Here is a 288,358-nt window from a genome sequence, read left to right on the forward strand (position 1 = left end):
CCAAGACAGAAAGCACAACCAGCAAGACAGGGTAAAAACCAGGAGAGCATGGCATCATAGAAGCCAGAAAGGAGTTCCAGCAAGGAGGAAATGGTGGACGTGCCCAATGTTACCGACTGGAGGAGTAAGATGAGGGGAAATGCTGCTGGCACAAAGTCCCTGGACCTTCAGCAAGAACAGTTTCAGCACAACGGCAAGACATAACGCCAGATCGGAGAAGGTTGACGAGTAGAAGGAACATGAGGAAGTGGACACCGAGGGTATAGGTAGTTCTTGTAAAAAGTTTGTTTATGCAATGGAGCTGAGAGGAAAAATGCGGAGTCAAGAGATGTTTTTGTTTCTGTTTTAGGATGAATTGGTTAAATGGATTGGGGGTGTCGGTGCTGCCCAGTCTTCCCTATAGATTCATTTCTGCTTTCTGGATCTGGTCCATACACACAGCATCTGGTTCATCCACAAGCAGACAGTCCTTCCAAGAAACACGTGGCCCATTAATAAACATCTACTTAATCTCCCCACTTAGAAGGATCATTTCAACATAGCTTATTTGGTTAATTGAAAGGAATTTCAACTCATTTTTTTTGACAAAATATGTTAATTCATATTGAAAAACAGTTTACCTATAGTAAGAAACTTTTCTTACCAAAATAAAGTATCTTTCCACCATATTTTAGGTTAGAAATAGACCAAGGAATTAAGAAATGATTAATAAAATCTTTGTTTTAGTCAAAGGCACCGTATTAGTTTGCTAGAGCTGCTAACAAAGTACTACAGACTGGGCAGCTCTAGAAACCTATTTTCTCCCAGTTCTGGAGGCTAGAAGTTCAAGACTAAGGGGTCAGCAGAGTTGATTTGTTCTGAGGGCTGTGAGGGCGAATCTGCTCCATGCCCCTCTCCTAGCTTATGGTTGTTTGCTGGCACTCTTTGGTGTTCTCTGGCTTGTAGACACATCACCAGATCTCTGCCTTCATGGTCACATGGCGTTCTCCCTGTGTGTGTATCTGGGTCCAAATTTCCCTCGTTTACAAGGACGTCAGTCATATTAAATTAGGGCCCACTATAATGACCTCATTTTAACTTGATTACCTTTAAAAAGACCCTATTTCCAAATAAGGTCACATTCTGGGGCACTAGGGGTTAGGATTTCAACGTATCTTTTTAGAACACAATTCAACACAAAAAATGCAGTAAATCAAAAAAGTCTTTCCTTTTCCCAGTAAAGGGGGAAAAATCACTTTTTGTGAGACATTTCTTTAGATTCATGGCATTGTTGAGATTTCGATCCCGCAGTTCTTATGCAGGCAGACTCGTGTATGTTCAAGAAGTGCAGGATGTGCAACATGGGGAGCAAAACTCACAGGTATCTCAGATTACTCGTGTGGCTTGAAATTCAGAATAAATAACCATAATCTTCATTTTGCAAATGATAAATTATAATAATGGCTTTCTTAAAATATAGCTTTTTTTAATATACAGGTATTTTATTTTCATAATATAAATAGTTCTAAGGAACTTGGGTTTGGGTTTTTCAGAGATAGATGTAACAAGGATGATATAACATTTCTGTTATGCTAAAATCCAGGTAAGGAATTCTTTATTAGGTAGAGAAGGTATTTTTTTGTTCAATCAAACGCCTTGAAGTTTCTTTGTTCAAAAAGAAAGGCGAAGTCCCAAATGAGGGCCACATCGCTGTGAAGCAAGAACTACAGGAATAAGGAGATCAGGCCTGGAGAGAGGAAAAAAGGTGAAGCCAAGCAGCGTGATGGAAACCTGGGCTCTGTGCCAAGCACTGGTCCTGTGAGGAACTCCCAGAGGCAAGAATTACACAGGGACTTTTGCGGTCAAATATTTATCGTTGATTATTTTCCAGGTGGCATGTTACCTTCCTACATAACCTGAGGCCTTCAGTAAAAGTCTATGTATGCAAACTTGGGTGAGTAGAAATTTAGGGGAGTACAGGAATCGAGGTGTCCAGCATGAGACAACAGAGTGCAGAAAAGCACAGCAACGTGGAAAACAGCACGCAGACTGGGAGTTGAGAATTCCATAGAAATAGATGATTAGCCAGAGGTGACCGATCACAGCATGAACTTCCCCAAAAAGCCTTGAACATATTAGGATGTGATTCCCTCCATTCTTGAAATAAGGTTCGTGCCAATTTTATTTAAATCTGAACGCAAGCTGGAGGACTCTGGGGACATCTGGGCGGCTGACACTTGATGTACCTAATTGTCACAGTGTCCAGTTTCTCACACCTAATAAGACCTGGATTCGTCTTTTTTGGGTTGTTTTTGTTTTTGTTTTAATTTAACAATCCTGCAGAAATACAGAATGGGAAAAACCTCACTTGCAAGTAGTTTACATGAAAAAGATTAAGGGATTTTAGTTGGTGAAAAGATCAATATTAGTCAACAATGTTCCCCAAGAAACTAATGAAACCTTGAGCTGCATTAATAGAAAGAAAGTACCCAGAAACAGGAAAATGTTATCTCCACTGAATCTTCCTGAGTCTGATCATATTTACGTTCAGTTCTGGACACTTTAAAAAGACATTGGCAACAGGGAATAAATACAGATGGTGGCAATGAGGATGGTGATGAATCTGGCAGCCATGTCAAATACGAAACAAGTGAAGAAATTTCTTAAGTTAATCTAAAAAAAAAAGAAGTCTTAGAGGAGACGTAACATTTGTTCAAATATTTGTAGAGTTATCATATAGAAGTCTGGTAGGCAGAATAACAGCCCTCAAAGAAGTCCACATCCTAATCCCTGAAACCTGTAAATATGTTACATTACATAGCCAAAGGGACTTTGCAGATGTGATTAAGAAACTTGAGATGGGAACTTATCCTGGATTATCCAGGTGGGTCCAGTGCAATCGCAAGAGTTCTTAAAAGATGGAAGAGGGAGACAGAAGATCAGGGTCAGAGAAGGAGACGTCATGATAAAAGCAGAGGTCAGAGTGATGTGGGCCCATGAGCCAAGGAATGTGGGGGGCCTCTAGAAGCTAGAAAAGGCAAAGAAAGGAATTCTATCCTAGAGCCTCCAGAAGGAACACAGCTCTAACAACTCATTTTAGACTTCTGACCTCCAGAAGTATAAAATAATAAATTTGTGTTTTAAATCACTAAATTTGTGGCAAAAATTTTTTTAAAGCAACAATAGGAAACTAGTACAAAGAATAAATAGTCTAAATAGGGCTAAATAACAGAAAAAAGAGCAGGTAGATGGGAGTTATTGGGATAAAATTTCAGTTCAATGCAAAATCTCAGTCCAACAGCACCAGAGGGGGGACAGCTTGCTCTGTGCAGGCCTCATACGTGGGGCCCAGCAACCAACACTGGGGCCAGAAGGACATGCCCACTCCAGCTGGTCTGCCCCCACAGTCCTACCCAAAGACATGCAATGTCAAAGACTAAAGGGATTTTTTTAAAGCTATAGGAATGAGAGAGTAAGAGACAAAAAAAACTGTGGATGAGAGATAGTAACACATTTTTGGAAAATTGAAAACAAATGAAGGAGAGCCCATTGGTATATCAGCTGGTTTATGCGACTGTGGGGTATTGGGAGGCTTTTTACAGATCTAATGAACAAATCTCTGTATTTGGGAAAAACTCAGTAGGTACATAGAAAAGTAAACAGAAGGTATTTTTCACTCCAGGAAATATTAATTCCAAGGGAATAAATATTGATCATGAAAGCACACATAATCATAGTACACAAATAGTTCACTTCAGGGAACAATATCTATAAAGTCATAATAATGGCTACATTGAATAGTGATTTAACCAAAACTGTGATCAATATTGGGAAGGGAAGTATTGGGGTAGTTGAAAAAAATTAAGTCCTCACCTACCATAAGTGTAAGTCAATAAATGATGTCTAAGGAGACATACCAAGAAATACTTACCATTTAGAAATTTTAAGAGAAGACCAGGCGAAAGTACTAAAAGAGTTGAAAATGGTTGCCTCCAGGGAGGAAAACTGGGGTTCTTTTTCATGTGTTTCCTTCTCTGCAGAGTTGCAAAGTAGAAAAAGAAGACACGTTTCCATTCTGGAAGAATTCGTAGGACCAAAATATTGATATGAATCAACCTATTCCTTCCTGGAGTTTACTAAGCAATGGGTTGTTTTTAAATTTCAGAAACAGCCAACCAGAATATACAGAAAACTGGCAGCTAAAGCATGCATCTTTCAGGAGAGAAAAACAGAAAAAGAACAGAAGAGCTGCATCAGGACAACACACACACATACACAGGAGAGAAAGGGAACTGACTCCGTTGCACTCACTGTCCTCAGACAAAGGGGCATGTGACTTACATGAGCGTTCCATGTAATTATCAAACAGCTCCCATGCGGGTGGAATTATTATGCCCATTTTACGGCTAAGGAAGCTAAGGTTAAAGAAAGCTTTGCCCAGGGTCACACGGTGAGGAAGGTGCGGAGCTAGGACACAAGTGCTTGTCTGTCTGATTGCCTGGACTGTGTCCTTCCCACTGCACTGTGCACCTCACTTACTGACCGGCCATAGAACATGCCCAGTGCCCCATCGGGAGACCTGAAGGGCCAAGGCCCAAGGAAAGATGGAGACAACATTAGCAAGTAATGCAAGTATGACCAAGATCAGGGGCGTCAGAGCTGGAGTGTGGTCATAAGGAAACAGACCAAGGTCCTCAGGGCAAAACTGGCAGAGACCTGGACAGTCAGGGGCTTCAGAGCCTACAAGGATGGTACAGGACATGGCTAGACTGCCTGAGAAATCGGGGCAAGAAATGAACTGGAGTAAGGATTCAAGTCCCAGCAGGACCCACATATGTCAGAGAACAATAAATCAGAACTCAAAGCCAGAATCGGAGCCTCCAGTCCTAGGACCACTGACAGTCCATCGGGGAGAGAAACATGACTTTCCCAAGAGTTACCTAACCACAAAAGACCGGAAATTGGTTTTCTGGAAGCCTCTCTTAAACAAGAGGCATGAGAAATTTAGGGAGGCCAAGGACCTCGCGGCCCACACGCAGCCAACGGTAGCTCTCCATCCAGAGAAGCCCTCGCATTTCACGGCTGCAAGATTCCCTCCCAGAAGGAAGGCACCCACTTGCCTTTCTCCAGGCCACTAAGAAAGCAGCCCATCTATGTACTCTTCACTGTGGAGTCCATGGGCAACTGCTGGTCTGTTTCCTACCAGAACTGTCAGAGGCCAGGGGAGCCCAACCAGAAGTTGGAGTACAATAGGACGTTTCAAAAAGATGAGGAAAAGGAAGCAACAACGAGAAGGAAGCATAGGAGAAGAAAGGGGAAGGGGGTAAAGAAAGAAAAGGCGGCCCTGCTGACGCAGAGGAGGAGAAACATGAGAGAGAATCCACCAACAGGCTGGCAGAGAGAGAGATTCACATTCATGTGCCTTTTGACTCATGTTCTTTATTTTTTATATAAAATTTCCTTTGTTTCCTTTTTATTTTGCATTGAAGTAACATAAGAATTCCCTACTTGCATAATAAGTCTACTAAAGATTTATACCAACAGGACTCTATTACTTTTATTTTCATTTATAATGTAATATGATGAAGATGGGGTGTTTCCTTTTCCCAGATGTTCTGATTTTATATGCTGTTGAGTCCTAAGGAAATACTGCTTTGGGGTTAGATGCTAAACTGATGGTTGAAAGATAATAGATTCATAGAGGTTGAGGTATACGGGATCAATAGCTATCCTTAACCATTGACCACTTTCTTTGTAACTCAGCTTCGGAAGAAAATGCACCACTGCCCAAATCAAGAGATACGAATATCACTTCTAATTTTAACACTATTCTTACAGGCAAAATGCTGTAAAATAGAAAGAAACTTTGGGTAAAGGGAAGAAAACTAGTTTTTCACAGGTTCCAAGTTATATCCAAATCGGTCTTTGTAATACGTTTGGGATAAAGACATCTTTTTGTTATCAAACCACGTCTCTTCTGGAACACTGGTATTATAGAGAGAAGGAAAACTCACATGTAAGTTCAGTACAAGGATCGATATTTAAAACAAAAGCACATCTCTATATTGCTTTCCATCATGGTTAAATCATCCATTTCTTATCTTAAATCTCTTATTTAGATCTCTCCAAATGGTTGATATTCTGTTTCAGTTTTCTAAAAGCAGTTGAAATTAGGAGGTTCAAATTCTAATCTAGACTCTGAACTTCTCAAGGTCAGGAACCATCTTCATTCCTTCTGATGTTTCTTAGTCTTGACAAAACACCTGGAACCAAGCAGCCTTTCGATACGTGATTGTTGAAATGAATGGAACTAACAGATACCCAAAAAACAGAAGTAAAATATCAAAAACAGAAAGGTAATCATTTTGCTGATGTGGCTACTTTTTTTAAAAAACAATGGAGAAAATTTTCAGCACTGACAAGCACACCCTTCAAGTGAACTCACTGCAGATAAAGAAGAGAAGCAAATTTAACCTCCGCAGCCTTTCATGCCTGTTCCTGTAAGGTCATTTCTTAATTAAAGAAAATGGTGAAAATAAATTTGATTTAAAAAGCCAAAATTACAAACACATTTTATCCCACAAATAGTAAATTTAATATTAATGATATTCTGAACTAAAATTTAAGACGAAATTTAAAATAAAAAGCAAGAAAGGATTAAATATTCGAACTAGTCTCTAAAATAAGTTATCCCAAGGAATAAATAACTGAATGGAAATAGCAAAAAGGCAGCAAAAGGAAGCACACTGTAACTGGAATTGCTTAATGAACTGTACTTCATTGCCTCCTTCCTATCACTCCAGGCCACACTTACCTGAAAGACAATCGTGTCGGATATTAGATATTTTACTCCTGACCCATAAAAACTATCAGCCAGAATATGTATCACTAGTTAATAAAAGAGAAAAACTCTGCAAATGTAATTAAAATGACTTTACTATTTTAAGTGAATATTCATTATAAATTTTTAAACTGCCACCTAGTTTATACACATAGGATTTACTCTTTTGACATTTCAAATTACAAAAGTGTATTAACCTTCGTTAAATTGGAAATTACACAGGCAGCAGAAAGACCCCCCCATGCCAGCACTGGGAATTGACGTCTTTCTGGTCTGTTTTACATGCGTTTGATGAAGGATGCAATTCAGCTGTTGTTGTACTGATTTCATTCTTGGATGACTTCCCCTTGGGCAGAGTAGTGACCACTTTCCACTGGTTATTCATGTGCTTTATTGATTGACACCCTGAGCCAAGTTATTAGATCCTTTTTAAATACATGACTTTCCAGTGGAAAAAAATAACTTTCACAGAATACGCGTAATGTGATTTTTTAAAGATAATATATATGTTTCACAGAAAACAAAATAAGCTTCCTACTGAAAACATCCATACAAAAACTCAGGAATGCAAGTTAGGCTTCAGTCTCAGGTGTAATTTTTCTTTGATAATTACATGTAATAGTAACAACAACAAATCCTCATCATATTCACCAAACTCAACCTAACTTAACTACGTGTTCCCTTTCTTTTTTGTTATTTGTGTCTATATTCTGAGACATGTTTTAAAATGCCTCTGTAATTGTTTTTGTGCCAAAGGAGCTAGGTTTTCCCCAATGTCTGTTCTCGTCTTTATGGACATGGAAAGACTATATTTCACAGCCTCCTTTGTTTCTAGATGTATCTAGGCCAATGGACAAGTGTCATACTACATTTGGGAGACCTTGCTTAAATGTTATATAATGAACATTCTTTAACTTTTTTGTTGTCCCTTACTTCTTCCAGCTAGCTAGAATGTGGACATGATGACTGGAGCTGGAGCAGCTATCTTGAGCCACGAGGTGACCTTGGTAATGGAGCTACAGACGAGAGAGCAACCATATAGAAGAAGCTGAATCCCTGAGGACTTTGTGGAACAGACTTACCACATCAGCATTTAAACTACTTATTTACAAATCTTTCCCTGTCTGAGAAATAAATTTCAACTTTATTTAAGACACTATATTTTGAGTCTCTATTACTCATAGTAAAATCTTATCCTAAACAGTAATGTCCAATGGCAATAGAGAATTGGGCAAAGAAATTACTTTTCCACCATGGACCTTTTAATATCCCTCTTTGAAAAGATGTATAAACCTGAAAATCTCTGAATTTAGAGAATAATAATGTAAGAGTAGCAAATATAATAGCTACCATTTTAAAGGGAGAGGAAAGCTGAAGCTCAGAAAGGTTAGGTAAGGTGCACAAGGTCACACAGCCAGTAAGTGGTAAAGCCAGGAAAAAGAAGACCAGACCCGGAGAGACGAAAGCACCAGGTCAGATGGTCCACGGTACTACATCCGCCAATCCTCGTATCTGCAACTAGGTCACTTCTGTGAAGAGAGCAGAGTGCCCCACGGTATTGTTCAGACGTACCTCTACTCTGCTGATGGATACTGCAGGAAGCAGGGTGGCCTCGCTCTTTCCTCTGAGATCAAAATGATGCTGCCTGTGCATGAGTTCCTACTAGTGCAGCATGGTCTCCGTCCCAGAGACACGTTCATAAAATACTATTGCTCTCTTCCCAAAACTAGCAGTTAGAAATAATTTCTCTCTGCCACAGAAAAAAAATTAAACTCAAATCTTTAAAGCGTTTTTCATTTTGTAATTTGCAAAGAGAATTCTTATATAAATAACTATTTTAACCCACAGTCACCTTGTAATGCATGCAAAATAGGTATCATCCCCATCTTAAAGATGCAAAAAATTAAGCATCAGAGAAATTAAATGACTTGGCAATGTTATACAGCTATTAAAAGATAGGACCAAAATTTAAAATACATCTTTACACATTTAGTATTCCTTCAATTATATCAGAGGAGTTCCCTGACTTTTGAAGCCATTCTTTAATGGCTTCAATAAATCTAAAGCTATGTTCATGTACATCGATACCATACTTAGGACCAGATTCTCCAAAAACAAAAACTAATCTCTATGGTTAACCAAGAGATTCTGGAAGTTTCATTACCTTTTTCAGGTTAATAAGGTGGTAATCAATGCACTGCAATTTTCAAATAGCTTTAAACTAGTCCTGGAGATTAGCATTAACTTTGCACTCAGTTGCCTTGGTTACATGTTATAGGTATGCAATCATGAGAACACCATGCAAATCAATGAATATCCAGATTTGGAAAAGAAAACATAAAATTCTAGAGCTGGAGAAATTCTTGACGGTCACCTAGTTCAACTCCCTCAGTGACGGGAAAAGTTACCCTGCAATGTTCAAACGTTGCTTGATGTTGTACAACTAGTGACAATCAGGACAAGAATTGGAACCCAGATCCCTTGGGGCTAAGCTTTGTGTTCTTTGTACCACACTTGCTACTTCCTAACACAAATTTGGAGAGTAAGTTGATGGAGCAGATACTAGTCTTATATCAAGAGGATTCTTCACATGTTTTCTTTCTTTTTTTTTGATATGTTTTCTTTCAGTACTCTATTATTACACTTAGGATGTGATTCAATTTATAAAAATTAATATTATATACAACTTTTCCTTTTATAAGCTGGTAAGGTTCATTTTATATAGGATTGCATCTGGAAAACAGGATCTCTTTCTAGCCAACCAGGAGTTAACTACACAATTAACCACCAAATTCATGACACAAAGATAATGAAAAAGAAAACGACATGCTTAGATTTGCTAAGTCAGTATCGAGTTCACTTCAGCTGTCCACACCAAATGTAGACTTCTAAGGTTGACTGACACTGTGCTACCTAGTGTTTGTAATTGCCTGTATGCAAATAATTCACGCATTTTACCAGTTAAGTGTTCTCTCCACTAACTCTGAGTACGTGAATCCTTGCCATGTTGCCATGGGATCCCCAAGAAAGCACTCAGTGGTTACAGGAGATATTTGAATGAAGACAGGGCTTAGCCCCATGCCCTGAAACTTCTCAGCCCCACTCCCCATCCTGCTCCCACCCCTGCCACTTGTAAAATATATTTTTTAAAATTGATTTGTATATTTATTTCAAATCTCTTTTTACACTACCATCATCTTATTCTTAAACCCCCCATCTCAATCCTTCACACTGGCAATTAATTTGAAACATATTCAAATTGACGATGTGTAAAAAAACAAGACACAGGCTGTTCTTCCTCCAGAGAAGATAAGACTGAGAGTCAGTTGACAAATGAGAGAAATCAAGCAATATTAATCCAAAAACATTAAGTCACTTTTCCTACCAACCTTTAAAAAATACTGCAATATACAGGTTTGTTGGTCTTGAGGGGTTTTTTGAGGGGGGTGTGAGGGGGTTGGCTTATTTTACTAGTAACTGGTATTCTAAAAATAAATTAATACATGACTAAGTAAATAAATACAATCATTTTCTTACCAAGTGACTTGGCCATATCCCATTGTGTGAAATAGACGCCTCCTCCTCTGTTTTATAGAAACCGTAGTATCACGTCAAAGACTCATATGTCAGAAAGACAAAGGTCACTTCGTGAATATCTACAACTTATGTCTGACCTGGTTAGAATTCATTTTTCCAAATGACCTGGCTGAGGTCCTCAACTTACTTGAGCAAAGCAGAGGCTACACAGAGAACAATAGAGAATAGCCCCTCAGTCATGTGCCTCAATTTGCAACCCCTTGAAAATAGAGCTGAAAAGTAGACTTCCATAGATAGGCTTATTTACTGAAACTTCTCAGCCTAAATTCTCTAAAACACTATTTCAGTTAAAAACTTGAACCACATTGTTTTGGAATTCACAGTGACTAGACGTTTATGTTGATAATTGTTCCTTTTGTTGTTTTTCATCATGTGTCTACTATTATCAATCACTATGCAAGGTGCTTGAGAAACAACAATAAGTAGATATGGCCTTGCTTACATAGAGCATAAATTCCAGCGGGGGATTATAATCAGAGGCAGACAAACAAATGCGTAAACAAAATGATTGCAGATTTATGAGTGTAACATAAAAATAAATGGCTTTAAATGGGAGAATGACATGATACGATTTGCTTTCCTAGAAATCACTCTGACTTCTTGAAGAATGGAATGGAAGTGAGCAAAAGTGAAAATAAGGAGATTGGTTCAATAGCCCAGGCAAGAAATTAGAAAGGCCTGTTCCAAGGTGGTCTCATGAGAGGAAGACAAGTTGACGAATTTGTGATATATTTTAGAAGTTGAGACAGAACCTTCTGATGGATTGAACATGAATGATAAAGGGACAACTGATCAAGAATGGTATCTCAGATCCTAGCTTGTGACTCTATTAGGTGCTAGTATCACTCACTGAGACTGGGACCAAAAAGGAAGCACAGATTACTGGGGAAGTACAGCAAATTCCATTCTGTAGAGATCAATTTGAAATTTCCTGTGAAACATCATAATGAAGATAGTGACTAAGTATTTAAATATAAGGGTCTTGATTTCAGAAGCAAAGCCCGGGTTAGAGAGGCGATACAGAAATTGTTCAGCATATAATGACAATGAAGCCATAGGAGCAGATCCAATTGATTAGGGAGAAACGTGCAAATGAAGAGAGAGTTGATGCTAAGACAAAATACCACTGTTTCCAGAATGGACCAAGAAAAGGAAATCTGCAAGAGACTGAGAAGCTGTAGCTGGAGGAGGTAGGAAGACGACCAGATTTCTAGATGAAGGATCTAGAGGATGATGGCACTATTACTGAGATGTGGAAGACTGAAGAGGATTATTGAAGAGTGGGGGATTGAAATCCATGACTGTGTAAGCTGATCTCACTTGTATGTGGAATCTAAAAAAACAAAACAAAACACCAAACTCAAAGAAAAGAGGTCAGATTTGTGATTATCAGAGGTGGGAGGTGGGGGGAGGGGGAAATGGAGAAAGGCAGCCAAAAGGTACAAACTTCCAGTCATAAGATGCGTAAGTCCTAGGGACATAATGTACACCATGGTGACTACAGCTAACACTGCCATATGATACACAGGAAAGTTGTTAAGAGAGTAGATCCTGAGTTCTCATCTCAAGGAGAAAATTTTTTTCTTTTCTTTTTATTGTATCTATATGAGAAGATGGATGTTAACTAAATCTATTGTGGTAATCATTTCACAATACACGTAAATCAAATCATACACCTTAAACTTATACAGTAATGTATGTCAATTATTTTTAGATAAACCTGGAAGGAAAAAAAACTAATGAAAAATAAATCAATAATTGTGTTAGCCATGTTAAGTTTAAGATGCCTATGATTGCTCCAAACAGAGATATCAAGAAGGTAACGTAAGTGTTTGAGTCGGTACCTCAGAGGGGAGTCTGGGGAGAAGAAAACAAATGTGAAAAATCCTAGCATATATGGCTTTCGAAGTCATGAAGTTGGGGGAGATCACCCTGGGGAAAAATATAAAAGGGAATGAAGGCTGGATCCAGCCCTGTGGATTCCCAACATTTACAGTTTGAGTCAGAGGAAGAGCAAGTAAAGGAGACTGAAACCAAACTGCTAATGAGACAAGAAGAAAGCCAGAAGAGTGTGATACCATGGAAACTAAGACAGAAAAATGTCTCCAAAAGAAGGAAATCATCAACTGTGCTGAATGCTGCTGGAAAGCTGAGTAAGATGAGAATAGAAATACATATACTGAATTCGGCATGAGCAATTTCAACGAAGGGATAGAGATGCAAGCCAGATTTGAGCGGTTTTAAAACTAAATAGAGGGCCAGCCCCCGTGGCTTAGCGGTTGAGTGCGCACGCTCCGCTGCTGGTGGCCTGGGTTCGGATCCCGGGCGCGCACGGACGCACTGCTTCTTCGGCCATGCTGAGGCCACGTCCCACATACAGCAACTAGAAGGATGTGCAGCTATGACATACAACTATCTACTGGGGCTGTGGGGGGAAAAATAAATAAATTGAAAAAAAAATTATTAAAACTGAATAGAAGGTGAAAAAAGGTGATGCATATATAGACTACTTCTTTATGTAATGTCTCCAGTAAGGGTAGCAGAGAAAGGAAGCAGGAGATTGGGGGTTGGGGAGATATGGGGTTAGGAGAGTTTTTTCTTTAAGAAGAGGGATATTATAGCATATTTTTATACCGATGAGAATAATCCAATAGAAAGAGAGATATTCACAATGTAAAAGATAAAGAAAGGACTGAAGTGTTTAAAAAGTTATGAGGGAATGGGATCCCAAGCAAAGCTGGAGGGATTGGCCATTGGTGGAAGAATTGACTCTCTTTCCATCTTTTCTCTAAGGAAGAAAAAGATGCAGGTTATTTATAGATTTTGCAGTGAGAGTTCTCTGATGACTATAATTTTTTTCAATGATAGATGAGATGGGATCTTCTGCTGAGAAGTGGGTAGGGAAGAGGGGGAAGGGTAATGAGAGCTCTGAGGACCAATTAGACAGATAAAATAGTCATCTTCCAGAGCAGAAAAGTAAACTTACTAGTGTAACTAGGATAACAATCTTTGATGTATATTAATGTGCTTTTCTCTTTTGCATTTCCATGAACGTGACCGTCTCTTTACTCAGAGGCATCCATCTACAGGAGAGTTAGAGAGTAGGTGTCAGGGGGCATAGGAGGGTGGAGATGAAGACAATTATTACAGGACTAGAAAGAAAGAAACCAATGTTTAGTAGAATTCCTAGCAAGACCATACATTTGAAAAACAGGCTTTGTCAAGAGAAAAAGGATTTTCTCACTTCCTTAAACTCCAAATAATGTATCAAAAGCCAGTCTGGCTGACCTGAACATTAAGTTTACTATCAGCGGAGAAAACTCAAGACACAGCACAGGAAAAGTCCCTGCCACGTGGGAAGAGAAGCCCACTCAATCCAGCCCTGAAAGAATGTGGAAAGCAGAGGAAAAGGCAAGGTCTCTGTCTTTGCTCCCTCTCAGCATTGACTCTCAATAGTGGGGGTGTAGGAACATTCTGAGAGGTAGGGAGGCACTCAGGAACGTTAGAGCTAGCAGCCCACTTCTCCAGGCAGAGCCCAGGAGAGACACAGACCACCAGCAGAAGTCCCTCATTTGTCTCAACACCACGTCCACTGTGCCTGGAACCAATAGCACACCTATTGCTACTGGTTTCTTAAAGCTTCTGTGAGATACGTGTAGATATAAAGCTGCTGAGAGGACTGGCACCAGAAAAAAGAGACCACAAAGCATGAGATCTGTACAAACAGATGATTCACTAAGATTACAGATTTCAGAAACCCATGCACACGCAAGACCTCCAAAACGCCACAGGGGACCAGACGGACCTCAGCAGGTACCAGTGCAAAAGGCCAAAGGTCAATCAGGTAAGACACCCCTCCTCCCCAGCAAAGGCAGCAGAGCTCTAGAGTTTATTAAATAGTCTGAAGTCTCTTTGCCCTCTATCCTAAAATCAAGTAAGCTGTGCCAAATATCCAGAAATCATCATGAAGAGGGGCTAAAGAGGGTGAAGAGATTTGGAAGACAAAGCATCCAAATGTTACCCAAGGCCATGGGACTGGAAACTGAGATTCTAGTAATTAAATTTTATATCTAAGGCTCCCCTACCCCACTGCCTCATCTCCCCAACTTTTCCCTCTGCTACTAGGTAGGTGAGACCTGGGAGGGGGAGATCGCATCAGTTATGGAAAATAAATTAGCCACATTTTTTTTTCAAATCAGAGCTACCGTGTGTAAAATTTTGACCCAACAACAGGAAGGAGAAATCAAAGAATTTCTAGGTTGTGTTTGAGCCCATTTGAAGTTTGAGATCAAGAATTTAAAATCGCATTAGTCAGTTGCACTGTGTGAATGGTTTTCCCCAAACAGTGTTCAAGGAAAGGGGATGGGTGGGTTCAATCAGGGTTGAGATTTGCCAGTCAAATGGAAAGGAAAAAAAGAGGGGCGAGGGAGTTTAGGGCATTAGCAAGGGAGTGATGATAATGATGGACCATGACATTAGGCTGGACAAGAAAGGAAATGAGGATGGGGGAACTGATGGATAGGGCACGTGGGGCCGATGGACTGGAGGTCTCCACGACATTGAGGAATTGCTGCAGTGGGTGTACTAGAGCAACAGAGCTGGAAAAATAAGAGAGGAGAGTCAGAGAATGGGATACTATCTCAAGATTTCAAAGGTGGCAATGGTATCGTTCACAATATTTTAAATGTGTAAACTTACCACGTACATTCACACACACGATTGTATTTATTTAACTATCTTTGCCTACAGAGAAAGGGAAATTTAATAAAGTTATTCAGGAAATTATTTAAAACATTTAAGAGGGAAATCTACATTCAAGTACACTAGAGAAATTTAGAAACAACCATTGTAATACAAACACTTAAATACTAATGACAAATCCATCATTTCTTTTCACTGATACAAGTCTCCTAAGAAACTAAACCATAATTTTATCAAATTACTTAGTTGGATAATTAGCTGGTTAATTAGGGGAAGTTATTCTACTAGTTTGTTTACATTTTTAAGAAAATAAAACTGCTTTTGTTTCTCTATATTTTTGATTTAGATATCTTTCTTACAACTAAACCAAATTTTAAAATTTTAATGCAAATATCTAGATTTAAGGATAATCATCACTACAAATCCCTTCCACTTAAGCACAAGGATCAAACATTCTAATTTTCCGGTCTTACCAAGTGACCAGCAAAAGTCAGTTCATCACAGAAACAGAGAATTAGCCGCCCCTGCAGTTCGACTTTCTGCCCTTCAGTATCCAGTTCAGTTTGCAAAAGTTTTTTCTGTATCTCCACAGAACGCAAACATTTCATATTCTTAAAAAGGAAGTATTCTTATGATCTTCCTACATGTGGAATTCAGACATTCAGAAGCTGATCAAGGGAATAATTCTATATATCCACCGTTAAAAGAAAAAATACCATTTGAGAGATAATTAAAACAATCAACCCCTGAGATGAGCAAAATTAACGTGAGAAATGTATTCAAACAATCCCAGTTAAAAAATAATGTTTTAGTTTTAAATATGTAGTAAAATGATGAAACCACCATCTTTTTAACTAACAGTATAGAAATCAAGGGTCACCATATTGAAGACAAAGGCCTGATCTGGCCTCAATTCTGCTAAGCCAGCAGAGGACTCAGAAATGATTTGAATTTGAATACATTTAGACAAGGCAGGCCACTCTGAAGTTCCCACAGGATTCTCTACTCTTTTTCAACCCATAACTTTGCTCCCTGCCCATAAATGATTTTTTAATCGGTGACCTCTGGTCTATATCACTCTCTATTTTTTGTATAGAGTAGTATTAAATTGTATTGCTCTTACTTTCATTTTCAAAATATTAAGTAATCTTAGGTTTTTAAATTTAAGCTGCTTTTTTTCATATTAAAAGTATCCAAAATGCTTCAATCTCTGCTAGCAACTGTTTGACCTGAATTCCTTAAGTAAATACATTATTGCCAAAGATTTGAGAAGACAAGATAATTCTTAAGTGTCTTCCAGTGTCACCCACAAAGAAGTTAACCCATTTTTGCAAACATTTGAAAAAATATATATATAAATATTATTTTCTTAGATTCACATTCCTTGAGGCATCATTCAAACTTCACATGCGGTTCAGGGTGTAGTAATTAGCAGTAGGCTGCTTACATTCGCTAGAGTATTTGTACAAACATATGTTGGCACTCAGTTCCATATCAGCTACACATCAAAGAAGGGCGCTGAGAAGGAATTATTCCACCTCGGGGCTGGATTAGTGTCTCTGCCTGAAATTGCCCTGATTTAAGGGTAGGGTTTGGGGGACATTAAAGAACCTGCACGGCCTGGGTATTGGAGTGAATCCATTAATAAAAAGCAGTGCTGAATATTTCTGCCATTCTTTTTCCGGGCCTGCTACTAGGATCCTGGGGCAAGTTGTAACCTCTTTCCTCTTCAGTTTGCCAGTCTGCACAAGGCAGGCCAGATAATTCTGTCCCAGGCACTTCAGAGGAGGATGGGCATGTCAAGAATCTTCATGTTAGGAAGGTTGGTGCTTCTTTCTGCTAGCGTCCTTTCTCAGGGATGCACAAGTCTTCCCGTTGCCTCGCTCCACAGCCACCACACCTCTCTGTAGACATTAAAGCCCTGACCCTCCAATACGGCCGAACCAAGGACCAAGGAAAGAAAAATCTCCCTAATCTCATTTCCCAAGAAAGTCTGGCTTTCTTTTTATCACTGTGAATTTTAATAGCACTACTGCCAAAATAAGCTCATGTATTTTTCAAGAAAACCAAATAATTTTAATAATATTTAATAATAATAAGCTGACAATGTACCAAGTTCTGTTCATGTTTCCCCACATTCAGTCCTCCACAACAACCTTTTAGGGTAAGTACGATTATCCGCATTTTGCATATAAGGCCACAGGATTAGACATTAAGTAACTTACCCAAGGTCACACCACTAAGGCACAAAGCCAAAATTTTAACTCAACTCTGACTCCAAAGCCAGGTAACGTAACTGTTTTACCAGAGCTGAGTACTGAGGTAAAATCAGCACCAACTGATCAAGAAGAGACTGTCAATCAGTAATGTGCTGTAGCCAGCTCATACCAGTTTGGGAGAGCCAACTGTTAAATCTTCAGAAATTTTGTGACAGTCATTATTAAAGTTTAAATTATATAAATGTATAACTAAATAAATCATATTAAGAACAAACAACATATAAATTATATTAAGAACAAAAAAATTTACATGGCAAATGGATCAACACAATTTCAAAAAAACCTTCTAAGGGAAGGGTAAGTCACACTCCCGAGAGACATGATACTCATAAAGAAACACTGGGAATGCAAGTTTTAAAAGCCCACTGTTTTCAGTTATCTATTGCTGCCCAACAAACTACCTCAAAACTTAGTGGATTAAACAATAACCGTTTTATTGTCTCTCATCACTTTTTGAGTCAGAAGATCCGGCAGGGCTAGGCTGTTCCACATGTTGTCCTGTGAGGTAGCAGACGGGCTGTTCTGAATGGTCCCAGATGGCGTCACTCCAATGTCTGGTGCCTTGGCGGAGACGGCTGGAAAACTGAGCTCAGCTGGGGCTCTTGACCGGAGAACTTACACATGCCTCTCCAGCACAGCTGTCTCAAGGTAGCTGAAGTTCTTATATGAAATGGAAGGCTCCCAGAAAAGGTGTTCCAAAAGATAGGAGGTGAAAGATCCTAAGGTCTAAGACCTCAAATGAGCACAGCTTCACTTCTGCCATATTGTGGCCACAGAGACTGCAGGAACTCAGGGGGAGGGGACTCAGCTGAAGCTGGATGATGGCTCAATGGGTGTTCATTACCCTATATATATGTTTGAACTTCTCTCTATTTAAAAACAAAAAACTGTTTCAATGCCAACCAAGCAAAAAGCATTAACTGGTTGCATACACCAAACACAGGGGAAGATTTAGAGAGAGTGCAAAAAAGCGCTTCCTTACAAACTGGCCTGGCCAGGGCTCCTTAGAGAAATGGCTGATTCAAGGACTGAGCAGGAAATATACAGAATGAGCCCGGGGTATCTTATAGTGCTAGAAAGTAAGGAAGTGCTCAAAAAAAGAACAACACAGACATAGCGGCATGTCAAAGGGACCCAGGAGCCAAGTGAAAAAGCTCCCAACAGCCAAAGCTGGAACAAGTTAGGAAACAAAATAAAGTGGTATTGAATTATAACCCAAAGTTGAAAATAAATACCCATGAGTCTATTTTGACATAAATAAATGAGTAAATAAGCAAATAAATGGGGAGAATGAACAAATGTCCTAGCAAAAGAATTCTAAATAATTTATGCAGACACTCCACCCACAAGGAGGTGGAGCATAACTCCCCATTTCTGCATCACACCGTCACATAGATTAAGCTATATAATTCACCCTAAACCCTCGTAATTTCTCCTATTTGGTGGTGATAAATTCCTCTAGATGGGCTGTGTATAGTGACTTCCTCCCAAAGAGTATAGTATAAAAAAGAGAAAAAATGAGTAACGTTACAGTGGAGAAACCTGACAGACTCTACCTCAAGCAGGTGACCAAGGCTAACACCAACAGTGGGAAGTCATGTTGATAGCATGCATCCTTGATATGATGTAACGAAAATGGCACTTTTCCTCTGTAGTCATTATCCCAAAAACCCTTGGTCCCAGTCTAATCATAAAAAGAACATCAGACAAATCCCATTTGAGGAACATTCTATAAAATATCTGACCAGGATTCCAGTATTTCTCAAAATTGCCAAGGTCATCACAAACAAGGAACGTCTGAAAAACTGTCACAGCCAAGAGGAGTCTAAGGAGACATGATAACTAAGTGTCATGTGGTATCCTGTATGGGATTCCAGAAAGAGGATAATCACATAAAAAACTAAGAAAATCTAAAAAAAGTACTATATGGAGATTAGTTAATGCTCATGTTTTAATACCAGTTCATTAATTAAAACAAATATACCATACTACTGTAAGATGTTAATAATAGGTAAAAGAGGGTGTGAGCTATACGGGAACTTTCTGTACTATTTTAGCAATTTTTCTATAAAGCTAAAACTGTCTTAAAATAAAGTTTATTAAAAAACATTATAAACTGGTTCTGCAGCCTTGATGAAAATCTGACAAGATCTAGAGCTTTGAAGTACTTTCTAGTCCATATGGAAGAGACTTAGAGGCAGCAACAGAAACTTCAACCCACCCTAGCCTGCTGCCAAATCTGGTTATTAGATGAAGGAAGATAACATCAAGAGAGAGACATCGCTTACCGAGAGCCAGCTTCTTTCCCTACCAAATACACTCCCTCACATGAATGCATTTCTGCCCTACAGCATAAAAAAATAAAGAACCAAGATCTAACGCTGTCTGAAAGACAGCAGAAGTGCTGGCGATAGTGCCACTCACAAACCAAAGAACATTCTGGAGGCATAAAGAAATTCATCCATTTTCCAAAAATGTCACAAGGACAGGAGTTTCACAGACTCCAAGAAAATCTGAATGGACACCTTCTTGGCATCCTGGAAAGAAATAATTCCTTTGGGAATATAAAGATCTATTTTAAAGGGGGCTTAACAACACCACATATCCTCTTAAATAGATCCACACTGGCGTTTGCTCAGATCCAGGGGAGAAGGTCAGGTAGTACACCCTTTTGACCCTACAGCAGTCCTCACACTCTGAACATGTAAGCGTGCCATCGCTACAAGGCCAATCCTTCTTCCCATTCTTGCAGTTAGGAAAAGGGAGGGCACTGGAAATCAGAGCATTCTCCTCCTCCGGGTACCTGTGATGAGCAGCTGTAGGCATCACCATTCAGTTGAGGCATCTGGTCAAAATAGCCCCGCCCCTGGTGCTGAAGTTATTTTTGGCTACCATTGGGAGGAGTTCCAACTGCTACTGGAGTCACTCCTTCAGTGGTACAGAGCCATCAACACCAAGTCTAGTCCCAGGCTCACATCTTGAGAATCACACCTCTCGAGGGTGCCATAACCACTTGCATGTCCTACTTGTGTGTGACAGTTATGGTGTCCCCTTGAGAGCACTGCTCCTAATAACATGGATCTGCAGCAAAAGGAGGCTGAAGCTGGCTTACTGGTCCGCCCAGACTAGGCTTACACACCCACCAGATTTGGAGCATACAGTTTTCAGACCCTATCTGCATCATACCATGACATAGATTAAGCTATATAACTCACCCACAAACTCTTGTAATTTCTCTTAGTCTGTGGTGATAAATTTCCCCTAGATAGAATGAAAAGAAAGCCCTCTTTACACCAAAGAAGTGAAAATTTAAGTTAATTTAAACTCCTTACAGAATCAACCATTCATTATTAGTATCAATGGAGGAATGTGGTGACAGATATTTCAAATATCTTTCTACACAAGATTATATAAATTTTGTGAAATAAGCATAACTGTCTTTTACTTACATAATGTTAAAATAAGCTTTTATTGTCTAAGTGCACACCCAATGAATTGTGCAGAAACAGACCAGATGCATCTCGTGTTGACTGAAAGATGATATCTCAAATTAAGTGCATATTCACTTTTCACTGTGTGCGGAGAAGCCAGACTCTCCTTTTGGGGGAACAAGTCCAGAGTAATTCTGACTCATCAAAAATGGCCAGGCAGTCACGGAAGGGATAACCCACCAACCTTGAAAAATAAATAACTCAAAGACAAGCACACACGTAAATTTCAAACGTAGCTTTAGCACCTAAATTCAATTTGCTATAGTTTAATCAAGTTGCAGCAGCCAGTCATCTGTAGGCTTTACCAACTTTGGAGAATAGTCCAGTGACCAAAGAAAGTCTCATTACAAAGTAGCATTTAACTGGGGAGCCCCCAGGCAACTCAAGAATATATTGTCCCAGAAAATACTCACCAAGGCAGCCATGAAATGAAATCAAAAGAAATGGTCTCTCAAAGGCAAGATGCAACAGGAACCAGGAACAAAACTGGCAGACATAGGGACATGAGATTGACCATAGATAATCTCCATTTACCACTTCGATGGAACCTTAATTATGCTTTATTTCCTGAAGAGGGCACAGATTGAGAATGAAGTAACAGAGATGTATCTAATTGACATTGTAAAATTATTTGTTTTAGAACAACACAGTAAGTGGGCAACTAGTTATCAATTAATTGAATCAGTAAGAGAAATTTTACTAATCCAAATGAAAGACTTTTCTTAAATGTGAACTTTTACATGAGTGATAATTAACTTTTAACTGATCTTTCAGAAATATCTGTAGTATTTAAGAAAAAAGTCCCTTTAGAAAGCTTTCAGCCTCACGAAGAAGGTTGTCGCTGGCACATTTCTAGTTCCCATCTATAGCACCGACTTCACTTATTGGGGCAGATGGTTTTGTGGGTGGAGAATCACAAAAATTATCTTACTTTTCCTCTGCTTTTGAACATTTCATTTAGACAGTTCACATTCCAAAGGCAGGCAAGAAAAGATAGAGACGACAGAATTCATATTAATACTTTTTTGACTCAAAATATTCATGCCATTATCCCAAACTCTGTACAAAATGTTCCAGGTAATTTAAAAAGTAAGGAAAAAAACTTTTTAGTCTGTCTTTGTGATATTTCCATTGTAAGGTACCTAATGTTTACAACTATGCTTAAAATATTTTAAATTATTTATTTAATTGCTGGTTTCTATCCTTTTAAATGCTATGCACAATTGCATTTTAAATATATCTAATGATACTACGTTTCAGTGCAAAATTCAGCTACTCTGTTAATTTCACAGACTTTTATATGTTGCATGGCTATCTTTTTCTCTTGTTATTGGAGTTGGAAGTGAGACAAAATGAAATGATAGTTTCGTTTTCAAGAAGTGGTAACCTTAATCAGGGTTTGTCTTATCCTTAGGTACTAAGACTGTTGAATATGTGCTGGGACATACCAAAAATATTCTTGAAATCCTTCACTCCACACAAAGTTAAAATAAGAAACTCCTTAATGCCAGTGACTTGGACATGACATCACTGGGGATGTAGAAAACAAGGGAGGATGGGAAAGAGTAGAAAGGGCCATAGAAAAGGTTGGAATGGGGAAGCAGAAGGGAGCTGAGAACAAACCTTTCCTGTGTCCTATTTCTGTAGAGATCCAGGCCTGTCCTTACACCAATTTTCAGCCTACAATGCCACGAAATGTGAGTTCTTATTTTGCCAACTCCACTTCACATTCTTAAATCATTTTATTCTTCCCTATTTTCACAAGAAACTGGTCCTCATTTTCACATCACAAAACCCTATACCACTTGAGTCTCAGATCTGCCTGTGAAATGCTGAGCAGAAATATAAACCAAACCACATTTGGAAGATTTCTCCCAGACTCTCACCCGCCTTCAACCCATGACATTTACTGGCTTTGTAGAAAGCAGTGGTATCATGTGGTCCTAACTGACAGTAAATTATCGGAGAATCATGTTGAAGATCTGAATCATGGGAATTGTGTGTTGCTGTTGTTACATGTAAATCAAAAATCGCCAACTATGTTCAATTAAAAAATTGCGTCTGGGGTTGCAACACATGTGCCAAGTTTCAGTTGAGGGCAATTTGGAATGGTTAGATTATAAAACGATCAAATAGCAACTTGGTAAATGGAAACACTGACAGATTTTTCAGCTCATGAAATTCTCCCACAGATGAAGGCAGCTGAACTGAAGCAATGCTCACAGGAAGGTTCAAGACGTAGACTAGGGGACCTTCTTCTCCCGCGTGTGCTCCATCACCCAAGCACCCTGCACGAGGAAGATGGTTTTCAGGCCAAGAGTTGCCCTGAAGCCCCTGCAGGCTGGAAGGAAAGAACAGACAGTGTCTTCAACAAGAAGCCTGATAAGTGGTGACAAGGGACAGGGGGAGAGAATGCCACTGGCCTGGGCTCAGAGGACCTCGGTTCTAGGCATGATTGGCCACTAGTGTCCCATGGATCCCCGGGCAAAGTGTCAGTTGGGTTTCCCTACTGTCTCACCCAACTATCCATTCCCCTGTAGGAAGCTACATTTCCCAAGCTAATGGGGCTTTTTTTTTAATGTTCCACACCCATGTTCTGAAGTTGCAATGAACCCGGGCGTGTAAAAACGTCTTGCCAGCCTGCACACACTCATTTTTAAAATTCCAGTTTAGGTAACGGCATGTCTAACCTTTCAATTACTTCAGGAGAAGTTTCCGTGAACAAAGGCTGTAAGATTTACATGGCAAAATTTCACCTAATAAATGTTTCCCAACAAATCTAACCTCTTGAAAAGCTTTCACGAAAGGTCACTAATCGACCATCAACCTTTTTAAAACAGCGGAGTGATTAGAATTGCATTTTGAGTATAATCCAAACATAATTGTTGAGAAACACCTTCGTTTCTTCTTAGCCCTCAGCACTAATTTTCTCATGTAATTTGCTATTTTAGAACACTGAGAGACTATATGTAAACAGTTGTACTGACAATTTTAAAAAGTTTCTTAATTAAGTGCATAGAATTTTTTTTCCTTAGGAAAAATCATCTGCCCGTATCTAGATCTTGTTTTAAATCTTGGTATTTTAAGGATTCTTTCAAGGTGTTTGAAGTATTCCTAATAGTTTCTCAATTGCTATAAAACCTAATTTCTGTTCTTCTAATCTCTATAATAAAATCTTTACTTTCATGACTTGCTATTAAGCCTCTAGTTTAGGATGACAAAACCAGATATTCATCTTCTGTGACTTGTTACCATCAAGGTGAAGGTGGCAAGAATTTCGCACATACTTATAGTGGATATGCTTCTTCAGAATAAAATGTCAGGAATAAAATGTGTGCTAAGGCTCTTGTAATGTTATTGAGAAAGCGCTTATGGAGAGCTTTTATGTGGCAGATAACTCAATGAAGACAATGGACAGATGTGCATCATTAAGCTTGCAGAGGCACTAAGCAATGAAGTCTATGACACAAACCATCTAGGAATCAGGGGCGATCTAATTACACCCAACGCCAGTAGGAAGAGTTGAATACTGCAACTAGAGTAGGAGCCACACACAAAGAGAAGCCTGAAGAAATAAAACACAGATTCAGTGGATAAAAATAATAACAGTTGCACAAAATGTGATTGTACTTTTACACTTAAAAATGGTTGGAATGTTATGTTGTATGTGTTTGACCACAATAAGATAATAACAATAAAATAACAATAATAGTAATAAATACATGTGTGCTTCCTATGCATTATCCATTTAGTTTTCAGAGCAACTTTTTGAGGAGGCACAAGTATTACACTTCCTTGAAGGATCTGGAAACCCAAGGACCATGAATATAAAGTAACTTCTCCAAATAGCTTCTCACAGAACTGATAAGTGATAAGGGCCTGCTGAACCAAGTCTTCTGATTTTAGATTCTCGTGATTTTTAATTAGCTGCAATATGACTTCCACAGATGATAATGAAAATAGTTATAGGGAAAAGGGGCCCGTGCTGGAAAGTAAAACCATCTCAAAATTTTAGTCAAAACAAAAAGGCAGCTAGTTAAGCAACACCAGTAATGTGGAGGGGGCAGGGAGCAGAATGGTCAATTTACGCTTATTTATTCATTCATCTAGGCAGTAAATAATTGGATGTCTACTAGGTGCCAGTTCCAGGCACTGGGAATATTGTGTGAATAAAATAGACAAGGACCTTGCTTTCCTGGAACTTACATTCTAGTAGGGCAGAGAGACGGTAAAAAAAAAAGTAAACAAAGTAATTGTGACTCTCAGCAAGTGCTATGAGGAAGCAAGACACTGAGGTCAAGAAAGTGACCAGTGTTAGGAGGGACCTGCTTTAGCCTAGGGTGAGGTTTCCCAATCTCAGACCAGATAATTCTCTGTGGGGGGCTGTCATGTGCAGTGTAGGATATTTGGTAGCATCCCTAGCCTCTACCCATTAAATGCCAGTAGCACAACACCTCCTCCCAAGTTGTGACAAACAAAACTGTCTCCAGACATGGCCCAATGCCCCTTGGGGGACAAATCACCCCCAGTTGAGAACCCCAGGCTTAAAGGATCATAGAAGTCTTCTCTGAAGAGGTGATATCTGACCTGAGGCCAAATGACAGGATAGGGCCAGCCAGGAGAAATCTGGAGACAGAGCAGCTGAGATCAAGGCCAAGGGACAGATAAGGGCAAACACCTAAGGTGGGAAAAGAGATTGGAAAGAAGGCTGGGGTGGCTGAAGCCTAGCGAGGTATGGCAAGAGTTGCGAGGAGCGTCATACACGTAGGCAAAGGTCCGATCATAGGGTCCCGTAGGCAACTGAGTCCTTTTAAGTGTTTTAGTTTGTCAGGAGAAATTAGGGGCAAGAAGAATTTTTTTAACTCTAAAGTAGATGATTAAAGAAAGTACTTGCCTATTCCCTTTAAAATTCTTAAAAGGGTTTAGTATTTATCACAACTAACACCTGTCTGGGATGAAACTACCCACCCCTTTAGATTCTGTGTAGTCAGTCATTTCTTCATTCCCTGTGCACGTATTTACTGAGTGCCTCGTATGTCCAGACGCTGTTTTAGGCACTTGGAATACATCACTGAACAAAAGAAAGATCCTGCCATCTTGGATCTTATGTTCTAATCGGAGAAGACAGATCAACAATGGATACAACGTAAATTAGTTATATAGTGTGGTAGAAGACAAGTACTATGCACCAAAAAAATAAAGCAGGATAACAGGGATAGAAATTATGGTGCAGACATAAATAAGTCTGGAAGAATAAAAACATAATAAAGCCATCATGTTCTTAGGCAAACAGTACATTTCCAGAGATTTCCATTTATTCTTTTATTCTCACTGGATTTTCCGCAAAATCAAACACTTCTCTCTTCCACTTTCATCCCCATGAATGGATCTTATGAACTGACTGGAAGGCCTCTGAAAATGTGAACAGGCCCAGCCTCGCACCTGTGGTGAAGCTCAGGGCGCCCCAGAAAGGGCACCAAATGGTTCGACAGTCGATAATGGATAGTTGAAGCCCTTTGAGGCATTTTTGCTTGGGGATCAAGTATATGAATATGTCACCACTAATATGAATTCAAATCAGGTTTAATGAGAAGCATCCGAAAATCTGGCAACCCATCATTCATACAAGTAATCCGTAATGTGTGTAATGCCATTCCAGGCAAAGCATAATTTTCCTTTCTGCTTTATTACTAAAAAATTAAACTAAGTTAAAGCTAAAAAGACTGTGGCAATTTTGAGTGTAGATTATAGTAAATACATACTCCCTACAACCAACTTTTATTAAACAATATCTCAAATAGTAAGATGGGAACAAGTTAAAATTCCCTCTGTTGAGACAAAACTGAGATAAATGTATTAGTTTCCTATGGCTGCTGTAAGAAATAACCACAAATTTTGTGGCTTACAGCAACAGACATCTATTCTCTTCCAGGTCTGGAAGCCAGAAGTCTGAAATCAGTTTCACTGGGGCCGAAAACAAGCTGTCAGCAGGGCCACACTCCCTCTGGAGGCTCTACGGAGGCTGTTCCTCGCCTCTTCCGGCTTCTGCAGGCTGCCAGCATCCCTGCGGAGTGCTGCTTCACTCCCATCTCCCCCTCAGTCTCCTAGCGCCTTCTCTTCTGCATGTCTAATCTCCCTCTGCCTCTCTCATATGGACATTTGTAATGGCATTTAGGGCCCACTCGGATAACCCAGGATAATCTCCTCACCTCAAGATCTTTAACTAGTCACATCTGCAAAGACTCTTTTTCCAAAAAGGTAACATTTACAAGTTCTAGGGATTAAGACATGAATATCCTTTAGGGGGCCATTTCTCAGTGTACCACAATGAACAATGTTCTTTTCCATAGAGGGAAGTGGGAAACCAAATTCCAGCATTTGGGAGAAATCCCTGTTCTCATATAAGCATTACAGTTCATCACCAAATATCACTTAAGCAGCAAGGTGCTGCTCTGAATTTCAAGTATTTCCTATACCATTAAAATGAATTGGGGGCCGGCCCCGTGGCTTAGCAGTTAAGTGCGCGCACTCCGTTACTGGCGGCCTGGGTTCCGATCCCAGGTGCGCACCGACGCACCGCTTGTCTGGCCATGCTGAGGCCGCCTCCCACATACGGCAACTGGAAGGATGTGCAGCTATGACATACAACTATCTACTGGGGCTTTGGGGGGAAAAAAAAAAGGAGGAGGATTGGCAATAGATGTTAGCTCAGAGCCGGTCCTCCTCAACAAAAAGAGGAGGATTAGCATGGATGTTAGCTCAGGGCTGATCTTCCTCACACACACAAAAAAAATAAATAAATAAAATGAATTGGAAGTGTTAAATAAATGTAAACAACAACATATCAAACCCCCCCTGACATTAATAGGTTTAATTCTCATTGACTTGAAAAATAGTTACTATAGGTTCCAGATACAGTCTTTTAACTTAAAGGAAAACATTATTACAACAAAGTTAATTGTTTTGCCACTATAAGGCTATGCTTCACATTCCAGTGCTCGTAGAATAGGGCTCAATTCCAATCTTTCAATATGAACCAATATTAAAGACCAGTCTTACGAATCTTTATTTTTTATATTAGCACTTCATTTCGCTAAGAAAGCTTACTCCTAGTTCACACTCAAATACTAAAAATCATGTGACATGGAATTCTGCTCCTCTTAGGACTGAAAAAGCCATGAAAGAACATCACTCCTACTCAAACAACAAGAAAAAAAACATAACCTGAAAAACCATAACTCTTCTTGAAGCCAGCAGAGAGCTGAAATCACAAAGTCACAGGACAATCAGGTGAACTAAATTTAAAAGAGTGACAAGCCTTCTGAAGAGAAATCAGACGTATGAACTGTTTCACCTTTGGCAGAGTATATAGGAGGAAGACAGTATCTGCCATTGTAAAAGCAGATAAGAAGAATACTGAAATTTTTACAAACTCTTAAAAGCTGAGAGTGTGCTAAAGGGACAATTTAGACTCCAGGAGATCCAGACCCAGGGGGAGAACACACTCATTCTCCAGCTCCTTTCCATGAGCCTCAATTGATTGCTCACGTGACAGATTGGGGCAGGACAGGAGATCTGAGAGAGCCCTCCTTGGTGGAGCATAGGGTGAAACCCTGCCTGCCTCTCAGATCCTTCTCTCATATGCAGCAAAAGCCTATGGCTCTGGGAGAGGAGCAAGCAAGGCTTCCTCTCAGGCAAAGATCCACTGCTTCTAGGGGAGAACAGAAGCAAAAGCCATCTATGGTCAGGGAGGACAGAAACTACACACCTCCATTCCCAGGCAAAGACACATGCTACTGATCACAGCAGATGGAAATTTGTATCTACTCAAAGAAAGAAGAGAGCCAAAACAGGAAGAACTAGGGTAAATATGAAAAATATCTTTTCTTATTTTTATTTATTTATTTAATTTTTTGAGGAAGATTAGCCCTGAGCTAACATCTGTTGCCATTCCTCCTCTCTTTGCTGAGGAAGATTGGCCCTGGGCTAACATACGTGCCCATCTTCCTCTACCTTATATGTAGGACGCCTGCCACAGCATGGCCTGATAAGCAGTGTGTAGGTCCATGCCCGGGATCCCAGCCTGTGAACCTCGGGCCACCAAAGTGGAGTGCACGAACTTCACCACTACGCCACTGGGTTGGCCCCCTCTCTTCCTATTTTAAATTGTTTTAAAAGATAATTGACTAATGCAAAAACAGTAGCAATGCATTCTAGGATTTACAACATGAGCAGAAATAAAAATCTGTAATAATAGCACAAAGTATAGGAGGGAGAAAATAAAAGTATACTATTATAAGGTTCTTACACTACATGTGAAGTAGCATAATATTATTTAAAGGTACACTCTGATTAGTAAGAGATATATATAGCAAACCTTAGAGCAACCTCTAAAACAAAAAAGAACTATAAGTAATAAGCTACTAATTGTGTTAAAATGGAATTATAAAAATACTCAATACAAAATAAAAGAGAAAAAGAACAGATAGGAACAATAAAACACAAACGGCACGATGGTAGATTTAAGTCCAATCATATCGACAATTGCACTAAATGTAAATAGTCTACACATTACAAATAAAAGGCAGAGATTGCCATATTGGATTTGGATTTTAAAAATCAAGACCCAATGGGGGCTGGCCTGGTGGTGTAGTGGTTAAGTTTGCACACTCTGCTTTGTCAGCCCAGTGTTCACAGGTTCAGATCCCAGGCTTGGACCAATGCACTGCTTGTCAAGCCATGCTGTGGCAGCGTCCCATACAAGTAGAGGAAGATGGGCACGGATGTTAGCCCAGGGCCAATCTTCCTCAGCAAAAAAATGGAGGATTGGCAACGGATGTTAGCTCAGGGCTAATCTTCCTCCCAAAGGACAAAAAAAAAAATCAAGACCCAACAATATGCAATCTAAAAGAACCACACTTATTAAAAGTAAAAGGATGAGAAGAGCTACACAAACACTAATCAAAAGAATGCTGGAGCAGTTACACAAATAAAGACAGAGTAGATTTTAGTACAAGGAATGTTATTAGGATAAAGAGGAGCATTCAATAACGATAAAAGATTGAAATTTATCAAGAAGACACAACAACACTAAATGTGTAGGTACTTAATTACAGAGCCCTAAATACACAGGTAAAAACTGATAAGATTGAAAGAAGAAATAGAAAAATCCACAAGTATGGTTAGAGATTTCAAAGATCCTCTCTCAGTAAGTTATAGAATTAGTAAATAAAAAAATATCAGTAAGGATATAAAAGATTTGAACAACACTGTCAACTAACTCCACCCAACAACAGCAGAATACACATTTTTTAAGTCACAATAGATTAAATTCTGGGTCATAAAACAAATCTCAACAAATTTAAGAGAATTGAAATCTTACAAAGTATGGCCTCTGATCAGATGAAATATTCAGATTCCAAGGCCAATAGGGAGTTCTAAGAAAGGCTAATTTTCATGCATTCTGTTGGAAGATGTTGAAAAATGTTCCATGAAGGAAGTAGCATCTGGTGTGGAATTTTGATAAGTTGGAGAGAAGTTGCTTCACACTGAGGAAAGAATGTGAACTAAAGCATGAGAGCAGGAAAGCACAGACATGAGAAGCATTCCTCTGTAGCTGGGAAATGTAAGGGTAAAACCAGAATGTAGGTTAGGGCAAATTTTATGGCCTGGCCAGTGATAGGCTGAGTGGTTGGCACCTAATCAACAAGAAACTGGCAATTCTTAAGATGATATGTGCATGAAACTCACCTGCCAGCAAAGTCAGAGGGAAGACTGGAGATGAAGAGGCTATTATAATAGTCTAGGCAAGAAGCGGTAAATTTCTCAACCAGGATACTGCCAGTAGAAGAAAAAAACAGTGAAGTCTTGGGGCCGGCCTGGTAGCATAGAGGTTAAGTTCATGCATTTGCTTCAGCAGCCCAGGGTTCCTGGGTTCGGATCCTGGGCGTGGCCCTACTCACCACTCATCAAGCCACGCTGAGGTGGTGTCCCACATAGAAGAGCTACAACTGTGATACACAACTATGTACTGGGGCTTTGGGGAGGGAAAAAGAAAGAAAAAGAGGAAGATTGGCAACAGATGTTAGCGCAGGGCCAATCTTCCTCAAAAAAATAAAAGAAAACGTGAGATCTTTGTGTGGCTATATAGATGTTAGAACTGATTTAATTGGCAGAAGTGGGGTGGTTGTAGGACAGGAAAGAATAAAAGGAGGATCTCGAGGAAGATGGTGTGGTTTTGATTTGGGGTGACTAGGAAGGTGGCGGTGCCACTAAAAAAAAACAACTTGATGGAGAAGTTGGTGGAAAGGGATAAAGAGAGATGATGAGTTAGGTTTTAGACAAGATGGATTTTAAAGTGCAATGAATTTCAAATGCAGTCCATCCACATAAAGACTGGAGAAAGAAGAAAAAGCTCTGTAATTGGAGAGGAAGCTGGCACTAGAAATATAAATGTAGTATTCGTCTGCAGGGAGGTGGGAGGAGAAGGTGTAGAGAAAGCAGAGAAGAACATCAGGAATAGGACTTGGGTTTATCTACATTTAAGGAAAAAGAAAATGAATTACCAAAGAAGGCGGGCAAGGATCGTCCAGGACTAGGGATTTTTCATTAGACAAAAAATGTTTTATTATTACACAGTACACTCAAATATAAGCACTTCGACTATTGCTCTCCACAAACAAAAATAAAAACTCATTTCCTTTGCTGCTATAGAACTGAATATTAAGACATTATTATGATCCATCAATTCAGTATCATGACATACCAAATACATGGCTGGAATACATTCCACTTGAAAATTTTAAATTGCTCTGCTGCATATCATCTTTACATATAAGTTTAGCAGAAGGATATTTTCTTTTAAATATCACTTAAGACCACTCAATTATGAGAGTAGAAGGAGAGGGCCCTTTAGTAACAGTGTTGTTGAATATTGGAATGAAAATCCTTGAGCTCCTTGTCTTGTGAAATAAGTCTTTTTGTGTGCAGAAAATATAGTTCAACATTAAGCATTTTCTACAAAATGGGTGACAAATCCCAGAGTAATCTTCATACAAAGTTATTTTAGGTGCCTAATGCCTGTAAAATTATAGTTGTGCCTTGTCCTAAAGCTGAGAGTCTTTCAACACTTGCATCACAAACCCCGTTTTTCAGGGGCTTATAACTCGACTATAGAAATTTGCTTTGGGATGAAACTTTGAATACCCAATTTCAATCTGATCTAGTTACAGCCAGTTGAAATAAAGACAAAGAAGTTTGCATTATATCTTTCTCATTTGGCTAGCTGTAGTTTTAAGTTTAAAGGAACACTTTCAGGCATTTCTAATTTCTCACTTTTCAAAAATCTTTATCTTTGGAATCTTTGAAATAGAGCAAAAAGGATAAAATGAAAATTTAATGACTAATTAGTGTCTCAGGAGAAGGATAAAGAGGTCCTGGATCTTTCACAGACAACTCACCCTCCAAAATCCCAGTAAGGTCTGTAGATATTGAAACTCATTACAGCATAACGACATTTATTTTCAGGGAAGAGCTTTTATTGAATGAGAATAGAATACCTAATTGAGGCCTGTAGCATAGAAAGACATGGGAAAATTTAACCATAAACAGTTTTACTATACAATGAGGTAATAGTCTAGATTTTTTAAAATGTAAAAAAAAAATCTGCTCCGAAACCATGGAAGTAGCTTATATCTCAAATATTTGTTTGTTTCCTTACATATATAAGAAACTACCTTTCCCTAATAAGAAGATTATCAGGTTAGTGGATATAGGACGTTTAAATATAAATAATTCTAAACTATTATTATAATATTAAGTGCTGGAGAAGGTGTGCAGAAGAGAGTGTTTTAACAACCTAAGAGTTAATCTTCTTCCCCAGCACCTCAATTGCTATTTGACAAGATGAGGGACAATGAACGTGGTCATTGCTTGCTTTGGTTATTCCTAGTCAATGCTGCCACTTATCTTCAGAGCAATCCTTCTTCATTGACGCATTGCCCAGTGTCTCCCATCTTTTGCACACCCCACCTTCCTTGATCATACATACCATCTCAGCTCCACCTAAAGTGTACATCAAGTGGTCTTCTCATGTCTGGCAAAGAGCACAGACACAAAACTGCTCCCTGTGGCCTTTGCTCTTCTTCACTCCTTCCTGGTGTCAAGTACTTCCATGCCCTTTCACAGGTCTTCAAACTCTGTGTGCACTGTGTACTTTTGACTGTCTTCCAAACTGTATCTGGGCCAGATCTAATAGGTTTAAGGTCAAGATACAAGAAAGAAAATCAGGCTTGAGAGCTAAGGTGTGTAAACTAACAGGTAATAAGTTTTGTTGAAAGGTAACAAGATGAAAACCATTCCAGATTTTAATCTCTATTCTGCTTCTAACCAGCTATTCATAACCTGTCTGAGCCTGAGTTTTCTTATGTGCAAAATAAAAACAATGGATCAGATTATTTTTAAGATCCCTTCTAGCTCTGAAGTTCTGGAATTCTTGTGGAAATAGGTACTTTGTCCAGTTAGGCAAATTTTTCTATTATTTAGCCTAATTAAACTCACACAGATAACTGTTTTCTCCCCCAAAAGCATTATACTATGCTAACTAAACAGGAAACTGTATGGTAAAAATCAGACTTGCTACTGAAATTTCATGTTTTACTAATTCTTGCATGCCAAGATATTAGAGGACTCCCTTCCCAACAATAGGCAGCTGACCATTTGACCATTGCCTGGCTGAGTGGCCAAACCCACAGGAGAAAATAGGGACAGAGATCCTTGCTGAAATCCCTCATTCCTGTAGATTTGAAACTAACTCATTGGAAAATCCAGTGGCTTTTGCAGGTTAGCTGTGCGTGTGAAATGCAAGCTTGTTAAGAACTTAAACCGATATTCGTAATTTGATGTCAGCCAGATTCCTTTTCCTTCCCACCCCCAGTGAAGTACTATCAAAGAAAGGTTATGAAGATGAGAGAAGAGAGAAAAAGAATCTATGTAAGTTTGAATTAATTTTCAGCTCATTGTGAAAATGTACGAGGAATTTTAAAGTGCCAAAACTTGACAATGCTGTTTAAGAGAATATGGCCACTCAATTTGCTTATCTCAGTAGCTATCCAACTAGAGGATGGTAAAAATTAAAAGACACGCGATTAAAACAGATCCAGACCTTTCCCACCTTCAGAAACCGGTCAGATGACATTACCACTGTCAGAATCCCTGTCTTTTCTCCATAAATCAGAGCCGCTCTCAGTCGCTCTGGGTACCTTGGCCCTGCTCCTACTCTGCCAGATTACTGAGGTCGACTAGAGGTGCCCCTACACACCAAGGAGGAAGGATATGCCCTAAAGGGCTGCAGTAATTCCATGGCGGAGGTCAAAAGCAAAGATACCACAGCAACATGTAAGCATTGGGCATTTTCAGAAAATGGAGGCATCAGATCCCCAAAAGTACCTCTGGCTCTCCCCTCAGTGGAGGCCCATTTTGTAGACTTTGCAATGCAAATAAAGATCCCAGGCAACCCTGGGCCTCTAGAGTACATGGCAATTCGTTCTTTATTAAGCAATTTTGAGGTTAGGAAGGTTATAATTACAACTTTGCATCACAGTACAGTACGGAACACATTGTAAGTATTGAAAACAGAGGGAATTTAATGCAAGAAATTCATTACACAGGTGATGGAATTAGTGAGAAACCAAACTGCAGAAAGTGAAGTGACCCAAAAATCAGCAAAAGCAGGAAGCCACTCACTACGCTAGAAGAACAAAAGAAGGAGACAGCATTATCGGAGCCCAGAGAATGGTGTCACTCAAAAGAAGCTGGAATCCCTGCAGCCTGTCCAGGCGGGGTTGGAGTCGCAAAGGTGGTGCAGCCACTCCATGCAGAGAGAGCAGAGAAATACCCTGGGGGCTCCCTTCCTCCTGCCCTCAGTCTCCGGCCATTGCCTCCTATCACCCAAACCCAGAAGGAAGACAGTTGTGTGGGAGCCTGAGACATGCAGCCTGCTGGGATCAGCTTCCCTGAGGCACCGAGCTGAGCTGAGGAAGTTCAGGAAATGGATCTTCACGCACAGTAGTCAAGGACCAGAAGGAGTATTTTCATCCACTCTTTTAACACGCATACAGCATGAGCACCCGCTATGGGCCAGGCCGTCCTCACGGAGGCGGGCATCACTAACTCTACAGGCCCCATGAAGGGAAGCCGTCGGGGAAGGGACAGGTACGTAAGCACATCTTTACCACCCTGCTGCGAGAAGTGAAGAGACACACAGGAACTCAGAGAAGGGAGTGGCCGTCTGGGAAAGCGTGCTTTTCATACAGTGAGGATGCTCCCTGAATTCCCCCAGGAAAAATGTTAAAATCGTGTATCTCAGTCGGAAATACAGACTGTTCTTATTCTTATCGCAGAATCTCTTCCCTTAAAAACCCATAAAAAGGTCCTAAAGAAATTACTGTTGCTCTTTTTATTTCTTGTTCCCCATGATCAAATGACTTCTGTCATCATTGAGGGATTTTGACTGTCTCTGGAAAATGATGGCTAGAGTAACTCAACCAAAATGAATATTGTGGTAAGGAGGCCATTAGGCTGGAAAGACACATAGCCAAACATGCCTCCGTAGAGTACAAGTCAAACGCGGGGGAAGGGATGGAGAACAAATTCAGCCTTTGCGAATGTAAGGAGATTTTCCAGTAAAGCAACAATAATTTAATTACAAAAATGCTTCTGATACTGCTACCCATGAAATCTTTTTTGGCAAAAAGACTGACAGAATAAGTACAGCAGGCTAAGTGACTACTGATAGGTTTGAATTAGAGCCAGATTCAAGCTACTCTGCGGGCTCCCCGCGTAGGGACCGTGAAGGAGCAGCCGATGCTCGAGCCTGAACCCTTCTGCCAGCCATCAGCCAAGGCCCCAGGTTCTGTCGGAGCAGAGTAACAAGTTTTAAGTCAGTGGGCTAAACATCAACATTTTTCTCTCCTGGGTTATTTATCATTAGTACAAAATATTAACATGAGTCTGACTGATTTCTATGACAAAATTCAAATGCTACCGCAAACACTTGAGATGACCTAACTACAGAACGATCATCTTCAAAGAGCAGATCATACTCACCATGAAGAGGCACGGTAGTATTTCAGTTCTTCATTGCCCCCAGTGCTTTGAGTTTTGTGGCCGAAGTCTTAACAGCTCGTGAAGGCTGATAAACACCTTGTGTTTAATAGCCGACTAAGGATACTATCATCATTAAGGGATTTTTAAGACTGGGTGTGGCTCCATTTGTATTCAATTGGTTTAAAAAAATGACACTTTGTATTTTACTGGGAACCATCCAGATTTTTATTTAAAACAGAAATGCTGGGGAAAAAAAAAAAAAAATGCTACACAGTTTCTGTTCTGGACCATTAATTTTTCAGTCAGATCTAACTATCATTTAATTGGTTCCTGATGCTAAAACTTGGATTCCACTTTAAATGCTTGAAACTAGAGCATATAGAATAATTTGTTATGCTGAACTATTCATCCCAAATGTCCAGGGAAAATAAACCAATCTCAAAATAAAACTGGGCTACCTTCTGTGATGACACAAAATTAATAACATAGTCTAAGAAACAAATCTTGCATCTCTGTTCGCCAAAAAAAAAAAAAAAAAAATCATTAGGGTTTCCTTGATAAAGTAATATTTAATTCATATTAATGTTTAATGTAAAAGGAGGTCTGTTAACTAAAAAAACAAAAATTCTGTGATCATAAACTTGAGAAATCCTACCTAATTTAACAAGACTCAATTGTAATTCAGACAAACCTGTTTTTCTTGGGTATGTAAATGAATTTTTCGTACTTCTTATTTCTTCTATTTATAGGTCAATTAAAATTCATTCTGGTAGTGTTAAATCCTATGATTAATTTCTAGAAGGAAATTTAAACTCTCCAAATATTTCAAGGCAGTCCAAATTTTTACTTCACAACTTGAAATCTAAAAAGGAAAATACTTTATAGACAGAACCTGTTGTTTATAAGAACAGGAAAAAAAATATTGGATAACTTGGGAATTTAACCAGAAAAGTGGCTAGGGATGTCTGCATTGTAAATAGGTTTCTGTTCACACCAGAGTCAATTTGTAATCTTGCTCAACTAACCAGCTCAGAAAAACAACCTCTGACCAGGAATTCCACACATGCAGATAAGCACTAGTGAAAATCCTTGTGAAATAACTGCTAGTTCAGCATGAACCAGGTACAATTTGGTAACCAGTCCTCCGGAGAGATGCCAAATTCGTTAGATGATTGCTCCAGCTTGAATGAAGCCCCAGAGGTGCTAAAATCCAAAATTCTTTGGAGCTTTTTGAGAATCGTTTGTAGGTCCTCAGCTATTGATCATGTAACAATGCTAGCTGTGTTTCTGTAGCTTCAATAATCACAAGGTATTTTGTAAATGAAGAGAGCTCTTTACCACTGAAATGAAGTTTAAAGACGATATAGCCAAGCTGTCTTCCAACTACTGAAATTGCAAAAGAAAAAGGAGGCATATAATGTGCAATTTATTTAATTTAGAGGAGGTAGGACATAAAGCTTCCTAGGCTTCCAAAAATATTTTAGAAACATATTAATAAAATTCAACTTTATCATTATTTTAACTCTAACCCTCAATCAATAATTTCATCCGGATGCAATCTACTAGCTATATACGTATTTTTTACAATTTTTTCTACTAATCAACTCCTGATTAGTTCAGTTGTTTATTATCAGAGTTTTGAGGTTCCTCCCCACCAGCATATCAGAATATTTGTATTGATTTAACTAGCTTCCTGGTTCTTCTTTCTAGCAACAGCTTACCTTGCCAAGATGGTTCGTGACCTTCATAACATAGTCTGACTTAGCGCCAAGAATTCGTCATCTTTCCTACCCCAAAACCTCTTCCACCTCCGGTGTTACCTAGCTCAAAGTACAGCGCCAGGAAAACAAGACGGAAATCTGGCTAGACTTGGAGACTCACGTTGCTCCCTCATCCCCCACATCCAATCATCCATCTGTCCAGTGAACCCCAACTGTGCCTCAGGTTCACTTCGTCCTTTTCATCCTTTTCCCATTGCCTTTGTTGAGGCCTTGATAATCTTTTTGCCTAGATTATAGCAATACTCCTTTATTCTGCCTTCCTCTATTCCCTCTCTTCCCTTTCCTCTTCTGTTTTAACACTCCAGGCAACCCTCCCTCCACTGTGCAAAATCATCAATGGCACCAATGTCTACGCTCTAAAGTCTAAACTCCTCAGCAGGACTTACAAGATCTTCTGAGCCCCATCTCTGGCCAATCTCCATATTTATTCCAGTTTGCATTTCCCCAAACTTCTCATTTTCTTTTTATCTTTGAGTCTGCTGCTTCCTCTACATGGAGTTTCTTTCCCATCCCACCCCTTCTAGATCTGTGTAGAGAATTCATTATAGACTCAGGTTCCCCTACATCCTAGAGGGAACCTCCCACCTCCACCTCTGGCAATAGGGCTTTCCCTGGTCTTCCTTCCTGGGTCCTATTTCACCCTATGAGGACACTCACCCCACTGCCAGTGAACTAGCAGTTTAGGACAGCTGTGGGTTCCCTGAGGCCTGGGATGTCTCCTGATCAGGTTTTGTATTCCTAGCATCTGATCCAAGCCCTGAGAATCTGAAGGGAGAAGGGCAGTTGAGGAAGGAAAGGAGGAAGAGAGAAAGCGAAGGAAGAAGGAAGAAAAGTCAGGAACAAAGGAAAGGAAGGAATCAGGGAGGGAGCTAAAACCTCTCAGATGCCCTTGTGTAGCCACCTGAGATCACCAACTACTGAAAAATTGGCGCAGTAAAACCTACAGAGAAAGGACCACCGCCTCAGCCTCCACTTGGAAGCTTGTGTCTGAGGCCGGAAAAAGATCTGAAAAGTCTCAACACAGCCCTTTCTAACGTGACTGAGTCATACACCGAGATCGGTTTCTGAAACCAATCGTATCTAAAAGTAAAGAAAATAATGAATACCAGAACAGTGCATGGGGGTGGATTTTTCTCCAAAATACACCCTAGAGATTGAAAAGGGAGAGGGAGAGGATAAGGGTTGACTAGACGTTGAGTGGAGCCAAAAAATCACCTTTTCCCCCTTCAAAAGGCATCAGAGAAAGGAAACGGGGATTGTACGCTAATGGAAAAAAATCAACCACTCTGATTAAATGCTACGTATGTTTTACTCACTCAAATTTCAGAAGGCAGGGGGAGGGCCCAAAGAGTGTGTTTTTACTAATGATTAATCTCTCTCTCCCGGTGTTTTTCAACCTGGTGACATTGTTGAACTTGGGGGAGGGGAGAGTAGAATTAGAGTAGCAAAAAGTAAGTTTTCTCTGATTCTACTAGAACGTCATCCTTAACGGATGCTTCCCTTGCTAGTTCGCTTTTATGTACCCACCGAGTGTCTGCTTGAGAGGGTTTTCTTTTACAACTTGGCACCTCAACATTCTTTGTCTACTTACTGTGAAGAGTCGTCAAATAAAGGAAGTTACAGAACAACATTATTATCCCAAAAGCAATTTATAATAGATAAGACATCCTCAGTTTTGTCTGGTTAAAAAAAGTAATGCTTCTGAGATGATCACTTGTTAAAACACTGGAGAAAGAGACGAATGTCTTACTCTAAAGGAGTCTGCTCGTCTTATATGGTGGTTAAAAAAAAAAAGCCTAAAGACACAGCAGGAATAAATAATTCTCCGTGATTTATTTACAGAGCCTGGAGTGCATGGTTCTGAATAAGAGATTTCCCAGAGCCGCAGCGGCAAACCTGACCCAGCACCAGACCTGCTGCAAGTTCCCAAACTACTTTTCCACAGACGTTTACCTCTGTTTTCCATGCCGTATTTCCTGCTCCAAGGTCAGTAACTTATTTCAGTTACGTTTTTCTCTAGCCCATATGTCTGTCCTATGCAGCTAAACCCCCGAGGTCTCAGCTTCAGTGATACAGGTGAGCCTGATTCAGGGCCATTTAATCACCAGGCAGTCCAGACACTAATTTGTATCTTATCACTGACGTACTGCTTGTCTCTTCAATGAAGCAATTTACCTTCATTCATTTGTTCATTCATTCATTCAACATACATGTCATGAGAAACAACTGTGTACTGGCATGGTACTGGGTGCTGGGTGCAGAGGTTAACAAGACTGGGCCCCTGCTGCTCCTCAGGGTGAACCCGTAATGACAAGACGGGTAGCAAGTGCTTTCAAAGAGGAAGACAGAAAGGAAGGATGCAGAAAGGAAGCAACCAACACCAACTCCTTTCTCCAATGGGAATAGAAGTTCATCTTCAAAGGGAAGTCCCTGTACTTACTCCAGAAATGACTAGAATATTCTCATGTGCCATTAGATGAATGTTTATACTTCTTAAGACCTGGACCTGTGAGGTCGTCTTCTAAGGACAAAACTAAGAAGTATCTTGAAGAAATTATCTACATACCTGTTTGGGGGACAGGAGGGAGGGGATTACCTAGGGAAGAGTGTGAACATGTACAAATTATTGAGAGATTTGCTGAGATCATCTGCGGAAATGAGATCCAGGTTCACAGACGTGGTTGAGAATTAACGAAATGCCTTCACTAGAGGCCCACCAGAGCAGTCATGGAGACTTGGCCTAGCTCACAGTGATACAGGGCTTAATGGACTGCAAGGTACTTCCATCCTCATTGTCTCCCGCACCCAAGGGTTCATCACAGAGAAAGTATATTGAGGCACTCAGGGAAAATATTAAAATCTCAATCTGATCGGGAAAATTAAGGATCAGAGAGCCATGCATCACAGAGATGTGATGCAAATAAGTTTGATTTCTCACACCCCAAACACCCCACTAAATAGCTAGAGTAGCTTCCTTGCCATGCTAGATCTCGTGCTGAGAAAGAATAAACTTTGAAAAATGAGAGTGTGAGCAGAGCATCTTCTTTAAAGACATTAGAGATTTTGGAGGTCAGTACTTTCTGCTGTAGACTAAAAGAGGCTCCAGGGAGCATGGGGAGGGAAAAGTCAGTCTTGAAAGTGATTGTAAAATCCACTCAATACCAAAGGTTTTTTTTGTTTTTTTTTGAGGAAGATCAGCCCTAAGCTAACATCTATTGCCAATCCTCCTCCTTTTTTTTTTTTTTCCCCTTTTGCTCCCCAAAGCCCCAGTAGGTAGTTGTATGTCATAGTTGCACATCCTTCTAGTTGCTGTATGTGGGACGCTGCCTCAGCATGGCCAGACAAGCGGTGCATCAGTTCACGCCCGGGATCCAAACCCGGGCCGCCAGTAGTGGAACGCGTGCACTTAACTGCTAAGCCACAGGGCCTGCCCCCCAATGATTTTTACCTTGTAAATAGACTCATTCCCTTCCAAAAACCTAGGAGGGTTTTCCCCCTGCTAGCAGGAGAAAAATATGGGTGTAGACTAGGATTCAGCTTGACTACAACTGAACAGGAAAAGAGCCTCCCCAGTGGAAGTCTCTGGAGGTGATGAGGAGGAGGTGAGTAAGCTCAGCTGTACTGAAAGTGGTACTGGCCCTCAAGGCTTGGGGGTTGTACCAATGGAAGGACTATGCCCCTGTATTCATGATACACTGGTTTGACTTTTGTAATAGACCTAAAATAACAGTCTCTTAAACAAGAGGGAAGTTTATTTCTCTCTCAAGTGTTAGTCCAAGTAGTCCAGGGGGTATGGCAGTTCCCTGGTGCCAGGAGCCCAGGCTCCTGCCAGCTTGTTGCTCAATCACGGCCACTCCAGCTCCAGTCCTCCCTCCACACTGCAGCCAGCGGAGAGAGGAAGAAGAGAGGGAAAACACACAGCCTCTCCCTTTAAGGACACTATCTAGAAGTTGCGCACAGCACTCTTGTTAATATCTTATTGGCTAGAACTCCGTCACGCGTGCACACCTAGTTGCACAGGAGGCCCAGTGTTTACATATTCTGCTACTATAGAATGGAGGGAGAGCAGATATCATGGGGCAACCAGCTGTTTCTGCCACAGGCCCAACCCGGAAGAGTCATTTCTGACAAGGCTTCCTCTTCCTCCCTCAACTAAATCGCGACTAATTTCCTAGTACTTTGCTGTAATTATGCGATGCCTGTTCCACTTGAACTGCAACCGCATTTCTGAGGCACTAAGTCACTGGCCACTCCTCTGAGTGGGAGCCAAAAGCTCAACAATTGCTTACGAAGGCTCTGCTCCAAAGTGATTGGCCTCAGGAGTATATTACTGATATTTTTTAGCACTTGCTCTTAAGACAAGTATAAGAATTTGTAACTGAGGGAAACGTTACCTATTTAATAGGGACATATCAACGCATGAGAAATAAGTGGTCTCTGCCCCCTTTTTGAGAAATCATGTACTTCTTGGCACATTAAGAATATTGTATCACTTTAATACTCGAGATATGAAAAAACGATGGTGGCGTTACTGTCTACTGTATCTTTAACTTGACTGTCTACTAGTTTGAAAGTGATGGTTAAGAAGATATTTCTCAATTCTCTCTCCCTTTACCTATCTTAAGCAGTCACTACATTAATCAAGGCAGGGGGCACTAAATTTGAGGTTAAAATGAATCATGCCCTGTTCTAATCAAAATGGTCTTGAATGTATGCTTGGAATTTATTTGGATTAATATTACTCACAGCAAAGATACCAAAAAAAAACATTCCATGTGACAAGAAATTTGAGATTCTCACCACTGTCCAGAGCACATATACATACCATCCAGTAGTTATGTTACATTGTAAGGGTGCTGTCAAACATCTTGTATATGGCAACATTAAATATGGGTCTGGAAGCCGGTTAGAAAATCCCTAAACTGAGTTTATTTGAGGGATTAACAATATAAATTGCAGAAGAAGAGAGAATCTCCTAGAGAAACTCCTCTACAACGTAACACTACAAACAGCTATCCAGAAACATATTTCATTAACTGAGTAAGATCCCCTTGGCAGGACATCTCCCAAGGGTAAGCTGCAACATCTGTAACATCTCCAACTCTGGGAGAAAGATGACATTCTCCGAATCTTGGAAGAACTGTATTTTCCCCTTAGAACAAAAGCATCATTCTAGAGCACGGGTCTTGTCAGCTTTATTACCACTGCCAAACCCCACCATCTCCCTTCCCCCAAATACATGTGCTGTCACACACACACACACACACACACGCACACGCACACGGCAATCACCACGAAGAGCATAATTTCTAAGAAGAAGAAGAATTATATCGCCCAGTGATCCTTTTCAGAGTCGAATAAGACTATTTGATCACTGGGGTGGTTAGAATGTTTACCTTTCGCCTTTTCACTGGAAAATGAAAAAGACATCTGTGGCAGAGCCTGGAAGCTGCCTATCCTTGATATCCTTCCTGGGAACAGACCTCTGATTTTTACCTGGGCTTGTTGTTCCCCCAGCATTAGAGATTATGTTTCCCTGCTGCCTTGGAGCTAGATGTGACCATGTGACAAAGTTCTGCCTGATGAGAGGTTAGATGGTTGATCTCCAGAAAGCCTGGCTAAAGGATCTGACCCGGATGGGAGCACTCTGTGTACTTATGCCTTCTCTCTCCCTGATGTGCAACATGGAAATGACAGCTAGAGCTGTCACACACAGATGGCTCAAGCCATGAGGAGGCCCATGAGGTGACTCTGAGAATGTAAATCACACCTAGGATGAGAACTTAGGTAAGCTGCTGTAACAAAGAAAATCCAACCTTGTGACTTGGAAAACAGATTACTTCTCTCTTGTGTAATGGGTCAAAGTGAGGGCTCCAGGCAATGGGCAGTTTAGCTCCATCATTCTCTGCCTCAGGCTCGTGGTGACTCTGTCACCTTTGTTGTGTGGCTTCCACTGCCACTCTGGCTATCACCATCCAGCCAAAGCCAAAATGGGGAAAGCATGGGAGGCCAGGATCCGAGATCTCCTCTTGGGTGAGTAAGGAGGAAGCTGCCCATCTCATTTCTCCTCGCATTCCACTGGCAAGAGCTTCACCACATGGCCACATCCAGCTACGAGGGAGACTGGGAAATTCAGTACCTGTAGGACAGACGCAGGTCAGCTACAACCCTATGACTATGGGAGAGGAGGAGGAACTGATTTGGGTCAACAGATACCAATCTCTGACAGAAAGTAAGGCAGGATGATAGGAGTCTGGGTCCTGGTGACATCTCAGGGCTGCACTCTACACTGACTACGTCTACATCTCTCATCCGAGGGAAAAATCCATCTTTATGTCATTGAGTCACTTTTATTGTGAAGTGTTTTTTTCTTCTTTGCAGTCACACATAATCCTAAATGGTACAAATTATCAGCTTTTACCTTTAAACATAGGAACATTTTGTTTATGAGTACAAAATATGTGTTAGTCAATTTCACAATGATGGTATTTAAACTATAAAGGATTACTCTAACAAAACATTGGAGATTATGGCTGCAATTTTTGGTTAGCTTTTAAAATGGAAATTTTTCTTGTCTGCCCCCATATTACTTGCCCTTTTCACTGGGCAATACACCATGGGATTTCTCTGTGACCTAAATATTAATAATTTGGGTGTAAAAACTGAGATTTATTTCAAACAGTGAAACAAATTCTAGACTTAGCAATTATCTGGTAGATGACACTTCTTTAATCCGGATAATTTATCATCTACTCAAGCCTCCATTTTTGAATTATGATCTTAAAAATAGGAAGAATCAACTTACCTAATTGATAAAATCTTCTATGACTTAAAAAAAACACCCAAGTAAGATACAGATTTCCCGTGTAGAAACATTTATTAAGTAATTTCGAGGGATATATTTCATTTGACAATGTATAACTTTTTTCTTGAGATTGGAAAAATAGCATTCGTATCTAAGGGAATCTCATGCTTCTTTGAAATAGTTTTCTTTTGAGTTTTGTTTTTTTGTTTATTTTTGTATTTTTGCAATTTTATCATCTCTCACTGTCTGGAGTGAGGTATCTACATTTGTTCTAATCCTGTTTTGTAAAGGACCACGTGTACACATAAGATTTTCATTTGGAGGATCATGAGTCCTTCATAAATAAAAATTCATTACATTACCTTCTACTTAATTCTTCAATCAGCATATTAACCCTTTTCAGTGATTAGGGCTGCATTTAGCACCCACTCCTGATCAGAGCAATATAAAATTGAAGTTACTTAGAAATCTGCTTAACTTCAATGGAAATTTTTAAGTATAGGAACCAGAAGACGTGGGTTCTGGTCTTACTGACCAGAACTCAGCTCTCTGATCTTGAGCAAGTCCCTTAAATGCTTTTGATCTCATATTTCTGATTATTAAAGCTAACGTTCAATTAAACAGTCTCTATGCTCTTGTTCTACTTTACCAATTATTTTCCCAGTTCCAAAGTTCCCCTGACCTTGTAACCACCAGGCCAAGCTTCCAGCAAGGACGGTGAAAGGCACAACCTCATAATAAAAATCCTTAGGAACTGGGAGTAGTCCATGTGTTAGTCAGAAATGGTTACCCTATTGTGTAAGCCATGAGGCTGTGTTTTCTGCCCTCCATGACAACTTCTAGTAACACTGATAGTTACCTACTACTGGAGTTTCTTATTCGCCAGGCACTGTGCCAAGTGAATTACGTCCAATATCTCAGTTAATCCTCCTGACAACCCCACGAGGGCAGTGGTATTATCCCATTGCACAGATGAAGACTCAGAGGCGTAGAGTGATTAAAGAATTTGCTTGAGCCACACAGAGTGTAGACTAGAACCCAGGGCTGCCTGGCTCCTGAGCACGTGGGGAGATGCCTGCTGGAGCTCAGGTCGTCCAGGCAAGCTGCTCTCGCCCCCACTCTCGGGCACGCCATTTGGGGCAGCCATATTTAATTACGCCATGAAGTCTCCATAGTGAACATTCTTTGTGTCCCTCCCGACTCCATTCCTTTACTTCTCCTAATAATAGACGCAGACACGCATTGAGCACTGGCCACAGAGCTCTGCTCTTTAAATAGATTGTCTCACTGCACCTTCACAACGATTCTCTGAGTGGGATACTATCCTTTCCTCCATTTCACAGGGGAGGATCCTGAGGCACAGAAAAGTTAAATGTATTACTCAGCTAATAAGTGAAAAAATAAATGTTTGAACCTAGTTCTAATTCCAAAGTCAATGAAAATTTATAAATTCTGGTAACATTCTAAATTAACACGTGTTGAACCTTTACAATGCGCTGGGCCCTGTGCTAATGTTTCCTGTAAACCGTCACGTTTAATCCTGTACCGTAGGTATTATTGCTATTGATGTGGTTTTTCACATAACAGAACCCAGTAGTCTTGAGTAAGTCATGAGGGAAAGTCAAGCAGAGGCTATAGGGCAGAATGGTTACAAGATCAGCCTTCAAATCAAACAGACTGCCAGTTAGAACCACTAGTTGTGTGCTCTCAACAAATGACTCATGCTGCCTCAGTTTCCCCATGTGTGAAACAGGTGTGTTATGAGAATTAAATGTGTTAATATATGTAAAGCATTTGAAGCAATCTCTGGCACAGAGCAAGAACCCTATGACTGTTAAGGCAAAATAAATAAAAGCCCAGACTGTGCCTTTTATTCCCAAAGTTGCTTTATCTCTCTGTGTCAGTTTTGTCATTTGCAAAATATAAATAATAACAGTACCTATCTTGTAGTGTTATTGTCAGGAGGAAATGAGTAAATATGTATAGAGAATAAGTGAGTAGATAAGAATTAGAACAGTGCCTGTCACATAAGTGTCAATAAATGTTAGCTTTCATGGTTGCTGTTATTAGGATTTATAGTACCATTATCATTTGGATCCTTTTCTCGGTCACACAAAAAATCCTCTTCTGCCTCAGAACTGATCAAGCCAGCCCTGCCCGAACCCTTTTTCCTCAAAAGAGCAGAATTGATGCCTAAGGTGGTCAGAAATTCGAACCATTTCACATGAGAAATACATGCAGGTCACGGAGTGCCTTTTTCCTCAGGACTCACCTCCAGGAGGGCAGGAACGATTCTCAGTATCTGGGCATGAATAGTACTTACTGTGCCATGCAAATAAGCACATAATTGTGCCAGCCTCGGTGGCCTGTTAGTTAAGTTCGGCACAATCCACTTCAGCGGTCCAGGTTGGGTTCCAGGCACAGACCTACACCACTAGTCTATCAGTGGCCATGCTGTGGCAGTGGCTCATGTACAAAAAGAGGAAGATCAGCAACAGATGTTAGCTCAGGGTGAATCTTCCTCAGCAAAAAAAAAAAAAAAAAAAGCACATAATTATACCCTGTCTTGAAATCTTATTTAGGAATGCACCGGACTTGCATGACTGCAAGGTTCTCAGGGCAGGGCCCTGACATCCATGTTTCGATGACTCCACAGCACCAGGCTGTAGTCTGAAGTATTGAATGACTGCCTGGTTTACTGATTGACATAATGATGGGTGCTCCTAGCTGCACGGCTGAGAGCACAGGCAGGCCTGCTCCTGAGAGGCGGGACTGCAGGAGGGTTACCCACCGCCAGATCCTGACGGCCGCCTCCGTTTTCTGATTAGGTGAACTTAGGCAATTTACCTTACTTGTTTGTGCCCTAAAAGTCTCTAGAATGGGATCCATAATAATCCCTGTTCTGAGGATTAATTGAATTCATCATGTAAGTACTTGGAAAAGTGTCAGGATACCATAAGTGCTCAATAAATGTTAGCATTATTGGCTGGCTGGCACAACTAACTTAAAGTAGTCTGGGTTGTCCGGCCACATCACAGTCGTATGGCATGTCGCTGTCTGAATGTGGAGCAGAAGGTGGCATCCTCCTTTGTGGGTGTGAGCTGTCAGTCCAGCAGGGAGAAAGCCTCCCACAGCAGCTGTGCCCTGCCCATCACTCCAGCCGCGAATGTGTGCCAAGTGTACATGCCTCCACGAATCATTTTGGCTGTTAAGAATCATTCACCAACATGACCTTCTCTTTTCTTCTTGAGCCATGCTAATAAGGCTATATCACTTGCCACCCACACATACATACACACGCAAAAAACACATTTAATCTTGCCACAATTACATCATATGGACTTGTCCTTGAGCACAAAGAAGAATGTCTGTTCTTTCTTTCCCCTATTCGGTGAATAAACATTTACTGAGCGCCCCACTGCCAAGACACAGGCTGGGCGCTGAAATGATCACAGCGAAAAGCCAGCTTTAGACCCGAGTTTATGATGGGGGGTGGAGGCGGGGCAGAGGAGTGGAATAGGAGGAGAAGGGAACAGACAAACGTCAGCAGAGAGTTTCAGGCCAGGCGTGGGAGTGGGTTTCCAAAAATGAGGCATCAAACCAAAAATCAGGTTCAAAGAAGTCTTCCCAAGAGAAAGTGGCATCTAAGCAGAGACCTTAAGCTAAAGTATGTTAATTCTCACGATTATTCATTATGTGGGTGGAGAAGCTGGGGCAGGAAGACCCTGATCTGAAGTTGTGAAAATGGGTGAGAGTCTTAGTAAAACAAGGTTGTCCTGAAGACTTGGAGTTCTTTACTTCCACCGTCCACCATGCTCCCTGCCTCCAAAAGATCTAAACATTTTAAGTTTATGAGTCTGACAACTTCAATGGCATTCCTTACCAAGGCTATAAAATTCTAGCCCTGCCACTACAGAGCTGTTTTTCTGAATTTCACAAACTTAGAGATAACACTGACTCTAGTTTTCTGGCCAGCACCAGTAATGGAGCCCAGGACCGCAGTTTATATTTGAAGACTAACTTTACAACTGCAAGAAAGCTGTTGCCTGTGAAATCCAGGCCAGGGGGTGAGGGTAGAGGAAAGGAACTTTCTCTGAGATTTCCTGCTTTGGGAAAACTAGAACTTTCTAATCATTTTGTACATCTTGAATTTCCCTTCAAAGCTAATCTTTTGGAGGGTTTGTTTGTATCAACACAGGAAAATATCTTGTCATAGGAATATCTATATAATAATAGAAATACTCTAACTTTTCAAAAACAAATACTCTGTGTGAAAAAGTTAAGTATTTATGATATAATCATTTCTTATTTGATATTGACTATTCAGCAAAAATAAAGAGGTTGGATCCACATGTCAGCTTTGCACAAAGACATCAGCACATAACCTACCTCATAAAATCGAGTTTATAAATAAGATTATAAGGAAGATTTTCTCTATATTTCTCAAATATGCATATGTCCATCCTCTTGGCTCTGATAACATTGTACAAGCATTATTAACCAGGGAACTTTATATGGCATCAGGGGAATGCAAATCAAAACCACAATGAGATATCACCTCATACCTGTCAGAACGGCTATTGTCAAAAAGATAAGAAATAAAAAGTGTTGGTGAGGATGTGCAGAAAAGGCAACCCTTGTGCACTGTTGGTGGGAATGTAAATTGGTACAGCCACTATGGAAAACAGTACGGAGCTTCCTCAAAAAATTAAAAATAGAACTGCCATATGATCTAGCAATTCCATTTCTGGGAATATATGCAAAGGAAACAAAAGCGCTAACTCAAAAAGATATCTGCACCCCCATGTTCACTGCAGCAATATTTACAATAGCCAAGACATGGAAGCAACATAAGTGTCCATCAATGGATGAATGGATAAAGAAATTGTGGTATATATATACACAATGGAATATTATTCAGTCATAAAAAAATGAGGAAATCCTACCATTTGCAACAACATGGATGGACCTTGAAGGCATTATGCTGAGTGAAAAAAGTCAGACAGAACAAGACAAATGCTATATAATCTCACTTATATGTGGAGTCTTAAAAAAAAACCCATAGAAGGAGAGATCAGACTCTTGTGATTACCAGAGGTGGGGACGGGGAGGAGGTATTGGAGGAAAGTGGTCAAAAGGTACAAACTTCCAGTTATAGGATAAATAATTACTAGGGATGTAATGTACAACTTGGTGACTATAGCTAACACTGCTGTATGATACATAGGAAAGTTGTTAAGAGAATAGATCCTAGGAGTTCACATTCCAAGGAGAAAATTTTTTTCCTTTTTTATTTTTCCTTTCTTTTCTTTTTATTGTATCTACACGAGAAGATGAATGTTAGCTGAACCTATTTTGGTAAACATTTCACAATATATGTAAATCAAACCATCATGCTGTATACATTAAATTTATACAGTGAGGTATGTCAATTATTTCTTAATAAAACTGGAAAAAAAAACTGGTTCAGCTGAAATTGTCAATGAAGATTCTTTGCCAAGCATATGAAGGCTATTGCTCTTAGGGCCAAATCTGGTTTATTTCCAGTCTGACCATCATGTAATTTGACAAATGAGACATCCCCACTCCCAATTCTATTGTATCAGTTCAAGTTTATAACAAAACAGAGAAAATATTATTAGAAGAATGAAAGGTGTTATTGTGGCATAATTATAATCAGTAACCTGAGGCGCGCCAATGTTAAGTCAATAAAGGTTATTTATAAAGCATGAGGTACCACAGTACTGTTAGGAATAAATAGAACCCAAGACTTCAGTTCCTAACTTCAGGGAACCACTCTTTCTCATCTGAAAGTATTACCTCTATAGTTCTGGAAAAGGAAGAGTGAGAAGAATATCAGCAAGGCTATATTTTGCATTCTTTCTTGAAAGAGTATTTTAGAAACGAAATGGGATAATAATCAGATGTTCACTCCTCCAGGGAGGAATGGATCCACACCGGCTTCTGCTTTCCTCATCTGTTGTAGATACACTGTGCCTGAGCTGAAAACAGTCCACGCACGGAAGCAGGCCAAAGTCTGTGAGACACGCAGAGAGAGCTTGAGGCTAGAAAGCATGTTCACGCAGGGTAATTCTTCTCTTTATTTAGTACTCTACAGTTTACGGAGTTTCTTTTAATTTGACCAAAACTCATCGAGTGCCTTCTGGGCTGGCATTGTCCTAGGCGTTCTGGTGTCAGTGGCCAAGGAAATCGAAGTCCTACCACTGCCGTTTTGTTTAATCCCTGAAACAAACTCACAAGAGGTAGATGTTATCCCTATTTTGTGGTTAAGAAAAGTGAAGTTTAACAGGATTAAGTGATTTTCCTAAGATCACGGTGCCATCAGACTGAGAAAGTAGTAAGAATCTAAACTCGGGACATCTGATGCCCAGACCAGCGCCCTGTACAATAAATCACTCCACCTCCAGGGGGCGCCCTGGAGCCCTCTTGTGGCCCCACTCAGAGCTGTCTCTGTTTAAACCACCTATTATCTGGAGGGCAGCTCCAGCTGTCAGCCAACTGAGCTTGGAACAGAAGGTTACACAAAAGGAAGAAGGCTCAGAGGCTGGAGATAAGGGTGGGGTGGAGGGTGTGATGTAAAGAAAGGTGGTAAGACTCCAGGCTCAACCCTTCTCTCCTCCCTACTCCTGGGTAAGGGGAAAACGTCATTATTTTAAAGGAGCTGCTAATTGTAATAGTAATGTGTTAACACTTATATTTTAAATAAGTTTGGCTTCCACCAAATTTTATAATTGCTCAAAAAAAGTTTAGCTGGTTATGTGCAGAATAAGTTACTCCTAGATTCAAAATCATTTAATATTCAGCCAAAAATCATCCCATAACAAATCCCATACTAGTGATTAATCTTTAGCCTGTGGTTCTCAACACCAGCTGGACAATAGAATCACATGGAACGTTTGTAAACATGACCGAGCCCCTAGGAGCCTCCACAGTCTAATTACATCAGAAACTCTGGGGATGGAGCCCGGGTGGAGTTTTCCTTCACAGCTCTCCAGGCGATGCTGCTGTGCGTCCGAGGCTGAGAACCTCTGCCCTGAGGTGGTTCTCAAAGCCTGGTCCTGGAGCCCAGCAGCCGCAGCATTATCTGGGAACTTGCTAATGATGCAAATTCTCAGGCCCCACCCTACAGCTACTAAAGCAAAACCTCTGTGGGTGAGGCCCAGCAAGCCGGGTTTTCAAAAGCACCCAGGTGATTCTGGCACGTGCTCAAGTTTGAGAACCATGCCTTAGAATATTTTGTTAGTCAAAGAGCTATGCTCTACCTAGTAAACCTCCAAAACAGCTCCTAGGCCGTTCGTTTCATTTCCTAACATTAGGGAAGATGAGCTACTTGAAAAACATACTTTGCATTTGAAAACATAAGGACCACAGTAAATAAATTCAACCTAAAAGATTTAGAAGAAAAAAAACTATCATTGAATTCATTTTTTCTGAGTTTTCCCCCTATTTTTCATTGATTTCTTGCCTTCTGTTTCTCGTGATCAAGTGCTGAAGTTTTCAGAGTGCTGGCTCATGGAAATGAGTCCACTTTCTCTTTAATTGCATGAGACACATGCGAGCGCAGAAACGCGAGTTGCAGATTGACATGCAGGCATCTTGGTGAGAACAGCATTCTCCGAGTAGCGTGCGAGCCTCACGTGACAGTCTCGGGTGCCACAGGCAGGCAGGAGTTGTTTACATTAGCAAATACATTTCAACAAAAACACATGTTGGCAGTTAGTGCTCCCTCGGCTCCTCACACAGCCGTTCTGTGGGGAGCTAGATGCTGCTAGAAGAATTTGAGTTTGAAAAGGAGTCCCTTTTTTATATTTGGTCTATATATCTTCAGATCCTAACAACGATCTGAAGATCTCAAAACATTTTGGATCTGTTAGATTTTCAATTCTTTGTAAGTACAAGGAGTCAATGTGACTGATCGAAAACCATAGAGTTAAGGAAGAAATTTAGAGCCACGCTTTGAGTGAACTTCTTAATGCGAATGCTTTTTGGGGAAAGGCATGGGAGGAACTTAACATTCGGAAGTCAACAAAAACAGCCCCTGTTGTGGAAATGGGGACATAAACAGTCCAGCTAAGTGCAGTTCTGAAGAGCTGAGGGACGTCAGTAAAGTGACGGAGGCTGAGGGCAAGCTGTTTCCAGGGGCAGGACTAATACTCAGCGTGGGGGCTAACCTGCTGGAGCAAAATGCAAATACTTCTCCACTGAGTGGTAGAGTTGGTGCTCTGAGCCCCACGTCCTCTCCCGCCCCTGCCACCCCTCATGCTCCCCGGCTCTCCCAGCCCCCCACCCTCTTCCATCGGCTGCGGAGACAACACCAGGCAGAGCAGGGAGCCCTGCTGGGCTCTCCCGCTGGCCAGTGCCCACTCCAGTTGAGTGCCTTGAATATCACCCCTGTATCCATCTTGGCCTTAAAATGACTCAAAGAGGAAGGAAATAAACTTCAGATGATGTAACAAATTACCAAAGTACTTAACATCTTAGCTTCACACCATATATTTTTGTTCTGAAATGAAATGCCCTTAATCGTATATACATTTTTTAAAGCGGGGGTAGATTCTGGCACATGCAGCCCTGTCCCCTACAGTGGCATTGGCAGTGTCCACAGCGGTCACCGTGGTGGCAGTCATGGGCACAGCTCTATTGACCTTCTGCCCCCTTGCACACCTCTCCTAACCGGAGAGCACCATGGGCCACTGGAGCAAGCATTTACAGGGGCACACAGTGGCTTGGGAAAAAAGTACATAAAAAGCACAAACTTTAGACTTGGAATCTGAAAACTTGCACAATCTCTTTTTGCACCTTTATTTCAAAGCATTTGTTTTTGCTGCATTGAAAGGAAGGTTCTCCCAGTGCAAGTGGCCGATGGGCTGTCGAGGAGCCATGCTGCAGATCCATAAGTCAGGAGTGTCCTCCTGAGTGACCATCCTCATCCTTCTCTTTCCAGCCTCTAAACTCTTTCCAGTGGATAAACTCCTGTTGGACGGGACCTGACTGTGTGAAGCAGGCTCAGCCACAGTCATACAGCTTCTAAAATATTGTTCAAGCTCCCACTTCCCCAACCTGCTCATTCCGTTTTGCCTGGCGTCCGACCCAGACCCATCAGTTCCCTGCAGCTCTCCCTTTCTGTTCCCTGCCTGCTCCCTAGCTGGAGGCTTTCCCAGTTCCTTCACTTCCTGCTCCACCTTTGACCCCAGTGGCCCATGGCTTCATGCCCTGCAACCTCCTCAGGACGGTGGCTCCCACACCCACACCCAGCCGCAGCTCCTAGAAGCCCAGCCTGAGCAGCCCACCCAGACCACTGCTCGCTTGGCAGGGGAGAGCAGGGGCCCGTTCTGCCCGCATCACTGTGACACTTTCACAAGGGGAGCTGCTGACCTCAGGATGGTTCACTCCCCTCCTTGTACTGCCATTCAGTCGGCTAACCACCTCTGAGCACCAGCTCTTTCCCGGTTACCTTCTCAGAGCTCTGGAATCCAGGCCTTACCAGGGCTTAAATTATTAATGGCATTAGTGGTGAGTCAGAATAAACATAAAAGAGAAAGACATTTTAAGATCTGTTCAGATAGAAAAAAACAGGATTCAAATAAACGTAAATATCTACAGTTTTCAGCATGGAAAAAGTCCACCTTATCTAACTCTTTCTTACATAGCTGCTAGTAAAGGATTTCTATTCAAAAGAAGCCCAAAAGGCATGTGTCCTATGGAAAGTTCCATTTTCCTTTTTTAGCTTATTCATTTTTAAGAAATTTTAGAAAATGATAATTTAGTGCCCCAGACTTTGCTTTAGCTCTGAGTCCTCTCATCCAAAATTCTGATGAGGTTTACTATGTAAAGAGGATTAACTTTAACATTTAGTTCAAGAACTCCAAGGATGATATTATCTGTAAATGTCAGTAAATAAGTATTACCTTTATCCTCTGGTATACAAGATCCAACACTCTCGTGCCCCACTTGTTTTTCAATGACGGTTGGCAAGTTTGATGTGTGGGGCTTCTTAAGAAACTGGTGTGTGGCCAGCAAGATAGGTCAAAGATCCATCAGGCACTTACATTCCTTTATTTTCTCCCATTTACTCTAGGCTTATGTAAGTTCTGGTCTTTAGTTAATCAGCCCCATAGCACTACTATTTGCTTAATTTTTCCCAGAAGTAGACATCTTTGTCTTCAATCATATGTATTCAGATTTTAGTATTTCAGTACCTTCTCTATACACACCCCCACTGGTGAGAAAGAAACACTAAATTACGTCTACCTTAGTGGCAGGACCGTTCAGTCTAAAAAGCTTTGCTTATCAATTTGTTCCTTACCACGAATATTTTCTTTTTGCATTTTTCTAGTTTTATTATCACATTTCCCATCATTATGACTCCACTAACAATCTGGTTATAAATTCTAGTGTTCTTCAGAAGTTGTCTGTAAAATTCGTCATCTCAGACCACTATCCTAAATTTCACCTCCACTAAAATTACACAGATAAAAAAGAAAGTGTTAGATTTCAAAGATCACCCAAAAGTGTTCTTTTCTTTATTTGTCAATTATTTCATTTTGCAGTTATAGTACAACATAAACATCAGGATTTCACTTTACTTATGAAATGCTTTGAGAACCTCCAGTGACCTTATGTAGAAACATATTTACAAAATAAGATAACATGTTAAAGATGTTGCAAGGCAAAGAACTGGAATACCTAAAAGCAAAAGAAGAGATGGATAGAAAAAATAACCCATGCTCACTTGGTTCCTAATGTTGCAAATCGAAGATTTCACTTTGGAAAATAGCAGAACATAAAGACTGCTTCTTCATGAATTGTCTTTAAAATTGAAATACATTTCAATCAGTTCCCCCAAAGGATATCAATAATAATAGCTACCATTAATTAAAGCACGGCATCAGCCACCTCTTCTATGTCACCTCTGAGCATCAACTGCCCCTGGGACACTTGGCAGCTTATTCTGCTCCAGGTGCCACCTTGGCGACCATCTCTGCAGAGGCTCCTCCCAGCCACCTGGGCTCACGGTACTTCAGCACCACCCACAGCTCCTCACCTCAAATGCTTTGCTCACCTCTCATCTCTCACCCAGGAGCAGCCCTGCTGCCCTGGAGGACGAGGTGCCCAAGACTTGCTCATCACCCACACAGGAGCAACCGGAAGTGAAAGGGGGTTGATACCCGTGGAGTAAACCTTTGACCAGTGGAGACTAGGAAACAGTGGATAAATTGTTTTCTCTTTGTCATCTCCACAAAGACAGTGCCACGAAAGAGTCTGAATGCCAAGTGGACGCAGGCTGGGTGACACCCCCTCGTGTTGTTCTTCCTCCTCCATCACTGCTCTTAATCCTCACTCCTGTTTCCCCAGGATGCACTCCTGTGTTACGTCTCTTTATTTCAAAGTGGCGGCACATAAGCTGTTGCCTCGGTCTGCCTACTTTCTGGGAAACCTTGGTCCATTAGTTAACTATTTCCGCAGAACACAGCTACAGAATCTCAGTGGCATATGACAAGCAGAGTTTAATGCTCACTCACATATCTGCCAGTCGCCTGGGGCAGCTTTGCATCAGGCTGCAGCTGCTGAGGGGGCTCTGCTCCCTGCTGTGGGTCCGAGGGGGCTTAGCTCCTTGCTGCAGGCTGGGCTCTAGTCAGCTCCATGTGTATTAATCATGGAGCTGAGACTGAAAGAGCAGCAGCTACCCAAGGGCGGCTCCGCTCATCTCAGTGGCGTAGGTGCGAGATGGCAGCCCAGCAGCACAAGCACCTTTCCAGCCCCTGCCTGTGTCCCATCAGCTAACATCTCATAGACCAAGCAAGCCATGTGACTGAGTCCCAGTAGAGAGGGAGGGGGGTGCACCCAGTGAGAAGCTGCAGTCACACGGCAAAGGGCGTGGGGAGAGGGAGAGATGAAGAAATTAGGCCAATGACTCGCTCTACTATCCCTGGCTGAGGTAAGCATTCTTGTAACTAATTTAAAAGGTTATCTCTAGTTTACAGATGAAGAAATAACCATCCTGAGAGAAAAAGGGACTTTCTCAAAGTCACAGTTATGACCGAGCCAGGATACTATCACAAGTCAAGTCTATCAGACTCCAAAGTCCATTTATTCAGAAATTGCAATTGGGTGCCCACCATGTGCCAGGAAGTATGTAAAGTATTGGGGATACCAAAGCACATTAGAAGTATCGTTCTGACCCCAAAGAGCTTACAGGCTAGTGGCAAGACATACAGACACAAGTACAATACGATTAGATAATGGCTGTAATGGAAGAGAGGGCAAGCTTCAGCAGGAGCATGGGAGACGAGGGCACCTACACAGAGCTCTCGGGTCAGAGCAACCCTCATTCACATTTCTCCACCGCAGCAAGCTGCTGCCTTCTCCCACAGCATATTTCCTACCTACCCACGGTGTTTGTTCCTCAAGAAGATTTGTACAGATTGAGCTCAGAAATTCCTGCACAGTACATCCTACTGTGTAGAAATGCCTTAGGCTTTATTTACGGGAAGATGGAAATGTGGGCATTCCTCCTCCAACTGAGATCAGTTCTTGTATAACTAACGACAGATAAGGTAAAGCTTTCTGACACACTTTCTTGTTTTCCCAGAAGCTTGGCTTACGTCACCGCTTGTCAGAACAGTCACAAAAGTTACTCTTTTTTAATCCAAAAGTAAAATGTTGTTTACTCAATATAATTTCAATTTGCCACAAGGCATTTCATGTTTTACTACACAAAACATGCTGCAGATGCTTATGTCAAGACAACTTGCAAAATATTATCATTTGTATTTTTATCTTCCTTCCTATCATTGCTGTCTTTGTTCATAATACTTAGAATGAAATTATTAACAACAATAAAATTAAAGAAGATATCAGAAGAAAAGATTATGTCCTGTTATTAGTTACCACCCAGAATCTGCATCAGTGGTTTTCTATCCTGGCTGCATATCAGAATCAGAATTTGTAAAAATACTGATGTTCGGGCCGCATTTTTGACCAAATAAATCAGAACTCGTGTAGTGGGGTCTGGACATCATCATCTTATAACAGCTTCTTAGGTGATTTTAACGACCCGCCAGGATGGAGAAACCCTCTTCTTACACCATCTACCTAGATTGTCCTTATTATAACTTCGTGTCTTTCCTTAGTTAGCCTAAATTTGCTTTTTGAGCTATTAAGGTATATCCAGTATCCTCATTAAAAAATGTTATTTTAATTCCTTCATTCAAGGTATATTTGCTGAGTGCCTGCTCCGTCCCAGGTACCTGCTACAGATGGAGGGCAAGTAAAGAGCACCGAGCCACAGGCCTTTCTTTTAGGGAGATTGTGGAACAAAAAGTAAGCCTGAAACAAGTGAACAAAGACTATTTAAAAAGTAAAGTGAAATATTATAAATTACGATGAGCACCGTGAAGGAAAAGCCTGTCGGAGGACACTACAGGCAAGCTGAGACCTGAAGGATGACAAAGAGCCGGGGACAGAGCGATACAGGCAGAGGGGGCAGCGTGCAAGGGCGCCCGAGGAGAGTGGGGCTGTTCAGGGACCTGCGGACAGGGCCTGCGGCTGGGGCAGCAGCCAGGCTGGGGCCAGCGGCATCATCAGGGCCTTCAGGCTGGGTTAGGAAATACTATTATGTTCTGAGTGCAATGGGAAGCCATTCAGGTATTTAGAAGTGGGAGAGGAGGCAAGGAAGAGTGCCCATCTGATTCATCCCAGTTAACAGGGGAACGAGAGCTCCCCCTTAACTCTCCAGGGGACAATTTGAGAGTAGAATGCTCACGACTTCTGAGTCTCTAATTGGTGGAATCATTTAATAATGTTTATGAAAATAAAGCGCGTATTTGTAAATCTCACACACACACACAAACCACTGTCGCCTAACTAAGGTTCATCCATACTAGTGGTACATCACCGCAATACTCAGCTGTATTGTTTCTTTTAATAACTGATTTTTAATACAGTGTTTGCTGTTCTGCAAAACTGATAAATGGTGTTTGTAATCATTCCCTTTTATTGCCAAACCTAATTGCTGTTTTTTGTTACTATATAACCTGAGTTCCTTCTGAAAAAAATGAAACACTTCATCCACTTGCCCAGGAAAGGCGGTATCATTTTAAGCAAAAGCTGTTAATTTGATTTTCATTGATGAACATTAGCTGGTTGATAAAGCTTCAAAGAGAAACTTATACCTACATATGGGTACAATGGATTTCTAATATGCTAATGGGATTCTTTCTATGAAGAATCTCAGCAAGATAAATATACTCCGGGAGAAAATGACTTTTTTCTAAATGACAGACTAATGGTTGTAATGATTTCTTCCAAGCCTCGCATAAATATAGTGCCCAAGAAGAAGTCATCAAGTGTGTGTTTAAATTATCATTTTATGACTTTGATGAATCTCCTGTTTGTTCCTTTAAAAAAAAATAAGTGCTATCCTTTTTATTAATTTCCCAAGGCTGTCATAACAAATACTGCAAACTTGGTTTAAAACAACAGGAACGTATTCTGTCACAGTTCTGGAGATCAGAAGTCTGAAATCGGCATGTCAGCGGACTTTAGGGGAGAGTCCTTCCCGGCCTCTTCCAGCTTCTGGTGGCTCCTGGTGCTCCTTGGCTTGTGGCAGCATCACTCAGTCTCTGCCTCTGTCTTCACATGGCCTCTCCCCTGTGTTTCTCTGTGTCTCAAGTCTCCCTCTCCCTTCTCTTACCAGGACACATCATTGGATTTAGGGCCCATCCGAAATCCAAAATGATCTCCTCTCAAGATGCTTAACTTAATTATATTTTCAAAGACCCTACTTTAAAATAAGGACACATTCACAGGTACTGGGGGTAGGACTTGGATATATCTTTCTGGGGGACACAATTCAACCCACTATGCCCTTGTAAGCTCATTAGCTAATATTATGATTGGCTGCAAAAGAGAGAAGTTTCAAAATAATAGTGGCTTAAACAAAAAAAGTTTATTTTTCTCTTAAGGTAAAGCTCAAGCAGAGAGGACAAAGTTGATATAGCTCCCCTTGTTGTGGGGTCCTCAAGGACACAAACTGCTTGTATCTTGTTTATAAGATGATGGCCTCTATTCTTAAGTTTACCTCGTGGATCAAAATAACTGCTCTATCTCCAACCATCTCTTCTGCATCCCAGCCACCTTATCTTAAAAAGATAAGGAGAAGAATATACCTTCCTCCTTTAACAAAACTTCCTGAAAATTTTTCACATACTACCATTTACTTACCACTGGCTGGAATTCAGTCATATGGAAAACCTAGCTGCAAGGGAAGCTGGGAGTTAGAGTTTTTATTCTGGGCAGCCATTTGCCTGGCTAAACTTCAAGAATTCTATTACTGAAGAAGAAATGGAAAATGATATTAAAGGACACCTAAACATCTCAGCCCCAATAGCAAAATAATCTCCCAGGATTAATTTGAAGAACTGAACATCCTGAATTGGTATGTTCTACAAAGAACCCATGCCGGCATAGAAGCTAATTTACTCTAATCTCTGAAATAACCACCGTTTTACAATAGTTGCCCTTTACTTTTTATTCTTTTCTTAGTCCTATTTGCTTATTTGATCTCCACAGACTACTAGGATGTCTCCACCAAGTGCACCAGTTAAAAAGTTATTACATTTATTGACTATTACAACAGTCTTGTCAATTTCCTTGATTGCTAATCTGTTATTGTGGTAATAACCCACTATGTCTTATTGGGCTTCCTATCAAAGATGACGTGAATGAGAGATACCACACAAGTGAAGGAGCACGAGTCAAGAAATAGGGGATTGCATGGGAAGAAGGAAACAAGTAGACCTGGAAAAAAACAGAGAAGCGGCAGCAGCTTCCGTTTCAGCAAGAGATGAGCTGTCCACTTCGCCTCTGACGGTGGGAAAAGAACAACTATTCAACTACAACGAAAACGTAAGGCCAGTATAGGTAGTGATCAAGGGCCATCTCCTCTGAGCTGATGGAAGAGAGAAATGCTTCAGGTTTCCTGTAATGGTAATATTCAGAATCAATGACATTGACTGGGGGCATTAGCATAAGGTAATATAAAGGAGGTAGAGGAGGAAACTCAGCTCTAGGAAATAGAGCTTATAGGAATGAGACCAGAAAACCAGCCCCAATAAGCCAGCCAGAGTAGTGGGCTGCTCCTAACTCCCTACTAGAGACCACAAAGCTGAGACAAAGAAATCCGGAAATGAAAAATACCTGCGAAGGAGGGAGATAGATTGTCAAATGGCTTTACCAAGTATAGATTCAGAAAACTCTTGTCAGATATTGCCAACCACAACAACAGAATACAGTATCTTCTGGAACTTTGCCCTAAGGAGCAAGCAAGCAGAAGATATTTGCCAAATAGTAAGTGGGCAAAGCATAACTTGATAGGTGAGGTTCCAGCACAACCTACCGGTGACATCCATTTACCAACAGCGAGGACTAGTACCAGCGAGGTAAGACTTGATCACTGAATCAATAATAATAAATAATAAATTACTAATTTCCTTATCAACCCACATCTGAGCGCTCCAGTGTAAATCCTAAAAATAAGATTGGTTTTGTGATAACTCATTTTAGGCCTTCAATTTTTCTGTCCCTAGTCATACAACATCTCCCCTTGTCAATGAAACCCTCTTTTATTACACTCTTGAGTCTATCCAGGGAGATAGTCCTCTTACTCTGAATCACTATTAATGAGCAAATCCAAATCTCCCATTAATAAACCTATGTAAGGAAGTCCTCTGAATTCAGGCACTGGTGGAAGAATCCATGTGTTTCCAAAATGGTAGACAATGAAAGATTTTTTTCAATGTCATAATTTGAAAGGCAGGTTCATAGTCCTTAATACACTAAAAAAGAGCAAGTAGCTTAAGTATCATTCCAACCATGCCAAAAGTGGGGGAAATGGTTGTGTGATAAAAGATAGAGCACTTTCATATATTATTGGATCAGACACCCATCATCTGACCAGCGATTGGTCAGATGATTATTTTAGTTTCCAGAGTGTCCTTTTTTTCCATATCTATAATAAGGCGAGTGAAATCCTCTACAAACACCATAGGGTTCGAATAAAAATCTTATAAAGAAACAGATGTGAGGGCACTTTGTGCAGTACAAAGTAATAGAAGGAGTTCCTATTTTTCCGGCACGAACACTTTCCTCTAGGAGTATTTTGTTCTCTCTGTCTCACCACAAGACCAGCTCAATTGCCAGAGCATTGAGAGAACTTTGTTTTATGTTCATGGTTATATAGTTCACATTCTTATTTCATCTTTTAGGTCTTTACCTTGATTCTTCAATTTGTTTGCTGAATTTTCATTTTTCTTGCTCAGGAATAAAAATCTTCTGTTTATTATCCCTCCATTGTATAATTTTTCTCATTCCTCAGCCTAGAATTGTTGGTGTATCCTTAAAGACTTCTTTCAGGAGAGCACCTGGGTTTGAAGAAGGAGTGTTGTTTCATTACTGATTGACTTAGAAAGTTCTAGAAAGGCAAGAGAACAAGTTCGTTCAACAGATGAATTGGAGGTGGAGAGGAGCGTGGGTCCTCAGCCTCACACTCTGCCTTCAAACACTGGGAAGCATTTGAAGCACTTACTTAGACACAGGTTTTTCTCCTCAAACAAGACTCCATCCACTCTGGCTTAAGTTTTCCCTGATAATAATAATCGTGTTGGTGTTTTCGAGGGACCTCAATGTGAGCACTGAACCAATAAGAAGCAAGACCACAGAGTCAGCCAATGAACAAAAATATCAACTTTATTACTGATACAGACTAGGTTAGAGGACTCAGCTTACTGTGAGAACCAAAATGGGCTCATTCACTCCCAACCCTCAGCCTAGTCTTCGGAGCAGTTCACCTGAGGGAAAGCTTGAGACCACGAGGCAGACACACTTCCCCAGCTCACTGTCTCCACTTCTCTGAGTGGAGGCTGAAGGAAAGACACCAAGTCCCCTCATGCTCAGGACTTTTAACAGAAGAGCTTCCCACAATCAAGGGAAGTGGAATCATGGCTGTCACTAGGCAAACACATCACAAGGGGGAGTAAAGAATTGGTCAAAAGGTTGGGTGTACATAGGGATGAGAAACCAGGAATCAGAGGAGGTGTTTCCCTCTGATAAATAATAATAGCTAACATTTGTTAAGTTCTCACCACATGTCAGGCACTGCTCTAAAAGCTTTACCCGGATAAACTTGTTGAATCCTCACAACAAGCCTATGAGGAAAGTACCATTATTATCTCCATTTTACGGATGAGGAAACCGAGGCACAGAAAGGTTAAGTAACTGAATGAGAGAACAGAAAGTCATGTCCAAGCAGAAGGCTCAGCAGGAGGCCAAGCAGTAGTATATTATTCATAGAAATTCACGAGCAAGTCCAGCCTAGATGGAAGAGTTTCTTCTCTTCTATATTTAGGGTTTTTACTCCCAATACATCTGGGGCTCTAAGAAAATACCTATACACAGTGCTGCTTGTGAACTGGGCTGGCCTTGATGGGGTGTGACAGGGAGGACAGAAGGAATGTTCCCCTCTCTCCAAGATGTCTCCCCATTAGGTTGGTGTGGAACCTGCATGAAATCCCCCTGACTTCTGTCCTCAGGTTAATGCATCCAAGATCAGTTGTAAAAGATAAGTGTTATTAAAACAGGGCAACAATGAGTTATAATCAGCCTTTACCTCCTTGCAACATATTAATTGGGAGGTAGGGGTTGGCCCTAGGAAGAGAGTCCTGAGGAAATGAGACAGAGGTTGGAGAAGGGCTAGAAGGAGGGGCAGAGAGTGCTTAGGGTAAGGGGCATGGTGAGGGGCGTGGAAACCTCAGGGTATCCAGGAAGCAGTGGGAGGGCACCAAGGACTGAAAGAGTTGGTGTACAAGACAAGGAATGGTCTGTCCCTCTCTCACTCCTTCACCTTATTTGACCTGATGTTCCCAAGTCTTTCTTTGGGGGATTTTCTTATAAAATCCCTGTCATTTGCCAAAAGGTCATTATTGCCTGTGTACACTGCAACAAAAACCCTCATCTGTCCCTGAAGCTCTTCAACTGTCCACTCCCACCAACAGCACCCCCACTCCCTTAGAGTCTGTGAAGTCAGGAACGGCAGAAAGGACATCACTTCTATGATGTTATATACATAACCTCAGCTCCTCCCCCATGTAGTTTCCTGTGGCTGCCATAACAAATTATCACAGAGTGGGTGGCTTCAAACAACAGAAATGTATTCTCTCATAGTTTTGGAAACCAGAAGTAGAAATCAAGCTGTTGGCAGGGCCACAGTCCCTGCAGAGGCTCTAGGGGAGAATCCTTCCATGCCTCTTCCAGCTTCTGGTGGTTGTCTACGTTCTCTGGCTTCCTTGGCTTGCGGCCACACCACTCCAATCTCTGCCTCCATCTTCACATGGTCTTCACATCATCTTCCCTTCTATGTCTTCTCCTCTTCAGTGGGTCTCAAGTCTCCTTCTGCTTTTCTGTTACAAAGGCACTTGTCATTGGATTCAGGGTCCACCCAGATAATCCAGGATGAGCTCATCATCTCAAGATCTTTAACTTAATTATATCTGCGAAGACTCTTTTCCCAAATAAATTAACATTCACAGGTTCCAGCTATTAGGATGTGGACATATATTTGGGGGAACTACCATCCAATCTACTATACTCCATCAGAAGAGCAAGTGAGAAAAATGGGAAAATATAATGAAGTAGTACACTGTTTTAGAACCCAACCCCTCTCCCCTCATCATGAAAAATACTAAAATGAGAGGTTGTATAGTGATGCCTTGAAGAACATGCCAGAAAAGAGCACAAGGTACCCGTGCCGGCAATGCTGACAATCAGACATGTGATCTTGGATGATTCATTTATCCTCACAGGGCCTCGGTTTTCTTATCTATAAATGAGGGGTTGCTTGGATGTTCTTTGAAGACTCTTCCAGCTCAATGTCTTATGATTCTACGGAAAATTCCATGCATATTTTAAAGCCCAGCGTGCACACAGTTAGAAAACAGACAAACGTAATGTTATCACAGCTAGTCTTTCACTCAGCCAAGACTGCTGAATGCCTTCTTTTTGCCAAGAAAAGGAAGAGGCCTCAGTACATCAATAAATAAGCCATTGCATTGACTAAAACAATCCTCAGGATCTCTCAGTGATGCTTAAATCAACAAGCACCCACAAAATTAAACTGTTTTATACAAAGTCTATCCCACCGAAAAGAAGGAGGAGGAGAGGAAAAAAGAAACCCAGCGCAGCTAATCTGAAGCAGAGCTGTCCGTTGCCGCCAGGCGCATCTGACTTTGTAGTGTGTTGGGAGACATCATGCTGGAAGAGAAAGATTGATCTCAACTCGATGAGATCTTGAACAAGTCACTTAACCTTCCAGAATCTGTTTGCTCATGTGGAAGATGGGAAAACCATAAGAATGAGTATTCTGCGGGAAAATGGGAGGACCCAACTCAAGAAGGTATGGAAGGCATTTAGCAGAAGCTGGCTGGCAGATGTTTCCTTCTGTTTCCCCCGCCCAGGTAAAAGTAAACAGATCTGACTTTAAACAAAGTTGTAAAGTGTTTGAAGTTCGCTTTCCACTTTTCTTTTCCCTCTTGATGATAACCCTTCCAGGCAAGGAACTTGTTGTTTACAGTTGTTCGTTGATTAAACTGAAATTCATACCAAAATGTTACCTGAAGCAGCCTTTCAATTATTTTGTCTCTAACTGTAGGATATATTTCAAAGAATATTTGGATATGAGCAAAAAGATGACAGGAGATCAGGGGGTGGGAGTGGAGAAGCTGATTGTGAAGTCCCTTGAAATGAACGAGCCCCCCTCAGCTGACTCACAAGAGGAATCTCACTGTACACTTTCTAAATGCACGAAAGGACAGAATGTACCAGTACATACATTCCCGTTTCTCACCAAAGCCAGACTGAAAGCTAGAATCTCACTCTAATCTGCTGCTAGGAGTGGCTTAAATAAAATGATGACAGAAGGAGTGCATATTCCTAAGAACGACAAGCCTATTCCATTGTCATGTTCACCTTCCCCACATTTACTCATTGCGACCACTTCCCCTGCTCCAAGCTATCAAGATGTATAATCAATGTTTTCTGAAATAAATCTGTTTTGTTAATATTTGATGATTTTTCACGCCCAAGCCTTTTCCACAGCTGTTATCCAAGAAAATATCCCTATGGCTCCTCGCTATAATTATGAAGTTCCCCCAAAGTGCATGTGCTGGAATGACACTCTTCACTAACAGAGGCAGAGTGAAGTGAGTGTGAACATCTGGACTCTGGAGTCAGGCAGGCCTGGGTTTGCATCCCAGTTTATGACTCTTTGCTCACTCTCTGTTTTTGTGATAACATGGGAAAGTTGCTGCCCCTCTTTAAGTCTTAGTTTTCTCATCTGCAAAATGGGGACAATAATAGTACCAATGTAATAAATTACTTAGTATGGCATAGTCATTACATATGAGCTAAGATCATCATCCAAAACATATGCATATGAAAATAGAACCTAATCATTTCAGTCTTGAGAATGGAAGAAACATTAGTCTGAATTAATGAAATATTTAAATGCGAAATAATTTTAAAGAAAAGAACATAAAAGAGTCCCATACTAATGCCTGGTAAAGAGCCATTAACCTATGGATAAGACGTATCTGTGGCCCTATAGAATAGACCCATGAAGGACAATCTGACTTGAGCGAAGCACTAAAAAAAAAAAAAGTGAACCAGGCTGGCCACAGATCAGTCCAACACAGTTATTATTAACAAATTTGCCAGATAGGCCATTTTTAGTTCTGATTATTTTTGTCACAAGGACAGTTTGTCAATTTGACCCACTTATTCTTCCATTCAACAAATAGCAATTATTGATATCAAGGAATTGTGCTAGGGACACAAAGATGGATAATATTTAGGCCATGGCCTCCAAAAGCTTACATATGTGTACTGTGCAGCAATAATCATGCAAGCAGTCTATGTAATCATTTAGAAATTTAGCAATTTCAATGCTTTTCATCTTTATAATGGAAGTAATTACACTCGTTCCTTATTGCTCAAGATTATTGGTGAAATTACAGAACTTGTTGAATAAGATCTTTAAATCTTTGACTAAATGGCATACGGAAGCATATGGTTTATTTTGATGATTTTTATTTTGACACCACATTCATATTAAAACTATTTTGAAAACAATAAAAATATAGACAATTGATTAGAAGTTTTGACTAGTTCAAATGAGTTCTCAGAGCTGTCAATTGGGTTCATTTATTTGTCTCTATCTGCTTATTTACATATTTATTTCTTCTCTACTGCAAAAGCGAGCAGGAACAGCACAACTAGCTCAGGAACCTGACCCAGGTTACCATAGGTATACTTGAATGAAATAAAACTGCCTTTCTTTTAAAATACTCTTTAATTTAGACTTTCATCAGTGTGCCTTGTCATTCTTCTAACTGGTGTGTTTTGGTTTCTCTTGTTGTTTTCTATAGGATCACCTGCTTAACAAGCTGTAGCCAAAATCACGAGTTTTCTCTTCGTTATGACAGAAACAAACCAGATTCCTAGTTTCTTTTCATATAAATAAAATATAAAAGCAAGTAGCAACAGATGCTGAATATAATCCAGAACAGTTCATATTCATATGGAATATTATATTTATAGGGAAAAATAAAATTTTTCGTAAGTCCTAAATTTGTTATATTTTCAATACAGTTTCAATACAGTAGAATAATTAGCCAGCCCTTTTGACATAGAGTATTAGGATGAATGAAAAGGGATTCTTTTTACCTTCCCAGGGTCAAAACAATCTAGTGGTTGGAACTGGCAAATGATACATATCTAAAAATACTTCAACATATCATTTTATACTTCTACCAAGACAATGTCACTTATTTTTTTAAATTGGCCTCAGACAAGGAGGTTTTCATTAACTCTCACCAACATTGTTCCAAAGAATAGTCAGCTTCAGATAAAGTCATATACTTTTTTAATTACGTGTAACTGTGCCAAGGTGTTCTTGGGGAGGAAAAGTAAAAAGCTCCCTCATAACCCTTACTAAGAATCTTACCGTGGGGACTTCACTCTTATTTAAATTAAGAGTCAATCCTTTATTAAATATATTCTAACTAGCTATTACTATTACAGGAAAATCACCTCTGTGAATGAGGAGATTAGGGGTAGGAGAGGTAGGTAGCATCTAAACTGGATTGCTTGTTCTTTTATAATTCACAACACTTCAGAGAACACTTTGTGAAAATATCAAGCATTATTTTTACATTTTAAGCATTGTCCTATACTGAATGAAGTGTGCAGTTAAATTTTGAGCTAGATCTTAAACAAGAACTGTGTGAGCTCACTAGGAAAAATAAAATATCTTTGATAAATAAATTGGAATTGTTTAAAGAATTTATATTTGAGTTCTCTAAATGAGTCAGAGAGTTTTCCCATTTTCATTATTATTTATCCCATTCTTTGTTTTTGTTGTCGAAATTATAAGCAGATAGAATTTACAGGAAATGTTGATATATAATGTATGTATATATGTGCATAAATATTTATACACACATTTATACAGGGTGGCCTATTTAAAATCATAATGCTTTACATGGACCTCCTATTGGGAATATTTAAACATATATTCATTTCTCTATATATAGAATACAGAGTATAGACAGAAAGAACATATTCATAATTATGGGACTATTTTAAACTATCTTTTTTAATTAAAAAGGGCTAAAAATTAAATGAAACAAAGCACCATCACAAAGTTTAATCATTCTACTTCGAAGTAGGGTAGAGAGATCTGATTTAGCTTTCTTAAATGTTTTATGACACTTTATTTGTCATAAACTTTTTTTTTTTTTAATGAGGAAGATCAGCCCTGAGCTAACATCTATTGCCAATCCCCCTCCTTTTTTTCCCCCCTTTTTCTCCCCAAAGCCCCAGTAGACAGCTGTATGTTACAGTTGCACACCCTGCTAGTTGCTGTATGTGGGACGCAGCCTCAGCATGGCCCGACAAGCTGTGGGTTGGTGCGCGCCCAGGATCCGAACCTGTCATAAACTTTTTTTTATACGTATGAACTCAAATATAAAGAAAAAAATTCTGACAAGAATAAAAACCTCAAAAAAAAAATCCATTGTTAAAATAACAATGAAAACTGCAGTCAGTGGTTTCCAAAACAGTGAGATGCTTTTCAACCCAACAGTAACGTTTCTCAGCTAAAACCCAATAGTGGTAAAGACTGTGGCTACTGTATCACAGTCCCCTTGGCTGTCAGTTAGTTGAAGGTCTAGATCTACATCAATTTCACCATTTTCAGACATCTGTTTATAACCTGAGGTAGGAAATCAGACATAATGAATCAATCAAAATCAATGATTTTTATCCAGATCAGTAATTCATCCAATTGTAGAGATAATTAATTTTTTTTTAGTTTCACAAAGAAATGTTGATTTTTGTTCTTCTCTTCCTACTCTTCAACTCCACATATGTCTTTCTCTTTCACTACCTATAGGCCACAGCCAGGCCAGCACAGGCCAGTGACCCAGTAATCAACAGAACACAGAAGGAGATTCCCAAGGGCAGCAAGGACTTCTGTACCTGGTAAGAGAGGGGACCTTGAGGGTCCACCGTTTCTCCCCAAGCACCTCGGCTCAAGCTCCTCTGACCTGGCTGACTCCTCATTCCACACAGGCTGTGTGACCATCAAACTTGGAACTTCTGGGATAGCTGTATCCTCTTTGAGGAACTCTCATAAATTTCCCTGCCTGTGGGAGATTCAGGTTTGCTGGTTTGCTAGTAAAACAAGTGAGGGCAGCCTTGAACCTGGTCTAAATCCTCATTCTTGCCTTCCTTCAAATCCTGGGCGCCCTCTGAGGTCAGGACTAGCTAACTGGTTGAGTTACAGCTCTTCAGTGAAACAATCCTTGGAAGGGCCTGGAAATAATATACTTTCTCAGTGTTTTCAAACCTCCAAAATATATGTTTAAGGGAAAAAACTAAGATAGCAATGTTTAAACTATATCACTGCGTTCCTTACAATGCAGAAGATTGTAATAAAATGGCTGGGGAGGTGAGAAGTTAATTTCACCTGTGATTAGAAGTAAATTTTCAATTTTAAAATGTAATACTATTTAAATTCAATCTGGGAAAATTAAGACAAAAAAACAGGCTCCTGAAGTCAATCTGCAAACCGTTCTACTATTATTCTCTCCTCTTCCCCCAACTCTGCACCCTATCACATCAGTTTAACCATCTGTCTTTTCTTTCCTTTTGCTGTGATCATTTGCATATAATTAAAAGATTCACTTAGTCTTTCTTTTTTAACTCAGGTTATGCCCATTAAAGATCTAGATATATTATTTCCATCATCCAGAACTCAGCTTAACAAATCACCACAAAATGAATCTACCAAATTAACTGAATCATCTTGTTGAACCACAATCCTAGACCCTGCCTCTGCTTTTTTCTCACTTCGGCTCAATCATTCCTTTTCCTTTCTTGATTTTCTTTTCTCTCTTCAACACATTCTTGTGGATTTGGAGAGGGTGGAGGATGAGGAAAGGGTATGATTTGTGTATGCCTTCTAAAAATATAAGAAGACAATAAGTAAATATTTTAAGATGAAAAGCATTATTTTTATTGACTTTTGTAGATCCTACTTGATTTCTGTAAATCAGAAACCAGTCAAATGACTTTAAGGCTTGATGTAAAGAGGGATGAATTTTCAACTGTGGCAAAAAGCGTCAAGATCTTCGAGGAGGCAGCGTTCCCCATAGAATTCGCAGCTGCTCTCCAGTGGGAGAGGAAGACAATGCAAAATGCCCAATGAATGCATCTCTGAGAGAAAAGAAGAGATAACTCAGAGGAGAATAAAGGGCAAATATTAAAAAAGAAAATGAGTTAGAATCCTATTGCTTTTTTTTTTTTTGGTGAGGAAGATCGGCCCTGAGCTAACATCTGCCAATCCTCTCTTTTTGCTGAGGAAGACTGGCCCTGGGCTAACATCCGTGCTCATCTGCCTCCACTTTATATGGGACGTCGCCACAGCATGGCTTGACAAGCCGTGGGTCAGTGAATGGCCGGGATCCCAACCGGCGAACCCCGGGCCGCAGCAGCAGAGTGCGCGCCCTTAACCGCTTGTGCCACCGGGCCGGCCCCAGAATCCTATTGCTTTGCTTACATTCAGGAAAAAGAACTTCTCAAGAAATTTTGGAATATGTGAATTTGAAAAGAAGAAAGAACATTTGTACTCAGATAAGGACAATGCATGGAACATCATGCTTGTTCCAGGATTACTGCAACATTTTCTTTCAGGAAATTTAAACATTTTTCAGTGAATCAATGACCTCAGTTTCTTGAAGTCAGACTTGAGAAACAAACTGAATAGACCTGTGAGAAAACGCACATCTAAACTAAAAGGCAGCTGTTACCACCTCAAGAGTGATGTGAACAAAATGATCAACATCCTCCCAAGAGACAGCGTAATATCAAAAGTGCTAAGTGGAAGTGGTCCCCTTGTGACTGAAGGTGTGGTCTGCGCACAATTTCCAGATAAGAACAAGGTCATGGCACTTCAACAGTAGCAGCACTGTTAGTTACATGTGACATTTGAAAGATGTGACAACCATCTCAATCTACTCAACGACACACGGTAAGGGTGAAATTTTATGAACATTGGTTACCCTATGTTGTATTAGAAAATGAGCAAGGAGACAAATTGATGGATTAAAAGATAAACTACTCACAGGCAGACAAACGAAGGACAGATAGAGTTACAATCAAATGTGTAGCGCCAACTGATGTGTCTACTAGGAAAGCCTTGAACATAGAATTTTCAGGCTTTGTTTTTAATTTAGTTCCTCCAGTGTCATGTTGCATAACCTGGGATAACACTCTAAAAGTCTCTATGACACAGTTTTCCATCTGTTAAATGAGGCTAACAATATTTTCATATGGCTTTTTCAAGGTGAAAGACGTGAAATATTTGGAGAACTCTGGAAGAAATACCTCCTATTAATTGGAGCTCTTTGACATGCCATCATTCTCTTCAGTAGTTGGAGTTCAGTCAATAGACAGATATACAGTGTACACGTGAAACTATGAAGCATCAGAAAGCAGTACCTTGGGACCTTGGGGGGCTCTTTGCTGAAAAGGGTAGTTGGCTATCTTTGTGGAAGTAATTTAGACATAGGGTGAGGAAGGGGGCATTTTCTAGATCCTTTCCAGTCCTTACTTTCTATGGCTCCTAATTTCTCTTTCCCATTTAGAAAAATACTAACTATGAGACCCAAAGGATAGAGATGGAAAATAACACTCTGTGCCCTGAAACTTTACTTTCAAAAATACCATAGCATGCCGGAGGAGACAGTCTTGATTCCTGTAACTACACAAGCTGAGCTCCCCCTTGAAATGATCTCACCTGCCATTTTTCTTTATATGAACTCACTCCTTATGTTACTTTTTCCACACATAGCACAAAGAAATAACAGAATTTCTGTCAGGAAACTGGATTCATTCTTCCACTGCTGCTGCTTCTGTGCTTCATAAAACTGGGAAGCCATACACACTCATATTTATCTCTCTTTTCTGGAAAAGGCCCAAATGAGGCCAATGTTGGATCATTTTCGACAATGGGACAAACTTGAATTGGGAATGAGCTTTGGGATCAGTAATTGGCCTGTTGTGATGAAATGGACCTTATAGAAGGCTCCCTGGCATTCTCTCCTGGCTAACATTCTACTACCACCAACTAGGATATGGTCCAGCGTTGCTCCACACAGACTGTGTCCTTGGGATCATCATCTCTCCCTTTCATTTGTCTCCTGACATCCCTCCACCCAAGATTTCTTCTTCAACACAGGAAGTCATCTCACTTAAAATTTCAAATGACGTTACTACATTAATAGAGATATTAGGGTGCAAACTAGACAGAGGTAGGTAATGATAGGTAAAATCTCATTTCTCCTTTGAGCTTGGCATGGGACAGCCCAATAACCAGATTTCTAATAGGTTTTTCTAGATTTCACTGCCCACTCAACTTGCATGTTTCTGCAATATGGATGTTCTTATTATTCAGTCCTTACTTGCATCTGTCTTTGGTTCTAGGATAAAACTACTCAAACCTTAATTTAGACATTTGATTCTCCCTTGAACTCTTTGGGGAAGGAGTTCTTATAAAATGGATTCCTGAGACCTTATACTAGACTCAGGCCAACCCGACAATCTGAGAATTAATTTTCCTACTGCTCAGAAATATCTCTGAAATTATCTTTCTCCTCCTGGAGTGCCCTGCCAGGACAAATACTGGAGACTGGGTTTTCTGCTCTCTTTAATTCAATCATTTCTCCTTTCCTCCTTTCTAGCACCTAAAACATTTCTGACTTTCTCCATCCCCCAGGTAATATATTTTCTTGTCTTGTCTCTGCATTTCCCTTCTGTGTTTTTGAAATGCTCCCCACAGGAGTTCTATATTTCTGGGCCGGCCCATGGCTTAGCGGTTAAGTGCGTGCGCTCCGCTGCTGGCGACCCGGGGTTCGGATCCCAGGTGCGCACCGACGCACCGCTTGTCGGGCCATGCTGAGGCCGCGTCCCACATACAGCAACTAGAAGGATGTGCAGCTATGACATACAACTATCTACTGGGGCTTTGGGGGAAAGATAAATAAATAAAATTAAAAAAAAAAGAAGTTCTATATTTCTTTCCCCCAGAGGATGCTGACCCTCTAGTTATGTTCACCACCAGTTCAGTGTACTAGTTAACGTTTGAGGCTTTGGAGTCAAACAAACCTAGATTCAAATTCCCACTGTGCCACTTATGGCCTGTGTGACCTGAAGGAGCTTCCTACTCACTCTGTTCTCCAGTGATTAGAAGCTTGGGCTCTTACTAGCTGGGTGACCTTGGGCCAATGACATGATCACTCTCAACTTCACTGTCCTCATTTGTAAGATGACAGTACCTACTTTACAATATTGGTATAAGGAATAAATGTGATGATCAATACAGAAGTGTTTAGCACAATGGCTAAACAAACTAAGCATTCTATAAATATTAGTTATTACCACTATTAGTAATTCAAATTACCAGACTCATTGTGTATATACCAAGTTTCCTGACTTCACTTTGTTCTCAGCACAAATGGTATTATATCTTAAACCCAGACTTCATCATCAGTAGCCAGAGGCTTTCTCTCATGGTCCACATGAAGTTTAGAGTAGAAAGCTGGGGGAGTGAGAAGCATTGCCAGACTTTCACACAGTCAAAGCCATTTATACATGTCTGAATTTGAGTTCTGGTAAGTCCTCACTTGTCCCATCTGTTCTGTACTCTACAGCTTACTAACACGGCAGCTCTCTCCTTAATGCACCAAAACCTAAACGTTGAGATTACGATCCTAAGTAGGAGAGCTACAACTACAAAACATCATGGAACCAGATATCTTCTGTGAAACCACGTGGTGAAGACCACGACGGGAAATTGACATACACACCAAGTACCTCAGGATCCCACAGTGAGGAAATCAGTGCTCCACTTAAAGAGATCCTCAGAGCGGGAGGTCTGACCGCTGCTTCGGTTTCTCCACTGGACTCCAGCTTGTCTCAGTGGAAGTGGCTGATGACCTCCAATGTCTCCTTCCTCCTTTATTGCTTTCAGGTCCATTCCTCCAGAAGCTGAGAGCCCTTCAAAGAGAATATCATCCCAGAGAGAAGTTGTTCCAGATGCTGCAAACTCTTGCTAGAAATTCCAAGAAAGTTTGCAAGCTACGTTTGTAGGCTGATGTTGAGTAAGTCAGAAGCATTCCAAGTACCAGTTATTATACAAGAGAAAGAGTTTAGATTTTAGATTTTGTCTTTTGTGGCGATGGTGATGGTGGAACCCCACCCACTCCCCCAAAAAGGAACAGGAATGCATAGAGGAATACAAATTATTATGACTTGCAAAAATTAAAATGGAAGTTCTAAAGGAAGTGAAAATTGGGAGCTTCATATATTAAAGATTTTTGTTGTTTGAAAACCAAGAGGATGCTGGCAGAAAAGGCTATTTTAAAATCAGCATAGTAATCGAATTTGCCTACAATGAATGTAGACCCAAACAATGATGTTGGTCTGGTAAGGACTTGCAAACCCTAGCAGATCCCCCAAAAAGACCGTACAAAAACGATATTATACTCCTGAGCTTGCGGAAATGGTCAGCTCAAGGGGTTTATCCAGGTCAGTGTGTCTCTATGGCCTTACTTCCAAAGTTGCTATCAGAAGTTAAAAGAAATTCCGTATAGCTACTTTTAATGGAAACTCAGATCGGTCGACGTACACAAAATATGTAAAGCAGTTGTGTCTTATTCTTTCTCACTGTTATAAATGAAGTTAAACCCTTGAAAGTTGTAGACCTTGTGGGGCGGGGGGGGGGGGTCTTCTTTTCACTGATGAGCCCAAGGTATTTCTCCTCTCTAATACCAATAGCCATGGTGACATTTTTCCCTGTCTATACTAAAACTAGGCGTTTACAAACAAAACCCAGAAACATAATTTGCATTCTAATAAAATGATGCTAAAATTATTGTTTTTTACTGTGGCTTTACCTGTTGTCCTGCAGTGCAAGTTCCTATGGGCCTCCTGCTTGGAATGAGTCATTGTAGATGACAGCCAGAGTTGACTGAGGAATCCTGAAACTAGGGACCTGATTCCTGATCCAATCTATGTACCAATGTACTGCATTACTTCCTCTGTATTTACAGTTTGGAAAAGAACGTAGGTGGAGATGTGGGCACATTTGCACAAATGTTCAAACTGCTTTGAAAAAGGAATGGGCAAGAGAGAGTGGTATCTGAGCTAAAATCAGGCAGGCATTTCAGATTTCAAGAGATGAACTGAAAAGGGAACATCTGTTGGATCCCCTGGGTTTGGGGGCAGTCTGTGTGAGTCTTCATATCTCTGAGTGTGTACACATAGTGGAGAGGGTGGAGCCTGCCATCCTCAAATCTGAAAAGATTGAGAGATTTCGGAAGGCCCAGATGTGCCAAAGGTCAGAGGGATCAATATACAGACCCTACCACGGGAAGGGGGGGGGGAGATTCCAATAGAAGACCGCTGCAAAGGGGAAGCCAGTGAGAGGTAAGGAAGTTTCTGAAGAATTAAAAGTTAAGAATAAGCAACCTTAGTTGCCATAGGGGAAGGAGGTGGCGTGGGGGATAAAAAAAAAGCAGTTGATGTGGTAATTAAAAATTTGGTGAGTCTGGACAGGTCACCTCCTTTCTCAAGTCAGAGCCCCATTAGAAATTCTTTCAAGTGTCCTTCCGCGTCGCCAAAGATGACAACAGCAGATCAATAAGTGCTTGAAATGAAAGGGGATGTTGGCGAGCCCCTAGGCTGCAGATTTCCCGCCGCCAGTCTTTTCTGAACTCCTAGCGTGCCTTTGCACCGCCTCTTAAGAAGAGCTACATTCTATTCCTATTCTCAGGACGAAGGTAGGTGCTCAGTTAGCATATCTATTAAATGTCGGCTCCAGTTCCAGCTCGCAGATCGCGCGGAGAGAGCGCTGCCGCCGCTCGCGCAGGTCGCGCGCGGGGCAGGAGCAGAGGAGGAGGTTGGCCAGGCCGCCGGCGCGGACACACACCTCTGGGGCTGGCCCAGCTGCTCCCAAGATTTAGAGCTTCTGGGTTAGAGCTGGAAGGTCTCTGCCAGAGCAAAGGACCTGAGCGACAGCAGCCACCGGAGCGCCCCTTCCACTCCTCTTATTTACAAACGAGCACAAAATCACTAAAAACAGAGAAGAACCAGCGCTCCAAAATTAAAGCTCAGAATCCCCGGAAACTCCGTTCTGAGTTCCAGGCCTTGGTCTGTTACCCTCCCCTAATATGTCTGGATTTAAGAATCTTTCCAGAGCCCAACATCCCCGGACGTTTTAATTAGGTAATTCATTAGTGAGTCAATACAGACGTTTATATATTCTTGTAGCTCAAGTGGTTAAGTACTAATTTCGAAATGATTATAAAATACCCGAATAGGCAACGCATAGTAATTTTAATTTATATGCAAATCAATTGGTTCATCTTTAATGTCTTTAAAAAGAAAAAAAAAAAAACATTTATTGTGTTGTAGCGTCGGAGGTACGGATCGAACTGCCTGAATAGACAATTCGGAAACAAGACCCGGACTGAGAGGAAAATGTACAACAGCCAACAAATCAATGATGTTTGAGGCAGTTAAACATCTCTAGCCATTGGTATTTACATACTCGCTTGTTGTCAGATAAGGAGCTGGGGAAATTGCCTGCCAGGGCTGAGATCATAATCCAGAGTGAAGAAAGTAAATGGTAGCACGCAGCCCACGTCACGGCGCCGCTAAAATAAGACTGTACCTTTCCCAAATCCTGACTCTCAGGTGAGAGTGAGTTGGAGGTCACCCCACATTTGTCCTCGGTTTTGCCCCGCTTTGATCACAGAATTTTAATTCTCCCTGAGTTTCACAATTTGATGCTTGTTCTAACAGTTCTGTCACTTGCTTCAAAATATTCAAGGAAGGGGTGTAATTCAGAATCTCACTAAAAATTCTGTGACCCCATTTAGCCAGCACCGCTCTTCCTATGCTAATTTTTTTGGGGGGTGGGCTATGTTTAATTCCCTGTGTCCCCCACACATTAAATAGATAACCGAAAAGACAGAAGGAACGGCTGGGGGAAATGGTCCAGTGCACTGGTTTACTGGAAGGTTATTATCTTTAGACATAGTTCAAAATTTTGGAAAAGTAGAAAGGATGTATACTTCCGGTAAATTTTTTTAAAGATGTTCTAGAACAGTGAGTCTCACCAGGAATCAGCGGAGATCCGCACCGGAGTTGTTTACGTAAAAGTGTAACGTCCTTGAAATGCACAGATGCAGAAGGTCACTGTCTCCCCCCCCCCCCCCCCCCCGAGCGCCCAGTCCAGGCGCTCTGGCCCTTCAGGAGCTGGTACCTTTGATGCTACAATCTTGTTTACATCTGCAGGGCAGGGAATTGCTTGCTTTGCTTGGACGCTCCCTCTACCCCCTTCTAATTTGAAGTAGTCGGAATCTAAATACAATCGCCACGGCCCACTTTTCCATTTCTGCTCTGACGAGGGAAAAACCTGAAATCCACGGCTTAAATCAGCTCGGTGGTTTGTAGCCCCCCAGCACCCTGTCTCTCTGCTGCATGCCTAATGTATTCCCTGGTGGTTCTGGGCATTAATTAGTTGTTTAATAGGAGTATGACTAAAAATGTAAAAGAAGGATTAGGAGTGTGAAACGTATGTCCAGCTCCTTCCACACACTCGAGGAGGGAATGAGAATCATTCTGTATCTTCTATTTCTCCAGAAGCCATTTGCATTTCCCACCAGCTGCTCACTTCAGCTGCACTGGCGCTGGGCTAGGGGAGGACCCGAAGGCTCAGCGCGGTGTCTGCGGCGGCCGGGACTGGGGTTAACCAGCCCCTGGCGAGCGAGACTCCAGACAGAAGGGGGGCGAGGGGAGCGAGAGCTTCCCGGAGCTCCTGCATCCCAGCCCTGGTTTGCAAACCTCTGAGTCTTGACAGGGGGAGGGGATGCACGCGCAGATCCGCGCGTCTCTGCAGCGCTGCCCCCCTTCTCTTCTCTCGTCTCTCTCGCGTCTCTGCGTCTTCCTGTCTCTGATTTTCTCACTCTTTTCCCACTTTTCCGTGCGATTCCCCATCCTCGCCACCAGATGAAGGCGAGGCCGTTCTGCTATGAGCGTTTCTTAATCTCTATAAAATGAAAAGAAACAAAGGGAGGGAGGATATTTACCCGTTAGTCGGGGAGGGGGGCAGCAAAAATCGTTGACAGGCAGAGATGAAAACATCTTTCTCGGACCACATTCTCTGGTTTGCTATAACTTTGGATTTCAATGGTGGGACTGGAAGAAGTTTGATTTTTTTTGCCTCAGCTAGATTTCAGAAACCAGAAATAAAAATTCTCAGAGACAGAGGGGAAATAATAAAAACAGCACGTGGGCATTTTCTCCTCATTTCTCTCCCCTTAAATAAAACCGTCTTGAATTTCCACTGGGGGAAGAGAGAAAGTTGGAGTTTTCACGGATGTTATGTGGAGGTTAGAAATGGCTTAAAAACATAGATCTCTCGTCAGTTTTCTCCCTGGCTGAAGAGGCTAACTCTTTCCATAAAATGAGTCCATCTGTCGACTGTTAGCTATTTCAAAGTAAAGGGATTTAACACTCAAAACAAATTGAGCAAGTTTGTTTGCCTGTTTTTACTGCTAACTCAGATGAATTCAAAACACGAAGTAATTCAAGAAAACACATAACATGTTCCAGACAGCCCCCTATGTAAGGAACGCCCAGCACCTATGTGATGACCTGGGTTATTTTAAACAGCAGGCTTTTTAAATGTATATATTTCACACACGTTCTCCCAACAAGTCACTATATTTTCCTAAAATTGAGAGAGTTGGTATATTGATTTAGGAAGAGCAACACTACTTTTAGAGAAAACTTAATTCCCTATTGAGGAAAGAAGGGGAGGGCACTTAATGGCGGGCCTGGCTGAGTCTTGCTCTATGCGGGAATGAATATTGGTGGGAAAACCGAACCGAGAGCTACAGCTGTTTTCCGACGCTTCCCCAAAACCTACATTAACAGGACGCCCTTGAGACTGAAAGAACTTTGTCCAGTATGGCTGGCAGAAGCCTTTTCACCTGGTCTTCCAGGAGAATCATATTTATAGTCCTTCCACCCAAAGGCAGGACAGAGCAAAAATATCCTGCTCGCTACCAAAATACACGCCCTTGCTGGAGTCAAGAAATCGGAAAAACAGGGTTTAGAAGCAGGGCACACTTTTCGGGTGAAAATGACGCCTCTAACTTCACATGTTCTTCGATTTTTAGGTGCAAATGTGGATTTGAGGGTAGCTTCCCTTCCACCCTCCACCCCTAGCCCCATCCCTTGCAATTTAATCCCATGTTCACCAGGAACCTTAACCTCGTCATTTTAAAAAATGAGATATCCGTGACCCGGGGTGAACTTGTTGAGTGTAGGTACAGCGGAGGAAATTCTAGCCTCTGAGCGCCGGAGCCTTGTCCAGCGCAATCCCTCGGTGTACGGCGGTCAGGGCCCCGCCGGGCCCACCTGCGAGCGGCCCCCGGGTGCAGCGCGCCTGGTCCGCCCGCCTTGACCTCGGGCGCAGCATCCGGGCCGGCGGTGCTGGGCCAAGCGGCCCGGCCTTGCCCGCTAACTAGTCTCGCTCGCTCGCTCCCGGCTGTCGCCCTCCCACCCTCTGCCCCCTCCCCTCACCTCACTTTTCCAGATTTCTCCTCAGTCATGCCCCCTCACCCCCCGCCCACCTCCACTCCAGCCTTCTGTGGGTCCCTCACCGCCCCCACCCCCCGGTCTCGCAACCCCTCGTTTCTGTGACCTCTTCCTTCAACCCTGCAGGTCTGGAAGAAGGTCACACGCAGGCACACTCACACACCCCACACGCATCGTCCCAAACAAACCCACGCATCCTGTCCTTTGTTCCATTTCTTGGGCCACTTTCCCTGTCCCTTCCTCTCTGGCCGTCCTGGTTTGCTCCCCGGGAGTACGGTTCGGTCTCCCGGCGCCCGGGCCCGCCCCCTCTGATTTATTAGCGCTCCCGGTCTGGCGCAGATTCCTCTTTCCTCGCCTGCACCCATCCTCCCTTCTCGTCCTCCTCTCCACAGTGGGAGTGCGTGCGCCTGCCGCTCGGCGGCTCCTGTCTGAGCGCCCTGCCGGCTCCCTCGCCCGCTTTCGCTCTCCCGGGCTCTTTCCCCGGTTCCCGACTCCTCGGCCCGCCGCATCCACCTCCCTCTCCTGCCTGGCTTCCCGTGGCCCCTGCCGCTCCCCCCGCGCCCGCCCGAGAGCCCTGCTGTCCCTTGATCGCCCGCCGCGAAGCCGGGCTCGGCCGCCCGCCCGCACGCCGGCCACTGTGCAGTGGAGTTTGGTGGAATCTCTGCTGACGTCACGTCACTCCCCTCACGGAGTCGGAGCCGAGGGAAGAGAGAGGGATGAGAGCGAGGGAGGGGAGAGAGAGTGCGAAACCGAGCGAGAAAGCTGGAGAGGAGCAGAAAGAAACTGCCAGTGACGGCTAGATTCCGGAGGCCACCGCGCACCCGTGGACGCCCTGGGAACTTGGCACCCCGGGAGCCCCGCAGCCCCCTCGGCCCGGCTTTCGGGCGCCTGCGGTGCAGCCAGCGCCTCGGCTCGCTGGAAATCTCCCCGGGAAGCGGCGGGACGCGGAGACAGCAGCTCTCTCCTGTAGCCGGTAAGTGGAGGCCGTGTCTCCCGCAGGGATGTGAGATAATGCGAGTTTGGAAATTTGTTCCACTTTGGAGATTCTTCACCGTAGGTGATTTGTGGCTCTTGGGGCTGCCTTCCCCCGAGGTAACGCAGTTGGCAAACAGATCTTGCAAAGCTCTGTCCCTTTCGTCCCCAGTCACAGACACTAACAATCTACAGGGTGCTGAAGTCGAGTGGGAAGCGACACCACGGCTGGCATTTAAAATGAGGCATCTTCCCTTAAATCTCGGTGCCAGCACTGCAGGGACAAATCCTCAGGCCGAGGATTAGCATTCTCAAGATGAAGGGCCGGGTACAAAGTTTCAGCTACTGGAAGATTAGCCCCCTTCCCATTGTTACCAACTGGAAAAAAGATTCCATCTTAACTGGCAGTCAGTGACCTCTCCGGCCCAGGCGAATTACCTGGAAGCCAGGCCTGGATGCCAGGCTCACACAATTACTCCGGATTATAAATCCTTTAAATTGATCACCATCAACTCCAATCTTGCACTTCAGGAGATACATGTTAAATGGGTGCAGGGGAGAAGACTGTTTTCCAACTGTCCAGCAAGAAAAATATTAGGATTCTAAATCTGAGAAATACCTGTTTCTTTTTATTTCAAGTTAATGACTTTACTTTCCTAAGCAATTTAGAAATCAAATCATCATAGGCTAGTGTGATTTTTACTCTTTTTTGTGTGAATATCATGTCTTACTAAAGTAAACTAAATGGGAAAAAACTTTTACTATTATAAATTAAAATAACATAGGAATTCATACATTCTAAAATATTTTTATGAAAAATTCATCTGATTTAGGGGGATTTCCTTTGTATTCTTTTTAGGCCATTAATAAGAATTAAAGATGGTTTTAATACCATTTTGGAGGAAATTCATCTAAAATTCAAATACCAATTATGTCAAGGAAACAAAGCACTTAAGCAAAATAGATTGAGGATTTTTGTTGATGGAACATAAAATAAGCCAGCAAGGTTTCAGTAATCAAACTTTCCCTAAACATTAAATAGCTAGTTCATTTATGGAATGTTTTACTTCACCTCAGCAAAACTACACTTAAATTATTCAGGTGCTTTGTTCCTCAAGTTGAGCACGTTTGTCTTCAAGTGTTCTGAAAGCATCAATATTAATTGGTTTAAAAGAAGGCTTAAACTGGTAAAATACAGAACTGTGTTAAGCAGTATTTTAATTTCCTTAAATGAACACCCACTGCAGATTAATTTACTGGCTAATCTCACCGATTTAGTTCATTTAAAACATATGTTCTTGTGCTGTTTATTTTTAAACTTTCCATTAAAGATTTTGTTAGGGAGTAACAAAGTAAATGGAAAGGGGGGAGATGTGAAAGGATTTGGAATTATTAGAATTATATTTTTTCCTGCAATTTCATCCTAGAGCAATCATCAGAAATTATTTTTAAGCAAATTGTTTTGTTTCTTAGGGCTGGCCTCCCTGCCTTGGCCAGGGCTGTTCAGAATGCTCCATTAGATGTTCGGTGCTTTTTATCATGCTCACAATAGAAAACTCAAGTTGGCCAAAACAAGAGTGCCTGGCATATACATTCCAACCAGCATGTGAACTTTGGGTGTGAGAACCACTTCCCATCAGGAAAAGTTGCGCATCTTAATTTGTGAGATTAGCCATGGAAGCCAGTCCCGAAGTCCAGCAGCCAAATTTGTCTTTTCAGACTTGTCTTGACAGGGCAAGTTTAAGGATCAGCAGGCAGGAATTGGAGGTCTCTTTTAAAAAATTATCTGCCCCAGTTATTTAGACTCAATTCATCTCGTAGGCCTGGTCATTATATGGAGCAAAAAAAAAAAAAAAAAAAAGCAGGTCTCAGGGCTCATTTTGACTGCAAAATAAATCCCTAGTCACAAGGACACGTAAGAGTGAGCTAAGGAACACGCCTTGACCTTCTTTTCAGTCCTTAGAGTGGAGTTCTTGAAGATTTGTTTTGTGTTGCTTTGTTTGGTCTTCAGCACTGAAGCTTGGGAGTGGGGGGAGAATGTGTAATAATTGACTGACTTTACCCTGCGCGACCCAATCTTTTTCTTTTGTATATTTCATTCTTTTAAAAAATAAAAATATTTGCAGTTACCATCTGCAGTGCTCAGGCTACCGGCTAATAATGCAGCCAGTTCAGACGTTAAAAAAAAAAAAAAGAAAAAGATTATCGAAATGATGATGACATGCAAATTTCCCCTGAAATTATCATAAGTAAACATTTGAAGTCTGGACTAATAAAATCCCATCTGTGTTACTTCATATCGAGTTAGTAGAAAGCTGTGATAATGAATTTTGTAATATCTCACGAACAGACATCTCAATCAGGGACTAATCCTGTGATTTTACTGCAGAATCACTAAATCTGGAGCCGCCAAACTGCTACTTCTGGGCCCCCGGGCCCGCAAGGATCGGCAGAGCCCCCGCCCGCGTCCCCGCTACCGGGTGGGGGAACCGCCTGGCCGTCCTCACCCTTGGATCCCCACGCCGCTGTGCGGGGCAGCCCCTCCTCTAGGCAGCGACCTTGGCCAGAGGCCCCCGGAGCCCGGCTCCTTCCAGGACAGGCCGAGGAGCGGGGAAACGCGACTCAGGCCAGAGCCAGACCCGCAGCTCGCTGCCCCGCCTCTGCCCCTAGGCCGACGGGCCACCACCCGCCCCCACCCCAGCCCCGGTCCGGAGCCCAAGGGGCCCTCCCGCCGCCGGCATACCCTGGTCAGCGTGGAGCGAGGCCGGCGCCGAGATCGAAGGGCCCTCCTTTCTTTTCTTCTGTCTTTAAAGCAGCCGCGGCTCTTCTACCCACCCCGGCAGAGCCCCTCACCACCCACCTCTCCCGGGTTGCCTGTAGCGGAGAAGAGGGCGCGCGTTAAACGCTTGGCTCGCTGCGTTGTGGTTGGAAATTTGAAAAAGCTTTGGTTTGCCGGGGAGGAGAAGGGGGAGAACTGGGGGCGCCATTCCCTCAGAGCCCTTTCCCCGTCCTCGGCGGGCAGGAAGCCCTCAGGGCACGTTTGCCCTGCTCTCCCCAGCCTCACTCAGTCCACCTCGTTTCCCTCCTCTGCAATCTTAAATCACACTTTAGGGTAAATAAATGGCCGGCTGAGTATCTCCAGGGAAAAGTGTGGCTAAATATGGAAAAGTGGCTCCTGATGGATGAGAGGCCCGAAGCCAGCGCGCTCCTGGAGCACCCTAGGCCGAGAGCCTTGGCGTCCTGTTCGTTCAGGATGACAGAAAGTGGAGGGAAACTGCAGTCTAGGCCAGGAACAAGTTAACTCTGACATTCTACAAACGTTTACTGAGCTCCAACTAACGAACAAGCACTATGCTGAATGGTGGCCTTGGAATACAACCGCCCAAAGAGAAAGGTCCTCTCCACCACCCCCAAATTTTGTCTGCAAAAGTTGCCTTCGTGTTCAGATGGGCTTTTAACCCCTGACACAGACACCCTGTGAGTAGTTCCACAGCCCGGGTCCCCAGAACACGGTGGCTTCCACGGCCGAGAGCCCCTGGGCCCATTCGCTGCAGCTCTGGAGGGAGATCCCCCTCTCGGTAAACATTCGGAGGTTCTGGGCCGGGGACGAGGGTGGGGAGGAGGCTGGGCGGCCAGAGGCTGTTAGGTCCGAGAAACCCGCCTGAAACCGCGCACAGAGTAGGCGCCCAGTGGCTCGTGTTGAGGTCGTCCGCCCCGCGGGTAGCCTCCTCTGACCCTGCGCGCTCGCCCATCGCCGCTCCTCACAGCCCTCCTTCTCTTCTGTTTTGCAGATAACGGGGCATGGAGACCAACTGCCGCAAACTAGTGTCAGCGTGTGTGCAATTAGGTAAGACTCGCTTCTCCTGCCCGGGTCCCCCGACGGGAAACCGCGCCACGCGAAGGCGGCGAGAGGGCACCGGCCCCGCGGCGAGAGGCGCTTCCCGGAGGGGCTGGCCGGGGCAGGAAGGAAACCAGAACCAGGATGCCGCGGCCTCGCCCTGCGGGAGGGTGTGGGTGGGGAGGGAGCCGCTCCCCGCGTCCCAGAGTCCCGGGCCCACTCCTCCCGGCGGGAGCCGCTGGCAGGCAGGAAGGCAGGCGTGGAGAGAGTACGCTGCCCTGCGCCGGGTGGCCAGACGATCCGGGAGACGGGAGTGCCCTCCGCTCTTTCCTCTAACTGGGTCTTTGCTCTCTGTCCCTCTTTCTCCTCGGTCCTGCCTCCCCCCCACCCCTACCCCCGCTCCTTTCCGCCGTCGTCCGGGGTGGCTCTCTCCCCGCACGTGCGGCGGGCTCGCGCACCCCAGGCGTGCAGCCGGCGGCCGTTGAATGCCTCTTCTCCAAAGACTCCGAAATCAAAAAGGTTGAGTTCACCGACTCTCCCGAGAGCCGGAAAGAGGCGGCCAGCGGCAAGCTCTTCCCGCGGCAGCATCCCGGCGCCAATGGTAAGGCCGGGAGCGAAGCGCAGGCCGCGCGCTGGGCACCCGCCTCCGGGCCTCTGGGCCTCCGGGCCTCAGGTCAGGAGCACGCCGGCGAGGCCCCCAGACGGGGCGGGCCTGCTCCTTGAACTTAGACACTTGGCCTCTGGGTGGGACGGGAAGCAGCCGTCCCAGCGACGTTCATTCCTTTCCCCAAATTATACTGCACTCCTGAGATCCAACACCTCTCCCTCTCCCTCTCGTTCTTTCTCGCTCTCCCCGTGTGGCCTGATCTCCTATGCACATCGCAACCTACCTCCGTGCCTCTAGCTGGCGTGGAAAAGTGGTCCAACAGCGACCTCTGTCGCTCGCCACGTCCCTCTGCGCGCAGCACCACCGACGGCCCGCCCGGTGCCGGCGGCTCCCAGCCGAGCCCCGCCCGGGCTTGTGGGTGCGGGGTGAACAGCGGAAGGCGCGCACGGCGGGCTTGTGTTGGCGAAGATTCGCCTGGCAGGGGAGGTGGAGGAGCTGACTACAGCCTGCGGAGTCTGAGGGCAGCGACTGTGCGCAGCAGCCGAGGGTGGAATGGAGTGTGCGCCCCTGTCGACGCGAACCTACCTGTTGTGCTGGTTGCAGGGTCGTGGGTTTTGGCGGTGTCGTTGCTTGATTGGCTGATTTCAATCTGGACGAGTCAAGGGACATTGCTGCTCAAAGTCTGCAGGCTTGTGTAAAAGTTACAACGTCTCCAACCCACTGCACAGTCCTTTGCTGAACTGAAACCTGTCCTTGAGTTGTGTGTGTGTGTGTGTGTGTGTGTGTGTGTGTAGGGATGAGGGGACAAGCTTTCCCTTGGAATATATGAAAAACTCACATTTACTGTTCCTCTGTTCTCCGGGTTTTCCAGGCTCCTTAATAAATAAGTGCCTAGACTTAGGAGGTTGTTGACCTTTGATAGCGTGAGGAGATAAAGCCCCCCACAGCCCTCGGCCCCTTACCCCCTCTTTCCGGATTAAAGTGTAAGGACACAAATCTACTGTGTGCTGGAGGGGGGCGAATTGGGGACCCCGCCAAGCAGACAAACCGTATGCTGAGAAGAAAACAAAGGCCTCGCTTTCGGGCTTCCCAGTGAATCCGAGAGAAAAGCATCATTTATTGAAATGAAATGTCTAAAGTGGTCTGGGGCAGAGCGCTTCGACCCTGCACAGTATCGTGAGTCCTCCTGCTGGGCCAGTTAAACGCTCACTTGTCCCGGATTAACCCCAGGGGGTTAAATGGGGCCGTGCAGAGATAACGTCGGGTGATTTCTGTCATTAAGATTGTGTTAAATTCTTCTTCTGTTTGATAATCGGTCGTAAAAATAAATTATTAGACCAGAGTATGTTTGGGATATGGTTAAAAATCAAGAGCAGCCATGACTCTCGGGGAAAATGCCTTGTGCGGGTTCAGCTCCGGCTCCGGCTCGACTAGGGGAGCTCCCCAGTCTCTCTTCGCACGGGGCGGGCTGGCCGCCGCCGGCCGAGGTGACATTTCTCGCTGGGAGGTGGAGAGACGCAAAATGTCTCCTCCTCCCCCACCCCCGCCCGGGGTTCCTTGACCCCGGGGATGGTTTCTTAGCACAGGTGTCCTCCAGCGAGCTACCGAGGTAGGGTCCTTCGAGGAGAAGCCTGAGTGGGATGGGGGCCTCCTAGGTGGGCAAGAAGCGGTGGAGAGCCGGGGAGTCCTGTCTGCTCCTGTCACAGTCCGGACAGTCGCCCCTAGGCGTTCGCTTTGATAATTAGCAAATAAAGAACTAGAGATAATGAACGATTGTTTTCTTAACCATTACTTTCAGGCCCGGATTATTTTAGTGCCCTTGAAAGTCTCTTCCCCTCCGCTGCCGATAGACTGTTTTCTACCTTTCCGACCGAAGAAGAAAATTGCTGCCCAAACATGTTTAATGCCATCAAATTAAGAAGAGGCATGTGATAGGAAGAAATCCTGAAAATCTAGATTGTATTGGCTTTTAGGGATCTGGTAGACCAAAATTGTCAAACATGAATGGGCAAAGCCATAGTACCACTGAAGGAAGGTTGCCGGAGTCCCCTTTACTGAATATAAGTAAATTTAACATATGGAATATGCAAATTCCTGGCCGCAGCCTACTTTTAAAATAAAGAGATTTTTCTCCCTTATATTTTTTTTGGTTATTTGCTTTTAAAAAGAAAGCATGTTTACAGTGACATGCGATTTTCAAAAAAGGCCATGATATTCAATTATTGGCACTACCCTCTCTTCACCCCCCCAAAACACCGTGCGTCCCTTCCCAGATACCCGCTGGCCTGACCCAGCCTGGCTCAACCCTAACGGGAGGAGGCCTGCGGTAGGCTGGAGACCCCGAAGGCCAGGGTTTGAGAAAGGATGGAGAAAGGAATGGCTAGCCATGGCAAGTGGAGGGAGGGAAAGCTGGCAAATTAAGAAAGAAAGGGCAGAGGACCGCTGAGAACATCCCCCTGGAACAGAGCCCCTGGCTTTTCCTTACTTTGGGTGTCCCCAAAGGAGCATCCGTTTTGCAGAATTCAAAAAATGGTCTTGACCTTCAGGAAGGGAATGGACTGATCCTCCCCCGTCAGTAACCCTTAAAGTTTCGGGGCGTTGGCTCTGAATTCCGGTTTGAAATCGGACCGAGCTGCCGCCCCTCGGTCCCGGCGCCGCGCCGGGCTTAGCGGCCAGCACCGAGACCTCCTCCCGGCCTCCCCCAGCGACGCCATTCATTTGTAAATAGCTTTAGCAACGTGAATGGCTGAAAGTGTTAGGACCAGGTCTCTGGTGCGCACAGATTTCCTTCCCTTGGGAGGGGGATACCAAGGCCCCTTGCGACGCCTCCAGCGCGACACACAGCCTCTCCCGAGGTGGCAACTCGGTCCCAGTCTTCTTCCGAGGACCCGGGTAACCCCCGCTGCCTTGGCGGCCTCAGACCCTCATTCATTCAATCAGCAAATGTTTGCCGAGCACTGTGTGGATTCCTAATGTACCCCCGAAAGCAAATAATCCGGTTTCCCTTCGCCGTTAAGAAGAGACTTTCCTGCCGACGAGGGTATCGGGGAGAACGGCCAAGGCCGTCTCCAGCAAACCTCCGCATGCGGTGCGGGGGGGTTGGGGCGGGGCGCGCGGGCCTGCGAGCGGCCAGAGAGAGGGGATGTCCCGAAGGGTAGAGGGCTCCCAGTGCGGCGCGTGGGCAGGGGACAGGGGCGTGCAGAAGGGGCACGAGGTCTGAGGACCAAACAAGAGAGAGGGGAGCTGCGTAAAGATGAGTTTCCTTTTTCTTTCCTACCGCATCTACCGCCAGATCTTCAGCTTATTGGCAGAAGCTGCCTCTCTGTTTTGTGGGGGCTGTTCCCTATCAGGGAAAATCGCACCAGTGGTCCCAGCAGGCGCTCCCTGCGGATCGCGGCCCGCAGAGGCAGGCCTGCAGGTCGCGCTCCTCGTGCTGACGGCGCGCACTCGAAGTTTCCAAGGCTGGTTGGGCTGTGAGGCGGCACCGCCCGCTGTTAATATATGCAGCAGTTGTTAGAGCGGCTCGGGGGAAAAGGGAATGTATAACGAAAGCTTATTCGTGAGCAGGAATATACTAATGGAACAATCTGATGTCTTCTTAATCCTATGTAAAAAGCTTTGTCGTCCCCCTAATATTGACTGAATGGGTAATTAATGGCTCTTCATCTAGGCGAATACCCTGTAATCCAAAGATAGGCAAAAGACAACAAGCCCAAGGTAGAAGACAAAAGGCCCAACTGCGCCCCCCGCACCCCCCGCCCCACTACCAGGGTCTCCCAGTAGGAAAGTTTCCTCTCCGGGGAACTAGGCAGGAGCGGGAGCAAGGCCGTACCTTTCCTGGGCTAGGCTTAACCCCGGAACCCGGCGCCCAGCTCACGTCTCCTCCACCCCGTCTTTCCCGCCCCGGTCCTTCTCTTTGCGTGTCTTTCTTCTCAACTTCTCTAGCAAGTGCCCCCCACTGTGGCCCTGACCAACACCTTTTCCCCCAAAGCCCCGTCTTTCATTTGGGGAAGTGGTTGGTAACAGAGGACCAACACACAAGGTGCTCAAAAGGCCCAGGCACAGGCTCAGCCGCTTTCTGATCCAGGCGGAGACACCTTTCTCTCACAACCCAAGACAGCGAGTCTGGGGGGACCAAGGTAGCTGCGAGGGGAGGGAAGAAATTATAGAAGGAGAGAGCACATAGAATTGTGTATATGTGTTCAAGAGTGATCAGGAGTGATGGAGTCAACTTCGTTGGGCGGACCTGACACGAAGAGGGCCCAAGATTCTCCCAGCCTGTTTTTAACAGGCTGATATTTTAATTCAAACCTTTATAAGTAATATATTACTTGGGTTACTACAATGAGGTGAGTTTCTTTCTTTCCTTTTTTTTTTTTTTTTTTGTCAGCTGACAGCTTTTAAAATATTATTTCGCTAGGGAAATAAAAGCTTCATCTCAGATTATAGGTGGGTATTTTTGGATTTATGTGATTTATGGTCACCATGACAACTAATACTGAACGTTAGCTACCAGCATGTCTGGGAGAGGGAAGACAGAAAGAAGGGAGAGCAAGAGAAATAGAAAAGGGAGAGGGACATGGGCTGGAGAGGGAGAAATAGAGAAAAGAGAAAGAGAGAAGGGCGTTTTAATCCAATTGTTGGGGTTTTTTCTTTTAAGTGACTTTAGTTAGTCCCTTGCCACTTTTCTCTCTCAGAACCTGGATACTGATGTTTATCTCATTCTCATTTCTCTCTCTCTCATCTCTAGCTCTAGCTCTAGCTCTACTCTTTCCTCTACCCCCAACACACATTTATACCATTCTCTGTATTTTACTTTCCACGATTGGTTGTGTTCTGAGATTAAGTGAACGCCTAATAAACCTATAGCATTAACATTCTAATGAAGAGAGGTAACACAGCACATGGGTCTAGTGATTTCAGCAGCCCGCCTCGCCCCTGCGCCTCCTCTAATCCCTCGCTCTTCGTTTCACCCGCCAGTGTGGGGTATCTGCCTCCGCCGCCCGATCCTCCTCCTCCAGCCAGTTACCCCAAAACTCAAGTGGTTGAGTGTGTGCAACAGAAATATGGGTACCATTTGCAGGGATCCAGAGAGGGTGAGTGTTGCTCAGTACATCTATAGACGTCTGATTCAGAAAAGAATCCGCCCCTTTTTACAAACTAGCACTTTTTTATTCCACTTAGAGAATGGGAGGAAAAATCAGCCACAGTAAAGCCTTTAATTTCTAGGTGCTTCGGCTTCATGGCTAGGGTAGGGGAAGCGGCGAGGGAGCCTTTTCCAGCGATATTTGTGTGAGAAAAAAGCCGGGCAGAGGAAGGAGGGGAGGAAGGGCCACTTCTTGGGCATGGTGCAAGGTCTCCATCTGACGTCTGGGCTTTACACTACGCGCGCGCACACGCACTCACGCCTGTCACGTGGCTCCGAGCTGAATCTGGCGGGCCTTGAGCTGGCCTGGACAGGAGCAAGACTCCCACCCCTCTACGGCCTGACAGCGCAGGGAGATATCTAATTGAGCCGTCTTCCAGGTGAGCTTTGAGGACCGATTTTTTTCCGAAAGTCATAGATCGCTTGGTTGGGTCCCAGTCCACATCTGGCCCGCTGCAACCGCTAGTTTGGCGCGCAGTCCAACTAATCTCGCCGAGATGGCCAGAGGGGCTTCGCGCAGCTAACACTAACGAGTGTGAAATTGAATAAGACCTTAAGACTGGTAATCGGTGGAAATACCGGCTCAAAACACGCCTGACCCCGTGTCCCACATTTCCCTCCTCAAGGGACTTTCTTTGAAAGAAGAAGCAAGAAAACCCAATTGAGACGATCTCTGATGTCTTCGGAAAACCCAAACCGGCACTGGGCTTTCTTTCCTTGCCCCACAAGGCCTTGCACCTCCAGCTTCCCTGAACAGACCACGCTAAATTTTTCTGGAATGAAAATTTCTGTGGTGGAGGCTGAAGTCACAGTAATTTCTAGAACCAGTCAAAGAAGAGTATGTGTGTGGGTTAACAGTAGTGCTGACCCCATAAAATACATAAGATTGCTTTACTTCCAGCTCCTTCCTTATCTGTACCGCCTATACCTATGCACCCACAAGTTTTTTGTAGATTAAATCTCCAAAATTGCCCACCACTACCACCACAATTTCATTGAAAGGTGTTTCTTGGTTCCCCACTACACACTTGCTTTTCCCCATCTAGACTTTTCATGTTAGTGTCCTCCTACTGCCCGTGGAGTGAACCCTGTTGGGCCTGGGAAGGGTGTCACTCAGTCTTGCAGTGTGTGAAGTGATCAGTTGATTAGAAAAGAGTGAAACTCTGGCTGGAAAAATGTAAAGAAACACCCTACTGGCTCAGTTGTTTAGAGAGCTGGGGTAGGGGTAGTATATTCTGTATGTGGATATCTATAGATAGATGAGATGATAGATAGATAGACAGGTAGATAGATAGATACGGTTTTGTTTTTACTTTAACCAGAGTTCTCCGTATAGTTGTCTTCATTCTCCACTTGACTTTGCAATGGATCGGCTCAATTTAAGATACCTTATCTTTTTACGCTTTTGGGCTGCCTGAAGATCACAAGCACCTCCAACATCTCCCACGTTAGCACTATGGGAAGCTGTCACTTGCCCTCGGGTTTTTCTCCCACTTTGGAGGCTAGTTTAGGTCTTTCAATGTGTATTTGCCACAATGAAAGTGCTGTTAGTCAAGCAAAGCCACCCGAGCTTAAATCAAAATTCTGTGGGTTTAATGAGAGATGGGCTTAGAAATCTATAGGGCTCTGTGGAGCTTCTCAGATCTCCCAAGGAAGGAATTTTGAAAAACATCCTGAGCCTCCACCAAAAATTGCAGCTCTGGAGTTTGAATCTTGAAGAAGAAAGGAGGAAGCTATGCTCACTATGGTGGAGAAGCCTTCATTCTTTGATGTGACGGAGTTTCTTCCTGAGATGAGGCTTTAGGAGTGTGGTATTGTGGGGATCGAAGTTATGCTGAGGTTTAAAAGAAGAAACTGGAATATGATTAGTAAACACGTTGGGCAGAAAAGAGCTGGATTCATATTGACTTAGTTATAGGGCCTCGGCTGACAGTGCAATGGGAGGAAATATTTACTTTACACATATACTTTATGATCTTGGGGGAATTAGAGGAAATTCAATAAGAAAACAGCTAGAAACATTTAAAACCCTTATTTGAAAGACTTAAGCAAATTAGAGTCTTATCAGATTAAAAACCACTACAAATGTAAGAGCATTGTCTTCGGTGAAATGCTGTGGGGTCTGAGAAGGAGATTCTCCGCCAAATCTCAGGGATAAAATGCGTCACTTAAGCACCAGATAATGAGCAGAATGTAAATTAATTTAACCTTCTTTACCAACAGGCTGCTGGTGTAATATGTATAATTTAGTGACAAGATCGCAGGACCTAATATAGCTGGATGTAGGAGCCTCAGCTAATGCAGACTTGCCACATGGGGATGTGTTCTGCTCTGAGCAGGTGTGTGTATGCGTGGAATGGAGTGAAGTGGAATAAAAGGGTAAAACCAGTAATACTGACTTAAAGCTTACTATAAAGAAAGTTTCCCCTTGTAGCTAAATTCTTCTTAAAGTGAGATGATACTTGTGGGGAAAGACTGAAGAACAATTCTCATTTGGTTCCTTAGTCTGCTCTCAAGAGTGTTTAAAATGGGGGAGGAGTTGTAGATAGGGTTTGCGGGGGAGAGCAGGGCAAAGGAGAGACACATAGGTTACAAACATATCTGTTGTTGGCTTCATCCACCCTGCCCCAGACTGAATGTTTCCCAATCTTGTGAAGGACAAGGAGGGAGTTTTCTGAAGATACCTCATACTGGTGTTGCAAATCATTGACTGTAATGTCAAACAAATACACACTCGGGGATGATAACACTAACTCCACAATAAAGCAATCGCCAACGCAGAAACCCAGGGGAGATTAGTTTGTGCTCTCCAGCTGACCTAAGCCGAAGGACAAAAGGCCTTTCAAAAATTATTTTGGATATGTTTGGATTTCTTTCTTTAATTTCTTTGGAAACTAAATTTCTTTGGAAATACTGCTGTAAAGAGTTGGATGTCCCCAAAGGTGGCTTTTTCCTTTGTTTTCCATAATGCATGAGGCTTTGCCTTTCCTAGCTGACTGTTCTAGGCTTTGCCCTTCCCGCACACCCTGCCGCCTCTGCCTTCTTGGACTTTAATGATTCGAGACAGCCTTGAGCTCCCTAGGACAAGAAAATGACTTAAAAATTATCCTTGAAATTGGTTATTTGGCAACATTCTTAATTGTATGGAAATTCATTAAAGCATATTTTATATATAATTAGCTCAAGGCTGTTGATTCTACAGGCTTTATGGATTTGAATCTGATTGATAATAAAGTAAACAAGAGAGTCGAATTTAAAGCTTAGCTCTCCCTCGGGTTAGGACGAGCTTAATACAGTGTACAAGGAATTTGAAAGATCTAGGATATGTGTCTTAATCAACGTTAAGTAGAATGGATAAGCTTTCAGCATTTTGAAAATGCCGGGTTAGGATTTCTATTCTATTGTGTATTTTCTGTCTGGGGACTAATAAGCATTACAGAGAACGTGATCTGAGGCGACTTTTTATTCTTGTATAAATCCAGAGTGAACCACCAGACAGTTGTTCGTTTAAAGTCAAGGTAATTTTCTTTTGACGGGCCCATTTGCTTCTCGATTTCTAATTTATTAGCCTGCCTTCTCGGGGCTCTGTCGTCTTTGCAATTAAAGTAAAGCTTCTTCAGATTAGCGCAGCATTCACTTGACAAGTTGTTTGGAAAATTTAAGATCGGAGAGGTGATTTGTTGGTGTTTTTTAGACGTTCTGGTTTTAAGCAGCGCGTCTCCTTTCCGTACGGGGGGAGAAAAACACCTCTGGATTGGAAATGGATGTAGTGGAGACACAAGGGGGGAGGGGGCGGGGGCTTGTCGATTCCTGTACCTTTTAGCCCTCGACCTTTCCTCTCCTTACTCCCAGCCTCGTCTTTCCACCTCCCAGCCCGAACTGAAAGCCGGATCGTCTTTGGCCCGGCTGGAGCAGAATTCCCGGGAGCCGGCCCGTGTAGACTCGGTGGGCGCAGGGAGGTATAGCCCGGCCCCGCACCGCTGATAGGTGCAGACGGGACTGGCCCCCGCCGCGGCTCGGGGCCTCCTGATTGGTGCGGAGCCACGCCACTCCCGCCGGGCGGAGGGTGAGGGCGGAGGCGGAGGCGGGGAGGGCCGGGGCCGCGTGACGTCTCGGCACCAGGAAGCCCGCCTCTGGTTTTAAGATGTTAGGCCGACAGGGAAGCGCGGAGCCGCAGAGCTGGTCGGTGGCTCGCCCGGGTGCCGGGAGCTGAGCTGCGGCGAGGCCGGGCTGGAGCTCGACGGCCCGAGGGCTGCGCGTGTGCGCGCCGCGGAGGGTGCGCAGGAGGCCCGCGCCGCCGCCGCCGCCGCCGCGGGGATCTAATATCAGCTACCTGTCCCTGTCACTCTTGACACTTCGCTGTCAGGGCTGCGGCGCCGGGGGCGGGCAGAGCGCGGCCGGCGTTAGCCTCCCTCATTGGAGGGGTACTTGGGGGAGGGAGGGAGGGGAGAAAGGGGTCTTTGCCCACTCTTGTTTCGCTTTGGAGCTCGGAGACCTGCTCCCCAACGACGCTCGGCGCTGTGCCCTCCCGCCCACACCCCCATGTCTCCGTGTGCCCGCTGACTTTCGGCCGCCGGACCCTTCCGCTAGAGCCTTCCGAAGGAGACGCGGGCCGCTCGGCTGCAGGACTGGGCGGGGGTTGTGCCCCTGGCTCTGCCCGCGGCGCGGCAACTCCGCGCCTAGAGCGCGACGCGGGCAGGCGGCGGCCGCCGCGGGACTCGCAGGGCGGCGCGCTCCTTCGCCCATGAACTGCATGAAAGGCCCGCTGCACTTGGACCACCGAGCCGCAGGGACCAAGCTGTCGGCCGCCTCCTCGTCCTCCTCCTGTCACCATCCCCAGCCGCTGGCTATGGCATCGGTGCTGGCTCCCGGTCAGACCCGCTCCCTGGACTCTTCCAAGCACAGGCTGGAGGTGCACACCATCTCAGACACCTCCAGCCCCGAGGCCGCAGGTAAGGCGCTGCCGGCCCCGCGGACGCCCCCGCGCAGCCGCCCCGCGCCGCTCGACCCTTCTCGCCCCCAAGGAAGTCGGCCCCTCCTCGGGGAGGCGTGGTGGGAGTGGTCGTCCTGCCTGCTCCCCGGAGAACTTCCGGAGCCAGGGACCCGCGTCCCTTTCGCTCGACCTCGACCGCCGGCTGGTTTGGCGCGGCCGGCGTGGGCCATTTTTCCGCCCTCCTTATTCCTACCCTGGCCTCCCTCCTGTTTCCTGGGTCACAAAATCCCAGCATCTCTATTCCAGGACGTTCAGAGGCCACCCCGCCAGCCCCCACCCGGTCCCTATTCTCCTCTCGGCTTTCAGCTCCCGAGAAGCTCCGCTTGTTGGAGAAGTGTTTCTAAAACTACTCCTCAGGAGAAGAGGCGCTTTTGCTAAATGGCGGAGGAACAAGGGTGCCTAACCGAATCCCTAAGTCCAACTTTGCTGTCCCGGCGATACCGCATCGAAATCTGAGCTTTCTTCCCCGGGGGGCTCTGTAAAATGCGCGCGCGCGTGTGTCCCCGGAAATTTGGTGTGTCTGCGCAGAGGCGTGTAAATATACTTGAAAGCACAGGCTATAAAAGTGAACGTGCCGCCGCAGAGAGATAAACATGTAAATAAAACGTGCGGCGCTGGGGGAGGGGAGGATGGGGCGCGCACACGCACACTCCCGCCCGCGGCTCCGCGCCCCCCGCGCCGCGAGCGCCGCGCACGCCCTCCGCCCCCGCAGGCGCCCAGCTCGCCCAGTCCTGCGCCGCCGGGTCCGGCTGGAGTTCCGGGTTGCAGGTGGGCACGCTGACAGGAACCTTGGTGTGTTTCGTTTTCAGAGAAAGAGAAGAGCCAGCAGGGAAAGAATGAGGACGTGGGCGCCGAAGACCCGTCCAAGAAGAAGCGACAAAGGCGGCAGCGAACTCACTTCACCAGCCAGCAGCTGCAGGAACTGGAGGCCACTTTCCAGAGGAACCGCTACCCGGACATGTCCACGCGCGAAGAAATCGCCGTGTGGACCAACCTTACGGAAGCCCGAGTCCGGGTAGGAGCCGGCACGGAGTCTGCGAGGGCGCGCGGGGGCAGGGGTTGTGGAGATGCACGCTTGCAGACCGGGAGGGGTGTGGAAGGCAGCGCCGGCCGGAGGGCGCGGGCCGGTGCCTTTGCACAGGCAGGAGGCCTCCCGGCGGCCTGGGTTGCGAGCTCACAGCTCCCCCCTCCGAGGCCGGCCGCGGGCCTGGCGCACCGCTCCCTGCCCCGCCGCCCAGCGCCCTCCCCAACTTGGCCGCGTGGCATTCCCCAGCACGGGGCATTGTGTTCCCGGCTTGCAGTCGCCAGACGAGCGCTAATAAAATCCCTCCCAGGCCAGGAGCCCAGAACAGGCTCCAACCTGTGCGCCTTAACAAGGAAAACCCGCCAGAGACACGCAAGTGTTGGCCCTCCCTGGGAAACTTTCGCGCCCGGCCTGGCCCAGCCTTTTCTCTACTCCGGCTCGCCCTCCTTACACGGGCTTTGTGGTTTGTCGGCCATTCAGGTCTCTCCCACCCCCTATCCCCCAATTTTGTGATCTCCAGAAGCAATTTTAATACAGGCTACTATCCTGCTAGTCCTCTTAGAAAGAAAAAGAAAAAAGACTGTTCGGTTTGGTTTATTTATCTTTTCTCAGGAGATAGTTACACCCTTCCTCCCAATTGTAAGTTTTATCAAAGAAAGGGCTTACCTTTGTAGCAAATCTGTGCTCTATGGATTATCAAAAATGAACTTAAATCAGTTACCTAGTAGCAACATCCTGGTTTATGCTGGTCGGTGGAAACTCCAAATCTGTTAGGATTCTGGAAGCAGAAAACACACATAGCAGGATCCACAGTCTTTGCTGTGGGGAAAAAAATGCTCTGGATAGAAAAATAGAGCTCCTAGTTAGAGCAGAGAAAGCAGAAAGAAGAAAACCGTATAACAATAATGATGAAAAGAATGAAGACCCAAATGCGCTCCCAAAGCAGAGGGAAGGAGGGCACTCTCTGAGTGGCGTGTGTGTAGAGTCTGAGGCTGTGCTGGTGGATAAAAGAGCCGGGATGAAGTTGGAGATGGTTTTAGTTTAATCGCCCAGAGCTAACGCTCGGCTGGGGCCGCGTGGTTTTGCGCAAGGTCAGTCTTTCATTAGCTCTCCCTCTCGTCAGGGGAGCGGGCCTCGCACGTACTCTTTTCGCCCGGGCAAAGTTTAGACGGCCTAGGGTAGAAACGGCAAGTAATTAAAATAACGCAATCTGTGGGTTCTCTGGAATCCTTCGGAAAAGCCCTCCCCCACCCTCCGGCTTTTCTGCAGTCCCTCCCCAGTCCCCTGCCGCTGCCGCCGCTCCGGGCTCTCGCTCCCTCCAGCTGCCTCCTTCCAGGCCCGCCGCTTGTCCAGCCAAGTGGGAGTGAAGCGTGCTTTTTAGAGTAGTCGGGTGCCAAGAGGAAGGGGGATAAAAAGGAAATCAAGAATGAAAGGGAAAAGGAAAAAAAGCGGATTAGGCGGCTGGGTCCGGCTGAGATGTGTAATGTGAAACATCACCCGAGTCAGTTTGGAAATCTCGGGCCAGGCCTCGCTCCAATACACAAAAGCCGCCGTCTGGGGCGACCGGCGGCCCAATGTGGATTGAGAGCGGGGTTGCGGCGGGGCCACCGGCCGCGGGTGGGGGCTGACTGGGCTCGGGGGCCGCCTACAAAGCTTAGCAACCGGACTGGGCCCAGCCGGAGCAGCGCCGGCGCACCGGCCTGGCCTGGGGTGGCTGGAGGGTGGGAAGGAGAGGAGTGAAGGGAGGAGGAGGCCGCAAAGCGACCGGTTCTGGGTTCCCGGAGACTTACGCGCCAAACTGGTGGATTTCCTGAGCTGTTGGGGAGGTGGTCTCTTGTTTTTTATTTGGTTATTTCACTGGGCGAGGAAGAGGGTCGTGGCCCGGCGCCTGTTGAGGGCGCACGTTTCATGGGGTGGGGGGCGGCAGTGGAGGTCTGAGAGGGGAGGGAGGAGCTCTGTGGGGGAGAGAGCGGGCCTCTGATGCCCTCTCAGCCCCTTGTCCTCATCACTGAGTCTGTGGCTTTGGAATGGAAGCATATTTGCAAGGCGGCGGAGGAAGGGTTGGGCGTAAAACCCGCTGCCCCGCGTTTATTTTGCAGTAAGTGTTTTTGGACCCCAAGGAGGGCCTGGGTTAGTGAACAAGCCGCCCGCAAGCCGCCAGGCGTTGAGCTGGGGTTTGTGGAGCAGCTCAGAGCCTGGGCTCAGACCCGGCGGGCCTCCCGCGCCTGTTGGGGACTCCGGGCTGGGGACTGCGTGCGGGCTCTGGCAGCTGGGGGCTCGGGGCGGTGGGAGGTGAGGGAAGCTTGCGGCGAGGGAGGGTGTGTGTGTGTGTGTGTGTATGTGTGTCGGAGGGGGGTGGCCTCCGGTGCTTTCCAGGATCGAGGTTTTACTGATCCGATCTGTGGCGTCTGTTTGCTCCCTTGCTTTCCACTCCCAGGTTTGGTTCAAGAATCGCCGGGCCAAATGGAGAAAGCGGGAGCGAAACCAGCAGGCCGAGCTGTGCAAGAATGGCTTTGGGCCGCAGTTCAACGGGCTCATGCAGCCCTACGACGACATGTACCCGGGCTATTCGTACAACAACTGGGCCGCCAAGGGCCTCACGTCGGCCTCCCTGTCCACCAAGAGCTTCCCCTTCTTCAACTCCATGAACGTCAACCCCCTGTCGTCGCAGAGCATGTTCTCCCCGCCCAACTCCATCTCGTCCATGAGCATGTCGTCCAGCATGGTGCCCTCAGCGGTGACCGGCGTCCCGGGCTCCAGCCTCAACAGCCTGAATAACTTGAACAACCTGAGCAGCCCGTCGCTGAATTCCGCGGTGCCGACGCCCGCATGTCCTTATGCGCCGCCAACTCCTCCGTACGTTTATAGGGACACGTGTAACTCGAGCCTGGCCAGCCTGAGACTGAAAGCGAAGCAGCACTCCAGCTTCGGCTACGCCAGCGTTCAGAACCCGGCGTCCAACCTGAGCGCTTGCCAGTACGCGGTGGACCGGCCCGTGTGAGCCGCGCCCACGGCACCGGGATCCTAGGACCGTGCGGGATGGGGCTGCTGCCCTTGAAAGGCTGGGAATTACCTAGAAGGTCGTGGGCACTAAAGAAAGGGAGAGAAAGAAAAGCTATAGAAAGGAAAGGAAACCACTGAATTAAAGAGAGCGCTCCTTTGATTTCAAAGGAATTTCCTCAATGTCTGACATCTTTCACTAAAAGTATTTCCAACAGTTGCAAGGACACACACAAATGTTTGACTGGATATGACATTTTAACATTACTATAAGCTTGTTATTTTTTAAGTTTAGCATTGTTAACATTAAAATGACTGAAAGGATGTATATATATCGAAATGTCAAATTAATTTTATAAAAAGCAGTTGTTAGTAATATCACAACAGTGTTTTTAAAGGTTAGGCTTTAAAATAAAGCATGTTATACAGAAGGGATTAGGATTTTTCGCTTGCGAGCAAAGGAATGTATATACTAAATGCCACACTGTATGTTTCTAACATATTATTATTATAAAAAATGTGTGAATATCAGTTTTAGAATAGTTTCTCTGGTGGATGCAATGATGTTTCTGAAACCGCTATGTACAACCTACCCTGTGTATAACATTTCGTACAATATTATTGTTTTACTTTTCAGCAAATATGAAAAAATGTGTTTTATTTCATGGGAGTAAAATATACTGCATACAAATTGGTCTGGATTCTTTCTGCCCTCCTCTGTCGCCTGGCCAGGGTTTCTCAGTCACTGCCTCCTAAACAAACCAGTTCCCTCTGCCTGCCTAGTTAAACACACAAGGCAGCAGTACTTATTTAAATTTGGGAGAAATAAATTATAGTCATTCATCAGAAACTAAAAAGAAAAAAAAAAGTCCCCAAAAGAAAACCTGCAAAGTCTGGTCTTGTCTCCCAGATTTTTCTTTGGCTTAAACCCAGAGGATTCCATTATTACTAGCAAATAATATAAAAGACAGAGAAGAAGGGAGAAAGAAATTTAGAAAGTAGGCCAGCTTGGAATGACTCTCAAGTTTATTTGGGGTGGGGGGCTGCACCTCCAGTAAATTGCTCTGAGGGGTATGTGTATGTATACATGTACAGTTTATATACATTCCTCTCAAGAGGAATACGTCTATAATAAGTTTACAAGGAAACACCTCCGGTTCAAAATATTTAGGCCTCCACGTTTAACTTTCAGGCTTAAGTAGAGAGATTCTTCATGTTATATTGCATTACTATTTCCAAATCCTTTCTAGACATTAAAAGAAACAAAGACCATTTCCAATAACTACAGCCCTTTGGTTTCTCAAAGAGCCCAGGGGTTCAGAGGTTAGAGTGGCGTTTCCTGAGTCTTGTCGAGCAATATGTAGTTGAGGCAAAGGTCACGATCCCCGTGTTTTGTTTTAAATAATATTGACCCATTAATTCTAAACCTGCTTGTTCCTGAAATTATACAGGATTATAGTTTGCAAACTGCTGGACAATGAAGCAAATCAAGATGAATTACAGCCCTGGCCCTCCCTCCCATCCTCTGACATCTAAACGGGGAATGAGGTCGGTGTGAGTGTTTAAAAGAACTTTAAGCACCCGCTGTTCCTTTGTTGGTGGTTTCAGCCTTGTTTTTTTTAAATGTGAAATTTGATTTCCTAACAAATAGTAGCAAATACGACTTAGTCCCAAAGAATTCATCACCGTGGCGCTAGGCGGGTCGCTGTGTGTGGGGTTAGTTTTGAGGTCTTTTGCTGTCCTGGTCACACCCTCCCCCCTCCGCAGTGGGCGAGGACAAACACCACCCTGGGGAATCGGGAGCGAAAAGGAGCCGCCGGTTTTCTGGAGCCGAGAAAACCTGTGTTTTTGCGCTTCGGTTGGTTTTATCTGACAGCAACTTTACCTATAAGCTTTTGGAGCTCAGACACTGAGCCTTTGTTCTAAATGCAATTGCTGCTGCCACTTAAAGAGATGGCGGATAATGTCGCCAATTTAAGATCAATGCTCAACGCACACTAACTTTCTTTCCTTCTTTTTTACGCTCTGCCTCCGACCTGCAGAGGGATCACGCGGCGGTGGGGGGCAGATAAAAGGCCTTTGGACGAGGGTCACCTCCGTCCTTGTTGTTCACTTGAGAGCAGTGGAGAGGAAACCGGTCCCCAAGGGCGGACTTTGGCTTCTGGAGCCGCGGGGCCCGACCGTCCGGGCCTCCCCGAGTCTCCGCCTCGTGGCGGGGGAGGGGCGGCGGGGGAGGGGGAGGGGACGCGGAGAGGGGATTTGGGGATGGGGTGCTGGCAGCGCTAATGAGACCTGCTGGGAGGATCTGCGTCTCCCGCGGGTCCTAGAGTGACTTGGGAGTGCTGGTCCAGGAGGCGGGTCTCGGCATAGTTCGCTTGCTGAAATAGAACCATCTCGAGGAGATCAATCAATCTGCGGGAACAAAATGGAAGTCGAGGTCTGAGCAGAGTTGTCACTTCCCCGACTTGAGTGGAGCGGGCTGGGGGCGGAGACTCCGGACGGAGGAGAGGCCCTTTCTCCCACCTCAGCTCCTTTCCCTGGGTTTCCAGAAGGAAGGATTACCCTCCTCACCCCCCTACTTCCCCACACCCATCCCCGCTCGCCCGCCGGCCCTTTTCCGCACCTCCTTTTCCCTTCAAGTGAGAAAAACTTAGTTCCCGAGCCAGTGGAGTGGGTCCCCTCGCCCCTCCCGCGCCCACGCCGGTCCCCCTCCGGCCATCGCTACTGCCACCACCTCGGTTCCACTCAATCGATTTTTGCTGCATGTCAACACTTATTACCGGTGAGTATGAGGGTATTTTTCCTCCTTCTCTAGGTCTCTTAATGATTTCTGAGCTAGTTGTGTATTAAAGTGCTTAAAGGAACCTTTAAGGTAATCTATAGCATGAACACCAACCCCCTCGGCGTGGGATCAAAGATGGCGAGCGGGAGGTCGGGCCCCTGGAGCCGGGCCCGCAGGCCTCGCCCCCACCGCCCACCTCCGCGCGCCCGGGGGCCGGCCCGGAGCAGGCGCCCCGCGCCGGCGGCGGGCGGTCGAGGGGCTTCCTCCTCCCCCGACCCAGCCTCACCTGCTCCTCTAACCCGGCCTCCCTCCTGGAAGACCCCAAACCCTTCATTCCATTCAAACGGGTGGAGCCCTGGGGAAAGGTGTAGATAGCCCAGGTTGTCTCACTTTCCTCCCAGTTCCTAGATCTTAGTTTTACTCTCCACGACTTGGTTAGAAATTTAATTTTAAAAAATGTGTTGGGCCCGTGTAGGCGGTTTGATTAGTAGGCAGATCCTCCCCTTCGCCTCCCGGCCCTGCTTTTTCCCCACCCCCACCCTCCTCCTGCGAGGTGCTGAAACCCAGCAGTCCCTTTACGAGTGTAACAAAAAAAAAATTAATGGGAAAAAAATAAAGAGAGCCTTAAAACTTCCAATATTCCTCGAAAGCCCCATAAATTAACCCTGTAAAGAGCGGCGAGCTCTTTTAAGGCGAGTCTATAAAAACCTGGCGCGATCTCGACCCTTCCCCCCCAACCCCCGTCGCGAATGTGACCAAAGAAAGGTCTATCCTGCAATCCACATCCTAATCCGCGGGCGCCCTCGCCGCCGCCGCCGCCCGGCTCCCCAGCCTCCGGCCGCCCACCGGCAACGCGGGCCAAGCTGGGAGTCCCCGGCTGACCGATTTACATCGAGAGAGAGAGAGAGAGGGAGAGAGAGAGAGGGAGAGAGAAGGAGAGAGAGGGAGAGAGAAGGAGAGGGTGTAATTAGATCAGAGGCCTTTATGAATATAGGGTCCCTATTGATTGACTTATAAACCCCCCGGCAAGCTGCAGTTAATCTGAGCACACCGCAAAGCAAGAAGCCTGGCTGACCGAGGGAAGAGAGGTCTCCAACTAAAGGGGAAAAATTTCTTGTAGTATATTTTGAGAAAGAATTTTTTAAAAACTATCCTTCTTCCCCCACCCTCCCTAATCTGACAATTTCATTTTTACTGAACTTGAGAAAATAGTAATTAAGGATGAGATTTTTAAAGTAACCATGGGTTAAGTAGAAACCCGATTGTAAACACATAACTAATTTATTTACCTTTTCAGATTTTAGCAGAGGAAACCAGGGAAATTTTACTCTAATCTTAAAAGTTTATTTATCACCCTTACCCCCTCCCTCCCAAAGGGAGGCCTTCTCATTGTTGACTTCCTATCTGGAAAGATAGAAACCAGAATTTATTGTTTGGGATGCTTAACTTCATTCACTTCTGTGCTGAGTATTTTATGCATTTTATGTAAATGTTGATTTTTAGATTTTGTTTGCCGATTAGAGAAGGCCTGCAAGAAATAAAATATCCCATTGAAGACATATTTAATTCTACTTAATTACCTTTAAAAATCATTGCTACTCCTGTTGTAACAACGCGTTGTTAACAGCTCAGTGGCAGTTGTGGAAAACAGGAGATAATTTGAAGCTTAAGTTACTCAGCCAAAGAATGGCTAAAAGAACCATCTAAATCCCTTTTTTTTCTTTTAACATTTTAAAAAACATTTAATGAATATATATGGTAAAGGTGTTTACTTTGGGGGGTTGTGTGTGGGATTGCATTTTTTCCTTCTCTGAAGGGTCATGTTCCTACGGCCCTCCCTGCGCAGGGCGTGTGTCTGCACCCCCTGACTTTGATGGATCTTTCCAGACCTAGTTGTCCTATTCTTCCTGCAAAAATGTTGGTGTCCTCCCCCTCTACCCCCCCACCCCCGTCTGTCTCCTCCTATCTTCTCCCTCTCCTGTTTTCCTTATCCACACCAAAGTTTTTATTTGTTTGTTTCCCCCTATTCTATTGACTTAGAAAATGGCCCGCGGATGCTGGGACCTGAGGTACCAGGACTAAGGCTTGGGGTGGCTCCCTTAGAGCCCCGAGCCTCCCTCTACCAATGCTTCCTCCGTCCCGAAGTAGCAAAGCCTTTCTGCCTCCGCCGACACTTTGCAGCAGCGAGGGACCCCCTCGCACGCAATCCTGGGCAGGAACCTTTATCCTCGTGGCTCTGGGGAGATGAGACCTAGAACCGTCTCTGCTGTCCCTGAGACGGCGGTGGGGCAGCATATCGAATGTGACTTGGAACCCAGACTGGTGGCAATCCAGTTCTTGGGCGCTTTCCCGCATTCTGCTTGTGTCAACAGCCGCCTCAACTCTGCTGCTCCTGGCCGGTATCTGGGTGGGGTCGCTGCACCCAGTTGAAGCTCGATGGCATCTTTCTCGGTCCTCCCGGGTGGACCGGCCGGGCCTTCCCTGGTGTCACTTCACGCGGCCGCCTGCGTCTGGTGGACGGCGAGTCTCTGACCGATTCACCGCGCTCTGTGCGCGCACGGGGGCGGGGGTGCGGATGCGCACAGAGGTGGGGACACTGCGGCCCATCCCTAGTGCCATGGAAGGGCCTTTACCTGCCGAAGGAAGCCCAAGGCTACAGACGACAGGTCACTTGTTAGAAAATAATATAATATCAAACAAAAGAAAGTAAAGTAAAACCCTTCTGCAGGCGCTGGGCCTCGGACGGTGTTTCTTCCCAGGGCTCTGCTGACCTCAGCGCCTCCGGCCCCTGCTTAAAATCCGTGAAATCGGAGGAGCCGCTCTTATCTGATGAGGCAGGGCCTTGTTGTCTGCTTCTCTGACAGAGGGGGAAAAAAAAAGTCCCTCCTGCGAAGGCCGGGCTGCAGCTCCGGGCGCGAAGCTCCCCGCCCAGCCCGAGCCTCCTCTCCCGGCGCAGCGCCGCCGGCCTGTCACCACCCAGCGCCAGGGACGGCAGTCTGGACGGCTGACCAGGACCTTCTGGACTCCTGGATTCCGCGGAAGGACCCGAGGAGCCGCCGCGCAACCTGAACGTGCCAGCAAGGGCGCCTTCGCCTTAGGCCTCCCTGGCCGCTCGAACTGTGGCTCCGGCACAGCTGGGTGCTGCCGCTGTCACTGACCAGAACAGCTGCTCTGTCTTCATGCTCAGTTTTTGGCCGGCGACATGGGAGAAGGGCGGTGACAAGACGTGCCGCCTCCCATTATCCTGACGGTATTTTCAGAGGCCCCCGGAGAAGCCGCGGCCCAGAGGGCAACCCACGCACCTCCGGGGACCCTCTCGGGTCCCTGCCCTGGTGCTGGCACGCCACTCCGGACAAGGAAACCGGAATCTAAACCGCAGCTGCCGCCGCGCGCCCACCTCCCGCCGCAGCCCCAGGCGAGCATCGAAGCGGGCGGCTGGGGCCGCGCGAGAGGCCCTCGGGTCCCGCCGGGCGCCGCGCGCGCCCTCGCCCCGCGCCCCCGCCATCCCCGCACGCGCCGCTCGGGGTCGGGGCGGCGGCGTCGTGGGCGGTCGGGCCCCGCCGGGCGCTGCCTCCCCGCGGTGCCTCCCGGCCGCGTGCTGGGCCCGGGCGCGGCCGCTGCTCTGCCCTCCAGCGCCGGCCTCGGGAGGCCCGGGCCCTCGGAGCCCCGCACGTCCCTCTCACCCTCTGTCGGGCTCCGCGTCACTCCCGGGCCGCCATATACCTTGAATGGGTCAGCCCTGTCTGCTTCCCTCGAGCGGCCTCTCCAAGCCCCGAGGTTGAACATTAACCGGCCGGAGCTATAGAGTGGGGTAAAACGTTACATATAAAAATGAATCATCTATCCGAGCTGGGAGAGCGCCTATAGCGAGCTCTGCGCCTCGAGCTGCCCCGGCCGCGTCCCCGGCCCAATGCCGCACAGACCCTTCCGGCAGCCACTTCCCAGCGACCATTCGGCTGCTGTCGGCTGAGGTCGGCTGCGGGGCGGGAGGGATGGGGCTTATGGGACCCACCTTTCCCCTTTTGTAGCCTGATGTTAAGACCTTCCAACACAAGCGCATTTCCTTTCCTCTCACACTGAGGTACGCAGAAAGGTCTGGAACTCCTACAAAGATTAGTGGGAGCAGCTGCAGTTCTAGGAGGAGACGGGGCTCGCAGGGTCGAGAACCCAGGCTGAGGGGTCGAGTCCGGGGATCGGGCGGGGATCTGGTGGACCCCTGGAGGCAGGGCTGGGTGGGTGGGGACTGGAGTGGGGGCCGATACCGCGCTCAAGCCCTGGCCAGCCATCGCGCTGAAACCCCAGGCTCCGACCGGCTGGGCTCTGCCTCTTTCCGACTCTGACCTGTATGTTTCTTTAAACATAAGTAACGGAGAGAAACAATACTTCAGCACTGACTTAGGTGCTAGGCCCACGTGCCCCATCAAATACAGAGAACTTAGAGAAAGACAGCCAGAGAAAGAATTCAAGGTAGGCCACCTCCTGAGTTCTTGTGCCCTCACCCGGAAAGATTAGCAACTAGTGGTGCTCAGCGAATGCCTGCGTAGAGAGGTGGTTCCGTTTCTGTATCTCTGTCTCGCTCCCTCGTCTAACCTCTGCCTTCCCCTCCGCCTCAGTCAGGAAAAGACGTAAAGTGGGTGCAAGCACAGAAAGACGTGATGGCACATGGAGCTTTCAGGAATTGCCAACCAGCACGCAGAACAATTCTTGTACTTCTTAAGAAGATTGGTTTCTTTCTGTACAAAATCGCTGCGTTACTTGAAATGCAGTGCCTGGCCCATAGTAACCTCTCAGTAAATGTTTTTTGAACAGGTAACACACTTTGCCCGCTTGGACCCAATCTCTGACCTGTTCGTTGAAGCAGCATAATTTTTACTGCGAGTATTCATCCAAATCTTTGACTTAGGGGTGTGAGAAAGTGGCTGCGGTGGTGTGCATGTCTGGTGTGAACTCTGTCATCCCATTACTCTCACCGGCATGTCTTAGCTTCTTCAGTGGCCACTGTGTCTCCTTCAGGGTGTTCACAGCCTGCGTATTGATGGTGGGAATTTCTGTCAGGGGCTGGAGGGTAGCAACAGAGCGGACAACAAGGCTTTTCAGACTCAGCAAGCACCAGGCACGTGGTGAGGACGGTGTCTGTGTATTAGTTGGATACTGATCAGTTCCAGGAGAAGTAGCTTTGAGCTCAAGATGTGGTTACAGGATGTTCGTCACTTTGTGTAGTGTCACTGCTCTGACTTCAGGGCACACAATATTCTCTATCAGTCCCACAGAGCAATGCAGCCCAAGTGTGTCATCACCCAACTTTGTGTTACACCACTTGGCCAAGAAAATGGAATTGATTGAGATGTTCTACCAGTTAGCTCCCGAGAGAGAATGAACACATCAAAGCAAACAAATGAAAAGCGGTATGAATCACACTCCGTTCTCCTCCAGTGACTTAGAGACAGAAATGTAGGTGGAGAAAGAGCCTTTACCTTACAAGGTGCGGGTGGTTGGGGCAAGGGGCATTAGAAAGGGTTTTGTAGCACTCACTCAAAACTGTCCTCCGCCCCACCAAATTACCATGTTATCTGACACCCTCAATCTATTTGTGTCCTGGGCAACAGACAGTTTGACCAAGAGGTCATAGACTAGAGGGCTTGGGTGACTGGAAACAAGTTTGACAAGAAAGGAATCTGGGTGGGTGCCACTGTGGAGGTGGAGAGAGGATGAGTCCACAGTGGCTGGAGCAGCCTGGCAACCCCACGTCTCTGCTGGCCCCTGCACTCACGTGCAATGCCTTGTCAGAGAACAGGGGATTAGGACGAGCTATGAACACAGCTTCACGGGAGACATTCACGTCCCTCCCTCCACATCCCTCTTCTGTCCCTTCCCTTCATTTCCAGCCGTCTTCACTTCCTCCTTCCTTTTTGCCCTTCCCCCGTCTCAGTAGGCTCTCCCCGGAATTCTGGCTGCTTCTGGATTATCCTCTGCTTGTCCCCTCTTTTGAATTTAGGTTTTGGATTGTTTTTAGTGTTTACTCTTCCAGATAGGAAAAGTTGTTTTATCCAATCAAGAGTCTACCTGTAACCCATTTGTTTTCATAAATATGGAGTGCTTGTATGAACAGTAAAGGCGCCAGGGCCAATAAGTAAAGCATGCAGTATCTGAACCCGCCTTTTCATAGCAACAGAGGGACGGTGCACGTTCTTTAATAAAGCCCTATTGCACGCTGGGTATCCAGGAAGGGTCAGGGAGCACACTCCTTTCCCCCAAGGCAGCCTCACCTGTGGCATTGTGCCCATCAAAGTGGTAGATGTCAGTTCAGTTTACTGTTCTCAACTTGAAGTTCCTGCTCCCCCTGAAACTACCACCTGTGGATGTTGTCAAAATTACGTGTTCCAAGAGAACACAGATAGTCCTGCGCAGAGTTTGTGTGCTGATGTGAGTTCCTTTCTGCATCTTCCCATATAAAGGTACTTATTTTCCTTGTGCTATATCCTATTGTTATTGGCTCAACAGTAATTTAGGGTGATTTTTCTTATATGGCTGGAAAACACCTTCACTGTCATGCTGCAACTCTTTCAGATTAGAGCTTGGTCTAAAGACGTCTTCCTCCACAGAAGAGTGGCCCCATTTCCACCCTCGTTCGATTCTCTTTCCTTTCTGACTTCTTCCAACATCTCCTTTAAAGGTAATTCTAAATCTCACAACTCTCTCCCTTTTTACTTTTAAATTTTATTTCTGGGCACTCATTGTTCCTATACCTGAAAACTACCTTTTGTCTATTTTACTCCTTTGTCAGTTACCATGTGGGATGTTTTAATATGAGTTAAGATCTTTGGGGTCATTCTTTTAAGCTTTTTGTGGGAGCTTGGCGCAATACCTGAGATATATAATAGATGTTCAATAAATGCCTATTGATTAAATGGTATAAATAAACCTTGGTTTGCAAAAATCAAAGTCCCAGACATTAAAATCTATTGAATTGGCATGAATTAAATCTCAGATTAATGCTTATTAATTTCTAATCTTTTTCTCAAGAAATCAGACATGTAAAAGAATTCCATAGCAGAAATTTCATCTTAATCTTTTTTACCATCACTACCATCATCTTTACTATATGAGAGCATTTTTAGGATGATAAATCATATCATTTTTAGGATCACTTTTAGGATGATGATCAGTTTCATAAGATAATGGATGAATTTTAATGTTTCTTAGTATATCTTTATTAAAATAAAGATTTTAAAAAATATATAGCTTGGGGAATGTGTGTGGTGAGGGAGACAGAAAGGAGATATGTGTGTGTGACTGTCTGGGTGTGTGGGGGGGCACATATTATGGAAGTTTCCAGCTTACAATTGTCAGAACCTAAGATCATTTTACTAGGTAAGAGATTATGATCTCCAATTCTCACAATTATTTTATGCTTTTAGCAATTTCACTATTCATAATATACAGTAAAATATAGCACATCAAAATATACTATGGACAAAGTTGTTTTTTCATTTTTATGGTTGGAGACAAGGAAACTTGAGAAGTTAAAAATGTTAGTTAACCCAAAAATGACAACAAAAAAGCATTAACTCAATCAGACTTTGATTGAAGTATAGACCAAAAAAACCATCGTTATCTTTATTTCTGCTAATTGTTGCCCCATAAGCCTCTAATATTTTTGATAAATTTATTAGTGGCGAAATATTCCTTAGATCACCTACCCTATCCACTTCCACTTTCCGACTGCTGCCGTAAACAATAACTCATGTCACTGAACATGGGAAGAGTGGCATTACCTTTGATGAGACAAGTATGAAGTGTTTAATAATTCTTCCTGTATACCAGAAAAAAATGTTTTGCCTTATTATGCTAAATAAATGAACAAACAAATCATATATGAACAAACAAGTAAGTAAATTCAGGGCCTGGAGTGGTAGGGAGCTACAGTGAAGGGGGTTTCACAGCCCTACTGGGCTTTTAGAGAGCCCAGTCTCCCCTGGTGAATCACTAGACCTGGCCTTGCTGTTCCTCAGAAGGCGCTCCAGGGAGGGCGAGATGGCTGGGGACTCAAAAACTCCAGGGGCAGGATGATTGGGAACTTATAAAATGTGATAGTAGATATGTTATTTTTGATTGGCTCAGGCACTATAATTGTCATTTTAAAAAATTATCTACACACTCTTAAAACAATAGGCCAATGTTATTTTCACAGCACTCTAAACATATTTTTACCATTATATTTTGACCTTACTTTATGTATCGACTTTTCTAAATACGACTATAGAGTGATGCAGAAGACAATTTCTTGAGTACTTTCTATGAACCAGGTGCTGTGCTAAGTGCTTTTCATGCATTATCTCAATCAGTTCTCATAACAACCCTATAAAGTAGCTTTTCCTTATTTGACAGATGAGAAAACCGCTGCTCAGAAGTAGCTTGACTCAGGCTGCCTGGTTCATGAGTGGCAAACTCAGGCCTAGAACAGGACTCAAATCAGGCACAATCTGACAAGAGGTTATTCTCCCAACCACTAAACAAACTACTGCTGTGAAAGAACTGCTGGTCTCCTGTATCACTTTCTGTTGATGTGATCAGAAAATGGTGTTCATAAAATAAGAGGAAAATATATTGAAAGTGCTATGAAAATAACATTGCCTTGTTAGTTTACGAGGTGCATAGTGTTTGAAAAATGATGATTATAGTGACTGAGCCGATCAAAGGGGAAGTTCTACTTTTTTGCATGTGTTTCAAGGTACATTTCTTAGACTAAAGCAATAGACCTAACTTCCTAAGATATCTTGAAATGTGACATTTTTAGATATGATAGAAAAAGAAGCAAACTCTTGCTGATAATAAAGAAAGGATACACACACATACACACACACATCCGTTGGCATATGGTCAAGGGAGTTTTCCTTGGTCTTGTACATTACGACCTGCTCCCTCCTCTTTGCCCTCCTCACCTGCACTATCCCTTTTTGAGGTTAAATCTAGATCTCAGCTTAGACATCCCTCTTCTGGAAAAGGCCTCCCTGACATCTTGGTGTTGGATTGGTTCAAGGTGCCTCTCCTGTGCGCTCCCATGGCCTTATCAAAGACATAACACACTTCCATGAACTTAACAGTTTTGAAGATTATTTTTTATTATTTCTTTATTATTTTGAAGGTTATTTTGTAGAACATCTCTCAATTTCTGTTGTGTGTGTGTGATATTTTCATGTCATTAGATTCAGATTATGCATCTTCTATGATATTCAGGATTATCACAGAGGTGACACTGTGTCCTAGGCACGCAATGCCCACTTATACAATATTTGGTGAGGATACGTTGATTATTTAAGGTGGTGTCTGTCGTATGGTTGTAATTTTTCCCATCATAGTTAGTATTTCAGCTGTACGGTGGGCAACTGAAGCCTCTTGCCCACCGCCCTATGAGTGATCTTGGGAGTGGATCCTCCAGCTCATCCAATGATGCAGCCCTGGCCCACAACCTTGGCCCACAACTTGACTGCACCCTAAGCTGCTCCCAGATTCCTGACCCTCAAAACTGTGTGAGATAATAAATATGTACTGTTTTAAGATGCTAATTTTGGAGTAGTTTGTTGCAATAGATAACTAATACGCTGTGCATCTACTTCTTCTCTTCCAAAAGCTCCTGTCGCTCTTCATCTATTTTAATCTCTCCCCTTCTTCTTTGCATTAAGGGAGTTATTCTTTTTTTTTTTTTTTCCTTTTTTGCTGTCATTTTAATGGCATTTGGGGGAAAATAGAGATAAACAAATGTATTTGATTTGCCGCATTTTACCAGAAGTCCAAGGAAGTGAATGTTAAGCACATATTTGAAGAAGAGAAAGGATAGGACTTAGCGGTGCTGTGTAAGAAAAACATCTGAGACAGAGGAAAGAGGCAGAGAAACACATTTATAAAAAATAAGAAGCAACTGAAAAAATATTTTTATTTCATATTTAATATATACAACTCTGATTTTTGCAAGTATAATTCTAAGAACACTTCTCTGGTCTGCCCAGCACCACTCTCCTGGAAACAGAACTGCCTTCCTTTTGGAGGATCTGCTCTTCTCTTGGCTCAAACTATATTGTTCTAATGGAGGCTGCCAATTATAGAGCCAGTCTCTGTTCACGAGAGGAGGAATATGACCTAGGCTGGCCCTTCGGTCCCTCCCTGGGAATTTTCTGATGGGATTTAGAGGAGAGAAGTAGTCCCTTTTATGATGAAGAGAGGAACGGTCAGAAGCCAAGTTCTCCAGGGCAGAAGATTGCAGTCTCTGCTAAGACAGAAAGCTGGTGCAGAGAGAAGCAAGCACAAATGGGAATCGGATGGAGAGAGAGTCCTGGCGGTGTCCCTGTTCCTGTGATCCTTGAGTTCCAGTTAAACCCTCACCCTTACAGACATTTTGCTCCTCAGGTCAGCATAGTGCCTGTTTCACCCAAGGTGGTTCAAATTGAGTTTCTGTTACTTGCAACCAAAAGACTTCTTGCTTCAAAAGAGTGTCCACTTCTCTGCCCCCAAAAATAATCTTCTTCCCTGGGAAGAGCAGAAGAAAGTGCCTTTGGAGCCATTATTTGAGATCGTCTTTGGGATCCTCAGAGGCTCCAGGATAAGTAGAAACATCCGTCTTCTAGTGGCCTTTTGCTAACACTGCCTGGGAAATACTGAGGAGGTGAAGAGGGAGAGTTGTGTAGGAAAACACACACACACCTGTTAAGCTTTTTCGCCAGCACAATAGTATTTATTGAAGTTCTATTATATTTCAGGCACTTTCACAAACATCTGTTCTGCATTAGTCCAAGAAACTAGATGTTCAGACTGTTCCTAATTATAGATGAGATAATACCTTTAAGATAAAAGATGTTAAATATTAGCCTTTACAAAATGGGAAAGTTATGAGCAAAGACTCTTATTCTGTGCACCTTTCCATACCTTCTCCAGGTTTAACTACCATTTGAATGTCTCCTTTCTTTGATAATAAAAGGTTATCACAAGAAACTTGAAATAAGCTTTGAAATGCAAATGCTATTTCAGTATTACTATTTGAATCACTTGTTTCTAAAGACATTTTGAGAAAGATTATAAATAATGAACAAAAAATCCAAATCAAACTGTAACTAAATAGCGTGACTTGCCTTGAAATTCTAGCTTTATTCATATAAATTTGTGCCCTCCAAAGAAACAGACTGAGACAAGTCAGTCCAAATCTTTGTAAACAGACTTAAGTTTGGAAGAGCTATGGTGTAAAAAGCATTAATTCCATCTTTGATTATTACTTTTAAACTTGGACAAGTAGTGTTTGTCCAGTAATTTCTCATGTGTTTTTTTCACCCCAGTCTTCCTGGGGGAAAGTGGTTGAAACAGCTTGGAGCTCTCCTCTGAAGAAATTTCCACATTGGCAAAAGTACCAGCTTTTCACTTTCTCACTGGGTGGTCCGGCACAGAAATTCCCCAGTGGCTGAGAATCTAGAGCCTGGCTGGGACTCCTGTAAGCTGCAGTATTTAAAAATTTTTATATGTAATTTAAGATGTGAACTGTTAGAATTAATAAGAGGTAATTAGATTTTTCCCATTAGAAAATTATAATGACTTCCCAACATGTTTTGTAGAGTTAAGATTATAATTTTGCCAAAAATTAAATTTCTTCTTTCTCACCTTAAAAAAAAAAAAGTAATATCTTAACTCCTTACTTTGCTCTTCCATTTTTTACCCTGTCTTCTATACCCTTCCAATATTTTTTCTTATCAAATATACATGTATATTTAAAACATAGTTCATTATATGTTTTTAGTTCTTTAAATAATTCATTTATTTAACAAAAAGTTATTGAACACTGTTGCAAGACTCTGTGCCAGAAACAATAAAGGATAGGAAGATAATAATTATCTATTGAGATAAGTGTTTTAGACCCAGCACCTCATTTAATTATGACAACAAATCTATGAAATAAGCACTGCTATCCCTATTTTACAGATGAGGAAACTGAGGTGCCAAGAGATTAATTAATTTGTCCAAAATCATCCAACTAGAAACTGGTAAAATTGAATTTAAATCTGGGATTGTTTGACCTCCAATGGCTTTTCTCTTAGCCCACTATCCCCAAACCAATGCATAATGCTTGTCCAACTCATTCCATAATGCTTCCAACTCAGGAAGAACCACCTCTAAGTAAAGCAGATGTGCTAACTACCACACGTGGAATGATATAACCTGTGTTCTCAGGAAGCCTAAAATACACAAGAAGAGATAAATCATGTAGGCATATGACAGAAGCCTAAGCTAGAATTCAGTGAGTACTTGAGGAGTGGTGCAAAGTACCTTGGACTTTCAGAAAAGTGTGAGAATACTTCTGGCTGGGAGGATCAAGACATCATGTTTGAGAGTCTTTTAGATTTTGGCTTTGGAAGATGGGCAGGATTTTAATAGATGTGGAGGGAGAGCATTTCAGGCCGAGGAAAAAGCACAGTAAAGACTTGATGGTAGATGTGGGATGAATTTACTCCCCAAGAGTAGTTCAGTGTGGGGAAGCAGTGGAAGATAAGGTTAGAAAGCTAAATTGTGGTTGGAATGTGGCAGACATTGATAGCTAGATGAAGAAGTTTAGAGTTCATTGTGTGCGCACGGCACGGAGTAGATGGGAGTGACATCTTTGAGCAGTATAATGAATAAATAGATGCTGTGCTTTAGTAAGTTAATGTGGTAAAAATGGGCTATCAAACTGTAATGAGAAGTAAACTAAAAGATTTAAACTAGATGTGGTAGAGAGGAAAGAGGAGATAGAGCTGAGAAAGTTAGCCAAAGACTACACTTGATGAGAGGATTTAGGGAAAGGACAAATTCAAATAAACTTCAAGTTTTTGAGTTTCTGTCACTGACTGAATGTTGAGGCCATTAGCAGAAATAGGGAAATGCTATTCACTTAAAGAGGAATTTCTTAAGTTGGGTGAACAAGAAAAGGAATCATGGCAAGGCAGAGAGTGATATAGTTTTGGAATCTCAACATCAGGAAATCCAGATTTTCCTGGTGGAGAATCCACCAACCGCCATGTTCAACCAAGACTGAGCTTACTGAGAGGTCAAGTTGGTGGCAACTTATTATGGTTTGTAAGGCAGCCAAACGCTTGTGAAAAAATTTTCATTTATTTGTCAACTGTGTCAGAAAATCCACACCATTAGATGCCCTAATATGGATTAAGGCATTAAGGCATAAAATCCTAAATTTTATTAGATTGTCCAACTTCTTCTTCATCAAAAATAGTCAAATTTTAATTGGATAGAGGGAGATTGAAAAAGATTCCCGTCTTGGAACACTGGGGACAGACTTCAGTAGGGTACCAGTACAGTGTCCCTAGTGACAAGAGAAATTGGGTACCAAGAAACTTGGGGGAGGGGAATTCATAATCTGTCAATTATTTATTAACCAATTCACCAATTAAAAAATATTTGTTAAGGAGCTACTGGACATAGGGCATCTTGCTAAGTCTGATGGGAGAAAACAACTACAATGACAAAAACATTGTTTCTACTCTTAAGGAGTTTAGTGGGCAAAGGACAATGAATTTATCTTACCTCATAATTTTGCCAAAGGCTGATATTTTGTGTACAGACCTAGTAATTAAGTTTTATCTTTCAGGTTTCCAAATTAGAAAATTTAAAACATTATAATCATCATTACTCACTTCTTGAGGGTTTTATCTGTCTAATTAATCAATCTTTCAAAATATATTAGAGTTTCCAATGAAGTTGGAGCGGCCCACTTTTTAGAATACTATATAAGCATGGTGCCTGGGAGAATTGAACCCCTGTTTGTATTTGACAGAAAATAAATTTAATGTATGTGTCATTTCTATAATGGTGCAGGTGAAGATATATGTACCTATTTTATCAACTTTACAAGTGTGAACAGACCTAGAGACACAAATGTTTAGCAACATTTTTATCACTAAATTGGATTTTTAAAATTCCATAATATGGCATAAGTATCAATAATTCAAAGCTGGAGAGTGTTGTTGATATGACAGAATTAAAATTCAAAAAGATCTGAATAGGTTGGAATACAGAATTGAAACTACAATTGGAATTTAATGATAGATATGGGTAATTTTTAGGTTAAAAATCAATAAATACTGAAAGGGATAAAGCTGGCTTAATAGAAATTCCTAAAAATTAAATTATCAGGGATTTCAGTGGATGTGGTAGCCAGCCTGCATGATGGCCCCAATGATTTCAGGCTCCTACAATTCGCATCTTCTTGTAGTCCCCTCCCACAATGAATAAGGTTAACCTATGTAGTTAATAAGATATTGTGGAAATGATGATGTGTGACTTCCAAGACTAGGGCATAAAAGATAGAGAAGCTTCTGCCTTGCTTTCTTTCGGATCACTCTCTGGGGGGAAGTCGCTGCCATGTCATAAAGACACTCACGTAGCTCCATGAAGAGGTCCATGTGGTAAGGAATTGAGACTGCCTGCCAACAGCCAGCATGAACTTCCCAGCCATGTGAGGGAGCATCTCTGAATCAGAACCTACAGCCCCAAAGTTTTAGATGGCTGCAACCTCAGCCAATGTCTTGAATCCAACCTGGTGAAAGATCCTGAACCAGGACCACTTAGCTAAGCTGCCCCCAAATTCCTGACTCACAGAAACTGAGATAATGAATGTTTGTTGCTGTTTTGAGCCACTAGATTTTGTGGTAATTTGCTACACATTAGTAGATAATATATCTGGAGGTGGGCTGCTGCCATAAGAAGTCCTGAAAATGTGGGAGAGATGTTGGAATTAGGCAGTGGCAGAAACTGAAGGGACATTTAAGAGTGTTAGCAGAAGCTGAAAACGTTCTGAGCGGACTGTTATTATAAGCCTGATGGCCTTTGAGGAGGCTACTGTTGAGGAAAAAGATATTGGAAACTGGAGGAGCATAGTGGCAGAAAGCTGAGCAACACTGTCATCTGCAGTCATGTGGGAACTAGAAAATGGATGATTTGGTTAAGGGATTTTCAGTCCGAGTGTTGAAGGTGCTGCTTGATTTCTTCTTGCTGTGTATAGTAAAATGTGAGATGGGGGAAGACAAGCTAAAGGTAGGATTGTTAAACTAAAAGAAGCCAAGACCTATGAAAATTGGCCTTGAAAATTGCCAGTCTCTCAAGATGGGAAATAATGCTAAAACAAAGAAATGGCTTCTGGGCAAAGATTGATTGCAAAGCACTGCCAGGCAATCATCACATAAAAATGAAGCTGATATAAAAAACCTGCAGGAATCCACCAAAAAACGTTTAGAAATAATAAATGAATATGGTAAAGTCGTAGGATACAAAATCAACATACAAAAATCAGTTGCATTTCTATACACTAACAACAAAGTAGCAGAAAGAGAAATTCAGAATACAACCCCATTTACAATTGCAACAAAAATAATAAAATACCTAGGAATAAATCTAACCAAAGAGGTGAAAGACCTATACATTGAAAACTATAAAACATTGTTGAAAGAAATTGACGAAGACACAAAGAATTCCGTGCTCTTGGATTGGAAGAATTAACATCGTTAAAATGTCCATACTTCCTAAAGCAATCTACAGATTCAATGCAATCCCCATCAAAATTCCAAGGACATTTTTCACAGAAATAGAACACAGAATCCGGGCCGGCCCCGTGGCTTGGTGGTTAAGTGAGCGCGCTCCACTGCTGGCGACCCGGGTTCAGATCCTGGGCTCGCACCGACGTGCTGCTTCTCTGGCCATGCTGAGGCCGCGTCCCACATACAGCAACTAGAAGGATGTGCAGCTGTGACACACAACTATCTACTGGGGCTTTGGGGGGAAAAAATAAATAAATAAAATCTTAAAAAAAAAAAAAAGAACACAGAATCCTAGCATTTATTTGGAACAACAAAAGACCCCAAATAGCCAAAGGTATCATGAGAAAAATGAACAAAGCTGGAGGTATCACACTCCCTGGTTTCAAAATATACTACAAAGCTATAGTAACCAAAACAGCATGATAGCAGCACAAAAACAGACACACCGATCAATGGAACAGAACTGAGAGCCCAGAAATAAAACCACACATCTACGGACAGCTAATCTTCAACAAAGGAGCCAAGAACATACAATGGGAAAAGGAAAGTCTCTCCAATAAATGGTATTGGGAAAACTGGGCAGCCACACGCAAAGAATGAAAGTAGACCACAATCTTACACCATACACAAAAGTTAACTCTAAATGGATTAAAGACTTGAATGTAAGACCTGAAACCATAAAACTTCTAGAAGAAAACAAAGGCAGTACACTCTTCAACATCGATCTTAGCAGCATATTTTCAAATACCATGTCTGACCAGGCAAGGGAAACAAAAGAAAAAATAAACAAATGGGACTACATCAAATTTAAAATGTTCTGCACAACAAAGGAAACCATCAACAAAACGAAAAGACAACCTAACAATTGGGAGAAGATATTTGCAAATCATATATCTAGTAAGGGGTTAATTTCCAAAATATATAAAGAACTCATACATCTCAACAACAAAGAACTAAATGATCCAATTTAAAAATGGCAAAATATATGAACAGACATTTTTCCAAAGAAGTTATACAGATGGTCAACAGGCACGTGAAAAGATGTTTGACATCACTAATTATTAGGGAACTGCAAGTCAAAACTACAATGAGATATCACCTCACACCTGTCAGAATGCTTATGATTAATAAGACAAGAAATAACAAGTGTTGGAGAGGATGTGGAGAAAAGGGAACTCTCATACACTGCTGGTGAGAATGTAAAGTGGTGCAGCCACTATGGAAAACAGGATGGAGATTCCTCAAAAAATTAAGAATAGAACTACCATATGATCCAGCTATTCCACTGCTGGGTATTTATCCAGAGAACATGAAAACACAAATGTGTAAAGATATATGCACTTCTATGTTCATTTGTTCATTGCAGCATTATTCACAACAGCCAAGACTTGGAAACAACCTAAGTACCCATCAAGGGATGAATGGATAAAGAAAATGTGGTATATATACACAATGGAATACTATTCAGCCATAAAAAAGATGAAATCTTGTCATTTACGACAATGTGGACGAACCTTGAGGGTATTATGCTAAGCGAAATAAGTCAGAGGGAGAAAGTTCAATACCATATGATCTCAGTCATAAATAGAAAATAAAAAGAACAACAACAGCAAACAAACACACAGATACAGAGAGTAGATTCGTGGTTACCAGAGGGGAAGTGGGGGGGGCAGGAGGGTGAAAGGGGTGACAGGGCACATGTGTATGGTGATGGATGGTAATTAGTCTTTGGGTGGTAAACATGATGTAATCTACGCAGAAATCGAAATATAATGATGAACACCTGAAATTTATATAATATTATAAACCATGTTACCTCAATAAAAATAAATAAATAAGAAATAAAGCTGAGGGATGGCTGTAAAATTCTTTGCTAAGACCTCAGAAAGATCTAAGATTGTGCTTCAGAGAACCATTCAGCCAGACACTAGGGGTTCAAAGAAGCTGAAAGGTACTGTCCCTCAGTAATGTCAGCAGAAACTCTAAGTAGAGAAGAGTTAATCTCAAACAGACTTATAGGTGTGGCTTTTGTATAATGGGATAAACCCCAGGAAGATTCACAGGAGACCACAAAGTTTTTAAGAGTATTTAATTGTTAGAAACCTCAGCAGCTTGGACTGAAAAGAACAGAGATAAAACGAAAGGAAAAGAGGACTTTGGACCTCCAAACTTGTACAGGCAGGAACCAGACTGAGAAAACTACACAGCTACAAACCTAGGCTACCTTTCATGGAAAAATAAGTTGACTCACAAGGCAGAACCAAGATCTCAAAGGTCAGAGCCAAGAGTCATGGAAAATCATTCCCAGGAAGCAGTAGGAATGAACTCTAGAGAAAGAACTTCCAATAATTTCCTAGCTAAATTACAGAAGTACTATGGACCATTTTCCTGTATTCCTCTTGTTTTCCACCCTTTGAACAGGAACATCTATAGTGGTTATCCTATTCTTGCCCTACCATTGCATGTTCGGTGTGTGTATGAGGAAGAGGGGGTAGTTATCTTATTTCCTCAGTTCATGGGTCTCAGGATCAGGGAACTGTTCTCAAGGATCTATACACAAGGAACTACACCCAAAAAGCCTCATCCACGTCGGCCTGGTTGAGATGACAAGATTCTAGACTTTCAGATGTTGTTGTGATGGGATGAAATTTTTGGTGGCCTTGAGAGGGTGTGAGTATACTTTAAATGTAGGAGGGAAATTAGTCATTGGAAGATAGAAAATGGACTCTAGTGCCAGCCTTCAACATGGCCCCAGACAATCCCTGCCTCCTGGTATTCATGCCCCTGTGTAGTCCCCTCCCACACTGGTAGGGCTGACCTGTGTAACCAAGAGTTACACAGTTATGGAAATGACATGGAAATGACAATGTGTGGCTTCCAAGGCTGGGACACAAGAGATAGTGTGGCTTCTGCCTTGCTCTCTCTTGGATCACTCACTCTGGGGGAAGTCAGATGTCATGTCATGTCAGGAGGACATTCAGGCAGCCCTAAGGACAGGTCCATGTGGTAAGGAACTGAGCCAGCATGAACTTGACAGCTATATATGTGAGCTGTCTTATAAGTAGATCCTCCAGCCCCAGCCAAGCTTTCAGAGGGTTGTAGTCCTATAGCTGAAATTTTAACTGTAACCTCATGAAAGATGCTGAACCAGGATCTCCCAGCTAGACAGCTTTCAAATTCCTGAGCCACAGAAATAGTGTAAGATAATAAATGTTTGTTGGTGTTTTCAGCCACTAAGTTTTGGGGTAGTTTTTAATGCAGCAACAGGTAACTAATACAGTGAACCACAATCTCAGTATGAGGCAATAATATGAAATGACTGCTTAAAAATGTTGTGTTTTTCAACTGAATCAATTGAATAAAAGTTCCATATCAACTATGCTAATAGTCCACTTCTAGACTTATATCAATTTAAGATATTGTGTATAGTTTGAGTCACATACCTTGAAAGACATTGGCAAAGACATTGAGAGCACTAAAGGACTATCAGGATAGTGAAGACTTAACAAACTATAACATGAAGAGCACGTGAGAACAACTGGTGATTTTTAACCTTGAGTAGACTTAGGGGTCACATGGCTTCTGTACAAATTAAAGCAGTAACACAAGAAAGACGTCATAGATACATCCTACACACCCTGTGTTCCTTCAAAGAGGAGAAAAAGAACCAAAGGCTAAAAGTTATAAAACGGTAGATTTTTTTTTTTTTGAGGAAGATTGGCCCTGAGCTAATATCCATTGCCAATTTTCCCCTTTGTTTCCTTTTTTTCCCTCCCCAAACCCCCAGTAGATAGTTGTATGTCATAGATGCATATCCTTCTAGTTTCTCTATTAGGGATGTTGCCTCAGCATGGCTTGATGAGTGGTGTGTAGGTCCGCACCCAGGATCCAAACCTGCAAACTCTGGGCCGCCAAAGCAGAGCACACAAACTTAACTGCTATGCCACTGGGCTAGCCCTGGGATGGTAGATTTTAACTAAACCTATGGAAGCATTTTTTTGATGCTTCCAATTCTCTAATAAAAGAATAATTTCCTCATTGGAAGAGTTGAAACACAGGCTAGATAACCACCTATGAAAAATGTAGTACAGAAGAATCCTGGACTAGGATGTTGGATAAACCTTGCAAAATGGCTTCAAGGCTGATTTCCAATCTGATGTAAGATGCATTTATTCAGTTACCTGCAATAAATAGCAGACTTATAGGAACTCCTTTACACAAACTTCCAAAGTCTTATAGAAGTTTCATCATAGCTGACACATTGGGCATTTTGCAGGTCCATGGAGTGTAACTAATATTTTCCCAATTACACGGGCATCTAGAAACAAAGCAGAAAGACAACTACAGAGGAAGATACCTCTGATTCTCCTTATTTGGTCTGAAGATTTTAAAAAAATGACTTCTCTGGGATAGATGTATTTTCTGAAGCTAAGATTCAGCTTTGGCCTCATTTAAAGCAAAACATTGTGGATTAGAATGATTTACAAGATTTAAAGTCAACCTGCATATCACGAAGTACAAAGAAGATAAGCATGTCATTTTCTCCACTGGGCATCATTTCATCATCTACTGTTTGAGGCTCGTCTAGAGGGTCCGTTATGTGCCATACATGTAAGTGTAAAGCTTTCAATCAACTAAGCAAAGTCATGTAATTGTTGATGACAGAGGAGGAAGAAGAACTGAGGATTCTTAACTTAATTCTCAAGGTGATACTGACAATTTGGGGGTCTCAGCAATATATTATTTTTTCTTGAATAATAAAAATAAAACTACACAGAAGATAAACTGATGTTCTCATCCTTAAAAATAACTTAGGAATTGTTGTTAGGATAATATTTACAGTTATAAAAAACAACACTATATCTGCAACACTTAGATAATTTTGTCTAATGTAACAATATTTTTTTAAACAGAAACGTGGAAAACAAAACCGTAATCTTTTGCCAATTGCCTTTGAAGTTATTAAAGCATCTTTTCTGTTTTACCATCTATAAATTGGGATTAATATTTATGAGCATATATGAGTTATACAAACATCGATTCGTTATCTACTGTGCTTTAAAATGAAGATACTGACAACTGTGAAATATTTTTTAAAAATAGTTTAATTTCTCAAATTTGTTAAGACAGTAATCATATTTTCACTAGAATAATGTGTTTTTAAATGCCAACCTTAAGTCTGAAGTAAACATTTTTTTGATGTTACACAGGCTCAGTGTTCTGAGCTCTTCCCCAAGAATGTAAAAGCCCATTCTTAAATTGCTGTCTTAGAAAAATCTTATGTTCAAGATCTCTTCTTATCATTGCTCCTCCAGGCCAAGGCTTCCAAGTTATTTTTCTATCATCATTATTTTTATTTTATATTACCAGTATAGACTAAGTAGAAAAATATGTAAGCCAAAGTATTCATAAATACATCAACATTCGAACATGGATAGTTGCCTTTCAAAATCTTAGTTAAAATGTCAAGATTTTTGAATTGTAGTTCAAAGTTTTTAAGTTCTTTACTTTATAACTGAGGGGAAATGTCTGTTTTTTTCACTTCTTACAAAATATGTTCCTAGCCTATGAGCCTTCACCAGTCCCTAGGATCCACCGGGATTAACGTTTATAAACTGCAAATACACAAAAAGCCAAGGGCCAACGCTTTCCAAATAGGCACAAATTCATTTTCCTTGCGGTGCAAAATGAGGTAATCTTAATTATCATTAAGAAGAATGGAGAACAGTGATTTTCAGCACATATTGCACTTAAATTCAATTTCTTTAAAAACTGAATTGGTCTGGGTATAGAATCCATAAAATTTATAAGAAAGTATATTTCTGATAATGATAGGAGTACCCACTTTTCATATTGGATGGCTATTAATATGTGACAGTGTTAAATATTTAAAATACTGAAAAATCAATGTATTTAGTTCCCTTCTTAGAAAGGTTGAGGGCTTTTTCATTCTAAAGCCATTGTTAAACTATGTTTGAAGGTTTAGTTTTAAGGACTTTATAGTATATACAAAGTAAAACATTGCCAGAAAGTCTTTGAATATGGAGTATAATTTTTTATTGCTATGTACTTATTTTCTATAATGGGAGCTAACCTCATATAATTTAAAAAGAAAATAAATTTTGAAATGTAGAATGAATGCATTTCTATTTTCTCAACTGTCTCTATAAATTATATGCCAATATCAGAGTATCTTTTTGTTATTGGTATACAGAATATTTATGAAAGTTCAATATTCCTTTTTTTTTTAAGTCATACCTTAAAGTGAGTTTTCACAGTGTTTGACTTCAAAGACAATCTGTCCACAACGTGTGTAACCTTAGCCTTAATATATTTCAATTATGGTTCTTTCTTTGTGGCTCTGATATTTATGCTTTAATTCATAGCATGATAACATTTAAAATGACACAGTGCACCAAAGATATGCCTCTTCATATTTTAGAATATAATTTCATAGACATTTTGATACATTATTATAACTCATAAAAGCCTATGGTTAATTCAGTGCATTGTAACACTGTAGAAGTATATATTATTTTAGATGGTGTGATGGGAAAGAAGAGAGATTCAGTGTGGAATACACTGACCATTACCAGGGATTCATCGGTATCCTCTTTCTTCATTCTTAAGTGAAAACGAGATCAAAACCATCAATTCGATAGCACGAGTATTCAGATTGCATTTTTTTGAGAAGCATTTTAGGGAAAAGAGTTTGGGAAATGCAGTTTGGAGAACATCTGGCCCATCCACATACAAATAAATAGTAGTAAATACTTGACTTGCAGCTGCCAGAATTGACAATTTATATTCTAAACATGTTTCATATACTGAAAGACTTCAAAACTTTTCTTTAAACTCTGAGCTCTTATGATGGTTTCCCAGTGATAAGGGAAAAAAAAAAAAAAAGGAGAAACATCACTCTTTTCAGTAAAGGATTTGAGGAAGCTTTTTAAATATATAGTTTTTTAAAACACAAATGTAATTAAATTATTGAGGAAAATTTTATTTTAAAAGAATCATTAAATTGTGAGATAAACTGGATCTTATTTATCTTTGTATCTTTAGATCCTAACAGTATCCAGTACCTGGTAGAAATTCACTAAATATGTATTGAATGACTTATTTCACAAATAAAGTTATTATTTAGAAAAATTTAGCATCTTTGGTATTATTAAATTTGGCAGTAATTCAATGGTAATAACTCGAAGTTGATTTTGTTTTTAAGGGCCAAATTTATATCATTAAACATTAACATTTAACAAGTCATCAAAACTTAATACAATTAGGTACAATTGTATAAATACTGTTATTCATTTCATATTAATTTTTGCTTAAAAATGTTTTCTTGGCTAAAATCTCAAGTATTAAATATACCAAATAGGATGCAAATCTAAATGAATTGTTGAGGTTAAGTCACAAACAGCTGAAAAATAGAAATATATAGCAGAAATGTGAATAGATCTGAACATCTGTCACTTATGTTGCTAACCAGAATAAGTATCTTTATTCCATTGAATATGGGGTTTATTTGCATTTACACCAGACACCTGGAAACTAGCTATTGTTACTGTGATTGTTGTTGAACTTTTAATGAATGAGATGCTGTGACAATATTGTAGGCAGTAATTTCTTGTCTAAAAGTACAAACGTGTGGAAATTGAAACAAAATGTCCCGCTTGAGTATTACTGCCTTGGACTAAGGCTCTCCTGTCTTTTCAAGCTCTCTTTTCTCCTCAGATGCTTAAAGAAAACCCCTAAACAGCTTTTAAAACGACGGTACATCTTCACTGAGATCTCCCCTGAATTCTGCACATTTTATCCTCAAATTATGTGAAACATCCAGATCCACTCTCGGACTACTAAATATACAGAGCTAAGTCATACTAATTTACTACACAGAATTGCTCCCTCTAGTGAATTCACAATGTTACTTAACTTTTTGGCATTGCTGCACTGACTAATTTAGGAAGTGATATAAATGATGATGACTGCTAGGTTGATGGTCTGGCCTACTTTTGTGATATTAAATTTTAATGTTTTCTGTGCTTAAATATAGGGAAGTTTCATAACAATTGATTAGAGCTGCTTGCTGGATATTTCAGAACACTACATTAAAAAACCCTGCATTGAAAAAATAACATTTCTAAAACTCTTCAGATTACTTTTGAAACACTTTTGGTACCATATTATTTTGAGGGCTATGGCCATGTTGACATTAGCAAAGTAAAGAGGGGAGATTAAAGCAATTATCCTAATAATCAAAAGAGTGTTATGCTGGAGATAAGTTTAACCAGAAATCTAAATGTGGACGTAATGCTTGTCTTTGCTCTGGTTACTATATACCTCAGAAAAATTAGACATTTTTATCAATCTTATTCCTCTCTTTCGGCATCAGAAATGCTGTGTAACTAATGATACAGACATAAAAAACTCTGAAACTCTATGGAGTTTTATTTCAATTTCTATTACAATACCCGAATATAAAGTAAAATAGGGGGGCTGCTGTGAAAGGAAGAGCATTATTTAATTCTCAATTTGTTAATGCAGACCAGGCCTTAAAATAATTCATTTTAAGTCACAAGAAGGAGAAATTAAAATTGAAAAGTTGTTTAGGTGATTACATTTATACAACTCATTAATTTAAATGTGACAATAATAATAGAGCAAAACAAAACAAAACCGGTCAGGAGACTCATTTTTCTTCCAAACTAGGATTCCATTTTCTGGAGAACTTGAATTACTTGGGTAATTATTTCTGTACTCTATCACTTTGCCTGAATAGGCAAAGCCTTTTTACAATATAATTTCAGTTAACATAGCAGATGGCACGGGTTACCAATCCCATCAAGTTATTGTTTTTCTGTATCCATAATAATAGAGTAATTCCATCAAGTTTTATGTAGTTTTCACCTTCCAAGTGCTTAGCAAATATTAATTCATCATTGCAGCACTCCTATGAGGAGGCAGGAATTTTTAATAAATAAAATATAATAAAATAGAGTCTAGATTAATTTATTTGAAAGCACCTATGAAAGACAAGCAGAGAAACTCAAAAAAATTAAATGATTATATTAATCATATGAAAGAAGGTAATATTGTTTTATGATTCACTCTCCCTTGAAGTAATTTCAGGAGGAACTCATGGGAGTAACGGCCCTCTCAAGGTTTAAAAAATTTTGCTTCCACTCTCCTTTCTCCAGTGAAGCAACAATTAGCAACATCTCCACGGAGACATGACTGAGTCCGGGCGAGGAGCAGCCCTCGTGACGCGCGCGGCCGGCCCGCGGGGTTCCCAGAGCCCCCGAGCAGGAGCCCCGCCGCGCGCCCCGCCCGCCTGCGCCCCCTGGCCGCTCCGCGGGGAGGTCGGGTGGGTGAGGTCGGTCCCCTCTCCGCCTTCCCGAGGCTTCCTCCTTCCGCTCCCGGCACAGCGCGCCGGGTCCTTGGAGGCGCCTGGAGCTGCGTCCCCCGGGCCTCTCCGCGCGCCCCTCCTGCCCACGTCCCGAGGTGGAGCGCCGGGCCCCGGAGGGGTGGCCGCGGCGGGGGCCCGAGCGCCGGGGACCGGGAGGCGGCTGCAGCCCCTGGGCCGGTCTCTGGGCTCCAGGTCGGGCCTCGCGGCGCTGCGCTCGGGCCCTGCGCCCCCCGGCGGGCTGGGCCGGGGACGGAGCGGAGCACCTGAGGCTCCAGAGCCGGGGGAGGGTGCGCCCACGCCGGGAGGGCCGCCGGGTGTGCGGCCTGTGCAGCTCCGCACTTCCCGCGGGGCGGAGCCCGATCGGACGCGGAGCGAGGCGCTGATAGGTGGGACTCTGTGCGCGGCCTCTCTTCTGGAGGGACTGGTGTCTGACTCCGAGTACCCCGAGTGTGTGACAGCTCTCAGGACTTTCCCCAACTCCCTGGCGCTGTCCTTTGTGAATGACAAAATGCGGCCCCCGGATGTCCATAACGCCTTCTGGGTGCTCCCGGCGACGGCGGAGGGTGAGCGTGGTGCGCACCGTGCTGGCAGAGCCCGCATCGTAGACCAGCCTCACACCCCAGCGCCACTCGTTGAGATTTATCCAAGGGTAACATCAGTGCCCTTGCAGCAACAATTGATGACGAAGGACATTTTATTTATTTATTCAATTTTAATTTCTTGAGTGGTGAGAAACCAAGGGTTTGGATGAGGGTGTTCGAGTTCAGAGGAAGGAGAAACGCAGAAAGAATCTATTTGGTATACTCCCAGGCTTTCTCTTGCCCTGTCGGAGAAAGGGGCCCCTTTTGAAAAGATGAAATGAGACTCAGGAAAGTTCATTGTTTCTCAGGTGGAGGAGATATTTCTGTTTTCCTCAGAGTATTTCTACTTTGGGTCACTCCTGATTTGGGGAGATAGAAAGGCTACGTGAGAGCTGGACTTCTGTTCATCAAACCTGTCTGTCCTCATTTAGGTCTTTGGCAGTCATTTCATTCCTTACAATAAAAGACTGTGCCCCTCTTCTCCCCCATGGGTCGGGTAATAACCCATTGGGTTAATGGCCTCTCTCTGTCTGCAGAGGATTTGAGGTGGCTTTTAAAACTATGTATGTCGAAAAGAATACAAATAAAATGTAAGTATTAAGAACACTCAGGGTGGGGTGAAATTGTGCATATTTGCCAAAGCTGATTAGCAAGTTTAGCTCTGAGCTTCTGCAGGTTCCTTGCATGAAATGTGCTATCTGCTCAGGGCAAACAGAAGAAACAGAAGGCGTTTTAGTTTCTGCAAGGCCACTTGGTGAAATCCTGAACCTGCCACTAGAGGCTGCTCTTAATTCTTAATATGTGGGGACTCATCTAGTGAAAAGAGAGATTTTTTCCACAGCCAATAAGGGACTGGAAATTACTGTGAAAAATACATTGCTTGGCTATTCACACTTTGATATATTTTTCCCACTAACAGTTCTTTTCTTTATTATTATTATTATTTGGTTCGTATCAGTTCTGTTTGATGTTTTATTGTTGGTACCCAAATAGAAGATGAAGGCACTCTTACTTTTGGCTTATGCTTTTGTATTTCAGCACAGTGTGTAGGCCTGGGGTGTTTTGGGTCACTGTGACTGAATTTCCTTTTTTGCAATTAGAAAGAAAAACCACTTTTTATTAAGGCACAATTCATGGCCAGAATGCATTGTGTCTATCGCTTTTCTTATTAACCATTATAGTGAATTAAATCGTTCCATTTCACCCACTCTCTTTTTAATAAAATAGGGGATATTCAGAAAGGACTTTTCAAATAGGCAAGATATAATTAGATCTCAAATAAGCAAATACCGAATGAGTACAAGGTGAAGATTTATGAAAAGTTCTAACAGTTGATAGCGGCTTTATCCCTTATCAAAGGCATATTGCATTCAAAATATTTTAATGTCTGACAAGTGATACCCACCCCTTTAGTGTCGGATGGCAAAGTATTAATCTACGACTTGAGATTTAAAATAAACATTGAGCTTTCTACTTAATATACAAGACCTGCCCCTTTTGACTTCCAGGTCTCATTGTAACTTGCAAAGGGGACGGATTTATTGAGCTCCTGCTGTGTGCCGATTACTGTGCTAGGTGTTTTATGTACACCTTATGACAGTCTTAGGAAGCAGGTATTAGCACCTTTTTAAAACGAAGAGATAGGCCTACTGACGTTAAAAGTAACTTGTTCAGCATCCAACAGCTATCAAGGGGTGAAGCTGAGATCAGATCAGGTCTGGCTGATGCTGAAACTCATCCTCTTTCTAATTCATCATTCTGGAAGAAGTTTCAAAAGAACAAGATATATTAAGGAATCATTCATACGTTTGATAAATAGTTATTGAATTTTATTTTTATCAGATGAATTCCATACTTCATTCAGATTTCCTTAGTTTTTATCTGAGGTACCTTTTCTGTTCCAGGATCCCATCCAGGAAACCACATTACATTTCATCGTTATGTGTCCTTAGGCTCCTCTTGGCTGTAACAATTTCTCAGACTTTGGTTGTTTTTGATGACTTTGACAGTTTTGTGTACTTTGACAGTTTGTAGAACATCCCTCAATTACAAGTTGTCTGATGTTTTTCTCCTGATTAGATTGGGGTGACAGGTTTGGGGAGGACGACCGCGAGGTGACGTGGGTCTCATCACATTGTATCAAGGGTGTATACCATCCATAGGATTCGTCCTTGGTGTTCACCTGGAGCACCTGGCTGAGGCAGTGTTTGTCAGGTTCTCTGCTTTGTTGCCTTTTCTCTCCCTTTCTATGCTGTGCTCTTTGGAGGCCAGTCGTCGAGCTTCACCAGCACTTTAGGAGGAGGGAGCTGTGCTCTACCAACTGGAGAATGGAGTATCTGTATCGATTGTTTGGACTTCTGCACGGGAGATTTGTGTGCTCTCTCTCATTAATTTATTCAATCATTTATTTATATCAGTGTGGACTTGTGGATATTTGCTTTATGCTTTGGGTTATAATTCAGTATTACTTCGTTTATCAAATTAGTCCAGCTCTTTCCCTTGACTCCTGAGTCCGCTGGCATACCTCATGATTGTGAGGTTTTCTGTTTTGTTTTTGAGCAGTTCCTTACTTCTGGCACTATAAGGTGTTCCAGGCTCTTTGTCTATTTCCTGCTCAAGTTCTAGAATCAGACATTTTCCCAAGGAATCATGATTTCTTTTATTGAAGAATGGTATTAGAAACCAAGATATGGATGTTAAATGTGCTCAATACTACTGGGGTGTTGTTGCTTTTAGTCTTTGTTAGCTAATAGTACAAGAAAATATATGTGTGTATACTGACTTCTGTATATACACGTATCTATAAATATCTCTATATGTAATGATCTGTATCTATATTAAGCTAAATATGAGGCCTCAAACTCTAATCCATCACTACATGGATCATTCTAGCAAGGCTTCTTCCCTTGCTTATCTGAACCTCCCATTCCAATAGTGCAAAACATGGCTCCCACCATCTGCCGCCCATTTGCTTAACTGTTAAATTCCACCATATGTGTATAGAGGTATCAGAATTGTTGACCAGAACTCCTGTGGGAAACAACTTTATCAACTAAACTACAGTGCTTAAGTATAGTTTCTTCTGCCCTTAGTCTTATAGACTCCACTCATTTTCACACTTATAGAGGTCAGCACCTTTCCCTCCACCCTGTCCAGTGAGGCTGTAAATAAGTTTGTAATAAGTTACATTTTTTGGTCACATTCTGTATTCCATCTGGAATCTCCAACCTCCTAAATGAATTTTTTTCTAATTTGCACACATTAATCTTTATTCTTTGTGATGTAAAATTCTATGGGTTTTGACAAATGTAGTGTCATGTATCTGCCATTACAATATCCACAGTGGTTTCACTGCTCTAAAAAAAATCCCCTGTGCTTCACTTATTTATCCCCCCACCCCCACCTCCAGCCTCGAGCTTCTGGCAACCATTGATCTTTTTACTGTCTCTATGGTTTTGCTTTCCAGAATGTTATGTAGTTGGGATCATACAGCATGTAGCCTTTTCAAACAGGTTTCTTTTACTTAGTAATATGCATTTAAGATTCATTCATGTCTGTGTGTGGGTTGATAGCTCATTTATTTTCATTGCTGAATAATATTCTGTTGTATGGATGTACCATAGTTTGTTTTTCCATTCACGTATTGAAGGGCGTCTTGGTTGCTTTCAATTTGAGGCTATTATGCATAAAGCAGCTATAAACATTCACATGCAAGTTTTTGTATGGACACAAATTTTCAAATCAGCTGGGTAAATATCTAGGAGTGCAATTGCTGGATCATATGGTAAGAGTATGTTTAGCTTTGTTAGAAACTGCTGAATTGTCTTCCAAAGTGGCTGTACTGGTTTGCATTTCCACAAGCAGTGAATGAGAGTTTCTATTTCTCTGCATCCTCATCAGCAATTGATATTGCCAGTTTTTTGGATTTTAGCCATTTTAGTAGTTTTGTAGTGGTTTCTCATTTTAATTTTCAATTCCTTAATTACAAATGATGTTGAGCATCTTTTCATATTCTTATTTTCTATCTGTATATCTTCATTAGTGAACTATTTGTTCAGATTTTATTTTTAATTTAAAATATCATGGAGCCAGCCTAGTGGCATAGTGGTTAAGTTCACGTGCTCCACTTTGTTGGCCCAGGGTTTGCAAGTTTGGATCCAGGCACAGACCTACGCACTGCTCATCAAGCCATGCTGTGGCAGGCATCCCACATATAAAATAGAGATAGATGAGCACAGCTGTTAGCTCAGGGCCAATCTTCCCCAGGAGAAAAATGAGGATTGGTATCAGATGTTAGTTCAGGGCTAATATTCCTCACACACACACAAAAAAAGATGTTTATTTCTTGCTCATGTTAAAGGTATCTTTGGGTATGGCTGAGGGCTCTACTTCGAATCATCAATATTCTTACTTTTTCCACTAGGCTGATGGAGCAAACATTATATAGAACTTTGTCAGGTGCTGTGCCAGAAGGAAAAGAGAATACATTGTATTTCTACTGGCTCTTAAAGCTTTTGCTTAAGAATGACACATGATACTTACACTTACATTTCGTTGATCTAACCAATCAAATAACCATGTATGAGTCATTGGTGTGGGGAAATGCAATTCTACTACGGGTCCAAAAGAAGAGAGAGAATCAAAAATTGTGAACAATCTTAGTGAGTACTAGATACAGAATATGGATATAGATCTAGAGGTAGATATAAATGTATTATATTTTTATTGTGGTAAAATATACATAGTGTCTTTTGCCCATTTTTAAATAGGACCTTTTTTTTCACATTGCTGAGTCTTAAGAGTTCTTTGTGTGTTTTGGATACAAGACTTTTATCAGATACATGTTTTGCAAATATTTTTTTCGTAGTCTGTGGCTTATCTTTTCATTTTCTTAACAGTGTTTTTCACAGAGCAGAAGTTTTTAATTTTAATAGAGTCTAATTATCAAGTCATTTTCATGGATTGTGCTTTTGATGTTGTCTATAAAAACTCATCACCAGACCCGAGGTCTCCTATATTTTCTCCTAGAAGTTTTATAGTTTTGCATTTTACATTTTTGCCTATGATCCATGTTGAGTTAAATTTTGTGAAAGGTTTAAGTCTATGACTAAATTTGCTTTTTTTTTTTTTTTTTTTGCATATGATGTCCAAGAGTTCCAGCATCATTTGTTACAAAGACTGTCCTTTGTGTTGCCTTTGCTCCTTTGTCAAAGATCAGTTGACTGTATTTGTGTAGTCTATTTCTGGGCTTTCTATTCTGTTACATTGATCTATGTGTCTGTTCTTTCACCAATACCATGCTGTCTTGATCATTGTATCTTTAGAGTAAGTTTTGAAATCAGGTAGTGTTAGTCCTTCAACTTCAGTATTGTGTTGGCTATTCTAGGTCTTTTGCCTTTCCATATAATCTTTTGAATCAGTTTATTGATGTCTATAAAACAGCTTGCTGGGATTTTGATTGGGATTATGTTAAATATATAGATCAAGTTGGGAATAATTAAGATCTTAACAATATTGAGTCTGCCAACCCATGAACATGGAATCTCTCTCCATTTATTTGGATCTTCTTTGATGTTTTTCATCAGAGTTTTGTAGTTTCAGTTATTGAATTTTTACTGTGTACTAGTTACCATGTGGACACTGGAATTACAACGATGCAACTGACAAGGGCACTGCCCTTAAGAAGCTGACAGTTTCGTAAGTGGAGACAGATGGTGGTGATGAGATATAAGTGTTATAGTCTTGTTGGAACAAAAGGATGGAGTAGATAATTCTATAGGGAGAGAAAGGGACCCCATCATAGAGGTGATGTAAGTATTTTCCAAGTGACAAAGTCTGAGGAGAGCAATCTGGGCAGCAACAGTGTTTGGTCATTTATAAGTAGTTCACTTTTGGAACTTAGGGGGCAATGGCTTGCCAATGAGGGATAAGGCTGCAGGGATGCAGATCCTGGTGGGTTGTGAGTGCCAAGCTGAGTGCTTTGAAGTCTAATCTTAAGATAGGGTAGAGGGGAGGGATTGTTAGAGCTGGAGAATAGTATGCTCAGATTTTCATTGAGAAAGAATCCTCTGATAGTAGTGTAGCAGGATAGAGAGAGGCTGTTGTGATAGGCTAGGTAAGAACTGGGAAGAACTAGGGTAGTGAATGTGGTGTTAGAAGAGAAGACATAGTTGAGAAATAAAATTAGAAGATAGGATTGATAGATTGATAAGATTTAGTGACTAATTAATTGGATATAAGATAAGGGAGACTCAGAGATTTCTGAGAGAGTGGTTGTGACATTGACCAGGATCAGGAACACAGGAAGAACAGCTTACTGGGGGTTGTGGACAGCAGGTTTCATTTGGGAATGAAGCTTGACAAAGTTTGAGGTGCTTGTGGGTTATCTGGGTGGGGAGGTCCATTTGGCTTTTGGTTGTCACTGTCTACCCTATCTAAAACAGTGTTCTTCACCCTATCCCCTTTCTTTTCTTTTTTTTTTTTTTTGGTTTAATATGCTATATTAATATTATATGCTATTAATATGCTTCATCACTATCTGATATTATCTATCTATTAGGTTTTGCCTCTCCTCTACCAGAATGCTAAGTGCACGTGAGCAGAGACATTGTCTATTTTGCCCATTGTGTAGAACAATGTGTAACTCATGTAAGCACTTAATAAACATTTATTGAATGAAGGAATGAATATATAAGTCTAGATAGGGCGCAGGCAAGAGATTGGACTTCAGATACAGCTTTTTGAGGCATCGCTATATATATGACAGTTAAAGCCATGCAGGCATGGACCCCTAGGGGTAGCATGGACTAAAAAACAGAAGGAAGGAGCACAGAATCCTGGGAAACATCAACATTTAAGGGGCGAGTGGAGGAAAAGAAACCAGAAGAAGAGAATGAGAATGAGTGATAAGAGATGTATGAGAGAGCGAGAGAGCCCTATGGAAGCCAGGAGAGAAAAACTTCAAGGAGTGTGTTAAGGGTTGAATTGTGGCCCCACTCATTCATATATTTAAGTCCTAACCCCCAGCACTTCAGAATGTGACCTTATTCGGAGGTAGGGCCTTTACAGAGGTAATCAAGTTGAAGTGAGGTCATTAGGGTGGGCCCTAGTCCAATGTGAGTGGTGTCCTTATAAAAAAAAGAAATTTGGACACAGAGACACGTATACAGGGAGAGCACCGTGTGAACATGAAGACAGCTATCTCAGCCAAGGAGAGAGGCTGGAACAGATCCTTCCTCCACAGCCCTCAGAAGCAAACAGCCCTGCCAACACCTTGATTTCAGACTTCCAGCCTCTAGGACTGTGAGACAATAAATATCTGTTGTTTAAGCCACCCAGTTTGTAGTACTTTGTTATGGCAGCTTTAGCAAACTCATACAGGAGGAATGATCAGTTATCTTGGTTGTTAACAATTGTTCATATAAGATAAGAGGTGAAAAAATGCCCATTGACTTAGTGATTAATAGGTCAATGCTCCTCTAGCAAGAACCATTTTAGAAATCATATTGTGGTGGATGAGGCGTGAATAGTAGGTGACCAAGTGGAGACTATTCATAGGTTTTACTTTAAATAGACTTGGTGATGCATGGAAAGAAGGAAGTCTGTTAAGGCTCTCATCGCTTCAGACTTCCTGCTTAACTGTACTCGATTCTCTTGCTACTTCTGTCTAGCTGGCATTTAAAAAAAATCATATTGGGGCTGGCCTGGTGGCATAGTGGTTAAGTTTGCACGATCCACTTCCGTGGCCCAGGGTTTGCAGGTTCCGATCCCGGCGTGGACCTACACACCAATCATCAAGCCACGCTGTGGCAGGCATCCCACATATAAAGTAGAGGAAGATGGGCACAGATGTTAGCTCAGGGCCAATCTTCCTCAGCAAAAAGAGGAGGATTGGCAGCAGATGTTAGCTCAGGGCTAATCTTCCTCACCAAAAAAAAAAAAAAGTCATATTAATATTTCTAATTATTTTCAGTATATTATTTCTCTATTCAGAAATTTTTAGTGGTTCTGTTATGAGTTTGTTAAATTGACACGTTAAGTGGAGCACGGGGTGGTGGATGGTGAGTTGTGGTTCAACAAGAGACGACAAAAGAAACTGAAATAGAGAAGTTCATTACTCACAGGTCCTGGAGGAGGTACATGGCACATTTGGAGGGGCCATACGGGGAGGTCAAGGCAGGGTGCAGGCAGAGAGAGAGATAGGACCTGGGGCACGTGCTTTATTAGGGTCCACAGGTGGAGTGCTCTGGGGTTCCCAGGCTAAGGCCGGATTGGTCAATTCAAACCAAAAAGAATGGGGTTTTGGTAAACTCCACAGGGTCTTATCTAAGCAACACACAAGGGGAAAGTCTCAGGAGCGAGGGGAGACCGATGATCACAGGGCTGTTGGGGAAGTCACATCAGCAACTTACATCTGCTGTGTCAGTTTAAGGTCCCTGCAGGCCGCCTGGCCAAACAAAATGGTTGCTGAAGCGGCGACACCATGGAGCAGCTTAGCTAAGCTCTCAACAACAAGTTCCTTAATTGCCTATAGGAAAAAGGCCTCAGTTAACTCTCAAGACTCCACACGTTCTCGGCCCTCCTACATCAGTTCAGATTTGCCTTTCACCATTGTGAGCCTGCCTTGTAATCCTAGCCCCTCGCTCTCTCCTATATATTGTCTATTAAAATATCCAGCCTCTTTTCCCCTATTGTTGTGTCCCTCTAGCTATATGTTACTCATCCTTCTAGATAAAGTTTAAGCTCTAATTCTGTTAGGACTTTGCCAACTCTTCAAATTACTGTTTAAGGCCAACTTCTGTTATTAAAATCAATTGAAAGCTAACAATTTATTTTTATTTAACAATATACATTTGAAGATGTATCTTCAGAGACAAAATTAGGAATATTTCTAAATAATCCTGGTCAAACAATCCTGCCTTTATCTAAAAACCCCACATAGTACATCAGTTAACTGATGTGGCTGAACAAATATAGCTTTGTGCAGCCCTGGGGGGGACTCCAGATGGGTGCTGAGTTTTAGTGCATTAATAATTTATGTGCCTTGTTTCCCCTAGCTGAATTCTCAGCCAACTGAGAGATAAATGGGGAGTTACTACAGATAAAGACTAGGTTGGAGGACATAGCTTAGGTGTGCAGTAATGGTAATGAACCCAAAGTATTAGATAGACTCACCACTCTGTCACAGACTCCTGAGTACCTTCATCCCACTTCCCCTACCCCACAGGGACCCTTTATTGCTGAGTTTTCTTTATTGCTGAAAGCAGATCAGAACATCCGCTTTCTCAACAGGTAGATTTCTGGAAGAGAAAAGAAGTGGGGATTGACCATGTATGCTCAGTTCCTGGTCCTAAAAATGAAGGGAGAAGTGAGTCAGGGGCAGGGAAAGGCCAGTACTTTCGCTCTGTTGAAACGTGACTCCACATTGAAGGACGCATTAGGAGTCGGGAATAAATTCAACTCTAACATTTGGGGAGGAAGAAAAGGAAGGCTTCCTGCCTGAGAAGTTTCCTAAGAACTCATGTTACTTGCATCAATATCCTGGAAAACTTTAAGACGGAATCTTTCTCCTCTACCATCTCTGAAATAACCCAAAGATCACCATAATTGGTGAACTTTGTGGATAGTTCCACCCTTGGGCTAATATAAATAATTTCCTGTTCTTGACATTGTCTGGTTTGAAAAAGAGTTAACGAAAACAAGGCACAACTAGAGCTATGGCCATATCTGTGAGGCATCATGTGAAATCAGTGTCCACTGCGGGTCTTGTATACTTAGATCCTATCCCTTATTGCCTCAAAATAAAGAACCTTCTCCCGCCAATACCAACGTGAACTATGAAAATAAAAATATCCACGTGAGAAAATCTAAGCATGACAGTCAGAACCAGGATTTAGGGTAGATTCTGGGGCACAGTTCCACACAACGAATTTGGTGACTGAGGTTAGAAGATCAGATCCCAGTTCACCACTGGGGCTCTCTTCAGCTTTATAAACCGAGGCCACCGCTCTAAATGTCGTAGATCCCGTGTTGCTCTCTTCCATTCTCATTTTATAACTGCACATTTGATTTAAAAGTCTAAGCTAAACTCTAATACTTCATGTACAGTCATTGACGAGTCCTAGCTGGATCCAGAGTGTAGTCTATCACTTTATATTTGAAAGAAAAAAAAAGCACCGCCCTTTACTTACCTCAAATTATGTTACTTTACCAGGCACTTTGTCTAAAATTTTTATCGTGTCCTTCTTGATAAACCTCGAGTCTGAACTTTTCTGAAAAAGCAGAACATGAATTCTCTTTATTATCATGTTGTGAATAAATCTTGTAGGAAGAGCATACATTTACTTGAGCTTTTATTGATCCTTAGACCTAGACGTTTAATTCCTTGGATAAGAATCAGTTATACCATGCACAGATAAGCATTGTTATAGTGTTGACATAGATCTTTCCAATTATGATACATCTTCAGTTTATCTTGAAGTGTTAATTACAAAGATATATTGATTAAAGTTATAGATTTTATGATACTTTATCAAGAGTTGTTTTACTTTCTTCCCCCAAAGGGAGATGGCAGAGGAGGAAGCTTGGCACTATTTTTTTAAAATCTTTTACAGGCTAAAACAGCTGCAGCCATGCTCTGCGTCCTGTTGTTTAGGGACCTGAACAATGAGCCTATGTGTTAATGTAGATAGATGCAAAATTATCTATCTGGGAAAATCTTACCTTTGCAAAATGGTTCTACTTTTAGAGTAGACTTCTATTGAGAGAGCTTCTTCTCAACTTTTATAAGAGTATGTCAGCATTTCCCTCAGTTTATCTGACTATTAAAGTAGCAAGAAAGGAAATTTGTACTCAAACTCACTACTACTTTGATAAAATATCAAAATTCAGTTGGAAATAGTATTTTTTTAATTTTATTGAGGTCACATTGGTTTATAACATTATACAAATTTCAGATGTACATCATTATATTTCAACTTCTGTATAGAGTGCATCGTGTTCAGCACTAAAAGTCTAGTTTCCATCCATCACCATACATATGTGCCCCTATACCCTTTGAGAGATAATCTGAAGAATATAATCCATTTAATTTGTCTAGATATTCTAAAATTTAACTTTAGATTAAACCAGATATCAATTAGCTGTATACTTAGACACTATTATTTTGGCTTTCTGTAGAATTTTTGAGAATTGACTATTGAATTTAGCAAGGTGACCTCAACAAGCGCAGGTTTAGTGGTATAGTGGGGACGAAAACCTGATTATAATGAGCTCAAGGGAGAAATTTGAGTTGAGCTAGACAATTCTTTGTCTGTTTGGTTTGGGGAGGAAGAAAAGGAAGGCTTCCTGCAGAGAAGTTTCCTAGGAACTCATGGCACATGCATCAATATCCTGGAAAACTTTAAGAAGGAAACTTGCTGCTCTACCATCTCTGAAATAACCCAAAGATCACCAGAATTCTTGAGGTTATGTTTTTGTCTTTTATTCTCTGATAAAAGAAACTACCGGTTTCTGGCACAGATCCTGGAATTCACAAACGCTCTATAATATTGGTTGAATGAATAAATGAATACCTTTAGTTACACATGTGTAAGGATTTATCTAAAAGAGATCCCTAATAGTGGAATTGCTAAGGCTAATGGCACACCCATTTAAAATCTGATAGTTTCTGCTAAATTCTCCTCTAAAATGGCTAGCATAGACAACTCTTTTTGCAGTAGATAGAAGGAGAGATCTGGAAAGAGAAATGGGGTCAATAGATTGTTGGGTTTTTTTTTTTTTTTTACTTTTGAGGAAATAACAACATTATTCTCTGCTGATACAAAGAATTCAGTAGAGAAGGAAACACTGATGATGTAAGAGAGAATGTAGACTTACTAGTGCAATGCTTTGTGAAGCTGAATAAAGATGGGACCTAGTGCATTGGCCTCAGCTAGGAGCTCACCCATAGTATAAGAGAAAGTAGAGCAGATGCGTATGCATGCTGGTGTCTTATTCCAGTGTACGGGGACATCATAATTTATTTAACAAGTTCAGTGACTGGCATAGGCTTTTTAACTTTCAGGAGCTATGCAATGAAAATCCTTTCATCCTTGTATGCTGTGTAAATGTCTTTGTGCTGGATCTACAGAATAAATCTCTAGAAATTATATTGCTGGGTCAAAAGAAAACCATATTTAAAATTGTAACATATGTTGCCAAATTCCCATTCAGAAGACTATTCCAATCCACACTGCTAACAGTAGTGATGAGAGGGCCATTTCCCCATCCCCTCATCAACAGTGGATTTTACCAATCTCCTTGATTTCAGTTGATGTGACAGGTGAAAAATGACATCTCTTTATTTGGATTTGGGGGCATTCTTTCTCTCTCTCTATTTTTCAATTTCTGGTTGATTTTTTAAAACAAATTTATTGAGACGTTTCACATACCATAAAATTCATCCGTTTAAAGTGTGCAATTAAATAATTTTCAAGATTCATCAGTGCTGTAGCATGTATCAGAACTTTATTCCTTTTCAATAATATTCCATTATATGGGTATACCATATTTTTTAATCCATCATTTCGGTTGTTTCCATTTTTTGACTATTATGAATAATGCTGCTATGAACATTTTTGTACAAGTTTTGGCATGGGTATATTGTTTTATTTCTCTTGGATATATACCTAGGAATAAAATTGCTGGGTCATATAATAACTCTATGTCTAATATTTTGAAAAACTGCCAAACTGTTTTCGAAAGCAGCTGCTCCATTTTATATTCCCACCAGCAACATATGAAGGTTCCAATTTCTCCGTAGTCTTGCCAACAGTTGTTACTGTCTGTCTTTTTTATTATTGCTATCCTAGTTGGTGTGAAGTAGTATCGCATCATGGTTTTAATTTGCATTTCACTACTGGCTAATAATATAAAGCATCTTTTCATATGCTTATTGGATATTTGTATATCTTTCTAGAAATGTCTATTCAAATCTTTTGCCCATTTTTCAATTGCGTTGTCTTTTTATTATTGAGTTGTAAGAGTTCTTTATAAATTCTACATACCAGTCCCTAAACAGATATATGATTTGCAAATATTTTCTCCTATTCTGTGTGTTTTCTATTCATTTTCTTGATAGTATCATTTGCAGCACATTAATTTTTATGTAGTCTAGTTTATCTATTTTTTCTTTTGTTGTTTGTGCTTATGGTGTTACATCTAAGAAATCATTGCCTAATCCAAGGTCACAAAGACTTACTACTATGTTTTCTTCTAGGAGTTTTGTAGTTTTTGCTCTTAGATCTGTGATTCATTTTGAATTAATTTTTGTATACAGTGTAAGAAAGGGGTCCAACTTCATTTTTTTTGCATGTAGATATCCAGTTATCCCAGCATCATTTATTGAAAAGACTATTTTTCCCTTTTGAATTGTCTTGATACCCTTGTCGAAAATCAAATGACATAGATTTAAGGGTTTATTACTGGACTCTTAATTCTATCCCATTGACCTATGTTTCTAGCCTTATGACAGTACCACATTTTCTTGATTACTCTAGCTGAGTAGTAAATTTTAAAATTGAGAAACATGAGTTCTCCAGCTTTGTTCTTATTTTTAAAGATTCTTTTGGCTATTCTGTGCCCCTGGCGTTTCCATATGAATTTTATGATCGGGTTGTCAATTTCTGCAAAAAGGCAAGCTGGGATTCCATAGAGATAATGTTGAATCTGTAGATCAATTTGGGGAGTATTGCCATTTTAGGAATATTAACTCTTCCAATCTATGAATCTGAGATGTCTTTCCATTTATTTGGAGGTTTAATTTTTTTCAACAATGTTTTATAGTTTTAAGTGTACAAGTCTTGGAGTTCTTTTATTAAATTTACTCCTAAGTTACTTTATTTTTTTAGATGGTCTTGGAATGGAATTGATTTTCACTTCATTTTCAGATTTTTCATTGCTAGTGTATAAAACTACAATCGATTTTTGTATATTGATCTTATATCCTGCAATCTTGCTGAACTCAGTTAGTAGTTCTAATAGTGTGTGTGTGTATTCCTTAGGATTTTCTATATATAAGATTATATCATCTGATAATGGAGATCATTTTACTTTTCCCTTTCCAATCTGGCTGCCTTTCATTTCTTTTTCTTTTCTAATTACCCTCACTAGAGTCTCCAGCACAATGTTAAGGAAATTGGCAAGAGAGAACATCCTTGTCCTGTTCCTGATGTTAGGGGGAAAGTATTCAGTCTTTTACCTATAAGTATGATGCTAGCTGTTGGTGTTTCATAGATTCCCTTTATCAGGATAAGTTCCCTTCTATTCCTAGCTTGTTTTGTCATGAAAAGGTGTTGGATTTTGTTAAATGCTTCTTCTGCATCCAAGGGGATGATCATGTGGTTTTTGTTCTTATTCTGTTAACGTAATATATTACATTGATTGATTTTCAAATGTCAAAATAACCTTGCATTCTTGGATAAATTCCACTTGGCACTTGGTCATGGTCTTTAATCTTTTTTCTGTGTTGCTGGATTTGGTTTGCTCGTATTTTATTGAGGATCTTTGTGTCTATATTCAAAAAGGATATTGGTCTGTAGTTTTGTTTTGTTTTTTTTTTTTTCATTTGATGTCTTTGCCTGGTTTTGGTAGCAGAAAATAATAATGACCTGATAGAATAAACTGAAAAATGTTCCCTCCTCTTATATTTTTTGCAAGAGTTTGTGAAGGATTGGTGCTAATTTTTCCTTAAATGTTTGGTAGAATTTACTAAGGAAGCCATCTGGTCCTGGGCTTTTCTTGGCGGAAGGTTTTTTTTATTACTAAATCAATCTCTTTACTTGTTAAAAGTCTATTCAGATTGTCTATTTCTTCTTGAGTCAGTTTGATAGTTTGTGTTTTTCCAGGAATTTTTTCATTTCATCTAAGTTATTTAATTTGTTGGCATACATTTGTGCATAGTGTTCTCTTATAATCATTTTTACCTCTGTAAGATTGATAGTGATGTCCCCTCTTTCATTCTTGATTTTGATAATTTGTCTTCTCACTTTTTTAAATAAAAGTTTGTCAATTTTGTTGTTCTTTTCAAAGAACCAATTTTTGGTTTCATTGACTTCTATTATTTTTCTCTTCTCTATTTCATTTCCTTCTACTCTAATCTTTACTATTTCCTTTCCTCTAGGTTCTCTGGGTTTAGTTTGCTCTTCTTTTTCTAGTTTCCCAGGGTGAAAGCTTAGATTATGGATTTGAGAGCTTTCTTCTTTATAATATAGATGTTCAGAGCTATGAATTTCCCTCCAAGAACAGCTTTTGCTGCATATTTTAAATTTGCTGTGTTGTGTTTTTGCTTTCATTCATCTCGAGGTATTTTCTAATTTCTCTTTTGCTTTCTCCTTTGATCCATTCGTTATTTAGGAGTGTGTTCTTCAATATCTGCATTCTTATGAATTTCCCAAATTTAGTTTTGTTTTTGATTTCTAATGTAATTCTATTATGGTTGGAGAACACTTTGTATAATTTCAATTCCTTTACATTTATTGAAGCTTGTTTTCTGGCCTAACATATGGTCAATCCTGAAGAATGTTGCCTGTGCACTTTAGAAGAATGTGTATTAAACTGTTGTTGGGTGCAGTGTCCCATACGTGTCTGTTAGGGGCATTCTCTTTTAATGATTGTCATTTTTGAAGTAAGAAAGGAAGTATTAGACTGAGAAAATAAAGAGAGCAACGTTTTGGTTGAGAGGAACACTGACTATGTAAGTTACATGTACAAAAAATAAGAAAAGAGTTATGAGTATTCCCTAAAAACTATGTTGCCCTCATCTCCTCTTCTGGACCTTATCCCTACTTAGATCATCAGATCATATCCTTTTAATAGACAAGTATGTATCATTACAGAAGAGTGAGGATTCAAGGATACAGAATGAGGCTTTGCAGTTGACAATCTTTTTTTTTCTCATAAAGTAACATACTATAAAATTTTTTAAAAAAATTAAATTGATACCTTCATAAAAGTTAAAATTCTCTCTAGGCATTTTAAAATACATAATATAATAGTCTTATTATAGTATGGTTAAATTCACATGGTTAAATTCACAAACCGATATGTTTTAGGCTCTGTGCTAGATCCTACTTCATTAAAATTTTTTTTTTTCTTCTTGTAGTTTAGCTTCTCCCCTCAGTGTCTATGCTCAATTTATTTGTTGGGGGAGAGGAGTTCTTTTACTTGTTTTTCATGTGGCTCTGGAAGTTCAATGATTGATTGCCTTTGTTTTAATGATAATTAATACAACATTGGTCTCAGTTACGAGGGCTATTATTTAATTTTTCTCTCTCTTAGTTTTCAAATGGAGAAAAAGAATTCGCCTTTTTTCTCTACAGGAATATTGGAAAACAGAAGATTCCTTCCATATATGATGATATTTATGACAATTGTCTTATCTTCCCTTTCTTTTCAACTAAATGCTCCCTTCCTCTGTCCTTCTCTCCCTTCATTCTTCCCTTTTTTCTTTTTCCCTTTCTTCCATAATGTTTTCCTTCCTTTCTTCCATCCAGTAACAATTGTTCACCCTTCCTATTAGCTTTAAAAATTTATTTTCCGTGACATTCTCCCCTAGTTATATAATTTGTTTCTTGGGATAATGTGAAGGAGCATTGTATTGGAGTTTTCATTGAAAGTGAGAGAATTTCAATTTAAACGAGTTTAAATGTAGAGAAGATTTATAGGCTCCTGTATTTCAATGAGCCTATGAGGGAATGTCTGTATACAGGCAGCTAGATTCAGGAGCTCAAATAATGTGGTCAGTGCTCTGTATCCTTACTCTTTCAGCTCTGCTTATTTCTGCTTGGCTTCCCTCCATGTGGAGAAAACAGCCCCAGGAATCTCCTAGTGTAACAACCCCAACAGAAGGAGGACTTCTTTTCTCTAAAATCTGTATATCACAACCCCAGAATACAATAATTCGCTCTGCTTGGGTCAAGTGGTCACTCCCGAGCTTACCACTGTGATCGTGGGGATGGGGTACTACAGTGGGACGGTGGGAGGTGGGGGAAGGAGGCACTGTGATATTTAGTGCTATCAAGATCACGTGGAGTCCTGATGATGAAAAATGCAGTTTAACAACCAGCTTCATCTTTGAATGAAAATGTAAAGATCTTTCGGAATTAATAATGGAAATTCTTGAAACTGGAAGTAGAAACAATTTTAAGGAGGCAAACTTCTGTACTTTGGCAGAAGGAAAATTGTCGCTATCCATTCAGAGGACATGAGTTCCTCATGAGCCAGTACTGCTCTGTGAGTTAGTTTAGTGAGGCTCCAAAAGGGGAAGGCAACTTTTTTTTAATAATAGCTTTATTGAGATATAATTCATTTACTGCAAAATTCATCTGTTTAAGGTATTACAATTTGGTGATTTTTAGAGTATTCACAGAGTTGTGCAACCATCACCATTACCTAATATTAGAACATTTTCATCACCTCGAAAAGAAAGCATTAGCAGTCATTTCCCATATCCTCTTCCTGAACCCTGACAACCACTTACCTACTTTGTGTCTCTCTAGATTTGCCTATTCAGAACGTTTCATATAAATAGAATTACGTGTGGCCTTTTGTGACTAGCTTCTTTCACTTAGCGTAATATTTTCAAGGTTCATCCATGTTAAAATAGTATCATCACTTCATTCCTTTTTATGGCCAAAAAATATTCCGTTGTATGGCTATACCATCTTTTGTGTATCCATTCATCGGTTGATGGACATTTGGGTTATTTCCACTTTTTGGTTATTATGAATAATGATTCTATGAACATACATATGTAAGTTTTAGTGTGGACATATATTTTCAACGTCTTGGGTGTATTCTTAGGAGTGGAATTACTCAATCATTTGGTAACTCGACATATAACCTTTGAGCAACTGGGGAAGTGAACTTTGATGGTTTATCAGTGGTGCATTCTGTTGCGCCTACGTATCCCAGCACAAAAGGGAAACACCCTGCTCCAGCTCTTTTTCCTTTGCCTCAGGGAATAATGTGTTCCAAATGCTACCTATCATAATTTCTCCCATACTCTAAAAATTGTCCAAGGCAGAGTAGACTCTGTGAGGGTCAATCCAGTCCATGAATCTGTTCCAAGCAAAGGACCAGCTTGCAGCTTTTTATATACTAAGGTCAATGGGCAGGAAAGGAACAGTGGGTAAAATGAAAATATAAACCAAAACAAAATAGGCAGTTGCACTTTGTATCATTCAGGGGTCAGTTCAGGAAATACTCTAGATATTCTAAGCAGAAAAGGATTTAGTTCAGAGAATTAGGCACTTACACATCATTAAAAGGGCTGGAGAAATAGAAGTTAGAGGGTCAGTGCCAAGCTTCTGGTTTCAAGGTCGCATATCACTGCCTTTCTGAACCAGAGGTCAGAAACCGCTATCATCCAGAAGTCAGAAAACTGCTAATGTCAAGTTGGAGCTTCCCTGCACCACAGACATGGTAAATACACAAGGACATGGAATTCAGAGGCTGATAACTCACGCCTACCCCGGAAATGGCTTTCCCCAGCATTGTCCTGGAAAGGAAGTGTTCTCTTATAATCTTTCTCTCTTTTCCTTCCAAATCTCATACAAGTGCATATTGTTGGCAAAACCTAAATCATGTGGAAACTTGGGGAGTGCAGTTTTTAGCATCCCAGCCCGGCCATACAGGAGGATAGGGACATGGTAGATGATGGAAATGGTGGCCCAGTGACAGTAGACAATATCTAGCACATCTTTAAGTCAGACGATCTAAATTGCCATGAAGTCATAAACATTTTATTTATGTGTGTGACTAATATGAATATTTAAGGGCTCTTGAGTGGAATATCAGGTCAAAATATTGTCAATTGCTGAAGTTAGTCAATGTCTTCCCACATTCTCCTTGTCCCTTTGGTCTCATCCTACTCTGTTACCTCTCTGATTCAATTTTTCTTCCAATTGTCTTCTAAATCCACTCCTGAATCTAAGACAACCAGTACCTCAAACAAGGCTCGTCATATAACAGATGCCTTATAAATATTAGTTATTCAAATAAATGAGTGAAGCAAGGAAGGAAGGAAGGAAGACCTTATCCAGTGTTCTCCTCATTATCATTCCTTTCCCAAGCTTCTTTTCCCTCTCAATGATTCTTCAGTTTCTATAACGTCAGGCAGGATTGCTTTAAGTCAGCAGCGTCCTCCTCACTCATCAGTAGGGTGGCTGAGTAATGCCTGCAGCATCTATTCACAAGTTTAAGTGATTCTCAGTTGAGGCACTGATTCTCAACTGGGGCCATTTGGCCTCCCAGAGGACTTTTAGCAACGTCTGGAGACATTTTTGGTTGGGGAAGGTTCTACTGGCAACTAGAGGATAGAGGCCAGGGATGCTGCTAACCATTCCACCATGTGCAGGGTCGCCCTCCACAATGAAGTATTAACAGGCCCCCCAAGTCACTAGTGCTGAGGTCAAGAAACCATGGAGTAGAGTATAGAAGAAGAAGCGAGAAAAAGGGAAAGAAATTGAATGCAAAAGGAGGGAAGGAGTAAAGATGAGACCCAGCAGAGGTAAGCAAACTTTTTCTGTAAGGGACCCAGATGGTAAATATTGTGGGCTTTGTGGGCCATAAGATCTCTCTTGCAACCGTTCAGTGCTGCTCTTGTAGCAGGAGAGCAGCCGTAATCAATACACAAATGAATGTGTGTGGCTGTGTTCCAATAAAAGTTTATTTAAGGACGTTGACATTTGAATTTCATATAATTTTCACATGGCATGAACTATTATTCTTCTTTTGATTTTTTCAACCATTTAAAAATGTAAAAACTATTTTTAGCTTGCAAGGCTTACAAAAATAGGCAGGCAGAAGTTTGTTAACCCCTGATAGAAGACAGAGGAGGAGAAAGAACAGGAAATAAATAACTATGGTAGAGACCATGTTAATTTGGTGTCTAGTTAGTTTAGGCTAGATTATGCTGAGGTAACAGACAACCTCAAAAATCCCGGTGATTTACAATAACAAAGAGTATTTCTCACTCACAATGTATGTGCACTGTGTGCTGGCTAAGTTCTGTTCCATGTTGTTTTCATTCTGGACTTCAGGCTAATAGAGCAGTCTCAATCTGGAAAACTGCTGGATCTAATGGCAAAAGAAGAATGGAGACCATGGCCAACCATGGGCTGGCTCTGGACAATTCTGCCTGAAATCGACATACCTCACTTTCCCTCATATACCCATGCTCAACTTCAATGGGGTGAAATAATGGAATTCTCTCCCAGGGAGGGGCAGTGACTATTTCTGAACAATAAAGTAGCCTGACACATTGCTTATGCTTAGTGCCTTCAGCTGCTTAGTTTTGGTTATTCCTGAACCTGTTTATTATATTCTCCAAACTAGCATCTTAAGTGGGGAGTGGGAGATATCATTATAGTAACAATAATAGCAGCTAATGTTTATTGAGTAATTACTATTTCCCATACATGCATCTTTTACATGCATTTTTGCATTTAATCGTTACAACAACACATTGCAGTAGTAATTATTTTTATCTTCACTTTATAGATGAGGAAACTGAACAACAGTGAGATTAAGGGCACTCAACTATCAAGTAGTTGAAATTCAAATCCAGGTCACTCCAATTTTAAAGCATATGTTTCTACTCTAGCATAGTGGTTAGGAACATAGATTCTGGTGATAAAACAGCGTGGGTTCAAATCCTGGCTGGTGCTGGATAATACTATTATGGCCTCGGGCCAGTTCTGTAACTTCTCTGTTTCAGTTTCTCCATCTGTAAATTAGGGATAATAACAGTACCTGCTTCTTGGGGCTTTTGTAAAGTTTAAATATAGAAATTAATGTATGTGAAGTGCTAGTGTTTAAAACAGTGCTTGGTAAAAAGAAAAAAGTGTTTGCTGTTATTATTATTATTTAGCAATGTTTTGGGAAGTTCCATTGGTAATTCTACTCCCCTTCCTTCTGTTCCTTCCTTACCCCCAAACCCCTTTGAGAATTACTGTTCTAGCTTTCTGTTTCCACCTTGTATTTATCTATTTCTGGCCTAACTTCACCAACATGGAGAGTAAACTGCAGGAATACTGTTCCCTTCAACCCAGCTGTGTCTCTGCTTCTCAGACCTTCCTCTCCTGTCAGTGTTAAGTTCATGGTTTATTATCTAAATGCCTAGTTTATGTTTATGTGGGTGTATAGCAATGATCTGGAATACAGGATGCCTAGAGGGAAGGCAGTGATACCGGCCCTGCTTCTTACTACACGACCTTGCTGATCATTTCTTCCAGTTAATTCTTTGATGCTGTTGCTGTGGTTTAACTTTGGAAACAAGATACTAATTTTTTTTCCCCTGTGAAAATTGTGACAAGACCAAGGAAGCACAGTGGTAAACTCTTCTTGGCATAGACCTATCTATTGGTCATCAGCCTTTTAAAAATCAGATACTGTTCGAGAAGGGGCTGATGGGCTAGTGGAGTTATATGACAAAGTGTGCACAGCTCTTTTTCATGTGGGGTAAAGAGAACTACGTAATTAATTCTCAGTTTTAGTGCTTAAAATGGCATGAAACAGAAAGACATGGAATGAAACAGGATGACTTGTAGGCCTCCTCAAACATATTTTTCTTTTAAAAATTTATTTATTACAGAAAGCAGAAGGATAAACCATCTCACTTCCCTATTTGTCCACTTGAAACAATACAGAGACTTCGAGGGCTGGTTTTGATTGTGGTTGACTTGATGTTAGGGTGTTAATCCCCATGAGGATAGTGGGGTTTTCCTAGTGATTTATGGTGTTAATATGCTTTTTCTTCTGAAGTAATTTAAAATAATATTTTTAAAGTTTTGGTCTGGAAATTTCTTCTTCTTCTTTTTTTTTTTTGTGAGGAAGATTAGCCCTGAGCTAACATCTGTTGCCAATCCTCCTCTTTTTGCTGAAGAAGATTGGCCCTGGGCTAACATCCGTGCTTGTCTTCCTCTACTTTATATGGGACGCCGCCACAGCATGGCTTGATAAGTGGTGCTTTGTGCGCACCCAGGATCCGAACCCACAAACCCCAGGCCGCCAAAGGGGAGCAAGCAAACTTAACCACTACACCACCGGGCCAGCCCCAGGAAATTTCTTCTTTTTTATTACTATTTTTTTCCCAGTCTCCATTTGAATTTGCCAGTTTACCTGTGTGGATTGAGAAGTGATAATTAAGAAACAGCACTAGGAAAGTTTATAAAGTTTGAGAGTACTTGACTAGGGCACATTATTGTGTAAATAAAGTCAAAACTAAGATTTCAGTTGTTCCCATGTGCTTCCATTATCATCAAGCCAATCTCAAATTTTCTTATGCTTCTGAAGGTTCCAAATAAATTTAGATTTTCTAGATAGAGCAGATTGGAACAGAGTAATTTACCATCTTTTCTGCCTATTGGACTTACATTGTGGATCTGCTAGGCATCAAGATCTATATTAAACATGTTCTTGCCACCAGCTTCTACAAAATTGATGTCTTTAATCAAGTCACGAATATAAATTTGATCAGTGCTATTTTGTGTGGATTAGGATCTAAGGGTTTATACATAAAAGTTCTGTGTAAGAAGACAGATCCTCGGATATGCAGTCATGCTGGAGACATCCGTGGGTTTCCTCATTTCACACTTAGATTGCTAGGTGAGGTCAAAGCTAAATTCTAATTCCATTTAGTTTTATGGAATAATCAGCCTTCTCTCTTTCCTGACCAGTTTCCAATTATTTGGCCCTTTTCCTTTAAAATCCATGGAGCAGAGTTAAGCACTATCTTCCCTCTAATTTCATAGCATATTTGAAGGAGCTTTGTAGGGAATGGAGCAAGATGAGAGAGTACCAAGCATGAAAAAGGCTGGGTTTTTGAACCATATTTGTGTCATGCTCAATTATTTGGGGAACACTGCAGTCATTATTATTCAAGAGTAAAGTGACACTGGGAAACAATATATTTTTTTCAAGTAATCATTCAGATTTATTTTTAAAAGAAGAGGAGAGTTCTCTTGTTGACTTTATAAGAGCAAAAGCAACAGTCAGCCATTTCTTTGGTTAATTCATATAATCCTTGAGTAAAATTTAAGCCCAGTTACTTTGGTAGGATTTAAAGGAGTAAGACATATGTGAATAAAACGATATTAGATCTCTGTAATTCTGAATAATAAAATAAAGATTAAGATGGTAAGATTGGTTCCTGAAGTACTGGTATTTAAACTTTAAAAATCAATCAAGAGAGAAGATTAAGTGGTGTTTCTTTGGTACTAAAAATGTAAAGCTAAGACCAACTTGTTCTATTTTCACAGATTTCAGATACAAAGTTTGATATTTAAAGACATTAAAATGGCTATTAACTTCTCTTCAGTTTGTAAAGAATGTTCTATGAAGTACACTTAGAAGAAATCCCTGAGTACATTAACTACTCTATTAGTATCTTTCTTCATAAACAAAGAGGAATAGTTTTAAAGCTTTGCAAGTCGTATAAGGAAACACAATACTTAGCAAAAGCAGTGTCTACGTATAAGGCTTCCTCCCTAGTGCCTGTAAATCAGGCCACCAAATGCTTAACAGGAGAAACAATGGATTCACAAAATTAAAAGATGATGTTTGAACACATTAATCATTCCTAGTTAAATCAAGAAACCATTGTCTTATGCTGTCTCTATTTTGTTTTAGCCACTCGATATTGTTTTTGACTGTTTCCAGCACTTGCTCCCTGGGCGTTTCTCCTGCTCCAGCTTCTGGATATCTGTTGAAGAAGCTCTCCATCTATAGAAGAGAAGGAAGTGAGAAAGTCATTTTAAGCCCAATAATTCCTCAAGAATTTCATTTTCAAACTGAATTTGTGTCCTTCTTCCCTGGAAATGCAGTATCACTACACAGCATTGAGATACATCTCTTGGTGCATCGTTTCGATTGAGCCCATCCCTCAGATTAGGGATTATTACCCAGGGCTCTGGACGCCTGGCGGCACGTCAAGCCTTGAGGCTCTGACACATTGTGGCAGGAGGGCCACGAGCTAGTGGCTGGCATGCCCATTTCTGCTTCTGCTCGTTTCTCTATTTTCTGTGCATTCCCCAGGGTGTTCTCAGCAAAATCTGGTCGGTGGAATGATGACTTTGCTTAGCCTTTAACTCCAGGAGTCTGGAGTATTTTAATATACTTTCAGTTCACTTATTATGGACTCATAAAGAAATCTCTGTTAAAATTTGTTCTATCTTCCCTCTTTCCTCCAAAACCCTCCTCAAAACTCAATCATCATATCATTTGCTATTTACAAAAATAAGAATTATTTTTTTTCTCAACACAGAGGAATGTTAACATTCTGATATCTAATACACAGATATTGAAACTTCGTATAATCTCTATTTGTCCACATTAATGGACATTTTTCTCCCCTGGGAATTGAGATATTTGAAACCTGAAAGATTTGGGTTTAGTTTTGAAATTCCAAAACTATAAATTCTGAAAGGAATCAAATCTTGACGAGCTTATTCCAGGGTTACATTTACCAGGAGAGAGGGACACTGCTTAGGTACTGAGGGGTCTCATGGAGCCTTTTGAGCCTCCCAAGGCCTCACCTTTCTCAGATTTTAAACTTTGTTTGTTTCTTGGTTATTTGATTTCTTTTTTCAGTTTAGAAAAAAATAGGTACACCTTTAATTAGATATAAGAATTACTTTTTTCTCCTTGTCTTCTGTGATCTGAATAGAGAAAATACCATTTCTGCTTTTCTAAAAAAGTTTAATTCTGTTTCTCTCTAGACAAATGTAGAGAAGTTTATCTTCATACCTCCCAGAGCTGTAGTTCAGTGTTGAATGGCTCTGCTATGGTGACGATCCGGCCAAGGGTTCTGTCAGTGATTGTGAATCTGAAGAGAAGTTGAGGGGAGGATAAGTACCCAGAACTTTACATCTTTTGTCTAGACACAAATCTTTCCTTTTTATTTTGTGGGTTTTCTAAAAAGTAATTTTCAAAGTAAGCAAAACACTGTAAACAAAAACATTCAATTTAAAATAATTCTCTTCAGGAGAAATTCTTAGTAAATTCTGCACTTTTTCTAAGTTTCACACCCTTTTCCCCGCTGCAGTAGATGCTTGTTGTATTCCCCACATCTGTTCTCCTTCCTTCCTGCACACATGAGAACCCAGCTGGAGACTGCGTTTCCCAGCCTCCCCCACGGCTGGGTGCAGGTGGGGCCCTGCTCGCATCCACGGACAGGAGCAGAGGCGCTAGGGTCAACTTCCGCCTCCTCCCGTGAGTGAAGGGAAATTGCTCGCCGTCGACTCCTTGTTTTTGTCTCCCTTCCTACAAACTTCAACCGCACAGATGCGATGATGGAGTCCTAGGCCTCATGGAGCAGAACCACCCTGACAACCTGGAATGCTCCTCTCAGGAGCCTAACGTGCGTGAGAAACAGTACTTTTGTCCATTATGCTGGTGCGTTTCTGTGTCTGTGTTACAGGAGAGCAGCTCGGCCCCCTTTATCCTAACTAATATTCTAACTATGCATCTTCCTGTAGGGACAGAAATTTGCATATAGGCTATTTTTTCCTCTTTTAAACAGCCTTATTAGCTACTTGCATATTTGGGTTATGATCTATATCAGCCTTGCTAAGCAAAGACATTTGCAGCTAAGTGCAAAGATAGGCTTTTAGAGATGATATTCTATTCCTGCCCCTTTTGCACTTTCTCTCTTAAAGAGTAAGACTCAGAAATTTCCTTACAGATCCTACTGCAAATGATTGTGATACAGGTAAAAATCTCATCACAACTAATCACAGCGCACGATAAACACAAAAATTAGGTCTAACACTTGAATTGTTGGAATGTTGGGGAGCGATAAAAGAAAACAAATCGATATATAAAGAAGTAATAAACAAGCAGGAGGAGAAATTTTATGTTTAAAAATTACCACACAACAAAAGCAGAAACCATGAAGATAAAAATTGATAAAGTTTGCTGCATGCACATTTTAAAAAGTTTTATACTAGAAAACAAACTGCCATAAAATTAAAAATCAAATTTTATTATTTAGTTTTAATAAAGAACAAATATTTTCACTATATAAAGAACCCTTATAAATTGGTAAAAGGGAGAAATATGCCAATGTGAAATTAGCAAAGAATGAATCAGGAGATTGCAAAAGAAATATAAAGAGAAAAGACACCAATGGGAAAAAGATGCAATATTCTAATAATTAACCATGATCTTCAGTGTGCTAGGTCCCATGCTCACTCTAATCACAGACAACACTGAATTTAAATCCACTATGTCCTTTCTTCCTTAATATCCTCAGTCATTACCCAAAATGTCAGCTTCTGAGGCATCTATCCTCAATTCTGTCCCGGGAATGTGTGTACTTCCTTGCCTCTGACTGAGCCTCCTAGATCTCTCCAGCTTCTCGAACCCTTCCACCTAGCCCTCTCGAACTACGTCCCCTTACAAGGAATACTACTTCTCATTTGGAAAATGTTTATTTTCCCACCTGCTTTGTAGCACCAGGTCAGAAATGGAGTAAATGGGCTCACACTCCCCATTGCTGCTTCCAGATCCTTCTTCCTCCACTTTCTAAAAACCTCTGTTCCTTCTGGTTATTCCCCCTTATCTTATTCATGGTACACTTTGGCACCTGACTCCGAGTCTTCCTCTCTACTCCAAGCTGTGATTTCAAGGTCCACATGGATGACCGATAGAACGTCTTAGCTCCTTTAGTTTCTTGACCCCCTCATTTCCCGTATATCTTCTCCACTCCTCCTCAGCCACCGACTCCTACGGTCATAGCTTGTGCTCATCCAGAAACTCTGTGCCAAACACCCTCCCTCTTCCCTTCCTCCCCACAAAGATGACCTCGCCTTCTAATTCCCAGAGAAAACACATGGTACTGCCTACATCTTTTAGCTTACTAACACAGACTTATTTTCCTCCTGTCACCTGTGCTTTGATTCCCATTTCTCCTCACTTTCTTAAAAACTTTATTTTTAAAAAAATCTTTTTTTCTGTCTTTCATGTTAAACCTCTCATTCTTCAGTGGACCTTTCTCATCAGCTTTTAAATATACTAAACATATTAAAAATATCTTGCATATAAAAAAAGAAAAAAATCTTCTCCTTGATCTGGCATTTCTCTCTTAATATCCTTTCTCTCACTTCCCCATTCATAGTCAAACTTTTCAAGAGATTTCTCTACATTTCTTATCTCCCTCTCCTCATCACTGGCTCATTTATTGATTTGCTTCAATTGGGGTTTTGCCCCCATCACTCTAGTGAATTTCTAGAGTTGCCAGTAGCTTTTACACCAATAAATCTAATGGGTGTTTTTTAGTCTTTGATTTACTCAAACCTTAAGTAGCATTTGACAAGGGACTATAACCTCCTCGAAATAATCTCCATTTCATCTCAGAAGAGACTCAGAGGCGTCATATATGGCAAATTGAACTCATTGTTCTCCTTCTGCAAACTTTATCTTTTCTAGAGACCTAGGCATCATTCTTGTCACCTCACTTTCGTCTCCCGTTTCTGATGTTCCACCAAATTCTAAATGTTGTCGTTATCTCTCCCTCTTCACCCTCACGTCCAGTGTCCAGTCCACCGCTCTCCTCTGCTGGGATGACTGCAGTAGCTCTCTAACTGCTTTTCCCAAATTTTCTCTGGCCCCCAGCTAGGTCTGTGCTTTACCTTACCACAAGAGCTTTCTTTCCCAAGTAAAATCGATCCTTTCACTTTCTTACTTTAAAACGCTTTAGTGACTTACCGTGGCTCTTAGAACAAAAGCTCAAATCTTAAGTGATCCTGCAAAGCTTGACTCTTATCTTTCCACTTTTCTGGTAGTAGCCATTCAACCAGGAATGCTTTACTTCTTGTTCAGCTAGTTAATACCTACCCTTCCTTCAGAACTCAGCTCAGCCACCACTTCTTAGAGGAAGCCTTTACTCCCAACTTCTCTTGACTTGGTCAGTTTCCCCTCTACACTCTTTCATTGTGCCCTGCACCTCTTCTATTGGTAGTTATTACAGCTTTAAGTATACAAGTATTTGTGTGATTCTTTACTTAATATTGATCTCCGTCACTAGACTCTAAGCTCCATGAGAACGGAGAACCAGATCTACTCCCTATTGCTGTATCTTCAATGCCAAGAATAGTGCCTACCACCTAGTAGATGCGCCACAGTATTTACTGGATGGAAGACTTTTAATTTAAAATGAGATATTAGGTTTCATCTATTGAATTAACAAGGATATTTTAAATTGACAACACTGGGGCCGGCCCCGTGGCTTAGCAGTTAAGTGCACGTGCTCTGCCGCTGGCGGCCCGGGTTTCAGATCCTGGACACGCACACACTCACCGCTTGTCCGGCCATGCTGAGGCGGCATCCCACATACAGCAACTAGAAGGATGTGCAACTATGACATACAACTATCTACTGGGGCTTTGGGGAGAAAAAGAGGAAAAAAAAAGGAGGAGGATTGGCAATAGATGTTAGCTCAGGGCCAGTCTTCCTCAGCAAAAAGAGGAGGATTGGCATGGATGCTGGCTCAGGGCTGATCTTCCTCACAAAAAAAAAAAAAATTGACAACACTTAGTATTGGCAAAGGTTAGAAAAATAGACAAAGTTATTAGTGAAATTTTTTTCTGGATGGCAATTCTGTAACATTTATCAGAAACTCTAATAATGAACACATCCTTTAACACAGCAGTATTACTTCTAGTATTATTTGTATCCTAAGGAAATTGTCAAGGACATTAAAAAGAACAAAGAGATTCAGTTTCAAAGATGTTCATCAACACATTATATTTATAGTGGAAAGTTTGGAACAATTCTATTATCCAACAGATGGAGATTGCCTAAATAAACTAAGATGCATCTACACACTGTGAGCATGAAAAATAACATTGAAGAAGTACACTCAATGTCATGAAAAGACATCCACAACATAAGGTTGTGTGAAAAAAAAAAAGCAGATTATAAAACCAAATGTATAATAAGGTTCCCTTTCTGTAAATAAATAAATAAACAGAAAAATAACTCAGCGAAAAACAGTAGTGTGACAATAGGAGTTATTTCTAGGTTGTAGGATTCTGAGTGACTTTTTATCCTTATTTTTGCTTATCTGCATTTTGTGCAAAACAGTATATGTCCATTTTGTAATAAGAAAATGAGAATTCAAAAAAGGAAATCAGGGCCGGCCCTGTGGCTTAGCGGTTAAGTGCGCGAGCTCCGCTACTGGCAGCCCGGGTTCGGATCCGGGCGCACACCGACGCACCGCTTCTCCGGCCATGCTGCGGCAGCGTCCCACATACAGCAACTAGAAGGATGTGCAGCTATGACATGCAACTACCTGCTGGGGCTTCGGGAAAAAAAAAGGAGGAAGATTGGCAATAGATGTTAGCTCAGAGCCAGTCTTCCTCAGCAAAAAGAGAAGGATTAGCATGGATGTTAGCTCAGGGCTGATCTTCCTCAAAAAAAATAAATAAATAAAAGAAAATAAAAATTAAAAAAAAAAGGAACTCATGCTAAGTTGCTAAAATGGTATTCTATAGATTCAAAAAAAGTCTGCTAATTACAGGCAAGAAACAATGTTTCTCAGTGACCTTCTGTAATTTTTGTAATATACTTCTGTTTTGTTCTTAGTGACTAAAAGTTAAAGGATATATTTGGGAACTAACAATGAATAGATTTAATAGAGACTGCAATACCTCTATAAATACCAGAAAAATGTAAGAACAAAATATGTTCATCCCAAGAACCAACATCATATAAAGTGCAGCATTTAATGGGAAATATGCTGTGTATTTATCTTACAGATTGCTTTTAAAATGAAAATAAGGATTTAAATATATCTTAAATATTTTGAAAAATAATTATATTATATGAAGATCATCTTCTTGGACTTAATAGTTACATAAGTATTATTATGTTATCCAAAAGAAATGATTTTGATACACACAAAACTTTTAATTAAGTACTTATTAAATTATTTTGTTTATGAGGTAACGTTTAAATGGTCTCAGTCATGTCCCATTGACTTAATTTTTCATCCATAGTCATAAATTAAAATCAAACTTTATCACCCCACACTACTGACTTATTGAGTTCCTTCAACTTCACAGTTTCATCTAAGAGTTTAGTGGAATAAACAAAAGCAGAGAATAATTTCTGAAGTATCTTTGGAACTTCAGGGTTAAGTCTCAAACTGGAGAGGACATTAGTGGTGTGGCCATCAGTTGTCATAAAAATCACATGAGAACAGCTTTATAAAAAAAGCAGCATAGTTATTTTAGGATGACAATAAATTGTTCAGAAATGGAGGCAGTAAAACCACTCACTCTGCAGTCTGGAAAACATTCAAGAGTTTGGAATTATTTGGATAAAGCTTGGCTCATTTCTGTTTAATTTGTCTCATCCAATTTTAATGAGGAAATTCTATTTATTCAAACTAAACATAATTAATATTGGATGTTTTTTGGTGTGTCTGACGTGGTTATTGTATCATTTTATGTTTGAGGCTATTTGAAATAATACCTCATGAGAAGTAGATCATTAGACTATGAAGAAATATTACAAGTCTTGGGCAAGGTTTTTGGAATTAGTACTGGAAATAATTTATCAATTTATTTTTCTTGAAAAAAATTCAATATTAAGTCTAATAGATTTATTTTAACGCCATATGTTTATCACTTTTATGACAAGGTAACACCTGTTCTGTTCTACTTCTTAATTTTTTAAGAGATATAACAATGAACTAATTTTTAAAAATGAAAAATGTGTTATTTGAAATAAATTATACAAGAGCTATTCTAATAGGCCTTGAGGAATACTCTGTTTAATAAACAATAAGGTAATAGCCATTTTATTATGCAAAATGAACATTATTTACTTATCTTTTCACAATAATTCAGAAGTAAGCATTGTTCATCTACATAGGTTTCTTGCAGCATATACCAAAATTAAAATTTTATAGTCTTTTTGATTAAAACAAAATATGCATACATGTCGTTAGTCATATGTCTTTCAAAATGGAAGGTGTTATCTTGCTTAATATGAACTGTTACCCCTAGACAACAACAGGTTCTCAACAGGTGGCGGTATTAATTCTAAACCAAGCATTTCATTGAAACAATTATAAACACATGAACAACGCGTCACACACACACACACACACACACACACACGTGAGTGCCAATCAATTTTCATAGAGATGGATGAGCAGTTACACTCAATTGTTGCAAGAACAGGAAAGGCAAAAATTTATTACAAATAAGCAAAAGCAATGTAGGATATCTTGTTGAGAACTAGAGATATAATCTGGATCTCAGAAGGATGAGAAATGTGAATGAACAGAATGGCACTCTGGTGAATTGTAGGAAAGAGAACAGAAATAAAAGTTATCATTCTAGTTAGTATTTCTGATAAGGCAGTCATTATCAACTACGCAGTGTTGATGGGAAGACAGCAGAGATGAGAAGGGGGTAACAGAGGCTATTTCCTGGTGTAGGGATTACAGATGGTAAAGGTGTTTTGGTCAATATTTACATGTTTATTTTGGACATATAATCTATATTCTATTTTGTACTCTGTCAAAAAAATATCTTTCTAATGGAAATAAGCCTTAAATTTAGAGGATCAAGACCAAGAATAGCAATATTTCTTCTATATGGGGCTGAAGAAATAAGAAATTTGGGGAAGTATCTCTTTCGTGGATTTGCTCTTCTCTTATCATTATCATTTCCCATTTTAAAACTGCTACTGCCTGGGAAATAGATTTCTTTTACAAATTTTTCAAAACATCTAAAGTTTAATTATCTGATGGAGAGGTAGAAGTTATCATCCATATAAGCTCAGTAAGATATAGGGCTCTAATTTGAGCCCAGGTCCAGGAATTCTCATTTAGTTTTCATTAAACATTAATTGAGAACTAAACGTGTGCCTGGGTTTTGGTAGGTCCTAGCACAGCAGGCAGAATTATAGTAACTTGTTTTAACCAAACTAAAAATAATACGATTTAGGCCTCTCTCCAGATCTCAGAATTCTATACATCAGTTGGAAACAGTACTTTCCAGACTAGGAATTACACCCAAAATTAACCAGTATATTGCTCCCCTAGAAGGAAAATACCATGATCCTTTTCCTCTGATAATAGACCATTTCAGATAGTGTACAGATGTCAGAGAAAGTACAGCAAGCAGAAAAAGAAAGAACTTGCGAATGGTATCAAACAAAGAGCACAACAAACCCTCATCTGCTCATCCCACCTGTCGACCAGATACTCCCAATTGAGTTGTATCCACTTCCAGGCCATGGTCTTCCCGTAGCTGTTATACGAGATGTAACGGATGACTGTAAACACGTCCTGGGTTTTAATGATGCTTGAGTCCTTGACCAAATCCAAATACCTGCAAGAAGTCAACAGAAAAGCCATTCAAAATGAACTTCTGATAGTCACCCTTAGCTAAATTCCAGCAGAACAGAGCTTCCATTCCAGTAACTCAATTCTTGAGGACCCAGCTGACAAAGTTAATTAAATATGATAAATGATAAGACACAATTTAAAATTTTCTAAAATATTTAACTGTTTGTAAAGAACAACCAATGATTTTGAGGACTAATGAAATGTAAACTACAGGAACATGAAAAAGTTGAAGTATTTTGAAAGTACTAAAAACAATAGAAAACAATTTTAACTGTTAATTAAAAAAATTAATTGCATTTATCAAATAGAAGCATTGCACCCACTTACCTATTATCCCACTGCAGTAAAGGAGCCAGTAAATGAAGGGAAAGTATTTATATTCTTATTTTCTAGTTGTCTTATTTGCTCTTCCCTAGATGGTAAGAAACAATCTTCTAATGTAACCTATGTGGTTAGATTAGTTGCCTATAATTAATGCAAATAAGTCCAAGATAAATTAAGTGACCAAGTCAATAGATGTTTATTAAATTTATGCCATGGCTGTACCTAGAGGGAATATCTCGACATGCTCTAGACCATTGAACTTCCAGACTGCACTGGAGTGGTGAGCCCTGAATTTTTGTGCAATTTATCTGTTACTCTCTAGTTCACAAGAGTCTTAGTAAGGTACCTGAGTACTTGCTAATTTTCTCATCAGATACAATCAGCACAATGCCATCAAAGTAATGGATCAATGTGATGTTTTGTGAAATGTCAAGATGATCAAGTTTTTGATAGACTGTCTTAGGGCAGCGAGCAGGAGAACTGACACACAGCCTGAGGCAAGGTGGAGAAGGTGTATTGTTGGCCCTGCCAGGTAAAATCAAACTGCTTCTTGTAATCCTTACAAATTGGTTATTGCATTGTAAGTTACTATTTACATTCTGCCTCTCCCGTGAACCTATAAGTTTCTCAAGGATAGATGTCATGTCTTATTCATTTTTATTCCCACAATCTATATACCTATACATAGAAAGGGCATACTAAGGGTTGGTTAAATGAATGAAGTAAATAACTCAGAAACCATAACTAAGCACAAAAATGAATTAAGGCAGAAGCTTCCTGATTTGGGGCATAGGTATGGAGTAGGAGAAGATTCACAGATGGGCTTCAAGCAGTCTTTGTACCTTCTGAGCAGAATGTCAATACATTTTCTGTGTGTGTTTGCATATTGTGGCAGACACCTCTTCTCTGCTGACAGAGACCAGTTTTGTTCTGGTCTTGGATCAAGGTTTCCTTGATCCTAGGGAAGGTAGACTGCTACCCCAGCCTCAGAGTATCATGACTGGCCCAAATCACCAAAGACATTCAAGTTCATCGTAGTCAGCAAATGATCAAGTGGTAGATTAGTGTATGACCCAGAATGACCCAGCGTGACCCAGGTCTGGCTTATGAGGGGAAGTGGAGATCACTGAGTCTTAGCATAAAAGACAGAGCCTTGTGAGGAGGAACTCTTGCTCCTGTCCTTCTTCCATGGAGCATATTTGTGTGAAGACAATGTTTGCGGCTCTGGAAGTCATGACACATCCACCATGTTGAGGATGGCATAACAGAAGAGAAAGAGCCGAGGTCCTGGATGAAATGTTGAACCAGTGCACACAACTGAAAACTGCCTACCTCCAGAATTCTTTCATATAAGATTACGTTTCTTTATTGTTTAAGCCACTCTTACATGGACATTTTGTTTCTTACAGGGAAAATAATTTTTAATAGATTTTCTTGGAAATATATCATACTTTAATTAGCATTTCAGAGAAACTGAGACACATAAACCATCAAATACCATTCATGTAAGTAGAAAAAAAGCTCCAACTTACCTTGACAAAAGAGTAACATTATTCACTGATGCTAATCCATACAGCAGTTTTTGTTTTTCCTGAGCTAATGACGTTTTCTGGTATTGATCAAGAGCATAGTTCCATGAAGTCTCATTGCCAGAGGTCTGCATTCCATATCGATATACCAGAAGCCTGAGATTTACAGGAAGGCTGGAAGAAGAAACAGTGTTTCCGAGATTTTAATTTCTCATTTCTCAGTTTAAAGTCTTCTAGGGATGAAAACATGGTGAACAGTTACCTTACAGTCCCACTGAGCCACTGCTGAAATAACTGGGAAGCATTGTTCAGGGCTTCTGCATCTCCCATCTTGCACGCGAACCCTAACACAGTGGCACGGAGCAACCTTAGAAAACACACACACACAAAGCTGAGACCTGGAGCACTTTCAACACATCTTAAAACACATAAACAGATATTAAATGAATATTAGTTTTAAAAAGGTAGGAAATAACTTTGTGAGGTGGTCTCCAGCATCATTCCATCCCAGAGAGTCTGCAATGGGCTTCACTTGACCTTGGAAGTAGTCCTGAAATAAAAGCACCATGTACAATGAGTGATAATTTACTATTTATCAAGTCTCCCACTTATTATAACCTACAGCCCCTGTAGTAATCTTTTTTCCTACTAGTTCAGAGAATTTGGGGCCTGTGCTTAGGAAAGTGATGCATTCAGTTCTTATCACATTACAAATTTGCTTCAGTCCTGAAGATAAGAGCACCCTGGATCATTCTCTAATGTTTTATAAAGCTTTGTGTAAGCCCCTTTTAACCTCCACTTCTTAGTTAACGTTTGTAATAAATAGAATAACATCTGGCATACTTACTGCACTAAGAAGATTGCTCAAATGTGATGAAATAATAATAATGATAACTAATATTTGTATATTGCCTGAGGATTTACAAAGGACGTTTACATTATATGATCCTCACTACCTCATTACCATAGACAGCCAAGTGCTGAATTTCTACTAGTCAAAGGAATTAAGCCTCACAAATATTAAATCGTTTGTCTAAGTTCTTTCGTTTAGTGAGTGGAAGAGCTAGAGATTTGAATCTAGAATTTCTTTAACATTACGTATCCTGCCAAAGTGCTGCAGAAATCACAAAGCAAAGCAAAGTATTTAGAATGACTCTCTTATAATAAAATTTCAAAGTGGAAATAAAGGCAGTAAGAATAAAGCAATATAATATTATATTTTGGTGAGAAGATATTCATTTTAACATAGACATATCCATTAAAAATAGGATTGGTTAGTATCTATGGTTTAAAATGTCTATTTTTAATAAAATATTAATTATCATATTCTAACACTAAAATTTACCTTTAAGTGGGGTACTGAACCAGAAATACTAATACATTTCAGGCTGAAAAAAAATGGATAGCATCCCTTTGCTTTGACTAGTCAAGTCACTGTGCTTTCTTTTCATTTCTCTTGGCAGGCAAGAGAAATGTGTCCCCCAGGAAGTCCTCCTCTCAGAAGCCTTCCTATCCTGCTAATGGCTGAACATTTACTTTCATAAGATATAGCATTAACTTCACCTCAATCAAAGGGTATAGCTCGTTATCATCTTCAAACATGCTAATGACGTAGGTTACAGCCGTAATGGCTATCTGCCACGGTATATAGTGCTCTTCCATTCTGAGATACTTGGTCAAGTTCAGAGCCACCTTATAATCTAGAAGTTGAGCTCTAAGAAAGAGAGAAAACCACATTAATTAAAAACCATGGACTAGTTTCCATTTGACTGAAAGTACTAACATGGGGATCATAGAATTAAATGTTAATGAGAATCCTTCTATTAAACCATTAAGAAAATGCGTTTATTGTTGAGGCCCAATCAAAGAAGTTTGTTCACAATGATTTGTTAGTGCTTTCACACATTCAATAGTAAAGAGGAAGACAGAACATTAATATGTACATTTGAAAACCCACTGTGGCAAAATTTCAGATAAAACAAAGGCATTTATCTATATGGTTAACATTGATGAATAGAAACTTTTAAATTTACGGTTCACAAGCTGATTATAATATAGAAGTGCACCATTATAAATGTATCTTATTGAAATTATTTACATTTGATATGAAGAGGAAACATGAATAAGAGTACTCATGAATCATGAATGCTTAAAGCATCCCAAATGAACTTATATTTCCCATTAAAACATTTCCTTTTTTATAAATTTCTCAATAATATTAATACATAAAAATGGATTTTGTTCCTCCAGAAAATTTGAAGTTACTATTGACATTTCAAAGTTTAAATAATCCAATTTCTTCTTCTTTAGAAGGGATTCTAGAACTTTTTTGAAATAATGTTCTCAGAAATCTGTTATGCTTCAAATTTTAGTCTAGATTTTGGAAAGAATCTTACATGGGAATCCTGTCTTTCCAAATTACATTTTAAAAGTTTAAATTACAAAATAAATTTTAAATTATTGAATTGGTAATACTGATGCGTTGAGTCCTATTATATTTGAGGTCGTTTTGTGAATGACAAATAATGTAATTATATCTTGATTTCTCCCCTAACAGCTTGACTAGAGGGTGAATAGTGTTGGAGAAATAGATAAGAATAAAACCCTTTGGCATCATGTGATTTGTGCCAATGAGATACGATGCAGAGTTTGTTTTCAGTTCAGAGAGCTGATTTCTCCTATTTTCTCAGTTCCTGATCGCGTTTAGAAGGATTTATATTTTGGAGCATTCAGCCTGCCTTAATAAAAGTATAAATAATATTGAGAAATGGAGTGTTTTGTTGAGAATGTTTGTTTGTTAAGTAAAAAATTGCATAATTTTGTGTTGACGTTTGAAACTAGAGAATTTTCTCATTTTAATGACTCTGTTTTCCCGGGTGGATAGAGCAACAACTCTGTCCAGTCAGTGTTTTCTTAGGATGCTCAGGAAGAATAGTTGTTGCTCTGAGGATCAAGTTAGCAAAGAGGCTAATGAAAATTTAGGAAGAATGACAGATTATTTGGTCAGAAACCAAGTGCGCTGTACATTTTTGGTAGGTGAGAAGATTAGAAGGAATGGGTCTTGGTTACAAGGGCCGGAACAACTGGCTAATTGGACAGCATAAGTAGAAGTATGGAGAGACTCCTAGGATCCAAAGGTTGGAGGCCTTGACGAAATACCACTACGTATTCAAATGTTGAAAAATCAATATCCTATCCTAGTGCCTTGTTTTTCCAACACAGTTGATAGCTATGCAGTAGTTCTACTTTGGTATCACTTATTTTCTTTCAGTCTGAGTCAGATGGTCAGAACACAGGACCAGGAGTGAGTTTTTGCCGGGTGATATTATAGGCACCGTATTTTGAGAATTAAGCTGATGCACTTTTCATTTGCCACAAATCATGTTACTCGTAAGCTCCTATGCACCGAATCGGTGGTACTTGATACTTCAGAGGAAGAGTGGTATCATTCAGAACCATGATTTGAGCATATATCAACAACACCTGGACAGTTTGTTAAATCACACACTCTTGGGCCCCACTCCAAGAGTTTCTGATTCAGCAGGTCTGGAGTAGGACCCAAGAATTTGCATTTCTCACAAGTTCCTAGGCCCAGTGTTGATACTGCTGGGACCATATGTGAAGAACCGGTTTTTAGAACAATGACATCTACAGTGCCCTTCCCAGATCTCCTTGGAAGTGTTGTGTTGACTCACAGCTGCCGCCTTCAGAGAATAGCACTTGGCCAAATACATCCAACTTGCCTAAGAGGTTATGCAACCCCCCACCCCTGGCCATTAATTATCTGATTCAGGGATGCAACAGGCCAGTCTGCTTCCCTCAAGTTGGATCCACTCTGTGGTACAATTCATAGCTTCCCAGTGGAATCCGGCAAAGCTAACCTCCAGCTGAGACTATATTATCGCTCAGCTTTTTCCTCTGCGCCATCCTGCTTCTCACACTTCCTACAATAAGACTACTCTCTCAATAAGCCACATGTACAAGAACCCCCATTTCAGACTCTGCTTCCAGAGAACCCAACCTACGACAGCATTCTTACTCGACTCTGAGTCTCCAACTCCATTTGTTAAGTCCACAGACAAAAGTCTGAAAGCCAGACTTGGTTGAGGATTTTCCTTATGCAAAAATCTTCCATTTATATAATAAGAGCCCAGCCTGAGAGATTTAAATAAGAATTTTCCTACAATCTGTAGTGTAGAGAGGATGGAGGCTATAACTTAAAGAAAGTTCCCACCAAACCTGAGGGAGAAGAAGAGGACAAAGAGGTCCTCTGAGGGAATTCTTGCTGTCCTATCTTGGCTAAGGCACCAGGAAGGTTGGGGAATCTTATAACAAAAGATTTGTTTTTGCTTCTGGGTGTGACCTGGAAAGACTGCATCGTCCTTAGAGAGTTAAGCACAGTGTCTCGTCAAACATGGCTCTTGAGTGCGACAGTGGGACAGTTGGGAGAAGTGCTAGATGGATGGAACTGACCCCATGTGCTCACATTCTTCAGCAAAGCCTTCAGATGGTGTGGAGAATTTTGGAAAGTTCCCATGTGTCTGGTCTCTCAATGTTAACCTGCCAATTAAATTCAGATTTCTTGCTTAACAGCCTCTTTGCTCAACTAGATCCCTTTCAGAGTCTCTCCCCCTTCCCCTACTTCTTCCTTCTTTTAAAGGGCAGTTTGTGGGGGCGGGGGGGAATTTGCTTATCCAGTTCTGTGCTGTGCTCTGATCACTTCTGCAAACACCTATAAAACGGTAAAACTGGTGGACCCAAAGCTCTGTAATCATGATGTGGCTGATGTTCACTTGGTGGTCTTCATTTGCCAACCTGGTCCTCACCTTGGATATCACTGGAGCCACTGCTCCTTGAAGCCAGCCCTGGTGGTCTAGTGGTTAAGATCGGCGCTCTCTCTCCCTGCCACAGCCCGGGTTTGTTTCCCAGTTAGGGAACCATGCCACCCATCTGTGGTTGTCATACTGTGGTGGCTGCACGTTGCTGTGATGCTGAAAGCTATGCCACCGGTATTTCAAATACCAGCAGGATCACCCATGGTGGACAGGTTTCAGCAGAGCTTCCAGACTAAGACAGACTAGGAAGAAGGACATGGCCACTCGCTCCCAAAATAATTGGCCATGAAAACCCTATGAATAGCAGTGGAGCATTGTCTGATACAGCACTGGAAGGTGAGAGGATGGCACAAAAAGACCAGGCAGGGTTCTGCTGTCGTCAGGGTCGCTAGGAATCGGAATCAACTCCACGGCACTACTAACAACTTCTCTTTGAAGCCTGGCTGAAATTCTGTTTGGATCAGTTTAGGTGTCCTTTTAAGCTGTCCTCTCTGCCATTCTTCCCTCCCCTAGGGACCCCTGTCCCCACCATGGGCCTGCTAGCCAGCACGTTCTGCTTTGCCTTCTGTTATTTCTCACCCCTCTCCCGGCTTTAGCACACAGTGGGCTGCAGAACACAATATGAGCTGTTGAAGAGGAAAAAACCTACCATAACAGGTAGACAGAAAAGGATTCTTTCTGTCTCGCTTTTGGCGAGACCCCAAAACCGGGCCCCTTGGCCTCCACTCCAAAGTAAGGTGCAGGTCCATCAAATCAGGGCTAAACCATCAGGAACAGGTCTTTGTGACCCTTCGCTGATAACCCCCCACCCGCCTACTAAAGAGACTGGAGAGGCTGAGGGGCGAGAGGGACGTTTTAGAAGAGGGCTTGTGGAGAGCACTCGGTGTACTGTGAACGCTCTCCCCTACAGGGGACGGGACAGGTGCAGGATGCTTTCCCCTCACATTACGCCTAGGAAGAGGGGCTTTAATGGGATCACCTGAAGAGTTCTACCTGTGTATCCTGGAGCTTGGGGGCATAGTGCCTGGTGTCTGATACCCCGAGATATCTAAAGGATGAGATACTGTGATTGGCTGATGCTCTGACCTCAGAGTGATGATGTGGGACTGCATGGGGTGGCCCGTCCTTCCAGATTTTGTTGAGGCAAAGGATACACGAATACTTCCGATGGACGAGAAGTGGGTCAGAGGTTTTCACTTGCCCACCTCAAGGGAGCTGCAGGGAGAAAGACTTGGCAATGGAATGGGTGTGGGTGGCAAAAATCCCAGGAAAACACCACATGAGGAAGAGTCAGTGTTAAACATCTTCGAAGTGCAGAGGGGACCGGAAATGGGCAGCATGTCAGGATCTTTCTTCCCTTCACCTACCCTCCCTGCCTGCTCTCCTTGCCTTAATGCTGGAGGAACCAGAGGCAGCATAATGAGAGAGAGGTAGGAGCTCCACGCAGGGAAACCAGGGAAACAGAGAGGAAACAGCACCTCGATCCCCCACAGGGAGCTGGCCTGAAGCTGCCTGAGTGGGGGCCGGGAGAAACTTCAAATGCCGGTGAAAACGTTGATGGTTTTCCTGGCCTGGGCATATAATGGAACTGAGACTGTTTTGGGGACTCAAAGTGCCTGGGTGAATTTTTACTCCTTATTTGAAGTATTCACTCCAGTATTTACTCCTTATCTGGGTATTCCATCCGGGGCAGTAAGAGTACTAGGTCTGCAGATCTGGGGACAGGGAATTGAGAACACAGTCGTTTTTAGATGTGCCCTTTTAGTCCTGCTAATTAGACGTAATAGATACATTTCTTTCTGAACACCTGAGTGGAACTGTGTGAATCCTACTCTTACTACAGGCACCCATTTAACAACACATTTCTCCCCTTTTCCCCCTGAGGTTTCAGAGTGGTCTGGACCCGGCTCCGACCAACACTGGTGGAGTCTGGTCCTCTCTGGGGCCCATTTTCCTCATGTGTTGCAGAAGGGAATTGGATGATAACTCAATGCTCAGGTGATAGCTCCAGTATTTTCCAATCTGTGGAGTCTGTCTGTGATTCTACAAGTTTTTTTTGGTTTTCGCATTTGTTTCCCTTTCTCTCTTTCCACAGCTCTTCAAAATTTCATGGGGCTATGGCCAAGGAGCTGAGCAAATGCGAGAAAGTCTTTCGATTGTGTGAGTTATCTGCTTTATACACAGTCCCTCAGAGAGAGCTGTTTAAGAGCCTCTCACTTCTTAAAGCAAAAAGAACTGTCTGCATTGTGTTGTGATGGGAATTAAAGTGTAAAGATATTACTGTTCTGTGTCATTTCTAACGGCCAAGATGCCAAGCTTTGGAAAAGGTCATGGTGCATTCACAGGAGGGTTTTCCCCCCCAAAATTCTAAATGGTTCTATTATGTTTTAAAATATTGATCATTTTCTTTCACCACTTAATTTCCTAGGTCTACACACTACCTGGTACAGAGTAGGTGCTCAACAAATAATATTTATTAAATGAGTGGCTGACATACTGTAATATAATGAAAATAATTAATCTGTTACATATCCAGGAGATTAAACTTGGGGATTCACTAAAGGGAATCATATGGTCTGTTACCTACAAGGAGATCTGGATGAGAAATTCAGAAGAGCTTTTCTAAATGCTCCTTTGTTGCTACCGATCAACGGTGGATGCATTTTGGTGAAGTGATACAATTTATTGAGTGCTCGCTAGAGGCCAGAGAGGGTTTTGGGTGTTTTATGTGCATTATCTCATTTATTTCACAAGAGTCTTATCAGGTCATCTCTATTTTACCAATATGGAAATTGAGCCGGAGAGAGGTTAAGAAGCTTACTCAAGATTACACAGAACCAGGATTTTAATCTGGTTCAAGAGCCTGTTTTGTAACCCTATAAATTCCCTCCTTAAAAAAAGTCAAGACGGTTTTCTGACTTGCAGTACACTCTCTAGGAAGTCTGTGTGAAATAGATCTCCCACGCCTTTAGTGCTGTTACACTGTCCTTCCAGCCATGTAGTCAGCTCCTGTTTAATGAGCATCTACTATGACCCAGGCACAGCCAGGAGCTGGGGATACAATGATTAGGAACATGATCTGGGTGCCGACTCTCACGAAACTTACAGTTTGGTAGGCGAGATGGTCAATTAATAAGTAACGACAATATAATATTTCGAGGAAATACAGGGGCCCATAAAAGGAATACCCAACCCAGACAAAGGGGCCACTGGAGGCTTCCTGAGGAAGTAGCATCTCAATCTCAGTACGTTGCTTGTATCTAGGATAAGGCCACTACAAAGCCAGCAAAACAAGTCAGCTGTGTCCCCAGCTCGTACAAAAGTGCCAGATTCAACAAATACCTGTTGAATTAGTGGTGTTAGGCAACCTGAAAAAACACCTCAGCGGTTCTCTGTTACTACTCCTCCACTCCCCAATCTACGTTGATTATTTTTTCTAAGTGTAGGTTACTTTCAGGCCATGAGGAAAAAGGAAGGTGAAATTTCCTAAATGGTACCTCAATTCTGATCCATCCTAGAGCACCATGTCTCATTCTTCTTACGCCAATGACCCGAACAAGATTTGACAACTCTAGCCATAAAAATCTTACAATGGGCTTGGGCTCACAGAACTGAGTTAAAGAAACACATTGTTTGTCTTTTTATTAAGTCAAATTATGAAGGTGCACTTTTGGCATTTGCAAATGTCACTCCTAATTAGCTGAAGGACTCTGATATAGATAAACCCTACTCAAAGTCAATAGGGTAGGTGAGTTTCTTTGCATATATTAAGAGCTAATATCAGTATTTTGGCTCTGAGATTCATATGAGCGTTAAAAAAAGAGTTAAGGAAAACAATAATGTTATAAATAGTGGCTTTGGGTATTTTAAACTAAAATTAATTAATAAACGTTGTTGTAATTCATTAAGAAAAGATTTATGACAAAATCCACAGTATTTTAAATGATCTAGTCTTATTCCAAAACCCACCTTGCCAAAGCAAAAGCATCATCAATAAGACTTGCACGATCAGCAGAAGAAAAGTCCTGGGAAGAGGAAGAAAAAGGTAAGAAACGTGATTCTTAAAGCAAAGCATTTTGAAAAATTAATATCATTACGATGCTGTTCTTAGAACAAAAATAAAACAATTCACAACCATTGCTGCTCTTACCATGTGGTTGAGAGAAAGACTGGTAGCTATCTGGTCCCAAGTTCGTACTTCATAGTTTACACGATAAAACCCAATATGATCTGGGTTTATTTTGAGAAATCCACTAGGATTCGAAGAGGTCAAAGTGATTCCTGTGGTAGTAAATAAACACTAATGAGAAATATGTTTGCATATACTGTAAACACAGACAAAATAGACCCAGAGGGTAAAAAGAAAAGAAATATTAGCTCAAGGAGTCAAGTTTGATTTGGATCCAAAGCCCCAAAACCTAATTCTTACTTAGTTGCCCAACTTTAGAATGTCACTGTAGTGCGTGAGCTGAAAAAGAAATAAGTAATGTAGATAAGCATCCTGTAATTTGTGACTTATACTTCTTATTGGCAGAAGCTTGCTAAGTGGGTGAAATAATCCTGTGCTTGTCAATCCTTCAATAAAAGAAAACAACACCTAAAGACAGAAGTCCATGCCTTCTGGGGGTAGTCCATACAGTCCTAATCATGATGGATTAATTACACAAAGACTATTCCCTGGAGTAGCCTGGGGAGGGGATAAAAATGTAAACACTCAAAAGAATACTTTGCTTATTAAAATCAACATTCAAATTGATGGAAATGGGTATTGCTAAGCAGAATAATGATTTGAGAATCAGTAATGCTTTTAAAATGTCAAGAGGGCTTGCAATAGAACTGAAATCCAAATACAACATTCTTGATTTTGTAATCTATTTCATACTTACTCTTCCAATTTTATTTATCTTTGTAAAGTCTTCTACTTCTTTATTTCAATTGAATATATCAATGCTTTTTCATCAATGGATTTACCAAATTAACTTTCTCTCTAATGTAGCATCCAGTATTTACATAGGGCTCTAGCATATAGATTTTAGAAGCTCAACATTAAAGGAACAGAGATTTTTGTTTTAGGTAAAAAATACTCAAAATAATAGCTATTCTCTCACATGACCAGTGTTTGTGAGCGTTACTCTTATACTTTTTAATTCATATACTCGTTTGCAGGGACATTACAGTTGTGCACCAGTCAGCAACGGACCGCATAGATGCCGGCGGTCCTGTAAGATTAGTACTATATAGCCTAGGTGTGGAGTAGGCTGTACCCTCTAGGTTTGTGTAGTACACTCTGTGATGTTTGCACAATGATGCAATCGCCTAACGATGCATTTCTTAGAACCTATCCCCATTGTTAAGTGACACATGACTATATACAATTTAAATAATGGTGTGGGAATACTTAGTATATTTGAGGAATTTCCAATAGTTTAATGTAGTGACAATGTAGGATGTGATATTGGAAAACAGAAGATGAGGCTGGAAATAGGGGCTGGGGCTTCACTGTGAAGAGTCATGTGCATGTGAAGGAATCCATTTTCTGAGAGATGTTAAGACAAGATTTTTAAGCAGGGAAATAACATGCACAAGTCTTGTTTTCTAAAAATATAATCTTGATAGTGGTGTGGGAGATACATTGGAAGGAGATTCTAGAGTCCACTGTGATAATCTATGGCAAGAGAGAATGAGGGCTTACACTAATGTGGAGAGGACGAAAATAGAGAGGATGTGAGGTAGTCAAGAGACACATCACAGGTAAAATCAGCACAATCCTGTTTCTGTCTGATGTGGCTGGTTAGAGGAGGGGAAATGGCTTGCATGATCGGATGAATAATGGTGTTGCCATTAGAGAATAGAGGAAGATGAGTCAGTTTGGGAGGAAAGATGATTTAAAATTTGGAAGTGTTTGCAAAGTTTGGAAGATATCCAGAACACAGTAGTTTTTCATAATATATGAGTAAGCTCTTCAACAAGACAATAAGTTTCTTTAGGAACATTCAGAGTAGGTACTTGACAAATTATAAACCTTTGCCTCACTCATGCAGTATTTATCTTTCTTTGTCATTCTCCCATGGATAAGTTGTTGAAAGGAAGCTAATCTTTTGGCAATCGTACACTTTGAATGTTTGTATCAGGAGGAGAGCCTCTTGCTGAGCACAGAGCCATATGTTACAGGCGAGAGAGCATGAACTTTCGAGTCTGACAGATCTAGGATAAAATCCTTGCTCTGTGACTTACTAGTGGTGTGATCTTGGCCAAATCACTTGACCTCTCTGTGTCCCAGTTCACCACGAGGGAAACAGGGATAAAAATCCCTCACAGGGCTGTTGTGAAGATTAAATAAGATAACATAGGTAAAGTGTTGGTCACATAGTTATGTGTGCAACAGATGGTAGCTATCCTCATTATTATGAAAGGGGATATGCCGCCAGTTCTATAAATAGTGAAGCAAATATAAATAACATTGAGAAGTTCCTGGCAATCCATCTAAATACTGCAGTATTTTAGTGTGCTTTATATATACCTAGTTAAGCCAGTCTAGAGTTACTGTGATTTTTCTCACTTTATAGCTGAGGAAGCTGAGATCCAGGAAGTCAGTAGTTATGGATTTTCCAAGTTCATGCTACTTTCAGAACAGTTGTCAAAGCAAAACACTGGCAGCTCATTTGGTTACATAATGAAAGAAGGAGAACTACAACACCGATGCCTATTCCAGGTGGCGCCTAGAAGAAAGGGTGGACTTTTCCTTCTGTTGCTCCGTGTACTATTAACTTTTTTCTGATTAAAAACAGTAGTATGTGTTTTTTAGTTTACAAATATGTATTTGGAAAATACAAAAACAATATAATGAAGAGTATAAAAATTACCCACCGCCAGTTAACATTATGTCTTTATCTTCCATGTGTGTATCTTCCATGTACTGGCGCTTACGAACACACAATACACAGAATGGAGCCTTACTGTTTTTACGATTAGCAATCCTTTTCATTTGAAATTATATTGCAAACACCTTACAATTTTGTTTTATATATATGAAAATGGAAATTTAATGGCCACATAATACTCTATCACTCAATTTACAAATTGTTTTGTTCAGTTTCTGGCCAGTTTTATGCATAGAAGAGTTGAATAAATTATTTCTAGGTAGATGCTCTTTCTAGAAAATTCTTATTTTTTTCTTGTATTATTTGTCTACTTGCTAGAGAAGACTGATAATTACCTTTTCAAAATTTTATCCAGAGGCTATTTAATTTCAACCCAATTAGATTTCAGGAACAGAGCACTCATAACAGTTCTTTAATGTACCATTTTATGTAAATAATTATAACAAACTTTAAACAACTAGACAGCTTGTGATACCCTGCAACTCCTAGAGAAAGAAACTTATTTTTTTGGTGATATAAATGTTCTTCCATGTGTATAGTGATGGATGGTAATTAGTCTTTGGGTGGTGAACATGATGTAATCGACACAGAAATCAAAATATAACAATGTATACTTGAAATTTATACAATATTATAAACCAATGTTACTGCAATAAAAATAATAAATGCTTGTTGCATCAATCCTTACGGAAATTATTTTTCAATGTAAAATGACAGTTTACATCTTATTAAATTTTGTGCATCACTTCATAGTAAAACAGCTGAAAGATACAAAAGTAGTACTTTTTGACTAATGACACAGAAATTATACTTGGAGAGCTAAACATTTCAAGTAGGATGCAGTATCAGGATTTGGGGTCAAGGAAGAAAATTTCAATTTCTGACTGAGACTAACATGACCCATTGTAAAATCAATTGGTTACCCATTTGTGGTAGTGTTTTCAACAAATCACTTATTCAAGAAAGTGTTAATGATTGTGTTAGTGATAATTTAGAGTCCCTCCTAAATCTCAGCATGAGGCCTAGAGAATCTCCCTGAAAAGAAAGGTATTAATATGTAATATATAACAAACAGGAATCTGGAAAAACACAACCTATCATGCTGGAGGATTACTACTGGCGATGGTTTTGGGGACTGGAAAGAAAGAAGCGCACAGGAGAATTGAACAGTGAAGCTCTGTCGGTGTGTCTCCAGTCTGCCTAGGGAAGCCAGTGCCCAGCTGAGCTGCTACACGTGTTCTACGTCTTCTAACAGATCTGCTCCTGCAGAGAACAGTGTGTGGCAGAAACCTGCGAGTTATGCACCACGCTGTGCTCTTTTCCTCCGGGTACACAGCTACTCCATATTCATTTGCCTCCCTTGCAGTTAAGTGGCAGTGTGTGATGGAAAAATGGCCATAAGATGCGGACAGAAGCAATACATGTGCTTGTAGGACTGGTCCCTCCATTATCTCCCGCTGTCTTCTGGCCGGATGCCAAAGATCCAGCAGGAGAGTCCAAGATGCAGAGGGTGGTGGAGCCATAAGAAGGAAGACGGGGTTTCTAAGTCATGAATCGGGGGAGAGCCACCTGGGAGAGATGGCAGATCAGGAACACTTCCCTTGGACTGTTGTATGAACAAGAAATTTTTACTGCATGGAGCCACTACTGATAGCCTCTAAATGCAATAATTAGACTCCCCTGGTTAATGTGATATATAAGGCTATCACAGCTTGACATATCTAAAATAATCCATCTACCTTAACTCTCTTTACTCTTAGTAAGTAAACTTTCTTCCTGGGAAGAGATAACCTAATTACCTGACATGAGTATTCTGGTTCACCTTGGCCTGTGTATTTTTATTTGTGTAAATTAACAAATTAGCATTCTTGGGGCCAGCCCGGTAGCGCAGAGGTTAAGTGAGTGCACTCTGCTTCCTCAGCCCAGGGTTCGCAGGTTCAGATCTTGGGCATGCACTGAGGCACCGCTTCTCAAGCCATGCTGTGGCGGTGTCCCATATAAAGTAGAGGAAGATGGGCACGGATGTTAGCCCAGGGCCAATCTTCCTCAGCAAAAAAAAAAAAAAAAAAAAAGAGGAGGATTGGCATCAGTTTTTAGCTCAGGGCTGATCTTCCTCCCCCCCAAGAAAACAAATTAGTGTTCTTATATGTTTGGTTTATGTGAGTAAATCTTTCAAGACTTGGTTGAATTGATGAAACCGAGCTTCTGAACCTGCAAAACTGAATCCATAATGATCCAATCAAAATTCAAACATTTCATGAGGCTCAGCTTGAAAGAATGAAGAGTCTCTTTCTTTGTTATTAAATTAAAAAATACATGCTCATCATTATTTTGATACGAAATATTTAAATATAACTACTATCAAATTTTAGTAATATCCTATTTATATCGTAGTCAGAATTTGGCTATCTAAACCATCCAGAGTGCGTCCTCAAATCTGACAGAGTTAAGAAAACAGCCATCACAAAGTCTATACCGTCTCCTATGCCCTAGGCCCTCTCCTAGACCCTACGTGTTCAGGAATGCCTGTTCTAAAACCCTATGTTTTAGCAATATTGGTAATCTGATATCATGTGATAATCTTCAATTTTTCTAAATGTTAGAAAGCAGCAGATTAAAAGAAAAAAGGTGGTATACTACTAAATGTAGATGCACTGACAACAGCCTAAATAGCTGATACTGAGGATAGAGGCATAACTACAGCGTACACAGCAACCCTTAAAGCACAGCAGACTGGGGCGAACAAGCCTTCATCAGCAAGGACTCACTCAACTCTTATAAGTCTTAGGATGTGCCCAGCACCATGCTGGGAACAGAGTGGGCAGGGGACAAGGAGTTTGATATGTAGTTTGTATCTTCAAGGAGGTTACTTGCTTAAAAAGGAAAAGACAGAACATATGAAGTCTAGATAACAATGATGCTATTTAAAATATAAAATAATAATACTAGGAATAAGAATCGATGACACCGACAGCAGAAAATACACATGGATGGTGAGAGGAGAGATTACTCAGGGTAGGTTAGACTAGCCAGAAAAGCTTCTGTGATAGAGGTCCTCCTCTTCTGTTATAAATTACATGCTTAATTTCTTTAATGTTTAAAATATCACGTACAACACAGTGTAAATAAAAGACCTTGGGGGAAGTCCCACCGTGGCCTGGGAAATTTCTAACTGATGACTCATCAAAGGAACCAAGGGGAGGGAGGCAAGGCTCGTAACCTGAGCTGACTGCCCATTCAGTACACTCAGGACGTGCTGGTCATCTGTGCTCTGAGCTGAGAGCTGAAGATGTTCCCAAACAGGAAACAGGAACTTACTGCAGAGCCTAAAAATGGAGCAGGCACTTTGAAGTAGGAAGAGAGGTCTAGTTCACTTCTGGCTAAGTGACCAGTCATGATTCTGAAGTTTCAGATAAAGGTAGGCTTGTCATCAAAGCTCTGTGGACATTAGAGCCTCTTCATTCATTTGTTCGTTCACTCATTCATTCATTCAATAAACAATTACTAGGTACCTGCTGGAGATACAGAACAACTACACACAAAAATAAGCTCCATTTCCTCGAGGAATATTCTGTGGGGAGGGGAGAGACAGGTAAGTCAATAGTGTGTTAAGTGTAAGGACAGAGGGATGGGGAGTTGCTGTGAGTCCTCTGCTCTCCCAGTTTCACACCAGCATTCTCTGTTCAGAGCACAGTTTCCATCTACACTTGGTCAATTCTATCACTATTTACACTCTAACAGCCCCCCAACTCTCAGCCCAGATGTCTTTTTCTTTAGTAACCTTTCCTGAACCCCAAATCTGGGCTGGTGCTTCTCCGGTGAGTGCCCTGGGCTATGCCCACACCAGGCCCTTATAACACCGTATTAGCTTTGCCTGCTGACCCGTCTGCACCCTCCCCGGACAGCGAGCGCCCCAAGGGTAAGGACTGCACTTTTTTTTCCCCTCAGCATTATCTCCATGCCTACCCCTGTTGTCTGGCACATACGTTACTTCTCAGTAAATACTTGCTTGAAAGAACTAATTAATTAATTAAGGATTAAATTCATTGCTCAAGTAGTCTGTTTAATAAGTACTGAAGCATGTAAGAAAAATGTTTATTGTTAACTCCTGAAATTTGCCTGAGGAAGCACTGGGGTAGGCTTTAGTTATCCGGAAAATTCACTTTTATGGAAACCTCATTCCATGAAAATGCTGGGCAAACTGTGTTAGTGGAGATGAATTATTCCTGCTTTTAAATTTGTAAATAGCAAATCAAGCATCTGCCAAGACATTCCCCCATCCCTCAATTAATCAACGGTGACCAATGGGGAAAATATGTAGTAAGAGTTAAACGAAATCCAGTGAAAACCTCCCAATGGAATCCTAGCCTCATTAGGCCTTTTATCAGTGCTATTACTCATTTTAAAAGTGTCTTTTTTTCTTTCTTCTACATTTTCCTTTGGTAGATGGGGTTATGAGTAAGAAAAGGGTCAGAAAGATCACAAAAGATACAGTTGGGTACTCAAACACAACATAATCGTATATAGAATACTAAAACAAAATGTCATTGATCTGGGAGTTCTAGAAGAATTCAGAGGAATTGTTGACCACAACAATTAAAGTAATTGTTAGCATAAATGACCAAGAGAAAGTTTGGTTGTAAAAGCAACAGAAAGGGGTTTTACCTCAATAACAGGAAAGCTGGTAGAGTTTATGGTAAAAATTTAAAAATCATAAAAGAATTTATGATAAAAGTAAAAAACCCCAAAGGTGAAGAAAACCTACTGGATCTACACAAAAACTTGTACATAAATGTTTATAGCAGAATTATTCATAACAGCCAAAAGGTAGGAACAATCCAAATGCCCGTCAACTGATGAATGGATAAACGAAAGGTGGTCTATCGATATAATGTGAATATAATTTGACAGTAAAAAGGAATGAAGTCCTGATATATGCTATGACACAGATGAACCTTGAAAACATTATGCCAAGTGAAAGAGGGCAGTCACAAAATACCACATATATCATTCCATTTATATGAAATGTCCAAAATAGGCAAATCTATGCAGACAGAAAGTACATGAGTGGTTGCTTAGCGCTGGAGGTATGGGAGGCATGGAGTTTCTTTGTGAGGTGATTAAAATGCTCTAAAATTGATTGTGGTAGTGGTTACACATTTCTGTGAATATGATAAAAACCATTGGATTGTATACTTTAAATGAGTGAATTGCATAGTATGTGAATTATATCTCAATCAAGCTGTTTTTTTAAAAAATCTACTGGAAATAGGATAAAACTTTACTTGCCAGGGGGAAATCAAACCTAATTAATATTTGAGGATATTTTTCAAGAGAAAATATGCATATGTAAATAAAGGATTGGTGATGTACTTTCATTGCTAAGAAGCCACGGGTGAGAGTCCATGAAAAACGCTATTCTGAAACCAAGTCCTCGTGAGATGGGGTGAAGAAGAGTCTTGTTTGCCTTAGGTAAGAAATGATTTTGAAACACAAAACAAGTTCAGTGGTAAAAGCATAAAAAGCAAGTTTTTCTGGGCTGGGTCTAAAAGCTGCCTTATTTATTATTTTTTCGATGATCTGGAGGAGAGAACATGGGACAAGTTCTCCTGGTTTTTATAGAATTCTAACATTTTTCAAGAAAAAACAAATCAATGGAGATCGAATACAGAAATATATTTCCAGTAGATTTAAGTGAGCAGAACAGTCAGAGTTGAATTTTAACACAGGCAAGTGCCAAGTAATTCACTTAGGGAGATGATGGATGGATGGATGGATGGATGGATGGATGGGTGGATATAGATATAGATAGTGCCTTGAGCTATTGGTGACAACTTACAACTTAGAAAAGATAATTTGGTATCATTAAAGATTCTAATGTCATGCTAATTTGGAAAAATTATAGGTCTAATTTAATGACAGCATTTAAAAAATCACGCTTGTCACATAACATTGAGGAAATTCAATGGCTTACTTATCTGATATAAAGAAAAAAAGATAAAGAAGAAAGAAGGGAGGGAGGGAAGGAGGAAGGATGGAAGGAAACTTCTATATTGATCTTCCAGTGATTTGCTATGTGACCCTTCTTCGGATTTGGGTATTTATTCTTGTGTCAATCATGGTAAATCATTAAAAAGAATATCTCAAGGTAGAAAAGTTCTCATTATTGTAGGTAAGGATTTGGACTCATCACTAAATTATTTATCTGGTCTCTTTTAGCTGGAATTTACATCATAAGTTCCAGTTTTATTGTTGTTTCTTTACACTTATATTAGTTTAATGTGATACATTAATTCAAAGAAAAAATAAACCAATTGATGATATTTACCTCCTGTTTCTGACCTATTGTAGATTGTAGTACTTGAATCACTATCTTCAGTCCATTTAACTGGAATATTCCATGTGTAGCTAAAGTTTTTTAAAAAGAAAAATTTAACTTTTATTACTAAAAAATAAAAAACATTTCCAAAGTAAAAATAATTAAAAAAGCAATAGACGAGCACATTTTCCTCATAAGTGATCATCCAGTGTATAGTATACAATTAATGCAGTTAATACAACACTCTTTAGTGATGAAATAGGCCACATAAATGCTTTCAATTTCTATAAATCTCTAAAATGTGGAACTTTGTATCAAAAAAATTAGCTAAGGATGAAGAAGATTATTTCAATAAAATGCCTTGAAGCTTTGGAATAAAGACATTGCATAAATGTAACACATTATATGATAATATTGAGCATTCACCCACATACTTGCACACGCTCTAATAGACTATAGTTTCTATCAAGGAACACAAAGCATCTTTAGAATTCAGAAGACAATCTTAAACCGCTGTGAAGGAAACAGCACATGCTAGAAATTATGTTGAAATTACACCACCACTATCACCCCTTAAAGCTTCGCGTGCTCTTTAAATATCTCTGTTTGGAATCAAAGTGAACCCATGTGTGCAAAGGAAAAATCCTCAGGCAGCCTGTTTTAGGGGTTTTTAGTGTTCTCTAGCTACTTAATATTTTCTTGTGGAGCAGGGGAAGGAGGTTAGCTTTGTACATTGATACAATATACACCTAACATTTCAGTCTTGAAATCTCATAAAAGAGGTCTTAAATATCTTTCTGATTGTTGTCCTCACATCATCTCCTGTCAGTCAGAAAATGCAGGAAACCCTGACAGAAGAGGAATCTGCGTTGAGTTTGGGCTTCAGCTCAAAGATGGCCTTGTTTGTCTTCATCTGCGATCATTCAGGTCCCTAACCAAGAATGGGGGAATGATACTTCTCCTTTTCAAGATACAATAAAATTGATGTAACTCAGGGAGAATGTATTTTTGCCATCTACATGAAAGAAGTAATCCTTTGTTTTATAGCTATTGAAATGTTTTATAGGATTGACTTTTACTAGCTCTCTTGGAGAATTTTATTGCAGTGGAAAGTTTTTGGCTATAAGTTTCATAGAACCAACACTTAAATCGCTTCTTGGGTCCTGTGGCAGACATTGTTGGTGCTCCACCCTTATTCCCTTGAATCTCTTTGCCATTTTTGTACACTCCAGATTCCAATGTGCTTTCCCTGCCAGCAGCCAGCACCTGGGTCTCTCCGTCAGAAGACTGCCCTCTGGCTGCCTGAGCCAGCAAAGCCAGCAGTTCCTGGGAATTTACATTCTTGGATGCAGCCCTTAGCCAGTGATGGATGGGCGTGAGAATCTTCCTTGCCCCATCGTCAGGACCACTCGGAAGCGCGTCTTCAGAGCCTCCCTTCAAGGTAGTTGCCCTCTACAGGACCTGCTTGATATTGCACCTTTGCTGGCCACCTTATCCCACCTCCCACTCCCCCACCCTCTTTCCTAGAAACACTTTCCAATGAGTCATTTTCACTTGAATGCTCACCTCAGGGTCTGCCTTTAGGGAAGCCAATCTAAGAGCATCCCTTGTAGCTTCTCAACAGACACATAAAGAAGCATTGTTTAAAAGTCACATGCCATCTACACATCTCACTCTTTCACTGCTCTGCTATTTGGTGCTGCCACATAGACCGGCGTCTCATCCGTCCTCACCTTATCCCAGTGCCAACCTGACTGAGACAGCAGAGCACACAGTGGCCCCTCTAAAACACGGGCTCTGGGACTGCGCTGCACCTAAAGTGGGCATAGGTTATACTTCTAAGGTCAGGTAAAGAAATATTGCTCAGAGGTCGGTAAGAGTATCATAAAACAAAAAGGATTGAGGCTATATAATTTTATAGTTTTAGAATCACTTACAGCATCTAATCTAATCTGAGTAAAGTAATAGATTTGAGAGTACAAAATGTCAAGAAATGGAAATTACATAAATGAAATGATAGAGTTTCCTATATGTTATTTAAAATTCAGGAGTATCAGATTTCACTTTTTAAAGGTATAATTCACTTTTTTTATTTCTAAGCATAGATAGGGCTAACCATATAACAGGCTCTGGCAGTATCAAATATTGCCAATCTAATTTTCACTAAGGAAAATGATTTTGATTCTCCCAAGATAACACACCTACTTCCATCCTCCCACCTGTTTACATTGAGTGGACTGTCAGAGACGTGAGCTCCCAGCAGAGAAGCCCCTGATGGAGACGTGAGACTCGCCCACTTCTAGGAGATGGTTGAGGCCGTAGCATTAACTTGCTCATGTATGGGCCGTTTGGATTATCAGAAGTCTCTGGTCAGTAAGACTTCCCTAATCTTGGACTATTTAAATAGTGAGAAAAGGGAGGAGGCCATTCAGTTTATAGTACAGATTAACCGACCATAGTGTCTACCAGACAGGAATACATCTGAGGAGAGAGCAGGTGAACACTAGGGCTGGAGAAAGGAGTAATTCCTCTCTGGGGACATGAAAGCATGTATTATGATCTAATTTTTTAAGCAAGTGAAAATAAGGAAAGATCACTTTTGATGTAATGTCTTTTTCTCTCTTATTTGTTCAGGAGCTGCTACAGATTTTAAACAATGTTCTCAACAGCAAAGCACATATTTTCTAGGTTTATTTCCCTATGCATATATAACTCTTTTTTTTTTTTTTTTACAAAAATGGAAGAAGTAGGTTGAGTTTGTGATAAATGGCCATTAAAAATCATGCATCTGTGAATCTAAATAAAATAAAAACAGTATCTGAAGGTAGAATCTCAAGAAAATATTAGAGAAAAGTGTAAATGTTAATATAGTTCCATGTTCTAGACCTTGATGAATACAATTTAAAGATTTACCATAACTTAAGAAGTGATTTTAGACCCGATTGTATATTTAGTACACTTGGTTATAACATTTTTTGTTTGTGTGGAGAGGAATCCATAACCAAGGAGAAATTTAAAAAAATCCAACCCCACTGGTTTAAATATAGTGTTGGCTGTCTTTTTTTGTTTGTTTGTTTTTCGTTTTTTGTTTTTTTTTTTTTGTGAGGAAGATCAGCCCTGAGTTAACATCGGTGCTAATCCCCCTCTTTTTGCTGAGGAAGACCGGCTCTGAGCTAACATCTATTGCCAATCCTCCTCCTTTTCTTTTTCCACAAAGCCCCAGTAGACAGTTGTATGTCATAGTTGCACATCCTTCTAGTTGCCGTATGTGGGACGTGGCCTTAGCATGGCTGGAGAAGCGGTGTGTCAATGCGCACCCAGGATCCAAACCCGGGCCGCCAGTAGCGGAGCCCGCGCACCTAACCACTAAGCCACGGGGCCAGCCCCCTTGACTGTGTTTTTGACTTAACAAATCAATGGATACATATGACAGAAGGGAACAATTAAAAGCTATGAAGCTTTCTCAATGGAAGTTTGTTCTTCAAGAGAGAAATATTTTTTTAATTTTAATATCCAAAGGCTATTAAATAGCAGTATTAAATATGGCCAATCTAATTTGCTAGAACATTAACTATAAAAGAATTAGTTTACAGTTATTAAACACTTTCTGAGAGACTTTCTTCACACCTATAATTCTCCTTCCTCATGTTCCCTAATTGTTACTGAATAATTATCTTGTGATGATTTGTATATAAATGACTATAAAGTCAATGAGACAATCAAGAAAGAGAAGAGGGAAAAGGATCTTTTCAGTGGAGAGTAGAGGCCACCTGGGGGCGGGGGACAAAATTCTCTTTACCCAAACCAAGTGTTAAGAAGTTGAAAGAAGGGACAATAAAAATAGTCATGGGTGAAACTGGAATGATGTCTGGGGGACCAGTGCTGCACTCTGTTGCTGCATTTAGCCAGGATCCAGCCTAGGAGGGGGCTCAGCTGGGTAATGGCGGCTGGGATGAGGTCCCCAGAGTGGTACTCCCAGTTTCCTGTGGCCAGCCCCAGAGGCTGGAGGTCCCAAGACCCTGACTTTGTTCGCTTCAGTTGGGAGCGGTTGGAACCCCACAAATGTATACAAAAAGAACTATCTAGTTATACAGAAATGGATATAGTATTAAGACTTTTGTACAAGGTGTATTCATACACGTGTGATAAGTTTTGAAATCGTCGGCTGTGTTACACATGTTTTGTCAGCGTTTACAATATTTGAAATGGTTAAAAAAACTAGCAAATTAGAGGAAATGACATATTGGATTTGTAATTTTAACTGAAAAATTTAGAATATCTTAACTCAGTACTCATGTTTAAATGTCTAGAAAAATCTGATTTTGTAAAATTAAGGGTTTGATTTTTAAAATGTTGAAAATGCCCAGGAAATTTGATATACTATATTTATGAGTTGTAATTTGTTAGATTCATAAAACTGTATAAGAAGGTTTTAAAAAAATTAGATATATAAATCTATATCTTTAGGTATTTGTATTTTGAAATTATAAATGGAATTTAATAAAATTTTAAGTAGTGATGTTCAGAAGTTTCTTATAAATAATGTATGCAAGATAATTTGGTTGATAGTTTGCAATTGCTGTTTAAATGTTCAGGAGAATTTCACTTGTGCAATTTTTAAATAAAAATATCCTTAATCAAAAACTAGAAAAACTGCTGTTGAAAACCCACAGTCTCCCTCTCCACCCTTCCCACAGGCCAGCACTTCTCTCAGAAGCATCCCCTTTAAATGCTTCTGGTTTTTGTTCTTCTGATGTCTAACTCTGTATCTCTAAATACCTCTATTTTGTGTGTGTGTGTGTGTGTGTGTGTGTGTGTGTGTGTGAGGAAGATTAGCCCTGAGCTAACATCTGTCACCAATCCTCCTCTTTTTGCTGAGGAAGATTGGCCCTGGGCCAACATCCATGCTCATCTTCCTCTACTTTATATGCGGGAGGCCTGCACAGCATGGCTTAGATAGGTAGTGTGTAGGTCTGTGCCCGGGATCAGAACCTGTGAACCCCGGGCCACCACCGAAGTGGAGCATGGGAACTTAACTACGCCACTGGGCCAGCCCCTAAATATCTCTATTTTTAAAAATAGTATTCATTAACTCATCCACGAGAGAAGGTGATTAAATTACTTATACTATTTTCCTTTCCATTTCCCCTTTAACGTCAAAATTTAATAAAATAAAATTATTTTTAAACTTTGTCTAGGTCACAATCATTCCTTTAAATAATATACCATACTGCCATTTCTTATTTCATAAATTTTAGTATTGCTACTCTTTCCTAACTGCAAAATGAGGATATCCTGTGGAGTGCTGGTAAATGCTTAACAACTGGCTCTTTGGGGTGGGGGTGAGGGCACGTAGTATTTGCTGATTTCCATTAACTCACATTGTTGCCAATTTCAAGCTACTGGCATGATGATGACACCACTGAGTTGGGGTGAGTGCCAGCTGAGCAGGGAAGTTAACTTTTAACTATAAAAGTTAAAAGCCAATAAATAACATTTACGAAATTACACTATATATATATATTGTTGGCCAAGGAGGGTACTGAAGTTAAATGTCCTTCTCTATGGTCTGATGTCATGGCCCCTCAGCCACCCCTAATGTAATGTAAGGGTCCAGTGGACTCCGACGTCTGTACTCTGTCAGTGACATAAATCATTCTACCTGCTTCATGGTTTTGGACCATGATTTTTATATAGGGCCTTTGATTTTGGCTTTTCTCATCAGTTGACCAAACTGATGGGGCCTCACTAAATCCTCAAGTTGTTCCATCCTCGAATCACACCATCTTCTGGAGAGAACATCGCTCTTTCCTGGGGACCACGCACCTTAGCCCCCGCCCCCCTTACTCATGGCCCTGGGAGCCCACAGCATCGCTGGTGGCCTGCATTTCCTTTCACGGCTTTCCTGGGTTGGACGCACTGTTTCCTGAATCCCACTTCTTCCTCTTTTTTTTGATTTATTCATATTTTTTCTCTCTCCCTCCTCTACGCCCCCCGGAGTGCAGCCCTGGTAACTTTCTAAGAAGTGTGGAAAGCATTTTCTGGGGCTGTGTGTCTGAAAATGTCGTTACTGTGCTTTCCAACGTGGTTTAGTTTGGGTATAGAATTAGACTTGAAACATTTTAGATGACTGTTCCATTTTCTTGTTGCACTCAGCGTTGTTGGGGAGAAGTCTAATGCCACGCTAACTCATGCAGCTTCCTTTTCTGAAATTTCCTGAGGATGTCACTGGGTTTTTGCTTTTTCCTTTTTGCACTGTGTACTCGGTGGGGCCTTTTGATCAGAATCCTTGTGTCCTTTATTATTTCTTTGATATAATTTGTCCCTCAAGTTTCTCTGTTTTCTCTTTTGAGAGATTACTATTAGTTGGGTGCTAGACTTCGCATATTTGTCTTCTTTTTCATATTTGCCAGTTCTGTGTGTGTTTGCTCTATATTTTTAGAGAATTCCCAAAATTTACTTCTAGCTGATCTATTATTTTTTTTGACAACCAAAAATTTAATCTTCCAGAGCTCTTTTGTATTCTCAGTTTGTCCTTTCAAAGACTTCTGCTCTTAGTTAATGGGTATAGTAGCCTCTTTGATCTCTGAATATATTTCATAAATTTATTTTCTATTTCCTCAATTATGTTTCTTATAGAGACAGGTTTTTTGGTTTGTTCATGTGGGATTTTACCTCTTATGCTTTTGGATTTTTTTCACATGTCTTGTGATCCTTGATTATCCATTCGTATTTAAGAAAGAAGGACTAAACTGATTATTCCTGGTGGCTTGTATGTAATCCCTCTACTCTTGAGAAGGGAGGCATGTTTTTGGTCGAGTCTTCTCTGCTGAACAGGAAGGCTGACTGGGTGCTCAGTGCAGCTCCAGCCCATCCATCCCACAAATGCCATGATGAGGAAGGCTTTCCTCTGGGCGTCCCAATCCAATGGAAATTCTTAGCTCTCAGCCACTGTTTTAGTCAACTTCTTTAGAAAAAAGAAGCCCTCTGGATTTTTGCCTTGGGTCATTGCTAGACTTCTGAGAGCTCTGTAGAGAGGAAGGGATGGTAGTAGAAGAAGGGCAAGTCAAGGGGGAGGGGTCTGACTGGCACAATTATCCTGAGTCTAGACTTCAAATTAATTGCCCTATTTTCCACCTCACTTCTCACTCCTGCGTCCACTCTTCATGCTGACCCTGAGCTCAGGGCCTGCCTAGGGAGAGGGACGAGCAGCCTCCACTGCTGGTGCAAGTCCCTTTTCATCTGGCTGCGTCTTCCTCAGTTTGTTCGTTTTCCGTCGATATTTTCCTTGTAGAATTCTCTGATGCTTATAGCCCCTCCTCTTTATTTTCTTTACTCTTACGAGTTTATTTCTTCTCATACCTCTATTCCTTTATTCAGGGATAAGAGCAGGACTCTGATGCCTGTACTCAGCCCACCCTTTTGAACCTGGAGACGACTGCGCTATTTTGAATGCCTTTGTTTCCCTAAAGACACTGTGCTTTTATACTATCGCCCATCAATCATGTCCTGAAGAGCAGGATCTAAACAAATGACTAGTATTTCCATCAAATTTCCGCTTTTCTCTTGAAATGCATTATAGATCTTTACCCAAACTCAGAGTGTGGCTGGGAAGCATTAGCTGCTGCATCCAACAGAAAGCGTTTCTGGGTGACGGTGCCCCCATCTTCCACATTAAGCACAGGATAGCCCATCTGTCTGGTCCAGGTGTCCATTACTTCTTCAACTGGCAGATTACTTGCCTAAGATTGAAAAACATGAGATTAATTAATTAAAAAATAAGGGGAAATAAAAGGATAGAATAATCAGATAAAGAAATGATTGGTAAATCACTTGTTAATCAGACAAAGAAGTAACTGAGGATATACTCTTCCTTACCTCTTCAAGTGCTTCCCAAAAATCTGAAGTTTTTGCATTCTTAAACTGGTATTTTTCCAAGTAAATCTGTATGTGAAAAATAACAAGTATTTTAGAAGTCAATGTTTGCTTTTCTCATACCTCACGACATGAGCTGAACCCCTGGACATATTGCATTCTAGTGTGTAATATAGCAAATGTACCTAGAATAAAAGTCAAACGATACACGGTATGCAAAACATTCTGTAACTATAAAAACACTGTACAAATAATAATTTATTTATAAAGCATAAGTAATATTTTTTTCTTATTAATGAGATAGTTCTTTTTTTTTTAGTCTAATGGAATTGTGACCAAGTTGAGGAAAAGAGTTTAATTTTTACAGGACAAGCAATATAAGATACTTCAAGGCAGGCAAGTGTTCACCAAACAATCAACAGTCCATAATATTTTGATCCACTATGAAGAGAGATCCAGAGTTCCACGATCTTCACTTAGTGGCATTGACTTGTTCATTACTGGCTGCACCCCTTACCTTCATTTATGTGTGTTTTGTCATCTCAGACACCAGATGACTCCACCACACATGGGGGATTGATGTGATATGCAAGGATAAAACAGATGAGCTTGGCTCTAAGCCCGGGCTCAGCAAACTTTTCTATAAAAAGCTATATACTAAAGACTTTAAGTGTTCTGGGCTACATAGTCTCTGTCACAACTGCTCAGCTCTGCCTTCATAGCACAAAAGCAGGCCTAGATAATATGTAAATGAATGAGCATGGCTGTCTTCCAATAAAACGTTATTTATGCACACTGATATTTGAATTCCATATAACTTTCACATGTCATGAAATATTCTTCTTTTGATCTTTTCAATCATTTAAAAATGTAGAAACAATCTTGTCAGGGGACCTTGCAAAAATGGGTAGTGAGCTGGGTTTTGGCCCGCAGGCAGTAGTTTGCAGACTCTATTCCAAAGAAATGAATATACAAACTTTTGAAGAATAATAATGATGATGATGATGGATAAATTGGGGAAAATATTCACTGTAAAGATTCACTCTTCATGCACGAGCTCCGCTACTGGCGGCCCCGGTTCGGATCCCAAGCGTGCGCTGACGCACCGCTTCTCCGGCCATGCTGAGGCCGCGTCCCACACACAGCAACTAGAAGGATGTGCAGCTATGACATACAACTATCTACTGGGGCTTTGGGGAGAAAAAGGAGGAGGATTGGCAATAGATGTTAGCTCAGAGCCGGTCTTCCTCAGCAAAAAGAGGAGGATTAGCATGGATGTTAGCTCAGGGCTGATCTTCCTCACAAAAAAAAAAAAAAAAAGATTCTCTCTTCAAATGTTTTAAAAATACAAATCTTTTAACTAGAAGGCCCCCTCCATTAGCAATTCTGTTCACAAAATCTCTCTATGTATGAGTTTTCAGATATAATGTGATATATCCTCACAGAAAATTCCCAGTCTTCTCCTAATCTCATAATTAGATGCCACTTCTGGTTCTTCAGGGAACCGTTCAAAGTTCCTACTGTGTCACTCCTCTGTTGCTCTCTAAAACTGTCCAGTCAAAAGTGTGGAAGTCCTCGGTAGAAATAGAACCCTCTTAAGTGTTCTTGGAGCCTTCAAAGAAAAGAACCGCTGGTTGCCTTGGCACATATCATTTTCACTCTGAGTTGCTATGATTTTCAGCAGATGCCGTACCTAAGTCACATTATCTTCTAAATTACTCTTCTCTTCAGGCGTAGAGAGATAAAACTATATTAGCAGGACTTCTCCAAGAAGCCTAGAAGAGGGTTGAGGCTAGTCTGGAAAGCTGCCTTCATATTTGTTCTGATTGGTTCACTGCTTAGCACTGCCACCGGAGGGCAGGCAAAGGAAGGGAGAAAAAATGAAAGGCATATACTCTGTATCAGTTTTAGGTTTTCGTTCCAGAGTTCTGCACAGATCATTCATTCTACCTTAATAATATAATTGGATACTTGGAATAGTAATAATTATAACTAGCTACCTGTTAATGACAACTTCTAGTGAACAGTCTCTTCTTAAAATTAACTTAGAGGAGTTTCTTTGTATACTCACAATGTCTTGAGTTTAGAAACGTGCAATCTTGGAACAGGAAGGGGCCTTAAATATTATTTTATATAAATCCCACATTTTGGGGGTAAAGGAAACTGTTGACTGTAGAGGTGAAGAGATTTGCCTGAAATTACCGAGAACAGAATTCTGAATCCTGGACCAGTTTGTGTGGTTTTCGTCACTGTAGTTGCTATTGTTATTGTTTTATAAATTGCAGTTTCTTTCTTCTCCTGAACTAGAGACTGCTTGGACATTTACATAAACAGTATATTAAAAGGTACTAATTTTATTTTGTCTACATGAGACCTTCTGAATATTCTATATTAAGAAATTTCCTTCTTCACCTTGAATAATCACACTGTAGTCATTCCAGTAAAAATGTCATGCTGACCTCAGTCCCTCAAAAATAGTCCCTTAGTTGGTATGGGTAAGCAGAAAAGGAAGGAACAATGTTTCTACACAAGCATCCAGGGATGGAAAGGACATTGTCCAGCTGGGCCATTCCTGTCTCATCAGACATACTACTGACACTAGAAGAAAAAGAAGGGATGGATATATTTCTCAGTTTCTGTTTCATGACTATGTATTGTTATCTCTTATGCTTTTTTATGTACAAATAAAGCCTTAAAGATTTTCCAGTTGATGGTTTTGCTCTTATTTTCCCTCACTTTGTACCTACTCTGCTGCCTGAGATTGGGTTTGGGGGAAGGTGATGGGCATGAAAGAGAACAGACAGCTGGCCATCCCCAGATTTAGTGTCTCACCAGGTTAGCTGATGAAGAGTCACTTTCAGCAGAAAGATAGTATTTGCAAGGGAAAGACCTTGAACGCCAATGACACAGACTGTGAGACTGAGAGGCAGCAATCATAGTACAATGATAACTCGAGGAGGGATACCGTCCAGATGTTTAAATTATGTGAAGGAATGTTCCAATTGGTTTGAGAGCTTATTGAGTATGGCCTATATTGATCATATACTATTTTCAGACATTAGCTAGTGTTTGAAGATTGAAGGAAAAGAGTGTTTCAGTGTTTTTTTGTAAATTCATTCCATAGCATCATAATGGTATGAAAATTAATATCTATTCATTCTGGTTCAGTTTGTAGCACCATCTGTAGTCACAATTAAGGTGGAGGAAGACAGTTTTAACTTGGGAAATATTAGTTTTAGACAGGACTGAGTTTTTTATTAATTATACCATAGACACTGGACTATAGGAAATGCAAGAGTAGTATTGAATTATTATTAGAATAGCTGTTCACTTTTAAGGATTCTTCTGGTATTTCTCTAAAAAAGTTAATATGAAAAATCATTTAATTTGAAGTCAACTTTGAAGAGTCCAAGAGTGTGTTGTTTATCAATTACAATTTAATTTAGAATGAAAACTATGCACATGGAATTTTAACTTTTTTAAAGGAATTGTCTTTGCCTATTTCTATATTCTATATTATTTATTATAGACCATTCGTTCATTCATTTAACAAGCATTTTTTGGATCACCTAACACGTGGAATGCATTCTACTAGGCACTGGAGTATCTGCAGAGGTCCGGAAGACAGAGTTCCTACAGAGGTGTAGGCGTAGGTGCTTACAGTGAGACAAGATATCAGGAAATGTGAGTTTGAAGCTGCTGGAAAAGTTACAAAATGTTCTAATGTACACATAAGAACAAGCACACAGCTTCTCCCCTTCCTCCTAATGTCCACACAGAAGATTTTATTAATGAAGAAAAGGAGTAACACATACTGATGTACTCCCTAAATATTCCCTGAATCCTGGTCTTATTTCTTACTTGAACAGTCACCTAGGAATTTTAGTATTGGGTGGAAGAGGACGTCAGTACAGCCACATGGGAGACTTGGTGGCAGCGAGAGCTGTAGGAATGGGAGCAGGCACCGTCCTGGGGAATCACCGTACTGGTCTCTCTGGGAAGGTAGCAGGGGCGCTGCTCTGATCTGTTTTCTCCTTTGTGGGCTAGACGCCATGAGCACTGCTCTGCCTGACTACCTGGGAGGTTACAGTAACGGGGATGGAGATGGAAGGGAAGAGAAGGAAGACAATTCCATCTCTAAGGGGCAACAGAGCCAACCTGCAGACAGGACAGTTACAAGAACACATTGTAGCTACTTTGATAAGATAAAGCCCTGAGAGAAGTGGCTTAGGGTCTACCAGAAGAACAAAAATGAAACCTAAACATCCACTGGGAGTCACAGACCTGAGTGGGATGTGTGAAATGCTTTAGAAAGGTTGTCATTTTTGTTTCCAAAAGGAAGGAGGCTCTCTTGATTCATTGACTCCATCATAATAGGAATGTTTATATTAACCATTTTCAAATCCAATAGTAAGGAAAAAAATGCTTTTACAAACTGCAAGGAAAGACATTTATAGATGGAATTAAATTTTTATATCATGTTGTGGACTGAATTGTGCTCCCCAGAAATTCATACATTGAAGTCTTAATCCCCAGTGTGATGGTACTTAGAGACGAGGCCTTTGGGGGGTATTTAGGTTTAGATGGGGTCATGAGGGTGGGACCCTCATGACAGGATCAATGTCCTTATAAGAAGAGGCACCAGAGAGCTCTCTCTCTCTCTGCCATGTGAGGACACAGTGAGAAGGCAGCCATCTGCAAGCCAAGAAGAGCACCCTCACCAAAAGCTGAATCTGCCGGCACCTTGGTCTTGGTCGCAACTTCTCAGCCTCCAGAACGGTGAAAAATCAATTTCCACTGTTTTAAGCCACCTAGTCTATGGTATTTTGCTATAACAGCCTGAGCTGACTAACACACATGTAAAGGGTATCAAAAATAATTAAGTAATCTGTTTAAACTTCTGCTAAATGGTAATTACCGATACAACGTAGGCACTTAACTGGATGTGAAATCACCTTTCTATGTTTTGCTATGTTATCTATCCCTGAGGAAGGAAAGTAAAAGCAAAAAGAGAATTGTCTTTAATTAATCACATATCTTAACATTCATCATCTATGCATCAGTGTGTAGTTTTTGTGTGTGTGTGTGTGTGTGAGGAAGATCAGCCCTGAGCTAACATCCATGCTAATCCTCCTCTTTTTGCTGAGGAAGACCAGCTCTGAGCTAACATCTATCACCAATCCTCCTCCTTTTTTTTTCCCCCAAAACCCCAGTAGATAGTTGTACGTCATAGTTGCACATCCTTCTAGTTCCTGTATGTGGGACGCAGCCTCAGCATGGCCGGAGAAGTGGTGCGTCGGTGCACGCCCAGGATCCAAACTCCGGGATGCCAGTAGCCGAGCACGCGCACTTAACCACTAAGCCACGGGGTCGGCCTGCATCAGTGTGTAGTTTACTTTTAATACCATCAAAAGCAGTAAATCATACCTGACATCCTTTTTGAAATATCTCTGGTGTCATCCAGTCTTCAAGCATTCTCAGAATGGAAGCTCCCTATGAGGGAAAAGAATGACAAATTAAACTAATAAAGGATAGGGAAGAAGCACATATCAGTGATCACTGTTCTGACTAGTATGTCATGATCATATTTGTGAGATATCTTCAAGGTGATTCCACTAAATTGCATGGTTCTAGCTCTATGGTTTTAGTATAAAAATACCACTTCTATGGTATTTTATAGAATACCCCCCTGTATCTATGCTTCTAAAACAACTAAAAGGTAAAGAGAAATTGATAAAATGGTCATCATCTCAGTGATGAGGTTCAAATCATTATTGCACTTCACCAAATGAACCAGCAGATGGAGCTTTCCTAATGAAAGAGAAACAGAGAAAGTTTTAGAAAAATCACGTTCTTTGATCAACAAGGAAAGTGGTTTCAGGATAAAATTCTGGCTACTTATGAAATATATTTCAATACTTGGAGAAAAAAGAATTATGTTTCACAGAGGGAAGTAGATAGTTGGGGAATTATCTGGTCAAATAGTTTAATATAAATAGATATATCATTCAGGTATAAAGTCCTTCTCTTCAAAAGTGGCTTATCTCATTTGGTTTTCTTTACTCTGAAGAATCTGATGAACACCTCTGTTCTTTACGTTCTTTTCACATAATGTAAGATTAGTACTAAAATGCCCTATTTATAAAATTTTAAATCAATTTTCAAGTAACTGACCAGAAAAACATTTGTTAGTAGTTTTTACTGTAATTTATTAAGTACTATAAGTTATTTTTGTACCTAGTAGAAAGTCTTAGAAACATTTATTCATTTCTAACCTAATATCTTAAACCCATGGGATATCTAGGACTTAGGAAGAAACTGATTCAATAAATAAAAACTTCTTCATGTGAATTATTAGAATATTCTATCAGTGGGTTAGAAAGTTTCATTTTAACAGAAAGATCAAAAGGAATCATTAACAATGTGAAGGAAAAATGAATAAAAGAAGCCTGAAAAGATGCCATGGGACTAATATAAGAGGGAAAAACCAAAAATATGATGCTGTAAATTTCAAATGTTAATGTATAGGGGGCTTTTTTTACTCAAGCCAATTTGATCTAGTATTAAATAATTATAATATCGTCTTAAATAAAACTTTAGGTATCACCCAGAATAACAAAATGTGTGTATTAGTTTGCAGTGGCTTTAGAGCAACTTAACACAATGGGTAACCCAGGAGAGACTGAGTGGGATATGACTAAATCATGTGCACAAAAAGTGGGATATGTATAAAGGAGACGCTATAGGAGATGCTGTGGGAGAAAATGGGTAACAAAACTTTGGGTCACTATAAATTTTCAGGAACTTTTCATAAAATTATAATGTATAAAAATGCCCCCTTTACAACAGCTAACAAAGTCATCTTTAAATCCTATTTAAAGATGGATAAAACTAATTCCTTCAAACTGAGTTGGATTTAAATGCTTATTGAAGCACTAAAGAATTCTACTAGAAGTGTCCCCATATATGGCATTTCTCGTTGCTCACATGGGCAGGAAAAGAAGATTTACTGTCTTTTAAAAAAAACAGGGCCGGCCCCGTGGCTTAGCGGTTAAGTGCGGGCACTCCCCTACGGGCAGCCCGGGTTCGGATCCTGGGCACGCACCGACGCACCACTTCTCCAGCCATGCTGAGGCTGCGTCCCACATAGAGCAACTATAAGGATGTGCAGCTATGACATACAACTATCTACTGGGGCTTTGGGGGAAAAAAAAAGGAGGAGGATTGGCAATAGATGTTAGCTCAGAGCCGGTCTTCCTCAGCAAAAAGAGGAGGATTAGCATGGATGTTAGCTCAGGGCTGATCTTCCTCACAAAAGAATAAATAAATAAACATCTATTTAAAAAACAAATAAAACAATTTAAAATTTGATGCTTTAAGGGTAAATTTTCAATTATCAGAATGAGAGCTGTTAATAACCAACAATGGAAAGAGAAATTTTTAAAAATCTGATTCAAAATCCTGTGACAATGACCAGCACAGATCAATTCCACTGAAGAGCACAAACTATTGAATATTCAACACTCGAAACAAGTTCTACACTGTTTCCTAAAGCCTGTTAGCATAGTCTAACCATTCTTACCGTTTGTAGGCATTTACTAAAAGAAAAGCCACTAAACAGCAAGACATTCAAAACAATGTCATATTTTCCCCACCTTGCTATAGGATATTCCATCAAAAACAGATGTTATTTCAGCAGGAGTTTCCACGGTGACAACAATTGGGTGTGAAGATATCAAAGAATCATCCTCGTGAACAGGTATCACATCTTCAATTAATATCTGGTCAAGCTGAAACAGCAGAACGAACCAAAGAAATATAGCACTTCCTTTATCCTGCTTCATATTTCAAAATATCATTTATATAATACAAACTGGGGAAAATAAATATAAATGACTCAAATTATTTAAAACCAGCATTAGGTGGTCAAACTAATCATATTTTGCACTGATTGGTCAGCACTGATTCCATTCCTGTCTCCTATTTATAACTCCTTTGATTTCGTCCCTCTGTGACAGGCCAGGAAGACACAAGCTTGTGAATTCTGTGTCTGCTACTTGCGCGTGACTTTTGGACACATGCTAACTTTGCAAGCCCTGTTTCCATATCTGCGCAGTGGGAATGACGGCATCACCTCACAGATTTGTTCTGAGAATTAGTGAGGAAGCACATTGATTTGCCAAAAATTGATGTTCAGGTTTTTTTTTTCCCCCATCAACTAATCATTGGAATTTGGATGATTCATAATTAATTGAAGATGATTAGCTTTTGCTTTAGTTCTAATAATCACCTTCTCATTCCGGTCCTAGGTTTTCTCAGCAAAATAAGAGTGGTTAGGAAAGCTAGTTCCAAGGTGGGACTTCCTTGGTTCAAGCTCAGTTTTTCCACTTTCCAGATATGTAAGTTGAAGCAAGTTCCCTCCCCCATTAAATAGGGGTAACGACGGCATCTACTTTTTAGAACCAGGCGGAGGATTCAAGGAGATAATGCCTGGTAAGCATTTGGCATGGTACCCGGCAGAGGATGGAAACCTAACACATAGGCTGCTATTATGATTTTGATTCTTAATCAATTAGATTCTGAAATCTAACTCCATTAAATCACTGCTAATTAAAAAAATCAAAAGCTTTCTTGATCTTAATTAAAAATATTTCCAAAAAACAAGCATGCTATGTTAGTTGACATTTTCCAATTTTGTGATTTCAGTTTATAATAGGCGAGGTGCTATTGTCAAGTGATGACTGCCAATCAAGGCAATTTTGACCTGGATTTTAATTTTTTACTCCTAAAACGTTTAGGTAAGTAGAAGGAATCCTGTGCTCCGTGTCAGGAGATCTGACTCTAGTCTTGGTTGTGCTACAAGTTGTCTGTATGACAGTGGCAAGTTATATTCCCTGCCTGGGCATCAGATTTTCACTGTAAAAGAGGCTCCACCGTTGTGGTACTTCTCAAGCTCTCTTAGAATGTATCTTTATTTATTTGTCCCCTCCACCCACCAGACCCTGAACTGGGGACTCTTTAAGGGCAGGACATGTGTTTTATCCAGTTTTGGGTCTTCTATAGTGTTCACTGAATGAAGAATGAATGAATGAGTTGGATCATGTGATTAAATTTCATTTAAGAGCTGCATACTAAATTCTTCTGGAATTTAATTGGTGTTTTTGAAACACTGAAATTGGAATACTAAAATGTTAAATATATATTATATATACAATGTAATGTTATAATTTTTTATAACATCTTGATATAATAAGGGCATCAGATTACTTTATAGAAAATAAAGGACAAAATAATTTTTCATTTATATAGTTTAATTTCAATAAATTATGAAATCAGCAATTTTCAACATAGATGAGTGGTTCTCAACTAGGGGAAATTTTGTCCCCCAGGTGACATCTGGAAATATGTGGGGACATTTTTGGTTTGACATCTGGCACAGGTAGGTTACTGGCATCTAGTAGATATACACCTGGGATGCTGCTAAATATCCTACAATATGCAGAACAACCCCCCACAATAAAGAACTATCTGCCCAAAATGTCAGTAGTTCCATGGTCAAAAATCCTCGATGTAGATTAAGTTTTTAAAGAAGCAATGGTTGCAAGCTAGCTGTACACTTTGTACAGCAGATGTGGAAATGCAAGGGCTTCAAGCTTTCAACATTGTCTTCTTCTTCTACCTAGTAGAGGCCAGTAGTCTACATGGTACACAACCTCCTGTCATTTGCTACTTGCACCCTTCTACACACTCACGCTTTCATATACACAGACAGATACGAATACCTACACCATCTAAATATAAATAAAAACAGATCTAGCTTTTTGGAATAAGATCTCTGTAGAGTTCACAGAAGCATCTGTTCCAGGCCCCTCAGGGACTCACAAAATGGTAATGGTAACTACACATATGTTTTGGGAGTTTCTGAGCCTACAAGATAGAGAACAAAGTTCTTCTTTCATAGAGGGGAGCTCTGACTCAGAGAGGATATGTAACTTGCTCGGTCATTTACATATCCCGTAATATGAGGTCACATTCCCCGTAATGCATCTAAGAAATGATGTGTCCAGGATGTGAACTTGAGTCTCACTACTAAGTTTATGCTCTTATCTCTTTAACACACTATTTCAGCAACCTGTGTAAAATAAGTCATTTGCAAAACTAGTCTTAGACATTTGTCAAAGGGCTAGTGCTCCAGATACTTTCTTGGACACAGAGTTGGCATTGTCTAAGCTGGCTATTCTTTTTCCTGCCTTGACACGTGTTCTTGAGTGACTCTATCAAGGATATCCTCAGATCGTGGTGGTCAGTGGCCCTCCAGGGCGTGGGCATAGGCTCTTAGCAAGGCACACTTCAGTGCAGCCTGTTTTGCATGAGGAAAACAGAGACTTAGAGCTGGAGTGTCCAGGGCTCACCATTTCCCAATCTCCTTCTGCATGGTTCACTCCCAGGAACTCAAAGAAGGAAGCAAATCCCTCATTGAGCCACAAGTCTTCCCACCAGTCCATGGTCACAATATTTCCAAACCACTGAAATTATAAGCAATAAAGAGATAGTTAAATTCTTACGCCTTTGGTAGAGAGGCCTAGAAAGTTTCAGCACATTCATTTGTTCATGTAAATTTTGTCACTTGACACGGAAGTGGCAGGCATTGTATTTAGCATTTATTTCCTGCTTTATTTCTCGCGGGTTTTCCAATGACATCAAATTCTCCTTAGTTTTTTGCCTTTATTTAGGTATTACTGACACTATTTAAAGTTATAGGAAGGCCTCCTGTATATTTACTACAGGCAAAACAAGGGGTCTTAAAAGTTTCTTTATGGTAAAATGTTTATTAGCACTACGGAAGACTTTCAAGCAGGATTTTCTGAGTTGGCTATTGATTTGCTAAGTTATAATTAATTTCAACTATTCCTGTGGTCTTAAGCCACTTGTCAAAATAAGCTAATTGATGCTAAGATGCTGTACCTGATGAACAAGTTCATGGGTGACCACACTGGCCACCCTCTGCTGGTTTGAGGAGGCTGATTCCTCAGGGTCATACAGCAGGTTGGTTTCTCTGTAAGTGATGAGGCCCCAGTTCTCCATAGCCCCAGTACCAAAATCAGGAATAGCGATTTGATCTATGGAAAAGAAAGAGTCCAGTGAGAAATGCATTCTTTCTGTTTGTTCATAACATTTCTTACCAAATTAAGTTCTTTGAATGAATGTTTTCTAAAAAGGCTAAAAATAATTCTTGCAGTGAAAAACAATAATCTATTTGTGAAAACTTTTCAGTCTTAATGCACTCAAAATTTCCATGGAACTTTTCCTGTTGGCTCCAGATATCAATGTGTCTTTTATTCTTCTAAAGAAGAACACACACACAGCAATGCTCTTTTCAAGTCCTCTATAAGTTTATGTCTTTTGCTCCTCTCTGTACTTCATTTTTATTAGCTTTTTTTTTTCATGATTTTCACTTAAGTAATACAGATCATCTGTTTTGGGGAATCAGCTGTCAGGAATAAGAGAATGAAGTTTTCAAATGAGGAGTATAGAGCTTCTAAGTGCAGAGAAAATATATTTCTATCCAAGAATACAGAATATTAGAGAATATAAAATTCCAGTTTTTTCCTAATTCTGTACAATTTGAGGTCAACCTGATTCCCTACTAATGGAATAGCTTACCATCTACTCATATGTATTCAATTAGGTGGATAAACATGGAATTGACTATATTCTCTCTAAATTCCCTTCCAGGTCTAAAATGTTGGATTCTACCAGGACTTTCGATGCCTGGTTTTTGCTGGGGCCAATGATCTTAGTCGTGCTACCTGACAGGAAGCAGTGTTGATCAGTTCTGTTTTAAATCCCCAAACAGAAGAAGCTCAGCTTGATTAGTGGACAGAATACAGCTTCTTCAGTTAATGAACTATAAGAAGAATGTAATTTCTTTATTACATCTAATTTAAATGAGGCATATAAATGAAAATAAGATTTTCACCTAACGTATAAGAAAAAGTCCTTTCTTTCTGGTTAAAATAAAGATTCTTAAAGCTTTGTATAAAAGAATGAAAACGGATATATCTTAAATGGAGGTCATGATTACAGCAGTAGCTTCCTTTTTGTGTTATCTTCATTCTTAAGTTTAGTTATTTTGTCACAAGAATACCAATTAAAGGGTGGAGAAGTATTCCCCCCAAGGGCCAATATTTTCCGTAATGTTATGGAGTATAATGTGCACCTAATCTTTGAAATAAACTCGTTTCTTTGGTGAGTATTGACATTATAATTAACTAACTTCAGTGTATTTAACTTTAGGGGGTATAATCAATGCCTAAGTCATTTCTAAGGAAAGTCTGAGATGGAATCAATTCTGAAGGGGTTGATAATGCATATAAAATATGAAGAAGAAGTAATAGGAGAGAGGGAGGAAGGAAGAGAAGAAGAGAAAAGAGAGAGAAATTTGTGAGATTTTCACTTCCCAGGTTATCTTGGGTGATACAAGTGAGATAAAGAGAAAAAAGGCTTTTAAATTGATGTGCTTAACATTTTATTAAATGTTATTCTGATTTTGATGAAAAGTTGTTTCTCTTCCTGCAGTTGTTTAGCAATCAAAAAAGTGGAACCACTGCCACTGAAGAGAAATGGGGCATCTACAAACTTGCTGGGAGCCACAAGCACAGAGCCATTCCGCGGTAGAGAATTCGGCCTTCCAGTTGCTTTGCATGGATAGTTTATCCAAGCAAGGGCAGAGAAGGAAATAGAGAAGTCAGTTGTTGGTTGTTTTGTTTTCTTGTTGCCTTCATTTCATCCCTACAGACACCTACCTGGGTGTTACACTTCAAGTCTTTCCTAATAGCACTCAAGCTCACTAAGAAAGCATTTCTGGAGGCAGCCCGGCGGCATAGGGGTTGAGTGTGCATGCTCCACTGCTGCGGCCCGGGGTTCGCAGCTTCAGATCCCGGGCGTGCACTGACACACCGCTTGTCAAGCCATGCTGTGGCAGCGTCCCATATAAAGTGGAGGAAGATGGGCACAGATGTTAGCCCAGGGCCAGTCTTCCTCAGCAAAAAGAAGGAGGATTGGTGACAGATGTTAGCTCAGGGCTAATCTTCCTCACCAAAAAAAAGAAAAAAAAAAAGCATTTCTGCTATTGAAAGAAGTGTTGTATCCACACCATTTTGATTATAGCCCTACTTTATTTTAAAAATAAAATATGCCCCCATATTAGAAAAAAATATTTATGGAAGGAGCTCGATGTCTCATTTTAACTGCTGGAGAATCTCGAATTAGTCTTGTACAACACTGGAAAGATGGAAGCACATGGGACTCTGACAGCATCATTGATCCCTATTACTTCCCAACTCATTGATGGTAGGGAGGGAGTGTAAGCTATTGGGATGGGTATTGGGAAAACAACTGATCTAGGTTGCTATTTCTGGCTCCCTCATTATCAATGACTACAGTTATGTGCACAGACTTTAATCTTTATTTGGAAATAAAGGACTATACATTAGTCAGGTTAAGAACAGAGTGTAGACATTATTCTTGGAAGAATCCGGAATGGATCTTTCAGCATCTAGTAAGTGTTGAACACATATTGTCAGCATATAACAAAAAGACTTAGGGATGACTGTTAACCAAGGATGATAAAATGGAAGAACTGAGTTAACTTAGGTGAAAATAAACACAATATTAAAAATAAGAAAATAAAAAATGATTCTCACCTAATTTAGGAAGAGAATAATTCATAGCAAAGTATTCTTCAAAATAATCAAACACAATTTTAGTTATGTTTGCAGCATATTCAGCTGTATGCTTTTGCTCTGGCTGGACATATATAGTGAGCTATGAAACAAAACACAAACATTAAGTGAAAATTATTCTTTGATAAAACACAAAAACTATGAAATATGACACAATGGAAAGAAGGTGGGCTTTGGAACCACATAAGTCTAATTTGCATTTCAGTTCTGTGTGGTCTTGGACAAATCACTTCACATCTCTGAGACTCCTGTGTAAAGGAAAATAATACTGCATAACTCACTGAGTGATTTCAATGACTAGAAATAATGTAAGACACAATGGTTGGAACAGTGTCCAATATATTTTTAAAATATTATTACTTTTTTCTATTTAGAATATATATTGTCTGTTCAATATCTATGTGTCTATGTATCTATCTATCATCTACCATCTATCTCTGTGTAATTTCCCTTTAAGGAAACGAATCATGTGATTTTTCTCATCTAAAAAGCCATTAGATATATGTTTTCCACTTGTGCTATTCTCTCCATTGCTATCCATATTACCCTTTTGATATTTTAACTGTTCTATTCCCAGAGTCTAGAATACAATTATTCAAATTTTCCTGAGAGAGAGGCATCTTGATAAGCTACATCAAGTCTCTAAGTCTTTGGGATATTATTTTGTGCCCCTGGGACATAACTTATAAATCAAACCAAGTATGGACTCCTCCCCACCCCAATTCTAAGCATGTATAACCAGAAGAGCCAACATAATATTGAAGGAAAATAACAAAGTTGGAGGACTGACACTACCTGACTTCACAACTTACTATGAAGCTACAGTAATCAAGACTGTGGTATTAGCAAAAGAATAAGCAAATAGAGCAATACAACACAATAGAGAGCCCAGAAATAGACCCACATAAATATAGTCAACTGATCTTTGACAAAGGAACAAAGACAATACAATGGAGCAACGACAGTCTTTTTAACAAATGGTGCTGGATCAACTGAACATCCACACGCAAAAAAATGAATCTAGACACAGACCTTACACCCTTCACAAAAATTAACTCAGAATAGATCACAAACCTAAATGTCAAATGCAAAACTATAAAACTCCTTGAAGATAACATAGAAGAAAACCTAGGTGATCTTGGATATGAAGATGACTTCTTAGATAAAACACCAAAGGCATGATCCATGAAAGAAATAATTGATAAGCTGGACTTCATTAAAAACTTCTGCTCTGTGAAAGACAATGTCAAGAGAATAAGAAGAAAGCCACAGACTAGAGAAAATATTTGCCGAGACATATCTGATAAAGGACAGTTATCCAAAATATACAAAGAACTCTTAAAACTCAACAAGAAGAAAACAAGCAACTAAATTAAAAAATGGGCCAAAGACCTTAACAGACACCTCACCAAAGATGTACAGATGGCAAATAAGTATATGAAAAGATACTCCACATCATATGTCACCAAGGAGATGCAAATTAAAACAACGAGATACCACTACATACCTTCTAGAATGCCAAAATCCAGAACATTGACAACACCAGATGCTGGTGAGGATGTGGATTGATGGGAACTCTCATACATTGCTGGTGGAAATGCAAAATGGTACAGCCACTCTGGAAGACAGTTTGGCGGTTTCTTACAAAAGAAACATATTCTTACCATACCTTCCAGCAATCATGCTCCTTGGTATTTACCCAAAGGAGTTTAAAACATGTCCACACAAATACCTGCAAACAGATGTTTATAGCAGCTTACCTATAATTGCCAAAACTTGAAAGCAACCAAGATGTCCTTCAGTAGATGAATAGATAAATAAATGGTGATACATCCAGACATTGGAGTATTATCTAGTGCTAAAAAGAAATGAGCTATCAAGCCATGAAGAGACATGGAAGAACCTAAAATGCATATTACTAAGTGAAAGAAGCCAATCTGAAAAGGCTACATACTGTATGATCCCAACTATATGATATTCTGGAAGCGGCAAAACTATGGAGACAGTAAAAATTTCAGTGGTTACCAAGGATGGGGTTGGGGAGGGAAGAGATGAAAAGGCAGAGCTTAGAGGATTTTTTTAGGGTGGTGAAAATACTCTATATATTATAATGATGGATATATGCCATTATACATTTGTCTAAACCCATAAAATATACAACACTGTGTGTGAACCCTAAGGTAAACCCTGGAGTATTTTGATGTGTCAATGTAGGTTCATCCTTGGCTAAAAAAACATACTATTTGGGGGAGTGATATTGATAATGGGGGAGGCTATGTGTGTGTGGGATAATAAGGTATATGTGAAATCTTTGTATCTTCCCCTCAATTTAGTTGTAAACCTAAAACTGTTCTAAACAATGAGTGTTTTTTAAAAAAAAGTTTGTGAGGAATTCAAATGAAATATACTTGTTGAATTTAACACCTGATTCAAAATCCTCAAGTAAAGCAAAAGAGGCAGTCATCTGACAAGTTCAAGCCCATCTACCTAACGGGAACCGATGACTCATCATTAAAATAAAAGGAAAGAAGGAAGAGAAATTATGCCTATTTTCCCCTTTTATTATTCCAAATGCATTGCTAGTTTTGGTATTCATTTAGGCACCCATCCTGAGCCATCTTTTCTTAGAAGTGAGAAACAGTGGAACGATCCAGTAATTTAAATGACGGGTTCTGAAAGAGCATCCCTTCAAGGACCAGCGCGGGGTCATTGTTCTCACAGCCACTGTGTAACTGACGTTCTTGCTTTATTTGCATAAGTGAAGATGTGTTCATCTTCCTCTCCAAAGGCAACACAGCTCACTCAATGATCATTCCCACATTCTTTGAGGTTTTTGTTTTTTATTTTTGTTACTTGCCAGAAGCGGTGATACATTTCCTCACTGTCCTCCTGCCCTCTTGGGGGACAACGACATGCATTTTTCAAGAAGTTAAGTGAAACTGAGTACCCAGTTGGTGGCCACTGAACAGAGCAAAGAAAATTGCCCATCTGAAATGAAAACTGCCATGTTCGCAGGGGACTGCCACGTTGTAAACTGAGATTCTCGCCGTTTTTCATCTGTGAACTAATTAGTGTGCCAAGACTCCCCCAGAATTTCTACCACATCTGTTCTCTACCGTTAAAAACTTCAGGAAGGGCAGTTCCTCCTAACTCACTCCACTGTTGTCTACACACTCTGTACTTTTGTGCTGCATACAATGTCTGGAAAGAAGGTTGTGTGAAAGAGGGTTGAGAAAGAGGAAGAAGAGAGAACAGTGTTCCCGTCCTCTGTGGAGCTATGGGGAGGAGAAAGGCTCTGTGTGCTCGTTCTGCCCATATCTTCTCATTTCCCATGCCAGTAGGCTGACTCTCTTTAAGCAGAATGCTTCCGAGACTATATAATCTGGTTTTTCTTATTCTCCATATTTCTGTTGTTGGCAACAACAGGAATGCAGCGCCGTTAAATAAGATTGATGTTAATGTAAATTCAATCAAAATAAAAGTAATCCCTTCCTCTTTTGTTTCTGAGAAACTCAACCCCACAGAAGTATGTTCTGTCTTGACAGTCTCACATTATCTGTGATCGATGACCCTTCAAAATAAGGGTCATAGATCATATTTTATGACCATTTCTTTGATCAATTGAGCTAAGCAATCACAAAATATATAGATACAGCCCAGTTATCTTGTAACATAATCAGCCAAAGCACATCTACGAGCGTGCCCTATCTGCCATACATCGCAAATATACTTTTACTCTAAAGACTCTACCAATGTGTCAACATTGTCTGTCATTTGAAGCTTCAAAATAGTCTATGTGGCATCCATTTAATAGCAGAACATCTGTGATATTTGGATTTGGTGATTTAAAAAAGCATCCTCCCCTCTGCTGGCACCTTCCCTGGTCCTCTGCCCAGCCTTTCCTGCTCCCTGACCTCGTCTTCAGCGTGGGCTCCCACTGCATCCCTCTCTCCTTCCCGTGAGCTTTGGCAGAGGTTCTAACGCTTCTCCATCATCTGCTGAGCTTGGGCACTTCTGTCTATGACAAAGTTCAGTGAATTACCCCTGATTTATCACTTTTTAATAATAATTGGCATCTTTTTAGTTTATATGCTTGCTTTACTGAGCTGACTTTTTTTTAAGCACACGACTAGCCATATTGGAATGGCATGGAGCGAGGAGGGAGATACGCATGCATATTCTTTCTCCTTCTTTTCTTCTACGAGAGTCATATACGCCTTTATTATTCAAGGACTCTATTAAAGGTTAAATATAAAGTTTATATGTAAGCTTTATAACTTTGTATATAAACTTTGAGTATAAATATGAAATTTTCAAAGCTTCAAGAACCTACCTGGTAGGCTTATATTTAGTTTTTAAAAACAGTAAGTTCCCTAAACAAATTAAATTACCTCGATATACCACTGTTGGATACTATGAGTCACACTGCATCTACTGAGCTAGTGTCAGCTGTAAATGTCTGTGTTTCCTAAAGCCTGTATTCTGCTGATTGTGCTTTTGGAGGGCGGGATGCATCTGCTTGATCGTTGTTGTCGTTGCTTTTCTCTTATCATATTGGAACCCGCCATAAAGGAGAGTTTGGAGTTCTTAATATTATCCTTTCATTCAAACGTCTCTGGGAATTTGAGAGATGGGATTTAAGTCCAGGAGAATTGCTTCCTGGTTGGTTGCTGTCACTCCCTTTGTGCATCCTTTTGACAAAAATGACTAGATCCACCAGATCATCCTCCCTTAGAACAGCCTAGTGAAACCAGGTATTCTCTGTAAGTCCAATGATTGTTATGACTCTGAAACCAAAACCAAGTAGAAAGCCCAGCAATACAATCATTATGATTAACTAGTAGTCTTACTGAGGATTTAAAAATTTCCAGGTAATGTGATATGCTCTTTCCATGCAATGTCTCACTCTACACATCAATTCTATGAATCTGGCACTGTTGTACATGATAATAGAATAGAATAGCTTGCATCACTGATGATAACTTTACCCCAATCATTTCGCGAGTCCAGTTTCCACAATTATAAAATCCAAAGAGCTCTGAATATAGAAAACTTTTTATATGTTTAAAGCAAACTAATTTAGCAGTATCACCTGACCTGAACTGATAGGAGGGTTTTTATAATCTTTATTTTTTTTGCTACAAAAAATATTGCTGCAGAAATGTTACTGTTTGGTTATAAGGTGCTGCCCCGGATCTCTCTGTGGTTACTCAATAATATACAGTATTTGTAGCATATTACTTTTCACAAGTCTGAAAATTTATGAATTTTAACATACAACTAGATACAAGGGTTTTAGATAAGGATTGTAGACCTCGATTTAGAATTTCAGAGTTTGAAGAGTTTTAAAAATAAGCTTCTTCACTGTATACACAAGATAAATGAAGTCTAAGGCAGCACTGACGCTCGAGTTCAGTACAAAGTTTGCTCACTATATCGTCTTGCCTCTTCTCTCCGTTCCTAAGACTGAAACCTGACTTGCCCTAGCAGCCAAATAGAGACAACAGCCGCACATGTCTCACCGAGTCATCGTGAGCGTTCAGGAAGCTAGTGCATAAACCGTGCTTGACACATAAGAGTTCTATGTGTCCCATCGAGAACATTAGTATCATTAGAAATATTACATTGAATTATTAACCTCTGTGATTTTCTTTGTCTGCACTTCCTTATATGTGAGTGATCTCCACATTGTGGTATCCATATTACCATTAGGAACATTAGGAGAATGCAGAGGAAAACAAGTAAAAGTTAAGTTTTTGACTTCCAAAATACGCTTTTCATGCCCACATAATAAATTTGAAAGTCAAAATCTTTTGATTTGCAAGATCCTAGTTGGAAAGGCTTTCAGCAATAAAAACAGAAGGCCAAGCAAAAAGCAAATCACAGAGTCTATGCTGTAACAATAGATTGGAAAGAACAGAGGGAGACCCAGACAGCTCTGTCCCAAAAAACCTAGATGAAAGTCACCTGGGCCAGGAGAGGGCAGTAAGGGTGATGGGGCAAGACTCTGGAAGGGTGTGTCAGGGTCTGGGATGAAGGCACTGCCCTTGGAAAGACCACGTGAACAGAAAGGAATCGGCTGGAACTGACTGCTAGCCACCGCTGCCACCATCACCCTGGTCAGAAGCCAGGCCAGTGCCTGCAGGGTCCTCCCCACCAGCCAGGAGCACAGCAGGTCAGCAGTCCCCTGGGTCCCCGTCCTTACTGTCCTTGTCTGCTGAGCATCTTCTATTGATAAGGGTGACCATACATCTGGGTTTGCCCAGGAATGTCCCAAGAGTGTACGTCTGTTGCTTACCTGTTTACACCTCTTGTCCCAGCACAATTAGTAACACCTTCTCTATTATTTATATTCTATAGATGATAAAATCGACCTATAGGTCACTCCACCTATCGACAATAGCCTGCCTTTCCACTGCTGATCATCCAGCAGAATTAGCACCTGTTCATCTCTTGAGGTTTTTTTTACAGAGTCTCCTCTGAATGCTCCAAATAGACACACCCCTTTAAATGGCCCAGGACCCTGGCAGGGCCCCTAAAACAGAAGGCGAGATCTTTGTCACTCAAATGGATGTTATGACCAGCAAAGACTGCAAGACACACTTGGGTGACACTGGACAGTGGTGGCCAACTCTGTTTCACATCTCAATTGAAGTACAGGTATCCTAGCACATTTCACTGCCTTCAGGGCTCAGCATCCTCCTTGTGCACACAGTAGGGGCTCAATAAAGACTGATGAAACAATCTGATTGAAGGGACCTGTTTCATTATCAATACTGAAGTAGCAGAATGAGAAAGAAAAAAGAATTCTATATTGTTTTTAATCCTATAAATGCATATTTAAGGTACATAGTTGGTATTACTGAATATGCCATTGACGTGATTAATTTTACAAGTTTACGTTCTCCTCAATGTTCTTCCAGCAGCAGACAGAAAGTAGGTGGAGGGAGAGGAACACTGGGTAGAAAGGAACAGTGATATGCTGGAGCTTTTCAAGTTGTGTTTGTGACTGCCTTATCACAGGAATGTGATTATTTTTCCTAAATCTCAGCTTGCCCCTTACACATAGATAAATTATTATAAACATGCAAAACCTTGGTTAGAAGTTTGAGTGACTAAGGACTTTTTCTGGTGTAGCTTCGCAGGTTGAAACGTGTTCAGAACTCTGAGTTCAGAGCTCAGCTGCTCGGAAGTGCTGCTTGAGAGGAAGCCCAGCACTGCGTTCAGGTTATACGAAGCGTGGGTCGGCAGCTTCCCTTCCGTTTAAGTCAAAATTTAAGTTGTCTGACGCTTGGTGACTCTTATTACTGCAGCAGAATTTTTTAAACGTTTAAAAAATTTAACTTACCTCATAGAATTTTATATTATTTTTCTTAATCTTTGGGGAAGATTAAGAGCTCTTGATTTAGAATAACCCTTCCAGTAAAGAAATGAATTTTTAAAAATCATAAAATGTTATAAAATTAGACTCATTCTGAAAACTTAGCAAAGCCACAGCAAAAATGTCTTTTTAACGTAACAAAAGAACCCTGTGTCAAAATAGTTCTGAGGGAAGTAGAAAATTGCCATCAGAACATGACAAGAGTTGCTGCAGGCAAGATCCACTGATGACTACGGACAAGGAGTGGTCAAAACGTTAAAGAGAAATAGGATATTTACATAGACTTGAATGATCTCTCCCCATGTATCCATCACTGAGGTGGCTATAACGCATATTCATAAATTCTTTGATAGTCCTCCCTCCAGGATGTGAAGCTTTATTCTCTTCCCCTTGAGTGTGGGCTGTACTTAGTGATCGCTTCTAACAAATAGAGTATGGAAAAGAAAAATAGTAATTCACAGTGGAGAAACCCAGTAGACCTCACCTTAATCAGATGGTCAAAGTTAGCATCACCAGTAATAACTCATGTTGGGAGCCTGTACCCACCGGTATGATGTGATGAGAAGGGTAGCTCACCTCTATGGTATTTTTCCCCCAAATCCAAAAGCCCAGTCTAATCAAGAGAAAATATCGGACAAACCCAAATTGAGGGACATTCTGCAAAATATCTGACCAGTACTCTTCAAAAGTGTCAAGATCATTAAAAACAAGGAAAGATTGAGAAAATGTCACAGATTGGACAAAATGAGGGAGACACTATGACTAAATACAGCGTTATCACATTGGATCTTGGAACAGAAAAAGCACATTAGTGGAAAAACTGTGAAATCCAAATGAAGGCTAGGTAACAGTTTTGTACAAATATTAATTTCTCCGTTTTGATGAATGTATGATAAATGGTTATGCAAGATGTTAACATTGGGGGAGCCTAGATGTATGTTACATGTGGACTCTCTTGTATCTTTGCAACTCTTCTCTAAATCTAAAATTATTAAAATAAGAAGTTTAAAAATATATCTGAGGTGCCGTCCAGGTGGTGTAGCTGTTAAGTGCACGCACTCCGCTTCAGCGGCCCAGGGTTTGCAGGTTCGGATCCCCGGTGCGCACCCCCGGCGCACTGATGCACCGCTTGTCAAGCCATGCTGTGGCGGCATCCCATACAAAATAAAGGAAGATGGGCACGGATGTTAGCCCAGGGCGAATCTTCTTCAGCAAAAAAGAGGAGGATTGGCATTGAATGTTAGCTCAGGGCTGATCTTCCTCACACACACACACACACACAAATATATATATATATATATATCTGAGTATTAAAACAATGAAACTTTTTAAAAATAAGACTTCTTCCCTGTAGGGGAGTGCATAAATTAAAATCCATGGCATAAAACCTAAAACTGCTCTAAAAAATAAAGTCTATCAAAAAAATTCCGTGACATACATATTTCCTGCCCTCCATCAATCTTGCCAATGGACTAACGGAAAGAAGTAAGAAGACCAGGCAAGTAGGGAGGGTTCATTCACAGGCATAATTCTAGGTGCAACTATTCAGGAATTATCCTGTAAGACTTTTTGGAAGAAGGCACAAGGTAACTTCTTTTACAGAGTTATTGGAATTAATAAGGTTACGGTATAATTAAATGGAGTAATTAATTAAATGGATAATACTTTCCACCAGCATTCTCTTAGTGAGCAGTTCTTCCCAACTTCCTCCTCTGCTCATGAAAACCAAGAGCTGAAACAATCTCCAACAAGGTAACTGCTCCTTTTTGCATATCCTTCTTTACAAAAGACAGGTCAAATGCCCCAAAGAAACTCAAGGCCCTATTAGAACTTACTCTCAGGAACAGCAACACTCTTGCCATTTAACTTGTGCTGAATTTGGTTCCTAGAAGATGAACGCAAAGCTAAAACTTCTGGCAAAGTTATTGAGTACACGAGTCAATGTACCTGAGATGGCAGCACAAACCTAAAAACTGTCAAAACAGTTTTACATGTGGTAAAATGGGGAATTTTCCTTTTCCTACTTGCTTTTTCTCTTCCAAATTTTCTATAATGTATGTGTATTAAACCTATCATTTTAAAAACTTAAAATATATTTATAATGCACATTGTTCTGGATTTGAAAATGGATTACAGTGTATCCCAATGGGAGACTTTGAGCTGAACTATCAGGTTAATAACATACTTATTGGGGATATTGTTTCCCATGATATGACTCTTGCAAGAGCAATAGAAGCACATTTTATTGATAACTCAAGAGTTAATTCATGTGACTAAAAGTCATATAATCTCTCTACAGTTTTTGTTCAGGGGTTTTTGTTTTTGTTTTTTTAGGATAGAATTCAGTGATTTCATTTACTTTAAAACCTTTGACCAATCCACTAAACCTGAAAAAGATCTCAGGAGTAGATTTCTTGCCAACTGAGTTGTAAAAAATCCTTCCATCAACGGTTGGCTTCAATTGTTGCTCAATCACTCTAAGTAAGTCTTCAAGCTACTTTTTCAGGACTGAATCAAAATGTAATGCAGCTAATATTCAAAAAAGGAAATATGCAGAGTTAAAAGTCTTCTGAGCTACCTTCCAGACTCAGTCACCTTTTTCTTAAGAATTTTTTAGGATTGGGCCCTCCAATCTAATTTTTTCTCATGAGCAACAAGGACTTTTTAACGTAATGATTAGTTCAACTACTAATAGCTGTTATGTTCTCTCCAAGTATACGATTAAGAAGAACATAGGCCTTGATTCTGTGTTTATTGATATAAAGGAACTCTTGCCAGAAGGGTGAACATACCCAAGAGAGTTTAATTAGGGTATCATAGATTCTTGGATTGTACAGTATAATCTGATTATGAATAGCAGATGATTAATGTACCAGAATAATACTATTAGAAGCAGAGCATACAAGAATGGTCTTTTGATTCATGAAATTTCTACTAAAAATGGTATATTTCACAACAACTACCTAGCTCTTTTTTGTTTTTGTTTTTTTTGTGAGGAAGATCAGCCCTGAGCTAACATCCATGCCAATCCTCCTCTTTTTTGCTGAGGAAGACCGGCCCTGAGCTAACATCTATTGCCAATCCTCCACCTTTTCTTTTTCCCCTTTTTCTCCCCAAAGCCCCAGTAGATAGTTGTATGTCATAGTTGCACATCCTTCTAGTTGCTGTATGTGGGATGCTGCCTCAGCATGCCCGGACAAGCAGTGCATGGGTGCACGCCCGGGATCCAAACCCGGGCTGCTAGTAGCAGAGCTAGTGCACTTAACTGCTAAGGCACAGGGCCGGCCCCACTAGCTCCATTATTTTTTAACTGAAAAAATAATATAGGGACTTTGGGTCAAGACAGTGCAGTAAAGGGATCAAAGGATTTCCCTTTGATCATACCGTAATGACAAATGCAACATAAAAATGGAAAACCCACAGGACATATTAGGGCTTTAAATAGTACAGGCATCTCCATTATTTCGATAAAAAATACAAAGCAGTGGGCAGGAATTGAAACCATAGGCTTACTGGGCTCTGGTTTTGGAAGGAATTAGGAACAGTTTCCTGAGGGTCAGAGCCAGGTCACGCTTTGGAAATCATGTTTTCAAATTCTGACTATGATTTCTGATTGTTTTCTCAGAGCTTTCTGTTTTTATTTTATGATGATCATATCTTCTTGAATCTCTGAGTGTAATAAAGGTTGTGTGTGTGTTAATGTTTAATTTTTTTTGGACTTATCTTTTGTTTCCTCACTTATCACTGTTTACCTCCACTGTGTTTTTCTGTTTATTTGTCTTGGATTTTCTCTTTTATGTTGCTTGTTTTCCTCATGCACCTGTTTGCCTTAGGTTGTCTGCTCAGCTCTAGGAATGTAGGACTGTGAGGCTGGTGTGGGTATCCTCTGATGTTACATTTAAGTAGATTTCAGTAGGTTGGTTTTCCTGTAATTCTCTCCGGAGTGGGAAATCGTATTGTGGGCATTTTGCTTGGGTGTCAACAGTTAGATTTCAATTTAGAGTTAGTGGGTAGGGAGACAGGCAGGAACCTCCCAAATGCCACAGAAGTGGAATTTACTGTGAATTGACATTCACACTAGATGCTTTAAAGTTCTCCCGTAAGGTTCTGTTCAACCTTCCAAGGAAACAGCCCACTCGTTTTGCAGGGGGGACAACTCTGGTTGCCTGGCTTCTGTAGACGGCATGGGGGGAGGGGCACTTAGTTCAGTCTCCCTTGCACTGAATTCTCCAAGACCTGAGTCTCTGGGGAGTGTCCAAAGAGAGTCTGGCTTTCTGTTCCTATCTTATCAAATGGATGATCAGAAAGTAATAAATTATGACACTAATTATCTTCATTTCCCACCCAAATGATGAAAACTCCACTGATTTAAGACAGAATGTTATGTACTCAATTTTGATAGAAGAACCATTTAAGAAATATTTATCACTTAAAGGACATTTTGGGATCTTTTGCCAAACTATATTTTCCCCTATGTCATTCCAAAGCCTTTATATAAAGTCCGTCATTAGAGCTCAGCTAGCTAACTGGTACAGGCTCTAACGGCTCTCCCAGCCAGTGTAGCTACCTTACCAATAAGTGTCCTTGGTCAGAGGACCAGGTGATGGAGTCATATTGGAAACTCAGTCTCACTGTCACTGTAGGAAATAACTCCGAGTACACTGTCCCCTGTTGATGGTTCGTTGCATCGTCTTTATTTATGAAACTACATCATCACCAGTGAATTGTTTAGATTTTATGATTTGTTTTGGTGTTTTTACCCAAAATAGAAAAACTTGCCCAGAACATAATCATCAATTTTAAAAATTGGTGCAGAAACACCTGCATATGATGAAATACATCCACGCGACCGAAGTGTGGGTGATGAAGAAATCACCTTCAGACAAAATTCCATGTTCGCTATGAGATTGGAAGAGAAAGCAAGCTGAGCTAAAGCTCTCACCTCTATATTAAGCAAGAGGAGTGCCATTGACAACACTTAGCACAATACAGAAAAAACAACTTTCTCTTTCCAGTAGCATTTCTTTTTCACACCTAATATTATCTATTAGCCACTGGTAGTGCCCTTTACCACAACTGAAGGTTACATCAAAGCACATATGAGGCAAGGGAAAGACAAAAGCTGGATGAGTCCTCCTAACATGCAGCCCCTTTGAAAAGGTCTGTGGACAATCTTCCATTTGCTATAGTTTGGATACAGGATAGGCAGGGCGTTGGAAACCCAGGTTTAGGATATCTCAGTATCAACCCCACTATACCATTGTTAAAGTAGATCTTCCAGGGAGCTAGTTTCACAGGAAATAGAGGAATCCATCCCTCTCCAGTGATTGGGGAAGTGGTAAAGATATTTTCGGAGCATCACATTTCAGGAGGCTTAGCAGGGTACAGTATTTGGAAAGAATTTGGAATTTCAGTCTCTACCACTTGCCAGCTGGGTGATCTTGAGCAAACTACTTAAACTCACTAAGTTTCAACTCTCTCATCTGTAAAGTGGGAATGATAATTTCGTCCTTAAAAAATTATATTGCAAAGATCATGAGGTTTTATATATATAATATGTAGCACAGAGGTGGACTAACTAATAGTGTAAGCAAGTGTTTAGGGCATAAGCAAAATGGGGGCATCCAAAGTGAGAAAAATAAGTAGGTAAAAGTATTTGGTTTTTCAAAAGAAGATTATTAAATTAGTCATCTTGATAAAAAAATAAGTTTATTTATATGCTTTTACACTGTTAAAAAATGCTTTCTGACACTTTGTTGTCATCCTGTTTTGAATTACATACAGGAATGGTGCCACAAACTTCTCAGTGCTCAGTTACTTGAAGGATAATCATCTACCTCTGTTTCCACATCGGACCCCACCCAAACACATACACTCAGCCATTTTACTAAATTGGGCATGCTCGAATATTTTAATATATTTGTACTGATATACTTAGGAGCTAGCTTTTGATTTACAGTGAATTTTCCTCTTAAAATAATTGAAGGCTATGCCTGTCATTGTTTGTCTGTATGTTTGTTGATTTTTCCCTTGTGCCCTCTCTGCTTACTATACTATTACATTACTATTACTATACTATACTATTACTGTTGACTTTTCACCTGAGTCCTTTCTGATTACTATACTATTTTTCTATATTGTTCAGTGTATCATCTAGCTCACAGACTCTGGTGACTAATGGGCTTTTCTAGTCTATTGTGTGGGGAAAAAAAACTACTCAAAAAAAGTAGAAAATTAATCACAAATGCATAGGTGGTAAATTTAAAAAATATAATGGGACTCACAGGTACTCCCCGATTTGATATTCTTTCTACAGAGTCAAATTGATGTACAGCGAAGCACACGAGGTAAGTGCTCATGGGGACAGACTTCTGGAAAGTTGTTCGAGTCCATTCATCATCCACTGACTCTTCTGTCTATGGAAAACAAAAGACAATCTTTTATTTTTCAAAAGATCAATCATGTACAAGACAAACAAATGGTTGCTCCAAACTGGGCTTTCTAATCAGAAGTCCTTTGTCAAAGCTTAAAATTTCTTTTTACCCCTAAATGGTGATGTTGAAAAGCCTAATGGAAAATTCATTTTATTTTTCGTACTGTGAAAGTGATTGAACTATACACTATATGAGGTTTCTCAGGGAGAAATACAATTCTGACTTAACAGGACAAGAGTTTACTTATCTTTCTACATTAAACACACAATCCCTACCATAACATTTGAGGGGATACTGTGACCCCTTAATGAAGAGTAGGCTGGTGCTCAATGCCTTGCACACAGGAAGAACTAAGTCGGTATTTGCTGATTTGACTATGTGCAGGAGGGCAATAGCTCTACCAGGCACAGCAGGATGTTGGCTTCGCGTCTATCTCTGGTTGTCTACATCGAAGACCCAAGATTTGGTCACTAAAGTCCCTGTCTTGGTGACCGTGGAGGGAAAGAAAGATTTCATTACTTGCTGCAACTATCGGCCCCATGGATCTGGTTTTCTGTCTATGCCAGTGTTGTCCTCCTCACTGCCAATAACCAGTCCTAACACCTCATCCATGAACACTTGCCCAGCTCCTGCCACCCGTTGTTTAGACACTTCCACATGCCCTGCAGCCACACAGTAAGTCACACTACAGTGGGACACTTCAAAACGGATTAGGTGGGAGACTGGACTAGAAATGATGCATCGTTGACAAGGCAAGCAGGTGTGTGCATGTGCTTGTATGGGACTGTTGGAGCCTCTTAAAAACCTAGTAGTATTAGTTTTGATCTCCTAATGACCCAGGATATTCTCCTTTTTCCAACACTGTTACCTGGATCTAGTAGAGGGTGAAGAATTACACTCTGCAAAATGACAAGGTCAGATGAGGAGGTCTTACACAGAAGATAGTAAAGTTTGCATTCTTTCCCCTCCCACTCTCACTTTCCCCCTCCATGCGAAGACAGTCTGACAGCATTTTACCCTGACCCAGTCCTCTGGATGGCTGTGTCACACTCTTAGTTTATCCTCTCCTCTTTCTTCTCCAATCAAAACTCAGTTGCTCTGGTGCCTGACACCAGAAGAAAACAAGTGGATAAACTAATTCACACTGAGGCGTGGATGGCTGGTGACAGTTTACTTTTTAAGCCTCTTATGCTTTTCTTTGTTTTATTTTGTTCTTGCTTTTTCAAGGAATATTTATAATCAAAAGGCATGATTTCTATGATGATATTTCAGATAGTGAATCAGAAAGATGGGAGATATCATTTTGGCAGGGTGTCCTCCTGGTACTAGGTAGGCGACAATTATATCTAAGGATGAGCCTGACTCTTTCACATGTCAAATGTATAAAGTACAATAAACTTCAACTTTAAGGTACCCATTATGGGGATGAGGAGCAGTAACGCAGGGACGAGTCTTATGTTGATAATTACACAGACAGAACTTATTCTAGGCTATTTTTTTTAACATTTAATGAGTACTTCTTGTTCACCAGAAAATCTACGGACACGATGTTCCTGGAGTTGGCTTCCACACTCCACTAGTGAAGTGATGATTTTTTGCAGTAGTGTTATCTTAAAAACTGGGTTTATATTCCACTGAAAACTAAGAACAGTGACTAGGCCCTCGAATATTTTTAACTCTGTAACTCCATTAGTTTGCCATTAATTTGTCCTGACGAGGGCATTCTTTTTTGTGTGTGTGAGGAAGATCAGCCCTGAGCTAACATCTGTTGCCAATCCTCCTCTTTTTTTTTGGCTGAGGAAGACTGGCCCTGGGCTAACGTCTGTGCCTATCTTCCTCCACTTCATATGGGACGCCACCACATCATGGCTTGACAAGTGGTGTGTCGGTGCACACCCGGGATCGGAACCCCAGGCAGCTGCAGCTGAGCACACGCACTTAACCGATACACCAACGGGCTGGCCCCAGACGAGGGCATTCTTTCAGTCAAGCAGAGCCCAGCTATCTACTGTAGTCCTTCTTGCTTAGAAAACCCAATGGGGCTTTTGGACTGGACTATCATGTGTTGAGTTAAAGACTTCTCAGACTCAAAGAAAAGAGACTGTCAAAATGTATTTTCAAGCCTCTAAATAAGCTATTAGAGCACATTTAATTTTAGAATTCGGTGGGTTCTCTCACAGCAAATCAGGTAATTTACCTGATATTGTAACAGACTATCTGCATAAACCAAAAAATTTAAAAATACTCACCTCCACTGGCATGTTTGAAAGTGCGTTATATTCGTTGGGGTGGACGATAGATATTGTATAAGTTGCCTTTTTGTTGGGCTCATCAAAACAAGGAAAGGACTTCCTGGCATCTGTGGGTTCATGATCAGTGGCTGCTATGCTCCTTAGAAACAAACACACAAACAAACAACATACATGTGGCCTCTTCTGACAGCCCCTGTGCTTTTCTTCCCATAGTAAACATCAGCCAAGTAACTGTAACTATTGAATTTCTTAAATGGGTCTCCATCCACAAAACTATCAAATTGTTGTCAAAGTCTTTCTTAGAATTTTTAGGTTAATAAATAAATGAAAATCCGGAGACTGCTTCAAATATTCAGATATTTTGGTGCCATAACTAAAAATGTGTGAACTATAGAAGAGCAAAAATAAATCCAGTGATGAGCTATCATTCTCAAAGCCACGGAGCAACAAGTGGATAAACACGAAGCCAAACTCAAGGGCTTGTTTCTAGCTGTCTTTGCGAGAGTGAGCAGCTGTGTTCTGTCCCAGAGTAAAGGAGTACATTCCAGAGTCCCCAGCTCCTGTCCCCAATGGCACATTCTTTCCTATTATGTTACACCAGGGACAAAACCCCCAGTTGCATTTCCACGCAAAGGCAGTGCTCTGAGTCATCTCCTGAGTGAAGCAAGCTTTGGCCAGGTGTAAAGCCCACTTCTGAAAAGAGACAGTAGCATTCTTTTATAGCTTAACTAGGTGTGTGCTTGTGTAAGCTAAAGTGTTCATGTTTCATGTTTCCATCATTTCGAAGTGGAAATATTTTTTCTGAGGAATTGTTCAAAAAACCAATGAACATATACTTTTTATCTGTAGTCACATGACAGTAAGATAGTATTATTGTACATTTGCTCATTAGAAGAGTAAGCAAAGCAAAAAGGAAAAAGGAAAGAAAGAGTAAAGAAACGCTGATGGATATCGATTAATAATTTGTGTGAGGAGAGTACTTTGTCCTTCAGGGTTCCCGGCGACTAAGGAAGGTAGACCATAAGGACTACCAGGCTAAGTTATTAGATCGCTCATTCATCCCACAAATATTTATTGAGCCCTTTCCTTCCACACATACACACATAGAAACAAACACACACACGCACATGCATTTGCCAGGCAATATTGTAGGTGCCGAAGGAATAACAACGAGGAAGTGATAAATAAATAAGGAGGGTGATGAGAGCTCCACAGAGAAGAAGACACGGAAGTGACAGAGAGTGACTCAGGAAAGTGGTGAGCAACATTAGGGAGAGTGGTCACTCATAATCCCTGGAGTAGGGGGTGCTTTCCTGAGCTCTGACTGGTGAGAAAAAGCCAGACAGGTGAAGAGTAAGGAGAAGGCGTTCTAGCAGAGGCAACAGCCAGTGCACAATCTCTAAGGTGGAAAAGAACTTAATGTGGTCGAGGGTCTGAAGCATGGCTGAAGGACAGTGAAGCAGAGAGACTGGGGCAAAAGAGGAGTGTGGCGAGGTCAGCAGAGGTCATGGTGAGAGTCTGCATTTCATTTTGGTTTAAGGATGTATTACACACATTAATTTATCTAAAAAATAATATGCCATGGGTCAACATCCAGCAATAAGAAATTAAAATATTCTAAAATTTCTTTAAAAATCCCTCTAGAGGGCCGGCCTGGTGGCATAGTGATTAAGTCCGTGCACTCTGCTTCGGCGGCCCAGAGTTCGCAGGTTCGGATCCCGGGTGCACACCTCCGCACTGCTTATCAAACCATGCTGTGGCAGGTGTCCCACATATAGAGTGGAGGAAGATGGGCACGGATGTTAGCCCAGGGCCAATCTTCCTCAGCAAAAAGAGGATATAAAAATTACTTGTTAAAAACTCAGCTAAGAGAGCTAATCTATGTAAAAAAAAAAAACCAGAAAAGTAGCTGTCTTTGGGAGAGTGTTCATTGAAGGAGAGAACTTTCTGGGATGATTGGAAAAATCTGTATCTTGACAGAGGTGTGGGTAACAAAGATGTGTGCATTTGTCAAAAGTCACTGAATTGTGCCCATTCAATTTACGCATATAATGTATATAAATTTTACCAAAAAATAACTCTAAATAAATATTGAGCTCTAGTAAGCAGGTTTGTATTGTTGCAGTGCTATGGGTTAACAATTCAGAAACGACCTTCTCTGTATTCTAGGCTTGAGCAAATAAGAAAACATATGGGGATAATGGAAGGCAGGTTTTCACTGTTGGGGAAGAGAGTTATAAATTTGTAACTGGGGGTAAGACTAGAATATACCCTTGGTATTGAATTGTAATTGCAGGTTCGGTGTAAATTCAATGATTTTCCATATAGATGTAGATAGATGGATATAAAAATACATGCAGAGACATATATTTCCCAGTTTCATCTGCCGAGCGGTTCTATAAGCAACGACAATCTTGTAGCAATGAACACAACTGGTTTCCAGATGAGGATTCCTGAATACACTCTCCACTAAGAAGAACCTGGACTCTTAAGAGAAATGGCTTATTCCAGGGCTGGGTCAGGAAAAGTCCAAGATGATCCTGGAGCATCTTGCTGTGCCAAAAAGGAAGGAAATTCTCAAAGAATCATGAGAACAAGTCAAAAGGACCAGAAGTCCGCGTGAAAGGACTACCACTGGCTATACCTGAGGGAACTGAGACATTAAAATACATAGTGGGACTGTAACCCATGGAATAAAATAAGAATCCAGGAATCTTGACTCTGATAAAATAATATGAATAAGTAGACAAGTGGGGGAAAGTTCTTTTTTTACAATTGATTGCCTACTAACAATTTTAGGAGGAATGATGGATTTAGAAAATCATCAGTGGATACCAAAACTAGTGGGGAAAAGGCTGATGAGGAAAGGGATATTTGCATAGAGAAAATTGTGACTTTAACAGTGGAGAAACCTGTTGGATACCACCTTAGGCAAATGATCAAAGATAGCGTCACTAAGGGCTGGCTCTGTGGCCTAGTGGTTAAGTTCAGCATGCTCTGCTTCAGCGGCCCGAGTTCAGTTCCAGGCGTGGACCTACACCACTCGTCGGTGGCCATGCTGTGGCAGTGACCCACATACAAAATAGAGGAAAACTGGCACAGATGTCAGCTCAGGGTGAATCTTCCTCAAGCTAAAAGAGGAAGATTGGCGACAGATGTTAGCTCAGGGTGAATCTTCCTCAGCAAAAAAAAAAAAGATAGCATCACTAATAATAGTACAAACCAACATGTTGTGTCTCCTGGTGTGATTTCCTGAGAGGGACACAGCATCACTGCTGTGAAATTCCTGACAAAAATGTTTAACTTGCATTTTTAAATCACGAGGAAAGTCAAACTAGAATTGAGGGACATTCTCAAAATAACTGTACTCTTCAAAAAATACCAAGGTTGTGAAAGGCAAAGAAAGGCTAAGGGGCTGTTCCAGTTTAAATGCAGCTAAAAGGTGTGACACTCAATGCAATGCATGAATCCTGACCAGATACTGGACTGGGAAAAAATAGCTAAAAGGACGTTTTTGGGCTAATCGATGAAATTTGATTATGGACTGTGGATTAGATAATTGTATTATATCAATGTTAAATTTCCTGATCTTCAATAACTGTACTGTGGTTATGTTAGAGAATGTCCCTAATATATTAAGAAATATATACTGAGTGTTAAGAGGTAAAGGGAAGCAACGTTTCAATGTACTCTAAAGGGAGAGACAAGAGACAGAGAGACAGAGACATGGGGGGGAAACAGGACAAAATGTAAACAATTGGTGAATCTCGGTAAGGTGTTTCTAGGAGTTCCTTGTACTATTTGTACTATTCCTTGTAACTTTTCTGTAAGTTTGAAATTGTTCCAAAGTAAGAAGTTATTCAAAAAAGCCTCAGCCAGGAATTTACTCTTCAATTGAGTAATTACTGATTAATTTTTGGAATGATAACAGTTTAGATAGTCAGTTGGAGTTTCTAACACCGTGCAGATCATAATGAATTGCAAATGCATCAGAATACAGAGAAGCCTGTACACTTTCCCAGGGTACTAAGGTTTCATATTAAGCTCCACCAAGCTCCAACTTATGTTTAGTCAGCTGCCTTTTTCTTCTGCATTCTTCTGGCTTCTGATTTCTTCCAGAGGCAGAGGAAAAGGAGAAACCACTCCCTACAAGAATGTACCAGCTTAGTCACACCTCCAGAACAAGCCAGCTAACTAACCTGGGAGGATGAGTTTGTGTGTGTGTGTGTGTGTGCACACACGTGTGCCTTTGTGTGTGGGAGGTGAGGGTGAGGGGGGACTGGAATTACACCATCCTAAGCAATAGCCATTGGGTACGTTTTCAAGTCCTCCGTCTCTGTCTCTGCTCTACGCTGGAGTACCTACTCCCAAGCACCTGGGAGACAATAGTTTCCGATCCTTTCCTCGCTTTCTCTCTTTAAAAGAGGTTGTGCTTGACTGTAGGCAAAAACTGCCTTCCTAAATTTGAGTATCTCTGAGCTTGCCTTCGGAAATGGAACAGTACGGTGTTGGAGATGTCTCTGTGCGGTCCGCCCCAGTGTCCTCTCAGCAGATGTCAATCAACGGCAAGTCCACCTCAATCACAGTGATGGAACTTGCATGGGTGTAGGTAAAGTGACATTCATCAACCAGAAGGGCTAAAAATGTGCAGTTTCTTTTTCCAAATGCAGAGCCAACATGATTTTATGAGGAAAACCCTCTTCTAAGAGTAAAAATTCTGAGATTCTAATCCTACTTCAATCCCTTAAGTGTGATCTTTAGTAAGTCACAAAACCCACTGACTCATAAAACCTGGTCACCAAAGCACACCAAAGCACAGGCCTCTTCACAGGGTTGTGGGGGAGTGAGAAGGGGGCAATCTCATGTAGTAACATACTTGAAATTCCCTTGAAATTTACATAATAGGATTAAGGTATACCTCATTCCATTTTTTTTTTTTAACTCTAGAAGGCTAACTATGCTTTCTGATAGAGCACTTTCCACAATCTAAAGACTTCAAAATTCATTCATTAGGCAGGAATACCTGTACTGGAACAAAATTACTTTGTGTATAAATACTATGGGCAATATAACCAATTTTTAAAACGGTAACATTATTTTTCTCATGAACTCCTGAATAATTCAAAAGCCTCTATTTATACATGCTAAATTCCATCTGAACATGCTAAAGTTTTCTAAATATATGCAAATTTGAAAGCAAGGTATATAAGATACAATACAAAACCACTTTAGATCACAGCTTCTTTGGGGAGGTTTTATTCAGTCACGAAAACTTCTTTTTAAAATCAAACGAGTTGTGTTGCAAATTAACGGAAAAAGCCCAGCTAATAGTACAACATGTTCAGGAGTGACTGCTGGGTACGTCCTGAGTAATTATAACGCCAGGCAAATGTGCTAAGGTAGACCGCTTCTCCACAGGGGCCTGTCTATGCCCTGTCAATGAGTCACTTACCAGACCCAGCACACTAAAAATATAATTCTACGTAGCTCATTAATTTACAAAAGGGGAGAAATTCCTCTGACTTCTCTGAGTGCATCAGATCAAGATGACTTGAGCGAAAGCTGAAGAGATGAGGGATGACGCAAGTCACAGCCCAGTTCACTGGGAATCAATTTAAAAAACAAAACAAAACAACTTGGTTATCTCATAAATCATCTGGCACACTGTTTCCATTGAAGACTCTCAGGCTCTGTTCAGCTATTTAATAACTCGAGCCAGCAAAATAAACAGCAAGGCCTGGGTGAAGACCTTCAGCCAATGGCTTCTGAAGCAGGTGAGGCTGCCACAATGGTTAAGTGTCCGTGCAGACTGAGGGTTCTAGAATTAAGTATGGGAACGATCAGTGCAAGACCACCCATCTAGATTATTCAGACTCCAACATACTTTTATGGTGATTTGAATGAACCAGTTAATTATTTAACTTTATTTTACAATTGCTTTTTTTCTGTGTAGAGGACATTCAAGGTCAAGAAAATTTCTTTTTGTTTCCTTGCTTCCAAAATAAAAGAAATTACTAAGCCTCCTGCCGCAAGTAAACAAGAGCAAAAAAAAAACCTATTCTTTATTGATAATGTGTATGCTGATAGCTCAACATATCAATCTAAGAATATAGTGAATAATCTGACAAAAAGTAGAATTTCAAGATCCAAACTACAATGAAGTTTACACATCCATGCATGTGAGAATATGATACCACACAGTTAACTAAGACCATCTCACTGGTTTCTTTTCTGCCATGTTTCACTTAACTCCTAGATCTTGATGAGAAGCTGTAAGCTTGTGCTTCAGACTTATTATCCAAATGCCTACGGGAGATCTCTTCCTTGATACCTGACAGGCGTTCAACACATCTGACACCGAACTCGTCACCTTCCCTTCTAACGCCGGTTCTTATCTTCTATTCCCAACATCAGTCAAAGGTGTGGACTACCACATCGGAGAGCTGGGGCATCCTAGACCCACGACTTGGACTTAACCCTTCCCCATAGTCAATCAATTAGCAAATCCTGACTACTTTACCTCCAAACTATGTTCTCCATTGTGGCCTCTTCTGTCTATCCTGAAATCACTGTCCTACATGATCCTCATCTTCTCTTTCCTGGATCATTGCAATATCTCCCTTATACCCACGTATGGACTCAGCTCTTTCCTTCACCATCCACATCTAGTTGGCTGTTAATTCTTCCTTCATAATGGCTGTCACTAGCTCTCCTTCCTTCTCTTTGCTATGAGTTTCTCAGAGTCATCTCTAGCTAGCCTCTCATATAACCCTCTCCTACAAATTATTTCTTCTCCCCACTCTGCTCTTCTGACTTGGTACCTTTCTTTTTTTGCCAGCTTTTACCTTCTCACTTGCCTCTGCCTATTGAAATCCACCATTATATCTAAATTCAGCTTCAATCCTAGCAATGCAATGAACACCCAGAAAACCCAAACTAGAAACCATCTGTCTCTCTTTTAAATTCTTGTTGCAATTCCTGTCCATTCCAATGACTCTCAGTCCTTACAGTATGAAGACTGCGTTCCTAAATCAAAACAAGATTTTACCAACTCCCCTTCCCTTCGATGAGATAGGGAGAAAAGGAGCTAAGGGACATTTTCCATCCTGACTGAGTGGGAAGGTGGAGACATCATTGGTGGAAGTTGGACTTCTTTATGGGAAAAGGGCTGTGGCATTGTCGCATGTCCCAGCATGTGCCACAGGACATTAGCAGTGTGAGAGCCTAGAGGAAAATGTTTCTATACCATCATTCAGTAATATCTGAGTGCTCACTGTGTGCTAGACAGTGAACAAGAGAGACATAGCCCTACTCTCTGGGACCCACAGAAGATGCCAGTCATATATGGTTGGACAACTGCATGCTACGGCAGTCTCTTGGAGATCCATAATGGACATTATCATATAAGTCTCTGAAAAGTCCCATATTAAAAAAAAAAACATCATTTTGTATTCAGTATTATTGCCCAAACTAATTTGGCCACAGGATATCTCCCCTGCTTATTTCCTGGCAATATCTACTAATGTCCCGTGCAACCAGAACTTTGTGGAACGTACCATGGATATGCTGTGTAAGAGCAATTCAAATGGTGGGGCGAAAATGCTGAACATTGGAGAGAAGAAAATATTACATACTTTGGAGGTTAGAGTACAGGGAACTCTGTTTGGTCAAAGAACAACCGGAAATCCTACCTGACATGCTGAGTGGGGGGTAGTTGGTGGCGTGGGCAGGGAACTTTCCAAAGGCTCCACTTCTTTTCAGTGGTTTTCCTCAGACCCGAAGGAACAGACCAGAGAATAGGAGAAGAGACTTTTAACTTTCTCAAACTTCCTCCTCCTAAGCTTCACTACAACTCTGAGCCCAGCAAGACGATGTGGATGTTATTGCTGGGGAACACTGAACTGCCTCCACCTTCTTCTCCAACTCTCCTTTTGCCTCTGAATTTTGAGGGAAAGAAGCTTGGACAGTTGTCTCCTCTCTGTGAAGTTCAAGTCCTGGTTGTCTTTGCAGAAATCAGTAATTTTGGTTACTACTGAGTACACTCATGTTTCGTTTGCACTGTGGTTACAACAATAATATCCCAAACCTCTAATGCTCAATCCTGGAGTTAAAGCTTTACATGAAGGCAGATAATAGAATTTTGGCTACATACTTAAAATGCATTACTATGATGGTATGTTAAATTGTATGAGCACCAACTATTAGGAAGCTCACTCTACAATACGAAAGAATGGTGCTGTTCCCAGTGAACTTGCTCTTGCAACTCTTATACGGATGCTAGGGATGAGAACCCCTAGAGGCCTGCATTGTCCACATGTTACTCACAGGCTTGGGAAAAAATGCAATTTTCCCATATGCTTCAAATATTTCATAATAAGAAAAACCAAAAGTATTCCATTCAGCCTAAATGAGGTTATTGAGCATGTGCCAAAACTATTCCAAAACCCACTGTGCAGCGCAGAGTTGGCAGCCTCCTGTGTAATGTGAGAGCCTCAACTGCTACCAATGAAAACAGACCAAGTCGGGAACACCAATCCTCCATGAGGACCTAGCTGAGCACCAGCCTCTCTCGCTGTCACTTACTATTTTCTGACCAACAGTTAAGACAGCTGAGTTTCAGAATGTCAGCTCTCAAGTATATATTTTATAGTAAAATTAACTGGTAGAGTAAAATAATCCAAAGTCAGAGTGAATGATATATATTTTAGTATATAGTGCTTTTTTAAACTTATAAAGCGATTTATAATGGAACGTTGTCGCATATTTTTTTGGCCTTCCTATAGTATATAGAATTTTTATAAAATATTTTGATGGCTTTACTCAGATGAAATTTCTATTCTTTTCACAACCCAAGAAGCAGTTTTAAAGTCTTGGCAATAATCGTTTAAAAGCTTTGACTTGTTCTCACTTCACACTAATGAATTCTTAGAATCTCTTGAAGGTGGATACTCCTGAGAATATTATGCCTTTTCCTCTACCAAATTGAAAACACTTTAAAAAATCATTTTATCGTTAGTGAGGCTCAGAGAAATAGGTACGTTCACTCGATGGTGGAAACATAATTTGGGATATACTTTTTGAAAGTCAGTTTGGAGACACACACACATACATACCCATGTGCATGCACATGTTATATATATGTATGTGTGTATACATACACATGCATGCATGCATTCATACATATGTAGTTGTGGTCAATTTCCTGGGAATTTACCTATAGAAATATTAGAAAACGTTATATATAGTTTTTTATAAGGATGTTCATTACATTTTTATAAGTGTTTATGGGTAAAACAGTAGGAGCAACCTAAATGCCCATACTTAATGGAAAAGTTGAAGAAGTTATATCATATTCATACAGTGGATTATCACGTATAAATCAAATCATTTGTGAAAGAATACTAAATAATATGTTCAAGTGCTGATATATTTTAAAAGCATGTTACACAATACTGTGTACAGCATAATAATACCATGTTTATCTGCATCCAGAAGAAATGCTAGAAGAATATCTGCCTAAATATTAACAGTGACTATACTTGAGTGATGGATTTATGGATGGATCTTATTTTTTCTTATAATTTTCTCTAGTCTCCAAAAGTTTTATGCAGTGAATGTGTATTATTTATGAAATAAACAAAATAACCCAGCAATTCTATTTTTAGGAAGATATCCTAACCTAAGAAAATAAACAGATACACATATAAAGATTTACTTACAACTATGTTCTTTTCTGACTTGTTTATAATAATAAAATACTTGAAGCAACTCGAAAGTCCAGCATTAGGGAATTGGTTTTAAAAAATAACAGTGCATTCATGCAATGGAATACTGCACAATCTTTAAAATCAAATTCTTGAAAATATTTAAGAATAAAGGGAAATGCTTATAATATATCAAGTTAACAAGGTATATAGACAGATACATAGACATAATATAATTACAATTTTGAAAAATATTAGAATATACATTAACATGTACGTTAACAGGGGTTACCATTGGATGGTGAAATTATTTGCAGGTTCTTTTGATTTTCCTTTTCTATAATTTTCTATGCTTTCAACATTTGTAACTCTTATAAAGAGGAAAATATATGTAAACAACAATGAAGATTGTTTTATTGCCAGTGATATTAATGTATAGCATCTATATGAGCATGATCTCTCCAAATATTTTTTCAAATTTTCCTTTCTACTCAAGTTATTATTGTACCACACAGTAATATGGGATACTTAAATATTTCATTTTAGTCTCTGGGTCTCTGACAAACAATAGGAAGAATTTTGACCAAAAGGTTTGCTTTGCTCTGTAAGAAACTTAAAACAAAATAGGAAAGGGATATTCAGCGGGCTGGCCCCAGACTCACACTTCTGAACTGTGACGCTAAGCTTTCTTAATCGTTTGCCTGTCAGAATCTAAGCAGGCGAAGGTCAAAGCAGTTTCAAGTTCAGTGACACCTCAGGTGTAGCCTTCCTTCCTGATGTAAGGGCCACACCCACAGTGAAGTATTTTTAGCTCACTGAGTTTATGCCTTTAACATAGGTCTAGTAATAGCCTCTGATTGTCAAGGCAAGTAACCATCTTTGCTAGAGGCAGGAAATGCAAGTATATATATATAAATACTTGGAGGACTGTGGGGAGAAAAAATATTTTCTATGTTTTTAATTACTTAATACATCTTTTATGTTACAAAGACTTAGCATTACCATTGCATATTGCACAATGGGCAGTAAACTCAAAGATTGATCCATGTTCTGCCACTAATGTGTGGATTTAACGAGTATTTATTGAAAGCTTATGTGTAGAACACGGTTCTGGCCAAACAAGATAAAAAGACACAGTCCTACCTTCCTTCCTAGAGGAAGACACAAAGACAATTTTGTGGGTTTTACATAATCCTTTAGTGTCTCTCTTCTCCAATAAAATAGACAAAATTATAAATGACATTTACTGACTTTCACTTAAATTTAGTGTAATATCACTTTTAAAGTTCAGTTTAAAATCATTGCCATATAGCCCAAGAATATCACCAGTGAAATTTATCAAACACATGTATTTTAAAAATCTGAGGTAGTTTATGTAAATATTAAGGATAGGACACAGTACATTATGATTTTTCCTGATGAAATAAAAGACTTAGACTGATTTTTGACTCCAGGCAGCTCATTCAATACTTTTAAGATTTATGATAGGCTTTGAAAATAGAACAGGGCAAGAATTTTTGCTTCCCAGATGAACAGGCAGAATTGAAACCAAGTTTAGATAAAGATCAGACCAACAAAATTGAAAGGTGGAAAGTGAAAAGGAAAAGAAAACGAATGGAAAGCAAACATGTGAGCTTAGGAGAAATAAAGAAAAAATTAATATTTACTTGACTTGTCCATTCTCCTCATATGTCGTTTTATAAAAGCCCACGAGCGAGGTGTTCAGCCAGCCGGCGAACTCCACAGTCAGGGCGTAGAGACTCTCGCCGCTGCTGGGTGCAAGCTCTTCTTCTGCCTCCATCACCACATACTCCTGCGGTTCGTACTGGAAGCAGCGCCTGACTTGCACCTGCTCCCCAGAGGGCCTCTGCAGCACCGGGAGCTGGGTGATCCTGGTCTCCCGCAGGTGCAGCCACAGGTACTGGGTGGGCGCGCTCACGTTGATGGAGATGGTCACGTTCCCCGTGTACGTGTCCTCCTCCATCAGGGGCTTCACCTCCAGGTCATAGTGCACCGGGATGATGAAGTCCGGCAGCCTGAAGTTTGTCCATTCTCCACTTGCATCCTCACTGGCAGGGCAGACCTCCTGGTCCTGCGCAGGGCTCGCAGTGGAAGGAGCCGGAGTTGTGCTCTGCCCCGCGTCTTCAGTGGAGTGACACGACCTGGTCAAGCCCACGGAAAGTCCCACTATTAATCCTACACCCACCACCGTTGCACAGATAATGGCCACATGCTTCCCTTTAATGCAGTATCTCTTAGAGTCTTCTCCCTCCACAAAGATCATTTTTGTTTCCAAAGTCAAATGTTACACATAAAAGGATGTTAAATTTAACTAACTAACGTCAGCAAACTTCCTTTTTAAATTGGGAGGAATTCCCTGGTTTGGCAGCCTGTTTTCGCTTTCGCCACACCTCTCTCAGCCTTCTTGCGTCTTTCCCTCTCCCTTCGCGTCCCCACTAGCCACTCGAGGACGAATGCGGAAACAGGGGGTGGGATGAGGACGCCAGAAGAGGAGCTGAGAGGGAGGAAGAGGACTGACCACAATATTGTCACAGCCCCCCTTATAAACAACGCATCCTCACCCCGCCCCTCCTGCGCTGCAGTGAGTTAAATATAAAACAGGGCTCAGCTTATCAGCCAAGGGGAGGATGATCCTTTGCCAAAGCTCTGTCAGCAACTTTCAGAGAGAGGTGTGCTGGCGAGAGAACAAGTCAACCTTTGCCACTGGGTCTATAGCTTCTTCCTGTTGTGCTCACAATCTCTCTTTCCTAACCAAAGCTTGCCGAAGAAGCCGAGTGTTTTCTTTCCGTTCTTTTTCCTCATATTATGCAAACACTCCCATTCTGCCTTCTGCCGGTCATATTCTGGAGTTAGATGCTCAGAGTGATATATAAATTCATAAGCACCACTTAGGTAGTCAGTAAATATCTGTTGACTTGGTGAGTTAGTAGAGCGTAGCCAGGCTGAAGCATCACGTGATGCTGGATGAAGGAGAGAGAGGAACATGAAGTTATCTAAAGCAGTGCTGGAGCTGAAAAGCATAATAAGAAAAGAGAGAGACAGAAGGGGAAAGGATTGAAAGGACAGAGCGGTAAGAAGATAAATTTATTAGGTTACAAAATTAAACTGGGTTGGATAAACTTGTCTCTGCAGTTTGCCTCCGAGGCAGACTGACCCCTTTAGACTTGAACGTGCTCAGGTAGATCACGTTGGGAGCAGATTCCAGGTGTGAAAGTTGGCCTGTTGGGAGATCCGTTATCTGTGCAAAACTATTGCTTCTGAATGACGAGGTCAGGAGAGTAGCTGAGACTAGACACCTGAGCCATCTCTAATAGTAGCATTACAATAATAATTACAAAAATTTTGAGAGCCTTCTATATGCCAGGCACTATGCTAAGTACTTTACAGAAGTTATCATTTAAATCTTCCCAACAACCCTATGAGGTCGGTACTCTTATGATGCTCATTTTAGAAACGGGAAGATTGACATTTAAAGAGGTTAAGTCATTTGCTCAAGGTCACACAACGAGTAAAAAGCAGAATTGGAAGCTGAACCCAGGTTCTCTGAGTCCAAAGTTCATACACCTAGTTACTACAGGACACCGCCTCCATTCTCTGAAGAGGGGAAATATTTAACTGTTAAATAACTGTGAAATACTTGGTCAGTATTTCCCAAAGTGGAATTCATGGATACTAGTAGATACACTTGCAGACCCAGGAATTCTGAGTTCCAGTTAAGAACGTTCTTGCACTACTTTCCATTCTTTCAGAGCCTCCAGATGCACCTTGTGAATCTCCCAGACAGGATACACCATTGAGTAATTTCTACATTTAGTCGATGAGAGAGCTTTTTTTGGTGAGTTAGCTTTTGAGGAACTTGTGTTCCCTGGAACACACTCTGAGAAGTGCTACTTTAAACTGTTTCCAAGTTACAAACTAAACAAACAGAAAAAAAAAGAGAAAAGACTTTAAAAGCAAAAGGGTCCATTTTACTCTGCACATTTCTATTGTTTCCTCATAAAATAATAGTAAGAGGGGCCAGCCCGGTGGCATAGTGGTTAAGTTCACACACTCCACTTCGGCGGCACAGGGTTCACAGGTTTGAATCCCGGGCCTGGACAGACACACCACTCATCAAACCATGCTGTGGGGGCGTCCCCCCACATACAAAAAATAGAGGAAGATGGGCACAGATGTTAGCCCAGGGCCAATCTTCCTCACCACAAAAAAAAAAAATAGTAGTAAGAGAAACAGAATTAAAGGGAAGAGGGAATATTTTTCTAACTTATAAGTTCATCTTGTACTTATTAATTTCACATTCTGAAGCAATCCTAAACTTTAAAAATCATAGTAGGTTTAAATTTGGCAAATCAACTTCCTGAATTTTAGCCCTTGAAACTCCTTTTTATTGAAAAGATAATCTGACATTTCACTAAATGTTTGATGAGTCAAATATTTTGATATGTTCCTCATAAATGAAAGGGAAAATGTGGATCAAATTTATCTCAACATAATAACTGAAAAATGAAAAGTAAAAGTATTTGGATGAATGTACATAAATTATGTTAAACTGGAAACATTTTTTAAATTCTCAGCTAAGGCAAACACACATGAAACTCTTAACCTCAACCTCATCTAGAAAGACAGCAATCTTATCAGCAGGCCTTATGCTTGGGTAGACTGAACAAAGAAGATAACAGAGCCTCGGGATAGAGTGCACTGAAGGGGGCTGGAGAACAGCCACCTGCTATAAAATATCCCTCCCACTCTGCCCCAAATTCCACCATAAGGGATTCATTATTTTTTTTATTTTTATTTTTTTAATTATTATTATTTTTTTGCTTGAGGAAGATTTGCCCTGAGCTAATGCCTGTGCCAGTCTTCCTCTATTTTGTATGTGGGTCACTGCCACAGCACGGCTAACAAGTGGCGTAGATCCACGCCCGGGATCTGAACCTGAGAACCCAGCCCACCAAAGTGAAGCATGCCAGACTTAACCACCAGGCCACAGGGCCAGCCCCAGGGCTTCATTATTTAAATGCAATTTTTTGCTGGAAGAAAGAAAATACCTTAAATCCATGTATGTAGTATGTTGGTGTGCATGCGTGTGCACGCAAGTGTGTAAATTTTAAGTCTAAGACCCAGTTCTAACCACAGCATGTTATTAGTACCAACCCATAAGAACTGCCTGCATCCAGGGAAGGGCCCACATCTTATTGGTATCAGCATATTAAGGCTGCCTGATGTGATGGAGTTCAAATGTCTAGCCACATGAGTGGCAGGAGCAGAGCCAGCCTGTACACTAAACACATCTCGGGTCAACGTATGAGGGTTTACTAAATGTAAAGCTCCTGTCTTTCATAATTCCATGTTCCCATTGCAGCAGTGCCTGCTGTCCTTCCTCTCATGGGCACTGGAATATTGTGGTGGGAGGCCTTTGACCTTGTTCTGGATCCAATCCACAGTGAAGGTCAAGGCAGTCACTGGAGGAGGGGAGAGAGAGAGAGAGAATTTATTCCTACAAGAAGACCAATGAACCACACAGGCACTCACCTAGATTAAACAGTTTATATTGGATAATGTTGTGTTGAAAAATCTCCATTAGATACAAGTAATTTGAAAAGGCTACCTCTGGTCAGTTTCCGCTTACTAGGTTCAAGCCAGTGGAGTGAGCGCTCAGCTGTCGACTATATCCTAGACCACACTCCCCCCATAACTTTTGAGAATGTATATTATTATTTCATACCCCAAGTACAAAGTCCAATATCTGTTCCATATTTGACACTCAGTAAATGTTCATCAATTGCTTATTGAATAAATAAATGAATAGGTAAGTAAAAAGGAGGGAAAAGAACACCAAGAATCCAGAATGGGAAGGATTAATGGACATAGTATGCTAGAAATTGGGACAAAATAAACTCAGTTCAAATTCCAAGAAAAACTGGAAAAAAATTCCCTGGAGGTGAGGACCTGGAAATCATACCTGATCTTGAATAGGTGAGGGACTTCTTGGCTAATCCCTTCCCACAGCAAGTAGATTGATGCAAGAGACTCACCATAACACTGAGTACCCATGTGTACCTCCCTTTTTCACTTGGAGCTCCAGTTTAAAGCTTTTCTGTTAGGTCCCAGGAATTACACATACCCCAGATGCTACTGGGTCTTCTACGTACATGGGGTGCTATTGGCTCACCTGAGAACTAGGAGCATCTCCAGAAATGTTGACAGTAATTAACACTGCAGTGTGATTATTTGATTGGCTCCTTACTCCTGTCAGTCGATCAGAGCTGAACACCATGGTTCAGGAAACTAACAAGCGAAAATGGCAAACTAGAGTCACAACAGAGGAAGCAGAATCTGCAAATCAAGCTGTATTTTACTGGAACCAGTTTCTCTCCATCTTGCCACAGGGTCGCCATTATCAAGCATGTCAATTCTATAAACCCCTTTGGTCAATCCAGATATCTCCAAACTGTAAAGTTTTAGTTATAATTGAAAACGGAGAGTGCCATTGCATTTGGCTGGGCCAACCACGAGTTCTACATCCATATTGGCAATTCTTTGTGATCCTGGTCAATTACACTTGATTTCCAAGGCCTGTGACCTATTCTTCATCTTTTATTTGGCCTCAGCAACTGTTTTAAAAGTTTCACTTGGTTTTAAGGCTAACTTTTTTCAAGAGCCGAAAATAGCTGCAGATGTCAGGACAGAAAACTGTTCAATGTGCCAATTTTTGTCAGTTGATGATGATGAATTCGTCCAATGACTGGCACAGAATGGGGAAGTGCACAGCAGCAAAGACAAGGAAGAGGAGAGTGGGAAAAAGGGGCAGGAGACAATGGACGAGGAGAGGAAGAGATGGAGAAGGAGGAGGATTTTCAAAGAAGACGATGACAATTCTCCAAAACACACGCAAACATGATTCAACAACAAACAAAAATCGATGAAATACTAGGTTTATGTCTTCTCGATTCCTGGTGGTTGCTTCCAGGCTGATTTGAGAACCCTCCTGCAGGGTTTTCTGGGATACACAGACTGCTTGTGATAGGCCCACCCCACCAAGCCCCATGCCCATGGGCACCGGGGTTTCACGAGTCACACGCAAGAATCACATTCCCTTTACTCATTTGGATCGCTCTGGGGAGAATCAGTTCACTTTACCTACCTCGCCAAAAGTGTCTCCGGGCCACTATTCAGTCACGCATTCTTTTAATCACTTAACAAACCCATACCGACTCAATCAATATTGACTTATCAACAAATATTTACTAGACAAAGAATTCTAGGATAAATTTTAAAATGTAGACATGAAAAGAAATTTTAGTAAATTCTCTTAAAGGCATGTATATAAACCCCTGCTTTATTCTTAGAATGTAAATGTTTTGAAAATATTCAGAAACCAAAGAAAATAAAATGAAAGGATTTATTGTTCCTATAATTTTAAACTGCTTTTTATATTGGGTTCCCAAACGTACAATAATACATTGGGAGAAAGTGGCAGGACATAGAAACAGCAGGAGAAAAATAATAATGACAAAATCGTCTAGATTTCTGTTGCTCTGAGAATTTCAAAATGATCTTTATATATTTTTCAGTGTGATAAATAATAGCTCTATATTCTGAGAGAGTTTTAGAACTTCTTAAAATGCTTAATTCTTACAAAATTTCCTTTCAGCCTTTGTAGTGTTAAAATTCTTGGCAATATGTTCTTCTCTTTTCCCTCTTTTGCAGAAGTCTGCAAAAATGACGTTGGTGTAGGGAAACGAGCTCACTCGTTCTTTTACTCCATAAAGAGTCCAAGTGAATTATCCTAGCAATAACGATTTTGGATCATGTTCCCCACAAAAATTCTAATAGATCCATTCTTCACCTTAAGTTATATTAATTTTTTTTTTCAGAGGAAAAGGCTGTAATTTTTCAATTTTTGTTTATTAGCACTGGCTGTTTTGTTTGAAAATTTCTTTATTACTACATTAATTTTAACAAATAGTGTTGTCTAATTTTTGTTTTCTTTGGAAGTAAAGACTTTAACTGTATTAAGATGATCAAAGTCATCCATATGAGTAATGGGAATGTTATTTTTCCTGTTGGTACTGTTTTTTCTTGGCATCTCTTCTGTTTTTCATTTATCACTTTTTTAGAATGCTTTTGTCTTAAGCTGAAAAATGATCCCCCTAAAAGATATCCACATCCTAATCCCTGGAACCCGTGAATGTTATCTTACATGGTAAGGAAAAAAAAAGGGTCTTTGCAGATGTAATTAAGTTAAGGATCTGGAGATAGGGAGATTATCCTGGGTTATTGGTATCAGAGTGGGGCCTAAATGCAATCCCATGTGTCCTTATAAAAGGGAAGCAGAGAGAGATTTGACACACAGACACACAGAGCAGAGAAACATTTGAAGATGCTGGTCCTGAAGATTGGAGTGATGCAGCTACAAGCCAAGGAATGCTGGCAGCCGGATGCTAGAAGAGGCACAGAATAGATTCTCTCCTAGAGCCTCCAGAGGAAGCGTGGGCCTGCCGACACCTTGATTTTGGCCCAGTGAAACTGATTTTGGACTCTGGCCTCCAGAAATGGGAGAGAATAAATTTCTGTTATTTTAAGCCACCAAGTTTGTGGTAATTTGTTACAGCAGCCACAGGAATTCATTCAACACAGGTTTTCATTCAACAAACATTTATTGAGAACCACAATGTGCCAAGTATTTCAACTCTGATGGAAAAACGCTAAATAAAAACACAATGAAAATATAGTCTCAGGACAGAGTAGTTTTTCTCAAGATAGAATATTGGCTTTTTATCCAATAGCACACCTTCTTTCATTGACTTCTGATCATTCACTTCTGAGAGATACACCTCAGAACTCTGTTTTTGTTCTTCGGGACATGTACAGATTTTACTCAAGGCTTTAAAGAATTTTTATGCATTTATTTTCCAATTGCCTTCACCATAGAATATTTGTTAACAGGGTTGATAAATTATTTCCTCAATGATCAGGATGTATTTCTGTATAAACATTGTGACTTCCACTGAATTTGTTTAAATCATTTATTAAATTTATATCTGGGGAAAAATTTATATTCACTTCTGATTTGGAAGCTTTAATTTTAGATTTTTTTTTTTTGGTTGATGTTACAAATTCAGGGCAAAAGAACACTTACTTGTGGATATAGTAATCTCCTTCTATCTCCTGAATGCTTTGTCTCATTTATTTCTACGCTTGTTTGTCATTGATGGTAATCTGGTGAATTAGTTGACTTCTGCATTTAGATACTTTCCTTTGACGTCTTGGTTTCCATTCAGCTTTTAAAGGATTTTCAGGTGACTATTTTATTCTTGGCTTATCTGGTTTCTTTTGGATCTGGACCTAAGATATTCATACGCATATATTCCAAGGGTCTTAGCTTGACTGCTTAGATCTCTACTTAGGATTCAGACATGTCTCCATGTGTGAAATCATGAAGGACAGCCTACCATGGTTTGGAGCATATGAAAATATTAGATGCCTTTTAAGAAAGAGTTTATTTTGGAGTTTGTAAGCCATGAATGCTTTTAGTTCCAACTAAAGAAAACTTAGCTAGTTGTGGCTTAATCTATAAAGACATCTAATTATCTGATAACAAGGAGTATGGAGGTACGGAGTATCATCATGGTTTGGCAGCACAATAATATCATCAAGAAACTAAGGTGTACATGTCTATCCATTCCACCATCTTGATCGTGTAGTCTCAAGCTGGTTATCACAGCTACAGCTATCACAATCACTTTTGAAAAGCAAGAGTGGAGGGTGGGAGGAAGAGTAAAAGTTTTTTTCCTTAAGCAGTTCTTTCCTTTTATCAGTGAAGAAAAGAGTTTCCCAGAAGCCCTCAGCTGGCTTCCATGACATCTCATGCAGCAGTCCTGCCTCACTTGGTCCTTAGCTTCACCTGGGAGAGAGGAATGTGGTCAAGAGGACTTGAAACACCCCCAATCCATCTCCAAAACAGTACAGACGGCTGTCACAAACACACTCAGGATGTGTGTCGACATATAAGAAGGGGGAAGTAGCTGTTGGGTGGGCAATGAAGGCTGCCATACAATCGAGGAGCGCAGGCATGGCCTACGTGTACCACGTTTGGAGGGGAAGGACAGCTCTGAGAAGAGCAGGGAGTTTGTACTTCCTGTGGTTCTCTGCCTGCCGCCCTGTCGCCCCAGCACCTCCACTGGTTTTTTTGGCTCTCCTATCTTCTATCTCCTCATTTCCTAAAATCACTTTTCACGTTGCCATAGCCCTATGCCAAAAGTCTTCGGTGAGTCCCACTTACCCATAGGATCACGATCGTGGCGTAGTATTCTAAGCCCCACTTCTCTTCTCTCCTGAATACTCCTAACCTCTCCAAATCCTTCTGCAGATGTACCCCCACGGCAGCCTGGTCTATTTGTTGCCTTGTAGCCATACATTCTGCAGTGCTGCCCTGGTGCCTTTGCTTGTGCTGGTGTTCCTGCCATGTCTCCATCTGCTGCTTCTCTTCTCAATACGTTCTCGGGACTCTGTTACCTCTCTTCTCAAGTACACCTTCGCTGATCCCCACAGACCACAATGATCCATCCTTCCCTAAGCTCCTACAAGCATCTGTAATCGATATCATTCATTTGTTATCTTCAGACAGATTCCAATCTGGCCAATTAAGTGGTGTATTAGTAACGGTAGTCTGACTACCCAGACAACAGTACCAATACCTTTGTGCTATGTTATTTATTTCTCACTCAGCCACATCCAAAGTGGATATGTTTTGTTAGCAAACTCTCCTGGACAGCATTCCTTCAAGCAGTGACTCAGGGACTTAGGCTCCTTCCCTCTTGCGGTGCTGCCCCCTTCAGTATATGGCTCCAAGGCTGCGACAGAAAGGGAAGAGAGCACGAGGAACTCACGCTGCATTTTTAATCCCCTTGGCCTGGAAGTCACACACTTTACTTGCACTCACAACCATTGGCCACAACTAGTCTGACTTCTCTTAAAAGCAAAGGGCTGGGACACACAGGAGAGGAGCGGGTGTCTTTGGGATTTTAGGATTTATTTTGCTGGTACAGTGCAGTGACTCAGAAGCAGAAGAAGGTCACAGGAGAAGAAAAATGCCATGCCAGTCGCTGCGAGACCTAAGGCGACACCCAAGGCAGGGTACCTTCTCTCTTCACACATGTATAACAGCGATTCAGCTACATGTTTATTCTCCATCCTGCCCACTCTGAATATTTCCTTAACTTGAGTTTTCCTGAGCAGACTTGTTTACCATGAGGGGGATACACGCGCAGGGATTTACCCTGGGTCCCACACTGCTTCTAGGGACGGCTTAGGTACGGCAACTCCCAATTTTATTTTTCAAAATGTCATTTTACTTGCACTCCAGAATACCATAGAAGCAAATGTCAGCAAAAGTAATTGCATTCAGGTGGAAGGAAAGAGGAAGGAAGTGGAAGGAAACAGAACCAACCTTTTTGGTGCATTCTCGGGCCAGATGTCTTTTATTGGCTATCTTTTGAATGCCTCCAGCAACACTAGGACTTAGTTACCATGAGCCCCAGCTGCTACTTACCACGCCACGCTGCCTCCAAACCTAGGAGAGGGAATTTAGTACCATTTATGGGCTAGTCCAGGCTTCTCCCTAATAATTTTGTATTTCGGTTACTTTATGGGCTATAGAGATCTTTGCAGCTAGCCTAGGCAACAAATCACATTTATAATATGTTTTCGAAGGGAAAATGTGCTACGAGATCCCACACATAAGACATGCTTGTTTTTTTTTTTTAAAGATTTTATTTATTTCTTTTTTTCTCCCCAAAGCCCCAGTAGATAGTTGTATGTCATAGCTGCACATCCTTCTAGTTGCTGTATGTGGGACGCGGCCTCAGCAGGGCCAGAGAATCGGTGTGTCGGTGCGCGCCCCGGATCCAAACCCGGGCCGCCAGCAGCGGAGCGCGCGGAGAATCAGTGCATCGGTGCGCACCAGGGATCTGAACCCGGGCCGCCAGCCGTGGAGCGCATGCACTTAACCACTAAGCCACGGGGCCGGCCCAGCCATGCTTGTTTATTTGGTTGTCAAGCCTCTCAGTACCCCGCGAGATTGCCCTCCCCAATGTGGGCCAAGCTGGGGTGGCGATGGCATTGCTTTTGGCCTCCAGTGCCCCAAGGGTGCTCCTTTCGGCTTGGGGTGTTCCGAAATTCGTTCTATAATCTAGGTAATGTAAGTACTGCCTAGCTTACTAGTTAAATGACAACACATGTTAGAATAGATAAGAACGAGAAGTGTGGTGTACTAATGCTGTTTAATGTAAACTAATTGTTATTCTACTTTTCAAATAAGTCCTAGATTTGAGAAGCTGAGTTATCATTTCAGATGATTTTAATGAAGGCTATTTCATCTTCTTGATGACTGATATTTCGTGTGTCTCAACGACAGGGTTATAGATGTGAAGTAACTGTCCCCACATCCACGTTCAGAGTCAGCCACGTCACTTTCCTGAGGTAACTCTGGCTATGAGTTCAGGCTCCCAACCAATCTGTGATTTCGATCATAACACAGCACTCTGCTCTACACCTCTCTGAAGGCCAGCATTGTTCATTTCCCCCAACTGCCTGTAAGTCACTGGCATAACAAGTGTGCATCATTCAGTACAGGATCCCGTATTTGTTCTGTTGCTTTTCTTTAGCAACTGAAACTCAATACTGCTGACCCGAAAGCAACAGTGCCTGTGGGTGGCCCTAAGATGCGTGGAGCATTATCTAACAATTTTATCAGTTTGACTCACGTAGATAGTCACATCTGATAATTGAGGACAAGATTACATTTGGGGTCTAAGGTAACTTTTGGCTTATTGGCAGTGGCCAGCTAATTGTTCACCGGGCATAATTCCCTTTCCTCCTGGGCTCACAACGTTTTTCAGCCATCTTTGCAGTGGAAAGGTGACTCCATTTTGGCTAATAGAATGTGGAAAGAAGGGATATATTCTCTTCAGACCTGGTCCATAAAAACCACCGTGTGACCCTATGCTCTCTCTTCTTTTGCCTTCCAGCTAGATGCTGACCCCCAGGGAAATTTGGTAAGCCACATATTGAAGATGGAAGGGTCACAAGATGGCAGGAGTCTGGGCTTCCAGATGACTACGTCCCCCTCCCCAACTCCACACTACCAATGGATCTTTATCTGAGCAAGAAATTAACTTCTATTTTTAAGCTATAAAGAGCTGAAGAAATTATCCTCTATCATATCTTTAACTAATACACTTTACCATACATATTAGTTTTATTTAATTGCTGAAATTTTACTTCAGGCCGGTAGTTGTCAATCAGGGACAATTTTGCCTTCCCCCCCAGGGCACATCTGGCAATACTCTGTGACAGCTTTGATAGTCATGACTCAAGGGGAAGAAGAGGAGGGGACTGCTATTCGTATCTAGTGGATAGAGGCCGTGGATGCTTCTAAACATCCTACAATGCACAGGATCAACTCCTCGTGCATTATCTAGTCCAATGTCAATGGTGCTGAGGTTGACAAACCCTGCTTTAAGCCGTATCTACATAGGAAAAATAAATATAAATAAATAAATAAATTGATTATTTGGTTACCTTTATTATATGCCCTATTTAGTAATCTTCTAATCCTGTCAATTAATTTAGGTTCTTATTTTCGTGCTATGATCCACTGATAGCTTTGTTCACTAACTGTCATTTGTGCAAAGCTCTATGGTCTCTGTATTTTTCTTTCCACCTCCATAGCCATCCTCACCCAGTCCTGTCCTACACCATAGTGTTTTCACCACCATATGTTTATTGCTATGTCTCTGGCAATTCTCACAACATCTGGAATAGCGTAGCAGTTTAATAAATGTTGAGTGAATGAAGACTGAATGGATATAAATAAAAACACAGAGGAAAAAAAGAATGAACTGTTTCTTGCCCTTGACTTTCCTCTCCCTTGGCTTCAATGACTCCCCACTGCTTTGGTTCTTCTCCCCACCCTGTCTTCTCAATGTCTTCTCCTCTTGTCCTCTACATGTGGTTCTTCCGCAAGTCAGACATTTTCTCTTCTTTCTCTCCTTTTTTTTGGATAACTCAATCTTATGTCTTCAACTGTCACATCTATTCAGAGAACCCCCGAATTATCACTAATCCAAAATTTCTCCTGAGATTCAAGGGCAAAACTCTGCCAGTCTGTGTCCACTTACGTATTCTACCATCACCTGCGATACAGCTTGTCGCAAGTTACGTACTGTCACCCCCCACAAACGCATTGTGCCTCCCCACTCCTTTCCGTGTTTCCTGTTTCCATCAGGGTTACAATTCTTCTTCTCTGGCATCAGCTCTCACAGACTGCTCGGGGGGCTGCAGGTGCTTGCCGATTCCAGCTCCCCTTTCCCATTTCCTGGCACTTTGTACAGGTTGTCTTCTATGGCTTTAAGTTGCCATTTTCTGGTTCGGATTTTAAAAATCCAGAGTGGCACTGATTAATAGAAATATAATGTGAGCCATATATGTAACCTTCAATTTTCTAGTAGCCACATTAAAAAACTGAAAAAGAAACAAGTGAGATTAATTTTAATATATTTTATTTAACACAGTATGTCCAAAATATTATCACATTTCATGTACTCAAAATAAAAACATGTATTTAATATAAAAATTAATAACATATTTTACACTTTTTCATACTATCAAGATCTTGTGTGTTTTATGCTTACAGCACGTCTCATTGTGGACTAACCACGTTTCAGTTGCCCAGTGCTCATGTGTGGCTTGTGGTCACCCTAGCAGACAGCTCAGCTCTAGAGCTTTGGGACTTGATGTCACGCTTGTTTGTGTTCACAGTATTTGGCACAATGTCTGGCACACAAATGTGTTTGGCCAAAGAAATTAACCTCACTTTCATGGAATTGGCTTTTTGTTCTAAACGGCTGCAGAATATGTGATGTACACTGTCTTATTTATTTGCTGCTTTTAATTATTTTCTACTTATTTGACATAATATGTACATTTTCCCCCATATGGTATTTTGAGATTAGGGTCGTTCACTGTGTTTTCTAATTCCTTTGTATTCCCCACACTGCATTGCATGTTGCCAAATTCTTACAAGATATGATCCACATAAAAAGAGTGGATAAAATGATGCTCAGAAAAAACTTAGGTTGAAAGAAAAACTCATTTCCTCTTTTAATTATAAATTTAAAAATTTAACTATTTTTTTTTTTTTTGTGAGGAAGATCAGCCCTGAGCTAACATCCATGCTAATCCTCCTCTTTTTGCTGAAGACCTGCTCTGAGCTAAAATCTAATGCCATCCTCCCCCTTTTTTTCTCCAAAGCCCCAGTAGATAGTTGTATGTCGTAGTTGCACATCCTTCTAGTTGCTGTATGTGGGACGCAGCCTCAGCATGGCCAGAGAAGCAGTGCATCGGGGCGCGCCTGGGATCCGAACCCAGGCCGCCAGTAGCGGAGCGCGCGCACTTAACTGCTAAGCCACGGGGCCGGCCCTAACTATGTTTAAATAATAGCATTTTATCAGCTTTCTCTCTAACATATTAATCAATTTTATTATGATATTGTATTTAAATGTTAAATTACTAACCCATATAGGCTTATTGTAGAAAAAGAAGAAAATGCACATATTATGATATATATGTACATACATTAAGTGATAAAAAGCAGACGACAAAATGATATATACAATATAAAACTCCTGTCATAAAAATATATACACAGAAAAACACTGGAAAGCATTAATCAAAATGTTAAAACCATTAAAAAAAAAAAATGTTAAAACCAGTGATTTTCTTTGGTGATATATAAGATTATAGGAAAATTCGTTTGCAGTTTGTGTTCTTTTAATTTTGTTTTGCTTAGAGTATTTTCCTGAAGACACGTCACTTTGGTATTTAGTGAAAAATCAACACACACACACACATACATATTGTTATGCTGAGTCAAGTCCTTCATAAAGACATCTGGCTGTTTATTAGCATGTGTTACTTCCCTGTACTGTAATAATTGTCCCCCTCTAAATCTTGAGCCGTTAAGTTAAATAAACTAAGAAAAGAAGTTTATGCTGTCTCCATACAGCATAAAAAATACAAATCCATTTCCTGGCATCATTCCATACTTTTAGGAGCAGTTTAATTATTTATCTGGGTTCTCATGTTTACACTTTTCTGTAAATCATGTTTTTGATTGCTGACCTCCTATTTGCACTGAGATTTCCATTCCACGTGTTACCCACTCCCATCCGTTCTTCTTTCCCTCTTCCTGCCCACCTGCCCATCCCGGCCTCCTCTCTCAGGCCTCATTTACCATTCCTCCTTTCCTTGGAGACTGTTTGTACAACATAGATTACAGAATAGTCAGATAACAAATACACCTTGCCAAGTCTTTCCTGAAGACATCTGACATTCAGATGCACATGCAGATAAAGCAAATGTTTCACATTTTTTTTTTTTTTAAAGATTTTATTTATTCAGTTTTTCCCCCCAAAGCCCCAGTAGATAGTTGTATGTCATAGGTTCACATCCTTCTAGTTGCTGTATGTGGGACTCGGCCTCACGTTGGACGGAGAAGTGGTGCCTCGGGGCGCGCCCGGGATCCGAACCCGGGCCGCCAGCATCAGAGCGCGCGCACTTAACCGCTAAGCCACGGAGCCGGCCCAAATGTTTCACATTTTTAAGTCTAATTTCTTTATTAAAGAAAAGCTTTATGAAATTTTTCTATAGAAAGTTTACTTTTTCCTTTCCCATTCTCAAATGATACGATATACACAGCAGCCATGGTAATCTTTTAAAAACATAAATTGTATTATTTCGGTGCTTAAAACTCTCAGTGGCTTCCCAATGCAGTTGAAACACTTTTCTCTGCCCTACAAGTACCTATGAGATGCCTTTTCTTTTTATCCCCTAAGTTCCATTCTCTTGAACTTTCTTTCTGTTCCTTGAATACTCTGGAGTCCCATTTCTGGGCTATTTCCTTACTTAGAACACGTTTCCCCAACATCTTTGCAAAGTTCTCTCCTTCTCACCATTCACGCCTCATCTCAAACGGCTCTTCCTCAGAGAGGACCTGCCTGACCGCCTTAGCTTCATTATGCCTGCCCTTCTCCCTGCTCCTTGGCATTTTCTACCCCATTACACTGTTTCATAGTTTCCATAGCTTTCTCCCCACCTGAACTTACTTCGCTTAGTTGTTCATTAATGCACATTGTCTGTCTCCCCAACGAGAATGAGGGGTCCAACGAGCAGGAAATTTTTCTTGTATCTCCATTGCTTAGAAGCATGCTGGGTACACAGTAGGCACAAATAAATATGTCTTGTATTGGGATCTAAATAAAAATTGGCTGTGAGTAATGCATATTACCTCTGCCTCGTTTGCTTCTAAAACTGGCTACGTGCGTGATCTGCTACTCAGGATGTGGGAAGCCACCTTCCATCTGCGAGTAGAACAAGTCCTTTCCCCTAGTTCGTCAGCTCCTCTTTGTCACCATTCTCAAAATGCCAGTGCCTTTTCAGACCATCCCCAAAAGGGCAATTGTCCTGATTCCACTGCTACCCTCTAACTTTGACCAAGTTCCTGGAGAGATTCCTATTAGTTTCTGTAATGAAAAATCAGCCTAATCCATGAATCTCCGTGTTGTCCTTCCATCTACAAAGGTTAGAAATTATGGTGCCATCATCAGCAGGGCTTGTGCGTTTAGTTAAATTATCTCTTATCTATCACACCCATGCCCTAACCTTGAACCAGAGCATTTTTCTGCCAGGCTGGTCAATAGGATCTGCTATGAGTCTGTTTTAGAACTTTGGTCAAAATGGGAATTTTGAGCATGGTTTCATTAGCATCACAGCCTAACCAACTGTTCTGATTCATCCTAAAATTTTCTTCAACCGTAACTGTCCATACTTTCACTGATTTCAAAATAAAGACAAATGTATCTTTCATAATAACATGGAAATGTAGAGCTTCAGTGCAGTTTAGATATAATCTAGTTTACCGATAAGAAAACTAAAACCCAAGGTGAGGCTAAGTAACTTTCCAAAGGTCGTGGTCCAGGTGAAGGCAGAGCCACATTCAGACGCCCAGTCCAAGGGTCTTCCCACTACGGGGAGTGAAACGCAGTGTTTATTAGAGGAGTAAGTACTTTGCAATATTTAATAATTTCTTCTCTGTCACAGTGTCTGGCACATAGAAGGCAATCAATAAAATTGATAAGACATGAATGAACAATGAACATGAAGTTTTCAAAAGCATTCTTGAGTTTAGGATTTGGCTTCAATTTGGAATAGTGGTTATAATGTCAGTGCTTCTCATTTATCTCTGTCTTTTGAGGGTGCAAAACACAAGCATGACTATTATACACAATGACTCAAACAATGTTAATACATATGGTAACTGACTCTCACTTGCTGTATTTCACAGTCACCTCTGCCTGAAGAATATACCCTGGGATGTGTATCCATCTCGGTATTCATAATGCAATGTATACAATTCCACTTCTGTGTGCATAATACAGCAACGTTATTTCATTTACTTATTGGTAGTTATTTCTAAAAGGAAAAAAATATTTAGATGAAATTCCTGGATTTAATGATCAATACTCGTTCTTCACGTAGAAATGGTTTTAAAATATTTGATTGGCACTGGAAAATAAAAACAAAGATTTCGGAGCACGGCCTGGTGGCGTACAGGTTGGATTCACATGCTCCGCTTCAGTGGCCACGTGTTCGCCAGTTCGGATCCCAGACATGGACATACACACTGCTTATCAAAGTGATGCTGTGGCGGCATCCCATATAAAGTGGAGGAAGATGGGCATGGATGTTAGCCCCGGGCCAATCTTCCTCAGCAAAAAGAGGAGGACTGGCAACAGATGTTAGCTCAGGGTTAATCTTCCTCAGCAAAAAGAGGAAGATTGGCAACAGATGTTAGCAAAGGTCTAATCTTCCTCAAAAAAACAAAAAAAAAAAACACAAAGATTTGGCATTACAGGTAGAAAAATATCTTTGACTCCTCACTTCATGCACTCACAATATTTGAAAATTTATATGACGAATTGATAAATTTATGTGATAGCATGATGAAGAAAAAAGTTCAATTTGACATTAAAAGTAAGATGTTGTAGGAAGTGGGAAATGAAATAAAGAAGACTTCCTGAGATTTCATTCTGAAGAGTAAGTATAATGGTGACTATAAATTTATGAAATAAAATGCCAAACTTTGTTTAAGATGTTCTGAAATTACGCTTTACATCTTGAATGACACAGTCAAGCCAAGTCAGGAAATGGTCCCGTAATCCGAGGGAGTGTTTGGCTTTCAGTTACAAGCCACGCCGTGGAGGCTCATCAGCTGTGTTCCCTTGTCAGGGCCACTCTCCATCACTCTCCTCACTGGCTGCACGTACCTTCCTCTAACTTGCCCAGATTTATCTTTGCTCTGAAAGAGAACACACAGCACTGCACTCTCTTTCTTCATGGGTTTCATTGTCTTTGTCCAGTTCTACGAGTCTGAACTTTCACTGGCTCTGTTTAACATTTCCCTTGATGTATGCAGAACATTCTTGCTCTTCTGTATCCCAAGGAGAGGAAGGAGTAAACAGCATACTTCCTCGCTTCACTGGCAAGCAGTTCCACATTTCAGCAGTTTTCTTAGCATCTGGGCTATAAGATACTTCCACAGACAGCAGAAAAATGATGCTACCAACCTCGCATGAGCATACACAGCAGTTTTGAAAAGGCCTTTTCTCTTGTCCATTAGTCACGTTCACTGAATCAGGTAATGATCAGAATGATGGGTGATTCCTCGCACCATTACGTACTCAATGAAACGGTACCTGCCTTATGAACTATGTCTTTCCCTCCCCACTGTGGTGAGGGAAGAGTTTAGAAGCAGTATTGTGGACCATCACAGGTGGAGAGCCCTGGAGCAGTTGGGATTCAGCTATCTCTAGGATATAACGTTTTAGAGTTTCTACTGTGGGGAATGCTGAATTTTATAATTATTGCCACCTTCCCTTTCTTAAAACTTTACCTCTGAAGGTGGTTCTGTGAAACAAACGTTACACGGAACTGAGTCCTAATGAATCTTGTAGGGAAAAAATTCAAAATCTGTTAACTGAAATCCCATCAAGCACAATACAAGTCCCACTTCTTCCACAAGGCCTTTTTAAACCAATCCAGCTAGTGATTGCACATCCCTCTGAACTTAAAAATATGGTTATTTTCTCTACCACTTATTTGATAACCCATGATTTTTCTTCTATTGGCACTTTATATTGTTATTTAGCTCTTATTTAGCTTTTCTTCCGCTGTGCTGCTTGTAATAAATACGTGACTTTTTTCCCCACTAGGTCACAGGCACGTCCATGTCAGACACGTCTATATTCCTTGAAGCATCTAAAGCTGTCATCTTTGTGAAGTTATTTTTAAAATTAAAAGATGAATATATTTCCATGTGGGTGAGTGAAAGTTCTTGAAAAATATGATGTCTACTTTAGAGGTGCCAGAAACAGCAGTCTTTGTAAGAACTCAGGTGGGGAGCAAGGGTTTCTTAGATCAGTGCAACCTCGCACATGGAAGGGAGAATAAGCTCTGTGTCTTTCTCTGATGTTCCCTACAGCCCTCCTCTGGAGAATCACCAGTGCACGTAGCCATGTGCAGGCCTGCTTGGTATCCACTTGAAATATGGATCGTGCAATAAGTCTGGCAGACGTGACCACAGATTTTCAGCAGGGACCTTCCTGTTAGCCTTATCCTGCTCCTGAGCTATCTCACACTGTGTTCCCTCTTGTATTCCAGCCCAGATCCACAAGGAAGCAGTCAGACTATGCAAAGTCCCAGAACAGAAGGACCTGCTGTGTTTTTTATATTCTACTAGGCATTCTCCTTCCCATGGGTTGCGTTGTTGTGAGGGGGTCGGTAGAATTTTAATTATGTGTAGGTAACAACGTTTCCATAAAAACCATAAAACCATAAAAAATATGGTGTTTGACCCTGCTGTGGAGATTTAGGACAGATTTACTTAAGATGCCAAGAGCTTTATTGGTAGAAAAGAGATTTAGACCCCAACCCCAAAGCAGCACCAAGAGCAGGTTTAGCTGCCTCCCCATAATCTCCCTCTTTCTTTGATATAATGTGGATTTTTTCAGTATTATGAACAATGCTATGCAAACACACCTTTAAGATTGCCGTGTCTTCCAATAATATTGCCATCTCTAAACCTCTCTTATTTAGACATTCTCAAAGTACCACTTCTTCAAATCCTTTCCCCCAACATGGAAAGTTATTGAAGTCTGTCTGATATTCAAAATTCAAGTGGACTTACATTTCCAGCCAAGATTGAGTAACAGGGACTAGATTTATCCCTCCATCCGAATCTATGAAAAAAAAATGGAAAAATATATATGAAATATATGGTTTTCAGGACAGCAGACATCAGGTAACATAGGACAGCTATCCCTGAAAGACAGGAAACAAATTAGATAAGCCCGACATTTGCGTCAGCTTCCTGCTTTAAGAGAATTTCCACACTGTGGTGCAAAGAGGGGGAACACAGGAGATGCTGAACAGACTCCCTGAGTTGAGTAGATGGAGCTGAGAATCCAGGGAGACCAAGGCAGCTAGAGGTCACAGGAGAGAGTACCAAAGAGGAGAGAGAGAAAGCCAGAGGTCTGCTGAGTGGCCCCTGACATGCAGCAGAGTACTCATTAGTGCGTGTGTGTGAGAAACTATCAGAGGCAAGGGAATCCCCCAAAAGGATTGGAGGGAACCGTAGGAGCACTCACATAGGGCTGGTATGGTTCCTGTTCCAACCAGCCAGACTGTAAAACCTCAACATGCACAGGGCATAGGATAGATTATTCAGAAGTGTTTAGACTCAGCAGTGGGGAATAATTAGCCAAAAATTAAACATAGCTCTGGTCCCGCCTAATAAATCTTAAAAGCAAGACCCAAAAGGATCAAAGTGTTTCCTACTATCTTAACTGTACCCCAGAACAAAGCTCAAGAATATTGATAGGAATACAAAAATATCCAGCACTCCACACAGTAAAACTCACAGTGTCTGGCATCCAATCAGAGATTACAAGGCACGCAAAGAAGCAGAAAAATAGGATCCCAAATAGATGAAAAATCAATCAGTGGAAACCAGAACTGACACACATATTAGAATTAGCAAACGAAAACACTGAAACAATGATTACAACTGTATTCTGTATGTTCAAAAGGTTAAGTAAACATGGAAGAAATAAAAATAGCCAAATTGAACTTATAGAGATGAAACCTCAATGTCTGAGTTGAAAAATACACTGGATAGTATTTTGTATTAGTATTGACAGTATTAATGGTAGCTTAGACATTGCAGAAGAAAAGATTAGTGAATTTGAAGGCATGACAATAGAAACTATCAAAAATTAATAGATCCATGTACTCTGACTGGTCAAGGAAGGGCATGGAAGCTCCTGGGAAAAACGTTTCCGTGAAGGTAGAAAGAGAGAGTTGGTGAGCTGATCATTGCTCTGAGTGTAGTCAGAGGGAACTGTGGATTTGAGTCTATGGGGTGGCAGACACTAGAACCACTCCCAAATTAGTCATCCACCTTGGTGGGGTGGGGGGTGTGGGACCTTTGCACTTAGAGAGTGGTGGCCTGAGTGACATTGAGAACTGTCACATTGAAGGCTGAGACCAATTTTAACGCTAACATTCACCGCTGTGGTCATGACTACCCTTTCTTGTACCTGGAAGGACCACTTGTTGATTGCCACAGCCATCACCATGAAGCAGCAGTAACACGAGCCAATGCAGGCTGTGATGAATGGAGAATTTCCCTGGACTAGACAGATTTCAGCTGCATTAACAGGCAGAAGCAACACAGCATGTTCTGGACACCCAGCTTCTCATAGCGTTTGTGCAGTTCATCGTTCTTAGGGAGGGAACAATCTGACTTTCGGTTCCCGCAGCAAGCCGAAGGCAAACGTGGCTGGTCTTTCTTTTTTTTTTTTTCCTTTAGATCTTTTTTCTAATTTTCTCTAAGACTATAAAAATATGCTTTTATTTTATTTTTTGTTTTTTGTGTTTTTTTGTTTGTTTTTGTTTATTGCAGTAACTGGTTTATAACAGTGTATAAATTTCAGGTGTACATCATTATACTTCTATTTCTGCATAGATTACATCATGTTCACCACCCAAATACTAATTACAACCCATCACCACACACCTGTGCCGAATTATCCCTTTCACCCTCCTCCCTCCCCCCTTCCCCTCTGGTAACCATCAGTCCAATCTCTGTCTCTATGTGTTTTTTTGTTGTTGTTATTATCTACTACTTAATGAAGGAAATCATACGGTATTTGACCTTCTCACTCTGACTTATTTCACTTTGCATAATACCCTCAATGTCCATCCATGTTGTCACAAATTGCTGGATTTCATCGTTTCTTATGGCTGAGTAGTATTCCATTGTGTATATATACCATAGCTTCTTTATCCATTCGACTCTTGATGGGCACTTAGGTTGCTTCCAAGTCTTGGCTATTGTGCATAACGCTGCAATGAACACAGGGGTGCATGTATCTTTACTCATTGGTGTTTTCAAGTTCTTTGGATAAATACCCAGCAGTGGAATAGCTGGATCATATGGTAGTTCTATCCCTGATTTTTTGAGGAATCTCCATACTGTTTTCCATAGTGGCTGCGCCAGTTTGCGCTCCCACCAGCAGTGTATGAGAGTTCCCTTCTCTCCACATCCTCTCCAACACATGTTGTTTCCTGTCTTGTTAATTATAGCCAATCTGACGGGCGTGAGGTGATATCTCATTGTAGTTTTATTTGCATTTCCCTGATAGTTAATGATTTTGAACATCTTTTCATGTGCCTGTTGGCCATCTGTATATCTTCTTTGGAGAAATGTCTGTTCAGGTCTTTTGCCCATTTTTTAATTGGGTTGTTAGATTTTTTGTTGTTGAGATGCATGAGTTCTTGATATATTTTGGAGATTAAGCTCTTAACAGATGTATGGTTTGCAAATATCTTCTCCCAATTGTTAGGTTGTCTTTTTGTTTTGTTGATGGTTTCCTTTGCTGTGCAGAAGCTTTTTAGTTTGATATAGTCCCATTTGTTTATTTTTTCTATTGTTTCTCTTGCCCAGTCAGACATGGTGCTTGAAAATATGTTGCTAAGACCGATGTCGAAGAGCGTACTACCTATGTTTTCTTCTAGAAGTTTCATAGTTTCAGGTCTTACATTCAAGTCTTTAATCCATTTGGAGTTAATTTTTGTGTATGGTGTAAGGTAATGGTCTACTTTCATTTTTTTGCATGTGGCTGTCCAGTTTTCCCAACACCATTTGTTGAAGAGACTTTCTTTTCTCCATTGTATGTTCTTGGCTCCTTGGTAGAAGATTAGCTGTCCATAGATGTGTGGGTTTATTTCTGGGCTTTCGATTCTATTCCATTGATCTGTGTGTCTATTTTTGTGCCAGTACCGTGCTCTTTTGGTTACTATAGCTTTGTAGTATATTTTGAAATCAGGGAATGTGATCCTTCCAGCTTTGTTCTTTTTTCTCAGGATTCCTTTAGCTATTCGGGGTCTTTTGTTGTTCCATATAAATTTTAGCATTCTTTGTTCTATTTCTGTGAAAAATGTTGTTGGAACTTTGATAGGGATTGCATTGAATCTATAGATTGCTTTAGGAAGTACGGACACCTTAGCTATGTTAATTCTTCCAATCCAAGAGCACGGAATATCTTTCCATTTCTTTGTGTCCTCTTCAATTTCTTTCAGCAATGTTTTATAGTTTTCAGTGTACAGATCTTTCACCTCTTTGGTTAAGTTTATTCCTAGATATTTTATTCTTTTTGTTGCAATTGTAAATGGGGTCGTATTCTTAATTTCTCTTTCTGCTACTTCGTTGTTAGTGTATAGAAATGCAACTGATTTTTGTATGTTGATTTTGTATCCTGCAACTTTACCGTATTCGTTTATTACTTCTAAAAGTTTTCTGGTGGATTCATTAGGGTTTTCTATATATAAAATCATGTCATCTGCAAATAGTCAGAGTTTCACTTCTTCCTTTCCAATTTGGATCCCTTTTATTTCCTTTTCTTGCCTGATTGCTCTGGCTAGGACTTCCAGTGCTATGTTAAATAGGAGTGGTGACAGTGGGCATCCTTGGCTGGTTCCTATTCTTAGAGGGATAGCTTTCAGTTTTTCACCATTGAGGACGATATTAGCTGTGGGTTTGTCATATATGGCCTTTATCATGTTGAGATACTTTCCTTCTATACCCATTTTATTCAGAGATTTTATCATAAATGGATGCTGTATCTTGTCAAATGCTTTCTCTGCATCTATTGAGATGATCATGTGATTTTTATTCTTCATTTTATTAACGTGGTGTATTTTGTTGATTGATTTGCGAATGCTGAACCATCCCTGCATACCTGGAATAAATCCCACTTGATCATGGTGTATAATCTTTTTAACGTATTGTTGTATGTGATTTGCTAGTATTCTGTTGAGGATTTTTGCATCAATGTTCATCAGTGATATTGGCCTGTAATTTTCTTTTTTCGTGTTGTCCTTGTCTGGTTTTGGTATCAGGGTAATGTCGGCTTCGTAAAATGAATTAGGGAGCTTCCTCCCCTCCTCAATTTTTTGGAAGAGTTTGAGAAGGATAGGTATTAAGTCTTCTTTGAATGTTTGGTAGAATTCACCAGGCAAGCCGTCTGGTCCTGGACTTTTATTTTGGGGGAGGTTTTTGATTACTGTTTCGATCTCCTTACTGGTGATTGGTCGATTCAAATTCTCTCTTTCTTCTTGATCCAGTTTTGGAAGGTTGTATGATTCTAAGAATTTATCCATTTCTTCCAGATTGTCGAATGGGTTGGCATATAGCTTTTCATAGTATTCTCTTATAATCTTTTGTATTTCTGAGGTGTCTGTTGTAATTTCTCCTCTTTCATAACTGATTTTACTTATTTGTGCCTTCTCTCTTTTTTCCTTGGTGAGTCTACCTAAAGGTTTGTCAATTTTATTGATCTTTTCAAAGAACCAGCTCTTGGTTTTATTAACTTTTTCTATTTTTTTTTAGTGTCTATTTCATTTATTTCTTCTCTGATTTTTATTGTTTCCCTTCTTCTACTGATTTTCGGCTTTGTTTGTTCTTCTTTTTCCAGTTCCTTTAGGTGCATTGTTAGATTGTTTATTTGAGATTTTTCTTGTTTGTTGAGATAGGCCTGTATTGCTATAAACTTCCCTCTTAGAACCGCTTTTGCTGTATCCCATAAATTCTGGCATGTTGTATTTTCATTTTCATTTGTCTCCAGGTATTTTTTGATTTCTTCTTTGATTTCTTCGTTGACCCAGTCGTTGTTCAGTAGCATTTTGTTTAATCTCCATGTATTTGTGGCCTTTCTGATTTTCTTCCTATAGTTGATTTCCAATTTCATACCGTTGTGGTCAGAAAAGATGCTTGGTATTATTTCAATCTTCTTAAATTTATGGAGACTTGTTTTGTGGCCTAATATGTGATCAATCCTGGATGATGTTCCATGTGCATTTGAAAAGAACGTGTATTCTTGGGTTTTTGGATGGAATGTTCTGTATATATCTACTAGGTCCATCTGTTCTAGTGTGTCATTTAAGGCCAATGTTTCCTTATTGATCTTCTGTTTGGATGATCTATCCATTGGTGTAAGTGGAGTGTTAAAGTCCCCTACTATTATTGTGCTACTATCTATTTCTCTTTTTATGTCTGTTAATAATTGCTTTATATATTTAGGTGCACCTACATCGGGTGCGTAGATACTTACAAGTGTTATATCCTCTTGTTGGATTGTTCCCTTGATCATTATGTAATGCCCTTCTTTGTCTCTTTTTACCGTTTTTGTTTTAAAGTCTATTTTGTCTGATATAAGTACTGCTACCCCAGCTTCTTTTCATTGCCATTTGCGTGGAGTATCTTTTTCCATCCCTTCACTTTCAGTTTGTGAGTGTCTTTAGGTCTGAAGTGTGTCTCTTGTATGCAGCGTATATATGGGTCTTGGTGTTTTATCCAATCAGCCACCCTATGCATTTTAATTGGGGCATTTAGTCCATTGACGTTTAAAGTAGCTATTGATAAGTATGTACTTACTGCCATTTTTTAACTTTTTTTCTCAGTGTTTTAGTAGTCCTTCTCTGTTCCTTTCTCCTTCTATACAGAATTGATGGTCTCTTTAGTTTGACCTCTGTCTGAAAGCTCTACTCTTTAACTCCCCTCCTCCCTCATTTTATGTTTTTGATATCATATCTAACCTCTTTTTTGTGCATTTGTATCCACTGCCCTCTTATCATGGAAATAGATGATTTTTCCTATTTATGGTCTTCTCTTTTCCCCTTAAATCAGTCCCTTTAACGTTTCTTGTAGCACTGGTTTCTTGGTGACAAACTCCTTTAATTTTTGCTTGTCTGGGAAATTTTTGATCTCTCCTTCCATTTTGAATGATAATCTTGCTGGGTAGAGTATTCTTGTCTGTAAGTTTTTTCCTTTTAGCACTTTAAATATATCATGCCACTCTCTTCTAGCCTGTAAGGTTTCTGTTGAGAAGACAGCTGATTGCCTCATGGGGTTTCCTTTCTATGTAACTTGTCTTTCTCTGGCAGCTTTTAGGATTCTCTCTTTATCTTTAATTCTAGACATTTTGATTATGATGTGTCTTGGTGTGGGCTTCTTTGTGTTTATCTTGTTTGGGACTGTCTGTGCTTCCTGTACCTGGATGTCTGTTTCCTTCCTTAGGTTAGGGAAGTTTTCAGCTCTTATTTCTTGAAATAGATTCTCTGCCCCTTTGTCTCATTCTTCTCCTTCCAGGACACCTATAACACGGATGTTAGTGCGTTTGATGTTGTCCCAGAGGTCCCTTAGACTGTCCTCACTCTTTTTAATTCTTTTCTCTTTTACCTTTTCAGCTTGGGTAATTTCCTCTAGTCTTTTGTCCAGCTCACAGATGCGTTCTTCTGTATCCTCTACTCTACTTTTGAGTCCCTCTAGCGAATTTTTCATTTCCAGTATCATATTCTTCATTTCTGATTGGTTCTTTTTTATATCTTCCATTTCCTTGTTGACATTCTCACTGAGTTCATCTATTCTTCACCCCAGATCAGTGAGCATCCTTAACACTCTTAGTTTGAACTCTCTGTCAGGTAGGTTGCTCATTTCTGTTTCACTTAGTTCCTTTTCTGGAGTTTTGTCCTGTTCCCTTACTTGGAATGTATTCCTTTGCCTCCTCATTTTGCCTCTTTCCCTGTGCTTGTGTCTATGTATTAGGTAGGTCAGCTACGTCTCCTGCTCTTGGATAGGTGACCTTATACAAGTGATGCCTTAGGAGTCCTGCAGTGTGCTTCCCTCAGTTCTCAATGTTCCATGGGTGACCCTATGTGGGCTACGTGTGTCCTGTTGTGGCCTGTTTGCTCTCCCTTTATGTGCCCAGGTAGGCCGAGTTATGCTCCTGGCCAGCTGTTGTAATGCTCAGCTGTTTGTAGTTGTTGTGGGCCCTTCAATCTCTTTATCAGGTGTGGGGAGCCCCAGCACACTTGGCTGCAAGTTCTAATAACACATTTGTGTTGCAGTATTTCTTTTAAGTGAGTAGGCCCCCAGTGTGGCAGGTTGTTAGGCTCAGGGGCTTACAATTGCTATAAGCCTCCAGCCTTTATGTCTCTTGTCAGCTCTCTGAGGATTGCAGCTGGGTGGGGCTGGCCTCAGGCACAGGAGCACCCAATTGTGTCAGACTTGGGAAGGTGGGGCAAACCCCCTATGTGGGTCTTTGAGAAGCACAAGTCTTCTGCAGCTGACAAGCCCTGCCACCCACAGGTCCACACACACACTGTCAACACAGTCCTGCCCCGTGTGTGCGCCCCCACCTACCAATGTCGACCCAGTCTCTCCACAGAGGGAGCCCCACACACTCCACCATTGCCCCACACTCTCCACCCGCTCCTTGTGCATGCCTTGCCCCACTGAAGTCAGCTCAGTTGCCAGGCTGCAGAGAATCCAGTCACCAATCTATGCAGGCCCACAAGTTGCCTGAGGGCTTGTTGTTGGGTGGGGCTAGTCTCTAGGGTGGGCTGCCCGCCCTGGCTGAGCTGGATTAAATCGGTGCTCTAGCGGGTGGGGCAGACCCTGGGCTAGCAGGCCTCAGGGAGAGCTCCAATGGCGTCTGTGTCAGCATGCCCACAACAGGCCACAACAATGGCTGCCGCCAATGTCCCAGTCCCTGGAGAGGTCTCACCTCTCACCGAGACGCACTCAGGGCCTATCAGGTGAGTCTCTTTTCACCAAAGCACTATGCACCTTTCTTTCTGGTGATTTTAGGATGCTTTCTGAAATGGGTGAGTTTGCGCGGGGGCCCTTTAAGAGCTGGTTTTAGTTTCTTTGTGAACCAGGTTTTCTGGGGGTGCTCCCCAATGTTTTAGTAGCAGGCAAAGTCAGATATTATGCCGCTGGTCTCGATTGTGCTGGGTCCACAAAATGCCCACAGCGGGGGCGCTCCCCGGCTCAGGGCCCTGCACCTCCAGGGAAGCTCTGTACCTGTGGGCTGCTCCCGGGCGGCTGCAAAGCTGGCGGCTTGTGAAGGCAGCGTTTTTTCTCTCCAGAAGGGAGTTTCTGCCTCTTCCACCTCACTCAAGATTGTCCCTTGTTGCAGGAGTTCCTCTTATCCAGTTTTCAGTTCTGTCTCAGGGGTAATTTTTCCACGAGTAGTTGTAAATTGGCTGTGTCCGCGGGAGGAGGTGAGTTCAGAGTCTGCCTCTGCCGCCATCTTGACTCCCTCCTATGGCTGGTCTTGCTTAACGAAGAAGCCTCCTGAGGGATACTGGGACCCATCAAGAGAGGAGAACCTAATGGAGAAGATACTATGATCTTCCTGTTAACTTGGGTATGAGTGTTGTACTTTGGATTACTCCTGGGAGATAGTTATTATTCGCCAAACTGAAACTTCGACACTCCATTTACATAGGAGAAATCAAAGTTATGTTTCTTAACTCTTTACCTGCTAAAATGTTTTTAGAGAAAAGTACCAAAATAAATATGAACAAATAGTCCTAGAATAGAGATTTTTGGAAATTCTGCCCAATTTCAACTTTGCCTTCAGATTTCACTAAACTTCACATATTATTTTGCTTTGTTGTGAGTGACACATTGAGATGAAAATGTAACTCTTACCCAATTCTATAACCTCTCTTTATCTACTACCACTATTCTGAGTGGTTATAGCTAATACAAACATGGATTTATTAAGTGCCAGGTACTGGTCTGCACATTGACTTAAGTCATTAAATACAGCTCACTGGAAAAGCCTCAAATCTAGCCCTGTCTATTCATAAAAAAACACCATTAGAATGTGAAACATTTCCTGTGTGAAAAATACAGAGTGTAGTAAAAATAAATGCTGTCTGTACAAGACTTAACTTGATGTGGAATTAAAATTACTTACTTGTAGATTTCACATGATGAATCTTGATTTGGGTTTTCTTTTGCAAAAACCTTATCATTCAGACATGCTTGAATGTAGTGATTTAGGGCCTGTTACACAAAGATAGTTATAACTTTATGTAAAGCCATGTAAAATATTAGATCTATAAAACTGCTTTCCCCTAAAGTGCACATGAAAGAAAGGAGACTAAGAGGGAGTGGCAGAAAGGGACTGTATTAATTTGAACAGAATTGCCCACACATGCAAATCTCAAGAATTCCAACAGCTTGTTATTTTCAAGTAAATCTCTTTCCTGAGAGGCAGTTTCTTCTGCCTTATTACAGTGGAAATTGTTTCCAACCATTTTGTAAATTAAAAAAATTCTATACTCCCTTATTATGATTTACATAGCTACATATAGTCCTATACTCCAAAGCAAAAATGTCAACTATCCTTCCTTTTACCTGTTTTTTAAAAATCCCAATGTCAATTTTTTTTTTTGTACTCAAAGAATAGCTTTCTATGTGAATAATTTCAAAAGCATGAGAACTAAAAGCACAATAACTTAGCAAATGTACTGATGTTTGAGAATTAATGGGCTTGGGTTCTTTGTAAGTTGCATTTTTAAAAGAAACGTCTCTTCAGTGGGTGTTCTTGAGTTATTATACCTTCAATACCAAATGAGTTTTATTATCATAAAACCCTGCAAACATGGAAGTAACTTTTATGCATTTTTTAATTAAAAAAAATAAAATTCTCAGGTAAGTGCATACTTTACCTATTGCTAGTCTTTTCACAGATACAGATCATGTTCAAAAAATCAGGCAATATAGTATTTCAGATTTAAGAAAGAACTAAGTTTTCAGTCCTGCATGCTTTTCTTAATGTCCTCAATAGAGCCAAAAGCTATTAGTTAGATAAATTACTTAGTGGGTGAGAGATAAGTCATGATATGAAGTATCTTCACTCCTCTAGGCCACTTACTAAGATTCAACCCTAATGTACTCAATGAAACTTTCTTTGCCTGAAAAGCATATGTAACATTTGGAAAAGTAAATAAAAAGCTAACTTTGCCCTGAGAAATAGCTTATTCACTCACAGAAATATGACCAAGAAAAGAAAACAAAATCTATAATTTTATTTGTCAATCATCTTTACTTTAAAATATCAATATAAACTATTCCAACAGATTATGCCTTAATCTTCAAGAAAAATAACCTATTAAAAAATTACACTGAAGCAGCAAATTGTACTAAACAAGTAGTTCCCCAAATGAAGTATTCCAAGTTTCAATACCAAAAGCAATTTTTTAGGATATCAAGGTAAAAGTCAGCATAATGTTTTTCATGAAAACATTATATGAAATAATCATTTCCTGTATATGAAAATATCATTTATCAGAATGAGAATCACCAGAAAAATACTTTTTAATTATATTGCTATTCATATAATTTGAATAATAGTCTTAATTACATGGGAGTTTGGTGTCAATGTATTGGCCCAGTCTACACAGACTTATCTATTGAGCAGTGCCAAACACTGCTAGGTTCTGAAGATGACATTATTGTGGGGATCTCGGCTTAAATTTGATAGAACTTACTAAAACATCTTGAGCTTCTCTCAGTGAGTCAAGAGATTAAGGACTGGTGCTGCAGACCCGCCAAGTGTCTATCTACATCTGGATTGAATTACCTCTTGAAGGAGAATTCATCCTACTGGAAGAGAGTGGGGCCCCCCCGTCTGCTCTAGACCAGTACTCAGCATCAGGAGGAGGAGGAGGATGACTTCTGAAGACAGCAGCATCTGTCACTTGGCTCAGCTCCCCACCTTGACCTTTGCCTGAGGCCGTGGGGTGGCAGAGAGACAGAGAGGCCTGGCTCCATTCAGCACTCTTACTGGCAGGGCGTGACATCCGCCAGCAACAGAAGAGTTTGCCAGCGCTGGCAGCACTGCTCCTGCTAGGTGTTAGTGACTGCATCTGGGCTGGTGGCCGTCACGTGGCAGGGAGGGCCATTGGCAGGAGAGGGCCAGCACTGGAGCAGCAGCACCGTCAACAGCCAGTGCCGTCATGAGGCTTGGCTGATTGAGGGGCCATAACCACGGGGAACCAGGACAGAGCACGGATAGTGGAGAAAATGTTGGCTATGACACAGCAGCTAACGGTGCTATGTGCATGGGACACACACCTGCAAATTTTAGGTGTAACTAGAGGCCTTTGAAAGGGCCTGGAGGAACCAAACAGCAGGTAGTGTTGGAAAATACTGTTTGGGGTGTAGCATAGACTGTAGAAACAGACCGTCTGGATTTAAATCCTGCCTCCACTGCTGTTGGCTATGTCAGCAACCTAATCTCTGTTTCCTCATTAGTGGTGTTTACCCACCTCAAGCTGTTATGAGGGAGGATGAAATAGTCTTTTTCTCTGTACAGGAAACTTTCCCAATTTTGCCTCATTAGGACTACAGCCAACTGCGTTTGTGAATCAGAATATGAAATTTTAGTGATCGATATCCTTTCATAGGCACACATTTTTTTTCTCAAGCTGTTTTACTTAAATCTACTTTAATGTGGGCATTGCAAAGACTTTGATTGTAAGCTAGATCTCAATAACTTCATTTACTTCTGTCTCTTCTTCAACGTCTTTTACTTCTCATTGAGTGTTGAGGTAAAGATAAGGAAGTCATAATTATCTACATGTACACCTATGTCTATATCGATATCTGTGTCCATATCCACATCTCTGTCTATCTCTTCTACTCTATCTCTGTCTCTTCTTCACACTATGGTAGATTGTTGGCAAGATGAATGCAACAGTTCTCCTGTCCCTGTATGCTTACCACTTAGCATTGTTACTTTTTGCCACTCTTCTCTTCAAGAGATAGGTCCTACTCCCCCATCCTTTTAATATGGCTGGCCTTGTGACTTGCTCTGATCAATAAAATGAGGCAGAAGTGATGTTGTGTGGGTTTAAAGGCGACGTCTTAAAAGGCCTTGCAGCAGGCAGGACTTCCAGAATGGCCAGAGATAAGAGTCTCTCTTCTCCAGAGAGAAGCTTAGCACATACTTGTCCCAAAAAGCAATGACAAAAATTTTCAAAAACAATTTTAAGACTCTGGAAATTGACCAAGGACAACAATTTGAGAAGCATTGATTGAAGAAAAACTCCCACACCACTCTAAGAAGAGTGGGAGTCTGTGGAGTTTCAGGCTGGGGCTGCCTCCATTTGGCATCCCAGGCCCCATCAACTCCACATCACAGAATTCTGCCAGGAAGGAGCAGGCTGTGAGGACAGGCAGCCTCAGTGCCTCAGCAGGCTAATTGATTTGGAACAGAATACAGAAAAACACATGCCCAGGGGTTGATAAAAATAATAATGATCTCTGCAAAAATGCAAGGAGGCCAACACTGCAGTTAGCCTGAGATCACACTGTTTGGAACAAGGAAAAGATCGCAGATCAGCAAGAAATTTAACAAGGAGATATGGGAAATGAAACCTGAGAACACTGGATTGGGGTAATCAATAAGTTAATCTAGCTGTTGGCCGGAAATACGGCCAATAAACAAAAACCAATAGTTTTTCTAAATATCAGCAATAAAAATTGAAAAATGAAATAAAAAATACCGTTCTCTAGCTTCCAAATACATTAAATAGTTAGGGATAAATTTATCAAAGTGTGCGCAAGACGTGTACACTGAAAATTATAAAACTTTGCTGAAAGACATTAATGTATCACCAAATAAATGGATAGCGATACCATGTTCATAAATTGGAATACAATATTTTTAAGATGTCAATCCTCCCATATTGATCTTGGGATTCAACTCAATCCCAATAAAATCCTAATGGGCTTTATTTAGTAGAAATTTAAAGCTAGTTCAAAATTCGATATAAAAACACGAACACCTAGAAGAGCCAAAACAATTGTGAAAGAACAAAGTTTTGAAGAATTTATACTACCTGACTTCAAGGTTTGTTATAAAGCTACAGTAACAAAAAAGGTGAGGTAGTAACATGAGAATAGATATATAGAACAACGAAAGAGAATAAAGAGACGAGATAAATCTACATACATACAGACAATTAATTTTTGACAAAGATACCAAGATAATTCATAAGGAAATGATACTTTTTTCTTAACAAATAATACTGAAATAACTGGATAGAAGATACCAGTTGTATAGAAGAAAATGAATTTTTTTGTGTGTGAGGAGATCAGCCCTGTGCTAACACCCGCCAATCCTCCTCTTTTTTTGCCGAAGAAGACGGCCCTGGGCTAACATCCGTGCCCATCCTCCTCCACTTTATATGGGACGCCGCCACAGCATGGCCTGCCAAAGCAGTGCGTCGGTGCGGGCCTGGGATCCGAACCAGCGAACCCCGGGCCGCCGCAGCGGAGTGCACGCACCCAACCGCTTGCGCCACCAGGTCGGCCCTGGAGAAAATGAATTTTGACCCATGTTACTTCACCATGTAAAAAAAATAACTTGAATTGATCAGAGACCTAAATAAAAAAGTAAAACTATAAAACTCCTAGATGAAAATATTTGGAATAGGCAAAGATTTCTTAGGACACAAAAAGCTATTAAATATAAAAAAAGAGTTGATAAATTGGACTTTAATAAAACCTCTGCTCTTCAAAATATACCACAAAGAATATGATAAAGCAAGCTGTAGACCAGGAGAAACAAAATTAGAAACAATTTTACTTTGTAAATCTGAGGATTTGCATGTCCTATGATCCCACCATTCCACTCTTAAAGACTATGCCCTAGAGAAAGGAATAAATGCTCCAGGCATAGTGTGTGTGTGTATGGAAGGATGGGTTTATTTCCGTCTTAAATCCCACTGGGTCCTCACCCCCCTACACCCACACACACATCAAAAAACCCACAAATCTTTGTTAGTAGGGGCTTCCCATTTCTTTGCAGTTCTTCTTCTCTCAGGGCCACTGACCTTCTGGCCCTGCCTTCTCACGCTCATGCCCTCTGACCTCCAGGTGTCTTGAAGTACACCCTAGACAAAATCCTATTGCACGTGCGTGCACATGTGTGTGTGTGTGTATGGGTAGTTTTTCTCAACTGATACTCAAAACCTCCTTCCTTGACCTTTTTCCCATCTCTTTCTAATTTCTAATTCATAATGTTCATGACAACTAGACTTTGAAAGGAAAAGAAGTGAAATAAGCTAGTGGCCTAATGATACCCTAGTTTCCAGGCGTGCATGTTTACCTGCCACAAATAGCTGATCTGGGAGAACTTTTCTGCATGCTCCTGGGAGCACAGAGGGCACCAGGGGCCCTCGGCGGTGACTCTGTCCCTGATAACTCCTGCCTTGGGTTCCAGGCCAAGGTGGGTTTTTGTGACTGCCCTCGCAGTGTAACTGGGCCATCCCTGCTGCGAGAACTCGCTGGCAGAAGAAGAAACTTTGATTGAAGAGCAAGTGCATGTGATCTAAAACCACAGGAACATTTTCTTTTGTCAGTCCTTCTGAGGGTAAAATGACTTAGGTTTTCCTGTTGCACAAACTTTTCCTGGTTTAAATTGGGAAGTACGTGAAGCGCTTCCCTCAGGTTGTTGGGACGCCATTACCGCTGCAGCTCTTCTCCCTGCTGAGAGAGAAACTCCCCTAGTTGGTTTCGCTATGAGATATGGTCTCTCCAGCTGTCAACTCTGTTGAATCAGTGTGGTGCGTTAGCAATAAGTTTGCGATAAGTTAACCGACAAGCCCAGTGTGGGAGACGGGAGAATTCCCCCCCTTTCCTCTATTGGTTCTTATGGCTGGTAGAATAATTAAAATGTCATCAGACAGATTAAAAAGAGAAAATCCAATTTATTACATACCTATGGGAACCCCACATACATGATACAGTCAGAGACCTCATATGCATGAGAGGCTCAGAGGCAGGAAGGTAAAATGAAGTATTTATGCCATCTTGAGCCAAGGAATGGGATGGGGCCTGGAGCTTCAGAGGGGAGGAGGGTAATTCACAGGACGGTAAGAAGAGCAGATGTTCAGTAATTAGAGGTTTGCCCTGCCACACAGACAGGTCATAAAAAGTTATTCTGATAATAACTTTCATTGTGGGCAAGGCCCTCAATTTAAATTCTTTAAGGGAGGGGTAAAAGTTTCTCTTGAACCTCCAGGTCTCGACTGCCTTCGGCTCAAAAGACTCCATGTGCCAAAGTGGCGCACCCTGGGGAGGCCTGCCCTGGATCCCCTCACCAGCAAAACCTAATTTGAGAATATTTCACCACATGATGCATTGAGCATGTTGTGAATACTGTTCTTCCTTTGCCATACATCCTCATTCTTGTTGCAGATAGAGAGCACATATATATAATACTAAATTAAATATATATATAAAATACTAAATTAATAGACTTTATTTTTTAACAGTTTTAGATTTACAGAAAAACGAGCAGAAAGTACAAAGAATTCCCATATACCCCCCCTTTCCCCCCAGTTTCCCCTGTTACTAACATCTTGCATGTGGTACACATATTATAGTTGATGAGCCAATATGGATGCAGTATTGGTAAGGAAAGTCCATACTTTACATTAGGGTTCACTGTTTGTAAATTCTATGGATTTTGGCAAATGTATAATGAAATGTACCCAACATGACAGTATTTTACAGGACGATTTCACTGCTCTAATCCTCTGTGCTCTCTATTCATCCCTCCTCCATCCTAATCCTCTCTCCATCCCTCCCTCTCCCTCCCTCAGAACCCCTGGCAGCCGCTGATCCTTTTATTGTCTCCAAAGTTTTCCTTTTCCAGAATTCCATATAGTTGGAATCATACAGTACGTGGCCTTTTCAGATTGGCTTCTTTCATTTGGCAATATGCATTTAACAGATAGAGTTTTAAATAAAAACATGTGACTACAAAGTTTGTTGAAGAAGAAAGCAAATACCACTAAGTATAGTTTCATTATGAGGCCCCAAAGTTGGTGATTTAAAAAAAAAGCAGATGTGTGGTTTTTAACTTTATGCCGAGGTAAATAATTTTTCCAGTTTTCCCAAGCCATTAGATTAATGTTTATTGCTACTGCACCAAGTAAAAGGCGATGTAGGGGGATGTTCTGTGAACAACCAATTCGGAGATTCCCTGCGGGTCCTTGGAGGTGCTCTCTCTTAAGCTGCTTGTTCCATGCACATTCTCATGATGACTTATGCTCCAGAGATAATATCCTCATGACCTTCATAAAGGTGTTGGTTGTGAGGGTTAAATGAGAATGTTAGTGCTGTGCTTAGAGCAACGCCCACTTCACAGGGTGACTATGAGAAGGAAACGTGGCAGCACATCTCAAACACTCAGAACACTGCTGGCATCTAGTAAGTGTTCAGAAGATATTAGCTGTTTTTATTCTTGGCACAATTGCCAATTTCTCTTTCTCTGTCAAGTCCGTTGGGTACGAAGGATGTGCACTCGAACATTGATGGGGAAGCAGTGAGTTAAAGATGCAGTAGATGATAATCAAGACTCTGGCTGTGAAGTCAGGTCATTCAAGTTCAAAAGCCTGGTTTTGCTAGTTACTGGCTGTAACTTGAAGTTACTTGATCCCTCTCGAAGACTGACTTCCGTGTAAATGAGGAGACTAACAATTCTTATCTACCTGGTTCTTCTCTGCCAGGTAACAGAGGCGCCACCGTGAAAGGTAAAGCCTGCGCTCTGACCTGTCTGGGGAAACCCTGCCCTTGGATCTCTAGGTGTGTGACGGCAAGTTGTTCAGTCTCTCCTTGCCTCTGTTTCGCCTTTGCATAATGAGTTAATAAATAATAGCTTTAAAATCAGAAAAATGGAAAGCATATGCAAAAAAGGAGATTTGGAGAAAATGGGCAAGGCATTTTGTGACAGAAATGAGCATTTGAGATGTTTTCCTATTCCCAGAAATCCCTAAACCACCGGATAAGTGTCACTGAAATTTACTCTCAAGTAGCGGTTGTGGTGTAGTACACTGTCACTGGACGTGAAACCAGCCTCCTGGGAGCAGATCACTTGCCCTCTCTGAGTTGCTTTCTATATGAAACAAATAAGGGACATGTGCCCTAAGCACCTCTCAGGGGTTGTGTTAGATGATGTAGATTGTGCTTGACTTCGATGTTAATTGAATGCGCACTGAGCATCGTCCTAGTTGCTAAGGGTAAGAAGACCAAGTCAAGGTCCCTATCCTCCCTGAACTTATCCAGAGGAGAGAAATAAACACAACAATAACTATGTGCAGTGAAGTGTCAGAGGTACTCTGACGGAGGTTTGTACAGGGCACAGCTTGGGCACAAATGAGAGCGATTGTCTCCACCTGGTTAATGAGGAAGGGCTCCCCAGAGGTGGAGCCCTCCCAGCCACCCACACATCACACCTGATGTGTGAACGTGATTGGCTTACCTCAGGGTGGGGTTCAGCTGGAAGTGAATTGAAGTCCGAGGTATCCCAGACACTCTTGGGTGCCATCATCTACCTTTGAACTTGGAGAGACTAGTTGAACAGCTGGGATTCGAGTGGCAGAAGTACTAAGGCTGGTGGTGAAAATTTTACCACTTTGTTTAGTTGATGAAATTTTATCATTTTATTCAGTGTTTGTTTAAAGCACATTTCACCCACTAATAAATATAGATGGACAGATAGAATGAGAGAAATCACCATTTTGTAACCTCCAATATAAAAATTGATTCAGATCATCAAGAATTAACGCTTAAACAATAGGTGGGAGGTTCTTGGGGAACAGGATAGTCTCTCGGTTTTGAAGTATCAGCCCGCAGATAATGTATTACTTACAAAGGGACAAAATATGCCTTTATAATGGAAGGATCACCACATTAATCAAGCAGTAGAGCGTGGCACTGCCGTGAGTGGGACGGCCTGACGTCCAGCCTCCTGATGATATGCCGCGGGAGGTAAATAGCATCACAATGTGTTCTTGCCAGAAATGTTCAACTGGAACCTAAACACAAGGAAAGAGACAAATCCAGAATATGGGGTGTTCTGCTGGACTCTTCAAGGGATTTAATATTATAAACTGAGGAAGCAGTGGGACAGATCAAAATTGGGGGAGTCTAAACAGACATGACAGCCAAATGCAATATGTCAACCTTGACATTGGATCCTGGATTGAAAAAATTTAGCAAAAGGGCAAGATGAAGCAGTTGAGGAAATTTGGGCATGGACCGCATGTTGGCTGGTGGGAGATGTTTCCTCAGGCGTGGTACTGGTGTTGTAGTGTGTAGATGACTCTCCTATTCTTGAGAACTGAAGTACTTAGGGGTGAAGTGTCCTGATGTGTGCAGCTGAATTTTTGGATGGTTGAGAAAAGGGAATTTCTGTGTGTGTGTGTGTGTGTGTGTGTGTGTGTGTGTGTGTGTACACAGAAAGAGGGAGGAAAGGAGATCAGGTATGGCAAAAATGTTACTATTTAAAGAGTCTAGGTGAGGTTATAGGGGTATTTTATTGTACTGTTCTTTGACATTTTTCAATAACAAAATAAAACATACTTCTTGTTTTAAAACAAAGTTTACAAATTGTTCTACAAATTGTGTTATGCTTATTAATGTATATCAGTATACATATAGACATATATGGTTTAACAATACAAATGATTTGCTTTGTATGTTTTTAATGCAATGGAAAATTTACCTTCTAGGCTTGTTAATAATAATAACATCCAATATTAGGACAGCACCTTACTTGGTATAAAATAATGCTCAAAAACTTAATGAATGTATGATCCTGAAAGTTACTTAAAGTAGTAATCATGCACTAATATGAATGTATAGCAATATTTAATTTTATACAAAATGTGTAATGAAACTGAAAATATATGATTAACACCAAGGAGACTTAAGCTTACGTATGTGTGCACATATACCTGGATGCACACACACTTATAATGGATAAGTTCTGATGTCTTTACTACCTTATCATTTCTATTATCCTGCCCTTTTTCATGTTATGCAGAACTAGCGGTAGCACAATTTCTGAAGCACCCACTTGAACAATTGTTTGAGTTGAAATATCCTATACCACAAATAAGAGAAATACAGAAATTCTGATCATTCCTATGACTACCACATTGCTGGATATTATCTCAACTTACTAATTTAATTAAGTTATTGGAGCTGGCCCGTGGCATAGTGGTTAAGTTTGGTGCTCTCTGCTTAGGCAGCCCAGGTTTGCAGGTTCGGATCCCAGGCGTAGACCTACACCACTCATCAGTCATGCTGTGGCGGTGACACACATATGAAGTGGAGGAAGATTGGTACAGATGTTAGCTCAGGGCTAATCTTCCTCAAGCAAAAAAAAAAAAAAAGTTATTGCATCAAAATGTGTAGAGAATGCCTAGATATTTCCTGTATCTTTTTTTAAACCGACAGTCTCTTGCAGTCTCTTTGCCTTCTTGCTCTCTCTTTGTCCCTAGACCACACTGTCCCATGCTCTGCGTGACACGGGCATGACACCTTACAGGAGTAGTAACAGAAGATGTAGGGATAGTGAAGATAGGAAGACACTCACAGCCCAAAAGTGTGGGCTCATCTCAATAAATTGTTTTAACTCCCAATTTCACAGGTGCTGCTTTGCATGTGGTAGGCACTTGAAATACTTGTTAATAGGGATTATTTAAATGATCTACCTTATGATGCAAATTTAAGTTGATTTGGTCAACCATAAACGCTTATTGAGCACATTCTGTGTGCCAGGCACTCTATCTGGAGCTAAAGAGGAAAAAAACTCCCTGTCCTTGAATGGACCCTAATACTGCATGGGACACAAGTAAACAAGTATGCATCATACAGTACTATGAGGCCAGTGTTGTGAATTTGCAGTGGTTTAGTGTAAATGCCAAAAGCAAACTCTACTGAAGTAGTCCATCATTTCCACTGGGTGGACAGCTTTTATCTTGCAGCACTATTATTTTTTTTTTAATTTTTTGTTTATTGCAGTAACATTGGTTTATAACATTGTATAAATTTCAGGTGTACATCATTATACTTCTATTTCTGCATAGATTACACCATGTTCACCACCCAAATACTAATTACAACCCATCGCCACACACATGTGCCTAATTATCCCTTTCACCCTCCTCCCTCCCCCCTTTCCCTCTGGTAACCATCAATCCAATCTCTGTGTCTATGTGTTTGTTTATTGTTGTTATTATCTACTACTTAATGAGTGAGATCATATGGTATTTGACCTTCTCCCTCTGGCTTATTTCACTTTGCATAATACCCTCAATGTCCATCCATGTTGTCACAAATGGCTGGATTTCATCGTTTCTTATGGCTGAGTAGTATTCCATTGTGTATATATACCACATCTTCTTTATGCATTCATCCCTTGATGGGGACTTATGTTGCTTCCAAGTCTTGAATATTGTGAATAACGCTGTAATGAACACAGGGGTGCATGTATCTTTACACATTGGTATTTTCAAGTTCTTTGGATAAATACCCAGCAGTGGAATAGCTGGATCATATGGTAGTTCTATCCTTAATTTTTTGAGGACTCTCCATACTGTTTTCCATAGTGGCTGCACCAGTTTGCACTCCCACCAGCAGTGTATGAGAGTTCCCTTCTCTCCACATCTTCTCTAACGCTTGTTGTTTCCTGTCTTGTTAATTATAGCCATACTGTGAGGTGATACCTCATTGTAGTTTTGATTTGCATTTCCCTGATAGTCAATGATGTTGAACATCTTTTCATATGTCTGTTGGCCGTTTGTATATCTTCTTTGGAGAAATGTCTATTCAGATCTTTTGCCCATTTTTTAATTGGGTGGTTAGTTTTTTTGTTGTTGAGATGCATGAGTTCTTGATATATTTTGGAGATTAACCCCTTATCAGATGTATGGTTTGTAAATATCTTCTCCCAATTGTTAGGTTGTCTTTTCATTTTGTTGATGGTTTCCTTTGCTGTGCAGAAGCTTTTTAGTTTGATGTAGTCCCATTTGTTTATTTTTTCTATTGTTTCTCTTGCCCAGTCAGACATGGTGGTTGAAAATACGTCGCTAAGACCGATGTCGAAGAGCATAGTGCCTATGTTTTCTTCTAGAAGTTTCGTAGTTTCAGGTGTTACATTCAAGTCTTTAATCCATTTTGAGTTAATTTGTGTGTATGGTGTAAGGTAATGGTCTACTTTGATTGTTGTCCATGTGGCTGCCCGTTTTCCCAACACCATTTGTTGAACAGATTTTCTTTTCTCCATTTTATGTTCTTGGCTCCTTTGTTGAGGAATAGCTGACCATAGATGTGTGAGTTTATTTCTGGGCTTTCAATTCAATTCCATTGATCTGTGTGTCTATTTTTGTGCCAGTACCGTGCTCTTTTGGTTACTATAGCTTTGTAGTATATTTTGAAATCAGGGAATGTGATCCTTCCAGCTTTGTTCTTTTTTCTCAGGATTCCTTTAGCTATTCGGGGTCTTTTGTTGTTCCATATAAATTTTAGCATTCTTTGTTCTATTTCTGTGAAAAATGTTGTTGGAACTTTGATAGGGATTGCATTGAATCTATAGATTGCTTTAGGAAGTACGGACACCTTAGCTATGTTAATTCTTCCAATCCAAGAGCACGGAATATCTTTCCATTTCTTTGTGTCTTCTTCAATTTCTTTCAGCAATGTTTTATAGTTTTCGGTGTACAGATCTTTCACCTCTTTGGTTAAGTTTATTCCTAGGTATTTTATTCTTTTTGTTGCAATTGTAAATGGGGTTGTATTCTTAATTTCTCTTTCTGCTACTTCGTTGTTAGTGTATAGAAATGCAACTGATTTTTGTATGTTGATTTTGTATCCTGCAACTTTACCGGATTCGTATATTACTTCTAAAAGTTTTTTGGTGGATTCTTTAAGGTTTTCTATATATAAAATCATGTCATCTGCAAATAGTGACAGTTTCATGTTTTCCTTTCCAATTTGGATCCCCTTTATTTCTTTTTCTTGCTTGATTGCTCTGGCTAGGACTTCCAGTATTATGTTAAAGAAGAGTGATGAGAGTGGGCATCCTTGTCTGGTTCCTGTTCTTAGAGGGATAGCTTACAGTTTTTCACCATTGAGGACGATATTAGCTGTGGGTTTGTCATATATGGCCTTTATTATGTTGAGATACTTTCCTTCTATACCCATTTTATTCAGAGATTTTATCATAAATGGATGCTGTATCTTGTCAAATGCTTTCTCTGCATCTATTGAGATGATCATGTGATTTTTATTCTTCATTTTATTAACTTGGTGTATTTTGTTGATTGATTTGCGAATGCTGAACCATCCCTGCATACCTGGAATAAATCCCACTTGATCATGGTGTATAATCTTTTTAATGTATTGTTGTATGCGATTTGCTAGTATTTTGTTGAGGATTTTTGAATCAATGTTCATCAGTGATATTGGCCTGTAATTTTCTTTTTTCGTGTTGTCCTTGTTTGGTTTTGGTATCAGGGTAATGTCAGCTTCGTAGAATGAGTTAGGGAGCTTCCCCCCCTCCTCAATTTTTTGGAAGAGTTTGAGAAGGATAGGTATTAAGTCTTCTTTGAATGGTTGGTAAAATTCACCAGGCAAGCCGTCTGGTCCCGGAGTTTTATTTTGGGGGAGGTTTTTGTTTACTGTTTCGATCTCCTTACTGGTGATTGGTCTATTCAAATTCTCTATTTCTTCTTGATCCAGTTTTGGAAGGTTGTATGATTCTAGGACTTTATCCACTTCTGCCAGATTGTCGAATTGGTTGGCATATAGCCTTTCATAGTATTCTCTTATAATCTTTTGTATTTCTGAAGTGTCTGTTGTAATTTCTCCTCTTTCATTTCCGATTTTACTTATTTGAGTCTTCTCTCTTTTTCTCTTGGTGAGTCTAGCTAAAGGTTTGTCAATTTTGTTGATCTTTTCAAAGAACCAGCTCTTGGTTTTATTAATTTTTTGTATTGTTTTCTGGTCTCTATTTCATTTATTTCTTCTCTGATTTTTATTGTTTCCCTTTTTCTACTGATTTTGGGCTTTTGTTGTTCTTCTTTTTCCAGTTCCTTTAGGTGCATTGTTAGATTGTTTATTTGAGATTTTTCTTGTTTGTTGAGACAGGCCTGTATTGCTATAAACTTCCCTCTTAGAACTGCTTTTGCTGTATCCCATCAATTCTGGCATGTCATATTTTCATTTTAATTTGTCTCCAGGTATTTTTTGATTTCTCCTTTGATTTCTTCACTGACTCAATCGTTGTTCAGTAGCATTTTGTTTAATCTCCACGTATTTGTGGCTTTTCTGATTTTCTTCCTATAGTTGATTTCTAGTTTCATACCGTTGTTGTCAGAAAAGATGCTTGGTGTTATTTCAATCTTCTTAAATTTATGGAGACTTGTTTTGTGGCCTAATATGTGATCAATCCTGGATGATGTTCCATGTGCATTTGAAAAGAACGTGTATTCTTCGGTTTTTGGATGGAATGTTCTGTATATATCTACTAGGTCCATCTGTTCTAGTGTGTCATTTAAGGCCAATGTTTCCTCATTGATCTTCTGTTTGGATGATCTATCCGTTGGTATAAGTGGCGTGTTAAAGTCCCCTACTATTATTGTGGTACTATCTATTTCTCTTTTTATGTCTGTTAATAATTGCTTTATATATTTAGATGCTCCTATGTTGGGTGTGTAGATATTTACAAGTGTTATATCCTCTTGTTGGATTGTTCCCTTGATCATTATGTAATGCCATTCTTTGTCTCTTTTTACAATTTTTCTTTTAAAGTCTATTTTGTCTGATATGAGTATTGCTACCCCAGCTTCTTTTCATTGCCATTTGCGTGGAGTATCTTTTTCCATCCCTTCACTTTCAGTCTGTGAGTATCTTTCGGTCTGAAGTGTGTCTCTTGTATGCAGCATATATATGCGTCTTGTTTTTTTATCCATTCAGCCACCCTATGCCTTTCAATTGGAGCATTTAGTCTATTGACGTTTAATGTAGCTATTGATAAGTATGTACTTACTTCCATTTTTTAACCTTTTTTTCTCATTGTTTTAGTAGTCCTTCTCTGTTCCTTTCTTCTTCTATACAGAATTAATTGTCTCTTTAGTTTGACCTCTGTCTGAAAGCTCTACTCTTTAACTCCCCTCATCCTTCATTTTATGTTTTTGATAGCATGTCTAACCTCTTTTTTGTGCATTTGTATCCATTATACTCTTATCATGGAAATAGATAATTTTTGATACTTGTGGTCTTCTCTTTTCCCCTTAAATCAGCCCCTTTAACATTTCTTGTAGTACTGGTTTCTTGGTGACAAACTCCTTTAACTTTTGCTTGTCTGGCAAACTTTTTATCTCTCCTTCCATTTTGATTGATAACCTTGCTGGGTAGAGTATTCTTGGCTGTAAGTTTTTTCCTTTTAGCACTTTAAATTATCATACCACTCTTTTCTAGCCTGTAAGTTTTCTGTTGAGAAGACAGCTGATGGCCTTATGGGGTTTCCTTTCTATGTAACTTGTCTTTCTCTGGCAGCTTTTAGGATTCTCTCTTTATCTTTAATTTTGGACCTTTTGATTATGATGTGTCTGGGTGTGGGCCTCTTTGGGTTTATCTTGTTTGGGGCTCTCTGTGCTTCCTGTACCTGGATGTCTGTTTCCTTCCTTAGGTTAGGGAAGTTTTCAGCTATTATTTCTTCAAATAGATTCTCTGCCCCTTTGTCTCACTCTTCTCCTTCTGGGACACCTATGACACAGATGTTAGTGCACCTGATGTTGTCCCAGAGATCCCTTAGACTGTCCTCACTCTTTTTAATTCTTTTTTCTTTTACCTGTTCAGCTTGAGTAATTTCTTCTAGTCTTTCATCCAGCTCACAGATGCATTCTTCTGTATCCTCTACTCTACTTTTGAGTCCTTCTAGCAAATTTTTCATTTCCAGTATTGTATTCTTCATTTCTGATTGGTTCTTTTTTATATCTTCCATTTCTTTGTTGACAGTCTCACTGAGTTCGTCTATTCTTCTCCCCATATCAGTGAGCATCCTTAACACTCTTAGTTTGAACTCTCTGTCAGGTAGGTTGCTCATTTCTGTTTCACTTTGTTCCTTTTCTGGGGTTTTGTCCTGTTCCCTTACTTGGAATGTATTCCTTTGCCTCCTCATTTTGCCTCTTTCCCTGTGCTTGTGTCTATGTATTAGGTAAGTCAGCTATGTCTCCTGCTCTTGGATAGGTGACCTTATATAAGTGATGCCTTAGGAGTCCTGCAGTGTGCTTCCCTCAGTTCTCAGTGTTCCAGGAGTGACCCCTATGAGGGCTATGTGTGTCTTTCTGTTGTGGCATGTTTGCTCTCCTTGTAGGCGCCCAGGGAGGCTGAGTTATGCTCCTGGCCAGCTGTTGTAATGCTCAGCTGCTTGTAGTTGTTGTGGGCCCTTCAGTCTCTTTATCTGGTGTGGGAAGCCCTAGCACAGTTGGCTGCAAGTTCTAATACCACATTTGTGTTGCAGTATTTCTTTTGAGTAGGCCCCCAGTGTGGCAGGTTGTTAGGCTCAGGGGCTTACAATTGCTATAAGCCTCCAGCCTTTAGGTCTCTTGTCAGCTCTGAGGATTGCAGCTGGGTGGAGCTGGCCTCAGGCACGGGAACACCCAATTGTTTCAGGCTTTGGAAGGTAGGGCAAACCCCCTATGTGAGTCTTTGAAAAGCACAAGTCCTCTGCAGCTGACAAGGCCCACCGCCCACAAGTCCACATACACAGTCAACACAGTCCTGCCCTCTGTGTGCACCCCAACCTCCTGAAATGGACCCAGTGTCCCCACAGTGGGTGCCCCACACACTCCACCACCACCCCACACTCTCCACATGCTCCTTTTGCATGCCCTGCCCCACTGAAGTGGGCTCAGTTGCCAGGCTGCAGAGAATCCAGTCACCAATCTATGCAGGCCCACAAGTTTCCTGAAGGCTTGTTGTTGGGTGGGGCCAGTCCCTAGGGTGGGCTGCCCCCCCTGGCTGAGCTGGACTAAATCCGTGCTCTAGTGGGTGGGGCAGACCCTGGTCTAGCAGGCCCCAGGGAGAACTCCAACGGTGTCTGTGTCAACATGCCCACACCAGGCCACAGCAATGGCTGCCACCAATGTCCCAGTCCCTGGAGAGGTCTCACTTCTCACCGAGATGCTCTCAGAGCCTATCTGGTGAGTCTCTTTTCACCAAAGCACTGTGCACCTTTCTTTCTGGTGATTTTAGGTTGCTTTCTGAATCAGGTGAATTTGTGTGTGGGCCCTTTAAGAGCCGGTTTTAATTTCTTTGTGAACCAGGTTTTCTGGGGGTGCTCCCCAATGTTTTAGTAGCAGGCAAAGTCAGATATTTTACCACTCATCTCGATTGTGCTGGGTCCACATAGTGCCTACAGCGGGGGTGCTCCTGGTTCAGGGCCCTGCTCCTCCAGGGAGGGCTGCAGACCTTTGGGCTGCTCCCAGGTGGCCGTGAGTCACTGTGGCTTGTGAAGGCAGCGTTTTTTCTCTCCAGAAGGAAGTTTCTGCCTCTTCTGCCTCAGTTAGGATTGTCGTTTGTTGCAGGACTTCCTCTTATCCAGTTTTCAGTTCTCTCTTGTGGTAATTTTTCCACGAGTAGTTGTAAATTGGGTGTGTCCATGGGAGGAGGTGAGTTCAGAGTCTGCTTATGCTGCCTTCTTCAGCTGACACATCAGCACTATTATTAAGATGTTGCTGAACCGTCTTTTGCTTACTCAGTTTCTCACAAAAAGTCTGCTGTCATTCTTCTCTACGTAATGATTTTTTTTCCCCTCTGGTTGCTTTGAAAATTTTCTCTGTATTTTTGGTTTTCAGCACTTTGACTATGATGTGTCTGTGTGTGTGTGTGTGTGTGTGTGTGTGTTTATCCTGCTTAGGGTTCTCTGTGCTTTTTGGGTTTCTGGTTTCTTGTCTCATTAATTTCAGAAAATTGGGCCATATCTCTTTAAATGATTTTTCTCCCTTGTTCTCTCTCTCTCTCCTCCTTCTAGGAATCTAGTTACACCTCCTGTTAGATGGTTTGATGTCTCACAACTGTTGGATGCTCATTTCTGTTTTTTTCACTCTTTTTTGTCTTTGTGTTTAATTTTGGATAATTTCCATTTTCCTATCTTCAAAGTCATTGATTCTTTCTTCAGCTATGCTTATCAAAGGAATTCTTAGTCTCTTATATCGTGATTTTTTTCCATTTGGCATTTTTTATAGTTTCTGTTTCCTTTCTGAGATTCTCCATGTGTTCATGCATGTTGCCCCTTTTCCATAAGATACTTTAACATATTATTCATAGTTATTTTAAAACTGCTTATGTGAAGATCAACATCTAGGTCACTACTTCTGGTTCTGTTGATTGATTTATCTCTTGAGACTGGGTCTTTTTTTTTTCCCTTGCTTTTTTTTGTGTCAGAATTTTTTATTGCATTCTGGACATTCTGTGTCAAAGAAAAATAGACCTTGAGTTAAATAGCATTATGCCTAGAAATAGTCACTCTTATTGTTAGGCTATTAGATGAGGGAATGAATCAATCTAGTCAGTAGTTAAGCAAGGTTTGGGTTTTATTATTGCTATTGTTACCCTCGGTGAAACCAGACACTTCAAATTCTTCCAGCAGTGGATTGTCATCATCTTGTTCTTTGTGTGGGGCTTAGGGTACAGAGAGTTTTTCTTGATATTTCTTCTACACTCTCAGCTTTTATTCATTCTTGCTTGCCTGCCTCACTCCACACTCCTGCCCCTATCCCAGCTGCTGTTGCTTATTATTCAGGGGTAGACTTGAGCAATGGTAGCGGAAGTTCTTGGTTCTCCTGGTCCAGTCTCAGTCTCCAGCAAGGCCAGTGTGCCTAGGCTTCAAAAGTGTGTTCTTCTGGGTGTTCCTTCCCTTTCCCCCATGTGGCAGCCAAACTCTGTGTTGAATCTGTGATAGGTTTTGGGCAGGAGAAAGATTCCTTCCCCTCCTCCAGAATAAGCAAACCTCTTTTCTTTTTGTTGGTGCAGAATATTGGGCCTAAGAGTGTTTCCTATCTATCCTCCAAGGAAGATATCTTTGCTTCTACCCTCTCTACAGAAGCAGTGGGTCTGTGCCTAGTTCTTGGGGGCAGGAAGAAGGATTTCCTACCTGTCCCCAGATGCCATGGGGGTAAGAAGTTCTGCTCTCCCTCCCCCAGCAGCTTAAGGCTTTTGCTTTTTATGAGAGGAGGGTCTGGGGAAGCAGGTAGTGTTTTGTGCCTGTTCCTCAGTGTCACAGGGTCACCACTGCAGTCCTGTGCCACTGAGGGGGGCTTGCTCTGGTCTCCTGCCCTGGCCCTAATCTCTTTCATAAGCATCTGGTGGAGGCTCATGCAAAAGAGCTTGAGAATGACCCCAGCTTCCCTATGTCTGGCCCTTCTTGTTATTCTGAAGTGATAGGCTAACTTACCCTCAGACTTTAGGGATTTGTGAGTTTTTTTCTGATTTATTCTTACTCACTTCTGTGGCACTTTCTCCCATGCTTTGCCAAGGATGAATCAGTTTGTGTATCCTCCTCTCTCAGAGGGATTTTTACTCTTTGGAATTCGGTTCCCTTGGTTGCCTCGTTACCTCAACTCTCAAGAAAAGTCATGAATTTTTTTTATCATTCTGATTTTTCTTGTTGTTATGGCGGGAGCAACATTTTATTGATGTTTTTAAAAATCAATGAATTTATCTTTAATATATTCATCAATAAAGTGAAAAAAGGTAATTCAAAAATTGGACAGATCTGTGGTTGGCTGACTAAAGTGTAGTTACTGAAATCTGAGAATTCAGTTTCAGGATGAATAAATAGCTAAGTCACTTTGGCGGCTGGTATTCATGAGAGAGAAGGTTTCTTCAGACGTGGTTAGAAGCATGGGTATGTGAAAGCCACATTAACACACGTTTCTGGGATTCATAGAGAGAATATTGTTGCTCATCCAGGCTCCCTACTTTCTATAATCTAAAATGCAAGCTTGGTTCTGGGCATTGAACAATTTTGGAGAATTGTAGAGATGTCCTCTATTTGCTTATGTGGGTCCCAGCAGAAAGAGACGTCACACTGAAATAGAGTAATTTAAGAAGCAGAGTTAATAAAGGGATGATTTAGAAAGGCATGGGCAGTGTGAAGAGAAATTACCAGGGAGAGTGCTGTACCCCAGTGCTAGTAACAGTAGGGCCCTGCTATCCCTAAGGGCTGAAAGAGAGAGCAGAGGGAAGAGCTGGGGAGAATTTGAAGAAAAAGAGAGCTGTGTAGACAGGGCCACCTAGCTGGCATGGTGTCCTTTGGTTCACGGGTGCAGCTTGTCCTTGGTGACCCTAAAGAAAGGGACCCGAGGGAATAAATACCTCAACTTCGCTGTCCTTCTTCTTGCTGATCTTCTGTGGTCACCATGATGGTCCCCATGATGGTCCCCATCTGGGAGCAATGATGCACCATACAGATGACCCTCCCAGGGCACAGAGCAGGTGGAGAAGTGCGGATCTGGAGAGGGACATGGAGGAGCTCCTGATATCGGGGACTCTGGATAGGGCCTGGAAACTCCCCCTTATTCAGGTCTTCTACCTTATTGTGGAGACAATAGCACTTTCCAGCCTTGTCATTATTTCTTGGAAAGACTGTTAACAAGGTTTCTTTGTTTTTTTTTTGTTGACCAGATATTGCTGGTTAAAGAAACACTATAAAATTATACCAAAGGACTTTCTTCAGAGTATAATGAATGAATTATAGGAGAAAAAAAGCCACTGAATTAGGGTGAACTAGTGAGTCACCGGCCACCAACTGGCCCTTCTTGAACCCTGACTGGGTCAGTCTCTAAGCTGGCTGCAGGAGCCTCCATCCCTTCCCCAGGATGCCGGGAAATCTTCAAGGAGGACAGTGTGGCAGGCAGCTGCCTGACCCAGGCTACAGTGCACTCAGGGTCTGCTGGCAGGTGACTTTCTCCGTCATGTGCCTCGTTCTCTCCATCTCCAGTCTCGGGGTGGAGCGATCAAGATAAGTTTTGGTAAAATCAAAGTTAACTCCTCAGCAAGAAAGGCTGGGAGACCCCTGGGCTGACTGATCAGTAGGCCTTGCATAAGTGAGAGAAAACGTGAGTTATTTTAAGCCAAACTTGTGGGCAGCCCGTGGGGAAAAGAGGCAGAGCTGCAAAGAGTGACAGGTCCTCCCAAGAATGACTAAGCAAGGACCAAATCTCGGAAGAACCTACTGTGGGTCCCACAGCTGATTCCACAGCCTTGTTGTGCACCTGCACAGTCTGCAGGAATATTGACTATGGAAGATGATGATATCTACGAGGAGGGGCAGGATACACGGAGACACAATCCTCCACCAATGGACAGCTGCACTCCATCTGGGCAGAAGCACCTTCTTACCTTTTGAGCAAACTGAGTCTACCTCACAGAATTGCTTGACTCAGTGGATGTAAGAACGTGTGCTAGAAATACCTGAAATAGGATAACAGAGCATAGGATACAATGTAAACGGGTCCATGTTTGTTTTGCTCTGTATACTTCTATATTGTTTGAATCTTTCAATGAAAATCTCAAGTAAGGTTCGTATAATTAAGAAGGAATGTTTCTATGTCACTACAAACACTACAGAGAATGCAGTGGTTCTTATTTCTGGTTGTGCATCGGACTCACCTGTTGTTATGGACTGAATGTGTTCCTCCAAAATTCATATGTTGAAACCCTACCCCCCAATATGATTGGAAGAGCCAACTTTGGAGCCAAACAGCCTGTCTTTGAATCCCAGCTCTGTCAAATATTAGCTGTGTGATGTTGGGCCAGTTATTTAACTTCTCTGGGCCTCAGATTCCCATCTGTAAAATGGGGAAATTAATAGCACCTGCCTAATGGGGTTGTTGTGAGTATTAAATGCATTGTTTAGTAAAGTACTCAGACCAGAGCCTGGCACATAATACAACACTGTATTAAATATTTACTATTTTTATTATTTATTCATTCCAATTGTAGACAAGACCAGCCTGACAGAGTGAGAGTCTGAGTTATAGAATGGAGTTAAAGAAGCAAGCATAATTTTATTCTTTACAAGAGCTCATGGGATAGTGCTGACAAAGAAGTAGGAGCCATTTCAATCACGCTCTCAGGCGGTAAGTTTAAGCCGGATGTGTTAATTCTCTGAGAGAGTTTGGCCCTGGTTATGAAAAACAAGCAGCCATGCTCAATTTCTGTTCTACAAAACTCTGTTTCAAACTCTTATCCTTAAACACCTACGTTTATTTCTTATTACTAAGTCCCTTATTTCTACATGCATCCAGCTCTGACCTGGGTAGAGAAAAACCACAAGGGATGGGGCAGTCCCTCAGGGCTGTTAGGACTGGGGCTCATTCCGTCTCTGAGTCTGAAAGGAGTGAAGGGTGTGAGTTGTTGATGAGACCTGAGGCTATGGGAGACCGCTGCCTTAAAAAAGCTGTGACCTTTGATAAGGGGAAGGACCAACTTCTGCTAGGTGTGGGGAGAAAGCTGGGGGATAAATACCCCAACCTCACTTTCCTCCTTCCTCCCCTTGGGCCAAACCCAACTCGTCAGTTTCCCGGGGCCCAGAGCAGGTGGAGAAGGGTGGAAAGTGGGTCTGGAAGAGCAAACTGGTGCTACCAAGCACAATGAATCTTTACTGAACGCTTGCTGCTTTAAGACTCTCTGCTAAATGGTGTGAAGGCACTCAAAGATAAATTCCACTCAGATCCTGCCCTCCTGGAACTGTCAGAGCAGTGGGTCAGAGAAACTATATACATAAATAACTGCAATGTGCCTACACATCTCCCGGAGTGATGCAGATGAAGTGGTATGGGTATACCAGAGGAAGGAGGACTCAGGGGGTGATGAGCAATGAATGAACAAAGACTTCCTGGGAAAATAGAATTTATATTGGGACTTAAAGAATGAGTAGAATTGAGGTATATGGAGATGGACATTTTAGGTAGAGAAACTAGCATGGAAGTTAGAAATCTTGGGGCAGAGTCAAAAGAGCCAGTAGGAGAAGGGAAATACAGATAAATAAGGTCAGAAATGTTTTGGGTCACAGTTTCAGATTGTGAACTTCTACAAGACAGGAGATTAGTGCATCTTGAACGTGGTGATGGGATTGTAAAAGTAATTACTTTACTCAAAAGTAAAGACTAAATGAGTTTTAAAAATTAGTTAGGTAACCCACTACGCAGCATGGTCAACTTTAACCCAGAACCATTTTTACACCAAAAGGACATGGATTGAGAGTAGCAGGGCATTTGTTGAATAAGTTTCTTTGATATTATATCGAATGAAGAGTAACTTTCAAAATCTTTTCATTACATAAAACAGTACAATATTTATATCATAATATGTATATGAGGGAAGACCTGGGTTGTAAGTGTAATCTTTAGCTGGAGCAAATTTCACTACCCTGTGATTATTTCTCAGAATTGCAGGGTAAGATCCATACAGTTAGAAAAAGGAAGCAGAAAACAGCTGCAGGGATTTTTCTGTTTTAATTTGGTGGGAATGCAGGGAGGGTATGGTACAGCCAGTTACGTGGAAACACTTTTAGCTCTGGAGTCAAAATCCCACAAGCTTCAAACTCCATCAGTGGTGTGGTCTTGGGCAGTTCCATAACCTGTCTGAACCCCAGTTTCTTCTATCGACCTATGAAAGGGGGGGTTGACAGGTGCCTGCATACCTCCGGGGGACGCAGCACCAGTCCCGGGTCAGTGGGGGTCCTGCAGGGACGATACCTGCCTGATGGACTGGTGGTGGGATCCAGCCTCATGGCGGAATCTAATCGCGATCCTCTCCATACCTGAAATTCCTCCCATTTCCTGTTAAAGGGATTTCGACCTAGTATTTGGCGATGATGTCCTAAGATTAAACAAAACTGCTTTCTGGGATTCCCCTCCGTTTTGCTACTTTTCGATAACACTTTTTTTCAGCTTAATAAAAACTCAGAGTTTCCAATGCACACTACATTCTTTTCTGTTTCTGTGCCTCTCTTCATGCCATTTTCACGCACGCCCCTGGAATTCCCTGTTTTCCATATTACTTATGCTCCCAACTTACTGGTTTTTCCAACCTCAATCCAAAGTCCACCTATTCCATGAAGCCTTCCCTGAATCTCTCTCCCCCAGCTGGAAACCATCTCTCTTTCTCTGAATTGCCCAGCATTGTCCCTGCATCTGCCTCTACCCCTTGAACTATTGTTCTTATCCATGTGTCTTATCACCCCTGCCAGATTGGGAGCAGGGTAAGAACAAGATTGGGAGCAGGGTAAGAACAAGATCGACACACGAGTCATCATGGCATTCCTCAAAACACTGAGCACCGAGCCTTGCACTTAGTAGGTGTGCTGGATTATCTGGAGTCACCTTGGCATCACTGCCACCCCCCTAAGGTCTCCATTGCAGGAGAAGCTGAGAACGACGTTTCCCAGAACCTTGTTGCAGTGGGAGGCTCTTGCACAAAGAAGAGAAGGGGCCATTATTTTCTGGAGGCAGTTGAAGGCAGCTGATGGAGCAGATGTGAGGTTTAAAGCAGCTTCCAGGTGAGCTCCCTGAGAATCATCTGCATTAGTCCTGCAGACTGAGGGATTGGAGGGAGCCTGTCAGAGATTCTTGATATTCAGGGGGTCTTTTGTGCAAGCTCTTGAGAAACTTATGGTGCTACAAGCTGAGACTGTCACTCACAGCCTCCCAGACCTTGGTTTCCCCACCCTTCCAACCACTGTATAAACCTCTAATTCCCTGCATTAAGCATATTCATACTTGGAAGATATTGAGTGCCATCTGTTTCCATGCCCAAACCCCGACCTGCATGTCTAATAAATTTTTGCAGAATGAATGAAAAATAATTCTATTGCATTGAAAAATCAGCAGATATTCCACTTACATTTATCCTTGAAAGTGAACGAAACTAACATCTGTTGTGAGTTGACTATGTGGCAGGCAATTTCCCATGCACTATTTACCGCCTCCCCATAGTCCTAACAGATGTTTTAGTATCTCCATTTATACAGAAGGACTTGGTAAAATGAGTCAACCGGGTCCACTGACTCACAAAGCAGTAGCTTTCCACTCTACGATGCTGCTCTAGTGTATGTCACATTGGTGTATGCCTTTGGGGATAATCACAAACAATTTCAAGAACCATTTGAACCCCAATATCAGACAAATTTTTCAGGGCAATTTTTCCCGCCCAGAGCAATAAGTCCTGAGTTTCCTCTCTATTACACCACTGAATGGGCTACCTATATTAATGAATTTAATTAAAATATTTGAGTCTATTTTTCTTCAATTATTTAGCTACTATATATTTATTTACATGCTATTAAGAATGAGCAGTTTTTATGGCAGCTACAATGACAAAGTTAGAAAGCATTTTTTTAAGTATCTGAAATTCGGCATGAGTTGGGTTTATATATGCAAAATAGGAAGGACCTTGTACAATAAAAGACCAAGCAATATACTTTATCAGTTATAGTTGAATTACTCACCAATGTCTGTTGAGATCCTTTGGAACTTATTTGATAACTACTTCTTCTTGACTTTATGGAAATGCTGAAGACTTTGATCCTAAATAAAATCATCTGAAATGCTTCTCAAAGATTTATAGCTCATTGCAAATTATGCAAAGTATTTTATCGAATGTAATTACATGTGTGCTTATAAACATGATAGTCATACCATAAATAGTTTTCTATGTTTAACAATAAGTTGACTTACGTGTTTGATTTAAAACATAAACAGATAAAATTATCAAAATTATAGTGGTAGAAAAGTATGTACTAATACAATTAGTTTCAGAAAAATCTTATTCAAAAAGAGAGTTAATGTTCATGAGTTAATATTTTGCTAGAAAATTAGCAATCTCACAAGGGATTATTTTTTGGTCTTGGTTATTTATTCTCTGTACTACTATTGGATAAGTAAGGGTGCTCCTTGAAATAAGAAAAACAAGCTGGTTTTATTTCAAGTGGCAAAGTTCTTATACTTGCAGATAAGCAAATTGGCTCAGATTGGATATATGATTTTTTATTTTTTTACTTATTTTTATTTTTTTGGTGAGGAAGATTAGCCCTGAGCTAACATCTGTTGCCAATCCTCCTTTATTTTTTTGCTGAGGAAGATTGGCCCTGGGCTAACATCCGTGCCCATCTTCTTTTACTTTATATGGGACACTGCCACAGCATGGCTTGACAGGCGGTGCATATGTCCACGCCCAGGATCTGATCCTGCAACCCCAGGGCTGTCAAAGTGGAGTGCGAGAACTTACCCACTAGGCCACTGGGCCGGCCCCTGGATATGTGATTTTTTTAATTCCTATTTCTGTTAGAGTTGGATGTTTGCTGAGACACAAAAATGTCCATTTAAATTTCCTGAGAAATGACAGGTTGTTGTTCAAAAGTAAATTTTGTTTTACTATGATGGTTCCAAATCTGGTTTGAATGTTCATATACTTCAAATTTTTTAAAATATGATGTGACTTGGCAGGAAATTTTGAGTGGATCAAACAGTCTTACACTTAAAAACAATGCAGTTAATTAAAATAACTCACCAGAAAAACATGTAATAATTCAGAATTAAAATCTTTAGAAAGCAAGCAGATCACCTTTCATCAGAGTCTTCTTGAAGAATAATGACATTTATCAAATGAAGAGAACGCCAATTATACCTGCATGTCCTAAAGTAAACTAAGTTCAAGAAATGCTCCAATTATAATGTTAAGTTAACTCCACATTAACTTGGCCCAGAGTTTGGTGTGACATCCACCTTGAGGCCCTTGGTAAATTTTGTCACCGTGGACTGAATCCCAACTGATTGGTTTATCAACACGTGTAATTCAGATAGTTGTGAATGAAGCTGGCTTCCCTAAAAGACCCAAGATAACGTAATGAAATAAATCCATCATATTTGGGTCTATAGATGAGGCAAAGAGCATTACTTACTTAGAAAAGGAAATCTTATCCCTTCTGATGCAGAAAAAGATTCAATAGAAAATAAAATTGCTAATGAAGAAAAAAAAAGCCAGTTATACTAGCTTGCTTGTGACAAAGAAGCCAACCCGAGAAGACTGACAGCTAGGAACAGTGGACCAACATGGAGGAAGGAGACTGTGTGGATATAAAAGTGTATTTTCCCTCCTCTCTGTTCATAATTTAATCTGTTTATACTTAAAGGCTACTCTTACAAAAGTACAAACTTTATGCTACGTTTGCATGCTAGGGACTTCCACATATTGCTCTTGTCTTTTTCTTTTTACAAGAACAATATATGTTCATTAATGGAAAACAAAAAAAGAAAGGAGGCAATCGTAGACAAGCAAAAGGAGGAAAATAGAAAAACCCTTAACTCCACTTACACATCACCGTCTTCAATTTGGTGCACCCACTTCTAATACCTATTCTCTTCTTTACCTTTCCATAAAAGTCCTTTAATTTCAAAACACCGCTATAAATATTCATTTTTACATGAATATGATCATATCAAACGCAATTTTTAATAAAATGTTTTCTTCCATGTAATGATTATGCGAAGGCATCAGAATGTCAAGAGCGGCAGATAGTGCAGGGTCAGCCCAGAGACTCTAGAGCCAGACTCCTGCCTCCAGTGTCCTGGCTCTGCTGTGTACCTGCTGTGTGATCTTCAACAAGCACTTAACTGTTCTGTGCCACAGCTCTGTTATCTGGGAAATGAGGTAATAACATTATATTATATTATATTTTATTATATTATATTATTTATATTATATATTTTATACTATACCCTATTATATTACATAATGTTATAAGGATTAAATGATTTACTCCTTTTGAAGTGCTTGGAACAGTGTCTGGTACATAATCCTATACAAGTGTATATAGTTCATTTAATCAAAGTGTCTTCATAGGCATTTACATTATTACAACTTTTGTACTAAAATAGCCAATTTTGTAATGGATAATTTTTTACATATGTCTTTGCACATTTGTGCAATTATTCCTTCAGATAAATTCCTAGAAATAGAATTACTGTGTCAAAAGATGTGCACATTTTAAATTCTGGTAAAAAGACTGCAAGAAAAAATTGATATGTCAAAATGATATGCCAATTTTCACTCCCTCTGAGCAGTGCTGAATCTAAATGTGGTTGTATGTTTTAAAATCTACTTTTCAACCTTTAGTTTTCATAAGAGTCACCTGGGAGCTTATTAAAATAGTAAATTCACAAAACGCCCCCACAGAGATTCAGTAGATCCAGGGTGAATTCTTGGAATCTGCATTTTTTTACCAAGCACCGTAGATAGTTCTGATGCAGGTGCCAGTGGATTGAGAAATACTGCATCTTCTCTGACTTTTCTTCAGATACTGATAACTACAACCCTGCTGACATGATAGTCAGGTTCATCAAAGATATTTCTACCAGGAGGTGGGCAGACAATACCAAATTTCACAAGCCAACTACTAATACACGTGGTTTTTTCATTATATGGCACAAAAAGTTAACCCTTTGTAAAGCAGTCCTCAAAATTTCAACAGCTAAAGCAGATTATTTTATTTTGCCAATTTGCATATTTCTATTAATGACAGTTGGGTTATATGTCTAAATCTTCTCATACGTAATTTTCCCAATGTAGATCTCATCATTCGAAATGCAGTTTTTTGTTCCATGAATTTGCTAAACTTCCACATAGTATGCCAAAGTACATAATAAAGCAGAACAAAACCAATTTTCCAAGTGTGAGAAAAGACTGAGGTTAGCAGTCCTACATAGCTGCGCAGGCCCCAACGCTCGATTTTGTGCATGTAAGCCTTTTTGGCGGGGTGTGTACCAAGATTTATATTTTCTTAAGCTACCAGTCTAATTAGTTTGTTAGCTCCTCCTTCTCACAAAGATTAGATGCAGAAGGTTGGGAGGGGGTCACTGAGTGCCAACGTCAGAGGCAGCTGTTGAACACACCAAGGCTCCCTGAGGATTGCTAGAACTGGCTAAAGAAAAAGAAAAATGGGGAGAGGACATTCATTCAAATTACTAAAATAATCTCACACCTTTTAACAACAACACACTTGTAAATAGTCTAGGTAGAGTCTGCTTTTATTTAAAAATAATAAGGATGAATTCTAGAAATAGAAAAGCTGCTTTTAACTGAGTTTGCTTCTGAGCTAATTATTCTGCCAAATTAGTAAACATTTAGAGAAGGATCACTATTTTGGACCAACATTTCAAAACTCTGTTCCACTTGATGACATGATGTTCTCCATCCCACCTCTACCATTTCCTCAAAATGGGCTCCCTTCCCTCTGCCTCCACACATGGCAAGTGTCTCTTCGCTCCTTTTCTTATCCCTTTGACCACCATACCAAGTCTCTCCTTTTTGCTCCTGAACTCGTGGGGTTTCTCTCTGCTTCCTCATCAGTCACTTTCCTGCTGATTACCGACCAGTCCACCCCGCTGATGCACTAGCACTGTCGCAGGCTACAAAAACTTCCCAAAGGTTATGTTCAATGGACTTTTACTCTCAAGTCTCATGCTTTGGCTTTTCTGCTATAAATGACTTTGTGTTTCTAGATTTTTCTTGTTGTTCTTTTCCCTTGATCCAGGAGTTAGAAGCTGATGGCCTACTCTGCCTAATAATAGGTCCCAAGATTTTTTTTTCTTGTTTTTTTTTTTTTTTTTTTTGGCGGGGGTGGGGGGTCAGTATGCTGTTTTAGCAAAAGTTGTATTTATTCATTTCAGCTACTCGAAAGTCCACATGTCCACACGGTCCACACCTGCAGGACCACAAGGACAGGCACATTTATAACCGGGCACTACACTGAGCCATTCCCCGCTGACCCCTCTTTCTCCAATTCACACTCGTTTTCCCAACTGTAATTGATTACCCATCCAGCTCTTCTCATATCTACATATTTATCATCCACATTATTATTCACTCTAATAATGTCAAGTGTTCTAAGTAATGGTTCTAACACTGACATTTTCCACCTTAACTTTGCTGCTGAAATCCAGTTGTAAATGGCCAACTGATTTCTAGACATTTCCATTCAGATGCTCCACCATCATCCTCAAACTCAACCTGTTTAAGAGCAGGTTCATTTTCTTTTATGACACACTAGTTTTTCCTTCTGGCTTCCATAATTTCGTCAGAGGTGTTATTATTCTTGCAATTGTTCAAATCGAGACGCTCTCCCTCGGAATCCTCTTTGCTTACCTAGTGATGCCTCATTAGTTATTAAATTTGATGAGTTAGGAGACCCAAGGTTAAGGGACTAGTGGAAGGTCATCTAGCTGGTTAGTGACAATAATCTTGAATAAAATATAGTTTCTTGATGGCCAGGTTTAGCATTCTTTTCACTGAATCAGGCTGCCTTCATACTAAGAGAATTTGCTACATTCATGTAAAGATTTCTAACTGGAGAAAATTTAGTAAGCAATCTTTTCCTGAATATCAACATAATTTTAGGATACTGAAAGAGTTAATTCAACTGACAAAAAATTCAGCGTTAAACTA

General features: G+C 41.0%; 2 protein-coding genes and 1 long non-coding RNA gene across 6 annotated transcripts; 2 read left to right on the plus strand and 1 right to left on the minus strand.

Annotated features, from left to right (window-relative positions):
- The first annotated feature begins 80,550 nt into the window (after nucleotides 1-80,550).
- PITX2 (paired like homeodomain 2) lies at nucleotides 80,551-100,158 on the plus strand. Of its 4 annotated transcripts, XM_004426573.3 has the most exons (5): nucleotides 80,551-80,856; nucleotides 84,647-84,702; nucleotides 85,157-85,294; nucleotides 96,249-96,454; nucleotides 98,901-100,158. In XM_004426573.3, exons 2-5 carry the CDS (start codon nucleotides 84,657-84,659, stop codon nucleotides 99,462-99,464), a joined length of 954 nt encoding a protein of 317 aa, XP_004426630.1. In that variant the 5' UTR covers nucleotides 80,551-80,856; nucleotides 84,647-84,656; the 3' UTR covers nucleotides 99,465-100,158. The 4 variants fall into 4 exon arrangements, with proteins under 4 accessions (XP_004426630.1, XP_004426633.1, XP_087293865.1 ...); XM_004426576.3 differs by lacking the exon at nucleotides 85,157-85,294 and having other exon boundaries at nucleotides 80,555-80,856; XM_087437739.1 differs by lacking the exons at nucleotides 80,551-80,856; nucleotides 85,157-85,294 and adding an exon at nucleotides 83,850-84,433.
- A 1,629-nt stretch (nucleotides 100,159-101,787) lies between these two features.
- Nucleotides 101,788-184,454, plus strand: LOC147915875 (uncharacterized). Its single transcript, XR_015553843.1, has 3 exons — nucleotides 101,788-102,245; nucleotides 168,989-169,053; nucleotides 181,326-184,454. It is a non-coding gene; the product is annotated as an uncharacterized LOC147915875 (long non-coding RNA).
- ENPEP (glutamyl aminopeptidase) lies at nucleotides 150,769-229,995 on the minus strand. Its single transcript, XM_004426578.3, has 20 exons — nucleotides 229,152-229,995; nucleotides 217,778-217,919; nucleotides 215,379-215,510; nucleotides 201,675-201,795; nucleotides 198,934-199,088; nucleotides 198,381-198,494; nucleotides 195,624-195,758; nucleotides 193,396-193,461; nucleotides 187,972-188,037; nucleotides 187,684-187,835; nucleotides 180,103-180,182; nucleotides 171,044-171,174; nucleotides 170,863-170,918; nucleotides 163,622-163,772; nucleotides 162,535-162,608; nucleotides 162,321-162,425; nucleotides 162,062-162,232; nucleotides 160,048-160,188; nucleotides 152,588-152,666; nucleotides 150,769-151,564 (listed from the first exon to the last, which is right to left on the minus strand). The coding sequence occupies exons 1-20, from the start codon at nucleotides 229,766-229,768 to the stop codon at nucleotides 151,412-151,414; spliced, it is 2,841 nt and encodes a 946-aa protein (XP_004426635.1). The 5' UTR covers nucleotides 229,769-229,995; the 3' UTR covers nucleotides 150,769-151,411.
- Nucleotides 229,996-288,358: the final 58,363 nt, after the last annotated feature.

The sequence above is a fragment of the Ceratotherium simum genome, chromosome 12 (assembly GCF_057802395.1).
Source record: "Ceratotherium simum simum isolate JZ-2026a chromosome 12, ASM5780239v1, whole genome shotgun sequence".
Lineage (NCBI taxonomy): Eukaryota > Metazoa > Chordata > Mammalia > Perissodactyla > Rhinocerotidae > Ceratotherium > Ceratotherium simum.

Bases quoted from the DNA above. Each gene is read 5' to 3' on its own strand.
- PITX2 (XM_004426572.3), top strand. From the start codon at position 95,191: ATGAACTGCATGAAAGGCCCGCTGCACTTGGACCACCGAGCCGCAGGG. The intron at 95,399-96,248 runs GTAAGGCGCTGC...TTTCGTTTTCAG, and splicing joins CTCCAGCCCCGAGGCCGCAG to AGAAAGAGAAGAGCCAGCAG. The intron at 96,455-98,900 runs GTAGGAGCCGGC...TTCCACTCCCAG, and splicing joins TTACGGAAGCCCGAGTCCGG to GTTTGGTTCAAGAATCGCCG.
- ENPEP (XM_004426578.3), bottom strand. From the start codon at position 229,768: ATGATCTTTGTGGAGGGAGAAGACTCTAAGAGATACTGCATTAAAGGG. The intron at 188,038-193,395 runs GTATGATTTACT...TTTCACATACAG, and splicing joins TATTTCAAAAAGGATGTCAG to ATTTACTTGGAAAAATACCA. The intron at 187,836-187,971 runs GTAAGGAAGAGT...TTTCAATCTTAG, and splicing joins TTTGGGAAGCACTTGAAGAG to GCAAGTAATCTGCCAGTTGA.